Source organism: Pipistrellus kuhlii, unplaced genomic scaffold (genome assembly GCF_014108245.1).
Source record: "Pipistrellus kuhlii isolate mPipKuh1 unplaced genomic scaffold, mPipKuh1.p scaffold_m20_p_17, whole genome shotgun sequence".
Lineage (NCBI taxonomy): Eukaryota > Metazoa > Chordata > Mammalia > Chiroptera > Vespertilionidae > Pipistrellus > Pipistrellus kuhlii.
Genome location: NW_023425482.1, coordinates 25,789,534 through 26,027,656, shown reverse-complemented (window position 1 = coordinate 26,027,656; position 238,123 = coordinate 25,789,534). Strand labels below are relative to the sequence as shown.

Here is a 238,123-nt window from a genome sequence, read left to right as displayed (position 1 = left end):
GTGATGGTTTCGATGTGAAAGACAAAAAACGTCCAGGTGAACCGAAAAAGTTTGAAGACCAACAATGACAAGCATTATTGGATGAAGATGCGTGTCAAACTCAAAAACAACTTTCAAAAAGATTAAACGTTGTTCAGCAAACCATTTCCTATCGTTTACAAGCAATAGGAAAGATTTTAAAGGAAGGGAAATGGGTGCCACATCAACTGAACGGAAGACAAATGGAAAACCGAAAAGTCATCAGTAAAATGTTGCTTCAAGGGCACGAAAGAAAGTCTTTTTTTGCATCAAATTGTGACTGACGATGAAAAGTGGATTTATTTTGAGAATCCCAAATGCACAGAATCATGGGTTGATCCAGGTCAACCATCAACATCGACTGCAAGGCCAAACACTTCGGAAAGAAGACAATGCTCTGCATTTGGTGGGATCAGGAAGGTGTGGTGTATTATGAGCTTCTAAAACCAGGTGAAACCGTTAATACTGATCGCTACAACAACAAATAACCAATTTGAACCACGCTTTGATCGTAAAACGACCAGAATGGGCCAGAAAACACAGCAAAGTAATTTTGCTTCATGATGACGCACCATCACACACTTCAAAATCAGTTAAAGCACGTTAAGAGATCTTGCCTGGGAAGTATTAACCCACCCGTCATATTCACCAGACTTTGCTCCTTCAGATGGCCACTTGTTCTGATCCATGGCCCACACACTGTCTGAGCAGCACTTCAAAACGTCCAAAGAAGTGGAAAATCGGGTCTCTGAATGGTCTGCCTCAAAACAAGGAAAGTTCTATTGGATCGGGACCCACAAATTACCTGAAAGATGGGGGTAATGTATAGCTAGCGATGGACATTACTTTGAACAGAACACTTTCAATGTTTCTCTTGAAATTATCGTGTTTTCTTTGATTACAAAATCCGCATTTTTGGATAGTGTCAGCCTGTGGACTGAAAGGTCCCAGGTTCGATTCCGGGCAAGGGCATGTACCTTGGTGGCGGGCACATCCCCAGTAGGGGGTGTGCAAGAGGCAGCTGATGGATGATTCTCTCTCATCGATGTTTCTAACTCTCTATCCCTCTCTCTTCTTCTCTGTAAAAAAATCAATAATATATATATATATATATATATATATATATATATATATATATTTTTTTTTTTTTTTTTTTTTTTTTTCTTTTTAAAAAGGGTGCTGCAGGTTGGAAGCCTTTAAACTAGTTTGAAGTTACAGAAAACAGACACAAAAAAAGAGAGAGAAGGGAAATGATGTTCTCTTCAGCCTCCGTTTAAGTCAGGACCTGCTGCAGGGGGTGTTACCAGATTCTGTGCGGAGAAAACCGCCCACCATGGGGCTGAGCAGCAGCCTGAGACCTCAGCCTCCCCCCACCCCGGTGCCTTTGGACAAGCTCTCCTCCCCCGAGTGAGCGAGCGGCTGAGCAGCTGCTCACTTCAAAACAAAGCCACCGACTCCTCCACAGCACCAGCCCCAGCATGGAGCTGCTCTGACAGGAACAAGTTAGCAGGGTTTTAATAAAAATAGAACTCAGAAAGGCCTTGGGCCCCCTATTTTTGCAACCAACAGCTCTGTCACTTTCAGTCCCAGGGCCCGTCCCTGCTGGGAGTTACGTAAGGGCAGTGGGCAGGGAGAAGCAGGGCTTTGAAAGTTAACACGGTCCTAACTGGTTTGGCTCAGTGGATAGAGCATCGGCCTGCTGACTGAAGGGTCCCAGGTTCGATTCCGGTCAAGGGCATGTACCTTGGTTGCGGGCACGGCCCCAGTAGGGGATATGCAAGAGGCAGCTCATCGATGTCTCTTATCCCATCGATGTTTCTAACTCTCTAGCCCTCTCCCTTCCTCTCTGTAAAAAAAAAAAAAAAAAATCAAAAAAAAAAAAAAAGGACATAAAAAAGGAAGGCCCCACCAATGTTAGCATGGCAAAGCTCGAAGGGTCTACAGTAGGGGTGTCGAACTCAATCAGAGAAGGGGCCAAAATCTAAAATCCAGCCTAAATTGTGGGCCGAATGGTTTACTGAACAGTCATAAACTGTCATTGTGATGGAAACGCAGCGGAGTGCAGTGATGACAGCGCGGTGCGGGCCACATTGCAAGGCCTGGCGGGACGGATTTGGCCCGCGGGCCTTGTGTTTGACACAAGTGGTCTACAGAGTCACCCAGCATGCAGTGGGCATTGTTGTGAACAAGCAAGTTAAGGGCAAGATCCTTGCTAAGAGAATGAATGTACGTAGTGAGCATAGTAAGCACGCTAAGAGCCGAGACAGTTCCCTGGAACGTGTGGAGGAAAAGGACCAGAAAAAGAAGGAAGCCAGAGAGAACGGTACCTGGGTCCCAGGGAAGCGCCAGCCGGCTCCGCCGAGAGAAGCACGCTCTGTGAGAACCGGCGGCAAGGAGCTGAGCAGCTGGAACCCATTCCCTGTGGATCCATGGCCTCAGCGGGGGGAAATGAAGACTCCTGCGCTGATTGTAATGTTTATTTCAATTGAGTGGACATGTGGCGTCCCTTCCCCCCACAAAGAATAATTAAAGAAAACGTTGTGTCTCCCTAAAAAAAAAAAAAAAAAAAAGGCAGAAGTATATGTTTAAAAAGCACAAATAAAGCTTGGCGCGCACACAGTGTAGCTAACCCCTGGAGTGGTTAAGAATACGGGCTCCAGCTGAAACCTGTTTGGCTCAGTGGCTAGAGCGTCGGCCTATGGACTGAAGGGTCCCAGGTTCGATTCCCGTCAGGGGCATGTACCTTGGTTGTGGGCACATCCCCAGTGGGGGCGGGTGACGGAGGCAGCTGGTCGATGATTCTCTCTCATCGATGTTTCTAACTCTCTGTCCCGCTCTCTTCCTCTCTGTAAAAAAATCAATAAAATATATATATTTTTTAAAAAGAATGCGGGCTCCACGTTATGTATTGGGCAGGCCCTCTGCCGGTTCCCTCGCTGAACAAATCCAGACAACAATGGGTGGGTTGCCGGGGTCGTTGTGAGGTTTGAAAGAGGTCAAATGCATAAAATGTTCAGAACAAGGCCTGGCACGCGGTATGTGCTACTTAAATGTTAGCTCTTCTTACTGCCAGCGTTCTGTTTTCGTCACATTTCTAACTCTGTCTTTGCACACATCTGCAATTACCGCCCAGGGATGAATTCCTAGAAGCGGAATAGCTGGGTGGAGGCACTAGCTTAGGCCTAAGATTGTGGGTGCATAACACAAACCCCCCTCTCCAGAATCCGCCTTCTGTAATTACTCCAGGACTGCGTTTACATGGTCGGCAGGTGGACATGACGTCCCTGCCCTCAGCGGGATTTGTGTCAGAAAGGAAGCAGGCAGCAAACAAAATATAAAGCAGTGATCTGTTTGAAAGTGACGGTGCTGTGGAGAAAAATAAACCTGGGGTGGGGGGGTCGGGAGTCTTGGAACGGGGTGCGGTTCTAACAAGGGTGGTCCTGGTCCAGCCAGGGTGGCTCAGTGGTTGAGCACCAGCCTATGAACCAAGAGGTCATGGCTTGATTCCTGGTCAGGGCACGTGCCTGGGTTGTGGGATCAGTCCCCAGTGGTGGTTGTGCAGGAGGCAGCCGATCAATGATTCTCTCTCACCATTGATGTTTCTCTCTCTCTCTCTCTCTTCCTATCTAAAATCAATAAAAAACATACATTAGAAATAATAGTGATAGCCAAAACCGGTTTGGCTCAGTGGATAGAGCGTCAGCCTGCGGACTGAAGGGTCCCAGGTTCGATTCCGGTCAAGGGCATGTGCATTGGTTTCGGGCACATCCCCGGTAGGGGGTGTGCAAGAGGCAGCTGGTCAATGTTTCTCTCTCATCGACATTTCTAGCTCTCTCTCTCACTCCCTTCCTCTCTGTAAAAAAATCAATGAAATATACTAAAATAATAATAATAATAATAATAATAATAGTGATAATAAAGAGGGAGGTCCAGGAAGCCCCCCAAGAACGTGATGTTGGAGCAGAGACCTGATGGAGGGAGGCAACATGAGGACAGCTGGGGGAGGAGTGTTCCAGGCATGTGCAAAGGGCCTGGGGCAGAAACATGCGGGGGTGTACATGGAGGAGGTAAGGGGACGGGACATGTCACCTAAAACCACGCCTTGGGAGCAGTTTGGATTTTGTCCAGCTGCAGGTCCGGGAAGGATGCTGCGGAAGGAGACAGCACACCCTGAAACACTGCTTTTCTTGTCTCAGGAGCCCTGAAGGGAAGCACGGCGAGAAGACCAGAGATCCCTTGTGTCCTGAGGAACGCATGTGACAGCTTCAGATGCGCACGTCCAGTCGTTTGTTTGTTTTTTCTTTCCCTAGAACAGAGAGAACCGGGAGTAAAACGAGACGACACGGGCTTGTGTTCTTTGTTGCTGGGCCGTGTTCCCGGACAGCCTGTTGGCCAGGCTTGCAATTTGGAGACAGTATCTATCATGACAGGCAGTATCCATCAGGGGGAAGTGAGGCCCCACGGCCCCACAGCCACAAGCATTATCCCCAGAGACACTGCGCGCAGGGAGGGGGCAGAAGGCGAGTGCGGAGGTAGCAGATTCAGGGCCGAGAAGGAACTACCCCACGTTCATCTTGGGGATCCCCCTGGCAGAAATACGCCCCCCGGGCTCCCACCCGCTTCCTCAGACTTCCTCAGGCCGCAGCACCGCTCCCATAAACCGGGAAGTCCCAGGGGCTTGGGCAGACCAGGCTCTGAGCCAAAATGGCTCTAAGTGAGGAAGACGCATCTTTTTGTTTATAGTACATTTTATTGATTTTTTTTTTTTTTTTTTTTTTTTTTTTACAGAGAGGAAGGGAGAGAGATAGAGAACTAGAAACATCGATGAGAGAGAAACATCCATCAGCTGCCTCCTGCACACTCCCCCTACTGGGGATGCGCCCGCAACCAAGGTACATGCCCTTGACCGGAATCGAACCCGGGACCCCTCAGTCCGCCAGCCGACGCTCTATCCACTGAGCCAAACCGGTTTCGGCTCACCTATTTTAAAATCAGGTTTTGTTGTTGTTGTTGTTGTTGTTGTTGAGATATAGAAGTTCTCTATGTTTTCTGAATACGAAACCAGATTGGGTCAGCATGTTTGGGAATCTCACATTAAGCTAGACACGAACACCTACATCTCCTGTCCCCTCTCGTCCAGTCCTGTTTCTGTGTCACTGCTTCGTTGTTGACCTTGGGGCTGGACTCTGCCAACGGCAAGTGATTGACTGGGTCTTCGTTGCCATTTCGACTCCACGTGTTTCTGGAGAGGTTGGTGGTGGTGGTGTCATCCCCATTGTACAGACGAGAAAACCGAGGCCCAGGCAGGTCACGTGGCCGGTGAGGGTTTCCCACGGCCGGACTGGGCACAGCTGGCACTTCTGTGTGGCCTGGACGCCTTCCCGCTCCCGCCGCAGCCTCTGTGGTGCTCTGTGACTGGGAACAGGGTGGCCTCGCTCAGACTTGGGAATCAAAGGCTCCAGGGGCTGGAGCGGCTAAAAATAGCCACCGCCACCTCCCCCCTCCCCCCCAGCGGGGTGCGCTGTGCGGAGGTCATCCTCTCTCTGCAGGAAGAGCGTCAGCACTGCCCGCGAGAGAGACTGGAGGGCAGCCCCTGGGAGAGCCCGGCTGGCTGCCAGTCCCGCCTGGGCAGGCCAGCCGGCCGCCCGCGCCCCTGGCCCTGTGCCCGCTCCACGTGGCCTGAGAACAGGGGGCCTCCCCCACCCCCACCCCCACCCCCACCCCAGGGCCTCACCGGCCCCTGGGCCGCAGTGGTCGGAGGAGGTGAGGACGTGCAGGATGATGCCTTTGGGGAAAACACACACAAGGACTTGTATGGCTGAAGGACATAACCCCCCAATGTGACCATGTTAGCACTGGTTATTTTTATGTAACGGGATTGTGGGAGATCTGTATTTCCCCCTCTGCATCTTACGATTTTTCTGCACTGAGCGTGTATGACTATTGGAATTTAAAAAAAAAAAATACTGTCAGCCGAAACCGGTTTGGCTCAGTGGATAGAGCGTCGGCCTGTGGACTGGAAGGTCCCAGGTTCAATTCTGGTCAAGGGCATGTACCTTGGTTGTGGGCACATCCCCAGTAGGGGGTGTGCAAGAGGCAGCTGATCGATGTTTCTCTCTCATCGATGTTTCTAGCTCTCTGTCCTTCTCCCTTTCTCTTTGTGAAACATCAATAAAATATATTAAAAAGAAAAAAGGAAAGGAAGGAAGGAAGGAAGGAGGGAGGGAGGGAGGGAGGGAAGGAAGGAAGGAAGGAAGAAAGGAAGGAAGTAAGAAAGAAAGGAAGAAAGAAAGAAAGAACTGCCAAACTGGTGACTCTCGGTGCATGGTTCAATGCTCAACCACTGAGCCGCACCGGCCAGGCAGGCCAGGCGGAAAGGAATTTTCCAACAGCTGTGCCCTGAGATGCGGGGGGAGAAGGTGAAGGGTCTGGAGTTACTGGGCACAGGCAGCCGGCCCTGCAGGAGGACGGCCCCACATGGGAGAGAGGGGGTGGGGACATGACCGGTGAACGGTCCAGGTGGCCCATGAGCTGGGGCAGACGCCCTGGTGGCTGCTGAGATTCCAGAGCCAGGCTGGGGCCAGGCGCTCCGCCTGCTCCGCCCGCTCACTCCCTCGTTCCCGCTTCCTCACTGTCTGCTCCAGCTCCAGCCGGAGCCCCTGGCAGGGCCGCAGCGGCTCAGCTCTGCACCTCCCTGAGTTCAGCACAGGGTCTGGCTGGCCCAGGGCACGATGGATGGATGGACGGACGGACGGGTGGATGGACGGATGAATGGTACTCTCCCCCAGTTATCCCATTGCCATCTCCCTCTACTAACTTTTTTATTATTTTTTAAAAACATATTCCATTGATTTTTTACAGAGAAGGATAGAGAGTTAGAAACATCGATGAGAGAGAACCATCGATCAGCTGCCTCCCTACACACCCCCCACCGGGGATGTGCCCGCAACCAAGGTACATGCCCTTGACCGGAATCAAACCTGGGACCCTTCAGTCTGCAGGCCGATGCTCTATCCACTGAGCCACACCGGTTTCGTCTCTACTGACTTTATTAACGTTCCACTCCTCTCTGTGAGCTCTGCCTCCCGGAAGTCCTTGCTGACACCCCCCAGACCACCCCCCCTCCCCAGACCCTCAGTGACACGTGTGAGCAGAGCCTGCCCCGCACCTGCATGATGGGCCTCTGGGCTGGTTTCCTTCCTCCAGGCGTAAACCTTAACGCCAAGGTCATGGCCCGGTCAGCCCCAGCTCTCCAGCGCAGCCCACGGCACAGGCAGGGCTCACACCCAGCGCACTCAGCCGGCTCCTGTGGAAGGTGAGGAAGCACCCACTGTCCTCTCCCCGGGGCCCTGGGCTCACCGTTACTGAGCGGGGAGTGGTATTGGGGAGGGGGACAGGGCCTGCCCCTCCCTCCCCCCCGGCTACAAGAGCAAGCTTCCACGGCCCCAGACTCGTCCACACCTCGACCCCACCTGCCAGTCCTCTTATTTGCCCTCAGCCACTGTCACGTGGGGCCTGGAGAGGGAGAGTGACTCAGCCGATTCATCAGCCCGATGGAAAAACCCAGTCACCTGCCCTCCCAGCGCCAGGACCTGAGCCCTCTGCATCTGGAAGGGCAGCCTGCCACGCTGCTCTCAAGGTCCTGCTGTCTTTCACCTGCTGGAAAAACACACACAGAGAGAGAATGAAGTATGAGGCGGCATGGCCGGCTGACGCTGGATTGGTGGTGGGGCGTGAACCTTAGCGGCTACCAGTGATCAGTGTTCCCTCCGCGCCAGGCCCCGAGGTGAGTGCCCGTGTGTGGAATCTCATAGAAATTTCCCAAGCCCATGGCTTTCTGAGGGGGGTGCTTGTCACTCTCTTGGCCACCAGCATCTGATAGGCCCTTCCTGGGCCAGAGCCCACCTCCCACGAGGAGCGGAGAACACCTTTGCCCAGCCTCCCTTGCAGCTAGCTTTGGCCGAGTGCCTGATCTCGGTGTCTCCAATCAGACACACCCATTCTTCGTATTTTTATTATTAAATTGATTGGTGTAACATTGGCTAATAACATCAATGTCAGGCGTACGGCTTTCCAAGACAACATCTGTTACTCAGCTGGGTGCTCCCGGCCCCGAAGCCTAGCCTCCTTCTGTCACCCTATACGTAACTCCCTTTTACCTTCCCTTCCTCCCTCCCCCACACCTCCCTCCCCTCCGGTACCCTCCAGGCTGTTGTGTGTATCTGTGAGTTTGCTTATTGTTTGTTCATGTGTTGTTTTTGTGTTCTTGCCCACACGGGGGTGAAATCATAGGGTTCTCACCCTTTCCCGCCTGGTTAAGTTCACTTAGCACCGGGGTTGGCAAACCGCGGCTCGCGAGCCAAATGCGGCTCTTTGGCCTCTTGAATGTGGCTCTTCCACAAAATACCACAGCCTGGGCGAGTCTATGTTGAAGAAGTGGTGTTAGAAGAAGTTTAAATTTTAAAAATTTGGCTCTCACCCGAAACCGGTTTGGCTCAGTGGATAAAGCGTCGGCCTGTGGACTAAAAGGTCCCAGGTTCGATTCCGGCCAAGGGCATGTATCTTGGTTGCAGGCACATCCCCAGCGGAGGGGGGGTGCAGGAGGCAGCTGGTCGATGTTTCTTTCTCATTGATGTTTCTAACTCTCTATCCTTCTCCCTTCCTCTCTAAAAAAATCAATAAAATACATTTAAAAAAATTGGCTCTCAAAAGAAATGTCAGTCGTTGTACTGTTGACATTTGGCTCTGTGGACTAATGAGTTTGCAGACCACTGACTTAGCATAATGCTCTCACAATCCATCCAGGCGGTCTCAGAGGCAGACACGCCCATTTCTGATGGTGAATTGGAAACCGGTGAACACTAGGCCACGCAGAGTCCATGGTGGCGAGGTGGCAGTGGTGGCAGCCACACCCCCTCCGGCTCCAGAGGCCACTGTGACCCTTGATGGCGGTGCCCTGTGTCCTGGCCCAGGGGTGGCAGCGGCTGCAATGTCTGTGCCCAGGCGTGGTAGTGGTTCTGACACCAGACCAACACCATGGCGTTGGGGGTGACTCCTGAGGTCCCCAGAGCTGCAGCCTCTTTTTACAAAGCCCTTTTCTGCTCAAACTAGCCAGCGTGGGCCCCTCGTTTCTTGCAATTCTCCGGACCGGTGGTAAATGAACTGGGGTTCCCCCATCAGGAAGTGAAGGTACCGAGAGATCTTCACAAAGGCAGTCTCCCCTCCAGCTGCCATGCAGGCCAATCTGCCCATTTCCCAGATGGGACAAGGCAAGGACAGAGGAGACAGTGACCTAAGCAACATCTTTCTTTTTTTTTAACATTTTTTAAAATTGATTTCAGAGAGGAAAGGAGAGGGAGAGAGAGAAACGTCAATGATGAGAGAGAATCAGTGATCGGCTGCCTCCTGCACACCCCCCACTGGGGATCGAGCCCGCAACCCAGGCACGTGCCCTTGGCCAGAATTGAACCTGGGACCCTTCGGTCCGCAGGCTGACGCTCTATCCACTGAGCCACACTGGTCAGGGGTAGGCAGCATCTTTCAGGTCGTTAGGAGCGATGCTGGAGGGCATGCCTGAGTGGCCCCCAACCCCAGCCACAGCCTGACCCTGGATCACGCTCTGCTTCCCTCTAACAGCCCTGCCTTCCAGCCTGTCCCCAAACACCACGCCCCCCTCGAAGGGGTGAGGCGCCCACAGTGGGAGGGGCTGAGAGCTTGCCCTCCCATCATTCCTAGGGGGCCCCTCATTGCCAGGCATGACGGGTCCTTCCCAAGGGGCCAGCCCCCAACCCCCGCCCCACCCCTGAGCACCTTTCTTTGCAGCAGGAGCCCCCTGAAGTGGGGTGTCTTTACAACCCCACTTCTCCATCACCTATTGCCTCCATGTTGAGGGTGCAAATCTGCAGCCTAACCCGCCTGAACGCTGTCTTGAACTCGGGTTCTCTGAGCCAAGCAGACTGTCTACGCCAGTTCAAGGTCATGGCGGGCGCCATCCCACCCGTGGGCCGATGAGTCAGGGTTTCAAAGCTCTCGTTGGGGCAGCTTCATACCCCCTCCTGGGGCCCCGATTCCTCTGCGGAGTTCAGAACTGATGGCCCTCGTGGATTATGTCACTAGAACATCGATCACTTGCTTTTTTCAGGGACCAGGTCTGAAGTTATTGACAAGGGTAGAACTGAGGAAAGCCTAGTGCAATATAATAACAGCTTCACGTTCAATAATAAAGGCAGCCCTAACTAGTTTGGCTCAGTGGATAGAGCGTCAGCCTGCAGACTCCGGGGTCCCAGGTTCGATTCCGGTCAAGAACATGTGCCTTGGTTGCGGGCACATCCCTGGTGAGGGGTGTGCAGGAGGCAGCTGATCAGTGTTTCTCATAGATGTTTCTAACTCTCTATCCTTCTCCCTTCCTCTCTGTAAAAAGTCAATAAAATATATATTTAAAATAATAATAATAATAAAGGCAATCCCACTACACCAAGATCACAGGTTCCGCCTCCCGGTAGGGCAACCAATGAATGCATACATAAGCGACAACAACTCTCTCAAGTCAATCAATAAACATATTTTTAAAAATAATAAAGATGACTGTTTGCTGAACATTGCAACCTTGTGCCTGGCACTGGGACTAAGCATTTTATGTGCCATCATCTCATCCTCAGAGGAGCCCTCTGAGGTCAGCATCATCCTAGTCTCACCCAGTGTGCCATGGAGGCTCAGAGAGGCCAAGTCACTTCCCGGCCATCACACAGCCAGGAGGCTGAAGAGCCAGCCTGTGTTCTCAAGGGCTGGCTGGCTCCAGACTTGTGTGTATACATACGCACACAGTCTCCTGTTTTGGACATTGGAGTTCACTCTGTCCCCACTGATGCCCTCACGCTCCCTTTTACAAAAGAGGAAATGGAGAGCAAGGCCCTCCCCAAGGTGAGCCTCCAGGGCTGTAAGGAGCGCTCCAGCGAGCTGCTTCCTATTGCTTATGAATGTGCACCCCATCTGAGGCCACCACACTGAGCACCTTCCTCACTCAGCATCTGCGATTCCCATCACTCAGAGCAGCCTCAGTGGCTTCACCCCAGGCAGAGGGGGTCAGGGGAGGCACTGCAGAATTCTCTGGAGCTCCCACCCCACTGCTATCAGGGAACACACACCCCCACCCCCCGCCCCCAGATGACCTGGTCTAATACATTCAATCTACACCAAAAGGCTGGAATCTGGGGGGGGGGGGGGGGGGAAGGGGCCAAGGTCATTGTCAGGGCCTGAACAGAACCGGCCTGGGAACCCTCCTGGGGAGTTGTCTGGCCCCAGGAGACGTGTTCGGGTCCTGATTGCCGTTCTGCCCACAGCAGGCTCTACCCAGGGACGTGGGCGCTTCCCCCTCCGGGGTGACAGGTGGGAAAAGGCCCTGGGCCAGACCAGAGTGAGCCAGAGGGAGATAGGGGTCTCTGAGGGGAGCAATGACCTTGTCACACGGGAGGGTGGGGGGGAGGCTGAGAGCCCGGACACCTCTGTCTGCAGGTTCCCCAGGGAACCTCAGCTCTGAAGAGATCACCGGTTCTTCCTGACCCCCCCCCCCCCCCCCGTCCTTTCCCAGCCCCGGCAGCAGAATGGGTGGGGAGGGTGGGAAGGGGTGCTGCCTCCTCCGGGCTGGGGCTCCCCCTGGTCATCTCAACAAAGGCTGAGGCCGAGGTCGCCCCCTACCCCGGGACCCCGCACCGCGCGGCCGCGGGAAGATCCGGGGGGCGGGCGGGCGGGGCCTCCCTGCGCTCCCGGCGGAGTCCAGAGGCCGGGACCCTCCTCCCGGCGCCTGCGGGGGCGAGGGGCGGGAGGGGAGGGCGGGCACCCACCACCCACCCAGGGCTCCGCTAAGGTTGCAGCCCATCCTCCCGGGGACACGCCTGCCGCCCGGACCGCCTCCCGGGACCAGCCCCGCCCCGGGCGGAGCGCCCACGCCCGCCACACCGGCCTCCGCCCCCCGCACCGGCCCCCTCCGGCCTCTGCCCCCCCCCCCCGGCCTCCGCCCCCCCGGCCTCCGCCCCGGCCGGCCTCCGCCCCCCTCGGCCCCGCCCCCTCCGGCCTCCGCCCCCCTCGGCCTCGGCCCCCTCCGGCCTCCGCCCCCCCCCGGCCTCCGCCCCCCCGGCCTCCGCCCCCGCGGCCCCCGCCCCCTCCGGCCTCCGCCCCCTCCGGCCTCCGCCCCCTCCGGCCTCCGCCCCCGGCTGCGGAGGGACCCGGGCGCGGACACCTGCACCCGCGGCGGCGGCGCGGTCCTGACCCACCGGGCGTCCCTGTCGCTGGCATCGCCCTCGGTGAGTGGGCGCCGCCCTCGCCCTTTCCGCATCCCCTGGCCGCGCGCGCACCCATCCACGGGAGCCGGACGCCGGGTCCCCATCCACCGGGAGGGCCGCACCCCCTCCTCCGCCCCGGGCTCCCCTCTTCTCCTCCCGGCCAGACCCGGCGGCCCCGGGGCCGCGATCCGGCCGCCGCCCGCGCCTCCCCCCCACCCCCCGGGCGGCGGCGCGGGCGGCGGGGCCGCTTTGTCCCTGTCGCCGCCCGAGCGCCGGAGCCCCCACCCCCTGCGCGCTCCCCCCGCCGCCCGGGTCCCCCGCGCCGCCCGCATCCCCCGCGCCGCCCGGGTCCCCCCGCCCGCATCCCCCGCGCCGCCCGGGTCCCCCCGGCCAGGGACGGCGGCGCTGGGAGGCGGCCCATGGGCGGATTCTAACGCGTGTGGACGGGGGCGCGGCGCGGGGGGCGGAGAGGCGCTCCCGGCTCGGCGGCTGCTCCGCGGCTCGCGCCCTCCGGCTCCTCGGCTCCGCGATCCTCTCCTCGGCCGCCCGCCGTCCCCTCCCCGGACCGTCCGCCGTCCCCTTCCCGGGCCGCCCGCCGTCCCCTCCCCGGCCGCCCGCCGTCCCCTCCCCGGGCCGCCCGCCGTCCCCTCCCGGGCCGCCCGCCGCCCTCCGTCCTCTCCCCGGGCCGCCCGCCGCCCTCCGTCCTCTCCTCGGCCGCCCGCCGTCCCCTCCCCGGGCCGCCCGCCGTCCCCTCCCCGGGCCGCCGCCGTCCCCTCCCCGGGCCGCCCTCCGTCCCCTCCCCGGGCCGCCCGCCGCCCTCCGTCCCCTCCCCGGCCGCCCTCCATCCTCTCCCCGGCCAGCCGCGCCGGGCGCCGCGATGAAGCTGCTGGGACACCGGATCGAGCTGCTGACAGGTACCGGCCCCGCCGCCCGCCGGCCGGGGAGGGCGCGGCGCCGGGCTGGGCGGCTCTGGCTGGAGCCGGAGCCGGAGCCGGAGGCGGGGAGCGGGGCCGGCCGGGTCCCAGCGCGCGCTGCCCCGCCGGGCTCTGCGCTCGGTCCCGGCGTCCGGAGCGCGGATCGGGGCGCCTCCCGGAGTCCCCCTCCGAGCGGCGGAGCTGGAGCCGGGTCCCCAGGGGACGGGGCTCAGTCCCTGCCCTCCGCCCGGAGCTTTCCGCCTGGAGGAGAGCCAGCGCCTGGGGAGGGGGGAGCCGGGCGGACCCGGGGCAGGGGGCCCTCCGCCGGGAGCCCCTCCGGAGCCGGAGCCGCGTGCAGGGCGCTGTGGCCGGGGGTCCCGGGGGGACCCGGGTGTGCCCGTGGGGGGGGACGAGGCTCAGAGGCCGGGGGGTAGGGGGGCAGGCTCCCTCTCCTCCTCCTCCCCCTCCCCCTGCCCCGTCTCTCCTGCCTCCCTCTCTCCGGGCACCGGCGGCTTCTGGGGCTGCGGAGGGACGGGCAGGGGAGGGGGAGGGAGGAGGAGGAAAGGGAGCAGGTGCGGACCCCACCGGCCTGGCCCTGGCGGCCTCCATCACCGCCTCCGGACCGACCGAGGTTCCAGGCGATTCCTCTGCCCCCCCCTCGCCCCCCGGGAGGTCCGGCCGCGTCGCGTCCTCGCCGGCTTCGGGGAGGGAGCGCAGGGCCCTGTGGGGGGAGAAGGGGCCGCGGCCCGAGCCCGCGTGGGGGCGGGAGGAGCGGGGAGATCGGAGCTCGTGGCAGGGTTTGAACTGGACCCTAAAGGACAGGCTTTCTGACCCCGGAGAGGGGAGAGGGGGTGGCGGTGCAGGCTGAGGGGTGGGGGGAGCCGGGGATGCGGAGGCCCGGGGGGTGCGAGAGGCCTGGCCTGGGGGATGGGGATGGGGATGGGGAGTGAAGTGAAGTGGGGGCTGGAGGGCCAGGGGAGCGAGGTTGGGGGAGGTGGGGGGAGGTTTCAGGCGGTGATGCTGCCCTGTCCGGGTTTGCTCAGTGGTTAGAGCTCCGGCCCCGGGGACTGGATGGGGCCGCGAATGCCCGTGAAGCAGCAGTGACGGTGCTCCTGTCCGCCGCAGGCTCACAGTCAGGGGGCGGGGGTGGAGGGTGGGGGGCTGTTGGGAACACTCTGGCCAGGTCCTCAAAGGAGCCAGTCCCATCTGAGCCCAGTTAGCCAGGGGGTGGGCACTCCATCCAATCAATCCCTCGCCAACTTTTCCCTGTAGAGCTCCCCCGAGGCAGGCCTGCCACCTGACTTCAAAGGGGGCAACCTGCTCGGCCAGCATGGCTCAGTGGTTGAGCATCCACCTATGGAGCAGGAGGTCTCTGTTAGATCCCCAGGGGGGGCGTGCAGGAGGCAATCCACCAATGGTTCTCTGTCATCATGGATGTTTCTCTCTCCCTCGTCCTCTCCCTTCCTCTCTGAAATCAGTAAAAATATCTTTTAAAAGCAGGGGGTGGAGTAGGGAGGGGGTGCGGCCCTGGCTGCTGACCTTGCTAATCCCCAAAGGGAAGTGTTGCCCACCGCATGGGTTTGGGGGAGCCGGGCATGCAGGGCTGAACTCCTGCTCTGGCAGCTGCTGGGGCAGGAATGCTGTCGGGAGGCTGTGCAGGACTTTGGGGTCCCCCTTCAGTGTGGGGACCCTCATCTTCTGGGTCCAGGGCTCAGGGCCCTTCCTCCCTCATCAGACAGGTCCTAGCAGACTGTCTACGCCCTCCTAACAAGGTCAAATAAATGTATACACACACTTTGAGTAATTATACAATTATACAAAGGCATAATTGTGTTTATGAAAATACATTTCATTTTCAAAATGGAGCTAGCAGCTGTTCAGTGTGTATACGTTTTTGGGGGGACACCCGGTAGGTTCCAGTGCATTCACATCAGGGAACCCCGGGCAGCTGCGAATTTTGCTGCCAAAGTTATTTATTCACCTGAACAGATGTCCCCTTACGTAATTATAATGTTATAATAACAGCGATGACAGCTCACGCTGACATGGCATTTGCCATGGGCCAGGCACGGTCCCGAGTGCCTTCTGTATATTCATCACCCTCATAACAGCCTGTGAGGTGTGTGCTGTTAGTTCCTCCTTTTTACAGATGAGGACGGTGAGGCACAGGAGGTTAGGAAACTGACTAAACGTGACACGGATGGTAAGCAGCTGGCTGGGATTTGAACCAGGGTCTAAAAGATGTTTCGAAACAGCGTTTTGTTGCCCTAACCAGTTTGGCTCAGTGGATAGAGTGTCAGCCCCCAAGCTGAAGGGTCCCGAGTTCGATTCCTGTCAAGGGCATGCGCCTTGGTTGCAGGCTTGATTCCCAGTGGGAGGGGGGGGGGGAGTGCAGAAGGCAGCTGATCGGTGTTTCTAACTCTCTATCCCTCTCCCTTCCTTTCTGTAAAAAAATCAAATAAAATATATTTTAAAAATAACAAAAAACTGTTTTTCATCTTTTTTTGTTGTTTTTGTTTATTTTTCATCTTTTTTCAGTGTCTAAATTAGCACTGGAAAAGGAGTCAAAGGAGATGATAAAAAAATGTTAACGGTGGTTTTCTCTGGTTCATAGGATTCTATGTGCTTTCCACATCTTTTTGCTCTTCTGTTTTTCTGACTTTTTCCAGTGAGCATGTATTACATGAAATTCAAGTTTTATTTTTTTATATATATATTTTATTGATTTTTAAAATTTTATTTTACAGAAAGGAAGGGAGAGGGATAGAGAGTTAGAGACACTGAATGAGAGAGAAACATCAATCAGCTGCCTCCTGCACATCCCCTACTAGGAATGTGCCCGCAACCAAGGTACATGCCCTCGACTGTACTCAAACCTGGGACCCTTCAGTTCGCAGGCCGACGCTCTATCCACTGAGCCGTACCGTGAGGGCCAAGTTTTATTTTTTAAAACGGAAAAGTAACGGATGGGTTGGGGACGTGGTCCGGGCTGGGGCCACTCCGTGGGAGCTCTGCGGAAGAACAAACTCCCGGGAAAACTTCACAGCCAAAGGTCTTGGTGTCAGAGGAGCCGGGATTGCCACTGTGTGGAAAACACAGGCAGCTGCGACCTCCAGACACCGGAATTCAGAACGTGCCCCTCCATCCCCCCGCTGTGTGAGGAGACTTTCCTTTACCTTAAACAACATACTATTTTCCTATTTTTTAAATATATTTTATTGATTTTTTTACAGAGAGGAAGGGAGAGGGATGGATAGTTAGAAACACCGAATGAGAGAGAAACATCGATCAGCTGCCTCCTGTACACCCCCCACTGGAGATGTGCCCTCAACTAATGTACATGCCCTTGACCGGAATCGAACCTGGGACCTTCCAGTCCGCAGACCGACGCTCTATCCGCTGAGCCAAACCGGTTTAGGGCCTATTTTTCTTTTAGGGAATTGACAAGAGTGATAAATGTTTTTAAGAAAAAATCTAGGTCTATGTCTGAAAGGGTCAAGTACAAACAAAAAGTCGAGCCCCCAAAAGTTCTGAGTCTCTCGTTCTGGGAGCCACAGTTCTGAAATGACTGTGTGTGTCTGCGAGGGATGAAGCCATCAGCAAAAGCGTCACGGAGGCCGAGAGCCGCGCTTCTCCTCCTGGGAGGAAAGATGACACATAAGGAAGGAGGGGAAGTGAGACGCCACGGGGTGGTGTGGGATGGAATGAGGAGTATCCGTCCGGCCTGTCTCTTTCCCAGCCCGGCCGGGCAGCGTGGGAGAGGCAGGAGGGCTGCTGTGCCATCGGCGAGGTGTCACAGGCGCGTCTGTCCGGGGAGTGGGGTCCGGAATGTGAACCCGGGTTTGCCCTGAAGGAGACGGGAACCCCGGGTGTGGGCACTGCCACCGACTCCACAAGCTGTCTCTGCGCCAAAGGAGTAAGAAAGGCCCCGTTCGGTCTCCAGGAGCTGACGTCCAGAAAGCGGGATGTGGATGACGATTCCCCGAACAACTCTGTGTGCTGGTTACCTGGGTACCTGCCACCACTTCCAGCAGACAGCTCCTGTGGCTGAGAACTAACTAACGGCTGATTGTCAAATAAAGTTATAAACCTGCAAACCTGCAAAAAAAAAAAAAAAAAGAATCAGTGTAAATTCCTGATTTTAGCATCCATACAAATGGATGGATATAGATGTGTGTGTGTTAGTATGCTCATATATCTTTTCTATTTAAAAATATATTCTTGCCGAAATCAGTTTGGCTCAGTGGATAGAGCGTCGGTCTGCGGACTGAAAGGTCCCGGGTTCGATTCTGCTCAAGGGCATGTACCTTGGTTGCGGGCACATCCGCAGTCAGGGGTGTTTCTCTATCATCGATGTTTCTAACTATTCCTCTCTCTTCCTCTCTGTAAAAAAAATAATATATATATAAAATAAATAAATAAATAAATATTCTTATTGATGTCAGAGAGGAAGAGAGAGGGAGAGAGAGACTGAAACAGCAGTGATGAGAGAGAATCATGGATCGGCTGCCTCCTGCATGCGCCCCACGGGGGGGGGGGAGGGACTGAGCCCGCAACCCGGGCCTGTGCCTTGACCCCGGAAATCAAACTGTGACCTCCTGGTTCATAGGTCAATGCTGAGCCACATGGGGCCGGCAGGCCATAGTGACGCTTTTTAAATCACAACTTTCCTAGGGAGAAACTTCCCTGCTCCTCCCCCCGTGGGAATGTCTGCCCTGGCCTCTGGTCCCCACGTTCAGGAGCCCCATACCCCCCCTCCTGCTGGGCCTGGCTGCCTGTTTTCCAGGGGCTGAGGCACTCCCAGGTCTCTGGATTCTGAGGTTTCCCTCCAGCCCTTTCCCCCACTGCCCCCTACCCTCCCATCACTGGCCACCGGCCCCTGCACTGCCCTCTCTCGGCCCTTTCCATGGCACCGTCCTCGGGGGCCCTGCCTCCTGGGTGGTTTGGGAACAGGCCTGGGTGAGGACGGGACACCCCTGGGTGAGGACGGGACATCCCAGTGCTGCCGGCAGTCAGTGGAATGGGGAGCTCGGGGAGGCGGGCGGCTAGAAAAGTCCTAATGGGGCAGTGTTTTCCAGCCCGGACCCGTCTGTTAGGACCCCGATGGATGGCTGAGTGAGCAGCCCTCAGAAAGGATGAGAGAAAGGGGTGGGCGTGAGGGGAGAGAGGATGCTTTGCTAAAAATACTGCCCATCTGGATTGTGTTAACTGGTTTCCCAGGAAACCACTGGGAACCGAACGCTGGGGCCTGGCGTGGGGCTTGCCTGGCCTCTGGGGACAACGGGCTCCCAGGGGCTCTCCCCGCTTCTCCTTCCAGGAGGCTGGGTGACCAGCAGCTCCCGGCCAGCGTCCGCATACCCCACCCCCAAACCGGACTCGCGGGGTTGAGGCGTGGAGGCGGCATCTTTGCACCGATCGGAGCGCTGAGGATCGGAGAGTTGAGGCTCCGAGCGCCGGGCGGAGCGGGGGAAGCCCTGGGCGGCCTGGAGCGGCAGCCTGGTCTCGGGACAGCCTTGCCCCAGAACTGGTCCCCTCCCTGGGCCCCAGGCAACCCCTGGGCCTGCTGCCCAGTCTCAGGGCCTTCCGCAGGGAGAAGCCAGCGCAGTGGGGTGGGCAGGCGTGGGATGTGGCAGGGGAGTGGGGTGCATCCTTGGACCCGCCAGGCCTGCAACAGAAATACGTGCTTTAGACTGGAATCAAACCCGTTACCCTTCAGTCCTCGGGCCAATGCTCTAACCATTGAGCAACTGACTAGTTCTTGCTTTTTTTAAATTTTTTAATTTTTTAAAAAAAATTTTTATGTTGTTTTCCCCTGAGTTAAGATTCCAGGCTGTAGTTTTTAGTCTTCCACCGGAGATAATGCCTGTTAACTTGAGGATGTACATCCTCCCAGGCTTTTCTGTGGGGCTGTTTGCATTTCTCACAATCTGGATAATATTGTATGTTTTATAATTGCCTTTTCTGTTCATGGTGACACGCGCGTTTCCCCATGTTGGTAAGATCTTTTATAAGTCACTGGCCCATCATCTGTGCCGATGTCCTATTCATGGACCCCTAGCGTCTTCCCGTTCCCCTCTCGTTTCATAAATGGCGCTGGGGTGAGCATTCCTACAGATCAAACCGTTAGATGCCCTCTCGGTCCCTTAGGAAATGTCTCCCAGGGAGAGGATTGCCGAGTCCAAGAGTATGAATCTTTTCAATAAGTTTAATTCAACCTGCAAAGCTGCCCTCCGGCAAGATGCAGCCATTCACACACAGAAACACACACACACACACACACACACACACACACACGTGCGCAATACAAGGGAAGTGTCGGTTTCCCAATGCCTTAGCTGGCTCTGCGTCTGCCAGCTCCGCTGGCCAAAATAAGGGGTCTGGTTCTCGTCTGCATCTCTCTCTTTTTTTTTCTTTCTTTTTTCTTTTTTTTTTTTAATATATTTTATTGATTTTGTACAGAGAGGAAGGGAGAGAGATAGAAACATCGATGAGAGAGAGTCATCGATCAGCTGCCTCTTGCACACCCCCTACTGGGGATGTGCCCGCAACCGAGGTACATGCCCTTGACTGGAATCGAACCCGGGACCTTTCAGTCCCCAAGCCGACACTCTATCCATTGAGCCAAACTGGTTTTGGCTCGTCTGCATCTCTTTAACTCCTGGTGAGCTTTCATGTTTTCTGGTGTATTTATTGGCCAATGTTAATTTTTTAAAAATACATTTTTATTTATTTCAAAGAGGAAGATAAAAACAGCGATGACGTCCTAACCGGTGTGGTTCAGTGGATAGAGAACACTGGCCTGCGGACTGAAGGGTCCCAGGTTTGATTCCGGTCAAGGGCATGTACCTTGGTTGCCGGCACATCCCCAGTGGGGAGTGTGCAGGAGGCAGCTGATCAATGTTTCTCATTGATGTTTCTAACTCTCTATCCCTCTCCCTTCCTCTCTGTAAAAAAAAAAAAAAATCAATAAAATATATCTTTAAAAAAACAAACAGCAATGATGAGAGAGAATCATTGATTGGCTGCCTCCAGCACCCCGAGCCCCTGGGATCGGGCTGCCACCCCGGGCGTGTGCCCTGACCAGGAATTGATCCATGCCCTCCTGGTTCATAGGTGGACACTCAGCCATGCCTGTGGGCAATGTTAGTTTTTTATGAATTTCTAGTTCATGTCCAGGGCCCAGGCCAGGGAGGAGCCTGCAACCAAGGTACCTGCCTTTGACAGGAATTGAACCCCTCACCTTTTAGACTCTATCCACTGAGCCAAACCGGCTAGGGCAAATTGTGTTTGAACTTTTAAGAAAACAAACACTATGGTGACATCCATAGCCAAGCGGGGAGCCCCGCGGACGGAGCCTTGCTGCCCTGCGAAGTGCAGTCCCCGGGCTCGCGCTGGGAGCCTCTGGGCAGGGACCGGGCGCCCCGCCACAGCCACCCCAACCTCGCCCTCCCCCTCCCAGGGCTCCTGCTCCACGACGTGACCATGGCCGGGCTGCAGGAGCTGAGGTTCCCCGAGGAGAAGCCGCTGCTCCGGGGCCTGGACGCCACTGAGCTGGTGAGTCTGCCCCTCGCAGTCCCGGGGTGGAGAGCGCCCCCTCGTGGCCAAGAAGGGAACTGCGTGTCTTCCCTCCGGTCTTGCCCCCCCAGATCCTCCCCTCCATGGGGCCTTCCGCAGGCCAGGCCACCTGGAAGCCTAGTCCCCTCCTGGGGAGTGTCCTCCCTGCGGCCCTGGCTGCCTTTTCGGCTGGGGGGAGGGGAGGACTCTTTTAAAATTTTTAATATGTTTTTATTGATTTTGTAAGAAAGGGAGAGGAAGAGAGAGAGAGAGCAGCAATGATGTGAAATAGAAACATCCATCGGCTGCCTGGGAGGCTTGTGAGAAGTGTCACCCCCATTTCAATCATGAGAAAGAACACTGAGGCACAGAAAGGTTCGTTCACTTGGCCAGCGTCACACAGCCATCGGGGTGAGGCTGAGCTTAACCCCTGGTTCTGGAAGGCCCCGGAGGGTCCCCACTGGGCAGTGCTGTCTAGCAGGGCACAGTGCTCCCCCCTGCTGGGCCTCCTCTGCTCCCAGCTCCTCTGTCTTTTCTGCACAAGCTCTGAGGTTGGAGGGCAGGTATCGCCAGCAGTGTGCCTCTGGGGGCAGTGGGACCGGAGCACTTGAGGTGGTTATTTTGTCCCATGAGGCCAGAGGGGTTAGATTCCAGAGCTATTTCTACCCTTTACTGCCACTGATTCCCCCCTTAGGGGGAGTAGAAGAGAGAGGGAAAGGCAGAGAGAAACATCGATGTGAGAGAAACACATTCATTGGTTGCCTCCTGCATGCGCCCTGACCAGGGCCCCGGCCCAGGAGGAGCCTGCAACCAAAGTACGTGCCTTTGACAGGAATTGAACCCGGGATCTTTTGGTCCAACCAGCCGACACTCTGTCCCCTGAGCCAAACAGGCGAGGACTCATACCTACTTTTTAAAAAATATATATTTTATCGATTTTCTATAGAGAGGAAGGGAGAGGGATAGAGAGTCAGAAACATCGATGAGGGAGAAACACCGATCAGCTGCCTCCTGCACACCCCGCAACCGGAGATGTGCCCACAACCAAGGTACATGCCTTTGACCGGAATCGAACTCAGGACCCCTCAGTCTGCAGGCTGATGCTCTATCCACTGAGCTAAACTGGCCAGGGCTCCCCACTACTTTCTTGTTGTGGTGACGCCTGGCACGCTTACCCCCCCCCCCCCATAGATCCCACACCTGTGGCCTGTGGCTCCGCCTCTCTGAGCCTGCCCCTCCCTCCTGTCAGGGGCATCTTCACGTTTTCCACCAGCAGAGAAACCGATGTGAGCAGCTGCTCACGCTCCTCCGCCAGGCACTACAGCCTGGCCCCCGGCCCTCGGGGAGCCCTGGGTCACTTTGTTAACACTAAGATGAATGGGGTCCTGGCCGAGGCGGCTCCGTTGGTTGGAGTGCCGTTCCAGGCACCAGAAGGTCCCGGGTTCGATTCCCTGTCAGGGCGTATGCCCAAGTTTCGGATTCAGTCCTGCTCTGGTGGCGTGCAGGAGGCAACAGACCCATGTGTCTCTCCCACATCGATGTTTCTCTCTCTCTCTCCCTTCCCCCCTCTCTTAAGAGAAAGGAATGGGGCCAAAACCGGTTTGGCTCAGTGAATAGAGCGTCGGTCTGTGGACTGAAAGGTCCCAGGTTCGATTCTGGTCAGGGGCATGTATGTTGGTTGCAGGCACATCCCCAATAGGGGGTGTGCAAGAGGCAGCTGGTCGATGTTTCTCTCTCATCGCCGTTTCTAGCTCGCTCGCTCTCTTCCTTCCTCTCTGTAAAAAAATCAATAAAAAGAAATATATATATATTAAAAGAAAGAAATGGGGAACAGGAAGCTAGTCTGCTCAAGGCCAAGCCCATGTGGGGCCCTGGCCAGCCAGGGCCTAACGCCCACCCCCTCTGTTTGCTCCCACAGGAGAACGCTGACACCTTCCTCCTGGCCGAGGACACAGACTGGAAGGTAGGACTCAGCCACCTGATCTGGGGGCCCCCAGACCACCCCGCCTGGTCCCTGAGGAGGGTCACACCCTTCCATGTGCCTCAAGGGACAGGGCCGCCCCCAGTCTCCATGGCTCTGCCTGGCCCCTGCCCCCTGCCCGTCCTGAACAGAAGGGGGAAGGGAAGCCTGGGGGAGAGAGGATGGAGACAGGAGGGAGGGATGCTGTCATCTGAATCAGCATTTTCCTCCAATGAGAGCCAGGCTGATGCTCCAAAATAGCTCCCTGTTTCCATGGCAGCTGTTACCGGGACAACCCTGCCCTCTTTAGCGGGATGCCAGCTTCCCAGTGAACACTGACATCGCCCTTTGTTTTTATTCCTTCTCACCGTGATTTCTTTCACTCACTCGGCCAGTCGCTCTCCCCTGTTGAGGTCTGCGAGGCCATTTATCCCCATGTCTGGGAGCCCGTCTGGCTGCAGACACAGGGGGAGCCTCTCCCGGTCCAGGAGCCCCGCTGGCCACCGACAGACACCGAGCCAGCTCCCCCTCTGGGCCCTTCCTCCCGGCTCTATGGCACTGGCCCCTCAGGGCCTGACTTCCATGTGGGTCAGTGTCCAAGCCCAGGACCGCCCAGCCCCGTGGCCTGCGAGGGTGACGTGGCGGTGGGGTGAGGTGCTGGCTCCTCCCTGGTCAGCAGCTCTGCACCAGGCTCTGCGTCTGGGAGCCCGGCCTGGGTCATGAGCCCCAATCCCGTCCCCCGGGGTTCCGGCTCCAAACACAGAGGCCCTGGCGCCGGGAAGGACGGGCAGGGCTGGAGGAGGAGGGCACAGCAGGAGACCTGGGAGGGAGCGAGGGGAGAGGGATGTGGCCATGAGATAGCGAGGCCCAGCCAGAGGTCCGGGCAGGCATGTCCTCTTTGTCCTCCTGCCCCCCGGTGCCCTCAGAGAGGGTGGGACTGTGCGGGCCCCTCCCCAGGAGGGCACCGGTGACCTCAGACCTGCCTCCTCTTCCTCATCTGTAAAGTGGAGTTAAGAAGATAAAAGGGCCGAAACCGGCTTGACTCAGTGGATAGAGCGTCAGGTGGATTTTGGACAAGGGCATGTCCCTTGGTTGCGGGCACATCCCCACTAGGGGGTGTGCAGGAGGCAGCTGATCACGTTTCTAACTCTATCCCGCTCTCTCACTCCCTGTAAAAAAAATCAATAAAATATATTTTTAAAAAGAAGATAAAAGGAACACATGTAAAGCATTTGAGTAGCTCCTGGAGATATTCTAATACAAATTTGCTACTCTTTTTTAAAAACATTATTTCTTTTATTGATTTCAAGGAAGAAGGGAGAGGGAGAGAGAGAGATAGACACATCAATGATGAGAGGGAATCATGGGTCGGCTGCCTCCTGCACGCCCCACACTGGGATGGAGCCCGCAACCCGGGCCTGTGCCCTGACCGGGAATCGAACCCTGACCTTGTGGTTCATAAGTCAACACTCAACCGCTAAGCACGCCAGCCGGGCGCATTTGCTACCCTGAATGATGCCCAGGTGCTAAGGTGTGTGTAGGCTTCAGCTTCCGGATCCTTTCTCACAGGTTTGTGAGCATCCTGTTATCCTGCGCACAGGCACTGCTGCTTTCCCACTTACAGATGTGGAGGCTCAGAGAGGTGGACCGACCTGCCCAAGGTCACACAGCAGAGATGTGGCAGAGCGCATGCAGCAGGCCTGGGTCCAGGCAGCAGGTCCAGAGCCTGCCTCGTGCTGCACAGCCTCCAGGGAAGGGGCCGTGCTGTTTGGGAAGGCACACGGACTGTCCCGTTTCTTCCAGACGTGGGCAGGGCCCCGGGGAAAGGTAGGGTCGGGTCCAAAGGGATGTGTGCAACTTTTCTCGTTCTCACAGCGGCTCTGTGTGGAGGGCGCACTTTCTGTGGCTCCGCCGAGGAGCCTGGGGCACAGGGAAGCTCACCCGGGCCCGAGGGCTCCCAGCCTTCAGCTCGGGGCTGTGGATGGGGAGCAGGTGGCTGAGCAGAAGCGGGGCCACAGCTTGGAGGGGGCCGCGTCCGAGGTCAGCTTCCCACCCGAGTCCAAGGGCAGGAAGGCCACTCGGCGGTCTGAGGTTGGAGCGGGCGTGAGATTGGAGGGGACTGCGGAGGAGCAGGGTTTGGTGGCAGAGAGGGTGGAAGGCCACCCGCCCCCCAGTTAGAGAAGTAGCTGGGAGGATCCGGTGGGCTGTGCCTTTGCAGCTGCCTCCGTGGCTGGAGCCCCTTCCCGTGTCCCAGTGGCTGCAGGGAGCAGGGAGAGTAGCCAGAATGTGAGGGGCCCGGGAGACCCCGTCCCGCACCCTGGCTGCCCTGGGCAAACGCAGGGTCCAGTGCTCTGGGCCAGGCCTCCGAGCGAAAGGTCAGAGAGGGGGCAGGGAAAGTTCTCGGTCCCCCCCTTCCCCGGGCACAGGCAGGCCTGGCAGGTGTTGACAGGTCACTAGGCACCCCAAGAAGGGACGTAACTGCCCCCCCCAGAAACAGCCAGCCAGAGTGCAGTCTGGGGCAAGTGGCGCGGTCCTTCAGCAAAGAGACAGAATGGGGGCACAGCGCCCAGCACCCCTCCCTTCTCCGCTGCTCCTCCTTGTCCTTGGGCTCCCTCCTCTATGCCCTCGCTGGCCTATTTCTTCTCGTCCTCTGCTCTCCTCTGCTCCCCGTCTCCTCTGTTTCTCTCTCTGCCAGTCCCTGGCCGGCGCCCCCCCCCCCAAGCCTTGTCTCTGGGGTGGGGTCAGGGCATGGGACCTGCCCTGGCTCCCGTGTGCTGCTCCCCTGAGGTCTGGGAGCCAGGCCCCTGCGGGGTGCGGCTTTGGGAGGTGGGCAGAACCTCAGGCCTGGCTGCAGGACGGGCGTGGGGCGGGCAGAGCTGGTGTGTGCCCCACCAGACTCCTGGTCCTGCTGTCAGCCCAGGCCCCTGTGCCCAGAACCCCTTTCTGCGCTGTGGACAGGCACTGGGGGTGCATGTGGGCTGCCCTAGGGGAGACCCTACTGGGGGTGGAGAAGACGGGAGTGACTTCCCACATCCCCTCAAGGCTGTGGTCCAGGCCCTCCTGATGTGGAGGATGGGTTTGGGGCCCCTCAGGCCTCCTCCCACCCCCACGCCCCCTGGACTCCCCAGGCTATAGTTCAAGGGCACCCCTGTGCGGTCCAGGAGATGCTTCCAGGTACCTGCCACAGGGCCCACCTGCCCAGGACCCCGTGAGCAGCGGGCTGCAGCCCTCCGTGCGTGTCCGTGTTGCTAGGGGCGACGGGATGCGGAGGCTGGGGACCATCCAGGAGGATGCGTTGCTGGGGGCGGCGGTGAAACAGGCGCAGGGCTGGGTGAGCGAGGACCTCGGGAGCCAATGGGAGCCAGGCCTGTCTCCCGACAGCCAATCGGGAAGCTGGGGCTGCGGGCCGGCGAGTGGCGGCTCCCGAGCCCCGCGGGGAGGCGGGACCGGCCCGGGCGGGCGGCTCCGCGTATAAACGGTCCAGCGCCGCCGCTTTCCCGCTGGAGCCGCCTCCTGCCTCCGGACCCGGTGACTCAGGCCTTTGTGTGCGCTTCCCTGCCAGGCCGTCACCCCCTCGGCGAGATGCCCGAGTGCTGGGACGGGGTGAGCGAGGCCGCGGGGCGGCGGGAGCCCGGAGGAGGCGCCTCCATGCAGACCGGCCGCGGTCCGGGGCCGCTCCGCCTGCAGCCGCCTCGCCCGGGGAGAGCCAGGCGGGGCCGCGGGTGCAGGTCCCGCGCGGAGCCCGGGAGGGGCGGGGGTCGCTGCCGGTCGGGGTGCTCCCGGGGGGTGGGGGGAGGGCTGGCATCCGCAGGAGGCGCAGGGGGCAGGGGCTGGGTGCCAGGCCCTGCGGACGTGTGTCCGCCTGTGCCCCTCCGCCCGCGTGTGCCCCGCGCCTGGCACGCGCCCGGCTGGCGGCGGCCTGGCCCGGGGACCTGCTCGGCCCTGGGGGAGGCTGAGGCCCCTCCGTGGCCCCCGGGCGCTGCGGGGAGGTCTGGGGCGAGCGCTAACCGGACCGTGAGGCCGGGTCCCTGCAGGGGCCGCGGGGGGGGGGGGGGGACGCGGAGAGGTCAGGGGGTAACGCCTTATTTGGGGGATGCGGGAGGCAAAGGGCGTCCCCAGGGGGGCTCCAGGGTGCCTCCTCCCAACCCCCGGGGACTGGGCTTCCTCAGGGAGGGGAGACGGGGACGCCCCGGCTCCTCCATCCCTTGGACCCAGACAAGACGCAGCACGGCCGGGTGTGCGGAGCGATGGGTGCGGGGATGGATGTGGGTATGGATGCGGGGATGGGTGTGGGGATGGATGCGGAGCCATGGGTGCGGGGATGGATGCGGGGATGGATGTGAGGATGGATGCGGGGATGGGTGCAGGGATGGATGCGGGGATGGATGCGGGGATGGATGCAGGAGACTGGCACCGCCCCACTCCGCGCGCCCTGAAATGCAGCTCCCCGGCCGCAGCCTTCAAGGTCAAGGGCGAGGGGAGCCTCGCGGGCCGAGGGGTACCGGCTGCCGCAGCGCCTCCCGCGGCGCCCCCCTGGGGGCGGGTGCTGACGTCACCGGGAGCCAATGGGAGGGCTCAGCCCCGGGTTGGGGGCTCCGAGGGTGTCGGGCCGCCGTCCTTGGGGCGCCCGCTGGGTGCAGCCCCGTCCCCCTCTCCCCGCCAGACGGGGAGGTTGGCCGGGTCTGAGCTCCCGGGTGGCGGGAGGGGGCAGCCAAGGGCACCGGGCTGTGCGGGAGCTCCCTGCCCGCCCCCCTCTATGAGCCATACGGGTCCCTGCCCCCAGGAGCTGGGCCTCGGTAGGCAGGCTCTGCAGCGGGCCGGGTCCAGCTGCCCGGGGATAGTGTTGGGGAGGCCACACCCGGGCTGGGAGGGGACAGGCGCCCCCTCACTTGCACCCACGGACTGCCCGCGGGTGAAAACTGCCGCCCCCAACCCCGAGCCCCGAGCCCTGACGGGCCTGGCAGGGCTGCAGTGACCCGTGTGCTCAGGAACTGCCTTTCATGCTGCAAGCGCATTGCAGCTCTTGTTCAGTGGCTCCCCGCCCCGATGGGGGCACTCTCCTGCCCCAGCCCGCCCCCCATGGCGCTGTGCACCCTCCTGCCTCCCATGCCTCCTGCTCCCGCCCTCTAGAGCTGAGGGTGGGGAATTGGGGGTACCGTCTGGCAGAGGCTCTCCGCTCACACTTGGTCTCAGAAAAAGGCAGCCTCCAGGTTACTGGACGTCTGCACCTGCCGAGGCCTGCCCCCCACTCCGGCCTTGACCTTGGGCACGGCATGTCTCCTCTGCAGCCTCGGAGTGGTCCTCTGTGGCTTAGGCTCCTGTGAGCGTGCAGAGTGGCCAGTCAGTGGCCAGTGAGTAGGCAGTGTGGCTTGTTGAGGGCCCCGAGGGAGGACAGGCCTGGGCCCCCCAGAGGGTGACAGGGTGTCCCTCACAGGACCTCACCGCAGGAGGGTGGCTCCCAGGGTGTGGCCGAGGGGCTGGCAGCACCTTCTCGCTCCCCACTGAGCTCAGACCCAAAGGCCAGTCCCCAAGAAGCTGTCCCCTCCCTCCCGAGTCTACCCCTTTCCTGTTGGGGGGAGGAGCTTCGGCTCTCTTTGAACCTAAGCGCCCACTATGTGCAGGCCCCTGGCACACAGTAGGTGCTCAGTCTTGCGCTGTTTCCTTCCTGCCCTGACCCTAACCCCACCTCCAGCTCAGCGGCAGGGCAGGGCTGTTACCCAGCTCCCGCTGGCCCCTGGGGGGAGTCTCCCCCTGAAGGGCCCCGAGTGACCGGCATGCAGAGGGACCAGCCAGCAGAGCTCCTCCCGGGCTCCGGGCGGCCCAGCCCAGCCCAGCCCAGCCGCCCCCTTTCCGGGCGTCCTCGGCCCTCAGATGAGCTGCTTTAGTTCTCAGAGGCCCTCCCAGGGGGCTGGGCCTGGGCACAGAGAGGGGCGGGTCTGGCCCAGGGCCCCGCAGAATGGGGCAGCGCTGACACAGCGCTCAGCTCCTGCTCCTGCTCCTGCAAGGCAACTGAGCAAAACCGAGGCCTGATCACAGGAGCAGCGGGAGCAGCCACGCCGAAGGCACGGGATGGGGGGGGGGAGGGTGTCTGCTGGGCGCTTCCTGGAGGAAGGCCTTGGGGTTCGCAGGGAGGGGGTCCACCCAGCAGGAAAGGCTGGAACAGGAGCCTGCAGGTGTGGGCGTTGGAGGCGGGGCCTGGGGGGCTCCGGTGGTTACTGATGACTGAGGGTAACTCCCCAAGGCTCCTCCTGGGGGAGCAACAGGGGAGGTGGGCCTCGGACAGGGGTTGGTGTGTTTGGGGGGGCAGAGATGTCCTAGGGAGATGAGCAAAGGGGCCTCCCTGGACCCCGGAGGCCAGGGCCTGGGCCCCAACAGCTCCCCCGCCGGCTGGTTTGAGAAAGGGACCCGGACTTTCCCGTCCATCTGCTCCGTCCTCTCTGCCTCCAGCAGCCCCGGGGAATGGCAGGAGCACTCCCACCACCCCAGCCCCCAGGCTTCCCCCAGAAGAGCCCGGAGCGGGCGCCCACAGCATCTTCCTCCCTCCCTCCCTGTCCAGGAGCATGACATTGAGACGCCCTACGGCCTCCTGCACGTGGTGATCCGGGGCTCCCCCAAGGGGAACCGCCCGGCCATCCTCACCTACCACGATGTGGGCCTCAACCGTAAGTGCCCCCCCCCGGGCCCCTGACCCCCCCCTCGCCCGGCCGCTCCCCCCACCCCGCCTCACCCGGCCGCCCCCCCCCTCACCCGGCCGCTCCCACCTCCAATCCCCCAGCGGAGCGAGGCCGCCCTCCTCCCCTGTCAGTCCCCACACACTCAGCTCTGTGTCCTTAGCCCCTTGGCCTCGGTTTCCCCGAGGAACCGGAGGCTGGTCACCCCGCCCTGCCCTCCCCCTGGAGCCCTCCCCCTGCCCTCCCCCTGGAGCCCTCACCCTGCCCTCACCCTGGAGCCCTCCCCCTGCCCTCCCCCTGGAGCCCCCCCCCACCCTGACCTCCCCGTGGAGCCCCCCCTGCCCTCCCCCTGGAGCCTGCCCCCACCCTGCCCTCCCCCTGGAGCCCTCCCCCTGGAGCCCCCCCTGCCCTCCCCCTGGAGCCTGCCCCCACCCTGCCCTCCCCCTGGAGCCCTCCCCCTGGAGCCCCCCTGCCCTCCCCCTGGAGCCTGCCCCCACCCTGCCCTCCCCCTGGAGCCCGCCCCCTGGAGCATGCCCCCCCTGCCCTCCCCCTGGAGCCCACCCCCTGGAGCCCCCCCCACCCTGCCCTCCCCCTGGAGCCCGCCCCCCCTGCCCTCCCCCTGGAGCCCGCCCCCTGGAGCCCGCCCCCGCCCTCCGCTCAGCCACTGCTGTCTCTGCAGACAAGCTCTGCTTCAACACCTTCTTCAACTCCGAGGACATGCAGGAGATCACCAAGCACTTCGTGGTGTGCCATGTGGACGCGCCCGGCCAGCAGGTGGGGGCGTCCCAGTTTCCTCAGGGGTAGGTACCCGAGCCCCCCTCTGCCCCCCGCCCCCGGCTCTCCCCGGCTCTGCGCCCCAGGCCGCGCCTGGGCCTCACCCCCTGCCCCTCCCGCAGGTACCAGTACCCGTCCATGGAGCAGCTGGCCGCCATGCTCCCCAGCGTGGTGCAGCACTTCGGGTGAGTCCTGCCCACCCATTCCTGTGCCCGCCCCGCCCCTGTGCCCCCCCCACCGTCCCTGTGCCCGCCCCGTCCCTGTGCCCACCCGTCCCTGTGCCCACCCGTCCCTGTGCCCCCCTGCCCCGTCCCTGTGCCCGCCCCATCCCTGTGCCCACTGTGTCCCTGTGCCCGCCCCACCCCTGTGCCCACCCGTCCCTGTGCCCCTCGTCCCTGTGCCCGCCCCGCCCCTGTGCCCGCCCCATCCCTGTGCCCCTCGTCCCTGTGCCCGCCCCGTCCCTGTGCCCGCCCCGCCCCTGTGCCCCCCCACCGTCCCTGTGCCCGCCCCGTCCCTGTGCCCACCCGTCCCTGTGCCCACCCGTCCCTGTGCCCCCCTGCCCCGTCCCTGTGCCCGCCCCATCCCTGTGCCCACTGTGTCCCTGTGCCCGCCCCACCCCTGTGCCCACCCAGTCCCTGTGCTCGCCCAGTCCCTGTGCCCTCCCCCCATCCCTGTGCCCCCCGTCCCTGTGCCCGCCCCGCCCCTGTGCCCTCCCGTCCCTGTGCCCGCCCAGTCCCTGTGCCCCCCCCATCCCTGTGCCCCCCCGCCCCTGTGCCCTCCCAGTCCCTGTCCCCCCCGTCCCTGGGCCCCCCGGTCCTTGTGCCCTCTGCCCGCCCAGTCCCTGTGCCCTCCCCCATCCCTGTGCCCCCCGTCCCTGTGCCCGCCCAGTCCCTGTGCCCTCCCCCCCATCCCTGTGCCCCCCCGCCCCTGTGCCCTCCCAGTCCCTGTGCCCCCCCGTCCCTGGCCCCCCCCGGTCCTTGTGCCCTGTGCCCGCCCAGTCCCTGTGCCCCCCCGCCCCTGTGCCCTCCCAGTCCCTGTGCCCCCCCGCCCCTGTGCCCTCCCAGTCCCTGTGCCCTCCCAGTCCCTGTCCCCCCCCGTCCCTGTGCCCCCCCGCCCCTGTGCCCTCCCAGTCCCTGTGCCCCCCCGTCCCTGGGCCCCCCGGTCCTTGTGCCCTGTGCCCGCCCAGTCCCTGTGCCCGCCTCGCCCCTGTGCCCACCACTGCCACCTGGCCCCAGGCTCTGGCTGTGGTCCCAGGGCTGTGGGTGGGGTCTGCTCGGATGACATTTAGGGAAAATGGCACCGCTGGCCCTAGAGAAAGCGTGTCAAACTCAAAGGCTAACGCGGGCCAGGTAAACAAGGCTGTGGCCCCCGAGTTTGACGTGCTTGCCAGAGTAAACACCCTCGCTCTCTGCAGGTTCAAGTACGTGATTGGCATCGGAGTGGGAGCCGGAGCCTACGTGCTGGCCAAGTTCGCAGTGAGTTTTCCCTACCCCCCCCTTCCCCATCCCTTCCCCCCCACCCCAGGCCTGGTCTTCGCTGGCGGCCCTTCAGCCACTTCCCTGCTCCCCCTTCCTTCCACTCCGCCTCTCCCCACTTCCTCTTCACTTGGGAAAGCCTTTTCTTCCCCTTCGTCCCTGAGGAAACTGGTTTTTAAGATTACTTTTTCACCCTGGCTGGGTTCCTCAGTGGTTAGGGCACCAGCCCTTGGTCTGAAGGCTCTTGGGCTTGATTCCCAGTCGAGGGCACGTACCTCCATTGCAGGTTCAATCCCTGGCCCTGGTCGGGGCTTGTGCAGGGAGGCAACCAACCTCTCTCTCTCTCTTTCTCTCTCTCTCTCTCTTGCTCTCGCTCTCGCTCTCTCTTTCCCCATGCCCCTTTCTTATATTTTTATTGATTTCAGAGAGAAAGGAAGAGGGAGGAAGGGAGGGGGGGGGAGAGAGAGAGAGAGAGAGAGAGAGAGAGAGAGAGAAACATTAATGATGAGAGAGTCATGGATTGGCTGCCTCCTGCATGACCCCACTGGGGATTGAGCCCACACCCTGGGCCTATGCCCTTGACTGGAATGGAACCTGGGACCCTTCGGTCCACAGGCTGACACTCTGTCCACTGAGCTAAACTGGGTAGGGCTATTGCCCTGTTTCCTCGAAAATTAGACAGCGTCTTATATTAATTTTTTCTCCCAAAGTTGCGCTAGGTCTTGTTTTCAGGGGATGTCTTATCTTTCCATGCTCTAGGTCTTATTTTCGGAGGATGTCTTATTTTCGGGGAAACACAGTATCCTCGGTTTTATAACAGCAGCCTTTCCAGCGATCTATTGAAAGGGGTGAAAACCAGTGAGACGGCCGGCCCGGCCGGCGTGGCTCAGTGGCTGAGAGCCCTCCACCTGGGAACCAGGAGGTCACGGTTTGATTCCCAGTCGGGGCACATGTCTCCGTAACGGCCTTGATCTCCAGTAGGGGGCGTGCAGGAGGGGGCCAATCATTGATTCTCTCATCATTGGTTTCTCTCTCTCTCGCTCTCCCTTCCTCTCTGAGATCAATAAAATTATACTTTATTTTAAAAGCAGTGATATAGGCATAGATTCAAAATAAATCCATGAATTCCGGAAGCTCCCAGGAGGGCAGGCTGAGCCGGGCAGGTGCCCAGCTGCCAGGGTTGGGTCCTCAGTGGCACTTGAAGCTGTCACAGAGCGTGTCCGCCTCCTCAGACCCCCCCCCCCACCTGCTGTGAGAGAAGCAGGGCCAGACTTTCACAGCCTGACCAGTGGGCGGGACGTTCGGGGCCCCCCGCCCCTGTCCCGCTCCCCCAGCCCCGTCCTCCTCTCCCGGCAGCTCATCTTCCCCGACTTGGTGGAGGGGCTGGTGCTGATGAACATCGACCCCAACAGCAAGGGCTGGATCGACTGGGCCGCCACCAAGGTGAGTGCAGTCCCCCTGGCGGGACGGGGGAGGGGGCAGGGGGGCCCGTGAGGGGCTCACACTGACCCCACCTTGGCCTGCAGCTCTCCGGCCTCACCAGCACTTTACCCGACACGGTGCTATCCCACCTCTTCAGCCAGGTGAGGGCGTGGGACCGCCTCGCAGGAGCGGGGCTGGCCGGGCTGGGGGTCTCGGGGGGCCTCCCAGCCGGGCGGGAGGAGGGCAGGGGGTTATGTGGTGTCTGACCTGCCTCGCTCTGTCCTCTGCTGGGGCCTCTGAGAGACAGGTGTGGGGAGATCTCCGCCCACAGCTCCTTGGGTCCCGCCTCCCACCTTGGGGGGCCCCACCTGCCCCCTCGGAGCCCGCGGCCCCACCCTCGCTCTGTCTGTCCCTCCCGCCCGCGCGGGCCCAGGAGGAGCTGATGAACAACTCGGAGCTGGTGCAGAGCTACCGGCAGCAGATCGGGAACGTGGTGAACCAGGCCAACCTGCAGCTCTTCTGGAACATGTACAACAGGTGCGGCGGGGCCGGGCCGGACCCCTCAGTGCAGCACCCCATCCCCCCCACCCCCCACCGCCAAGAGGCGCAGGGAGCCGGGGTGCAGAGGCGCAGAGAGCCAGCCTGCTTGCTCTGCTGACGAGTGAGCTTGCCGACCACTAAGGCATTCCTCTTACCCAGAAGTTTTGACTTCAGGTTAAAGACACTAGCACATTATTAAGATGTTTTTTGAAGTGTTTTTCCCCTAAGGCAGTGGTGGGCAAACTCATTAGTCAACAGTGGCAAACCGCGGCTCGAGAGCCGCAGTTTGCCGACCACTGCCCTGCACGGCCTCACCAAGCCCAGCGTGTGCAGGGCGGGAGGCCGCCTCCCAGCGCACAGGTGGCGCTCATGCAAGCAGCACTCAGTGGGGCGGGCGGGGCCCGATTTGAGAGCCCCCCTGGCAGGAATGTGGGGGTCTGGGTAGAAGTTTGGGGGTCACACAGGCCCGATTTATGCAGCCCAGGCCTCCAAGGATGTGGGGCCCTAACTGCCAGGGTTGGGGGATGCGGTGGGGTGGGGTGGGGTGGGGTGGGTGGGGTGGGTGGGGTGGGGTGGGTGGGGTGGGGTGGGTGGGGTGGGTGGGTGGGGTGGGAGGGGTGGGTGGGGTGGGTGGGGTGGGATGGGGTGGGTGGGGTGGGGTGGGTGGGTGGGTGGGGTGGGTGGGGTGGGGTGGGTGGGATGGGGCGGGGTGGGTGGGGTGGGTGGGGAGGGTGGGGTGGGTGGGATGGGGCGGGGTGGGTGGGGTGGGTGGGGAGGGTGGGGTGGGTGGGTGGGGTGGGGTGGGTGGGGCGGGAGAGGGCTGGGGAACGCCCCATCCGGTCCTGGAGTGACCGTTCTGCCTCTCCCTCTCCCTCTCCCTGCAGCCGCAGAGACTTGGACATTAACCGGCCCGGCACGGTGCCCAACGCCAGGACCCTCCGGTGAGTGCCCCTCGCCTCCAGCCCCCCACCGCCCCCGTTTCCCCCGCCTCTCCCCCCGGCCCTGCCCGGCCGACAGCCCTGCCCTCTGTCCGCAGCTGCCCCGTGATGCTGGTGGTCGGGGACAACGCGCCTGCTGAGGACGGGGTGGTGAGTGAGGGCTGTGCTCGGCCCGGGGACCCTCAGGGACCGGGTGGTGGGCTCTCATCCTCCTTCGCCACACGCCAGGCCTCCCCCTGCCACCCCTCCTTCAGCCTCAGGGAGCGGGGCCAGGGCCAGGCCACCTCCCACCCCCTAAGCCTAAGCCTAAGCCTAAGCCTAAGCCTAAGCCTAGTTAAGCCTAGCTTAGTTAAGCCTAAGCCTAGCCTAGTTAAGCCTAAACCTAGCCCAGTTAAGCCTAAGCCTAAACCTAAGCCTAAGCCTAGTTAAGCCTAGCTTAGTTAAGCCTAGCCTAGTTAAGCCTAAGCCTAGTTAAGCCTAGCTTAGTTAAGCCTGCCTTAAGTTAAGCCTAGCCTAGTTAAGCCTAGCTTAGTTAAGCCTAGCTTAGTTAAGCCTAGCCTAGTTAAGCCTAAGCCTAGTTAAGCCTAGCTTAGTTCAGCCTAGCCTAGTTAAGCCTCGCTTAGTTAAGCCTAGCTTAGTTAAGCCTAGCTTAAGTTAAGCCTAGCCTAGTTAAGCCTAGCTTAGTTAAGCCTAGCCTAGTTAAGCCTAGCTTAGTTAAGCCTAGCTTAGTTAAGCCTAAACCTAAACCTAAGCCTAGTTAAGCCTCGCTTAGTTAAGCCTAGCTTAGTTAAGCCTAGCTTAGTTAAGCCTAAGCCTAGTTAAGCCTAGCCTAGTTAAGCCTAAGCCTAGTTAAGCCTAAGCCTAGTTAAGCCTAGCTTAGTTAAGCCTAGCCTAGTTAAGCCTAGCTTAGTTAAGCCTAGCTTAGTTAAGCCTAGCCTAGTTAAGCCTAAGCCTAGTTAAGCCTAGCTTAGTTAAGCCTCACTTAGTTAAGCCTAGCTTAGTTAAGCCTAGCCTAGTTAAGCCTAGCTTAGTTAAGCCTAGCCTAGTTAAGCCTAGCTTAGTTAAGCCTAGCTTAGTTAAACCTAGCCTAGTTAAGCCTAGCCTAGTTAAGCCTAGCCTAGTTAAGCCTAGCTTAGTTAAGCCTAGCTTAGTTAAGCCTAGCCTAGTTAAGCCTAGCCTAGTTAAGCCTAGCTTAGTTAAGCCTAGCTTAGTTAAGCCTAGCCTAGTTAAGCCTAGCCTAGTTAAGCCTAGCTTAGTTAAGCCTAGCCTAGTTAAGCCTAGCCTAGTTAAGCCTAGCCTAGTTATGCCTGGCTTAGTTATGCCTGGCTTAAGTTAAGCCTAGCCTAGTTAAGCCTAGCTTAGTTAAGCCTAGCCTAGTTAAGCCTAAGCCTAGTTAAGCCTAGCTTAGTTAAGCCTAGCCTAGTTAAGCCTAGCTTAGTTAAGCCTAGCTTAGTTAAGCCTAGTCTAGTTAAGCTTAAGCCTAGTTAAGCCTAGCTTAGTTAAGCCTGGCTTAAGTTAAGCCTAGCCTAGTTAAGCCTAGCTTAGTTAAGCCTAAACCTAAGCCTAAACCTAAACCTAAGCCTAGTTAAGCCTAGCCTAGTTAAGCCTAAGCCTAGTTAAGCCTAGCCTAGTTAAGCCTAGCTTAGTTAAACCTAGCTTAGTTAAGCCTAGCCTAGTTAAGCCTAAGCCTAGTTAAGCCTAGCCTAGTTAAGCCTAGCCTAGTTAAGCCTAGACTAGTTAAGCCTAGCCTAGTTAAGCCTAAGCCTAGTTAAGCCTAAGCCTAAACATAAGCCTAAGCCTAGTTAAGCCTAGCCTAGTTAAGCCTAAGCCTAGTTAAGCCTAGCATAGTTAAGCCTAAGCCTAGTTAAGCCTAAGCCTAGCCTAGTTAAGCCTAAGCCTAGTTAAGCCTAAGCCTAGCCTAGTTAAGCCTAAGCCTAGTTAAGCCTAAGCCTAGTTAAGCCTAGCCTAGTTAAGCCTAAGCCTAAGCCTAGTTAAGCCTAAACCTAAGCTTAAGCCTAGTTAAGCCTAAGCCTAGTTAAGCCTAAACCTAAGCTTAAGCCTAGTTAAGCCTAGCCTAGTTAAGCTAAGCCTAGCCTAGTTAAGCCTAAGCCTAAGCCTAACCTAGTTAAGCCTAAACCTAAGCCTAAGCCTAACCTAGTTAAGCCTAAGCCTAGTTAAGCCTAAGCCTAGTTAAGCCCAGCCTAGTTAAGCCTAAGCCTAGTTAAGCCTAGCCTAGTTAAGCCTAAGCCTAAACCTAGTTTAGCCTAAACCTAAGCCTAGTTGAGCCTAAGCCTAGTTAAGCCTAAGCCTAAGCCTAGTTAAGCCTAGCCTAGTTAAGCCTAAACCTAAGTCTAGTTAAGCCTAAACCTAAGCCTAAGCCTAGTTAAGCCTAAGCCTCGTTAAGCCTAAGCCTAGTTAAGCCTAGCCTAGTTAAGCCTAAGCCTAGTTAAGCCTAAGCTTAGTTAAGCCTAAGCCTAAACCTAAGCCTAGCCTAGTTAAGCCTAAGCCTAAGCCTAGTTAAGCCTAAGCCTAGCCTAGTTAAGCCTAAGCCTAGTTAAGCCTAAGCCTAGTTAAGCCTAAGCTTAGTTAAGCCTAAGCCTAAACCTAAGCCTAAGCCTAGTTAAGCCTAAGCCTAGCCTAGTTAAGCCTAAGCCTAGTTAAGCCTAAGCCTAGTTAAGCCTAGCCTAGTTAAGCCTAAGCCTAGTTAAGCCTAATCCTAAGCCTAGTTAAGCCTGAGCCTAATCCTAGTTAAGCCTGAGCCTAAGCCCGCAGTGTGGCCCCTTTATGGGACCTGTCATTCCCAACTGAGACTCCAGCCCTGCCTCTCCTGGGGGAGCCCGGGGGCCGCAGCCTGGGGGTTCCACGCTCCAGGGAGAGGACTCGCATTAGCACTTGGGGCCGGGGGCTCCCCAGGACCCCGGGGGCTGGGTCCCCTCACTCCGCTGCACCTGGCTCCTCGTTCTTAGGTTGAGTGCAACTCCAAGCTGGACCCCACCACCACGACCTTCCTGAAGGTGAGGCCCCCTCCCCAGCCCGGGCCCAGCCCCGGGGGAGGACCAGGCCTGCAGGGGAGGCAGTTGTGGGGGGGGGGCCCAGGCCAACAGGAGAGAGCAATTGGGGGGGACCAGGCCAGCAGGGGAGGCAGTTGTGGGGGGGGGGGCCAGGCAAACAGGAGAGAGCAATTGGGGGGGACCAGGCCAGCAGGGGAGGCCGGTGGGTATATCTGGTCCTGGTGAGCTGAGCCTTTTTAGGGGCGTGGGGGCCAGGCGAGGCTTGGGGTGGCCCTGCTCCGCTCACCCCCCTCTCCCTGCAGATGGCGGATTCCGGGGGGCTGCCGCAGGTCACCCAGGTGAGACAGCCCTCCCCCATCGCCTGGGCTGGGGAGGGGTGGGGGCCTCCTCCCGCCCCCCAATCCCGACAGCCAGTCACACAGGTGCCTGTCCCCCCGCAGCCCGGGAAGCTGACGGAAGCCTTCAAGTACTTCCTGCAGGGCATGGGCTACAGTGAGTACTGCCCCGTCAGGGGCTGAGCCCGGGGCGGGCGCCCTGGGTGGGGCCTGGGTGCTGGGTCTCTCCGTGCCCGGCTCTCCTGGCCCGGGGAGGGCTCTGGGCACCGTGCCACCGAGTCCCTGTCATGCACCCACCGCCCAGGGCTCTGTCATGCACCCACCTCACTCGCGCGCGCACCCACACACGCACGCACGCACGCACACACACACGCACGCACACACGCACGCACACACACACACACACACACACACACAGGTACGCACACGCACGCACACACACACGCACACACACAGGTACGCACACGCATGCACACTCACACACGCACACACACGCACACACACGCACACGCACACACGCGCACACACACACGCGCACACACGCACACACACACAGGTACGCACACGCACGCACACACAGGTATGCACACACGCACACACGCACACACACGCATGCACACGCACACACACGCACGCACCTCCTCCACTCCTGCTGCGCACACCTGGCTCTCGGTGGAAGCAAACCTCCCCTCCCCCACGGCTTTGTGTTCCTCTCCCTGAAGTTTTGTTCCTCTGGGCTGGGGGCTGGGGGGAGGGGGGACGGGCCTGTGCGGGGAGGGGGGTGAGAGGGGGACGGGCCTGTGCGGGGAGGGGGGGTAGGGGGGGACGGGCCTGTGCGGGGAGGGGGAGTGAGGGGGGACGGGCCTGTGCGGGGAGGGGGGATGAGGGGGGACGGGCCTGTGCGGGGAAGGGGGGTGAGGGGGGACGGGCCTGTGCGGGGAGGGGGAGTGAGGGGGGACGGGCCTGTGCGGGGAGGGGGGATGAGGGGGGACGGGCCTGTGCGGGGAGGGGGGTGGGGGGAGGATGGGCCTGTGCGGGGAGGGGGGATGAGGGGGGACGGGCCTGTGCGGGGAGGGAGGGTGAGGGGGGGACGGGCCTGTGCAGGGAGGGGGGGTGAGGGGGGACGGGCCTGTGCAGGGGGGGGGGTGAGGGGGGACGGGCCTGTGCGGGGAGGGGGATGAGGGGGGACGGGCCTGTGCGGGGAGGGGGGGGAGGGGGGACGGGCCTGTGCAGGGAGGGGGGGTGAGGGGGGACGGGCCTGTGCGGGGAGGGGGGGTGGGGGGAGGACGGGCCTGTGCGGGGAGGGGGTTGGGGGGAGGATGGGCCTGTGCGGGGAAGGGAGGTGATGGGGGGGCGGGCCTGTGCGGGGAGGGGGTTGGGGGGAGGACGGGCCTATGCCGGGGGGGAGGGGGGGTGGGGGGAGGGGGGGGGAGGGGAGGCAGGAGCCCCTCCAGGGACAGCTCTCCCTCCGGCCCCAGGGGCCTCGCCTCTGGGAGAAGTGGCAAGGAGGCCAGGCGGGGAGACAGCAGGACTCGGAGCCTGGAGCCCAGAGCACCCAGTCAGTGTCTGTGGCATGGGGGGACGGGCACGCCTGCCAGGGCCCCCGGAGAAATGCCGCCGGGCAGCCAAGAGCTGGGCGGGACCGGGCAGGTCGTGCAGGCCTCCCCCATCCTGTCCCTGGGGGTGAGGCCCAGGGGCACGGTGAGGGCGCTGGGCCAGACATGGGCCCCCCGGTGCCGAGGAGGCTGGGGATGGCCGGGGTCAGCCTGTGCTGTGTGGCTCCCTCCCGGGCCGCTGCGCGGAGGGTGGGCAGGAACGGGCTCCCCGAGGCCCTGGCCCCGCTCCCAGCCTGTCCCCCCGCCTCCTCCTCGGCCCGTCTCCCCCGGGCCTCTCGGACCCCCTCCTCACCGTGTCCTGTCTCCCCCCGGCCCCTCCGGCTCTGTCTCTCTCCCAGTTGCGTACTTGAAGGACCGGAGGCTGAGCGGAGGAGCAGGTAGCCCTGGCGCCCCCCTGATGCATGGCCCGCCCCGGGCTCCCCGCTCCGCCCTCTGGCTGCCTGGGCCGGCCCCTCGCTGTGGTCTGGAACCTTCTCGCTCTGGCTCGTGCGCACATCCTGGGCGGCCTGGGCTTTGGCCCTTTTTAGGGCTCTGGACTGGCTGGGCTCTAGAGCAGCTGGGGAGCCTTGGGCGGGCGGAGGGCAGCTTCTGGAGCTTCGGCAGCTGGAACCAGCCCCTCCCCAGGGCGGCCCAGGCCCGGGCAGGGCTGAGCCGTGTCCAGAGAAGCGGGGAGGGCTGAGTCTTGGGTGTGAAATTCAGGGCAGTTTGTCCTCCTTTGCAGAATCACCCCCTCTCCCCCAGCCCCACCAGCCCCTCCAGGCAGGCCACGCTGAGAGAATGCCCCTCCCTTCCCCCAGCTCAGGGAGGGCTGGTCAGCCCCTGCCCATCCCGGCCTGTCTCTGGCCAGAGGGTCCTGCTGGCCCCTGCGGCCCCTGCCCCGGCCCCGGCCCCGGCCGGCTCCCTGTGCCCGGCTGCATGCCCCAGGCTGGCAGCGCCGACGCCAGAGCCCGGCTCGGGACGGGCCTCTGTGCCGTCGGGCCTCGCCGGCCGCTCCTTCGCTTGCGTGGGTCCCTCTCCCGCCGGCGGTGCTCGCCCGCCGGCCTCACGCCCGCCCCGCCTCTGCCCGCAGTGCCCTCGGCCAGCATGACCCGGCTCGCCCGCTCCCGGACCGCGTCCCTCACCAGCGCCAGCTCGGCGGAGGGCGGCCGCCCGCAGGCCTGCACCCACTCGGAGAGCAGCGACGGGCTGGGCCAGGTCAACCACACCATGGAGGTGTCCTGCTGAGCCCCGGCCCCCGTGCCCCCACCCGCATCGAGGCCCCACTGCCACCCTCGCGCCCACCGGCTCCTTTTCCGTTTCGTTTCTTTCTGTGAGGGCCAAGGGGGGAGATGGGGTTACGGCGCTCAGAGACTGCAGCAGATCGGCCTTCGGGGGGGGTGGGGGGTCCCCACCTCCCTGACTGTGATGACCTGGCTGACTTGGGCCCTTTCTGCCCAGTCCCCGCCAACCAAGCAAGGCTGAGTCCCTCTCCGGCCGGGCTCCAGGATGCTGTCCTGGGTTAGAGAGAGAGCCTGGATGACCCCAGATTGGAAGGTGGGACGGAGTTGTGAGGTGATGGGTGCAGCTCAGGCACCGGCATGAGAACCAGGAGAGGCAACAGGGAGCCCCGGAACACCCCCACCCCCACCCCCACCCACCCCAGCTCCCACCAAGCACATCTGACTCTGTCTCATAGCACATATGACAATCATCTGAACAGCAGTGGCCACCAGGGGGCGCTCCTACGGGCCTCTGGCTGGTACCGCAGGGCCAGGCGGGCAGGGGCTGAACGGGATTTCTCTGCCCAGAAGCCATTTGTCTCAGAGCCTGACCAAAGGGCCTTGAGGGCAGGCACCCCACAGGCTGTCTCTTCCAGCCCACACACTCCCGAGTCTGCGCCAAGGCCCCCAAACAGGAAGTCTCCTTGCCTTCCGCCGCTGGGATAGCCAGTGAGGACTGCGTGGACCCCTGCCCGCCTTTGGGAGCCAGCATGTGGCCGCAGGGGGCAGTGGCTGGGAGTCCTAATAGATCCCTTGGTTGCCCCCAGGTTCCATGAAGGACAGGTGGCCACGGTACTTCCAGGAAGAGTTTGGTAGAGTCATGGCTAGGCATTTCAACTAGGCATCCCTCAGCAAGGAGAGGGAGTCTCTGTAGAACTGGTCCAGGGTATCCCGCAGGCCTCATCCCATCTCAGCCCGCGGAGTGGCTTGGGCTGGGGCTTTTGCTGGATCCTGGGGTCTGAGGGGAAGGTTCTCGCAGTGAACAAGGACCAGGCAGAGGAGAGAGGCTCCACGCGCACACACCCTGCCCCCCTCCTGCCCCCTAAAGCCCAGGACTGGGCCACACATTGCCCATCCAGCACCTTACCCAGAAGCCATTTGTCTCTGAGCCTGAATCAATTGCCACACACACACACACACACACAACGAGGAAAAGGAGAGGGGGGAGAGCTGTGAAAAACGGAGGACCGGGGTGTGTGTGGACCGGTATGTGGGGAGGAGGGTACCCATATCCACCTTTCCTTTGCACACATGACCCCCCCCCCAATAATCTTAAGCCATTGCTAGACTTCTCTAGAGCCTGGTGGAGTGTCAGTCCGTCCCCAGTTTCTACTCACTCACGTGCTTCCTTTGAATCTCGAATGTGACCGTTTGAAAAGCTGGTAGAATTCATCCCTCTTCCTGTAGATAGTGCTGCAAGTCGGACTTCTCCTGTTTTGCTGTGTTCTTTCAGATGAGATCTCTATAAATATCTATACATTATATATATATGTATGTATGTATGTATATCGGGTCCTCCCGTGTGTGGTTTTTCCCATCGGAGGTTGTCTCTTCTTTGGTCAAAGTGAGCTTTTAACGGAGTTTATCATTTTCCTCTCTGTCCAGGGTGGAGAGCCTAATTTTGTGTATTCTAGTAGCTACTGTCATGAGACTTGGAAATGACACCATGTAAAACAAGTAAAAACCCTTGTCAACATAGAAAGAGTTAACTGTGCTGAAAACTAATAAAGAAACTAAAAAGAATTCGGGTGTGTATGGTGATGTCACGCCCACCGTGGGGGTCCTTGGGAGAGACAAAGTTTAGGCTGGCAAAGCTGATGCTTGTGGGGCTAGGGGGGCGGGGAAGGGTGGCGTATGCAGGGTAAGGGTGGGCACTTCCATCGCCTCCACGTTCCCACTTCTTGTCCCATACATTACCCCCTGCCAAGCCGTACATGAACTCTACAGGATGGATGTCCGTTACCTTAGTGTCACAGCAGAGGAAACAGACCCAGAATAAGGGATTTGCTGTAATCAAGCCGAGTGGGGAGCTGGCATTGGTATCGTCTGACTTCAAAACACAAGCCTGTGGCCTCTATGTTCATTCGTTGCCTCGTTTTTCTTAAATTTAACAGCAGGCTCCTTCCCCAGGGTTTAGCCACTTCGGATTCCCTCAGCCATTGAGTTCCTGCTGTGTGTCAGCTAGCAAAGCAAGTCAATAAAAATCAAACCCACCTGTGTGCCAGGCAGAAAAATGAACACAGGAATATACTAGCGAGGGTGACAGGCGTCTATTCTAACTCTGGGAGCCCTTCCCGCGCCGCCGGCATGCAGACTGCTCCAATGGAGCACACAAAACGGGTGAGGACCACAGCCAACGAGCGGTGGACATGAAGGCAGGCCGGCGCCCGCCTGGCGCTCAGCTTCAGGTTTTGTCGTCCCTCCCCTGGACGTGCACCCCGAGGTCTCAGCAGCCAGAGAGCAGAGGGGAGGGCTGTGCCGGCTCAGAACCAGGCTGGAGGCGGCACGGGGACCGCACGTTTGCTAACCCCAAACAGGGACACCGGCACAGAAGGATGCCTTCAGGGCGGGCCGTGCCAGGTGCAAATCCCTAATCGCTCCAGCTAACGTGGTCCGCGCAGCGGGTTGGGCACGTGGCCCCGCCCTCAAAGCCCCGCCAGGAGGCGTGGCCAGGGACGCGTGAGGCGTGGCCAGGGACGCGTGGAGGCGAGGCCAGGGACGCGTGGAAGAGAGGCCAGGGACGCGTGGAGGCGAGGCCAGGGACGCGTGGAGGCGAGGCCAGGGACGCGTGGAGGCGTGGCCAGGGACGCGTGGAGGCGAGGCCAGGGACGCGTGGAGGCGTGGCCAGGGACGCGGGAGGCGAGGCCAGGGACGCGTGGAGGAGAGGCCAGGGACGCGGGAGGCGAGGCCAGGGACGCGTGGGGCGTGGCCAGGGACGCGTGGAGGCGAGGCCAGGGACGCGGGAGGCGTGGCCAGGGACGCGTGGGGCGTGGCCAGGGACGCGTGGGGCGTGGCCAGGGACGCGGGAGGCGAGGCCAGGGACGCGTGGGGCGTGGCCAGGGACGCGTGGAGGCGAGGCCAGGGACGCGGGAGGCGTGGCCAGGGACACGTGGGGCGTGGCCAGGGACGCGGGAGGCGTGGCCAGGGACGCCGGAAGCGCGGCGCGCTCTACGAACCGGTGGGGTCGCTCGCTCTCTCGCGGGCCATGGCCACTCGGGCGAAGCGCCGGCGGGTAAGTCGCGGGCGGCGGGCGTGAGGCCCACCCCTCCCCCCGGCGCCTCGCGCTGCTCCACCTTCACTGGTCCCGCGCGGGGGTGTCCTCCGCGCCCTCGCGGTCACGTCCGCTCCCCTCCCCCACTCCGCGCTCCCTCCGCGCCTCGCCAGTGCGCTCTGTTGTCTTAGGTGGCCCGGCCCGTGGGCTGTGGCGGCGACCACGGCCTGGTCCCGGACCCGGGCCCGGACCCCGTGGCCGGCTTCCTGAGCTGGTGCGGGCGCGTGGGGCTGGAGCTGAGCCCCAAGGTGAGCCGGGCGGCGCGGGGCGGGGCGGGGCGGGGACGCGGGCTGCGGGCGGGCGCGGGCCTGCTCTGACCGCCGCTTGCTTCCCTGCAGGTGGCGGTGAGCCGGCGGGGCACGGTGGCCGGCTACGGCATGCTGGCCCGGGAGGGCGTGCAGGCCGGGGAGCTGCTGCTCGCCGTGCCGCGGGCCGCGCTCCTGTCGCAGCACACCTGCTCCATCGGCGGGCTGCTGGCGCGAGGTGCGCAAGCCGGCGGGCGGGGCGGGCGGAGGGAGGGGCCCCGGGCCGCGCCCCGGCCTCACCGCCGTCTCCCGCAGAGCGAGGCGCGCTGCAGAGCCCGTCGGGCTGGGTGCCGCTGCTGCTGGCGCTCCTGCACGAGCTGCAGGCCCCGGCCTCCCGCTGGAGCCCCTACTTTGCGCTCTGGCCCGAGCTGGGCCGCCTGGAGCACCCGATGTTCTGGTGAGCGCCGCGGAGGCCCGGGGTGTGGGGGCCGGCCGCCCGCGGGGCGCTGGCCTCGGTGGGGCGTGTGAAGGGAACGGAGGTTCCCCCCGCAGGCCGGAGGGGGAGCGCCGGCGGCTGCTGCAGGGCACGGGGGTCCCCGAGGCCGTGGAGAAGGATTTGGCCAACATCCGCAGCGAGTTCCATTCCGTCGTGCTGCCCTTCATGGAAGCCCACCCCGACCTCTTCAGCCCCAGGGTCCGCTCCCTGGAACTCTACCAGCAGCTCGTGGCTGTCGTGATGGCCTACAGGTCAGTGGGCAGCCTCGGAGGCCCCCTTTCTTTAGGACGCTATTGAGGGACAGGAGGGAACAGTGAACTCCTGCCCAGCCCCTCCCCCTGCCCTGGGCTTCACCAAGTTCTCTCCGGTAGCTTTCAGGAACCCCTGGAGGAAGAGGATGACGACAAGGAGCCAAACCCCCCATTGATGGTGCCTGCTGCAGACATACTAAACCACGTGGCCGACCACAATGCCCATCTAGAGTACTCTCCAGTGAGTGGACCCCAGTGCGTTCGTAGGTGTGTTGGTGACTGGGCATGGTCCAGACCAGTGCCTGTCACTCATGGGTTTGGCCATTAAACTAAAGGGGCTCCACTTTCCTGGTCCTGAGGGACGCTAGCTCCTCCTGTATTTGGGTATCCCAGGGAAATAGTTTGAGCACAGAACTTCTCTCATGTGTGCCTCTGATGAACCTGACTGCCATCGTTTCTCTGATGCTGGAGGTGGGCTGCTCTGCGCAGTGCCAGGGTGTGGGCAGCAGGTCAGCAGTGTCAGATGTTACCGGCGGAAGTTACTGTTGGTGGGTGTTACAGCACCAATCCCATCGCTGAACTAGGCCTGCTGGAGGGCCTTCCGAAGTGGGGAGTGGTCATGGGGCGGGCGGGGAAGGAAAGGGCCTGGTCCCAGCTTCTCCCTTCCACTCCAGGACTGTCTGCGGATGGTGGCTACTCAGCCCATTCCTAAAGGCCATGAGATTTTCAACACTTACGGGCAAATGGCTAACTGGCAGCTGATGCACATGTATGGCTTTGTTGAGCCATACCCTGACAACACAAATGACACAGCTGACATTCAGATGGTGACAGTGCGAGAGGCAGCATTTCGGGGTGAGTGCCTGGTTGACTCCATCTCGGCCACGTGGATGTGCCTCTACCCCCCTCCCAGGTGCTTTGCTGTACCAGTTGCTTTTTGCAGACCAGGGGGTAGACTGAGAAAGGAGCTTTGCGGTACTGAGGCTTCACACTACTTTTCTATCTACAGGAGCAAAAGGTGACGCTGAAAGGCTCCAGCTGCGCGAACGCTGGGATTACTTATGCAAACTGGAGATGGTAGGGGAGGAGGGAGCCTTCGTGATTGGGCGTGAAGAGGTACTGACTGAAGAGGAACTGACCACCACCCTCAAGGTAGAGGGCCCCAAACGGCTAGGCCGTGGTCGCCAAACTGCAGCCCTTTGGCCCCTTGTGTGTGGCTCTAACACAAAATACCATGGCCTGGGCGAGTCTATTTTGAAGTGGCGTTAGAAGTTTAAAAATTTTCGCTCTCAAAAGAAATTTCAATTGTTGTACTGTTGGTTCTGCTGAGTTTGCTGACCATTGCAATAGGCTACTTAATGCTCACAGCGGCCATCATATTGAGAACTATAGAGCCAGGAGAGGGAGGGGAGGAGGGATGAGGGGAGAGGGTATCTGAATGTCACCAAGATAGGTGGGCGTCTCTACATGACCTTCAGAAACAGTGGCAAATCCTAATCAGAGGGCCCATGGCTGCTCTAGGTCCTGTGCATGTCTGCCGAGGAGTTCAGAGAGTTGGAAGAACAGGATGGCTGGGCAGACGAAGGGGAAGAGGACAGCCTGACGATCACAGACATCCCCAGGCTCAGAGAGTCCTGGAGACGGCTTCTTCGGGACAGTGTTCTGTTGACCCTGCAAGCCTATGCCACAGACCTAAAAGCGGAGCAAGATGTCCTCAGTAATGAGGAGGCCTACAGCAAGCTCAGCTGGAGGGAGCAGGCGGCCTTACAGGTTCGTTACGGGCAGAAGATGATCTTACACCAGCTGCTGGAACTGACTGGTTAGCGCTAAGCAGGTTCCCTGCTGCCTAAAGAAACTTCCCACGAGAAGGGACTTGTCTAAGCCGATACTCATTGATGCTCGAAAAGGAGGAAAGTCTGGATCTGTCCTTTTGGTGTTTAATAAGAAAGGCCAAAGGAGCAAAGGCCAAAGGAGCAAAGGGATGAACTCCGAGGTAAGGGGACATGTTTAAGGGTTGGAAACATCAGGCTTGGGAACCTCTGCTAACTGTCACAGAACCAATACCACCCCCCTCCCCTTTTTAATTTTTAAGACCAAAATACTGTATAGCTGTTCTATTTGAACCAAAGTTAGCATAAATTTGATTGTGATAATAAAAGGTCTTGTTTAGTCTAGTGTAGTGTTTAATAACATGAACTTTCAAAGTAGACCTGGTTAAAATCAAGTCTAGTTGGAAGATGCTTTTACCTTTTTATGAGGATTCAATAAGCTATGTCACTGGCACTCAGAGTGTTTAACTCCTCAGCAGTTTGAAGTTTGCTCTAGATGGGACAACTCACCCTCAGGGAAGAAACCCCAATGACAGCCGGGACCAGTTTGGCTCAGTGGATAGAGCGTCAGCCTGCGGACTGAAAGGTCCCGGGTTCGATTCCGGGCAAGGGCATGTACCTTGGTTGCGGGCACATCCCCAGTAGGGGGTGTGCAAGAGGCAGCTGATTGATGATTCTCTCTCATCGATGTTTCTAACTATCTCTTCCACTGTGAAAAATCAATAAAATATATTAAAAAAACAAAAACAAAAAAACAAACCCCAATGACATTCAAGCCCGCTTCATGTAAGATTTTCTATTTAATTTTGGACCTTTTTGTCCTCTCTGGCCATAAACTTGACAGCCATTAAAGGTGTAAGGTATAAGTGGGTTAAGTTTCATATATACATCTACTCCTTTCTCTTAAAATTAAAGGGCATTTTGTAATTGTTTAACCATAGAAACCTGCTCTAACCATTTCTTATTGAAAAGGAATAGGAAGAAACTGTAAAACATATCACTTTCTTGCTTGCTTGAACAGGCCAAACAGGCTCAAAACTAGTGGGAAAATGTGCCATTTGGCAAAAAGCTGGTTCCCAAAGACCCAGGCTTTGCAGGGGCGGGCTGTCAGCTGCTCCTGAGAAAAGGCACAGGGGACTGGCACATGTGTCGTGACTTGAATGCTGCCCTGACTGCAGGTGCACACAGGAAGTAGGGGAGCTAATGGCCAGGAACTGGAAAGGCAGGTGTACAACACGGGGCCGATACATTTACAAAACACTCAGTCCTTACATAAGAGGTTGTGTTGGTTCTTTTGACATTTAAAAAAATATATATTTTATTGATTTTTCACAGAGAGGAAGAGAGAAGGATAGAGTTAGAAACATCGATGAGAGTCATCGATCAGCTGCCTCTTGCACACCCCCCACTGGGGATGTGCCCGTAGCCAAGGTACATGCCTTTGCCCGGAATCGAACCCGGGACCTTTCAGTCCGCAGGCCACCGCTCTATCCACTGAGCCAAACCGGTCCCGGCGGTTCTTCTGACTTTTTGTTGTTATTCAACTTAGCCTGGAATAAAGGGGGAGGGGCAATTGATACTATTCTGGTTCCCTTGCCTCAGTTTACAAGCACCAGGAGAGATTGGGGTGAGGGGAAAGCGGTACACTCTTTAGGCCTGGTGTGTTTTCCTTTGTAAAAAGAGCTGTGCTCTAGCAGTCAACTTTAGATCTGGGTCAGGGACAAAGCAAATTGTAATAGGGCACAGCTCACAATTACTAAATTCTGTCATACTCACCTTTTTTTAAACAACTTGTGATTTTCAAGGTCCACACACACACACAAAAAAAAATCGTACTTGGTGTTTAAATTGGCTTTTTTGCTTCTTTGGGACACCCAAGAATGTCAGGACGTGGAGCTATGCCCCCAGGCAAGTACATGGCGGCGGCAGCTTCTTCGAGTGAGATGAGTAGTTACCAGTTTGACACTTTTTGCACAAACCCAAGAAGTTTCAGACAAAGGTTTTCTCTTTCATGTATTTACACAAGTTCAAAATGATATTCACAGCATTTTCTAAATTTTGGCCAAGAGTCAAAAAAATGCATTAAACTTTGGAACGTGCCCACATAGACAAGAAGCTGGCCCAAACAGTAATGGGGCAGATTCCTGAGAACCAGAGGGCTGGGAAAGTCAGGAGGAGCGGAAAGGATTCCTCAGCCAGTTCACGGACTTGGTGCAGTGGGACATCGGGCTGACACATTTACAACAGAAATGCAGTTCTAACTGGCACCCGTCCCTTCCATTACTTGCTGAGCCTGCTTCTGTCCCATGCAGCACTGTGCGACGGACTGGAATAACCTGAAGAGAAAGAGTTAAGTTTGAGAGAAAAATTCAGGCTGGGTAGTGTGGTTCAATGGATAGAGCATCAACCTGCACATCCCACCCCCCACCTGGATGTGTGTGGGAGGCAACCAGTCAATGTCTCTCCCGTGGATCTCTCTCTGAAAAGCAATGGGAAAAAGATATCCTGGGTTGAGGATTGACACCCACCCACCCCCAAAGTTCAGGCCTGGCAGCACTGTGTGTAGCTCTGGCAATTAACTGCAGCCTTAACCACCCACCCAGGCTGAAGCCATCAAATGATTCTCATTCTCAGACAATTAAAAAGTCACTTTCAACTTACTTTTCAATTTCTGGGGCACAGTGTACAAATTCATGGTTCCAGAACTTAAACGCTGGATTTTTAATCAGCTCAATGAAGGTAATAAGTAGACCCCAAGGATGTGGTCTATTTACAATCAACCGTTCCAAGAGAACCCTGGAGAAGGGGAGAGAGTTAATACACAGAATTCAGGACCCCTAACTCTTCCTTCTCCCTGATTATTAAAGACGACAAGTGGATTAATCTCTGTACTCTTATATAGCATGGCTAATAACCCAGGAGGATTCTTGAATTAGGAAATCTGGGTTTAAATCCCACCTATTCGCACTACCAAGCCTAGAAGACTAAGTTAAGGTGAAGTAAGGATAACATTAGATTACATGGTGCAAAAAAGTAATCATTTAAAAGGATGCACTAAATGAAAGGAAACAGGAAGCAAATGCTAATACTGAATGGCAGTTAGCATTGACTGAAATACTCATCTTTTACCTAACCAACTGTTCTTCTAAATTCACCGAGAAAATAGCCACAAGGAAGGACATTATCACGTTAATTTTGGGTATAAGTCTAAGGAATACTATTGTCTGTCTAAGACCCACAAACTATTAGGGGAGGAGGCAACTTTAGAAGTCTGGCCCAGTTTTTAAAGCAGCGGTTGCCAACCTTTCGGACCTCATGGGCCACCAGTGTTCTGCAGACAACCGGTTGGCGACTGCTGTTTTAAAGTACACGTATAGGCCTCTCACTAGAATACACACATCGTCCAAGCAAATGAGATTCTTAGCTATTGTCAGGAAAATACAAGTATGATCCTATTTCTCCTGCTTAAAAAGTCCATGTGCTGCCAAGACCGGTTTGGCTCAATGGATAGAGCGTCGGCTTGGGGACTGAAGGGTCCCGGGTTCGATTCTGGTCAAGGGCATGTACCTTGGTTGCGGGCACATCCCCAGTAGGGGGTGTGCAAGAGGCAGCTGATCGATGACTCTCTCTCATCGATGTTTCTAACTCTCTCTCTCCCTTCCTCTCTGTACAAAATCAATAAAAATATATTTAAAAAAAAAAAAAAAAAAGTCCATGTGCTTTAACCCAGGACTCTGGTTAAAAATTGCACCACCACCACATGACTTTCAATGAAAAATGCTGGTGTCTCTTATTAAAAACTACTTTTTACTTCAGCAATGATTATGGTGTGATTGCTTGTGATTCAGACTAATTATTAGGCAGGAACCATGTCCATTTTGTTCACAACTACATCCCACATTTAACACATGTAAAATATCTCAATGCACAGGAAAAACACTCAGGAGAATTCACAATAAAGGGGAAGAGGCACCACTTAGAAGCACCTGGAAAACAAACTTCTCCCTCACCTTGTGATCTGTTCTTGGATAGCTTCAGTGTTGGCCTCTGCGAAAAGATACAGCATGGTGCAGCTGAAGTAGTGAGTGTGGCTATTTGGGTACCGCAGCTGGTTTGCAATTGCGTTTAAGAAGAGATACCGACCTAAAAGTCAAGAAAACAGCTTAGTGAGGACTTGCTCTGTAAGGCCAAAATAAGATGACAAAGTCATTCTGGCTGGCTAGGATTTGGAAATCTTAAAAGTATCTCCCCCACCCCCCGCCCGGCAAAAAAAACAAAAACCAAAAACAGTTAAATATGCCACTATATACAGAATTTCTTTAATGTCACTTAATAGAAGATGGCTGGATTCTCATTTTTGCCTGTGTCCCCTCTGTTCCAGTGTTACATTTCATGTAACCTCTGCAAAACTCCACTGTATCCTCATAAAAAAATGAGCACACACACACACACACACAAAAAAAAGCACCCCAAGATATTATGAAAATAGTTTTGACCTCATAGCCCTTCTAACAGGGTCTTAAACTCCATCAGAGATTCTCAGACCACACTTTAGAGCCGCTAGTTTAAACTATATTGGAATAAATATCTATTAAGCAGGTTTGGTTGTCGGCTCTCTTTGATATTACTCAGAAGGCCATCACAGTTTTTAGCATGTCCCTAATGGCTACCCTCTTTTTGCTGGGCTCTGACGTACTGGTAACCAGTTTTGTTAAGTCTTGATTTTAAGCTGCCTCAAATCCCTTCTACAAATAGGCCAGCAGTATATGCTTAATCAAGATTAGCCTCTCAAGAATCCATAGCAAAGTTAACAGTAGGTGTTCATCCCTTAAGTTTAATTTAAACTTAAAATGCTGCCTACCAAATAGGCACAGTAGGTGCTGGTGTAAAGGCAGGTTAACAAAACAAACAAGCCTATTTTTATTTAAAGAGAGGCTAATAAAAGGAACATGTTTATTTTTCACACTAAGAAAATACTGCAGTCATACACTGACATATTAATTGATGTGGGAAGAATTCTGGATGATTCTATAGTTTTCTGCATTGAGCAGATACTATCCAATTAAAAATAAAATAGCCAGACAGAGCCATAAACACTGACAAAACATTTTTCTAATGTATTTTTTACTTGACTATAGCTTAATGTGCAGAAAACTTGACCGGGACCTGCTGGCCTCACTCACCTTCAGTGTCCAAGTCTACAGCCAGGTTCTGGAATATGTCCATGTGAGCCGAGTGGGTGATGGTGCTCATTGAAGGTGTGCTGCCCTTGTTATGGATGTGCGCAATGGCCTGAGTCCCGACATAGAGCACCAGAGCATTGATGAGCTGCAGGTTATAGCGATTGCCAGGCTCATTGGATACCTAAATGAATAAAACAAAGCTCACGACTTACTCTCAAGAGGGCTGGTTCAGCCCTAACTGGTTTGTCTCAGTGGATGGACTGAAAGGTCCCAAGTTTGATTCCAGTCAAGGGCATATACCTGGGTTGCAGGCATATCCCTAATGGGAGGTATGCAGGAAGCAGCTGATCAATGTTTCTCTCTCATTGATGTTTCTAACTATCTCCCTTCCTCTCTGTAAAAAATCCATAAATATTATTTATATAAATATATGAGGGCTAGTTCATGTCTTTTTAGGCCTTCAAAGAAAAGCTGAACTGCTTTCAATATTCTTTGTCATTTAAATTTTAGATAAATTTCCTTGAATTTGTTGAGAGTATTTAACAAATACACAACTGCCCATGTTGTGTCAAAAACAAACATTTCCCTTAGGAAACCAAAGCTTTAACAGGTACCAGCATAAAAGTGAAGTTTATAAAGTGAAAATATGCACTACACCTCAATTACAAAGAAGATTTGGACAGGGAAAGGCTTCCTCCTTGGTGTGGAAAAGTAATACAACTTCAAGTGATTTTCTACATAGCAAATTAAACAATTTCTTTAGAAAAATCGTGGAGTACTGGCCGGGTATAGTTACTAGCAGTCTATTCTTCCACAAAATCAGCCCATTCCCTGGTCGCCTCTTCCAAGGTTATAGTTTTTGTCGCTAAGATGAATTAGTAAATGTATAATCTAGTTACTCTCACCCAACCATTAGAAATGACTTAGGGTGGTGAACATATAATACAACATACAGATGATATAGAATTGTACATGTCACCCCAATAAATTCAATAAATATTAAAAGAGGGGGGGAAAATGACAAGATGTATTAAAATCTCAATATGTATTTAATCAAGTTGAAAAGATTGACTCCTAATCAGGCCACTTACAAGGACTGAAGTGCTTTTTATGAAAGACATATAGCTAAGAATTAAGCCATATCAATTAACCTGTAGGTTGCTGCGCAGATCTGATAGAAAAGTGACTGGTGACCGAGTTTTAAGATAGGAATCCAAATCCTTTTTGAACTGAGGTGGCATCACTCCAGTAAAATTGGTGAGAATCCGGGGTGCGATGTTAATTTCACTCAACATATCCACCTGCCAGACAAATCCAATCAAAACCAGAACATTTGTAAGAGTTACTCATATCTATGCTACAAGGTGGTAGAAATGTTTTTAAAAAATATGCACATAAGTGTCTTAAAAGAGTAGAGCTGCTTTTTATCAATGCATATAAAAACTGAAATTCTCTCTCCTAAAATAAAGCAGGTTAGGTACCTTTTGTGGAGAGGTCTAATTTGTATCACTGTCTCTCCCCAGGACATGGACTTCAAACTCAGAGTACAAAATCAGATTACTCACCAAAAGCTCTAGTCTTTTAAAAGACACCCCAGAAGAATAGACGTCATACTTGCTACTTTTAAAAACATTTATGTGAAGGGAGGGTGAAAAATACATAAAAATGACAGGACCCACACCACAGTGGTGTGCTTTTACGCGGTCCTTTTCTCCCTTACATCATCAATCTAAACAAAACACTTGTGAAATGGGCATGAAAAAGGTCTGTTCGTTTTGCAATTCAGTGCTGTGGGGCCACCTAGCAAATGATTGGCCTGATACCTATTTACCAGAGCAAGTACTATAGACCTAATTTTCTTTTCCTCGAACTGTCTGAAACCTTACCTTCAGATTAGGAGTGAATGGGTCTGGGAGCCTCATGTTTCTCGGGAAGGCACTCAGGATCAGGTTTCTTAGCTGAATACAATTGGGCGGGATCACATCACAGAATCCATAATGGTAGTCACAAAGGAACTCCGGGAAATCATGCAGAAGAACCAACAGCACTCTTAAAGTGCCCTATTTAAAAAAATAAATAAAAGGAAAAGCATTCGCTGATTCCACACTAAATAAGAAAATGGGAGTTATAGTATTGCTGTCATAATTTTTAACTCAAATTAAAAAGGTAGAAGTATACTTCGATAACAAAGTTACAAGCTTTAACAATAACATCAGCAAGTTATCAAAATATTTACATCTGGAAAGTATGAAAAGCTAGGTGTCAGGAGTTTATAACCTTAAATACATATGCTGGAAGAGGCTGGACAAAATAAATAAAAACAATGATGTAAGTAATCTATCTTCAGAAGTTGGAAAAAGAACAGCTAGTTAAAAACAAATGAAAAAACAAGTTTTTTTTTAAAAAAAGCACTGAAACAGGACAGGAGGGTGTAAGTGGCAACTGAGGCTAGAAGTTGGTTCTTTGAAAAGATTAATAAAGGTAAAGCCTACCAAGACTGACAGAAAAAACAATACTATTATCAGGAATGAAAAAGGACAATCACTACAGACATAAAAAACAGTTTAAGAGAATCTTAATTATATGCTAATAAATTTGACAATTCAGATAAAATACACAAAATTTAAAATTTTGATTTTTTAAAGTAAACCAAAAATGGAAATCTGAATAGTCCTTTATAATGAAGCTTAAACCTTCCTTCCCATAAAGAAACTCATGGCCTTGGTGGCTTTACTGGCAAATCCTTACAAATTTAGTATCTAGGAAAAAATTAACACTATTTTCAAAAAATTATTAACTCAGAGAACACTTTCCACTCTCAAATGCACTAGCATTTCGCTGATACCAAAACCTGACATGAAAATTATTCAAATATCCTGTTAGAAATAGAAATCAGTGATATATCATGACCTAATATTTCAGAAATGCAATGGTGACTTTAGTATTTGAAAATTAATGGAATTACAACATTAAGATAAAAAATTTACAGGGTCATGTATGCAAAAAAAAAGTCATTCAATAAAATTAATACCCACTTAATGATTTAGAAACTCTAAGCAAATTATAAATAGAAGGGTATTTCCTTAATCAAATTATGATACCTATAAAACAAAACTCCATATTTACAAAAACATTATACTTAATGGGTAATTACAGAGAGCTTTCCCCAAGATTACTAATGAAACAATTATGCAATTATTGCTATCTTCTATTTAACAATTTAACAAAGTTCTGCAGTTACTGGTCAGTGCAAGAAAAATAAAAACCCATTGTTGCAGGTAGATGAAATAATTTTGGATTCAGAATATGTCCTTTAGAAAAAGTAAATTTAGTGAGGTGGCTAGATACAAGGCAGATATACAAAATCAATTTTATTTCTATGGACAACTATAACAGAAATTTTTTTTTTAAAAATCTCCCTTATAATTTGACAAAAGCCATAAAATATGTAGGAATAAATTTAAGGGAAGATATTTAAAACATCTGTGCTGAAAAACTACAAAGCCCTGCAGGACAAAATCAAAAGCCTAACTAAATGGTGAGATGTACTTTCATGGGTTGAAAAGCTCAACACAACTTACACCCTACACAAAAATAAACTCAAAATGGATAAAGGACTTAAATGCAAACAGGAAACCATAAAAATCTTAAGTGGAATCCACAGGCAGCAAAACCTCAGACATATGCCTCATTGATACAGCTCCTAGGGCAATGAAAACTAAAGAAAATAAACAAACGGGACTACATCAAAATAAAAAGCTACTGCACAGTAAAAGAAACCAACAAAACAAGAAAACATGCTCAAAGTAACTAATTACCCAAGAGATGCAAATCTAAACGAGAATGAGGTACCATCTCACACCTGTCAGAATGGCTATCAACAAATGACAAGTGCTGGCGAGGATGCGGAGAAAAAGGAACCCTTGTGCACTGCTGGTGGGAATGCAGACTGGTGCTGGTGCAGGCACAGTGGAGAACAATATGGAGTGGAATTCCCATTTGACCCAGTGATCTCACTTCTAGGAATATATCCCAAGAAACCAGAAACACCAATCAGAAAAAAGGATATATGCACCCCTATGCTCATAGCAGCACAATTTATAATAGTTAAGATTTGGAAACAGCCTAAGTGCCCATCAGCAGATGAGTGAATTAAAAAACTGTGGTAACATCTACATAATTAAATACTACACTGCTGTTAAAAGGAACTCCTACCATTTGCAACAGCATGGATGGGCCTGGAGAGCGAAATAAGCCAGTTGGAGAAAGATAACTATCACATGATCTCATTCATTTGTGGTATATAATGAACATAAATTGAGCAAAAACAGATCCAGAGATAGAGAATCATCAATCAGACCTTCAAGCCTCAGAGGGAAGGCAGGGGAAGGAGGGGGAAAGGGAGAGAGATCAACCAAAGGACTTATAATGCATGCACATAAGCCTAACCAATGGACACAGACACTAGAGGGTGGGGGGATAAGGGCACTGGTGGGAGGTCAATGGGGCAATAAGGACACATTCATAATACCTTAACAATAAAATAAAAAACAAACGTGTGTGTGTGTGTTGGGGGGAGGGGGACGGGGATGTTTCTAGAAGTGAAACTGATTGCAGTTTTTAAGGAGCTGCAAAATGGTACAGAACAACCAAAACAATGTTTAAAAGAGAGCAAAGTCACCCTGGCAGGTGGCTCAGTCAGTTGTAACTTTGTCCCGTACACCAAAAAGTCATGGCACTATTTCTGGTCAGGACGCATATGGGAAGCAACCGATTGATTGATGTCTCTCCCTCTCTCTCTCTCTCTCTCTCTCTCTCTCTCTCTCTCTCTCTCTCTCTCTCTCTCTCTCTCTCTCTCTCTCTCTCCCCATCAATGCTTCTCTCTTTCTCTAAAGTCAATAAAAATATATATTTTTAAATGTAGTTGGAAATCCACGTGAAAAGACAAGCTACAAAACAAGTGAATGTGAGATGTCTAATATATATTAACCAAAGGCTTACATCCAGAATGTATTAAGAATTCCTATAAAACATAAGAGAAATGCAGATAATCCAATAGAAATATGAGCACAAGATTGTGAAAGGAACATCACAAAAGGAAACTATCCAAATGGCCAATATACACATAAAAATCTCATTAAGAATTCAAGGAAATGCAAATTAAATCCACAATGAGTTATGCAATTTATGGCATAACTGCCAAAAATCGCTAGAATGAAAACCAGACAATATACCAGGAATGAAAATAAAATGAACGGTAACTCTAATGTTGCTGAAGAGTTAACTGGCACACAGTTTATAAAACTGGTAGTATCTACCAAAGGTGAACACAGGAATACCTTATGATCCAGTGCTGGTTATGCAAATATGTTTCAGTTTTGCACTTCTCTGAATATACGTCATACTTTAAAAGCTTAATAATAAAATATTAGGTCTCATATTTCCATTTGTGTGTTTATTAGTTTTTTAAGTGTTACATTTCCATTATTTTTAATCTATAACTCCAAATTAATTACCTTGTAGAGGATTTGCATAGGTTTGGTGAGTTCCACATTTCTAAGGAAAGGTGCTAAATATTTGAATAAATCAATCAGTAGCTGTGCATACATAGGCCATCCCTGAAAGAAAGAAATGTACGTAAGTTTTACTCAGCTGCTATTCTGCAACCAAAAAATTGCTGAATCAGCTGTACTGTAATTTCTTCTTCATATTGATTTAGACTAAACTATAGAATACTGTCATAAGTACCTCTCTTAAATTGGCATTAAAAGGATTAAGTGTAATTATGTTGATAGTGACAAATAAGCTGACTCCAGAAATTCTAGGACATGTAGGTCCTTGTGCCTGTAGCAAAATATAAAGAACAGGAAAGAGCCCAGCTGGTGTTACTCAGTGGTTGAGCTTCAACCCATGAACCAAGAAGACACGGTTCCATTCCCAGTCAGGGAGCAGACCCAGGTTGCCAGCTTGATCCCCGTGTGGGGTGTGCAGGAGGCAGCCAATCAGTGATTCCCTCTCATCATTGATGTTTCTATCCCACTTTTCCTTCATCTTTCTGAAATAAGTAAAAACCATTTAAAAAAAAAAGGAAGAAAAAAAAAAAAAAAAAAAAGAGGAACACGAGTAAATTTCAGACAGACACAAAACAGCCAACTGAGAAACTGATAGCTACATCTCTTAATTCCTTCTTTTAATTAAAGTACTGAATCTGGACCATTTCTTTGCCCACAGCCAGTTCCTCAATTCTTGGCAAATAATGTTACTACCCAATTTACATGAATCCCCTCTATCAGCCAAACTTGGCTTTCTCATCACCCCCCAATTATACCAATTATGTTCATTATTGGGGTAATTTTATTCAATATATTATATTCCTCTTCCTGCAAAGCATTTCCCTACCAAATAAAACTAACTCCACTTAAGAATTACATATACGTAAATAGTCACATTTTCCTCTGACCTGAAAGGCCAATCAAAAGAAGTCATATATGCCCTAGAATAGTGGTGGGCAAACTCATTAGTCAACAGAGCCAAATATCAACAGTACAACAATAGAAATTTCTTTTGAGAGCCAAATTTTTTAAATTTACCCCTTTGCTCTCCGAACCATTCTGGACATTGGCTACCAGCTACTCGAAGCTACTTTGCGGCGGAAACTCAATTCCCCGTAATCACTAATAAACTGCAATCTCCCCTGAGAGGGGACAGCGGAGTGCAAAGGATTAAACTTCTTCTAACACCACTTCTTCAAAATAGACTCGCCCTGGCCCAGGTATTTTTGTGGAAGAGCCACAGTTTGCTGACCACGGCCCTAGAAGGTTTGGCTCAGTGGATAGAGCGTGGGCCTGTGGACTGAAGAGTCCTGTGTTTGATTCCAGTCAAGGGCACATGCCCAGGTTTTGGGCTTGATACCCAGTAGGGGGAGTGCAGGAGGCAGCCAATCATTAATTCTCTCTCATCATTGATGTTTCTCTCTCTGAAATCATTAAAATATATTTAAAAAATAAAAATCAATGAAAACAATTTTAAAATAGTCATTTATCATTTACTGCAAGATTGGAGAAACTTTTCATGTTAACTGGGTTTATTCACAATTACATTAAAACTTCTTTACTACAACTTGATCCTAATTTCTTCAAATACAGTGACCAGTGGTCTTCAAACCAGAGTATGAGGGCCTTTCCATTTATAGTGTGAACCTGTAAACTAGGCAAATTCCATAGCTCCATTACCCGGGATTCCATACTGTGTCTACAGAGGTGGTCCAAACTTTCAACTTAAAAAAAAAAAAAAAAAAAAAAAAAAGCCCGTAAGAAATTGACATAGGTAGCTCACACGGCCTGGGAGCCGCAATACCATACATAGTCACTGAGCAATGGGACTCAGGTAGAGGCAGTCAGTAATCTCCAGGACCTGACTCCACATAAAATAGAATAATTCCCAACTAAGCCTGGAAGAAGTGGTAACTGCTACTAATAAATGACTAATAGTGCTAATAAGCCCCGGGTAGTTACAGTCTTCATCTGTAGGAGATAAACTGCAGCCACACCTTCTGCTGTGGCGTATGTGCCAGCATTCTTGCAATAAATATCCGATGGGAGATCAATTCAAGCCACGCATACACAAAGCCAGGAGCTTTGGTAGGTCTCAAGATGTGGAATGTATTGCTGAAAAAGAAAATCTTTGTCAAAAGCAGTCTACTTTACAATAAACATACAAATAGAAGTAGACAAGTTGTATTATGAATAAAGCATGCCTAAAATCCATAAGCTTATTCTAATTCTCAAATTTTAGTATACTAAAACAGCAATCTTTACCAGGAAATCTCTATTAAACTCAACATTACTCACCAGAAAGCTGTAAGTGTCTGGAAATTAATGGTTTCCAATACATGCTCAGGTGCATTGAGTTCCAAGAGCAGCATGATGAAAATGCGATGGTAGGGGAGCTGCTGAAATTCACTTTGCCGGACATCATGATCCTGTAGGAGAACTCCCACTACTATACCAAGGACCTGTAGAGCACAAAGATCAGAGCTTTAAATCATGAAGTTAAGTCCAACTGGGTATAGCTCAGCGGTTGAGTGTTGATCCAGGAACCAAGAGACCATTGGTTCGATTCCCAGTCAGGGCACATGCCCAGGTTGCAGGCTCGATCCCCAGTGGGGGCGTGCAGGAGGCAACCAATCAATGGTTCTCATCATTGATGTTTCTATCTCTCTCCATCTCCCTTTCTCTCTGAAATTAGTAATCATGAAGGTAACTCACCACTCTCTATGGTCATATACCATCTATCTTCTATATATATAAAAGGAAAATATGAAAAGTGTCCCCTTGGGAGTTTGATGGCTCACTATGACGTGCACTGACCACAGGGGGCCGTGTAGAACGAAGGAAGGCCCTGATCGGTCCTGATCACTGGCCAGGCCTAGTGCACAAATTTTTTGCACCGGGCCTCTAGTTTGAATATAAAATTATATACTGACAGCCAAAGGGACCATACATTGATTTGATCTGGCCTCCAGTTTTGTGTTTTCTTTCAATTTCAATACCCTTCGACCAGACAAGTACATTCTCCACATATGCCCAATGGTTTTTCAAAAGCTCTAGAAACTACCCAGGCACATCATATTTTATCACATTTTTATAATCTAACAACCTAATTTTTCTAGTCTGACATGAAGTCGACAAGAGGCGAATGGTTTCTAGTTCTCTTGTCACTTAGTAGTTGGGCACCAGGGAAGCCGTTCGGCTGCAGAAATATCCTGCATTTCTTATACAAAGAACTTCCCTGTGCTCCTCTTAATTTTCTCACTTAACAGTGAAGATTACGATAATCTAATTTGATTATGATAACCCAAGACCACACTCTCTTTTTGCATTCTTATAGTATGCAAATTCCTAATAATTCCACTGTATAAATTAGGGGTGTCGAACTCAATCAGAGAAGGGGCCAAAATCTAAAATCCAGCCTAAATCGCGGGCCGAATGGTTTACTGAACAGTCATAAACTGTCATTGTGATGGAAACGCAGCGGAGTGCAGTGATGACAGCGCGGTGCGGGCCATATTGCAAGGCCTGACGGGACGGATTTGGCCCATGGGCCTTGTGTTTGGCACATGTGGTATAAATTAAAAGAAAACAGTACTTTGTTCCTTTTCAAAAAAATCAAGACAATGATCTTGCAATGTCTCTTGTGATATTGGAGTTGCCAATCTGTGTTATCAGTGAACATCTATAGAACATCTTGTTCAATGATTCTGCCTATAAAATAAAATCTCATGCTAATAAATACCTTTTAGTTAGCATTTGAACTATATTATGAGGGTTTTTTTTGGAGGGGGGTCTTTCAGTTAAAGTATCGTACTCTTAAAATTTGGTGATTGTTACATATTATCTCTAAATTCAATTTCAATACAGAAAAGGGGATATTACAAAATGTTTTGAAAAAGAGTTGGGAGGGCAATGGTAAGATATGTACACATATAATCCCTAGTAAAAAAAATGAAGAAAAAAAAGGAAAGAGTTGGGCCTCTAAATTTTAGAACCACTGATGTAGGCTTCCAGTGTGCCAAGAATAAGGGTAGGAAGGAGTTCAGACCTTGTTCAGCAGGTTAATCTTTGTAACAGTGTTGGTGGCCTCCCCTGAGTGCTTCACTAACAGGGCAATGAGTCGGACAAAGGCATCCAGGTTGTGATAGCACTTGGCTCGGATCATGGTGGGATTGGCAGCAGGGTTGTGCTGCTGCTCTGCCTGGGCACGGTAACTGATTTCAACACACATTTCAGTACACAGACGGAAGAACCTTGTTATGAGGTCATCAGTCTTCAGGATCCCTTGCTGGTGCATCTACCAAGGGTACAAAAATATAGACACAATGAGATAATACACACAAACTTTTCATCTTCATTAAAAAAAAATATTATCTCATTTATTCCTATTGTCACATTTATAATTTTTTACTTTGTAAAAAAGCTGCCATGACAATGACTTAGCCTTTAAGGTCCCATGACAGAACTGTCCCAGTTTAAGTTTAATGGTAAATTGAGAAGGTGGAAACTGAGAAAGACAATAATATGGCAATTTTGAACAGTAGTCCATAGCCAAATAATTTGGAAAATTAGCTATGCAAATTAAACCAACTTTCAGTAGCTCACTAAAAGTGATAAGACATTCTGTCCAAGATATATTTTTTCCCCTAAAGGAGATGAAATTATGTATATTTTATTTTCTACAGAACGTAATGTCTTCCAATTGACATAACCAAAGTTTTTAAAATTCCAATTGGCTTCACCAGGAAAATCAAGAAATAATCTGTATAAGTAAGAACCCAATGAAAATACCTGCAGATCATACCCAGTTATTTTAATGTACATTAAGCCATATTAATATAAAATTCAGTTAAAATAAAGTGTAAAGGACAAGTTTATTTTTTCAAAAAGGATAAAGTACAAATTTTATGACATATGATCTGGAAGTGAAGCAGCAGAAAAGTTATTTGGCTAGTAGGAAAGAAGACAGTGTAAAAGCATTTCGGCAGCAGAGTGAAGAGGTCAGTGCTTACTAAATAAAGAAACCACGCCAAGAAGAAACACTTGACTATTATCTTGGAAACCTTAACTGTCTCTTGATAAGCAATGAAACAGCTGAATTGACAATCATGTACCCTAGACAAGACAGAAGGCCAGCAAAGGGACTTGTGTACATTGAAATTTGAAAAATTAACATGGGTGAGAAAATACAGACAGATTGCTATAATCAAGATGAAGCATAAGAATTCTCAAAAGGATGCCAAAGAGGAAATACATCATCTTTTACAAATGGAGAGAAGAAATGAGAGCTAATAAATAAGCCAACAGGAAAAGCTGAGACAGGTGCCACATCCATACCCATGAAATACCGATAATCTCAAAAGCCAATTGATTCAAAATTCTTCCATCCAAATGAGAAATCAAACTATAAACATGCAGTAACAGCTTCTCAATGGGTATGTCTTTTCTAATTCCCTGGATTCTTTAAGAGGAGATAGTTACTTAGAATGACTAAGTAACGCTCATCTTGAAAAGTAAATCGAATTTCTATCTTCTAAAATTCAAATCAGCTCTTCCACATTCAATTGTCATTTATTAATAGATCTAATCTATAATCTTTCTTTGCTGCACACATAAGCTTTGGTCTCAGTCTGAAGAAATACAATGGCCAGTTCGCAGAAATAAGCAGATATATCTTCCAAACATACATTAGAAGAGTTTGACTAAAGGAATTCTAAGGCCAGTTCAGGAAAAAGATTCCATTCTTGCCAGCCAAGTAATGATCAGGACACACTGACTACTGAGTCTGAATCCCTCCACAGAGGCTGAAAACAGCCCTGAGATAAAAACAGAATGCTAAATGATACCATGCCTTTCCTCCTACATTTTTTCCAGTTTATCCTCTTCACAACTATTCCTGCCAAACCTAGTTTTAGCTACAGACTTCTTTCCTAGCACTTGAACTCAAAGTTCAGTTTAGATCAAATTGAGTGAATGAATATAAAGACTGGAAATTATTCCCAAAAAGAACATGTTAATCAGTTTTAGTTAGATCAGCTACTTACTTTAGAAAATACAATAAAAAGTGCTATCATTTAAAATAGTTTAAGTTCTGTTTTGTTGTTTGTTGTATTTTTTTATTTTTAAAACAAGGGTTGCTATGAGGACTACATATTAGCTCATAATCTTATCATTGATGATTCTCAAGCTAGTAAAATTACTATATACACACCTGGCAATTTCATGATTCATTATTTGACCCATTGTACTTTGTAGCTATGACAATTGAAATGAGATAAATAAAATTAAAGGGGACAAGCAGGAATGTTGACTTTAGTTCTTAGTGATCGATGATGAAACAAATAAGCTGTATCAATTTATCAGGGTAAATGATGATGATATTTTCGGTTTACATGAGTATGGAGGTAACTGTCTGACCACAGGTACATAATACTGAGTTTTAATATTGGAGGTATCACATCCTACTTATGTTGAATAAAAAGCACCTTTCTTTCCAAAAGCTCTACCTGTCCAACAAACGCAGAGAAAGCTTTGGTACTGTCACGGCCAGCTGCTGCTGAATGGTAGAGATTCACCCATTCCCTCAGAAGATACTCTGCCTTCTCCCTCAGGCCTGGAGGATCATCGTACTCTGAGGCTTGAGAGATCCCAGAATGCATCATAAAGTTAGGGCCTCCATGAGCACGATCAATCATTGCTTCATAGTTGGATCGCACTACTTCCATCAGCTGGGGCAATCTAGTACAATAAATCCAGAGTGAAAATCAGTCTACTCAGGGTTGTGATTTCACAGACATACAGTTGGACAATTTGCTTATTTAGAAACCACAAGAGTGATGATCACTTTTCTATTTCTATATTTAAACAAAACTATCCTTGGTCTCTTCCTTTCTATTTACTCATGAGAACACAATATGCAAATGACTGACCTTTTCACAAAAACAAAACAAACAAACAAAAAACAGTGCCCACTGAAATGGAGCTGATGTTGTCAACAAGTATTCGCTGCATACCTAGTATATGATATTCAGTACAGTGTACCTATTATATGACATGATTCATGTTATTTAATTCTCAACAGCTCTTTGAGATATTTCCATCTTACACAAGAAACAGGCTTAAGGGAGGGTAAATCAACTTGCCTAAAATGAAACAGATTTTAAGTGGCAGAGCCAGGACTTAAACATTGGACTCTGACATCAAGTCTAATAATAACACTGCCTGTATTGCTGTACAGCAAGAAGGCTGGGCAGTTAGTTAAGCTTTCATACTTCAAGGGACAGTATTAGGCCTCTCTAAAGCTTCCCATATGTTGTAGGTAAAGCAGTTATAATAGGTAATGTTAGTAAGTCCACACATTCATTTCCAAAGCTTTCTTAGAATGCTGAATCCACAAATCCCAAACATTTCATCCTCACCCTTCTGGAGCATTGCCTCTGGAGTGAGCATTAATTCTCATGAGGGTTTCAATGGTGTGGAACAGATCAGCCTCAGTAATATGGGCAACACTCCTTTCATCCACCAGCAGGATTTTTACCAATTGCATAGCAAATGCAACAGCCATGTAGTTTAAACCATTCTCCATTGACTGGCAACACAGAAAGCACAATGTAAGAAAAACAAGTTACAGTAAACACACTTTTCCAAACTACCAGAGCCCGTTCTCCTGTTTAAGAAAACTCCTTCCATACCTGAGCTAGGTGAAGATCATACTGCTGCATATTAACCAAATGATTGCGAATTAGCAACTCCACTGCCTCCACATTATATTTATATTCATCCCGACATTCAATTAGGCACCTAGAAAGAGTAAGTATTTATTTATAGAGGCTTAACTAAACTGTATCAGATAAAACAGCCCGTTTTTAAAAATATACATTTTTATTGATTTTAGAGAGGAAGGGAGAGGAATAGAGAGATAGAAATATCAATGATGAGAGAAAATCACTGATCGGCTGCCCCCTACTGGGGATCAAGCCTGCAACCCAGGCATGTACCCTTGGCAGGAATCAAACAGACCCTTCAGTCCACAGGCTGACACACTATCCACTGAGCCAAACCAGCTAGAGCAAAACAGTCTATTTTTATTCAATGATAATTTATTGCAAATTAAGGATGTCTTGTGATAAAACTGCAAATCAATATCCAGGACTCAAAATAGCCAGAAATGAAGTAGAAGAGACAGGTAAATGATGATGATATTTTCGGTTTATGAGTTATGGAGATAACTGTCTGACTACAGATAGTGTTAAAACACAAGCTTTGCTTTCAAAACCTAGAAAACAAAGTATTCCAGCCCTGGCCAGTGCGGTTCAGTTGGCTGGGTTGTCCTGTGCACTAAAAGATCGAATGTTTGATTCCTAGTCAGGGCACATGCCTGGATTTTGGGCTCCATCCCTGGTAAAGGATGTGTAGGAAGCAGCTAACAAATGTTCCTCCCTCCTCCCTTTTCCTCCCTCCCTTCCTCTCAGTCTCTTAAAAAAAAAAAAAAAATCAAGAAAAAAAAAGCATTCCATTTAAGACATTAAAATATTTATATCAAAACCACTGCTATAAAATCAATGAAGTGTTTTAAAACCAACAACCTACAACTTATTCCCCAAAGCAAGGTACTGGTTTTCTTTGTCATGGGCAGCAGATGGGAAAAGGACAACTATTCAATAATTCTTATTACTTAGAATTAGAAATTCCAAATGTCCCATTTAGTCTCCAGATTAAAGAGAAACCTCTAGACCTAGACTGGGCCATGTGTATCAGAAGGCAATCCAGTAAATATTACTCTTCCGAGATAGCTACTGACCTTGTGATCTGTTTGTTACACCACGGAGACCCATACGCCCGGCCATCTTGAAGAGCCTTCAAGACCAAGAGGTGGCATTCCCTGTAGCGCAGGAGCAGGTCAGCATCAGCACCACTTGTGGCATCTAGTAAGCCCTCTACAGCCTATGAAAGGAAAAAAGGGTTCAGGACCATGGAAAATATAGTACTCACAACTCAGCACAACTATCAAAGCCAAAAACCAAACCCAAATGCAAACTACAAAATACCTTCTAGGGCCCAGACTTAACGATCTATCTAATCACCAAAGTCCTTTTTAATCACCTAACACACATACAATCTAAATTCTAACTGGTTTATGCTCACTTTAGATTCTTCACTATCATCTAAGGCTCCACTGTTCCTTCACAGTCAAAATCCAATGCTCTTCACCTACCCCGAACCCATTACTCAAATACTTGGATCAATGTGTCCCTCAAAATCTAAAGGGCTATTTTAAAGTTTCTTGAATAATCTTATTTCAAAAAAAAATCATGCCAAAGGAGATGTTCCACTTCACTGGTTTTTACTGCCATGACTATATTCTATTCTGGAGAAAATCACATGCTTGGTGCAGAACAGACCTTGCTTTTTATTAACTTTTAAAATCTTAAATGTAACTTAAATAGATACTAGTGCAGGTCTCTAGATATTTACAAGCCTAGTTTCTTCTGAAAGTTATCGTTTAAGAACTAACCTTCTGGAGCAATCCAAGAGCAGCTATGGCGTCCCGAGAGTTCCGAGATAACACAACCACCTCCAGAAGACTTCTAAGAGCTTGAGCTTGAGGGTTCATGGCCAAAGTTGGTGGGATGGCATGTAGGTGCTGTTCTAGTTCTGTAATGCACTTGTCATAAATTTGAGCTACATCATCCGTTGCCCAAGCTTGCTGTTTTAGAGATTACCAAAAAAGAAATAAACATGTTTAAAAAATATATTTTGATTTTTTACAGAGAGGAAAGGAGAGGGATAGAGAGCTAGAAACATCGATGAGAAACATCCATCAGCTGCCTCCTGCACCCCCCCAACCCCACCGGGGATGTGCCCTCAACTAAGGTACATGCCCTTGACAGGAATTGATCCTGGGACCTTTCAGTCCGCAGGTCGATGCTCTGTCCACTGAGCCAAACCAGTTTCGGCAGAAATAAACATTTTAAAGATTTTTCATTGGCACATGGTACTAACTGGAGTCTCCCCTCCACACCACCTCTACCAAACCATGGAGGGTGTGGCTCAGTGAGCTGATGCTGTCCTGTGTACCAAAAGGTGGCAGGATCGATTTCCATTCAGGGCACATACCCAGCTTGTAGGTTTGATCCCTGGTCAGGGTGCATACTGGAGGCAACCGATCAATGTTTCTCACATCGATGTTTCCCTCCCTTTCCCTTTCTCTTTCTCTAAAATCAATGGAAACATTAAAAAAATACTTATCAAGATACCTTTGTAAAACCTGAATGAAGTCTAAGGATTACATAGCAATGTATCAGCATAACCTTTCTGATTTTAATGGCTGTACTATGGTCACACTCTTTCTGTGTTAAGAGTGATTAGAACATCAAGGTCAGCAACCTATGTTTAAATGGTTTTCTGTAAATAATGGTTTAAAAATTAACAGGGAAGTTATGTAAATTCCTCCTAATCATGAAAGAAAAACCAACCTCATACATATTAGAGGAGGGGGGAAAAAATCCCCTGTATGCTATGTTGATCTGATACATAGAATACTTATACTCAACAAAAATTGTGTATTTTTCCCCCCTTTAACTTAAGTTCCTAGGAAGCAAGTTACAAATTAGATAAAAACACTCAAACTATAAAACTCCAATATAATTTAAAACAACTATTTACCTTCATGGGTTGAGCTAAAAATCCTGTGGGCTGACTTAAATCATTCGTAGGCAAGAAACCAGGCACATTGCGTGCAAATTCTTCATAAACAGCCAACTGCTTTGGGTCCACACCACCAACCTTGGAAGGAAAAAACCTAGTTTGACAGGATCCTCTTTATAATCAAAGGAAAAAAATTTTTTTGCAAGTGGCAAATTTGAAAGGAAGTAAGCCAAGGAGTACAGTATGTAATAGCATAACTGAGTATGCATGTGCGCACATACACAGTGTTTACCATGTCACAATCCTGTCAGTCACCCTCATTTATAAACTCATTAAGACTTTTTCCACTGGAATGTGCCTCAATTAGGACCACACCACTGCCAATTTTCCAATGGAGCTGATTTTAAAAAGATCCATTTTCACCATCTTCTTGTCACCAATAAGCATAAGCAACTAGCAACAAAAACATAAGTACCCAAAAGGAAGACCAAGTTGGGACACAAAAACTAACAGGCATATGAACACTTTACAGTAGTACTTCAACAACTGGGGCACAGAATAAAGCTATGCCTTTACCTTCTCCACAGGTTCCCTTTTAAGTAAAATTCTACTGAGGTGAGATCCTTTCTCTAAAACCCTAACCCAGTGGTCTGCAAACTCACTAGTCAACAGAGCCAAATATCAACAGTACAATGACTGAAATTTCTTTGGAGAACTGAAAACCGACTACTGCTCATGGGCCATGAAGTTTCATTCGCACTGTACATGCACACCTGCATTATTTTGTGGAAGAGCCACACTCGAGGGGCCAAAGAGCCGCATGTGGCTTGCGAGCCGCAGTTTGACTACCATTGCCCTAAGCCTAAGCCTAACCCTAACTCCACTGCCCTAGTCCTGGTGAGGCATTTAACAAGAACAGAAAGAAAACAAAGGGAGAAACAGAGCCCCCGGTTCTCACTTTCAATCTTATTTGTTCTGGCATCCGCTCAGCTTGGTATGTTAACACAACAGGATCACAGTACCTTCGTCCTTCTTGCCTAGCATGTTTTCTCAGCTCAAATTCCTGCAAATAAAACAAAGTCACTGAGGTTCTTGTTATGAGACACTTTCTTAAACATTAAGAAAAAAAATCCTTAAGAGGCAAATGCTAAACACTTACAGTTGCTAATCTCTTGTCCATCTCAGGGCCTGCTTTTTCCACTGCCGTCTTCTGAATAAAACAGCAAGCTAATTCACAATTGTCCTGAGCTAACTGAGCAGCTGCCTGATCCATCATTTCCCTTTGTTGTGGGGACGCAGTCTATTGGGAGGAGAGATGAAAGAAAAAGATTTCAAGTTTTCTGTGGACAAGGCAGATAGGTAATAGGAAATTCAGTGCTTAGGCATGAATTTGAAAGTTCTAACTTTACTTGTGACCCATTAGCTATGAGTATGAAATAGCCTAACATTCCTCTTTATCATATAAGAAAGATGAAAATACCACTCACCCAAAACATTTCACCAGATTGTTGTGAAGATGGTAAAAAATATGAAAACAGAAAAACAGCAAACAAAAGCAGTATAACCATAACACCTGAGACCAAAGTTAATAACTTTCTTGTGCTGTATGTAGGTACATATGACATTACTTTAAATATTTTGTGCTGTTCTACTCCAAGTGCTTTAATTCAAATTCATGGTAATCTGAATCAAGTTGCATTAAAAAAAATTTTTTTATTTCTTTAAAGAATAAATATTTGGGTATCTACTATCTGCTAAACATTGTACTGAAGATACAGTAGTGAACAAAAAGACATGATGTTTCACCTCACAGAATTTAATATATGAAAAAGGAAGACATCAAATAAATATGGTGACTATCAGAGTAAGTACAAATGCAAAGAAAAGAAACGCAGACAAAGCAGCAATCAGTTTTGTACTACAGCACAGAAATAGTCAACTCACACGAAGGGCTGAGGCAAAACTGTTTTTCAGGTTGGTGGATATGCTCATGAGCAGAGGTTCCCTGCAGGTAATCATAGCCATTCCAGCTGTCAAGTTACGCATCATGTGATGAGCTGCTATTCGCATCCGAGATTCCTCAGAATCCAGGGCAAAATCCTTTCTGACTATTTGTTCACAAGTAGTCATGGCAATCTTAATTGATCGATCCACCACAGGATGGACCAACTCCTGAACAGCCCGTTCAATTGCTTGACGCACACACTGCTTCAACTGTGGATGGGCCTGAAACAAGGGAATCTAGGAAGGGAGAAACAAGACAACAGCTTGTTTAAATAAGGCAACCCAATTTCTATCAGTAATCACACCCATGATTTTATTTTAGAATGACTTCAAGGTTAACCATAACTACCCATTTCTACTTTAAATTAATCAATAAAAAGCCCAGGATCAAAAGTTGGGCTACAAAGAGGAAGTAGCATTCCTTGTGGTGCAAGGTAATATATGTTTTTGATTTTTTTAAAAGTCCTATTGCTGCCGGGACCGGTTTGGCTCAATGGATAGAGCGTCAGCTTGGGGACTGAAAGGTCCGAAGTTCGATTCCGGTCAAGGGCATGTACCTTGGTTGGGGGCATATCCCCAGTAGGGGGTGTGCAAGAGGCAGCTGATCGATGACTCTCTCTCATCGATGTTTCTAACTCTCTATCTCTCTCCCTTCCTCTCTGTACAAAATCAATAAAATAATAAATAAATAAATAAATAAAAGTCCTATTGCTCATTACAAGATACATTACCTAAAGACACACTACTTGTTTAATTAAAATATGTGACTCAAGTACTCATTTAAATAGTAATTCCTTTAGTTGGGGAAATGGAAAAAGAAACAAGTTTACAGAGAGAACGCTTTCTACAAAATTTTTTATTGCTACAAATAATTCCTCAGAATAGCAAGAATTTTGCATAATCATACATTGAAGCCTCTGCTCAAAAGATTTTCTAATTTTTTCTCTGGTAGAAACTATGCCCTAATACTCACTTGGTCTCTTTACCTTACTGAATTTTTAAGAAATCTTAAAAATATTCATGAACACAAAAGTATTTGGATTACTGAGAATAATAAAAAGAGGAATCACAATTTCTAGATCTAGATTTTTCTTTCAAAAACTAAATGCACATCTATACAAAACAAGAAATATCGGGTTAAAATTATCTTTCTAAAATGTTTTTAAGTCCTTTAAATCTAAATGGTCAATGGATTAATAATGTTACTCCTGTATTTGTGAACATTCTCTAAAAAACAAAGACCATAAAAACTCCAAGTATATGATTAAACTAAACAAATGTTAAGCATAATAAAAGATAGAGGATAATCAATTATCACTCTGAATATAGACAATAAAACCTTTAAATAAAGAATCGATGGGAAGTTACTTATAAAGTTAGACCAGATTGCTTCCCAGAACCAGGACACAGAAACAAAGAAAGAAGTTACTTCTAGGCCTTAACCTGGAGATTTATACACACAAATGGATCAGTTCAGTTTCAGCTCCTGTTTAAAACTGGCTTAATGCAAAGGTAAGGTGACATGCTAATGAAAATAAAGAGCAAAAGCTATAGTATACACTGAGACTCTTCTGATCTGAGCCAAGGAATTCTTACAGATTGTGATTGTACAGGGTGAGGCAAAAGTACGTTTATATGGAAAATAATACAATTAATAAATTGTTTTATGTACTCACAACTAGAAACCTATGTTTGCCCCACCCTCTAAGTGAATTTCATTTCACAGGTACTTAGCAAACAAGATGTAGTCATTGCAAACATTCACAACTTCCTTCCATTTTAGATAGGCTAGGTATCAAGTGAAAGAAAAATATCAAAGGCCAGATCTTCATTAGTACTCACTTTTCCATCAGTCTCTTTGTCAAAATAAAAACTCATACATTGGGTTGAGGGCCATGGATGGTTACAATTTTTACCATCCTAATAGGGCAAAGAGTGCCTCTCTGGTTTGTAGAGGGAGCCAGCTGTATTGATTTTAATCATGGCTTTGGATATGCTGAACCAATTTAAATGATACTAGTCACAATGACTATTTTTAGAGTAGAAAACATCCCAGCTGTACTACACAGCAGTGCCCAATCCCTGTTCTGTGCACAAAAATCTACAACCTAGGAATCCAGGAAGAAGGGGGAAAGAGAAGGTAACCAGTGTCACAAGGCAGAAGTTTGGGGATGAGATGATGTTTACTTACTGTTGGGTTTAAAGTAATATGCGGAGCCAGGCCTGCCAGGGAATAGACGTTGATGTCATGATAGCTGTATTGTGGCTGTGGTGGAACAGTGGCTGTACAGGTGGTACTAGTAGCTGGTGTTGTAGAAGTTGCTAAAAGTAAAGACACAAAGTAAGAGCTAATAAAGATAGAATGTTTCTTGACTTTACTATAAAATTGGTAGGGCATCAAGTAGCTTTTATTTCATTAAACTGGATTAAAGAATGGCGGTATAGGGAAATGACAAAGGCCATATCTTCCCTACCCTGAATTATCATAAAAATTCTGTCATTTCAACAGAGATTTGAACCAACTATGTAAAACTATGTCAGTACCAGTGCCCATAGTTCAGAAATCAATTAAGAGGTTATGCAGCATTAGCAGGCCTGAACCTTGGATTACTCCTTATTATAGATGTCTATTTTCAATCTAGGCTGTTACCTGGTTTCCACCTGGGAATTTTTAGCTACTGAGGGCTGAGAGAGAAAAGAAAAAAAAAGCTGGTTTATTCTAACCACACCTCCCAATCATCTCTGTTGCCCCAGCACTTAAAATCATCTTGGCCTTCATAAAATAATCCAATCTCCTAGGAGGTCTACCTGGTCTGATCACCCCCAGATTGGAGGAATAACACAGGCTGTCATGCCACTGAATTCTTTCTGAGACCTCACACAAGATAATTGACAGATTTAATTAAGAATGCCACATGAATTACTCAGATATACTCTAATATGGCACGACAATGTCTAGACATTGCTAACATTTCCTTAATAATTAGAATGCCCACCAAAAAGTATATAAAAGTTGCTGGGACCGGTTTGGCTCAGTGGATAGAGTGTCGGCCTGCGGACTGAAAGGTCCCGGGTTCAATTCCGGGCAAGGGCATGTACCTTGGTTGCAGGCACATCCCCAGTAGGGGCTGTGCAAGAGGCAGCTGATCGATGATTCTCTCTCATTGATGTTTCTAGCTCTCTATCCCTCTCTCTTACTCTCTGTGAAAAATCAATAAAATATATTAAAAAAAAAAAAAAAAAGAATACAAAAGTTTCAGCAGCACAATGTTCAACGATTACTTGCTAGAAGCATGAAAATGTACCATTTCAGAGAACATTCTGGTAAATAAAGAGCAGCTAACTATTATACTTACTTGTGGTTGTGATGGGAGGCAGTTCTTCTGGCTGCTTGACATCTTTCTTTGGGGCAGAGAGCTGCTCATCTAAGTTCTTGAGGCGATCTTTGTCCTTCAGGAGGCTTCCAGGTTTTAGCTCGTTGATGTCTAATGCAAGGTTCTTGCAGAGGACCTCAATCTCAAACTTCAAGTTTAACTGCGTAATTCCAATATTCGATTAGAATTTTTAAAATAAACTTTAGCTTTATTTATAACATAAATGACTTACTGGATTGTTACAAGGCCCTTCCCCCAGTACTCTACCTCTCCTACAAATTTTAATAATGTGAAAACAGAGAATGTTCCAAGGGATAAAGAAGCAACAAATTTACCTTTAAGTCGTGTTCCTGATGTAGCTCAGCTAATACATTCATAATTGCCATTGTCCAGGGGTTGGGTGGCCTAAAAACCTAAAGAAAATCTATTATGTTAAAATGAACTCCACATCACTTCAATTTGCATAATTTAAAATGTTAAGCGTGTATATATATATGTGGCTATAAGTATTAAGCGCTCCCACAAAACCCCTAGCCTTGTACATAAAATTTCAGAAAAACACCAAAATTCAAAGCCATCTATTAGATATCAGTTCTTTAATTTACTTAGCAATACATTAGAAATACAACTTTATCCGAGGAATACTGATTGAACTAGCGCTATTCATAAGAACTAGGGACATAATTTCTTCACCTTGTGCTGAAATTAACTCTTACAATTTAGCCATTAATAAAATATTAAAATCTACTCACCACGCTACGAATGCTAGACTCTAAAACTTTGGCAACAAAGGGCACCACATAGAGCAATTCTTGCTGTCCTTTAACATAAGCCTCTAGCAGCAAAGATTTTACATCCAAGTCCTATGGGGGGAGAAATAGTATTTTTAAAAGCTAGGAATATACTTCAAAACTCTTCACAAAGTACACAAAGAACACTGTGCCAAACTTATCCTCAAAAGAGAAATCAAAGTAATATCTTACTTTTGCCTTCCCAAAATAGTAGTGACAATCATAACTTACTGGCTTTTGTGCATCCCCATAAATGATGTGGGGTCATGAGCATGCAATTAGAGATTCAAAACATGGACCAAACTCTTACAAGTACCCATTTCTTAAAATAGCCCCAAATAAAGGCTTTTAGACATAATATGCTATATGAACATTCTTAAATTCTATATAAACTTTTAGCTGGAACTCACAGTATGTAGGATGGGTTTATTTTTAGCTAGTGTGATCATTCCTAGCCAGTGTCCCAAGTTCTTCAGCAAAGAACGATCTGAAAAATTGGCTGCAGCTTTATCAGAGGTCAAGAGCACCTAAAGGGGGAGGGGAGAAAGAGGATAAAGCAGAATTTAGAAAGATGAAAATGAGCTTATGGAGAAAAAAAAAAAACTTAAATAAATGTTTGAGAATTTCATTATTCTATGTTAAAAACAAGCCGTCAATCATGGACATGGACAACAGTATGGCGATGTGGGGAGGGGGTTAAGGAGGAGGTGAAAGAGGGCATAGAGGGGATAAATGGTGATGGGGGAAAAATAATAATAAAAACCCAAGTCATCAATGATGAAAACATGCCCCCAAAGTAGATCTATTTCATACTATCATAGCACCATTTTGTGTGTTCAGTGACCTTTTTACCTATTCGTGCCTTTCATTACATTTTATTTTTATAGGTAATATAACTACATCACACAAAATACAAGTATACGCAAGATTAAAAGTGTGATGTATGCTCCCACAGAAAAGTATTTTAAAAGTCTGAAAATGTTAGGTAGGTTGAAGCCAACTGCAATTCAAATGAAAACTCAAAAAAAAAAAAATCTTTTTGATTTATGCTTCTAAATCCTTCAAGATGACAGACATGGAGAAATGTAACCAAGATCATAATCTCTATTTCAGATTGTACCATTTTCCAGATCACTGTATATCTCTGGAAACAAGATAACTCTTTAAAATACAGTATAATATAGCATATACACTTCTTTGCAAATTTTCTAGAAAACTCAAGTCCATTCCATTGATTTTTTAGTACTTTCTCTTGAGAATAAGGGGGACAGAACCATCATATAAATTAACATTTATAATTTAAAATTGTTTGAAATTATCTTGAGATTTTGCTTTCAAGTGTGTGGAAGTTTTCATATATCCCAACCATTTTTACTATCCTATATAAGCCTATGTAATAAAAGGCTAATATGCAAATCAATGCAGGAGCTGCCCCCTGGTGGTCAGTGTGCTCCCACAGGGAGAGTGCTGCTCAGCCAGAAGCCCTGAGCCAGGCTCGTGGCTGGTGAGCCTCTCCCGCCTCCTCCTCCGCAGCAGCACTAAGGATGTCCAACTGCTGGCTTAGGCCCACTCCCCGCAGGGAACTGGCCTAAACTGACAGACATCCCCTGAGAGGGATGTTTTTAACATAGATGGATACCGGTAAATTTCATGCACCAGCCCTCTAGTCACATAATAAAGGCTAAATAAAATTATGTTCCTTAACCCCATCCAGCAACAGCAGAATGGCAATATCAGCTGTGCAACAGAAAAGAGCCAGGAATTCTTTTGCACTACAGCGTAACCTAGAATGGGGAGAATTCCCATACACAGGTTTAAATATAGTGCCCACTCCTCAGCTAATGTCCCAAGTTATTCAGCAAAGAATGATCATAGCTGTACGCTGGTTCATGCTGTGTACTCGAAAAGTTATTCCCCCTAGGAAATAAAATACTTGGCCGGGACCAGTTTGGCTCAATGGATAGAGCGTCAGCTTGGGGACTGAAGGGTCCCGGGTTCGAGCGGTCAAGGGCATGTACCTTGGTTGTGGGCACATCCCCAGTAGGGGGTGTGCAAGAGGCAGCTGATCAATGACTCTCTCTCATCGATGTTTCTAACTCTCTATCTCTCTCCCTTCCTCTCTGTATAAAATCAATAAAATATATTAAAAAAAAAAAAAAAAAGAAAAAAAAAAAGAAAGAAAGAAAGAAAGAAAGAAAGAAAGAAAGAAAGAAAGAAAGAAAATACTAGAATTTTTATGGAACAAGCATTCACTCGGGAAGAGTTTGACCTTAAAATAAACTGAAAGAAAGAAAGAAAGAAAGAAAGAAAGAAAGAAAGAAAGAAAGAAAGAAAGAAAGAAAGAAAGAAAGAAAGAAAGAAAATACTTGAATTTTTATGGAACAAGCATTCACTCGGGAAGAGTTTGACCTTAAAATAAACTGCTGAGAATCCTAAACAGCAGATGGTACACAAACAGGTCTAGAGTTGAGAGATATCTGGCACTTAAGACATAAAAGAAAACATTCACTGCAACACAGTTTCTGTAATAGTGAAAGTTAATAACCTAAATATCCAAATACTCATACAATGAATTTCTATTAAGACTATTAAAAAACAAAACAAAGGGATTACAGCTAAGAGCATATTGCAAACATGGGAGGGGGCGCAGGGGAGCAAGTTAAAAACATTCAGAGGATAAAGAAAAAACATGGATAATGAAAACAATTCAGAATAGTAGTTACTTACAAAGTACACTCAGTATGTCTGTAAGACTAAATTCATGAAATTTAGTTATATATTTGAAACAAATGTTAGAGCAGTTTCATAGACATGTTCAAAAAACAGCAGCACTGCCCCCACTCCAAATTCTGCCTGTACAATCAATTATTTCCATAATCAAAACAGAAAAAGAACAGAAAAGAAGTACAAAAACTAACTTACTTTGATGTTTCTGTAGGTCTCAGTTAGAACCATCTTATTAAATTCAGGATTCTTCAGTGTGTCAAGGAAGTTTGAATACAGGCTATGAAAGTTTGGCTCAATACTGACTCTCTTCATAACCAGGTATTGTGAAACCCAAGGCATGAATTCTTCCTTCACTGTTTCCTTTAGTTCTTCAACCTAGCCAACCAATGACACGGAAAATATATAATTAAAAGATTGTGAAATACAGTTATGTGTTTTGTTTCTGAGAATAGTACTATAGCATATGGCTCCTTGCAAAATTATGTACTAAATCAAATCACTATGCTACTTCTCTCCCCCACATCAGACAGATGCCATGACATACAGTGTGTTCAATTCCATAAACTGTGGGTGATTAGTACAAACACCTACGGTAGCTTTCAACTTTAAAATTATAAAACATGTAGTCCCTCATCCACATCTTACCCAACTCTCCATTTGACCAAAAAAGGATAAATTACTAATCTACAACCTGCCATTAAAAGACCTAACACCAGAACTATGTTTTCCTTATTTCCATCTCCAGGAATCATCTGTAAAATTTGATACTTCTTTTCCAAAAAGGATAGTAAAAAGCTTTAGTTCCTCCCTACCCAACCCCAACTCAATTATGGTGGGATTTTAAAAGGTAGTACTTGCATATATCGCAAACCTACTTGTTTAATCTAATCCTACTGGCCAAGAGAGGCATTTCTAATTGCCTTAGCATATAATCTTGCAAGGGAAGCATCACTCCTTATGCTTTTCACAAGGGCTACCTGTGATTAGACTCCTAATAAATGCTCCCAATGGTCTCTGGAACAGTTGTGACTAGAAGCACAAAAAACCTCCCACCATCAAGAGATCAATAAGTTTACTTTTAAATGCCTGCAACTCACTGCAAAACAATACATTTAAAACTAATTCTATTTAACATCCACATAACCACACACATTAAGTTATATGTACACCTCCCCTTCGTTTTGATTCTATTACCTCTACCTTTAAAGTTAAGTGAATATTAAAAAGGATACAGAATGTAAACCCCCCAAACTATTAGTGATACCAATAGAGAGCATCTGTAAGTGATATGTAAACTATTACACCATGCTCACCTTTTGTGTCATATTCGACTGTGAGAGATTGTTGAAGATAAAAGCAATTTTCTCTTGGATATTTTCAGGGGGCTCTACAATTCTTTCAGTTTGATCTGTGGCCACAAGCAACGTATCTATATTTGTAGTATTAATAGAAGGCTAAAGAAGTAAAGTACATAAACAGATTAAAATGCTTAGTTGACATATACAGAAAAAAATTGTACACAAATTCCTTTAGTATAAAAAAAATACATGTGGGCCCTAGACAGTTTGACTCAGAGGATAGAGCATCAGCCTGTGGACTCAGGGGTCCCAGTTTGATTCCGGTCAAGGGCACATGCCCAGGTTGTGGACTTGATCCCCAGTAGATGTGTGGGAAGCAGCCAATTAATAATTCCCTCTAATCATTGATGTTTCTCTCTTTCTCTTTCTCTCTAAAATCAATACAAATATATATATTTTTAAAAGTACACATAGTATATGACAGTGCACTGAAGTTGGCAAGAATATATATTAATTTATTCATAGTGGCTGCCTCTGGGAAATCTGAGGGAGATACAAAGGGAGAAATGCTGGTCTTTTCAACTTTTTTAGTAGGCATGTGTTTATATAATATTAAAATACATGCTCATTAACGCATATATTATGACATAAATTCTGGAAGAGAAAAAAAGATAGACCTACTTACTGGCACATCTTTCTTAAAGCTGACTCCAGTAGGCCTGGTGACGGTAACCGTTTTTGCCACAGTGGTGGTTGTCGAGGTCGTTACCATGGTGCTAACCTGCCCGGCAAGAGGCGCTTTTGTGGGAACCTGGGCCTGGGCCTGGGCCTGCGCCAGTGCAATGCTCCCGGGGGTTGTGATAGAGCCCTGCATTTTCACAGGAGGGTCTCTAGACTGCTGTCCGTACTCGATATACTGTAGGGATAGGGAGAGAAAAACACATTTTAAAGGAGTTCTTAAAATTTTTTTAAAAATTATACTCCCCTTATTTCTGAGAGGCTATTCTTTTGGTTCATCTACCCCCCTTACTCCATGAGCCATATTCTCAAATGTATAATATTTATGTGTATATACTAGATACTGAGGGTAAAATATTAATATTTATGAAAGAATTAGCCTAGCAAAATAATTTTTAAAAAAAGCAGCCACAGGCACCTGCATAAAAATTTCTTTAAATCCCTTTAACATTTATTTAAATTTATATAATAGACTGATCTTTGCTGATGAGAAACCTAAAGCCTAAAATACACACTGCATTGTGAGTTACCATTCTGTAAAACTATAACTACCAAACAAAAAATACACTACATACTGCCAAGCTAACTAGAAGGTAAGCAATGATACTGGATGGATGTCACAGGGCTGGTTTGGTGGTTCCTTCATTTAGAGGACTGACAAAGGGTTTTTGATACTATTTTCAACAATCTATTCCTGGCAAAACAAAAACTACTATCTACATATTTGAAAAGTGCAGAAATACAACCAATGACCTCCCCCCCCCGGCTCTCTTGCTACAGTAGGTACCAGAAACCACTGTTCTGTGCGATCACTTCTGTGCCACCTCTCTTGAACTCCAGTCTTCTAAGACCCATATTCCTGGCTCTTAATTCCAAACACATTTGACTGTGGTAATCCTCTGATTTCACATCCTTTTCAAAACTCTGCAGTCCTATACATTTTTCAGTACTATAGTTTTGGCATTCTCCCCCAATCTCCTGGTGATAGACTCCTGCCTCCCTCTCTCCATGAGTCTCCTAGATTAAGCCATCACAATAACCCTGCCCTCCTACAAACAAACCCATGGGGATGAGTTTGGCAGATGGAACTAGACTACTGGATTAAATTATAATTCTATATAATAAAAGCCTAATATGCAAATCAGTCACTATGATGCACACTGACCACCAGGGGACAGGTGTTCAATGCAGGAGCTGCCCACAGGCCCCATGCCAGCCAAGGCGGGTGCCAGCAGGAGCCTCCCAATCGCCCCCGTGGTCGCCCAACAGATTGGCCCTGATCTCCAACCAGGCCTAGGGACTCTAACGATGCATGAATTTCATGTATCAGGCTTCTGATATAGAAATAATAGTAAGTTTAAATTCTGATCTTTCAGGTTCCTTAAAATATGATCTTATATAAAGTCACTTACACCTGCTTTGTGTAAAATAAACAATCAACTTCTTGTGCTGTATGATCTGACTGTGACGAAAGGCAAGACAAAGAAGTATGTTTACAAATAAGCCTAAAATCAATCACTAAAACAAGAAGAGTCACGGAAGGTGGCTTAAAATGTATATTCTCTAGGTCCTTCTCCTCAGGGACTGCCTCCTTTTTAAGTACCTCAAAGGAATCGAAGCAGGTGGTAAGAAGGCTGTATTTTGAAGAAATACTGGTCTAAGTCTTATATGAAACATCTTTGAGTCATACTTAAATCAGATAAACAACTTTACATATTTTTATCCAAGATTCCAATTCCAAATCCTTTTTAAAACCCAATGAAGTTTCTCTTAGTAATACAGTAAAAGTTGTCTATTCTTTGATAGAATTATCAGGCTAAAAGGCTATTTTATTAAATCAAGCAAAACCACTGCTTAGGTCGAAGCCGGCTTGGCTCAGTGGTAGAGCATCGGTCTGCGGACTGAAAGGTCCCAGGTTCGATTCCGGTCAAGGGCATGTACCTTGGTTGCGGGCACATTCCCGGTAGGGGGTGTGCAAGAGGCAGCTGGTCGATGTTTCTCTCTCATCGACGTTTCCAGCTCTCTCTCTCTCTCTCCCTTTCTCTCTGTTAAAAATCAATAAAACAAACAAACAAACAAACAAAAAAACACTGCTTAGAAAAGATCAAGAACGCAATTTTTTCACAATCTACTATTAAGTTGCAAAATAAGCAACAAATAATAGATGTACCAATTATATTATGCAAATCATTAAGAAATCTTAATACCATTTCTAACATCCAAAATCAAATTAAGATATACAAACCCTCCAATTACTAGAAAGGTTTTAGGTATGGAAGATGCTTACCTCCTGTAAATGATGAGGAAATTGCATAAAGTGACTGATAGAAGCCAAGTGCTGACAATACTGAGGATAGTCCTTCAATCTGCCAACAGAAACATTTACTCACTATTTCATGTAAATACAGAGGCAGCACAATTAACAAAAATTTTCTTCCCAGTGCTAACCTAGGCCATTTCTCTCATTCTGCCTGAGAACTATCTTACTCGAAGATAATGCCAAAGGGAAGAATACAGAAGTGAAGGGGGGAAATATTTATAAACTTCACCTCCTTTTATAACAGAAAATGTTTCAAAATGTCATATTTTACTTAAAATTGATTACAATAAGCCACTAAAACTGCAATCTGGAAACAACCTTAAATGTTCATCAACAGGTGAACAGAAAACAATTTGTAGTTAATCCATACAACAGGATAGTAGTCAGCAACAAATAAACCCTTCTGAACCATGCAGTAAAATGGATGAATTTCGAAAGTACCATGCTAAGTGCAAGAAGTCAGGCCCATACACATTGTGCTTGGGTGAATTCAAACAACAATATGAAAAAACTAGACCAAATCAAATCAGTAGACTTCAACAGGGAGACAAGAGAACTGTTTTGGGGACGATGGATACAATCAGTATCTTGATTGTGATTACACAATTGGAAAAAATTTGTCAAAATTCAAATAACCGTGCACCTAAAATGGTAACTTTCACTGTGCAAAAAGTATACCTCAATAAACAAACTCTCCCTGTGATTTCATTTTATACTGTTCATACCCCTTAATTGATAGGTGTAATTAATTATTTTCACTTCTCATCTACTTCAGTCATTATAAGTTAACATATATATAATAATGAGATTTGACAAGAACCAATTGATAAATGAGTTATTATAAATACTTATATTTAAAAAAAGTAAGTTTCAAAGGAAACCTAACCACTTACCTATTTTTAAATCTATCTAGTGCAGCAATCCCAAAATAATACATTTTGGATCCAAAAGGCTTGCGTAAGGCTTCAAGAACATATCGCAGGGCCAGGCCTAGTGCCATGTAAGTAACCAGCCCTTTTTCAATTATCCCACCAAACAGGCAGGCTGTTATATGTAACTCTTTATCAGGGTACTGGGGGAAAAAACGATATTCTTCAAACAAGTTCCTTAGCATACAATTAAATACTTCTCGTTCCCTCTTTATGGTAGAGTCTTTAAACCTCTGTAGCATTTCTAATACCTGGAAAAGGCAAGACAAAACAATACACAAAAAGAAACTATTATTAAGAGCCTCCCAAAAATGTCCTTAACAGATTAAGCAAAATTATTTCACAATAAACTGAGCTTAAGATAAATGCTAAGATTTTAAATGATGCACAGACATATCAACATACTTTGGGCTGGATTTCTAAAAGCTTTGCAAGGGGCATTTAAGATTTACCTAGACCATAAAGATTTTCATCATCCTAGACACTCACCTCATCAACAGACATGGTTGGATGTGGTGGGTGATTATATATTCTCTGGAAATAGCTGTTTGCTTCATCATCTATCTCTTTACTAAAGTGCTGATTTGCCTCTGGCCACACCTGAGACAAGTCCGCTGTTAGAAACAGAAAAGCAACTAGTGGGCATTTAGGCTCTTACTTCACTCCCCCATAACACACATATAGAGCCAGAGAGACCAAGATAGTTTTAATTTTAAGGGGAAAAATAAACTGAAGAAAGTATTAAGTGGTCAAGTTTTAATATTCAGCTGTTCTAGGTACACATAAAGGATTTTAACAAAACTGCCTTACAACTATGGTTCTAAGTATTTTCTTCAACTGGACTTTAATTATGCCATGAAGGACCACAAAGTTCAAATTCACAATGAATTTACCCTTAATAAACCTTACTCAAGGTTAACAAGTCTTTACTTCACAATAAAAATCATATTTAACATATTAAGAATCACTAATGCATATGCATGACATACTGATATGAACACAAAGCATGCTACAAAACATTAACATTCAGACAAGCCTTTCATACTAACACTGTCAAATTCTGCCTAGTAAATACTTAGTCACGACCACAAAAAAGACTTCTCTGACTTTAGGATAACTAAGGAGGTGAAACTTTAAAGTGTTTTTTTTGTTTGTTTGTTTTACATCATGTACATTATATGGCAATATTTATTTTATTAAATATTGTATAATTAAGGTTATATATATGTCATGAAGTGATAACCTTAAATAAATTATTAAAGCCTCCTGGCTGCTCTTGATTAGTTAAAAAACACTACCACCTTGCCTGGCCAGTGTGACTCAAGTGGCTGAGCATCAACCCATGAATCGGGAGGCCATGGTCGATTTCTGGTTAGGGCACATGCCTGGGTGTGTGGGAGCAGCCAATCAATCTCTTTCATCCTTGATATTTCACTTTCTTTTTCCCCACTCCCTTCGTCTCTGTGAAAGCAATAAAACAACCATCGCACCCCAAAAACCACACCAAAAAAAGTAGGATAAGTATATTCGTCAAATCTAAATATAAGATTTTACTTTTCTCTTTATTATTCGTCACACTTTAAGGATAATACCCCTAAGGATGCTAACCCTCACTTTGTTCTGACAATCCAGATCAAAGGTAGAGTGACTCATCAAATTTTCATTTTAGTAATTCAAATTTGTGCATTTGCTCCTACTGATCTAAGAAATACATCAACATATGGCTCTAAATATCTTAAGTCAATGTTTTTGTCCATAGAACTATAGACAACCAATTGGACATAAAAGTTTATGTTCTTCAGTCATACTTCACAATCACAGACAACACTACCACTTACAAGGTTTCATCTTACTCTGCTGGAATGTAGGCTGGTTCAGTCCAGAGGTGCCCAGTTTCCTCTGCACAAAAGGATCGTTATTCACTGCAGGGAGTCCAAGCGCCCCAGTTCCTATACCAGTCAGGCTGCCTGTGCCAAGACCACCTACTAGAAAGAACGAAGCAGCCAGAAGTCTTATCATTACTCATGTTCTTGACTTTAATTACATCAAAGATATAAGTTCTTATTTAAAAAGGTCTTTGTTAATTATCTTACAATGTCTATTTAATTTTGTAGAAAATCCAAACTAGTAAAAGTAGACAAAAACAAACTGCAAAATTTAGTTAGCATTTAGAATTATTCATTTCTTTATATTCTTTATAACATTAAAATGCAAAATTTTAACTATTGAGGTATATGTTCTCATATGTGATATAGGTAGCCAAAATAAGGACGACTTGGTTTCCTCAGTGATTAAAACTGAAGACTTTCATACTATTAAGTTAGCATGAGTCAGGACTTCTTTTTTTCCCACAACACTAGCAAACAAAATTATTTTAATAACTAGGACTTTGCTAAGGCCTTATTAGAGTAAATTTGTTTTAAATGAAAGACAATCAGGGCTAGAACCATATAGCAGCAGTGTAAACTAGGTTACAGAGTCATTACATTTCAGTCCTTAGGTTTTAATAATATTCTAAACTTAATAGTCTGAAAGATAAAAGGTGAATACAGCTGAGAAGAAACAATTGGGTCTAAGAAAGGGGGGGAAATGTAACCTTTATTTCAATATAAAATTATAAGCCAAAGAATTTTAAAAGCTTGAAAACGTTGTAGAATCTTATAATAATAAAAGTGTAATATGTTAATTAGACCTGAAGTCCTTCCACAGGGCCTTAGGGAGGAAGCCGGGGGTACAAGGGAAGCCTGGGTCCAGATGCCAGAGGGAAGCTGGTGCTGGCAGCCAAGGGAAGGAAGGCCTACTCTTGCAGGAATTTCATGCATCATGCCTCTAGCTTACTATCATTTTCAAGGTAGGTTAAAAAAATAAATAAATAAAAATAAAAAAAACCCCAGCAGAACATACATCTGAATCTGATGTGCGAAATATTTTCTACCTTGAATAACTCATAAAGCTGTCAGTTCTTGATCTAAGCCTAAGTCCTTTAAAATGTGTAATTAACACATTTGTCACTGTTTATATTATCATTTGGTAATACAGAATCTTCACTGAATTCAACTTTACAACTAAAACATTGTAATTTAAAAATATTAGACCCAGTGCACGAAATTCATGAATGGGGGGAAGGGGGGGTCCCTCAGCCCAGCCTGCATCCTCTCCAATCTGGGACCACTTCGCAGAATGTCCCACAGGGATCGGGCCTAAACCACCAGTCAGACATCCCTCTCACACTGGCTTCTAACCACTTGCCTGCCTGATTGCCCCTAACCACTCTGCCTGCCAGCCTCCTAACCGCTCCCCTGGTGGACTGAATGCCAACTAACTGCTTCCCTGCAGGCATGATTGTCTCCAACTGCCTTCCCCTGCGGGACTAAGAGGACTGGGGGACTGAGGCTGGATGAGGCGGGGCTGAGGGTTCTGGGCACCACTATCTTGTGAGGGTGTGGAAGTCTATTAGCATATTCCCTCTTTTTTGGCTGTGGGCACCACCATCTTGTGAGGGTGTGGAAGTCTATTAACATATTCCCTCTTTATTGGCTGTGGGGACCACCATCTTGTGAGGGTATGGTGGTCAATTAGTATATTCCCTCTCTTATTAAATAGGCTGTTTTTCTCTTCTCAACTATGGGTGTTGAAGCCACCTTTTATAATTTAATTTAAGCAGTTTTTCTTATCTTAAGTCACTCCAAACACCACAAACTAAGGCACAGTGAATATTATAGATACCTTGCGTCCTCACCCACCCCCTTACCTGGAAGCTGTGATGAAAGTCCTCCAATACCACTGAATGCAGTTGTTTGATTTGGAGTAGAAAGGGGTGGGAATGCTTTTGCTGGTGACTGAGGGGTACTGAAGGCAGAACCCAAATTTGGAGGAAAACCCTGCATACTCTGAGTGTGAGGGGCAGCTGAACCACCTATACTAAGAGATGCCATTCCAGCAAGAGGGTCAATCTAAAGAAAAACATTATAAAAATATATTAATGATAAATATATGACACAAGTAAAGCAATCTTTAGCAACAGTTTTGTATGCTTAATAAGTAAACCACAAAACTTCCCACACAATTGTGATGATACTTGAATCCCAAATGAAGTATGACCGTCTTTTTTCTTACTATTACAAATGGAATACATTAGAAGAATAAACCCCTGCCAAATTACCAAAGCCATAATATGAAGGCTACAGAACTTAAAAAACCTTTTAAGATGAACTGCCCTATAGTTGTAATACTAAGTAAGCATTTAGTAGTGACACAGGACAGTTATTACATTAGGTTCTTACAATTTCCAATAAGCCCCTTTAAAACAAAAAGAATTTCTCTAACATACTTAACTTGCAACACAATAAAAGAATTAGAAAGCAGAAATCATCCAGTCAAAACAAGCAAATCTAGTCAAAATTTGAAAATCTTGGGGGTTGGAAACGATTAGCTCTAGTTTAATTTTAAAACACAAACAAAACAACAAAAACAAGGTATGCTATTCACCAATATTTTTAAAAATGTTTTATAGCTGCACTTCCAAGCTTCTTAGTTTGTGACATTATTTCAGATCTTCATGACTATAGAAAATGATACACCAAATGCCTTTCAGAAAATGGCCACTGAGAATCACTAAATGTTCTTGCTTTTCTTAAACCCCAATCTGCCATTCAATGCAGCTGAAAATAGAAGTGGAATGTGTTGCTCCCAGAGAGAAGGGGTGGCTGGTGTCAGGGAGTAACTTAAATGTACCTTGTTTTTAAAAGAGCAGTTCAGTTGAGAGCTGAAGAGCCCCAGTTATAACAAGTCCTTATGCTCTAGCACTGTTGCTTGGCCCGAGAAGCTACAAACAAGACACATCAGGTTCAAAGGCAGTGCTTATTTCTCAAGTCTAAGTTATTCTTATTTTAAAAAGAAGCCCTTATCTTTTACCTACATAAGTTATTTTGTATCTTTCCTATCAGAGTCACGTCCTATTGCATGATCAAAATATATTCCAGAATATAATGCCTACCTCCTTTAAAATGTAGTTTGCTAGACATGCAGTTATCTAAAATGTGATAAAATTCAATTTTTCCTTTGAGTAGATTAATGATGATGTAGAAGTTTATTCTATTCCAAGTCTACAAACACATGCGGAAATACCAATGGTAGAATTCCTTTACCTGAACAGGAGAAATGGCATCTAAGCTGCTAGCACTGGGAGGGCGTCCTTTCGGCATAACTCCAGGTGGTGGCTGTCTGGCCTTATTCATGACATTGCTGCAATTGGCTACCATGGTGAGAATGGTTTCTGATAATTCCTGAGACACACTCCTAAAGAGAAAAGAAAGTGAAAAAGATCACTTGTTATTCCCCAGAACATCTAAATGACCAGAATAGATTCTCTAATGAAAAAAATTTGCTAGAACACTTGGTTAAATTTCCACTACATCTTATGTCTTTCCACCTGTCATTAATCACTAGAATTTTCTAACCATTGGCTTTCTCTTAGAAGTCTATTTTACATCTCTGAAACTAAACCATGTACACAGTACAACCAATATATGTTAAAATATTCCAAGAAACAATCCATATTCTCAACCACTTTGTCAAAAATTATGCACAAATTATACAAGTTTCTCATAGTCAAAAGATAAAGATAAAAAAATGACTGCCTCCTAAAATATCAAATTCCAGGAAAAATGTTTAACAAAAAAACCCACCTTCCTGTCTTTGGACGTTATTGCCTCATTAAACTGTGGAACACTTTGCAATCATAAACTCTATACAAACTTGGTACTGTCTTAGATATTAATTCCTAAATTCAGAATCTTACTTCTGGCTTAGGAAGTAAAACTAGCCCTAGCCCAATGGTCGCCAACCGGTGGTTGGTGACCACTACCATAGCTGGTTTGGGTCAATTCTTTTTATTTTTAAAAAAATATATTTTATTGCCGGGACCGGTTTGGCTCAATGGATAAAGCGTCGGCTTGGGGACTGAAGGGACCCGGGTTCGATTCCGGTCAAGGGCATGTACCTTGGTTGCGGGCATATCCCCAGTAGGGGGTGTGCAAGAGGCAGCTGATCGATGACACTCTCTCATCGATGTTTCTAACTCTCTATCTCCCTCCCTTCCTCTCTGTATAAAATCAATAAAAAATATATTAAAATAAATAAATAAATAAATATATATATATATATATATATATATATATATATATATTTTATTGATTTTTTACAGAAAGGAAGAGAGAGTTAGAAACATCGATGAGAGAAAATCATTGATCAGCTGCCTCTTGCACACCCCCTAGTGGGGATGTGCCTGCAACCAAGGTACATGCCCTTGACCAGAATCAAACCCGGGACCTTTCTATCCGCAGACCGATGCTCCATCCATTCAGCAAAACCGGTTTTGGTTTGGGTCAATTCTTAGAGCTTGTGGACAGAAGGGTCCCAGGTTGATTCTGGCCAAGGGCACATGCCTGGTTGTGGGCTTGATCCCCAGTAGGGGGCATGCAGGAGGCAGCCGGTCAATGATTCTTTCATCACTGATGTTTGTTTCTCTCTTTCCCCTTCCTCTCTGAATCAATAAAAATATTTTTTAATTAGCACATTTAAAAAAAATCCCTAAGAACCTAACTTTCCATTTTAATAATTTTTAAAGTTCAAACTAACTCAAAACAAGGGGGGGGGGGGAGTTGTTTTTTTTATAAGTCAACAAAATTGACCAAGACAAATTATTAAAATTTAAAGGACAGTACTATGAACCTTACAAAATTGAGACTATAAGGGTATATAATATAAAACAATTTTATGCCAACACATCAGATAACCTAGATGAAATGGACACTTTGTAGAAAGACACAAACTACCAAAACCAAAAAAAGAAAAAGAAAGTCTGAATAGACCTATACCAAGTAGATATACTGAATTGGTAATTAAAAAAATGGTCATTCACAAGCATGCTCTTCTTACCCTGCACAAGCTTGTAAACAGGCCAACATTGTCGCCAGAGTTTCCGGAGGAAGTTGAGCACTTTTGGGCTGATCTTTCTCTGGGGCAAGTCCACCCAAAATAGAAGGACACCGCCTCTTTAAAAAAGTCATGCATGCCTGGATAAAAGGTTCCTGAGAAAGAGAAACATCTTTCAGTGTATTTGAAAGTGATCTTAATTGCTTTCAGTTTAAAAATAAATTGATTTCAGATTAAAGACCAAGCAATTTAACTAAAATCCAGAATAACATCTTAATTGCCATTTAAATAATTATTTTTCTTTGGCTATTTTAGCCATCGATATTTAAAATTACTAACAAATGGACAAATCCTTACTCCATGCTCTCGAATTTTATCTGTGAGCCATTTGTCAAGTTTGAGGTATTCACGACGTGAAGCAAGTGCAGCAAGGTCAATAACAAAGGCAAATGGAGTACCATTTAGCAGCATTGACAAGGCCTAAAGAAAAGAATATTAGAAACTATAAGTCAAACAATTAAGTAATTTTCTCTTCTCTGTCCTATTTTCTGTTGCCTGCTTTTATTTTCACAAACAAAGTGCTAACATTTTCTTGGCCATAATGTTTTAAATAGGTTAACATTAGTCCCTACTTAAAATAAGGTCAACATTTCAACCCGACTTTACCTTCAAAATAAGCTTTACCCTATGCTTTTTTAAATAACTAAATCTAAAGCAGAATAAGACAAAAAGAATGAAAAATAACCCTAACCCTGTTTAAAAAATCTAAACTCAGGCTTATTTGAACCTCTGCAGAACTATAATACTATATCCCTAATTATGAAAAGACATCAAGAGTCAGACTATTTCTCAAAAAGTCCCATCAATGCTAATGAAATATGCAAAAGGGTTGAAACCTAAGCAATTTTTCCAAAAATTATATCTCCCAGATTACATCTGAAAAAAAGTCAATTATGACTTCTTTTAAAATAAAATAGATTTACAAATATCATTGAAAGACTAAACAAAATTCAATCCAATATAAATTAATTGTGCCACTTAAATTACAACTACTCTGCTACCTAGTTGGCACGGTACAGCAATTGAGCATCAACTTATGAACCAGGATTGTCATGGTTCAATTCCCAGTCAGGGCACATGCCCTGGTTGTAGGCTCAATCCTCAGTGCAGGAGGCAGCCAATCAATGATTCTCTCTTATCAATGTTTCTCTCTCTCTCCCTCTCCCTTCCTCTCTGAAATCAATTAAAATATATTTAAAAAACAAACAATTTCTGGTTTCCATTTCCTTTCTACTTACAAGACAAAATTTGTATCTCAACTCAGCTCACTCTAGCTAAAAGCTAGTTAAATTTGAATTCTTCATAAGGCATATATTACATAAAAAATGTTAATTTTTATAATTAATAAATAAAAGTGTTATTCTGCCCCTCCAAGCTCACCTTCAAGTCCTGGGCCACATCAAGTATTCGAGACAATTTGGCCTGGTCATACTGCTCTCCTCGCATGTACCATTCTGCCATTGCATGCATGATAAGTTGGCGGATAGAGGGAGACTGTCCCTAAGGAAAGAAAAAGAGGGTTAAATGGCAATCCTGCAGAACACTGACAGGCACTATTCCAAATGCCCAGCTAAGACGGACAATTTCTCTCACTGAACATCATCCAACGAAGAAATGGTCATGTCTCACCTGCCCATGCCATGCATAGTGCAAAATAATAGCTGAGTTAGGATGGTTTCCAAGGAAAATTGGCATCAGAGTAGAGATGAGTTCATGGCGCAAGGTGTGCCAGTTGCTGTTGATTTGCAGTAAGGCCATTACCAGCATGTCTGGACAGTGTTTGATAGGGAAACTGAAGAGCTGTTTGACTTGCTCATATTGTCCCACCTCTGCAAGCCTCAGTAGAGATTCAATCAAATCCAAGCTCTTCCTAACAAAAATGAAAGTAAAATACTCCATCAATGAAAATCTTGATATACATTATTCTTTTTACAAATAAGTGATACCAGCTATCAGGATAAAACCAATTTGTTGTCATCATTTAATATTTAAAATACTCTAACCATTGGTGCTGTTCACCTGAAAAATATATGCTGCTATGCTATCAGACTAATTTCAAAGGCAATCCAAATGAATGAAACATTATGAAGTAGATAACTTTGGGGACCAATCCAGCCCCACCCTTTCCCTTTATACAGCCATGTGTGGATTCAACAGTAATGAAGGTATTTTCACTATCCTTACTTCCCATCCCCAAAGAGAAGTGATTTGGATTCAGAAGAAACCTACTAGGCCAGAGGCAGATTCTCCTTCAGAAACTTGGAATTGGAACTCAGAGAAAATAGCTACTTTTGCTGAAAATATTAGACTTGATGGGTTGGCCTTCTTGAGCTATTCTTACTTAATAGAAAGCAACTCTACAGACAAGACAGAGATCTAATACTAAGGGAGACTTACAAATCTCCTTCCAATATTTAACAGTTTCAGAAAATATCTAATGGGCACCCTTACAAGAGAAGAGATACAATTATCTCCTGATACAAAACTAAAAGTAGATTTATCATCCTCTATAAAAATTTAAGGTAACTAGGCTAATTAAAAATACTATTACAATGAAACCTTTTAACTATGTAATTGCTCACTACTAACTTTATTTTTCAAGTAATAGAAGTAATCCTTTCAAGAGTAGTGAGATGATTACTTACCACGTGGCAATTTCTCGATTGTCATCCTCTGGTGGTGCTTTCAGAATATCAATGACAACAGTATGACAAGGATAGTCAGCAAAACAGAAGATCTCTGGATTTATAAGGGAATGCTGAATAAAGGAGAGCTGGAACAAGAGAAAAATGCTCTTACTAACATAAATAACAGTGAATGCTTATAAAAATCTGAAACATTAGGCTACCTTTCATCATAAGGTTATTAGAATGACAATTTCCCTTTAAAATCTAAATTATTTGCTCTTTCAAAATCACAGACAAATCAAACAGATAAACGCTGTAGGATGAAATGGCGTTGGAGATAAACATCATTAACAGTTTGATTGCTAAACTTCAACTCAGTATAATACTAAACTATGATAGTGTTCCTTCAAATTTATGAGTCTCTGCTTTTCTGAGCCATGTAAAATTCTACTTTAAAAAAATAGTTTAACCAATGGATAAATGGCACTATATAAGAAATGTCATCTCCCAATACAACAAGGTTGAGGGTTCAATCCTCGGTCAGCTGCAGAGTATCATGTTAAGTGAAATGAGTCAGTCAGAGAAAGGTAAGTATCACATGATCTCACTCACATGTGGAATCTAAGTAACAAAATAAACTGATAAACAAGTATATCCAGAGAGATGGAAGCATGAAACAGTGTGTGGAATCTTGGAGGGTGAGTGGGTAGGTGGGTGGCAGATAATCAACCAAGAACCTAGGAAGCATATATGCATGGCCTGTGGACACAGACAATGGGGCAGGGTAGTGAGGACCTGGGTCAGACTGGAGGTGGTCAATGGGGGGAAAAGGTAGAAATATGTAATACTTTCAACAATAAATATTTAAAAAAAAAAAAAAAATCCTCAGGTAAGAAACATACAAGAATCAACCAATTAATGGTCCGGCTGGTGTCATTCAGTGATTTTTCAACCTAAATCAGAAGGTCATGGTTGGATTCCTGGTCAGAGCACATGTTGGGGGTACAGGCTCAATCCCCAGTAAGGGGCATGCAGGAGGCAGCAGATCAATGATTCTAATCATTGATGTTTCTCTCTCTCTCTTTCTCTTCTTCTCTTTAAAGTAAAATAAATGGCCGAAACCGGTGTGGCTCAGTGGATAGAGCGTCGGCCTGCAGACTGAAAGGTCCCGGGTTCGATTCCGGTCAAGGGCATGTACCTTGGTTGCGGGCACATCCCCGGTGGGGGGTGTGCAGGAGGCAGCTGATCGATGTTTCTCTCTCGTCGATGTTCCTGACTCTCTATCCCTCTCCCTTCCTCTCTGTAAAAAATCAATAAAATATATTAAAAAAAAATAAAATAAAATAAAGTAAAATAAATGTAAATATAGAAGAATCAACCAATGAATGCATAAATGGAACAAATCAATGTCTCTTATCTCTCTCCTCTCACTCCCTTCCTCTTGCTTTAAAAAATCAACAAATTTAAAAAAAAGAAATACGTCACTGGTTTGTTCCCTTTCTATAGCTAAACACCATTCATTTACCTGGCCTTCTGCGTTTTTCCAAGGTCTATATATGAGGTCTACTGGGAACACGTCCATACCCAATCCCCTTTGAATGCCATAAACCACATTATGAAGTCCTTTACTGTCACGAATTTGAAATCCAGGATGATCCAGTTCATAAGTTACTTCCTTGAAATTCAAAGCCGGGTTCTAAATAGAAAAAAAATTCAAATTTGAATGAACAAAAGTGTACATATTTCATATTTTATGCTTTATCCAAAAAGCCAAATTAAATCTGAAGTTCAGTCAAGATGTTCCAATTATAAACTCAAAATCACCTAAATCTTTCTGGCATTTCCAATGAAAATTAGAAAGGTAAATTCTTAATATATAAACTAAACTGTCTCTACTAGCAGGGTACTCTAACCATTCAATTCATGACCTACTTCTGACCACATGGTACACAAATGGAACTCTCTTCCCCTACTTAAGTCCAACGACCACGCCCATCCCAGTGTGGCAAATAAGAAACTCTTCACTCAATGTCTCCTCTTTATATCAAAATTATACTACCTTGGAACAAATATGCAAAAGTACCGGTAAATAAATTGTAACAAACACCATTCTTCATTAACTAAGGATTTTCCCCTAAAAGCCTACCAATGTGTGCATTAGGAAAAGTCTAGATTATTTATATCAAAATGACATAAAATTGTTAAAAAATGTTCTTTGAAAAGGAATTCAAAAAAAGCTTGAGATTTAAAAAACACACAAAGGAAACAAATATATAGAACATAATTTACCAGACACTTTGCACAAAGTACTAAGTATATTTTATGCTTGAAAGAAAAAAGGCTATGAACATTTTGCACTTAAAATCTCCACTTAAAGCATCACAGTCTATTTAATTTTACCCTAAAATGACACCTGTTAAGCCATAAAAACTTTTTTCCTCTTTCTATTTAATTTCATCCCATGCACCAAGAGGTCATGCATGGGTTCAATTCCTGATCAAGTGCATGCCGGGGTTGCGTCCTTGATCACCAGTAGGGGGTGTGCAGCAAGCAGCTGATCAATGTTATTGTTTCTCATTAATATTTCTATCTCTTGATGTTTCTAACTTCCTCTCTCTAAAAATCAATAAAAACTTTTTTTTAAGTTTTATAGAATACATTGCTGCACTCATTCAGGTTGGCATTTTATTCATTAAAATTTACTTTCTGTGGGCTACATCATACTAAAAGCATGAATGTAAAATCATGATTATGTGTATTTACCAGCTCTTTGAGAACATCAATCAAGACTTCTACATTCCATGTATGTGCCTGTGCGCCATCACTTTTATCTTTTCCATCACTCCAGATCCCACTGCCAGGAGCAGAGATACTCTGTCAAAGTAAAGTATGAATTAAATAAACCCAACTACTTAATGTGCTCAGCTCTGATTGGCAGAATAACCAATCATAATGTAATTTAATAAATGGGAAGGGAAAGGGTGCACTTCATTCATGTTGCAAAATTGCTGATCTCTACACTTACCTGCAATGGAATTCCATCTGTTAATCCTGAATGAGTTCGAGCCATCATTCCCAAAACCCTTGCTACCTGGCCAGCTGTTACCTCCCGAACACCAAACTGCATGATTATATTGCGACATTCTTCGATACTGAAACAGAAATTAAACTTTAGAAAACACTACCATCATCAATATCAAGGCTAAGAAATGCTAACATAAAATGAGCCCTTGAGTGAAATCCCTCGTTTTACTGATATAGGCAGAGTATAAAATTTCTTATTACTTTTATATAGGTGTGAGAGAGAAGAAAGGGAGAAAGGGAGAAAGGGAGGAAGAGAGGAAGGGAGGAAGGGAGGAGGAGAAGGGGAGAGAGAAAGAGAGAGGGAGAGGAGAGAGGAAAACATCTATGTGAGAACGAAACATCAACTGGTTGCCTTTCGTATGTGCATAGACAGGGATCAAAACCACAACCCAGGTATGTGTCATCACCAGCAATTGAACAGGCAACCCTTCGGTGCACAAATAACGGGAAGAGCCACTCCAGCTGGGCTGAATAAGTTCCTCTTTAAAATACTGATATTCACCCTAGCCCCGTGATGGGCAAACTGCGGCTCGCAAGCCACATGCGGTTCTTTGGCCCCTTGTGTGTGGCTCTTCTACAAAACACCACCGCCTGGGCAAGTCTATTTTGAATAAGTGGCATTAGAAGAAGTTTAAGTTTAAAAAATGTGGCTCTCAAAAGCAATTTCAATTGTTGTACTGCTGGTATTTGGCTCTGTTGACTAACGGTTTGCCGACCACTGCCCTCGCTGGTTTGGCTCAGTGGGTAGAGCGTTGGCCTGCAGACCAAGGGCACATACCTTGGTTGTAGGCTCCTACCTGGTCGGGGCTTGTTCAAGAGACAACCAATTGATGTCTCTCTCTCACATCAATGTTTCTCTCTGTCTTTCCCTCTCTCTTCCACTCTCCCTAAAAATCAATGGAGAAATATCCTTGGGCGAGGATTAGCAAAAAAAGAAAATACTCATATTCGAGGTAAGTTTAATTGTTCTGGAATGTATGAAGCCTTAAAATACATCCTAACTTTTCACTTTGCCATTGAGGTTGAATTAAACAGAAATTTTATGCCAGGCACATACACACACAACAAATATAATTTCAAAATACACTGGAAATGTGGTTTATATGAGTTTTAAAGACATTATAAAAATTGCACGTAAAGTCAAATCAAAGCACATAAATGCCCTTAATAACTTACTCTCACAAAAATATTAGCAATCTACAATATTACAGTTGTAAGTTCTATTCACTTCCTTTGGTGCCCCTGGCAGGTGACAAGAATGTGCAATAGCAGGGCATAAAAAAAGGCAGAAAAGGAAGGAGGTAGGAGGTGGAAGATGAAGGTACAGTGAGGAAATTCCATGTGGGGGCAGGACGGAGAAACACTTGCCTCAGTGTTCTCTTCCGTTCAAATCTAAAAACCTCTCTCTGGCAACTAGGTTAGGCAGCTGTGGTGTCTACATTTGATGGGGAAAGGCGGAGGCACGAATAGATAGAAATTTGCTGCCACCAAAACTAGTATGTGGAAGATTAAATTTTAAGCAAATTCTTGAGAGGAAAGTTGGTAATACATTAAGTAATCTTAAGAGCTTGCTTTAAAGAATTACACTGTGACTGACACAAGAGTAATCAATTTAGTGTTTTGCTACCAACCTTGCACAAAAGCCATAGCCTACTTCTTGCATGAAATCAGCCAAAGAGCTCTCCATCATGGTTTTAGCTACCCCTCCAGAATCAGGCAGGATCCTGTCCATTAGAATGTCCCGTTTTTCAGGGTATAAAAGTGGTGCAAGCACCACGGGACAGCGTTCCTGGGGAAAATCTAAGGAAGGAAAAAAAAGGTTACGAGTGCTATGCTAATTAAAAAACAAACTATTTCTCTTAGTCCTTCAAACCTGATTCTTCCACAAATTTATATTCAAATAAAAAATCTGTTCAGTTTTTTCCACACCAGCTAGCCTGAGCTATGACTTCAGCTTCAATTCCAAAATTTGAATGTTTTTTTATAACACAGCAATTAATCAGTGTATTTTCCATTTTGTATATTATGACCCACTATCTACTGACCAATTCACACCTAAGTAGTACTTTAAATTTTCATGATATAGCTATCAATTCCAATACAAGGAAGGCATCAGAAACAAGTAATTCCAATATCAGAATCTATTTAAATTAAGTAGAAAACTTGAGTATTAATCTATATAAACAAAAGAAACAATAAAAATGGATACAGACTGGTCCACTATCAAAGATTTGCCCTTAAAAAAAAAAAAAAAAAAAAAAAAAGATTTGCCCTTAAAAAAAAAGACTACTTTTCTCTCTAAAAATCAGAGGAAGAAAGGATATGATAGAAGGAACTGTCTTAGCCTAACAATGCCAGTAGCCAAGGAATTAAAGTATGTCCAAGTGACTAATTTTTCAAACTAAAAAGAACAATATATATAGTCTCTGTCTCCCCAAGATACAAAAAAGACTGTATGAAAACATCCCACTTCTTAAACATGAGGCTGTATTTATATAACAAGATTATTGATAAAGTTAGGTTGGTTTTATACCTTCCCTATGAGGCTTTTATGACTTTCATATTTTAAAATATACAATACGCACGTCCTTAAAAGATTACCAACTTAAGAACAGAAAGGTAAATCAGCCTTCACTTATATTCTAAATGCATCATCCAAAGACAGAAACTTTTGTGGGCTACAGGCACTCCTTTACCTCTGCGCAGCGTCTTAAGAAAAGCGTCTATCTGCTCCTGTCCAACTCCAAAGGCGCCCTTCTGCCCAAAGAGGAGATGGGAGAGGAGGAGGTGTAGGACCTCTATTGCGATATCTTGGAAGCCACCTTCTTGATTTCCACTGACGTCTGCGTCAATGTAAGAACGCAGAAGATCTGGGAGCTTCTGTTTGATAAATTGGGCAGCTAGAAGACAGGTAAACAAAAACCCGTAAGTTATTTTTGCACCGCAACAGGAAAAAGGTCACATAAAATCAAAATATAGATGAATCATTATCATTCACCAACTCATCCTTCACCCTCTAAATTTTTCATAGACCTACTAGAGTAGGTATTAAAATAAGAGACCAATTGCCAAGGAATGGGGGAGGGGGAAATGAAGAGTTGTCTCATAATGTTTCATTTTTGCAAAATGAATTCTCAACATCTGTTACACCACAACATAATCATCGTTAACACTACTAACTACACACTTAGAAGTTATGAAAGGTAAATTTTATGAGTTTTTACCATACATGCATACATATATATACAGGAGACAAAAAAAAAAATTCTTACATTATCCTTATTCTCTAAATCTACAACTATGCAACCTTAAGATTAAAACAAAAAACAAAAAAAACTCATGGACTTTAAAGAATCTAAGCTCTTTAGGAAAAAGAACTTACCAAAACCTCTGAGATCTGAGCTGGAAGAATTCAAGAGGGCAAGGCCAAAAATTACCTGAAAAAGTAAGGGTTAGATTAATCAACTAGTTGTTTTTAATTTTAATTTTGCCTACATCTCTTCTCTTAAGTCACTTACCTCTTGTACTTTGCTTAACTTGAGAACTTTACTTAGCTGGGCAAATAAGTGGGGTGCAGGCTTTAAACTCTGAAACAAACCAAACTTTATTTTAAAACAAGAACTTACAATTTTCAAAGTTTACGAAAGCACTTATTCACCCAATTGTTGAACTACACGGAGTCACATAATTCTGTAGTGCTGCTAGAAATACTACATCAAGCCCCAGAACTGTGGAATGACAAGCTTAAGTCTTCACATGTTCTGATTTTAGTAAGATTTTCTATTTACTATGAAACTACGGTATTTTGACTTTGTTACAAAGCTACAAAAACCCCAACGTAACTACTTAAAATTTTTAAATTAAAATGTGACGTTATGAGATCATGGTTTATGGCATTTTTAGAAAGCCTACTAAGAGATCACGTTCTTAGAACTACTAAAGACAAAAACAATACCAACCTTCTGATAGTGCAATGGGTTATCAATGGCATAGGACAACGTAGAGATAAAATTTGGCTTTGTAATCAGTGAAGCACACTCCTGAATCAGAAACTGAGTCTTTAAAAATAAAAAAATAAAAATTTTCATTAGCATTGTTATATTGCAAATAAAAGCAGAGGTACTCAAAACGTTAAAGTGTAATCCAGTATTATACACTATTTCTACATTATAACAGCAGCTCTTTAAAAATCCCTTTAAACCACTTAACAACAAGTGTTAAGCCAAACAAAAATCCCTACAGAATAGAGTACAGACAGGATAATTATAAGGAAAGTTCTGACAAACTGTTACCAGACTGAAAATAAAGCCAAAGAAACTCAATCTAGGAGGAGATATCTCCCCTCTGCCTCATTTGCTTATCAAGCAAGACTCCCCCACATTCCTGCTTTCCTTCAGGCAGATCTGATCTCCAGCTCTCTAAGCCAGAATTAGGTGCTGTAAGGTCTACAACCAGGCAGAAGGAGGAAGGCCAAAGGGGGAGGGGGGGAGTCCCAATAACTTTTAGCCATTCAGCTAAGATTATTTCTGGATGATCTTTGTATGATTTTCTATATACACCATGCCCAAAACACAATTAAGTCAACAAACTTGGTATGTCCCACATACCTGATGAAAATCTTTGCCACTGCTTTTACCATCGCCACTGAAATCCACATGCGAAAATAGGCAGCGTAATAAATGCCTGTCTGCCTCAGGACCGTGCCGATTCACAATCTAAAATGACCAAAAAAGAGTTTGTATTCAATATTAAGAGAGATTTAAAAACAAAAACAAGCTTTAGGAAAAAATCCCAAGTTACATTAATGGTTCATTTTGGAGTAAGAGTTATAGGAATTACTGAGATGGCATTATCAATATTTTAAAATTAAACATTTCTAAAGTGTTTCCTACAGTCACTGGCAGGAAGCACAGAAGAAAAACTACCAAGAGCCCATATCACTGCTTTGGTCAACATCTACTCTGAAAAAAATCAAGTAGTATAAATGACATGTAGTAAGAATACTTTTTGAGGTTTGTAAGGCAAATTTTTTTTTTAACAAACTAGCCTCACAAGAGCATTACTTTTTCTATGCATTACTTTTACCTTGAAAAGGTAACCTGAAATCTAACACAAGTGTGCCTCTTTACAATAGTCTACAAGGCAAGGGCCTAAAGGAACTGGTCTGATTTCAGTACTTTACTAGTAGATGCTGCTCCAGTACTCCATTAGTTTCTGGCTGTTTCTCGAATTTACTGTTTGTACTTGCTATTCCCTCTAACTGCAAAGCTCCAAATAGCTTCAGGATTCATTCTCTCACTTCCCTTGGTTTCTGCTCTCCTCCTTCAGTGAGGATTTTCGTAATTACCCTCCCTAGAATATCAAGACTGCCAAAAGTGGTTTGGCTAAGGGGATAGAGTGTCGGCCTGCAGACTGAAGGGTCCCGGGTTCGATTCCGGTCAAGGGCATGTGCATTAGTTGCGGGCACATCCCCAGTGGAGGGGTGTGCAGGAGGGCATGTGCATTAGTTGCGGGCACATCCCCAGTGGAGGGGTGTGCAGGAGGCAGCTGATCGATGTTTCTCTCTCATCGATCTTTCTGACTTTCTATACCTCTCCCTTCCTCTCTGTGAAAACTCAATAAAATATATTTTTAAAAAATATATAACACGACCCCTTAACCTGCTTCACCCTTCTCCATACTCCTTTACCATCACCTGATTATTTATTTTCTATGACCCTCACTAGAGACTTTTAAATTGCATGAAAACAGGGAGTTTGTGCTGTTGTGTTCGTTTATTCACATAGGCTAGAAAAGAGCTTAGCACACTGTATCTGCAGAGCAATCATTCGTTTATTAAATGCTACAATATAATTATTTAACTAACTACTTTGGGCTAAATTGGTACTGAGCCCAATCTTCAACAACCCTGTCAAAAATGATCTCACACACACACACACACACACACACACTATATATATATATATATTTATAATTGATTTCAGAGAGGAAGAAAGAGGGAGAAACATCAACGACCAAGAAAGAATCATTGATTGACTACCTCCTACACGCCCCCTACTGGTAATTGAGCCCAAAACCCAGGTATGTATCCTTAACCAGAATCCAACCTGGAACCCTTCAGTCCCCAGGCCTATGCTCTAGCCACTGAGCCAAACCAGCTAGGGCAATGACTCCCATTTTATAGATGAAGAAGTGGACACTGATACCAGACTCCATGAGCCTAAAATTCAATTGTCTATGAATTGGGGAATCTATATTCACAGTCCAACTCCAAAGCCTATGCTTTTTCCACTGTATCATGGTAATTATGTGACAGCTGGCTAAGTTAACTTATTTCAGTTTCAATTTTCCCAATCCAGAAAAATGTGGGAGTTGTGTAAAAACCATTTCTACATTTACCCAGAGATATCTTAAAGTTAAATTCACTTAATCAGATAATAAGAACCTCTGCAATTCTGAAGATTATTGTGAACCTACTCCCAATGTTGGTTTTGTGTAAATTCTATAAAGGCAGAGATTTTTTCCTATCTCCTGGAATGCTCAAGACATTAAATTAAGAACCCAATTCTAATTAATTAAAAAGAATTACCTATGCTCCAACAAAACAGACCTTACCTTCAAAAGAGCAAAAATACCTGGCTTAACAAATATTTGAGTACAACCTAGACACCACTAAAGATAGAAGCAAATACAGCTGTAGAGGAGATCAACTGATTCCATAGCTCTAATAAAGTACATTTTTTGAGAGGGAAGAAAAGCACAGGCAAAGAATTTCTGATATTAACTGTCATATGAAGAAAATAAAATGGGGATATGTGATATTGATGGGAGAGGGTGTGCGCACATAGAGGTCTGACTGCAGAAGGAGTCGGAAGCTCCTGACTGCACTGAATCCCAGTTCAGAATGCACTGAGCATTGAAACCCAGTCCCAGCAAGCCGCTGGGGCACCCATCCCTCTTGAAGGGGGAATCTGGACTGTCAGGCGGAAGGAAACTCAGGGGAGCACAGAAGGCAGAGGTCTGAGACGCGTGCATAAGGGCAGGACTGATGGGAAGCCAAAACTGTCGGATCAGCCCTGAAACTCCGCCCCGTCCAAGTTGAGCAAAGAAGCTTTTGCAATTTTACAAGTCTGATCCTATAAGACTGTCTCGAATACAGAAGGTATCCTGGCATGGACACAGCTGATACTCATATCCAATTGGCCTGGAGGTCAATTCCTCCCAGTGATACCAACAACAATCAAGACTTAACTACAACAAGGCTGTACACAGAGTACACAAAGGGGAGCTCCAAGAGTCTCTACCTCAGGTAACTGGGGAGGCTGACCCCCTGGGCCATATAGGATACCAAGCACACAAAGCCACCCTACTAACCCAGGGAAGCAGCGAAAATGCCAAGACAAGGAAATAGATCTCAAACGAAAAAAAATGGAGAACAAAAGGCTGGATGTAAAGTTCAAAACCATGATTATAAGGTTTTTCAAGAATTTCCTAGAAAAGGCAGATAAATTTAATGAGACCCTCGAGGATGTGGAAAAGGACCAACTAGAAATTAAACATACACCGACTGAAATAAAAAATATTATACATAGACCCAACAGCAGACTAGAGGAACGGAAGAATCAAGTCAAAGATTTGGAAAACAAAGAGGCAAAGGACACTCCTCCAGAGAAGCAAGAAGAGAAAAGAATCCAGAAAGTTGAAGATGGTATAAGGAGCCTCTGGGACAACTTTAAGCGTACCAACATCAGAATTATGAGGGTGCCAAAAGGAGGGAGAGCAAGATACTGAAAACCTATTTGAAGAAATGTCAGAAAACTTCCCCCACCTGGTGAAAAAAAAGAGACTTACAAGTCCAGGAAGTGCACAGAACCCCAAACAAAAGGAATCCAAAGAGGACCACACAAAGACACATCATAATTAAAATGCCAAGAGCAAAAGACAAAAAATCTTACAAGCAGCAAGAGAAAAACAGTTAGTTACCTATAAGGGAGCACCCATAAGATTATCAGCTGATTTCTCAACAGAAACTATGCAGGCCAGATGGGAGTGGCAAGAAATATTCAAAGTGATAGAGAACCTACAACCATGATTACTACTCTACCCAGCAAAGTTATCATTCAGAATTAAAGGGCATATAAAGAGCTTCACAGATAATAAAAAGCTAAAGGAGTTCACCACCACCAAACCAGGATTATATGAAATGCTGAAAGGTATTCTTTAACCTGTTAACTGAGCGGAACCTATAAATACGTCAAACGTAAACAATATCGGGAACGGGTAGGACGTATGAATACGTCCTTGAAATATATGTTGTGCCCCGAGAGGGACGGTATATATTTTTTGTAATATTTTTTTAAATATTTTGATTTTTTACAGAGAGGAAGGAAAGGGGAGGGAGTTAGAAAGATCGATAAGATGAGAGAGAAACATCGACCAGCTGCCTCTTGCACACCCCCCACTGGGGATGTGCCGGCAACCAAGGTACATGCCCTTGACCGGAATCGAACATGGGACCTTTAGGTCCGAAGGCCAACGCTCTATCCACTGAGCCAAACCGGTTTCGGCTATTTTTTGTAATCTTTATCATCGTTTGTAAAATTTATAATTTTTTAATTCAATGTCTTCCTTTTTTTTGTCGGTATTCTTTTCTATTTTTTTTGTAATTTTTTATTTTCCTTTGTGCTTTATATATATAAACAAAAATATATATATTTCATTTATTTTCATTAAGTATAAATAAAAAATAGTATGAAATTACATCCTCCAGGAGTGACGTACTGACACGTCCTAGTGAAAGAGTACATGCCCGTTACAGGTTGCATCATTAAAAAGAGAACTCCCCGGTTAACAGGTTAAGACGAGAAAGAAGAAGAAAAGGATAAAGATAAAAATTATGAACAAATACATATATATCAACAAGCGAATCTAAAAATCAAGTGAATTAAAAATCTGAGGAACAGAATAAACTGGTGAATATAATAGAATCAGGGGCAAAAAAAAGGGAGTGGATTGATAATTATCGAGGGGAAGGGGTGTGGAAGATGCAGGAAGAGACTGGACTAAAACTGTACACCTATGGATGAGGACAATGGGGGAGGGGGATTAAGGGCAGATAGTGGAGTGGGAACCGGGTGGAAGGGAGCTATGGGGTGAAAAAGGAGAAACAATTGTAATAATCTGAGCAATAAAGATTTATTAAATTTTTTTTAATGGAAGAAATATTCCATTAGTCTGCCAATAAAAAAATAATTGAAGTTTTTGTTTTAACTAGGATCAACAAAATTTCACAGATATCCCTTTTTTATCTTTACATTTATTTTGGTAATATTTTATAATTTCACAATAGTTTTTACAGGCCCCTCAATCTTAACCATAACCCTAACATATATAGACAAACAATACCAGGTTATTATTAATAAACACTAGAGGCCCATTGCACAAATTTGTGCACGGGGGAGGTGGGGGTGTCCCTCAACCCAGCCTTCACCCTCTCCAATCTGGGATTCCTCAAAGGATGTCCGATTGCCCATTTAGGCCCAATCCAGGATTGGGCCTAAACATGCAGTTGGACATCCCTCTCACAATCCACTACTGCTGGCTTCCAACTCCTCACCTGCCTGCCTTCCTGATTGCCCCTAACCACTCACATGCCAGCCTGATTAATGTCTAACTGCTCCCTTGCCAACCCATTTGCCCCCAACTTCCCTCATCTGCCAGCCTGGTCACCCCTAACTGCCCTCCCCTGCAGGGTTGATCGCCTCCAACTGCTCTTACTTTCAGGCCTGGTCCCTCTCAACTGCCCTCTCTTGCAGGCCTGGTTCCTCTCAACTGCCCTCCCCTACTTGCCTGATCACACACAACTGCCCTCCCTTGTAGGCCTTGTCTCTCCCAACTGCCCTCCCCTGCTGGCCATCTTGTTTCCACATAAGGCCAGGATCTTTAACCACAGGGGGTCAGCTATTGAGTGATGATCAATCTGCATATTTTAATACATAGGATAGAGGCCTGGTACACGGGTGGGGGCCAGCTGGTTTGCTCTAAACTTTAGTAGGGGTGTCGAACTCAATCAGAGAAGGGGCCAAAATCTAAAATCCAGCCTAAATCGCGGGCCGAATGGTTTACTGAACAGTCATAAACTGTCATTGTGATGGAAACGCAGCGGAGTGCAGTGATGACAGCGCTGTGCGGGCCACATTGCAAGGCCTGGCGGGACGGATTTGGCCCACGGGCCTTGTGTTTGACACATGTGCTCTAAAGGGTATCCTGGATCAGGGTGGGGGTTCCTTTGGGGCATGGGGGGGCCCGAGCGAGGGGTCTGTGGTGGTTTGCAAGCTGGCCATGCCCCCTATCGACCTAAGCAGAGGCCCTGGTATCTGGGATATATTTATTTTCTACAACTGAAACTTTGTAGCCTGGAGTGGAGGCTTAGGCCTGCTAGGGCAGGCGGAAAACTTGGCTTCTTCCATTGCCAGAGAAACCCAAGCCTCTGTGGCCACAGCCATCTTGGCTGGGTTAATTTGCATACATACTCTGATTGATAGGTGTGGTTTGTGGAGCAGAGTGATGGTTAATTTGCATATTACTCTTTTATTAAATAGGGTTAAGTTGGTGTGGGGTTTTTCTGTGCGTGTTTGTTTTGTTTTTTAGTCAAAGTTGCAATGACCAAAGAGAAATGGCACACATATCCTGCTGGCTTATGGTAGGGATCACAGGGTGTGCTTTATGGTTACTAGGGGAATGCAATATTCCTTCTGTGATATCATGCAGTCTGTCCTTCACTATGAGCAACTGTTTTTTTCTTCTAAAACCAAAGTGGTTCATAAAAACAAGATTTTGGATTGCAAATATGATGAAATAAGATTTTGCTGATCCCATGATTAAGCCCTAGACATTTTTGCTTAAAATTACACCATTCTACCCATGGGGCAGGGGAAAGCAATAAAATAATTCAAAGTATTATAACTACCTACCTTAGAGTCTACTAGTAAATCTTTAAGCTATATTAAAAATAAAGTAACTACATCAGCCGAAACCGGTTTGTCCCAGGTTCGATTCTGGTCAGGGGCATGTACCTTGGTTGCGGGCACATCCCCTGTGGGGGGTGTGCAAGAGGCAGCTGGTCAATGTTTCTCTCTCATCAATGTTTCTAGCTCTCTATATCTCTCCCTTTCTCTCTGTAAAAAAATTAATAATTAAAATAAAAAAAAGAGGGACAACAATAACAAGTAGTGCATCTAGTCAGAAAAATCATGGAATGGTTGGGAAACTGGGGCACTATTTGGCCTAGAGAACACACATGAGGGAAGATCAAAGACAATTATGTGAAGGGTATTTATATGAAATATTAAAATTTTTAACCCAGATATTTTAAAGAAATTTCTAATAATTCCTAGCTCACTTCATATTTTTTAAATCCTTATTTAAGCCAAAACCGGTTTGGCTCAGTGGATAGAGCATCGGTCTGCGGACTGAAGAATCCCGGGTTTGATTCTGGTCAAGAACATGTACATTGGTTGCGGGCACATCCTGGTGGGGGTGTGCAGGAGGTAGCTGATCAATGATTCTCTCTCATCGATGTTTCTAGCTCTCTATCCCTCTCTCTTCCTCTCTGTAAAAAAAATCAGTAAAATATATATATATTTTTAAAATCCTTATTTAGGTGGTGTATTGATAAAGCAGCAATTATCTGAGAAATCATGCCTTTAACCTCAGATCCTTAAGACACATTAAAGTGTCATCAGATAAAAATAAATAAATAAATAAATAAAAAATAAAAAAAACACCAAGAACACATTAGGCATTTTCACATAAGCTCAAGAAAAATACAAAATCTAGCCTAACACTGGGAGCGGCCAGGCCCAGAGCAGCCGGGTCTGGTGCGGCCAGGCCCGGAGCAGCAGCAGCCAGGTCCAGAGCAACTAGGTCGGGAGCGGCGGTGACCAGACCCGGAGCAGCTGGTTGTGGAACAAACCAGAGCAACAGAGGCCAGGCCCGGAGCAGCCAGGCCCGGAACAGCTCGCTCCTCGCCTGCCCCTGCCCCATGGCTGCCTCTCAGACATGGCTGGAAACTTTTGTGGGAACTTGAGGGTCTGCTGAATCAAGTGATGAAGGCTTAGATCTGGATGTGTTGAGTTAGTATAGGGCTGGGGTGTTGATCTGTGAGTGCCTTGGGTGGGGCCTAGATGAGGCTGGTTGACCTATTTGGAAATGTCTTTTGTGTGAAATGTATCATTGGGCATGTGGTGGTATTATTGATATGAGAAAATGCTAAGTAACTGATTTACTATCTGAAAAGGGATTTACTATCGGGGAAAGGGAGGGAGGAAGAGACTGAACATAAACTGCACCTATGGATGAGGACAATGGGGGATGGGGGGGGGGGGGGGGGGGGGAACCTGGTGGAGGGGGGAAGAAATGAGGAACCTTTATAACAATATGAACAATAAAGATTGATTAAAAAAAAAAAAGAAAAAAAAATCTAGCCTAACAAATCATGTCAAAGGTGCCAAAAATGTCCAAGAATCTATATAATTATACAATACTAGATTGTTTAGATTGTTAAAGTTTAAATTGAATACATTAACTTCCTACATACATTACAATGATTATAGAAATTGGAATAGACTATCTAAATATATATGTGCTCCACACAAATAATGAAACATGTTCATATTTCTTTAGCTTGTTAAATATATTAGAACCCTTAAAAAATATTCATTCCAGGTTTTCATTGTATTACATGGATGAATACTTCGGGCTATTTTATTTAAAAAAAAAAAAAAGTGCATCTATTCAAAACAGTATAACATATTGAAAAGAACATGAAAACAAATTTTGGCAGCAAATATAAAGGGTTACTTCTAACACATGAAACATTAAGGACAAAAATGCCCAACTTGTAAATAAAAGATGGTACTAAGAGTACTTTATTCTATTCTCTCAATTTTTTTTTTTAAATTCAATTTTCAACAAAACGTTCTATTTTAAGAAGTGGTCCAGATGAGGTATGACAGCACATTTTTACCATCTCAAATGACAGACCAAATGCAGACTTCCACTTGGGGCTAATAAATCCAGAAATAAAAATGTTTACAGACGTAATTACGCTTTGTTCAAGAGATGAATCTGGGGCACAAACGAACCTTGAAAACTAGATTGTCCCATTTAGAGACACAGATCAATATACAGAAATTGCAGAATGGCACAGGAGACAGAGCTGAGGGAACAACCAGGTTTAAGCTGCCTCTTTTAACCCTTTGCACTCCGAACCATTCTGGACATTGGCTACCAGCTAGACGCTACTTTGCGGCGGACACGTGCGTTGAATTAACTCAATTCCCCGTAATCACTAATAAACTGCAATGTCCCCCCTGAGAGGGGACATCCGAGTGATATGCTAGAATTCCGATGTCCCCTCTCAGGGGACATCGAAGTGCAAAGGGTTAAAGTCTATAAGCAAACAAACCAGCTAGCCAAAGGAGAATGCTGAAGAAAGAGTAAGAGGAGGCACCCATTACCATATATGAAAATAGAAATGGCACACTAACCCAACACTTCCCCACATTTAAGCATCCTCAAAACTGTGTGTGTGTGTGTGTGTGTGTGTAAACTAGAGGCTCTCGCAGCCCCAGCTTCCGGAAGGACGTTTGGCTGTTTGGTCTAATTAGCATATTACACTTCTATTATTATATATAATGGAGCTGGTTTGAAAATAAGCACTCAGCATGGAACCTATTTGAAGAAACTAAAACAAAGAAAAACAAAACAGGTAAAGAACAACATTTCAAATAAACAGAAAGAGTTCAGACATAGAATATTACATACTCTCAAAGTAATTAGAGAATTGTTCTGTTTTCTACAGGGAAAGTCCTCAAAAAAGTGTAACACTGGTTTCAAAGACAAGATGGCAAGAAAATGAATTTGCAGTACTTAGGAAACGTAAGGCAAAAATCTTACAGAAAAGATAATTCTCACATAATTGATATACCTCAATCCACAAGAGAAGAAATGAATACTGAAACAAAAGCTAACGGATAAACAGAACATGGAATATCCACAAAATGGACTAAAATGAACAAGGTACTGACTGACTCAGGCTCCAAGATGATGACCCTTGAAAGCAAACAAAGTAAGAGAGACACAGAAGTCCACATAGGAATGATTCCATTTACATAAAATGTCCAAACCCACAGAAGCAGACGTAGATAAGTGGCTGCCAGGGGCTGGAGTGAAGGGGAAAAGTAGAGCCAACTGCTAATGGTTAAACAACTATGTGCCTCTACTAGAAAATACTAATTTTATATTTTAAAAAGGTTGAGTTTTATAGTTTGTGAGGTATACCTCGTTTTTAAATATAAAAGAAATGGGAATAGATCAAAACAAATTAGATCACAAGTAGTAATTTTTACCAAAAATAATCTGTGAATTCTTTTTTAAAAAATGGGATATTATGTATTAGGCTGACGTCACGTGAAATAAGGGGCAAAAGTCACACATTTTTCATGCAACATACCCACATAAATTCCCAACTTTCTACTGTATATGGTTCTCCTGTTTACTTACATGCTGTATTTCCTGCTGGCTGGCTCGGTAGTTTTTCTTGGTTAAATTGTCCACCAGGTAGCTGATTTGAGACAAGGCCAGCGAGAGCGAGTCAAGATTCATTGCTGGTTGGGGCGGAAGCAGGCGGCCGAGCCCGGCGCAAAATCACCATTATTCCCCTTTAGTCACCTCAGAGGCAGGTTAATGCTTTCTTTGTAATTAGCCTATATCTGGTGTCGTGCAGTGTAGTCAGTTCTTCTTTACCAGGGGTCGTACTCTGTTCTGAAACATGGCACCTGTTAAAAAAAAAAAATTTCAAATTTTTAATTATATTTTTATTAGGGAGGGAAATGGTTAAATAACCTTCACCTCTCCACCTTAGTACCCGTAATACTAAAGAAGAAAAAGTGAATTAAGATGCCTCAACCACTACTGATTTTAAAATCCAAAAGTTTTAAAATTAGATGAGACCAATATAAAAGAAAATACACAGTGATCGGCTCCCGCGCGCTCCCCTCTCCCCTCCCCCCCCCAAAAAAAGACTGCTACAAGAAAACATAGGGAAGAAACTCCTGGTCATAATTTTTGGATATGACACCAAAAGCACAACAAAAGAAAAAAATCAACAAGTAGGACTAGATCAAATGTAGAGGGTCCTGCACAATGAAAGAAACAATGATAATGGCAAGTCAGCCTATGGAATTGAAGAGAATATTTGCGAACCATGTTTCAGATAAGGAGTTAATCCACAAATTATAAAGAACTCAACCAGGATGAGATATCAACTCACACCTGTAAGAATGGCTATGAACAAGAGACGTCCCGGATCTGATTCCTGGTTAAGGACACATACCTGGGATGCAGGTTCAATCCCCACCCTGGTCACTGTGTCTGACTGAGCCCTCTCACATGTGTATGCATGTGCGTGTGTGCATGTGTCTGTCTCCCATTTTCCTTTATCATCTACCTTCTAAAAAAAAAAAAAAAAAAAAAGGAACCAGCCGAAAAAATATCCTCCACCGAGGATTAACAATTAAAAAAAAAAAAAATCAACCAATGAATGAATCAAGAGATTGTAAAGAAGTTGATGTGTGTATGCCCTTGTGCCTCTCTCTCAAATCAATTCTTTAAAAATGAATGTAGCCCTGGCCATTTTTTTGGCTCAGTGGTTACAGCACTGTTCCTTGGACCTAAGGGCTTGGGTTTGATTCCCGGGCATGTACCTCAGCTGCAGGTTCAATACCTGGCCTGGTTGGTGCCCAAGCAGGAGGCAACCAACTGATGTGTCTCTCTCTGTCGCTCTCTCTCTCTGCCCAAGTTTAAGCATTACTATTAATTCAATCAAATATTTGTTGAGTGCTGGCTATGTGTCAAATATGAGGTACATACATCCCTGCATTCCCACTGTAAGGGAAAAACAGTAATCATAAAAATTATGAAGCAGCCGGGACCGGTTTGGCTCAGTGGATAGAGCGTCGGCCTGCGGACTGAAAGGTCCCGGGTTCGCCGAGACCGGTTTGGCTCAATGGATAGAGCGTCGGCTTGGGGACTGAAGGGTCCCGGGTTCGATTCCGGTCAAGGGCATGTATCTTGGTTGGGGGCATATCCCCAGTGGGGGGTGTGCAAGAGGCAGCTGATCGATGACTCTCTCTCATCGATGTTTCTAACTCTCTATCTCTCTCCCTTCCTCTCTGTACAAAATCAATAAAATATATTTAAAAAAAAAAAAAAAAAAAAAAGAAAGGTCCCAGGTTCGATTCCGGGCAAGGGCATGTACCTTGGTTGCGGGCACATCCCCGGTGGAGGGTCTGCAAGAGGCAGCTGATCGATGATTCTCTCTCATCGATGTTTCTAACTCTCTATCCCTCTCTCTTCCTCTCTGAAAAATCAATAAAATATTATTTAAAAAAAAAAATTATGAAGCATTTTAGGAGATGCTAATATGAAAAAAAAAAAAGAAAAACTATAAGGTAAAGGTGAACCAAATGTGTATGGGGGTGAGAAGAGCGGGTGCTGAAATTTAAGTAGGGTAGTCAGAGTAAGCCTTATTGGAAAGTACCGATTTTTCGGACCGTAAGACACACTTTTTTTCCCCCAGAAGTGGGGGGGAAAAGTCCCTGCGTCTTATGGTCCAAATATAGCCTACACATATATTTTTTTAAAAAAGTTTTTTTACTTGCCCGGCTCTGTGTGGTCTCTGTGTGCTTGCCCGTCTCTAAAATGATTCTAAATGCTGCTGTTTACTTTACAGGGTTGATTACATGTGTTTATGACTGTGATGTTGGGTTTTAATGCACATAAAATATTTTAGGACACTATTTGTTTCAGAATCTTTTTTTCTTCATTTCCCTTCTCTAAAAACTGGTGCGTCTTATGGTCCGGAGCGTCTTATGGTCCGAAAAATACGGTGTATATATAGTATTTGAGCAGACTGAAGGAACTGAGTGTATAGCCATACATACATCTGAGAAAAGAATGTTCCAGGCCCTAGCTGGTTTGGTTCAGTGGACAGAGCATCGGCGTGCAGACTGAAAGGTCCCGGGTTCAATTCCAGTCAAGGACACATGCAGGGATTACAGGCTTGACCCCTGGTAAAGAACGTGCAGGAGGCAGCCAATCAATGATTCTCTCTCATCATTGATGTTTCTATCTCCTCCCTTCCTCTCTGAAATCATTAAAAAATATATTTTAAAAAAAGAATGTTCCAGCCGAAACTGGTTTTGCTCAGTGGATAGAGTATCAGCCTGCGGACTGAAAGGTCCCAGGTTCGATTCCAGTCAAGGGCATGTACCTTGGTTTTGGGCATATCCCCAGTAGGGGGTGTGCAGGAGGCAGCTGGTCAATATTTCTCAATGATGTTTCTGGCTCTCTATCCCTCTCCCTTCCTCTCCGTAAAAAAAAAATCAATAAAATATACTTTTTTAAAAATAAAAAGAATGTTCCAGGCAGAGGGATTGGTGGTCGTCACTACTAAGGCTTCCTCGTGGCATGTACAAGGAAAAGCAAGCAGGCCAAGTAAATTTATTGGGGGGAAGGGGAGTGCCCTGCCCTGTGCCTCCTCAGGCATTCCTCATTTCTCCCAACTTAACACCCCACTTAGGGGAATGAGGAAAGCCTGAGGAGCCACAGGGCAGGGCTAGACCCTAAAGGTGGTGAAAAGGACTTTGTTTGGCTTTTACTAAAGACAAATGAAGAATCAATGGATGATCTTGAACAGGATGACATATTGCTTTTAGATGGTGAACTGTGAGCAAACTGTAGGGGAGAGCAAGGGTAGAAACAGGATAAGCAATAACACATTAAGAATTAGTCACTTAGGGAGGTGGGAGGGGCCGGGGGCTGTCAATAGGGGAAAAGGAGACATGTAATACTTTAATAAAAAAAATAATTACATTTGTAATGCCCTAATCTAGGGGTGTCGAACTCAATCAGAGAAGGGGCCAAAATCTAAAATCCAGCCTAAATCGCGGGCCAAATGGTTTACTGAACAGTCATAAACTGTCATTGTGATGGAAACGCAGCGGAGTGCAGTGATGACAGCGCGGTGCGGGCCACATTGCAAGGCCTGGCGGGACGGATTTGGCCCGCGGGCCTTGTGTTTGACACATGTGCCCTAATCAATTAATCAATAAAAATTAGTCACTTAAACCCAAACATAGACTAAAGAACTCTATAAGCTATGTACAATATTCCAAAACTAGATAGATTAGTATGTTAAAGTTATCACATTAATGTTTCATGCTGGCCAAAATCCTTGAGAACTTACTGCTTGGGAATGACTAAAAATTCAAACTGAAATACAACTAATTTTTACACTTTACCTTCAGACAGACCACCTCAACTTCTGTAATCTTTGGTATATTTGTCAGTATGTAAAGGGAAGAGAAAAACCCTTTAAAAATCTATGACACTGCCTGGCCTATGTGACTCAATTAGTTGAATGCCATCCCATGCACTGAAGGGTTGCTAATTAGATGCCTGGTCAGGGCACATACCCACGTTTTGAGCTTGATCTCTGGTGGGGGGCATGCAACAGGCGGCTGATCGATGTTTTGATGTTTCACTCTCACATTGATGTCTATTTGTCTGTCTGTCTCTGGCTTCAAAATCAATAAAAATGTGTTTTTTTTTAATCTATGCCATAATACATAGTACATTTGCCTCTCAAAGAATAAAAGCTTAAGTGTGAATAATCCAAATCATGGGCATCCCAAACTTATGTATTCCTGGACTCTGGGCCTCCCAACAGCGCCACACGAAGCCAGGCAGGCAGAGCACCCTCTCCCAGCATGCTTTGCAGACCAGCTCCTGTGCAAACCCATGGGGAGCTCAACCAGCCCCTGCAACTTCGGCCTGGTTCAACCAGAAGAGGCCATGCAGGGGAAGAGGCCGTGGGGTGCAGGGCAGGCTCCTCATGGGTGCCTGACATCTGAGCACAGGGGGGGGTTCCCTGGCATCCCGGAGGAAGGTAGCAGGGGAAGTGAGAGTGAGCTCGGTGGACACCCTGCATTGTCACCGCACTTCCATCACCCCTGCCCCCAGGTAGCTGGCAAGAGATCATTGCTGACGCCCACCATGTTCCATGCCACCCCATGGTAGTCAGTGCATATCATAGGGAGTGGTCGAACTCCAGGGTGAATGATGGCCCAAGGGGACAATTTGCATATTAGACTTTTATCCTATATAATAAAAGCCTAGGTAGCATCACGCCCTCACACACACACCCTCGGCTTGGATCAGGTTGGCAGGGGAGGGCAGTTGGGAGCGATCAGGCCGGCAGAGGAGCCGTTAGGCATCAATCAGGCCAGCAGGGAGTGGTTAGGGGCATTCAGGTAGGGAGGCAGGCAAGCCATTAGGAACCAGCAGTCCTGAATTGTAAGAGGGATGTCTGCCAATTTAGGTCCTGCAGGATTGGGGCTAAACCGGCAGTCTGACATCCCCCAAGGGGTCCCAGATTAGAGAGGGTGCAGGCTGGGCTGAGGGACAACCCCCACCCTTGCACAAATTTTGTGCACCAGGCATCTAGTATAGGATAATACAAGGGGGGGGGGGGGGGCTCAGATTAGGAATAAAGAAAAAAAATCTCCCTATGTAATTCAAGAAATTGCCAGTGTGTAAAAATTAATTCTATAGAACTATTCATGAAGATAGTCATGATGTTCTTTTTTTAAAATATGTTTTTATTGATTTCAGAGAGGAAAGGAGAGGGGGAGAGAGGGAGAACCAGGCATGTGCCCTGACTAGGAATCCAATTGTGACCTCCTGATTCATAGGTCAACACTCAACCACTGAGCCACACTGGCAGACCAGTCATAATGTTCTTAAAAATTCAATCCACTGCCAAAACCAGTTTGGCTCAGTGGATGGAGCATCAGCCTGCAGATTAAAGGGTCCCAGGTTCAATTACGGTCAAGGGCATGTACCTTGGTTGTGAGCACATCCCCAGTGGGGAGTGTGCAGGAGGCAGCTGATCCGTGTTTCTGACTATCTCTCTCCCTTCCTCTTTACAAAAATATAAAATTTTTAAAAGTTCCTTCTTAAAAAAAAAATCAATCCACTAAATTAAAGTGAATCCTGAACTACAAAATTGACCTCCAGAGATTTTAATTGTGATGAACTTTGTCTTTAAAAAAAGAAAAGAAAAAGAAAGTGGTTGACCACATTGCTTATTCTCATTTTTTTGGTGAATGATCCAATTCATTGATCTTTCTTTTCCTCATACTGAATTCAAGCAGTGTGGGAGACAGAATGAACACTAGCGCTAGAGAAGAAAATCTGAAATCTGATCTAACCTTAAACTAAGGAAGTCCAGTCCACCTTTCATGGACTCAGTTGCCTAAAGGATGATACCATAATTCTGTATGACTAGCTTTTTAAAGTGTAACCATTTAAAGATGTCAACACAATTATAAATATGTAGCTCCAAGAAAAAAAGTCTCTGTTCTCAAAGAACAAAATTCAGGGTGTATGCTTTTCCAAGAATGCCACTGAGTGTACAAATGAAGCATCATTCAATTACCATTCCGGGCAGTGGATATGTGTTTGGGGGAAAGGACAACTCCTTACTCCCCATAAAATGAGACAGAATTTAAAAGCCAATATATGATACAGCGAAGGAGAACTGGCCAAGAAGAAGAAAGAACCAATTTTGCTTAAGATCAGAGAAAATATTTAGATAGCACACCTGAGTTTGAACTCCTATGATGGATAAGGTTTTGGTATGTACAAACACTGACATTCCAGTTAAGAGGCAAAGATGTACTTGGAAACCACTGTAACAAGTCTTGATACAGCATAAAATAGCAACAGGTAGGAAGGAATCAGCACTTATACAGCTCCTGGCCAAGGTACTTGAAGGACTTTTGAGCAGAGGCTGGCTATTTTCAAACCAATGATTTAGGTGACAATTTGGCAGTAAAGAACTATATTCCTGTAATCATTTACAATTAGGATGCATTCACATATTGCTTACATAATAAAGAAATCCAATCAACAAATGATGGGGAAGATACTAGAGATTAGTTAGAAAGCTACTGCAACAAAGAAAAAGGGTCTGAAACAAAGGAATAACTATTCTTATAATGGGTCTATATAAAATTTAAGAAGTAACTGCGTTTCTAAACTAGGAGCTATAAATCAAGGTGACAAACTTGCAAATTATTTAAAACGGAAACTGTTGAGTTCTCTTAACATAAAGCTTAACAGTAACATGGTGTTTCAAAATATGCTTTTATTCCTCTTAATAGTTCATATAATTAGTCCAACATCTCAAAAAAGCCCTCTCATTCATTTCAGGAATTGCCTTCTAACTGCTATAACAAAATTAATCAAGACATGATATCCTAGACCTAGCCAGTCGGCTTTCTGACTAAAGGGTCCAGGATTCGATTCCGATCAAAGGCACATATGGGAATTGTGGGCTTGATTCCCAGTGTGGGGCGAGGCAGCCAATCAATGATTCTCTCTCCTCATTGATACTTCTTTCTTTCTTTCTTTCTCTCTCTCTCTCTCCCTCCCTCCCTCCCTCCCTCCCCCCCCCTTCCTCTCTCACTTCCACTCTGAAGTAAATAAAATACATTGTGTTTTTTTTTTTAAAGACATGTTATCCTGGAGGTTTATGCTAACCTTTCCAGTCTAAAAGACAAATGCATTTCTTAAATCTACACTCTACACTCCCGAAGGCTGCATTTCCTTCCATCTCAAGACAGGGTTTCAGATAAAGTCTGCACCTCTAATTACTGACTTCTCAAACAATGCTTTTCAATGAACAATGTCTTTGATTTGCTTCATCTACATTCTTACAAGTGTATGAGTGAAAAGTACATGGAAATAAACTATTGTGTATATGTAGGGCACAAAAGGTTTTGAGCCCATGTTAGCTTTGAAAATGGTTCTTAAAAATTGTGCAAACAGAAAAGGAACTGCAGGATTTTTCTATATACAGTGTAAGGTCTTAAAAAAGACTCAGTGGGATGCCATTTTGAAACTGCACAGCAGGAAGTTCAGTTGGATCAAAGGGCTGGCCATTTAAGAAATACTTTGGCTAATATTTTTATAATGGCTAAAAAGTTGGCTTTGGTCTTTTTTTAAATAAAAGAATAAATAGCCGGGACCGGTTTGGCTCAGTGGATAGAGCGTCAGCCTGCGGACTGAAGGGTCCCAGGTTCGATTCCGGTCAAGGGCATGTACCTTGGTTGCGGGCACATCCCCAGTAGGGGGTGTGCAAGAGGCAGCTGATCGACGCTTCTCTCTCATCGATGTTTCTAACTCTCTATCCCTCTCTCTTCCTCTCTGTAAAAAATCAATAAAATATATTTTTTTAAAAAGAATAAATATATTACATTCATAAAATATAGCATTTCAAAATGGCAGGCTACAATTTTTGTTAATTCAAGAACCATAAACTTCTTAAAAAATTAATGCCTTGAAGTATTTAAGCATTTAATTAGAATTATTGTGGACAAATTCCCTTCCATGGCATTGAGTGACAAAGGTTTGTTACCTTTCAAATTCATAAATTTAAGTTGGTTAAAAAGAAAGCTTTTCATAACTAGACCAGCATACCACCAAAAACATACTCTAAAAGAGCAATAAGAATAATTTGAGGTTGGTCTTCAAGCATGCTTTGAAGAACTAAGCATTTCCTCTCCTGTTCTCACAGGTCTGTTTTGTTTTGCTTCTTAATGACTTCACCCAAAGTTATGAGGATGTCACAGTACAGAGCCTGAAGGATACACGTTTAAAACCCCAGGAGAAATTTAGAGACTAGAAACTAAGCCAGGGATCCATTTGAATGAGTTAGAACCAAGAGCATTTCAGTTCTGTTTGCACCTGATGCTAAACCCTGCCTGCCTCCAAAAACCTTCTAAGTTACCATCCTAGGTAAGAAAGGGATATACCTGCAGTAAGTCAAGTTTTGTGCCTTGATTCTAAACTTAGGTTTCCACTAAAGGACTTGGGACCCCCACTTGTGGAAAAGTGACAAACTCTCCAAACCATTTTCACCAACAAATTCCAATTTAGTCAGAGCACAACTAGATGCCTAAAACTGTATGTACCAGCAGCCCGTTTCCTGCTTACACAAGGTAACTATGTGCAGTGTCCTAAGACAGTCTTAGTTCACCTGTTACCTTAGCAATATCCAAATACCCCGCGCCGATCTTTGAAAGGAATGTCCACGTGGGCCACAGGTCACTAGCATATCAAAACCCAAACATCTCTAACAAAAACAGGTTTCTTCTTCATCTGCTTGACCTACTTCCTAACTTTCCACTTGTCCTCCCATTTTCTCCTTCCTTATTCCTATCAAATGGGAGTGTCCTAAATGTTCAGAATCTTTTCCCCTCCCCCCACAAAAAACAAAACAAAACACCCCTCCAATGACATTCACCTAACTTTTGACTGTTAAAATAAATCCCGCCAAGACAATCGATTTATAAAGAAATGAGGAGGGAGGGAGATTAAGTATAGTTACTCAACTTTTGGGGAAGAAAACTGACTTTTTTATTTTTCTTTTTTTCAGTAGCGTCCTAAGAAAGGTGACGATGAATGGGGAGAGTGACTTCAGGGCAAAAGTTTACTTTTCTCAAGAGTTTGTTTGATGAAAAGCACAGTCTCAAAACCCCCAGGGATCCAGCATTTCCTTTTTCTAACCTGCACAGCTCACTCCTAGAGGGGGGGGACGATGAGTGTGAACCCGCTTGGGCGAACTCTTGGGGGGGGGGGGGAGATCCTGGAAGAAGAATAAGAAATAGGAAAAAAAAAAAAAAAAAAAGACTATTTCCGTTGCAATTTCAATGTTGTGTTTGGCCTTCGGGAAGCCCCTTCCAAGATCTGTTATAGTTTCTATCCCTCCCAGCCCTGAGGCCTCCGAGGGCTCGGCTCCTTCGGGGAGGGGGGGGGACCCTTCCCTCCCCCACCACCGCCCGCCCGCCCTCCAACGACAGCACAGACCTGGGCTCGGGGGATGGGGGATTTCGGGGACACGGGCGAGCGGCCGGGCCCGCGAGGGGAACAAAACCTGTGGCCAGAAGAAGTAACAAGGAAGTGCTCGCTGCCTCCCGCCCGCCCCTCCCACCGGCGGGCACCCGACAACACCCGGGCTTGACAACGTGCTGGGGGGCGCGGGACGGGGAGGGAGAAAAGAGCCCAGAACCTGCAACTCCTCCCCAACCCCGTCCCCCTCGCCCCAGGGAGCCAGGCCTCGGGGGCCCCGGGCCCGCCGCGCTCCCCCGGGAGGGAGCCCGCCCGGCGGGAGAAGGGCAGTTGGGAGCCGCTCGTGGAGGAGACCGAGGAGGGTGCAGCCCGCGCGAAGCCAGGCCCGGCGGCCGGGATGGGAGCCCCGCCGCCGCCGCCGCCGCCGCCGCCGGCCTCGGAGTCTCCCAGGCCCCGGGCCGGGGGCCGCCCGGGCTCACCCCGCTCCGTGGGGGCCCCTTGCCCCGGCCTCTGCAAGCGAGCCTCCGAGGGGGGCCCCCCGAAAGCTCCGCGAGCCGCGCGGGGAGGGAGTCCGACTCGCCACTGGCCCGTGACGACGGCCCCTCACTCCGCGGGGCTCCGGGGAAACGCTCCTCACCCCCCTCCCCCGCCATGGCCCCGTCGGGACCGGGACCACCCCCGGCGCCTCCCCCCGCCGCCGGCAACCCGCGCTCCGCAGCTGACACCGCCCCGCCGGCCCCGGCCCTCGACCAACCCCGGCCCCGCTCACCTCAAGCGGCTCCGGCGACGCTGGACACAGGAAAACTCCTGGGTCCACCCGACTCCGGCTTCTCCTCGACCCCCCTCTTCGGTTAACTCCGCTTGTTTCTCTACAAAATGGCGCCGGAGGTCGCGCGCTCACGTCGCGGCCTTTCCCCTCCCCGTTCTCGTTTCATCATTCGCTGCCCGCTTGCGGAGGGGGGGGACGGTCCCGGCGCGGGCCAATGAGCGCAGCCCGCCCGTGGCCCCCGACCAATCAGCGCCAGGGGCCCGCGGATTTCAACCAATCCCGCACTATCCCTTGGCCGGAGTCAAGGAAGAAACCAGGCTCCTGCTAGCAACGACCAATCGGGACGCCGACCCCGCGGGCCCGGGCCAATAGCCGCTCGCCAGTCCCTAGGGACCGGATCGGAGCCTCCGCGCCTGCGCCGAACCGAGGGCCAATGGGAAGACGCACAGAACTTCGATTTGGGGCTTCTCCGACTTCCCACCTGCCCCGAGAAACAATAAATAAGGGGACCTCCTCGCCACTCTGCGCGGGAACTATTTTTGAGTTCGAGTGAGACCTCCTTCCGTCACTCTCCTACCTCTTTCGAAGTGTCAAGTCCAGTAGACTGCGGGGCTCCCCCAAGCTTAAACATTCCCCTCCCCTCGAGTCCCCCCTTGGCGTGGAACACCAGCCATCGAAAAAGTAAGCCAGCCTGTAACTAAAAGGGGCGACCACGCTCTGCATCCCGGGATACCTAGTGATACCCCCCACCCCCGTCCCCCGCCCGCCTGACTCCTGTCGCAAAAGCCATGTCTCTTTCTTTACGGCGCCCTATGGGGAGCCATTGCATGCTGGGAAATGTAGTCTCCTAGGCGCCGCTTTCAACAAGACAACTTTTTTCTTCTACTCTTGCCCGTTAAAGAACGGATGCATTACAGAGTGGTAGGAAGCTAAGGTTCCCTTTTTTTGCCTCACGACTTGTAAGCGGTATCAGAAAGGATACCTAAGCTCTTTACTTTCAGGAGGAAAGCACAAACACGTATCTTTTGCTGTAATGTGTGTGTGTGTGTGTGTGTGTGTGTATATATATATATATATATATATATATATATATATATATATATATAGTAGATGGTAGGGTTTTATGGTCATCTATCCCCAGAGGAGGGGGTGGGAACACTGGGAAGGAAGTGTTGACCGGTTGACTCTTTTAACTTTTGGAAAAAACCTATCCTCCTCATCACTCCCCACCACCACCACCTCCTGTTCTAAGGCTAGGCTCAGAAGTACTACCTTTTGTGCCTAAAAAATATATTTTTTCTTTAATTGTGGCATAAACATAAAATTTACCATCTTAACCATTTTCAAGTATACCATACATTAGTCTTAACTACTTTTTTAAATAAGTGTTAACTACTATATTTGTGTGCAACCGGATTTGTTCGTGTTGTAAAACTAAAACTCTAACCCTGGCTGGGTAGCTCAGTTAGATAATCCTTCAGGAATCCCAAGGTTCCAGATCTGGTTCTGGTCAGGGCATATGAGAATTATCCAATGAATTGCATAAATCAGTGGAAAAAAGAATCAACGTTTCTATATCTTTTCTCTCCAAAAATAAATAAAAAGAAGTTAAAAAAAAAAAAAAAAAAAAAAAAAAAAAAACTGAAACCGGTTTGGCTCAGTGGATAGAGCGCTGGCCTGCGAAATGAAAGGTCCCAGGTTCGATTCCGGTCAAGGGCATGTACCTTGATTGCAGGCACATCCCCAGTAGGTGTGCAGGAGGCAGCTGATCAATGATTCTTTCTCATCAATGTTTCTGGCTCTCTATCCCTGTCTCTTCCTCTCTGTAAAAAAATCAATAAAATATTTTTTAAAAAAGGAAGAGATAGCTCTTTCCGCCATCGGACTGTGCCGCCACAGTGGTGCACATGAATGTCCTGGCTGATGCTCTGAAGAGTATCAACAATGCCGAAAAGCGAGGCAAACGCCAGGTCCTCATTAGGCCGTGCCCGTGACCGTGATGATGAAGCATGGTTACATTGGCGAATTTGAAATTATTGATGACCACAGAGCTGGGGAAATAGTTGTGAACCTCACAGGCAGGTTGAACAAGTGTGGAGTCATCAGCCCCAGATTTGATGTGCAACTCAAAGATCTAGAAAAATGGCAGAACAACTTGCTTCCATCAGTTTGGTTTCATTGTACTGACAGCCTCAGCAGGCATCCTGGACCATGAAGAAGCAAGACACAGGAGGGAAAATCCTGGGATTCTTTTTCTAGGGATATAATACATATGTGGAAATAAAATGACTCACAGGACAAAAAAAAAAAAAAGGAAGAGATAAATCAATATGTACTGATATGAAATGATGCCAAGATTTAAAAAGCATGCTTATTTGTGTAGAAGGAAATAACTAAATTTAAATATAGCTGAAACCGGTTTGGCTCAATGGATAGAGCATCGGCTTGGGGACTGAAAGGTCCCGGGTTCGATTCCGGTCAAGGGCATGTACCTTGGTTGCGGGCATATCCCCAGTAGGGGGTGTGCAAGAGGCAGCTGATCCATGACTCTCTCTCATCGATGTTTCTAACTCTCTATCTCTCTCCCTTCCTCTCTGTACAAAATCAATAAAATATATTTTAATAAAAAAATAAAAAATAAATAAATAAATAAATAAATAAATAAATATAACTAAAGGCATAAAAAAAGATTTGGAAAGACACACACACACACCACAATTGACACCAATAGTTATCCCGGGGGAGGGAAGTGGAATGAGGAAGAAAAAAGGGAACTTTTGCTTTTTTATTCCATATATTACTGTCCTATTTGAACTTTTTACAAAGAGGATCTATTCATGTTTTGTGTGATTTAAAAAAAAATTTTTTTTAAACACGCACAGAATGTGATACCCATACAGGTCAACTATCTAAGGTCAACTCTGTCATGCTACAACTAGTCCAGATCTCAAATGTTGATCTCCTAAAGCAAAATATGTGCAGATGAAGCCCAGTTGCCTTTTCCTACTTCAGCCTGTATTGGACAAGAGCTGCTTTGCTACTTTATTTTATTTTTTTAAATCTATTTTATTGATTTTTTTACAAAAAGTAAGAGAGAGGGACAGAGAGTTAGAAACATCGATAAGAGAGAAACATCCATCAGCTGCCTCTTGCACACCCCCCATTGGGGATGTGCCCGCAACCAAGGTACATGCCCTTGTCTGGAATCGAACCTGGGACCTTCCAGTCCGCAGCCTGACGCTCTATCCACTGAGCCAAACTGGTTTCGGCTGCTTTGCTAATTTATCCTGAAGTCGCTCCCAGAGATCCTGGAGCCCACTGCCAGCCCCTCCCCCAGAGCTGCACCAACGCCAGGCCAGGATTTCACCTGCCGTGGGGCCTTAACCAAATACTTGCAGGATTCCACAGTAGCCTGAAGATCAAAGTCCTTCAACTGTGTGTTCAGAACTCATGGTGGCATGCCCTGGCCAGGTGGCTCTGTTGGCGGGAGCTTCTCCTTTTACATCAAGAGGCTGCAGGTTTGATTCCTGGTCAGGACACATACCTAGGTTGTGTTTTTGACCCCGCTGGAGGCAACGATTGATATTTGTCACATCAATGTTTCTCTCTCTCTCTCTCTCTCCCTTCCCCCCCACCCTCACCCTGCCATTCCTCTCTCTAAAGTCAATTTGAAAAAAAATAGATCCTCTGGTGAGGATACAAAGGAAAAGGAGGGGGGGGGGGGGGGATTCATGGCAGCTTGCTGGAAAACAAAGAGGCTGCTCACAAGCCGGAAAGGGCATGGAAATCACCTGGTGCACTTTTGTAATTTTTACCGAATGAGGAATGACGCGGTGGGAATCTCAGCCAGACCTTCAGGAAGGATTCAGGGAATCACCTTTTAACTCAGCAGTTATGTGCCCCAAGGGTCAAACATATTTAGAAGCAGCTGTTAATTACTCACCCGCTTCCAGTTCTCAATTAATGGTGCATCCTAGGTTCTGGGAGAGCTTGATAGACGCTTTTCAGTGTTTCCTTAAATAGCCTGGAGAGGGAAATGCAGACGCTAGGAAACCAAAGCCTTAGGGAGCTGGGTTGCGATGGAGGTAAAAATACCTGGAAGAAAACGGGCTTGAAGACATTGAGATCTGTGCAAGCTACCTGATAAAAGGCTTGGAGGTGCTGGGGAGAAGGGTGAGCAGAGATACAAGGCCTGAGATGAGACAGGAACTACAATTTGCAGTAGTTTTTTTTGTTTGTTTTTTTAAAATATATTTTATTGATTTTTTACAGAGGAAGAGAGAGGGATAGAGAGTTAGAAACATCGATGAGAGAGAAGCATCGATCAGCTGCCTCTTGCACACCCCCTACTGGGGATGTGCCCGCAACCAAGGTACATGCCCTTGACGGGAATCGAACCCGGGACCTTTCAGTCCGCAGACCAACACTCTACCACTGAGCCAAACCGGCTTCGGCCCAACTCCAAATTCTGATCTCTTCCCAGCGCATTGCTGCGGCCAAGCCTTCCGGCTCCCTGGGCCCGAGGCTTCTGTGTGGCTTGGATGGCTCTGTGTGGAGGAGAGGACATGCCTATTGCAAAAAGCCTGCTGAGAAACCCCGAAACCCAGGTCCTAAACGGGGCTGTGGCCCTAAGCCTCTGAGTAACCTTGGAAAAGTCACACCCCCTCCGGTGTGACAGGCCTGTGTGACTTTGGACAGAAACATTTGCTCGGAGGGAGGGGGCAGAAGCCAGACGAGAGTGGGCTTCCCGGTGGAGAGAGGGAAGCAGTAGCTGGAGGGGAGGGAAGGGTTTTCCCCTCCTTTTTTAAGGTAGAGAGATTGGATCACTTTGAAATGCTAATCAGGTTCCTTTGATGTGACCTGGGTGGCGCTCAGCTTCTGATAGCTGGAGGGACAAAGTCTCCTTCTCTGTTTTCCTGAGAAATACCTGGGCTTTGATCTTCCCTCCAGCCCTCCTCTGGACCGGACTGTTCTACTCCCAAGCATAATCTGTCCAGTGCCAGCCCAGCCGCGAGTGGCATTGACCCAGGAACCAAGAGGTCAGTGGTTCGATTCCCGGAAAGGGCATATGCCCAGGTTGCGGGCTTGATCCCAGTGTGGGACGTGAAGGAGGCAGTCAATCAATGATTCTCTTTCATCATTGATGTTTCTATCTCTCTCTCCCTCTTCCTTCCTCTCTAAAAGCAATAAAAATATGTTTAAAAAAAAAAAATAGAATCAGCCAAAACCGGTTTGGCTCAGTGGGTAGAGCACCAGCCTGTAGACCCAAGGGTCCCGGGTTCGATTCCTATCAAGGCATGTACCTTGGTTGTGGACACATCCCCAGTGGAGGGTGTGCAGGAGGCAGTTGATCAATGTTTCTCTCGCTCTCATCGATGTTTCTAACTATCTCCCTTCCTCTCTGTAAAAAATCAATAAAATATATTTTTTAAAAATAGAATCAACCAGTGAGTGCATAAATAAGTGGTTCAACAAATCGCTGTTTCTCCCAAAATTGATCTTGCATTTAAAGGGGGCGATTAGCAGCCCAGGTTGTTTTGGCTCAGTGGGTAGAGCACCAACCTGCAGACTGAAGGGTCCCAAGTTCGATTCTGGTCAAGGGCTCATGTCTGAGTTGTTGACTCGATCCTCAGGAGGTGGAGTGCAGGAGGTAGCTGATCGATGATTCTTTCTCATCACTAATGTTTCCATCTCTCACTCTCCTTCTCCCTTCCTCTCTGAAATCAGTAAAAATATATATTTTTTAAAAGGTGGCGAGAGAAGCATAACCTGTACACACGGATGTTAAAGAACAAAAATTCAATCCAGTAAATTGGAAGATGTAATTGGCTTCATTCATTGAGCAATTCATGAATCAGGCAGCATCTGATCCTGCAAGTTCAGAGGAGCCCTGGAGAAGCTGTTCAATGGGACAGGACTGAAGGCTTTTATGGGCAGAAACTGGGCGGGACAAGAAAGCTATTAGCAAAAGAAAAGAAGGGATTGCTCTGGCAGGTGTGGCCCAGTTGGCTGAGCGTCTTCCCGCGCACCTAGAGGTCACCAGTTCAGTTCCCTGTCAGGGCACATCCCCGTGTTGTAGGCTTGATCCCCTGGAGGGGGTGTGCAGGAGGCAGCCCATCAGTGTTTCTCTCTCCCTCTCTTCTTCTCCCTTTCCCTGTCTCTGAAATCAACTTCAAAGAAAGAAAAGAAAGGATTCCCTCAGCCAAGGTTACCTTTCCTTACACCTCAGCTTCCTGGAGAGAGGGAGCAGGAAGGGAGAGGACCCACGGACACATTGCTTCCTCATACTGACCAGAAAACTCCAGGCTGACGCCTGAGGAGTACCTTCCTGTTGAAGCTAGAAACTGCCATGAGGGTAAGGTACGCAGTCTTGGTTTCACGTCACAGGCTTTAGCGTAAGTGACTCCATGTTGGGCCTGTGATTTCCTGACAATTATTTCCAAAATACTGGGCACAGCCTTCACCGTCTCATATCCCAGACAGACTGGGTATGTCAGGGTGGTATGGCCACAGACCTCAATAAATGTAATTAAAGAAAAAAACTATGAGAGTTAATAAGTGGGGGGGGGGGGGGAAAATCATACAGGGCTCAAGTTTGCACAACTCACTTTTGTAATGAAATCAAAGCCCTCTACTAAGTCTCAGTCTTTTGCATTCAGATATGCATCGCCGGCCGCCCGCATGCCCCTACCCTGCCCTGGAGGAGACGGGGGTTGTGACAGCAAATCCTGCAGGAGGAAGTGAGGACACACCCAGCAGAGAGAATGTTAGAATGTTATCTCTGAGGCGGGTCAGGGCCTACCTGCCTCGTGTTTTTTGCCAAGGACTTTGAAGGTTTCTTCTTTTCTTTTTTTAAATATATTTTATTGATTTTTTTTTATAGAGAGGAAGAGAGAGGGATAGAGAGTCAGAAACATCTATGAGAGAGAATCATCAATCAGCCGCCTCTTGCACACCCCCTACTGGGCATGTGCCCGCAACCAAGGTACATGCCCTTGACCAGAATCAAACCCGGGGCCCTTCAGTCTGCAGGCTGATGCTCTTATCCACTGAGCCAAACCAGTTTCGGCTGTAGGTTTCTTCTTGATTAGAGCAGGGCAGGAATGGGCTTGAGGGGCCCTCTGAGGTACTGTACCGCCAAGGAGACAAACCCTGCCCTTGAAACAATCTGAATTCTAGCCCACATGCTGCCTAGAAGTGAGTTTATTTTCCTGAAAGATGGGGACACAAATGCCTATTCTGAACAATAAAATTTAGTCGGAAGTACACCAACTTTCTTTTTCTTTTTTTTAATGTATTATATTGATTTCAGAGAGAAAGGGAGAGGGAGAGAGAGATAGAAACATCAATGATGAGAGAGAATCATGGATTGGCTGCCTCCCTGCACGCCCCCTACTGGGATTATCCAGCTGGCAACCGGGCACATGGCCTGACTGGCAATCAAACAGTGAAGCCACAGTCGTCTGTGCCACCAAAGACGCTGCCTGCCGGCGCCCTCAGAGCAGCAGGAGGCACTGAAGGAGGCTGAGGCTGTGGGCAGAGAGCACAGAGTCAGGCAGAGAGGGCGTGGCCCCCTGGACTCACCTCAACTGCATGGCAGTTACCCCATTTCCGCTGGATTCCTTCCCCCTGATCCAGCTAAACTGGCCTGCCTGGCGGCTCCGCCTGCTTCTGGCCTGAGGATGGCAGAGAGCCACCTGCCTCAGAAACACAGGTGCCGAGGACTAGGATGAGACGGGACTCCCTTGTTGCCAAGGAAACCGAGGTAGTAACCAAAGTTGAGCAGAGTATCATCTTCCAGTTGCTTGTTCCATTTCTCACTCCGAAGCTCTGAAACAGGACACATAGAAGGGCCGAGAAGCCCCCTTTTAATATACAAGTATATGTAACTTTTACATTGATTATATGTAATTTTATTTATTTTTTTAAATTATTTTTTATTGATTTCAGAGAGGAAGGGAGAGTGAGGGAGAGAGAGAAACATCCACGAGGAGAGAGAATCATGGATAGGCTGCCTCCTACACACCCCCACACTGGGGATGGAGCCCGCAACCCAGGCACGTGCCCTGACCGGGAATCGAACCCTGACCTTCTGGTTCCTAGGTCAACACTCAACCACTGAGCCACACCGGCCGGGCTATATGTGATTTTTAAAAATTGATTTCTAAGCCAGGACCGGTTTGGCTCAATGGATAGAGCATCGGCTTGGGGACCAAAGGGTCCCGGGTTCGATTCCGGTCAAGGGCATGTACCTTGGTTGCGGGCATATCCCCAGTAAGGGGTGTGCAAGAGGCAGCTGATCGATGACTCTCATCAATGTTTCTAACTCTCTATCTCTCTCCCTTCCTCTCTGTATAAAATCAATAAAATATATTTTTTTAAAAATTGATTTCTGAGAGGAAAGGAGAGGGAGAGAGAGAGAGATAGAAACATCATTGATAAAAGAATCATTGATCAGCTGCCTCCTGAATGCCCCACAATGGAGGTCAAGTCCACAATTCTGACCAGGAATTGAACCGTGATCTCCTGGTTCATAGGTCGATGCTCAACCACTGAGCCACACCAGCTGGGCTGAGAAGTCCCCTCTTGATGGTAACAGTGATGATGGCTAACCATGATACAGTGCTCACTGTGCCAGGCCCTGCTCTGAGCCCTTCACACTCATTGTCTCCTCCATCACCCTAATCCTGTGGAACGGGCACCATTGTATATGTACCCATTTTACAGATGAGGGAACTGAGGCACAGAGCGAGGTGAAAGAGCTTTCTCAAAGCCACACAGCCAGTTGGTGTTAGAGCCAGAATTCAAACCCAGGTTGGTGCCACATCCATGCCTACCCTCCAACCCATGTGGCATACTGTCTCCTGCAGGATGAACCCAGAATCTCAGAGAAGCCAGGACTGGTTTGGCTCAGTGGACAAAGCGTCAGCCTGCAGACTGAAAGGTCCCAGGTTTGATTCCGGTCAAGGGCATGTACCTGGGTTGTGGCACATCCCCAGTAGGAGGTGTGCAGGAGGCAGCTGTTGATGTTTCTCTCCCATCTATATTTCTAACTGTCTATCCCTCTCCCTTCCTCTCTGTAAAAAAAAAAAAAAATTATATATATATATATATATATATATATATATATATATATATATATATATATATATATATATTTGGGGGGGAAAAGTATCTCAGAGAAGTTGACACCTTTCAGATCAGCCTTCCTTACAGTCAGGGAAACAGAGTGGGGGTAGGGGGTAAAGATCAAGGTCAAGCTCTACCCTCCAAAATATATACGAATGTTTTTCATTGATCGCCATTTCTGATGCTTTTATTCTAGTCCACGTGTCACTCTCATTTCTGCCTGGACCACCACAACAGGTCCTGCTTGTCTCCCTCCTTCTGCTCTGCCCTCACTCCCCCAAATGTCATTCTCCTGCTGAAACCCCTCCCATAGGTTCCTTCCCATGGCTCATGGCCCCCAGGGTCCTGCTCCTCTCTCCACCTGCTCTGGGTCACGCCCCCTGCCCGCTGTGCCCCAGCCAGGGCACCTGCTTCCCGTCTGGTTAGTCTGCCTCAGGCTCATCTCCTTGTACTGGAACAGGCTGACCTCGCCAGCTGGCTCAGGAATGACGGTCAGATAGCTCACACTGGGTGCTACCGAGATTAAGGAGACCAGACGTCCCGCTTTTGTAAAAAAAAAAAAATCAATAAAATACATTAAAAAAACAAAACAAAACAAAAAACCTGTGTGAAGTTGGGTTTCAGCTCCTGGCAGGCAGGATCCATGCAGGCTGGGAGCAGTCTGCTTGCCTTGGAAGCCAAAACCACGCATAAGCTCCCTCTAAAATGATTTTTTGTTTGTTTGTTTAAAGGAAGAGGGGTGGGACAATAATTTAAAAAGGAAGAAAACCCCCCAAACCAAAAACCTGACTCCCCAGCAGAGCACCTCACCTGGGCAGGATACTCTTGGGCAGAGGGGCTTGTCCCGGCCACCACCCACCACCGCGCTGTGCACACGCCCAGCCCTCGCTGACGGCTCTCCAGCTCTGAGTTACTCCATCCGCCCAGCAGACCTGTCTGAGACTATTTTCGTCACCGCTCAGCAGATGCAGAAATTCAGGCTCGGGAGGGAGAGGGCCTTTCCTGGGATCTCTTTTGCAATTGCTTCTAGAGCTCACTGAGCAAGCGAGATAACGCGTGGGAATCGCCGCGCCCGGGGCTGCGTGCATAGTAGGTGCTCAATAAAGGTTAGAGATGTAAGATCCACCCCCAGGATCTTTGAAAGTGGCAAAACCGGGGTTCAAACTCAGACCTGCCCATTTCCGCTCCCGTGCTCTCTTCCCATTGTCTATCAGGTGTCTGAGCTCTGTTCAGTGAACCTTTTTTATTTATTTATTAATAATATATTTTATTGATTTTTTACAGAGAGGAAGGGAGAGAGAGAGAAACATTGATGAGGGGTGGCACGGGTGAGGGGCTGGGGGGCCGGGGGGGCTGGATTAAAAAAAAAAAAGAAACATCGATGAGAGAGAAACATCAATCAGCTGCCTCCTGCACATCCCCTAGGGATGTGCCTGCAACCAAGGTACATGCCCCTGACTGGAATCGAACCTGGGACCCTTCAGTCCGCAGGCAGATGCTCTATCCACTGAGCCACACCGGCTTCAGCAATGTTTAGTGAACCTTGATTGATGTTTAACTCTGCTACCTAGAGCTAACAATTAAGTCGATTTTTTCCTCCATCAGCTTTTGACACAGAATAGTAAAAAAAATAATAATAAATAAATAAATACATACATACATAAATAAATAAATTTAAAAAAGCAAATCCACAGGAAACAAACCAGGATTTTGATTTTGTTTCTGAAGGCTATTCCACAGCAATGTTCTGTAGTTAGTCCTCACTCTTGCTCACTGCCTGCACCTCCTTTGTCCTCAAGCCTAGAAAGGGAGTGACCTACTATAGATGCTTAAAGTTGACCTGTGTGGCTCAGTGGTTGAGCATCGACCTATGAACCAGGAGATCACGGTTCAATTCCCTGACAGGGCACATGCCCAGGTTTCAGGCTCGATTCCCAGTAGGGGATATGCAGGAAGCAGCTGATCAATGACTCTCTCTCATCATTGATGTTTCTATCTCTCTCTCTTCCTTCCTCTCTCTGAAATCAATAAAAACATATGTAAGCTCTAACCGGTTTGGCTCAGTGGACAGAGCCCCAGCCTTTGGACTCAAGGGTCCCAGGTTCGATTCCAGTCAAGGGCATGTACCTTGGTTGTGGGCACATCCCCAGGAGGAGGTGTGCAAGAGGCAGCTGGTCGATGTTTCTCTCTCATGGATGTTTCTAACTCTCTCTCCTTCTCTCTTCCTCTCTGTAAAAAAATCAGTAAGATATATATTTTTTTAAATGCTTAAAACACTTGGACTTGTAGGTGCAAGGTGCCCTCTACCAGGTCTCAAATTAGAGAAGAAAGATTCAGTTACATTTATGAGGTATTTTTTTGCTAAAGAAGGAAGGATTCCTAGCGCATTTTAGACTTTAAAATTTTGAACATTAAAGGGTCTCTAGGTGAGGGAGTCCGCTCACGCTGGGCAGGAATGCAGTTCAGCAGAGTGGCTGGTCCCTTGCTCCTGTCACTTGGGGCCCCGCTGTCACAGCACGGCACTCAGAGCCTCCCTCTGGCTAATGCACTCGGTGCCCGGAGGCCTGGCTACAGCCCCTCTGTTAACCATGCAGCCAGCAGGCAGGAGGCTGTTGGTGGGTGAATGCCTCAAGCTCCTGGTGCAGCTGGGAGCACATGTGTCAAACACAAGGCCCGCGGGCCAAATCCGTCCCGCCAGGCCTTGCAATGTGGCCCGCACCGCGCTCTCATCACTGCACTCCGCTGCGTTTCCATCACAATGACAGTTTATGACTGTTCAGTAAACCATTCGGCCCGCGATTTAGGCTGGATTTTAGATTTTGGCCCCTTCTCTGATTGAGTTCGACACCCCTAGCTGGGAGGCTCACTTGCTACACAGCCTGGATGGTTGTTCTCTGCCAGCCTGAGCTTCTGGGCAGAGGCTGGCAGGACAGCTGGCACCTGCTCTCTCATTGGCATTTCAGAGCCCCGGGGCAGATGCGAGGTTACAGGAAAGCATGGGAATGGATTGGATTGGGATTGGCTGTTTTTTTTAGTTTTTTTTTTTTTAATATTTTTTTTTTACAGAGAGGAAGGGAGAGGGATAGAGTTAGAAACATCGATAAGAGAGAAACATGGATCAGCTGACTTCACATCTCCTACTAGGGATGTGCCCACAACCCAGGTACATGCCCTTGACCGGAATTGTACCTGGGACCTCTCAGTCCCCAGGCGACGCTCTATCCACTGAGCCAAACTGGTTAGGGCAGGATTGGCTAGTTTAGTTTAAGGTTCATTGCAGGGCTCTGAACCCCCTATGTCCCCAGGGACAAAGAGGGACCATCTAGGCCAGTGGTGGGCAAACTCATTAGTCCACAGAGCCAAATATCAACAGTACAACAATTGAAATTTTTTTGGAGAGCCACATTAATAATAATAATAATAATAATAATAATAAATATATATATTTTTATTGATTTTTTACAGAGAGGAAGAGAGAGGGATAGAGAGTTAGAAACATCGATGAGAGAGAAACATCGATCAGCTGCCTCCTGCACACCCCCTACTGGGGATGTGCCCGCAACCAAGGTACATGCCCTTGACTGGAATCGAACCCGGGACCCTTCAGTCAGCAGGCCGACACTCTATTCACTGAGCCAAACCTGTTTCGGCTGAGCCACATTTTTTTTTAACTTAAACTTCTTCTAACGCCACTTTTTCAAAATAGACTCACCCAGGCCGTGGTATTTTGTGGAAAAACCACACTCAAGGGGCCAAAGAGCCGCATGTGGCTCGAGAGCAGCAGTTTGCCGACCACAGATCAGTACCGGAGAGAAGCTGCAGTGAACTGGAATGCAGGGTTTCCAAACAGGACTGAGATCCAGTGGTACCAGAAAGTCCAGTTTCTCAGAGAAACTGGATGTCCCAATTTTTGTGTGTAACAGCTCTTAATTTTAAAATTCTTCCTCCTTTTCTCCTCCCTTTCTATTTCTTCCTTCTTCCCTCCTCCCCTCCTTTTTTCTTCGGTTTTCCTTCTTTCTTCTCCTCTTCCTTCTTCTATTTAAAATGCAGGGTGGGGCCTGGCCGAGTAGCTCAGCTGGTTGGAGCGTTGTCCCGATGCGCCAGGGTTGTGGGTTCGATCCCCTGTCATACGGGCACATACAGGAATCCAATGAATGCGTGGATAAGTGAAACAGCAAATCAATCTCTCTTTCTCTAATCAATAAAATAAAATAAAAATGCCCAGGCAGCGTGGCTCAGTGGTTGAGCATCGACCTATGAACCAGGAGGTCGTGGTTTAATTCCTGGCCAGGGCACAGGTCCAGGTTGTGGGCTCCATCCCCTGGGTGGAGCACGCAGGAGACGGCCCATCAATGATTCTCACCATTCATGTTTCTATCTCTCCCTCTCCCTGTCTCTCTGAAATCAATACAAATATATTTAAAAAAAATAAATTTAAAAAATGAAAACCCCTTTATAAATAAACTAGAGGCCCGGTGCACGGCATTCATGCACTGGAGGAAGAAGCGGGGGCGGGCAACACCCACCTCAGGCCAGCCTACGCCCTTTCACAGTCTATTAATAGGAGCCCTGGGGGACGTCCGACTGCAGCTTAGGCCTGCTCCCTGCCAGGAGTGCGCTAACAGGGTGGAGGAAGGGGAGGAGAGGCACACAGTTTCTACATTGAGCCTCTGCCCCCTGGTGGTCAGTTCACATCAGTGACCGGCCGTTCTGCCATTCAGTTGATTTTGCATATGACCCTTCTATTATATAGGATAAATAAATAAATAATAAATAATGAGTAAATAAAGCGCAGGGTGGGGAAAAGTATGTCGATAATTTGCTAGCATGGCTCCCAGAACTCAGGGAAACACGCTTGCCGGTTTACTGCAAAGGATCAAGGATACAGATGAGCAGCCAGATAAAGAGGTACATCAAGGGTGGCACAGACGGTCCCCGAGGGCAGGAGCTTCTGTCCCCAGCGCCTTCCTGGTACATGGATGTGTTCACTGGCTCAGACTCTCCCAACCGTGCCCTGTGAGGACCGTTCTGGCAGCTCCGTCACGCAGGCAGGATCACCGATTCACTCAGTCTCCAGCCCCTCTCCCCTCCCCGGAGGCCGGAGGATGGGTGTGAAAACCCCAAGCTTCTGCTCCCGGCCTGGTCTCTCTCAGGACCAGCCCCACCCGGGAGTCCGCCCGGAGTGGCTGTCTGGGAACAAAGACACTCTTACCACCGAGAACTTCTGAGGGTTTCAGGAAAGCTGTGCCAGGAACGAACGGCTGGCAGAATGTGTCTGACTTCCATTGTTTCCCAAGTTCTATTGTTATCCAAGGAAGGGCCGGGCAGTCTCTGCTACAGCAAATACTGTAATAGACAGATAGGCAAATCAAGACCCACGTAGCACCGCCTAAGGCCTTGGAATAAGCAGAAACGCTAGAATTAGAACATGGTCTATAGTAGACATTCAATTCATATTGAATAACAATTGTAAGCTTTAAAAATCAAACTACTCATGTGTGTAGGTTTTTAAAAAAATTATTTATTGATTTAAAAATGTTTTAAAAAAATGTATTTTATTTATTTTCTTACAGAGAAAAAGGGAGAGGGACAGAGAGTCAGAAACATGGATGAGAGAGAAACATTGATCAGCTGCCTCCTGCACACCTCCCACTGGGGATGTGCCTGCAACCAAGGAACATGCCCTTGACCTGAATAAAACCTGGGACCTTTGAGTCCCCAGACCAATGCTCTATCCACTGAGCCAAACCGGTTAGGGCTAAAAAATTTTTTTTAAGAAAAAGAGAAAGAGCTGCCCTAACCGGTTTGGCTCACTGGATAGTGTTGGCCTGTGGACTCAAGGGTCCCAGGGGGCATGTACAGCTGAGGGCACCGACTGGCCCCAATTGGGACTGGGCGAGACAGTCCCAATCAGCCCCAATTGCCAGTCAGGCCGAGGGACCCCACCCATACATGAATTCATGCATTGGGCCTTTAGTAGCATATACATAATTTACTGCTAAGATACAATGAAAAAAATTTCTAATATATTTTTTTTCATTGTATCTTAGCAGTAAGTTATCCTACATCTAGCACACTGTGAGGCACAACTGTTAGTTTCCGTGATTAATTGGTCTGAGTCCCCCACCAGACTGGAGGCCAGGATCTAGAGACAGCCCTGCCCCGCGTAGGGATTTCACTTAGAATTCCTAGGCAGCGGCGGGATCACCAGGAGCCCCAGTGACTCAGGGGCCTGGAGTCCCTCCTCTGAGCCTGGGCGCCTCACCTCCAAAAGCAGAATTACGCAACGGCGACCTCTAGTGCCCAAAAGGAGAAACTGCAGTGGCACACTCCTCCCAGGGGAGAGCTGACCACATTTGTCTTTGAGACTTAGAATTATCTACATCAACAAGGTTGACACCCACATTCTGACTTTAGATTTGAGGAAAGTGGGGCTCAGAGATGTGAACGGGTTCCCCGAGTTCCCACGGTGTAAGGCAATGCTTTCCCCGAGTTCCCAGGGTGTAAGGCAGTGCTGAGGTCCAACCCAAGCATCTGTGGGCCGAAGCCTTTGAGCCTAGTCCTCCCAAGGAGAAACTGAGTTTTCATATTTTTTCTCTAAACATAGATCTCTGGCTATAAAACACTCTGTCATTGTCATAAGCTTTATTTTTTTAATATACTTTTTTATTGATTTTGTACAGAGAGGGAGAGATAGTTAGAAACATTGATGAGAGTCATCAATCAGCTGCTTCTTGCACGCCCCCTACTGGGGATGTGCCTGCAACCAAGGTACATGCCCTTGACTGGAATCGAACCCGGATCCTTTCAGTCCGCAGGCCGATGCTCTATCCACTGAGCCAAACCGGTTTCAGCATAAGCTTTCTTTTTTTTTAGAAGTATGTTTATTTCAGAGAGGAGAGGAGAGACAGAAATATCAACAATGAGAATCCTCCATTGGCTGCCTTCTGCATGTCCCCCACTGGGGACCCAACCCATAACCCGGGCTTGTACCCTGATGTGATCTGGTTCATAGGTTGATGCTTAACCACTGAACCACCCCACCAGCCAGGTGGGCGCCATGTGCTTTCTTTACACTGGCCCCCTCTCCCTGGAGGTAATAAGGTCCATGGTTACCATCCCACTTTAGAAATCGGGGAACGAGCAGAGAGCTGAAGCTAGAAGGCCCTGCCTCACCCCACCCCACTGGTCAGCAGGGGCCCAGACTCTGTCCCCAGCACCAGACACAGGCCACACAGCTCGGTAGCACAAGCTCCTTTTTATTAACCACCTCCTCTGGTCTGAATGCCCGAGTAGAAAAGAGACAGTAAAAGGCCCCGGCAGGGAGGGTCAGGGGCTCCTGAGTTTGGGCCGAAAGGCCAGGTCCCAGCCCTTCCCCGGAATGATTCTGTGCCATCACCCCCTTACCTCCCTCCACCCCGAGATCCAGCATCAGGAGGCCGGGCGGCCATGCTGGCTGCGACATCCTCCCGACCTCGCCGGGGATGGGTGCTGGCAGGGCCTGGCGAGGTGCAGCAGGCTGGGCTGAGAGGAACCAGCAGAGGCGCCCTGGCCCCCGGGGCCAGACAGTGAGGAGAGGCAGGTCGCCAGTGTGTGGGGGCTGGGCAGACGCCTGTGGGGCCTCCCACCAGCCTGTAGCTGAGTGCCCTGACTGGTGGGCTGCGGGCCAAGGTCCCCATACCGGGGGCACAACCAGGTGTGGCCTCAGGGTGACTGACAGGCCCCCGAGGCCAGGCCTGGGTGTGTGGAGCTGAGGAAGTTGACAAGGGAGAGCTTGAAAGCCACCCCCCCATATTTATGCGAGCAGGAGATTGAGCTACATAGAAAAACGGGGTGTGGGGGCGAAGGAAGGATGCGTTCAGGGAAGAGCAGACAAGATCCAGGTTCAAAGTTCCAGGCTGGCGGGGCTGCCCTCCCACGCTGCCCAGCCAATGACAACTCGGCACCCTGGGTGCCTCTGGGCCAGGGATGGCAGGGGAGGCAGAGAGAAGCCATCGTCGGAGGAGAGGGGCGCAGACAGGATCGCCTTGACCCTGACCAGCCCGGCCTGCACAGGTCCGAAAGGTCCCCGGCCTTCTCCATCACCCGCTTTTGTGCCTTTGAAAAGAGGGGCCCGTCTGGAATCCGAGAGAAAAGCACTAACACCCAGTCCCCCCGCCACGGGGAAAGCTAACGAAGGCGGAGTGGGGGGGCGGAGGACTCGCAGCACCGAGGCACAGATGGCCCCTGGTCCTGGGCGGGCACCGTTTGTAAACATGAGACTTGGTGACTGGGTCTGGGGATGGAGGCGGAGAGGGCCGCCTGGACCCTGAGGTTTGGGGAGAGACAGCCAGTGAGGCCCTGGGCCGCGGAGAATGTCACGGTCAGCCGTGGGACAGAGGGCTGTGGGCCCGGGGCGGGGGGCGGGGGGAGGCACAGACTCTAGCTGCCTCTGTGCATCCGTGTGAGTCCAGCGCTCCCTTTGGGGCTGGCTGAGCCCAGAGGAAGCCGCTGCTGGCTGGTCCGCAGACGGATGGGAGCAGGTGTGGGGTCCTGGGGAAGGGGCATAGCCCCTGTGCTCTGGAGAGGGGCGCCCCGGAGAGGGGCGCCCCATCGGCCCGCCCTCCTTCTCCAGCGGGGAGTCAGGCTGCTGCCTTCTCCTGAGACCTGCTGAGCCTCTTCACCGGGGGCTCCAGGCCTGCAGGAGCCGAGCGCTGGGGGAGGCGGGAAGGCTCTGTGACCCTCCTCCCGCCATCCAGGGCCCCGCCGGGACGGGGGAGCGGCCAGGGAGCTGGTGTGTTCGATTCCCAGCCAGGGCACATGCCCGAGCTGCCGGCTCCAGACTGTGGGGCCCGATGGCAGCCCAGATCCGTCGCTGGAATCATCCCGTCGGTAGAGGGGAGTGGACCCCGACTCAGCGCGGCCCCGCGGCTCTGGGCTGGGCTCCTGGGCGCAGAGGAGGCCGCGGTCACGCCCACAGGTCCACGAACATGGCGCTGGCTGTGGTCTGGCCGAAGATGAAGGCTCCCAGGGTGACCAAGAGGACTCCGTAACTGACCAGCGCCCACCAGCTGGGGGCAGAGGGAGAGGCAGGCCTGTTAATCAACCCACCCGTGACTCTGCAGACTTACACACACACACACACACACACAAACACACATACACTCATCACCATAATCACCCAAACCAGCGGTCGCCAACCTTTCGGACCTCCTGGAACACCGACTGGCGACCGCTGACCTAAGCCACTTGTCCTGTGGGCGGAGCCCTTCTTACTTGGCAAGGACTTTTCACACAAAGGTGTGCGCTGCCAGGGATCTGACCCCCTGCTCCACAGGCAAGGAGACCAAGACCGGCTGGCGTGGACCGGTCATAGGAGGTCAAGGGCAGGACCAGGATTAGCAGGCGTGCCTCCGGATGGAAAGATGTTTGGGGGAAAAGCAGGTCACAGGGTGAGCCATGTCATTAAGACAAAACAAACAACACAGCGCGGCCAGTGTGGCTCAGTGGTTGGGCGTTGACCTATGAACCCGGAGGTTGCAGTTCAATCCCTAGTCAAGGGGCGTGCCTGGGTTGTGGGCTCCGCCCCCAGTAGGAGGCCTGCAGGAGGCAGTAGATTCATGATGTTCCTCTCTCCTTGATGCTTCTTCTTTTTTTTTTTTTTTTTTTAAATATATTTTATTTATTTTTACAGAGAGAAAGGGAGAGGGATAGAGAATTAGAAACATCGATGAGAGAGAATCATCGACCAGATGCCTCCTGCACACCTCCTACTGGGGATGTGCCTGCAACCAATGTACATGCCCTTGACTGGAACCGAACCCGGGACCCTTCCATCCGCAGGCCGACGCTCTATCCACTGAGCCACACCGGCTTTGGCTCATTGATGCTTCTTATCTCCCTCTCCCTCTCCCTTCCTCTCTCTCTCCAAAAATCAATAAAAATGTATTTAAAAAACAAAGAAACGGAAAACACACAGCGAGACCCTGAATCCCATGTGTCCGTGTACACGTATTTGCAGCCGTGTGCACACAGAAGGCACACATGCAGAGCCGGGAGGGCGGACCACGCTGGGACAGGGAGCTGGGGTGGGGGAGGCTGGCAACTGGGTTGTGGGCGAGGGGGGATTCCACTTTTTCTCTTCAAAGTCCTCCAGGAGCGCTTGGACGGTCATAACTAGCACATTACCCATTTTTTTCTAAAAGTATTTTTAGCTCTGGCTTGTTCGGTTCAGTGGCTGGAGCGTGAGCCTGTGCACTGTAGGGTCCAGGGTTCGATTCTGGTCAGGGCACATGCCCGGGTTTCGGGCTTGATCCCCAGTGGGGGGCATGCAGGAGGCAGCTGATCATAGATTCTCTCTCATCATTGATGTTTTTATCTCTACCTCTCCCTTCTTCTCTGAAATCACTCCGTTTTCCTAAGAGTGTAGTCTCCTGACCCCTGTGACTTTAAGGCCCCCTCCAGGCTGGCGCCTCCTGAGGACCATGGCGGCGTTGCCTTACCTGGCTGGCTTGACCTCCTCCATCTCGGAGAGCTTGGCTTGGATGAGGCACAGCCCTGCAAGAGAAGAGGCGGCCCCTGAGCTTGGCTGGGCCCCTTCCCCGCGCCCAGCTCCCCGCTTCCCGAGAGGCAGCGGGGGATGGAGGAAGGCCTGGTATTCCACCTCCACCCCCTCGCCCGGCCCCGGGCCTGGCACGGGTTCTCCTGGGAGAGGCCAGCATCCCACAGGCTCAGTGCGAGCTGCCCGCAGCTCAGGGCTAACGGGGCAGCACGCCAGGCCCTTCCCGGGGCGTCCGAGCAGACGTGGCCCCTCGCTCCACACTGAGTGAAGGGCTCTCAGGGTGGAATAAGCTGGGTACGAGTGGAAGGCACGGCTGGGCGGATGGGACAACTCCCCGGGGGCCTGGTGCCAGACGCTCAGGTCTCCCAGGTTCTGGGTCAGGGTGCGGCTACAGACCCCATGCCCTCTGGGGACTCGCCAGCCATAACCCTGGTCACCAGGGAGCCACAGAGACTAAGGGTACAGGCCGAGGACCTAGGTGGGCCTGGCGTGGGGAAGGTCGTGACCCTCCCACCTCCTCGGCAGGAAGCGGAGAGAACAGCATCTTCCTCTCAGGGGGTGCTGGGGCCGGGGTCAGCCCCGAGCCTGTGGCGGGTGACCCCCAGTAGGGGGCTCCCCTCCCCGGTGGGTGAGCCAGTGAGGCGCTCTGGCCGGGAGGGAGAGGGGAGGGAGGGAGGGAGGGAGGGAAGGCAGCGCCGTGGGGCGCCAGGGCCTGCACCTGGGAAGACGAAGATGAAGCAGGCGGCCAGGCCTCCGATGACCGCGATGACCTTGCCGATGTCGGGGATGAAGAGCGCCAGCAGCAGGGTGAGCAGGAACCACACCACCGTCTGCAGCACCCGCCGCCGCTGCTCCCGGCCCACGTCCTCCTCCACCGGCATCTCCTGGTAGCGCAGCCATAGGCCTTCGACCACGGCCCTGCACACAGGGGGGGTCAGAGGCTCCCTGTCCACAGTCCCCCCCCTGCACACAGGGGGGGTCAGAGGCTCCCTGCTCACAGGGCGGGGCTCAGAGGCTCCCTGTCCACAGTCCACCCGCCCCCTGCACACAGGGGGGTCAGAGGCTCCCTGCTCACAGGGCGGGGCTCAGAGGCTCCCTGTCCACAGTCCCCCCCCTGCACACAGGGCGGGGCTCAGAGGCTCCCTGCACACAGGGAGGGTCAGAGGCTCCCTGTCCACAGTCCCCCCCCTGCACACAGGGCGGGGCTCAGAGGCTCCCTGCACACAGTCCCCCCCCCCTCCCCTGCACACAGGGCGGGGCTCAGAGGCTCCCTGTCCACAGTCCCCCCACCCTGCACCCAGGGCGGGGCTCAAAGGCTCCCTGCACACAGTCCCCCCACCCTGCACACAGGGCGGGGCTCAGAGGCTCCCTGCACACAGGGCGGGGCTCAGAGGCTCCCTGCTCACAGTCCCCCCCCCCCCCCTGCACACAGGGCGGGGCTCAGAGGCTCCCTGTCCACAGTCCCCCCCCTGCACACAGGGGGGGCTCAGAGGCTCCCTGTCCACAGTCCCCCCCCCCCCTGCACACAGGGCGGGGCTCAGAGGCTCCCTGCTCACAGTCCCCCCCCTGCACACAGGGAGGAGGGGCTCAGAGGCTCCCTGTCCACAGTCCCCCGCCGCCTGCACCCAGGGCGGGGCTCAGAGGCTCCCTGCACACAGTCCGCCCCCCCCTGCACACAGGGCGGGGCTCAGAGGCTCCCTGCACACAGTCCCCCCCCCCTGCACACAGGGCGGGGCTCAGAGGCTCCCTGCACACAGTCCCCCCCCCCCCCTGCACACAGGGCGGGGCTCAGAGGCTCCCTGCACAGTCCCCCCACCAGACCCCTGACTGGGTGGAACGGGGTGAGCCTGCTCCTCTCTGTAGAAGTGCCCGGCTGCGGTCTCGGGGCTGCCTGGGCACTGGGTGGGGGTGAACGTGAAGGGCTTAGGGCCCTGCCTGGCCCAGGACGTGACCCCTGGGGGAGCCCATTCCATTCTCCTCAAAGGGAAGGGCCTGGGACTCCCAGGCGGTGGTGTTCAGACAAGGATCTGGACTGGAGGTTCTCCGAGGACTCGCAGAATGTTCTGGGGACCACGGGACAAAGGGGGAGGTAAGACCCGGCTGGGGGTAGGCACTGACTTTCCCCCCTCGGGCTTCCGTTTCTCCTTCTCCGAACAGGTCCATACAAGGTGGAAGGACCACGCTAACGGGTTCTCAGGGGCTCACCGGCCACAGAAGTGCAGGATGGAGTAGGAGGTGAGCACGCTCAGGATGATGAAGGCGCGGGCCACGGCCACGGCCACGTCGTTGGAGGGGTAGGACAGGAGCACGTCGGGGTCCACAGACGCTCCGAAGGTCAGGAAGCCGCAGACGCCTGAGGGCAGGGTCAGAGGGCAGGGGAGGAACGTCAGATGCCCGCTGGGGACATCAGAGAGGGAGGGCGGGCGCGGGAGCCAGAGGCTGCGGGTGTTGGGCTGGGATCAGAGCCTCCTTCCCTGCCCTCTCACGGCCGCCCCGCTGCCCCTCTCTGACCTCACACTGCCCGGCGCCTTCCGCTCACAGCCAGCTCTCCATCTGGCCACTCAGGTCCCAGCTCCATGGCCCCCTCTGGAGATGCTTCCCCCTCAGCCTGCCCACAACAGGCCCCCCCGCCAGCCCTCTCACATCAGCCTGTTCCCTTCAGAGCCCACGTTCTCTCTGAATTCTTTCTTTTTTAACTTATAACTTGTTTCTCTAACTGTTCCTGGCTGTGCCTTCAGTGGCAGAGGCCCCAGAACCGTCTGTGGAGGAATCACCCTCCCAGCTCTCCCAGCTCTCCCAGCCCTGCTCCCTTCTCCCAGCCGTTCCCCACGGCACCCACAGCCATCTTTTTTTTTCCTTCCTTCCTTCCTTCCTTCCTTCCTTCCTTCCTTCCTTCCTTCCTTCCTTCCAAATATATCTTATTGATTTTTTTAAATTTATTTTTTATTTATTTTTTAAATATATTTTATTGATTTTGTACAGAGAGGAAAGGAAGAGAGATAGTTAGAAACATCGATGAGAGAGAGAGTCATCGATCAGCTGCCTCTTGCACACCCCCTACTGGGGATGTGCCCGCAACCAAGGTACATGCCCCCGACCGGAATTGAACCCGGGACCTTACAGTCCCCAAGCCGACGCTCTATCCATTGAGCCAAACCGGTCTCGGCTCTTATTGATTTTTTTACAGAGAGGAAGGGAGAGGAATAGAGAGTTAGAAACATCGATGAGAGAGAATTATCGATCAGCTGCCTCTTGCACACCCCCTACTGGGAATGTGCCTGCAACCAAGGTACATGCCCTTGACCGGAATCGAACCCGGGACCTTTCAGTCCCGCAGGCTGACGCTCTATCCTGAGCCAAACCGGTTTTGGTGGCACCCCCCCAGCTGAGAATAGTTCCTGGCGCTTACTAGGCAGAGCTGCTGAATGAAGGGATGAACCCATTGCTCTCCTTTGGGCAGGGGGAGGCCCAGGAGGCCCAAGTTCAAGCCCACGCCTACAGAAGGGTTGGATGCGGTAAGTGCAAGGCCGTCCCCGGGAACGCTGGGCTGGAGCACCGAGGAGCAGAGCGGAGGCGGGAGCACTCACCTGTGCCCATGTACACGGCGAGGGCGATGACCATGGCGGCAGTCACCACCCCGCCCCAGGTCTTCACCTCGGGCTGCCGCATGCTGTTGAAGATGGGCACGCTGCTCACGTGGCACTGTTGGGGTGAAGGTCACGGTTACGCTGGGGAAGCGACCTCACCCCCTGCCCCGTTCCCAGAGGGAGGTAACCTTGGAGACAAAGACCACGGGGACAAGGGGCGGGTCCTGGGGTCCCCACTCCATCCTTCCTTCCAGGATACCCCATCCCGCCTGTGGTGTGGGCTCCATCCCAGGATGGGGGGCCGCAGGGACCTTGCAACTGGCACCTGAAATCCAAAGCAGATGGTGGGCATGGCATTGAACACGGCCATCCAGGAAGCCGGCCTGTGGATGAACACAAGAACGTGGTGCCTGTGAACCCTACACAGCCACCAACTCCCCCCAACCCCCCGGATGCCCTTACTCTTCCTTCAGCCAACCACGGCCTCCACCAGGGAGCATTCTACACCCTCTACCCATTTCACAGGTCAGCAAACTGAGGCTCTGCAAGGCTCTCCTGGGGCCAAAATCCAGAATTTTGGCTCTTACACTGGGGCTTTTACTTTTTTTTGGTTTGTTCCTTTCAAAAAAAAGGAAACTATTTTTTCTTCTTCTTCTTTTTTTTTTTTTTCTTTCCAAATGACCACATAGATCCATCCTCATGTAGAAGATGCAGCAATTACAGAGAGGCACAAGTTGGAAAAATGTGTAGCTCCACCCTGGCAGGCTCCACAGCCTGAGGCCTCGTCTGACGCTGGCTCATTGTTGGACGTTAGCGGCGAAGTCTCTTCCGTCTCTGGTGCTCATTTCCCTCCAGTGGAAAGAGATCAGGACCGCTTGCCTGCTTCCTACGAAGGAGGGCCTGGGACGCTCACGGGGCCTTAAGATGAGCACCCGTGTGGCCTTTCGACGTCTGACCCGGCACCTTCCGGGGCCCGAGCAGCCGATCCTGCCCCACATGTCTCCTGATCTCACCCACCTGGTCAGGATGTCCCCCGGGGTCATCTCCTTATCCGGCCAGATGTACTTGATGATGACGATGGCGGTGACGTACCAGGTGCCCACGACGCTCAGGAAGCTGCGGGAAGAACGGACTGAACTCCCTCCTCCCCCGGCCCCAGTGGCCCTTTCTCCGACTCCACCCCAGGGGCGTCTACCCTCAGTTCTAGGGACCACGAGTGTCTACTGAACAACGTGGGGGGCTATTTCCAGCAAAGACTCCAGAAAGGAGAAACTGGCCACAGCCTGGAGGGAGGAGCTGGACCGCACAGGGGACCAGACTGACATCTCTGACCATCGGGAGATGCACTGGCTCAGCTCCAGGGCTCCGAGGGCTGGGCTTCTCTCAGAGCGGCCCACGCGTGGCGAGGGCTGCAAAGAGGGCCCTGGAGAACGAGGAGACAGTGGAGGAAAAAGGGTGGAAGGGTCAAATACTGGAATGTCGACAGCACAGGGGGCCTTGGAGACCGCTGAGTGCGACCCTGATGATTATGGATCGCAGGAACAGCTAAGGTCCAGGCCTGGAGGCTGCCTTGACCCTCTGACTGGACACTGAATGCCCTGCTGATGCTCAGGGCCACCGTCTCCCTTGCTGCCGACAGAGAGGAAAGTCTTCAGCTGGGACCCGTGCAAGCCCTGGCTGGCCAGCCTTGCCCACTCTTGCCGCCCCAGGAGGTGAGGTGGCACGGAGGATGGGGGTTCCCTGGCAGCCCCTGGGCGTCCAGAGTTCTGCCCCGCCCAGGTTGGGGTGGGGGCCTCCGCACCTGGCATATTTCTGGAAGCCGATCTCCCTGGGGATGGAGAGGGGCAGGATGAAGAGGAAGGCGGTGAGGCTGATGGTAAACTTGCGGTCAGTGTACCAGGGGCTGCCACTGGCCCCCTCGGGCTCCTTGGTCAACACGGCGATGACTGCACGGGGAGGAAGGAGAGGATGTCATGCCAGGCCACTTGCAAGGTGCGGCCCTCCTGCACCTCGGCTGGGCCTCGGGACTTCCATCTGTCTAATGGGCTTAGCGGCCAGGAGGAGGATTCTCAGGGGAAGGCTGAGCCCAGGCGAGGCCTGGGGTGGGTGTTCCATGCCCTTTCCCTCCACCCCTGGGATTCCCGGGGCCGGGGTGGGGGGGGAGGGATGAGGTGGCTCCCGAGGGAACCTCACTCTTGTCCTGCTGGTCCCCGATGATGATGAGGAAGGCGATGCAGGTGCCGAAGGTGTAGATGGCGATGGTCACCTCGCACAGCACGCCCGTCAGCCGGCCGCACACGGCCCACACCACCTCCTGGTAGGTCCGCTCGTTGCTGGCCTGGGAGCAGTAGGCGAGGATGACGAGGCCGCTGATGATGAAGACCAGCATGCCCTGCGGGTGGGGGCAGAGCAGGAGGGTGTGGGAAAGGCCTCGCAGCAAAGGGCAGCCGGGTTTGGCTCGGTATTTACGGGGCTGGTTTGGCATACGGGCCTCATCCCACAGGACAATTTTAATAGATTACTGGAGACGAGATTTTCTTTAGAAACAAAAGCAGCTTTGTGGAAAAATTCACACACACACACACACACAAAAGTAGAAAGAATGGCCAAAACCCGTTTGGCTCAGTGGATAGAGCGTCAGCCTGCGGACTGAAGGGTCCTGGGTTTGATTCCGGCCAAGGGCATGTACCTTGGTTGCGGGCGCATCCCCAGTGGGGGGTGTGCAGGAGGCAGCTGATCAATGTTTCTAACTTTCTATCCCTCTCCCTTCCTCTCTGTAAAAAAAATCAATAAAATATATATTTTAAAAAGTAGAAAGAATGGTATAATGGACCCCCATGTTCTTATCACTCAACTTCAAGAATGATCAATTCATGCCCAATCCTGTTTCATCTATACCTTCTCCCATTCTTGATTATTACTACTTTTTTTAAAATTTTCTTTCTCTTTTTATTTCTTAAAAATATATTTTATTGATTTTTTATAGAGAGGAAGGGAGAGAGATAGAGAGCTAGAAACATCGATGAGAGAGAGTCATCAATCAGCTGCCTCTTGGACACCCCCTACTGGGGATGCGCCCGCAACCAAGGTACATGTCCTTGACCGGAATCGAACCGAACCCGGGACCCTTCAGTCCGCAGGCTGATGCTTTATCCACTGAACCAAACCGGCTAGGCCTCTCTCTTTTTAAAAAATGTGTTTTTATTTATTTTAAAGAGAGAGAAAGGGAGAGGAACAGAGAGATAGAAACATCGCTAAGAAGCCCCCTACTGGGGTCAAGCCTGCCACCTGGTCTCATAACCTGACTGGGAATCAATTCAGCGACCTCTTGGTTCATAGGTCGATGCTCAACCACCGAGCCACACGGGCCGGGCTCTGGATTATTTTGAAGAAATGACAACTTCTCATATCACTTCGTCAGTACTATTTCACGTAGTTCTAAAAGGTCAGGGCCTCTTTTTGAAACAGAATCACAAGATTGAGGTTGGATTTCCCCGATTGCTCGGAAGGCTTTTGAATAAGGTGACCAGACGTCCCGATTTTTAACAATTTGTCCCACGTCCCGTGGCGTTTTAAAAAAAACGCCCGATTTTTCAAAATGCCACCGGACACGGGACAAATGGTTAAAAATCGGGACTGTCCCGCCCAAAGCGGGACTTCTGGTCACCTTACTTCTGAAGCCTCATCTGGGCTCAGAGGAGAGAATGCTGGGAGAGATGCCCTGGGCGAGGGTGGGGACAGTGGTGGCTCTGATCATCCCTCCTCCAGGGCCTCCCCTTGGAGGCAAAGAGACCAGCCCCCCAGCCGGACCGCATTCCTGCCCTCTGGGCCCGCACACTCACCATCTGCAGGCTGATGCCCGCTGCCACGCCCCCGGCGGTGCTGAAGGCTGCCGGGAAGTTGAGCAATCCCGCCCCCAGGCAGGCGTTGACCACGATGAAGATGGCGCCAAACGTGGATGTGGTGCCTCTGCTCAGGCTCTCGGGAGAGGCCTCCCCCTCGCTCTTCGGGTCCGGCTCCACGCAGGGGCTCTGCAGCAGCCGGGCCCGCTCCCCGGCATCCGCGCTGAAGCCCCACTCGCCCAGGTCGCTGTTGATGCTGACCTGGGCCATGGCCCCCGAGAGCCCTCTTCCGGCAGGGTCTGCAGGTTCTGCCTCACCACCGCATGCCCTGTTCGGAGCTGTTCTGTTCTCCCAGGCCCGTGGGCACTGGCTCTTCTCAGCCTAGACAGGGAAGGCAGGTGTTATCCCCAGATGGGCACAGGAAGGTAAAACAACGCCCCCAAGCTCAGACGGCTGGGATTGGAACCCAGGTGCCCCTGTGGGCAGGATACTGCCCTGGGGGCAACCGCGTGGGGTGGCAGAGACAGAAATAGGTCAGAGGCAAATCCTACTTGCTTCCGGATTACAGAACCCTGGGGTATATAAGACAAACATAAGAGAGAGGGGGTAGTGCCCAAACCGGTTTAGCTCAGTGGATAGAGTGTCGTCGGCCTGCGGACTGAAGGGTCCCAGGTTCGATTCCGGTCAAGGGCATGTACGTTGGTTGCAAGCACATCCCCAGTGAGGGGTGTGCAGGAGGCAGCTGATCAATGTTTCTTTCTCATCGATGTTTCTAACTCTCTATCCCTCTCCCTTCCTCTCTGTAAAAAAAAATCAATAAAATATATTTTTAAAAAGAGAGAGAGGGGGGTAGTAATGTGCCAGAATTAGAGAGAGGCCGTGTATGGGCAGGTGTGTCGTGGACATACCTCATTCCATCCTTAAGACAGAGTGGGTCATAAGGTTTGGAGAGATCGAATCAGTGATCCAGGGTCACGTGTCAGCAAGTTGCAGAGTAGGATTTGAATACCGATCTGTCTGCCTTCCCCGCCTGTTTCCACTTTGCAGGATTCCAAGCGCAGCCCCCACTCAGAACCGTGGCTATTTCAACGTGTTACAGAGCCTGGATTCTGAGCCCAGCATCTGGATTCGCCATAGCTTTCCAAGTCCTTCAACATTCAAGCCAACTCTCACTCATCTCTCTCTGACTCACCTAACTACTGCCCGCCATAGGCATCCCCTCGGAGGCCCTCCACATGCCAGGGGTTAGAATGGCAAAGGAGGCCCCCTGGGTAGTCAGGCGCTTCCCATTGCTCCTCCTTTCCCTGGCCCAGCAAAGCCGGGAACGGTACACTCAGGAGAGGGAAAAAGGAGGGTTCTGATGCTCTTAGACATCTGTCACCGCGCATGCAACCAAGACACCAGCTCCCGAGGAAATAGCCCTCTGCTGGCTCCAGCTCCCGAAAGATCAGTCAGGGGACACCCATCCAGCAACTCAGCAAAAAAAAAAAAAAGAAAAAAAAATCAAAGCAGTGAGTAGTAGGAGTCTTGGGTTCCCAGGCTTCTAGCAGGATGCCAGACAGAGCCCCGCAAAGCCAGAGCAGCCTCCCTCTCAGCCCCGCTCACATCTCAGAACTGAGGTGTCCGATCTCTCAGCCGTGCCTCCCCCCAGCCCCTCAGCGCCATCCTCCCCAGCTTACCTATCAGGGCGATGGTGGAGGGGGTGCTGCTCACAGCTCCTGCTCCCCGAAGACCGGGGATCCGATTCTCCTCACTTCTCTCTCTCGGCCCTGATTTCTTCTTCCTCTCAAGGCTTTGCTAGAAGTCCGCCGTCAGCAGAGGGATGAGTCTGGGCTGTTCTGTGCTGGTCAGCAAAGTGAGGGGACTGGACTCTGTAGAAGGGGGCACCAGGTCAGTCCGGTAGGCAGGCGCAGGGAGGGGGGACGCGGGGCTAAGGTCACAGCGGGCAGCCCGCCGGCAGCACCAGAGCCAGGAGCCTGGCGCCCTCGGGGAGCTGGGATCACTGCAGGAGGGCCCTCGGTTCCCAGCCGGAGCGGGGTCCTACTCCAGCCCGGGGGTGGGCCCCCGAAACAGGAGGGGTGGGTTGCACTGGGAGGTGGGCCAGGGCGCACCCCGCGCGGAGGGCATGCCCCCCAGGCATGCAGAGAGGGGAGTGGGCTGCTGTGGGGTAAACTGGGCGGAGGTACCGGGATTTGATCCGGGCCTAGGACCACTGGGTGGAGACGGGGCAGGGACCGGCCAGCCGAGGGCGGCCGTGGGACCAAGGACGCCGGGCTTCGGAGCGCCCTGCGGGGAGTGGGCAGGGCCCTGCTGCGATCGGGGGGTTTGGGTACCCCGGGACCTAAAGCTCACACCCTCCACCTTTCCTACTTTGTGCCACCTACCCACGATACCTCCTGCCCAGCCGGCTGTGGCGACACGTGAACAGAGGTCACGTGATAGCCGGGGCTGTGAGACGCAGGGCACTCTGGGAGTTGTAGTTTCCGCAGGTAATATCCTCGGTATGTACCCTGTTTCCCGGAAAATAAGGCAGTGTCTTATATTAACTTTTTTTCTCCCAAAGTTGCGCTAGGTCTTATTTTCGGGGAAACACGGTATGTACTGTACTGGTTTGCTTAACTGGTCACTTGTTGAATGAAGGATGTCTGAGCTGTTTGCAGGTTTTAAAAGTATAATAGCCCCCTGTCTGGTTTGGCTCAGTGGATAAAGCGCCAGCTTGGGGACTCGAGAGTCCCAGGGAATTCCAGGGAATGTACCTTGGATGTGGGCACATCCCCAGTAGGGGGTGTGCAGGAGGCAGCTGGTCGATGTTTCTTGCTCATGGATGTTTCCAACTTTCTATCCCTCTCCCTTCCTCTCTGTAAAAAAAAAATCAATAAAATATAAAAAAATAATAAAATTAAAAACACTGATTTTAGAGAGGGGGAGAAATACTGACTTGTTCCACTTATTTATATGTTGTTTGATTCTTGTACATATGTGCCCTGACTGGGAATTGAACCCACAATCTTGGCATATCCAGACAACTCTAACTAAATGAGCTACCTGGGCAGGGCTTGTCAGGAATTTTATAAGATTATCATTAAAAAAAGAAAAAGAAAAAGAAAAAAAAATCTATTTATTAGGTACAAACCAATAAATTCTATGAAAAAGAATTCCATAGCCCATAAGAAAAAAGGTAAAAAAATTCTCAAGCTGGTTGAGTGAGCTGGACTTTGATCATGAAGTTGTAAGCCTGAGGCCATTTAGTCCAATAGCACCCAATGGCTGGTCAACGGATCAGGTGTTTCTGAACCTCCAGGAAAATGTTCTCTTTTTTATTTAAAGAAGAAAATGACTCCCAAACCTTATCTCAGACATACTGAGTCAGAATGTCCAGAGATAAGGCTAGGGAACCAATATTTTCTTAAAAAAAAATCCAGATTTGGAAACTATTCTACCTTGAACTATTGTACAATAAACAGAGGCATGCCTGGCCGGTGTGGCTCAGTGGTTGAGCATCAACCTATGAACCAGGAGGTCATGGTTCAATTCCTGGTCAGGGCATATGCCAAGGTTATGGGCTCAATCCCCAGTAGGGGGCATGTGGGAGGCAGCTGATCAATGATTCTCTCATCATTGATGTTTCCATCTCTCCGTCTCTGAAATCAACAAAAATATTTTAAAAAGAAAACAAACAAACAAAAAAACACACAGAGGTTATTCTGAGCAAACTACCCCCTCCATCGAGTGGATAAACATGAACATATTCGACCCAGACTAGAAAACGAGGGTAGGGCTGAAGGCAAACAGTCTGAACTGCTGAGAAAAACACCCCCCACGTGACTGCGTTTGGCGAGGAAAAGGTTTTGGTCCAGGGCGAGCTGGCAGTACGTGTGGTTAAAAATAACGAGGTCAGCAGGGTGGTCAGGTTCCCTTTCCTGCTGTCCTGGTTGCCAACTTTCAACCATGTGGTTCCCTCAGGGAGACTTAAAGCAGCTTCTCCTAATCTGGGGAGTCAGTCCCTGAACGAAGAGTAGCTGAATAACGTTTTCCCTTTTAAGATACTTTCCCAAAGACATCCAGGCCAAGTCCATTCCAGGTAACTCACTCACTTATCCATTTATCACGTTGGTGTATCCGTTCCCAACAGGGACACAGAAGAGCCGGGGTCAGGAGCAAGCCTGCTGTGCACCATGCCCCTCAGGGAGTGAGCAACAAGAGGGAAAGAGCAAGCTGGGCCTGCTGCCCCTCTCCCAGCAGCTACCCGTGCACTGTGGATGTGCTCAGGGCCTGACCTCTGCTCCATTGCCCGCTGTCCCACATTAAATGGCTTCCAGCACTAAGCAGAAGGGGACAGCATAACCTTGATGCCAAGCAGGCGCCATTGCTCCATGTCGGCTGAGAGTAATGACTTGATGGTAGAGGTTGCAAACTGGTGACCTATTGTTTGCATCTTGCTTGTAAATCAATAAGAAAATTGAATCAGGCCAGGCCAGTGTTGCTCAGTGGTTGTCGATCTATGAACTAGGATGCCACGGTTCAATTCCCGGTCAGGTCACATGCCCGGGTTGCAGGATTGATCTCCAGTAAGGGGAAGTGCAGGAGGCAGCCAATCAATGATTCTTTCTCATCACTGATGTTTCTATCTCTCTCTCCCTCTCCTTTCCTCTCTGAAATCATTAAAAAAAATATTTTAAGAAGTTGAATCAGTTGGCAACTTTTAAGCATCAATAGACCTTCCAGAAAAATAGGATTGTGATCCAGTTGGTATGGCTCGACAGTTGTTGACCTATGAACCAGGAGGTCCTACTTCAATTCCTGGTTGGGGTCCATGTTTTGGGTTCAATCCTGTGTACCAAAAGGTCACTGGTTCAGTTCCCAGTCAGGGCACACACCCAAGCTGGGGTTTTGGTCTGCATATGGAAGATAGCTAATTGATGTTTCTCTTTAACATGGATGTTTTCCTCCCTCTCTGAATTCAATAAAAACACACACACACACACACACATACACACACACACACACACACACATATATATATATAAATATAAATAAAAACAGGATTTGTGTTATTTGGAAAATTGAAGACGTGTCATCCTGGCCTTTCATTCTCGCAGCGCCTCTCACTTCCCTATTTCTCATTACTGGAGATGAGGGCTGGTCCCCAATGATCATCTTACATCCGGGTGGCATCCCTCTTTTAACTTCCCCTTCCTTGTTTAGGTTTCCTACCTCACTCCCACAGCCCTCTGAAGCTGCCACCTCCCTCCATCTCCTCTGCTCCCTGCTGACACCCACAGGATCCTCTGAGGTACTCCACCTGTCCCAGAAGGTCCAATGGATCACATCTACGTTTCCAACTTCTTTGGACTAGACAAGCTGAGTGAGATCAAGACAGGGATGTGGCTTTAGTTTACATTCAGATCAGGTCACACACCCATTGGCTCATGGTCAGCTGGACATGACTTCAGAGTGGCAGGATATACAGCCACTCCTGCCCTTCCCTCCCATGAAAGAGAAAATACAACATAGTTGCCAGTGGTGGGGTCGCAGTAACTTTATTGTAACAGAGAAACCAGGCTGCAGTAGGTCTACATGATTAGATGGCGGTCATCGTTCTAAAGGGTGAATGAAGCCCGAGCCACGCTGGAAGCGCAAGAAGGTTAAAACCGAAACCTGAACATCCTCCTGCCTGGCTCAGCCCGGCATCACCCGACTTGGGACAGCACAACACTGCACCAAGGGGCGAGGTCCAACTGGGCAGAGGCGACATCCCGGTGGGAGACGAGCAATCGCTGAAGAGGACGCTGCAACAATCCGTTAACCCTTCTCAGCGTTCTTTGCTGAGAGAGGCGAGGGTGTGGGGTGAGCAGTAAATCATGTTCTTCATTCTTCAAATGAGGAAATGCTACAGGGTAGGGTCGATGGTCAACCAAGCAGAAGAGGGTGAAAATCTAGGCTGGTTATAGATCTTTGTGCCTACGGGAAAGGACAGCGCTGACAGAGAGAAGGAACATTGAAATGCCCACAAGTAAGTACAAGAAGAGCCTTCTTTTTTTCTTAAGTAAGACCGGAAACAGCATCTTCTCATGTTCCTTTTGCAGGGGCAGCCCACGCGCTGGCGTTCATGATTTCTGTAATGTGGTCTGTTGGTTACGCTGCTCGATCCGGGAGCACAAACGTGAGGCTGACCATTATTGCTGGAACCAGGTCTTCTCACAGAGGCTCCGATACATGGCGTCGACACCATCAGTTAAAGCTTCCGGAATATTGCAATGGTGTGATGGACAGGTTTTTGGCTATGACGTTCTTGTACGTGTAAACTCTTTCAGAAAAGCTGGATACACACAGAGGAGGGAGGTTTTGGTTGGGAGCCACAAAGTTCTACGCACCAGCCACGGATGCCTCTGCCTAGTTCCCTACACACCCTTTGCCGAGAGAGACCGTTCCAGCGCTGAGGTTTGAGTACCGTGGTTGAAAGGAAGGATCTGCCCACCACCGTCCACCCTCCCCCTTCCTCCGTGTGCGTCTCAGGGCAGCAGAGGTGGGCAGAGGTGGTCTCTGTTTCCTCTCAGCAGGGGAATTACTTGGTGACCTGGTGGATGGCGTGGGCGAGGTAGCCCACGTTGCCGGAGGTGACCCCTGCGACGGAGATGCGCCCGTCCTTTGTCATGTAGACCGAGAACTCCTTGGTCAGCCGCTCCACCTGCAGAGAGAAGGACGCTTGGGCATGTCCAGCTCACGCGAGGTATATGTGTGTGTATGTGTGTGTGTGTGTGTGTCCAGCCCTGGCACAACAGCCACATGTTAAGACAGGAAAAATAACAGAGGCTCTGTTTTTTTTTTTGGTTTTTTTTTCCAATTAAACCCTACTCCCAGAATTTGGTGTGTTAGCTTAAGAGTGTAAGAAGAAGGAAAGCTACTTGAAAGTAGGGTGATGAATTCTGAGGAGGAACGGTGAAAAAAAATGTTAGAGCCAGCATCTGCAGGAAAAACAGATCCAGGATCCAGCAGTGGATCGGCTGCTTTCCTTTCTAATTTGCAGGTTCCTGCTTGTTCTGGTATCTCTGCAGAGAAGCAGTGGCATTCACTAAAAATGATGAAGACAAGTCCTGCTCTGTGGAAGTCTGCACCTCACGGAGGATGCGGATAGGTAAATGACTAATAAAAAACAAAGCAGAATGAACGCTACAGATGTACATACTTCATTTACCCAAAAGCCTCCAAAATGACTTGTTTTCCTGAACAGGTAGGTGCCCCAGGACTGGGTAACTGGTCTGCTACAGGGAGTCCACTCACCTGCTCGGGCTTCAGTCCTGTGAAACAGAACATGCCAATCTGGTCAGTGATGTGCTGCCAGTTGCGGGAGGAGCCCTCCTTCTTGAGGTTGGAGACCAGCTGGGTCCGCATGCTGATGATGCGGTCGGCCATGCCTTTCACTTCCTGCAACCTGTAAAAAGCCTGGGATGCAGCTCAATGCTGGCCAAGTCCTGATATACCACAGCTCACGGAATTTTCACCTTCCCTGAGTACGCCCTAGTGGACCCCAGTGTGTCCCTGACTGAGTTCGGGAAGAAAAAACTATTTTATAGCATTTTATTTTATACCCAGCTGGTGTGGCTCAGTGGTTGAGCATTGACCTATGAGCCAGGAGTCACGGTTAAATTCCTGGTCAGGGCACATGCCCGGGTTGTGAGTTCGATCCCCAGTGGGGGGAGGGGTGTGTGTGACGGATGATTCTCATCATTAATGTTTCTCTCTCTTTCCTCCCTCTCTGAAATCAATAAAAAATATATTAAAAAAACCAAACACTGAGTAACACTACCTTAGAGCTCAGGTGCGCCACAGATAGTACAGATAATAAAAATCAAAAGGTGCAGAAAGATAAATTCAGTGCTAGCTATTATTAAAATAAAACAAAAATATGGTTTTCTTCAGGAAGTTTTCCTATGTAAGGAATTTGAATTTATATAACCTGGAGATGATGGCATAAAAGGAAATACTAGCCCTATCCAGCTTGGCTCAGTAGATAAAGCATCAGCCTGCGGGGACTGAAGGGTCCTGAGTTCGATTCTGGTCAAGGACACATGCCTGGGTTGTGGGCTCAGTCCCCAGTGGGAGATGTGCAGGAGGCAGCCAATCAATGATTCTCTCTCATCATTGATTGATGTTTCTATCTCTCTTTCCCTTCCTCTCTGAAAAAAAGAAAGAAAAAGAAAGAAATACCATCTCTCCATTATGTTCATCTTTTCCAGGGAAAAACCAACGTATTTACTGGAAAGTGCTGATAAAAGGCACTCTTCTCTCCCTGCCCCTTCCCACACGTGGTAGCTGTGTGATGCTGGCCTCACTAGTGGCCGATGATAACCAAGCTGTGAAGACTGAGCGGGATGTGTGTGTGTGTGTGTGTGTGTGTGTGTGTGTGTGTGTGAAGGCGGTGGCTGGGCGGCGGCCTGCCGTTACCATTGCTTCCGCAGGTCGGGGCTGTTCAGGACGGTGGAGGCGATCCGGGCCCCGTTGACGGGAGGGTTGGAGTACATGGGGCGAATCAAGATCTTCAGCTGGGACTCCACCTTTTTGGCCTCATCGGCATCTTTGCAGACCACAGTGAAGGCTCCCACACGCTCACCTGAGAAGGCAGAGTGGATCCATCCTGTCGCCTAGTTCTATCTAGAGCAAGTCATGGTTAAATGTGCTACCCGTTAGTGGTTTCCACTAGAAACACCACAAAAATAACTTTTCTAAGTATAACGTTTTTAGCAATTAGAATGGTGACTCTGGGTACAACAGAAAGTTGAATACTCAAGGGCAGGCGTCCTCAAACTTTTTAAAGTGGGGGCCAGATCACGGTCCCTCAGAGAGCTGGAGGGCCGGACTATATGAACTACTAATTCCTACTGTAACACCTCGGCTGCACTCACTGCCCAAAAAACCTGGCGGGCCGGATCAGACTCCTCTGAGGGCCGCATGTGGCCCGCGGGCCGTAGTTTGAAGACGCCTGCTCAAGGGTGTTCTTTCTCTTGTGTCCATCTTTGTGGCTCATGGAACAGTCACTGTTTAGAGCAGCAGTAACCAGTTTTCTTTGTGGGAAAATTCAAGGACACTGCAGAAGATGTGGCTAAGATCAGTACAATCCATTTCACCTGTCTTCCTCTCTGGGGAAGGAGCGACAGGGACAACACACACACATACACACCGGCACACGCAACCCCACAGCTGTGTGGCACCCCTCCCGGCACTTCCTCAATGTCATCAGAACACACGCACGGGGTCCTTCCTTTACCGTAGAGGCCCATGTTCTTGGCGTAGGACTGGCAGAGGCAAACGTTGATGCCCTGTTCGATGAAGTGGCGCACAGCCCAGGCATCCTTGTTGCCATCGCCGCTGGCAAAGCCTTGGTAGGCCATGTCGAAGAACGCAAAGAGGTTGTTTTTCTGGGAAGGAAAAGAGAAGATACCAAAGCTTCAGGCAGCCCCTCAGGGTGCCCAGATGGTCCCTGTGCTTTCTGGGACCAGGCGTGCTTCACAGAGACAGAAGCAAGTAGGGTGAATTGTTAAATGAGTAAATAGTAAAGTTCCCCGAAACACCCACAGTGCAGAATGATCCCAGTCCCGGGCAGGGAGCGGCTTGTGTCAGCAAGTCTCTGAGGCTGGTTTCTTAAGGGGGCAGTTTGGCAATGTTTCCATTTCCTAAGAGTTCAGACATCAATGTACTAGTATATTTTTTTACTCCGGTTGGTATGGTCCCTCTAGAAGACACGAAGAAAGGAGAATCTTAATCTCCATCTCCCCAGCGCTGTTTCGTCAATTAGGAAGCTCGTTGTAGGCCCTCAGTGGCTGGGTAATTATGTCAGTTCAGTCAGCGCAGGATCAGCATCAGCCTTCCTGGGCTGATGCCACCCTGGCAGACTCATCTAATACCCAGGGCTCAGGGGCCGGCCATGTCAGAGCCGTCTCCTCCTGGAAGTGCTCTCTGAATGCTGCTTCTCTCTCATTCTGTCTGCAGTGGAGGTTTGACAGAGTGTAAAGGAAGGGGAACCAGGAGTGACGGTGGGGATGCAAGGCGATAGGAATGAGTATCTTCCTCCCTAGGAATTCTGACACGTGCCTTCGCTGCCAGCTGACCCAGGAGTGACAATGGCGATGCCGAGGGAAGTGGCACGGGAAGGGGGGACATGAAAAAGTGGCAAAGGATGAACAAATTTAACCACTGATCAGGACAGCTGGAGACCCCACCAGCAGACATGGGGTGTGTGTGTGTGTGTGTGTGTGTCCAGTGGATGCCTACACACAGGCCAGGCAATGACAAGTCCGATCAGAATTTCCTAGACCCAGCCGAGGAACAGAAATCATTTCCACCCTGCTCATGTAGCATCAGGTACAGAATTGTTAATCTCCCTACAGTGGAGCTCTTTCACGGCTATTAATAATGTGTGGGCCTGGCTGGTGGGGCTCAGTGCTTGGGTGTTGACCCCTGAACCAGGAGGTCACGGTTCGATTCGCAGTCAGGGCATATGCTCGGGTTACGGGCTCCAACCCTAGTAGGATCGTGCGAGGCAGCCAAATCAATGATTTTCTCTCATTACTGAAATTTCTCTATCTCTCTCTCCATCTTCCTTCCTCTCTGAAATAAAAGCATTTAAAAAAAAATATATATATTTTATTGATTTTGTAGAGAGGAAGGGAGAGAGAGAGAGAGAGAGTCATCCATCAGCTGCCTCTTGCACACCCCCTACTGGGGATGTGCCCGCAACCGAGGCACAAGCCTTTGACCGGAATAGAACCCGGGACCCTTCAGTCCCCAAGCCAACGCTCTATCCACTGAGCCAAACCAGTTTCGGCAAAACATTTTTTTAAAAAGTGGAAATTTCACGTGGGCTCCGGGTAGTGGTCACAGTTCAGATGTTGCCAGGAAAGCACAGAAGGCTAGTTGGTGACCACACAGAACCATCCTGTCAGTCCGCAGCTCACCTTCACCACGGAGGCTATCTCCTTCCACTGCTCGGGGCGAGGGTCCACTCCCGTGGGGTTGTGGGCGCAGGCGTGCAGGAGGAGGACGCTTTGCTGGGGCATTTTCTGAAAAGACAAACAACCATGAGATCGCTCTGCAGCTTGACAAGGAGAACATTTTCCCGAAATGCCACAGGTCACCATCACTCGGTAAGTAACAGAAAGAACTGAGGGTCTGGGAGTCGGCTCATCCTCCGGATTTTAGTCAGGTGTTGAGACTCCCTGGGCGACCTCAAGCCTCCACAAGGAGGTTTACTCCTGATCCCCGCCTCTCCCTGCCCCCGAGAGCCACACTTACGGAAATGTCCTCCATGGCGCCCGTGAAGTCAAAGCCGCATGTCTTGGGGTCGTAGTAGCGATAGCCCTGCAGCTGCATGCCGGCGTCCCTGAAGATGGGCGTGTGGTTCCCCCAGGTCGGTTTGGGCAGATAGACATCTCGGCTGAACTTGAAAAATCTTTGCTGAGAGATGAGATGAAAGGGGATGAAAAAACCGATGAAAGGGGAGGAGAAAAAAAAGTTGATCTGTTTTACAGAAAAGACAACTTTTCTCTCCTGAAACACAGCTCCTCTCCCTGAGTGAGAGCAGCACTGACTAAGCAGCGAGGCTGCCCGGTGGAACCCACGCTCTGACAGTTATATGGCCGAGTGGCCAGGGACCCACCGGGGCCTCATTTTCTTCATCTGTAAAATGGTGTTAACTTGCCCTGACCAGTTTGGCTCAGTGGATAGAGCATCAGCCTTCGAACTGAAGGGTCCCAGGTTCCATTCTGGTCAAGGGCATGCACCTTGGTTGTGGGCACATCCCCAGTGGGGGACCTGCAGGAGGCAGCTGATCGATGTTTCTCTCTCATTGATATTTCTAACTCTCTTCCACTCCCTTCCTCTCTGTAAAAAAAAAATCAATAAAACATATTTAAAAAAAATATTAAAAAATAAAAATGGTGTTAATGGAAACCGCCTTCAGAAAGATTAAATGAGTTAAAATATAAAAGCTCCTAGTAACAGGATGTGCTCAATAAATTATATTCATTATTATATTGTCCTACTATCATGCCTTTGTGATTCCTTCTACGTACTTGAATTTTTAACCCCCGAGTTCATTTATCAGGGAATGAGAAGTCTTCCAATGTTGTGGAGACGGGAAGTCTACTTCTGGGTCAGCAAACACACGTGTGGTAGAAAACCCCGTCCTCCTCACAGCTCTTTGCTGAAGAAATTTCCAGACTCACCAGAAAGCTGGCTCCGATCCGTAAGGCCCCGGTTCCAGAAATGGTCTGCACGGTGACATACTGAGGGAGAGACACGAGCTCAGTGAGGCCCCACTCCCCTGACGCGGCAGAGGGGGGGCCTCGCGCAGAGGCTGACACACCCCAAATGAGCTCCAGGAAATGAGAGAACGGCGCTGCCTCATTTCCCCGTTTGCTGAGCCACAGGCTGCCTGGACCCTCCTCACTGGTTCCAAAGGGCGGTCTCTTCAGTTTCCATCAGCCCTGCTGATGCAGAAGCCAATCCCTTACGGCCCGTTAGGAGGACCATCCTGCGTTACAACCCCCTCCCTCCCCAATGGAAAAAAAAGGACAATAAGAACAGTTACAGCATTTAAACATTATTGTAGAATTATTCAAAATGGAGTGACTCTCTGAACATCAAAGGTCCTTGAAAAGTACCTTAGACCAACATTCCTACCTATCAAAGGTTGTCTAAGAGGCTCCTCTTAGGAGTTTTCAGGATCTTAAATATTAGTCATTTGGATAGATGCCTGAGTAGATCTGTTTCTTCAAACCAATCCACGGTAGGAGATGAGTAAGAAACCATCTTTTTTTCCTTCCTTCCTTCCTTCCTTCCTTTTTTTTTTTTTTTTTTTTTTTTAAGGCACCATAGAAGGCCCTACAAAACATCAACCTGGACTGACTGGAGGACACTGGGTTAAATGGGAGGAACCCAACCAACCAACCCTTTCCTAAACAAAGCTAGTCTGCAAACTTTGGCGTGATAAAAAGCAAAACCTGGCTGTAGATCTGATACCAACGATCACAAAGGCACAGCGATTTATAAAAGGCAAACTGATGTTCTTTTAAGATAGGCCAGTCTCATACTTACGTAACAACTGACTAGAACTACACAGACTAAGCAAAAATTACAACCCCCCCCCAAACCCCCCCTCCCCAAAACACCCCCAAAGAACCCCCAGAATTTTCATGAGGGGTTAACAGGTGGTTGACTGTATAAATATCAGTCAAACCATATTCTGTCCATGACTTATGGTCATTGCTCCATCACCACTGGGTCAAGGTTATACGTTTGACTCTGAGTCAATGAACTAACCCGTGGACTTGGACCCGTCTTGTAAATAAAATGTATTTATTCTGTCCTTGGAGGGGTGGGGAGGGGACAATTGTTGGCTTAGTTTTGCTACTTTGTGAGTTTTCCCCAGACTTAAACAGAAAAAAAAGTTTAAACACACAAATGTATCCATTAGGAAAACATACACATTTCAAAAGAAAGGCACAGGAGCCCTTGTGTCAGATGAGCCGTTTGGTGGCCCACCTGCTTGATGCTAGTCTTTTCTGCAAGTGTGCGCCTGCATCTACTCCACGGTGCATACATACGGGAATCTGTGCAGAAAGCTTACGTGCAGCAACCTTTAGGGCCCCCTCTCTCCCACAAGACGGGACCCCTCCGGGAGCCGGAAGGAGATAAGGGACACTTGTGCTCCGCCCTCATGGCTGCGGTGGTGCTCCCTGGACCTCAGAGAGGAGGGAGGCAGCAGGAAGGGAGCAGGGCTGGGAGGGACCAGCGGAGTGCCCGCTGGGCTCAGCTGTCAGAGCCCATCTGTGGCTTTTTCCTGCTTGCTTCCTCCACCTAAGCTTAGGACATGAGGGTGGGGGCTAAGTATAGGCCTAAAACTAGGCATAGTTTGGAGTTTCTAAAGCATATTTAATGTAAAATGAACATAAGCACATAGAAACTAACAGAAAAGCAGTGTCAAATCTATCAAATCACTACCATGTTTGGAACTGGTGTTATAGGAAATCTTCTATTTAATTGGGGCCAATTTATTAGCTAAAGAAGAGATATTAGCAAAAGTGTGGCCACCTCAAAACCATCACCAGCGCCCTGACTGGTTTGGCTCAGTGGATAGGGCGTAGGCCTGTGGACTGAAGGGTCCTGGGTTCGGTTCTGGTCAAGGGCATGTGCCTTGGTTGTGGGCACATCCCCAGTGGGGGGCTGTGCAGGAGGCAGCTGATCGATGTTTCCCTCTCATTGATATTTCTAACTCTGTAACTTTTTAAAAAAAATATATTTTTATTGATTTTGTACAGAGAGGAAGGGAGAGAGATAGAGAGTTAGAAACATCGATGAGAGAGAGTGATCGATCAGCTGCCTCTTGCACACCCCCTACTGGGGATATGCCCGCAACCAAGGTACATGCCCTTGACCGGAATCGAACCCGGGACCCTTTGGTCCCCAAGCCGACACTCTATCCATTGAGCCAAACCAGTCTCGGCCTAACTCTGTAACTTTCTATCCCTCTCCCTTCTTCTAAGAAAATCAATAAAATATATTTAAAAATAAAACACAAAACAACCATCACCAGGCACAAAGTGGTGTCTCTTTTCTTATTTGTTCTAAATTGCTTGAATTATCTCAAATGTATCTACATTACTACATTTAATGACGGTCCCTGTATGACGCCGGAGGCCGCTCGCTTACCCGGCCGCTCTTCAGCACTTCGCTGTTCTCGCCCAGGGCCAGCTCCGCGGACGCCTTACAGAACTCGGCCAGCCCCCCGATGGGCAGGTACTCCTTGTCCAGGTTTTTCGCAGCAATCTGGGCCTCTGCCTACACAGGAGAAAAAGCAGCTGCTTAGCTCTTTTCACCTGGAATTACCTTGACTAATGCAGGTGGGGCAAAAGTTGGCTTACAGTTTGTTCATACAGAAAATACAAGAATAAATAAATAATAGTACAGGAATAAATTACTCACAACTGTAAACCTACTTTTGCCCCCATTAAGTGTTTTAAATGTCTTCTACTTAAATTTTGGAGGTAAAGCGTTATTTTTTTATTTGGAGGAATGACGGACACATCACTATGCACTTTGGAAGTGGCGAAGCAGCACATTCATATTTCAATGGAGGAGGAAGACATACTTTCTTAAAAAAGAATTGTTCTTAAAGGATTAAGTTATAACCATAGTAAGACTACTAATAAATATGTAACAAAAATAAAGAAAATTATTCTATAGTTCGATAGAAGGCGGGTTTTATGAAGGCAATTACAATGAGAGAAATGGAAAATAAGAGTGATACCCATCCACAAAGGCCTAATTCTGTGACTAAGACAGCAATAAAATTCTTGGTCCTTTTGCACACTCAGAATCACATATGACATTATGCCTCCTTCATAGACAATCACAGAAATGCAACCTTAGAAAGACCAGGCAGTTCCAATGGCTCTTTTATAGCCAAGGAGACTGAGGCTCAGTCAACCTGATGGGAACAGTAAGTACCAGAACCTGAACCTGGGTCTCCTGACTCCCACTCCAGCGGTCAGCTTACTTAGCCCAACCGGGCGGGACAGGACGGCAAACTCACCTTCCGGATGCTGGGGAGCACGTAAGGCTTTCCGTTATCGTCCCGGTAGGCACCCACTCCCAGGTTCATCTTCTTGCTGTTGGTGTCTCTTTTAAAGGCTTCTGTGACTCCCAGGATGGGGTCTGGGGGCCCCATCTCCACATGGGCCCACCAGGAGCTGAAAGGGGGAAGACATCAGTTACAGAAGCCATGGCCAGAGACATCTTGGACCTTCCACAAATCCGCTTCAATGCATGGTCGTGTGTTTACTACACACACGGCAAAGCAACAGGCACCACAGTTCAATAATGCATCAGACCTCAGAGCATCTCGAGAGGGGCGGGGAAGAACAGTAATCCCAATACGAATCCTATGGGAAGCGGAAGGGGCCACCTCTCCCAGTCACCCTGGGGAGGACAGGGCGCATGTGTAGGTTTTCAACGCAGCCCCGGCCTGACCCGAATTCCCAGGCAAAGACTCTTTCCAGTAATTTGCAGTGAGAAGCGGAGAATGGTAAAAGATGAAACTAGAGAATCCGGCAAGGACCAGTGTGAAAGGATAATGTGACACCTTCCCCAAGGGGCTTGGCTTTTATCCTGTTCCCCAAGTTGGTAAGGGTGCCATTTGGAGAGCTTGTTAAAACGTTTCTTAGGCCCCACCTTGGATGTAGTGAAAATATGGGAATCTTTTTTTTTTTTTTTGGGTGGGGAGGAATATGGTGATCAGGTAGGGGTGTGACATGAATATACTTGCATTTTTATTTTTTTTTCAAATATATTTTTTATTGATTTGAGAGAGGAAGAAAGAGGGGGAGAGAGAATAGAAACATCAATGAGGATGCGAGAGAATCAGTGATCAGCTGCCTCCTACACAGTCTCACTGTGGATTGAGGCCACATGTGCCCAGTCTGGAAATTGAACACTGACCTCCTGGTTCATAGCTCGACACAACCACTGAGCCATGCTTGCCGGCATGAATAGACTCCCATTTTTAGAGCCAGTCTGTAAAATGAGGCACAACCCTGCCTATCTCACAGGTTTTTTTTGGTAAGAATGAAAGGAGTTATCCTACATAATAAAAGGCTAATATGCAAATTGTCATATTTGACAGCTCACCATGACATGTGCTGACAATCAAGGGGTGGCGAGGAACAAAGGAAGGCCTGGCTGGCAGCTGAGGGAAGGCAGGCCCTGATCGGCAGCCAGGCCTAGGGACCCTACCGGTGCACAAATTTCATGCACTGGGCCTCTAGTTAGCTACAAAACAGCAGAGCCTGGTACAGAGTGAGCACTTGATATCAGCTGGTTTCACTGTTACTAAGTTATCCCACTACACTTTTATTTATAACCTCTGTGCCACTAAGCCTGGTGAGGAAAGTATGCAGAGAATTCAAGGAACACGTGGTCCCAAGGCTTTATGATAAAATACAGGTTTTTCCTGCTTTTCAATAACCTCAGTCTTTTCTAGAACCTCGGGAGATATTATCATTCTTCCTCCTCAACAGTCCCACTGCCAGGCTTCCCGGTTGCTCCAGTATCTCAGCAACAGTAAGAAACAGGTACCCCAGCAACTTGTGAGCAGGGCCTGCAGAAAGCTCCTGCTGCTTCCTCCCCACAATTCAGACTCTGGAGACAAGTAGCCACCTGCTTGTCTGTATCACTGTCACCAGCTGATGACTGAAAGGAATACTTTGAATGTCAAGGACATATGATAGAGCTTCTAGTAAGCAATTTTCATTTTTAAAAAGATGGCTCTGTCTTCATGGTCGTCAATCAATGATGACTGAGCCGTTGCCCCTAACAACAGGACAGAAGTACCCTAGTTACCTGGTGGGAAGAGCACTGATTTGTCATCTCTTAAAATGTTTATTTGGCACAGAAATCCTGTCTTCCGGCAGAGATCGGATTGAGAGTAGGATCTTTTAAGAAGAAGTCTTAAAGCAATTTGAATATGTTCAACCTTAAAAATCTAAATACAGCCGATGGAGCGTCGGCCTGCGGACTGAAGGGTCCCGGGTTCGATTCCGGTCAAGGGCATGTACCTTGGTTGCCGGCACATCCCCAGTGCGGGGTGTGCAGGAGGCAGCTGATGGATGATTCTCTCTCATCGATGTTTCTAACTCTCTATCCCTCTCTCTTCCTCTCTGTAAAAAAATCAATAAAATATATATTAAAAAAAAAATCTAAATACAGGAACAGGGATACTCCATTTGATCAGTCCTACATCGGTAATTATGTTCAGGTCCTCCATGTCCTTCACTATTCCACTCCTTAAAAGGGTGAAGACTCTGTCACAGTGGAAGAACACGGATGTTTTTAAAGAGATAGTACCTGATAAAAACGAGTGCTCTAGGGATGAAGTTGAGGTGGACAACCAGTGGCCTACAAAGTGATTCCTCACGATGAACTTTGGACATAAGTTCAAAGCAAAGCCCGAGCTATTGAGCAATACTGGCCAGACAACCAAAATATGTCAGGTACAAAGTATTCAGATAAGCATTTGCGATTTAAGTGCCTTCCCGTTTCCCTGGGAGCCTACCTAGCAATTTTTAGTTTTTTTTTTTTTTTTTAATTCTCACTTAAGGACATAGTTACTAATTTTTAGAGGGGAGGTAGGAAAAGAGAAACATCAATGTGAGAGCGAAACATGGATCGGTTGCCTCCTGCAAGCACCTGGACTGGGGATTGAACCCACAACCTTGGCATATTGGGACGACACCCCAACCAACTGAGCTCCCTGGCCAGAGCCCAAACTATTAAAAAACAAACATTTTGCACCCGCAGTTCCTCTATATGTTTAGGCTTTGATGTAAGATGCAATATTAAAAGGTCGTATTTGTTTCTATTGCATTGATTAAAAAAAAAAAAATAAATCACATCGACGTTTAAAATAAAAATACTCCAACTGAAAGACATGCAGGCACTGTTCCAAGTGCTGAGATACAACAGGGAACAAGGCTGGTCCAGCCTGTTTTCCTGGAACTTAACATTCTAACGGGGGAAAAGACGGGAAAGAAAAATGAGTCAGGCTCCCAAACGGAAACCTGACTAACAGGTCACACCCTCAGGGACTGTCACTACACGGTATAAATAGAACCACAGACCACCCAACCAAACCTGTAAAACAAGAGATCCTGTTAACATCACTGCGGTGGTGAAACCAACTTCCTCTTGCCCGTGATTTTAGGCACCCTTCCATCTTCTCCAAATTGGCTGCACAAATAATAATCGCTCCCTAATTCTGGGCCCGGAGGTAGGCTGACTTAAAGAGCACACCTGACAGGGAGCCAAGAAGGAACCAAATCAAGAAGCTAAGACGGCGTGAAAGCCTGGGACAAACTACTGCCACGAGTGCGGGGCTTTGCAAAGGTCAAACAGTTCTGCTTAACGGCGTCACACACCGTGCACAGAAAAGGCCGAGGCATGGGAAAGAAGTCAAGGCTCTGCTCGCTGGAGTGAATGTCCATCTGGCTGTGGTGTTTTGGAGACTCGGTTCCAGATTAGGCGGTACTTCAGGGCACTGTCCCCAATCGGCTTCTCCAGATAATTAAATCGCCTGACTCAGGTCTCCGCGAGGAAGGCATTACCAGTTCGTTGAATGCCCTGTACTTTTTCTCTGCAAGCACTCGTTTGGGATAATGTAGACTAGAGGATGGGGTAAAAGTAGGTTTACTGCTGTGAATAGGTGAAACAGAGTTTATCCCTGAATTATTATTTATTCGTGTATTATTCCCACCTAGGAACAACGGTATACCTAAGGCAGCCCCGCCCTGCCTTTGTAATCTCCCCAGCGACACCTCGTCACGGGCTTCTAAGCTGGTATCTGGTCCAGGATCTGGCCGGCTTTCTAAAACTCTGGTGACGAAATACTGACTACATGAAAGAGCAGCGTGAGATGGAGAAAGAACCGCCACTCCCCTCGGGCTCGATCTCCTAAGAGGAGGCTTTTCAAAAAAGGGAGGTGCATACACTCCCACCCTTCTCCATCCAAAGGCCAAAGGGTAGACGGGAAGGGTCACACGTGAGGATGCTACGCGTCAAGGTCACGGGATGCAGAGGGGATAGCCGGCCGGGGCTCCACGCCGGGGTCCCAGGCACTTCCTGCTCCCGGGGACACACACACGAGGCAGCCAGCCGCCAGCCCGCACACCCCGATCGCCGGCCCGCACACCCCGATCGGCCCGGGGAGGCCGAGACCCGGGAGCTCGCAGCCCCCCAGGTAGCCCGTCAAGGGCACGCCGTGGGCGCACCGGTCCCCGGCCGGCGCCGCAGCCAATGGGCGCGAGGCAGCGCGGACCCCGCAGCCAATGAGCGTGAGGCCTGGCCGCGCCGCGGCCCGTGGGCTCTCCCCGGACCCCCCCCCCCCGCCCCTCCCCCGGAGCGGAATCGGCGCCTCGTGACCCCCCCACCTTGAATGGCAGTCTGGGTGCCGTGGAGGGCCACACTTCCTCACCCAGGGGAACGCGTTGGCACGCTCTCCTGCAGGATGTAGGACCCCGGGGGTCACTGTGAGGCGCCGCCATGCATCCGAGAAAGTGTGCATGCGTGTGCGTGTGTGTGCATGCGTGTGTGTGTGCATGCGTGTGCGTGTGCGTGTGTGTGTGTATGTGTGTGCGGTGGGGGGACAGGCCCGTCACCCAGGCTCCGTCTCCCCCGCTGCTTACCTGGCTCGGGCAGAAGCCACGCCCGCGAGGCCCGGGTGGAAGGCGGCGGCGGCGGCGGCGGCGCCGGACAGGACGCGGCAGGAGTGCAGCAGGGCCATGGCGGACACGCGGGCAGCGGCGGCGGCAGCAGCAGGACGGAGCGAGGGCAGCGCAGACGCGGAGGCGCGGGCTCCGGCGGGAGGTAAGGACAGCGACTTCCCCGCGGGGCCAGAGCGGCCGGGCCGCGCCGCGCCACAGCGGCCCCTGGCGGCCGGAGCCGGCGCGGGGCGCACTCAGGTTGGCGCTGCCGGGCCGCGTGGTCCGGGAGAACCGTGACAAGCAGGCAGCTGGGGAGCGGTGGTGGCTAATTTGCCATTTGGAAAGATGGGGACATGGCTGATGTAGGCTAAGTCATCTGGCCTAGCGCAGTGGTCGGCAGACTGCGGCTCTTTAGCCTCTTGAGCTTTTAGCAAAGGCCGGCTTAGGAGTATCCTAGTTAATAACAGTGTAGCTACCTATAATATATAGTTTAAGTTTAAAACATTTGGCTGTCAAAAGAAATTTCAATCGTTGTACTGTTAATAGTTGGCTCTGTTGACTAATGAGTTTGCCGACCACTGCTCTAGCATCATAAAGCCAGTAACAAGGTGGCCAACCCTCAATCTTTAGCCCAATGCTTCCCTAAGTGCAAATCACCTCTTTCTTCATTTCTTTCTTTCTTTTTTTAAAATATATATATTTTAATTGATTTCAGAGAGGAAGGGAGAGGGAGAGAGAGATAGAAACATCAATGATGAGCGAGAATCATGGATCACCTTCCTCCTGCACGCTCCACACTGGGATCCAGCCAGCAACCCCGGCCTAGGCCCTGACCAGGAGTGGAACCATGACCTGCTGGTTCATAGGTCTGTGCTCAGCCACTGAGCCGTGCCAGCAAGGCCACTTCACTCTCATGAATGTTTCCTCATCTCTGTTGTGCAAGGTCTCCTGTGGGCTCTGGTGAGGATTAAGTGAGATTAGCCAATTATGTCTAATAACAGAGCCAGATTTAGTAAGCACAAGTAACCCGTGGTTGTTAATGACAGGTCTTCGGTGGTCAAATCAGTGCAGTGTTGTGTGCAAGGGAATGAATGACATTGAAAGGAAAAAGCGAATGAATTTGCGATTCTAGAAGTTGAATAATTCCAAGGACAGCCATTCCATGCTAAAGAATGACTCTTTCTCCCAGCCGGCTGACTCAAAAAGTGTCTCCAAACACTTTTCTGTGTATGTGGAACTACTCAGGAAAAGTTCACCCACCTGCTTCCATGATAAGGATTTTAATAAATGATTAAAAAATATTTTGTGAGCCGAAACCGGTTTGGCTCATTGGATAGAGCATCAGCCTGTGGACTGAAGGGTCCTGGGTTCGATTCCGGTCAAGGGCATGTACCTTGGTTGCGGGCACATTCCCAGAAGGGGGTGTGCAGGAGGCAGCTGATCAATGATTCTCTCTTTTTTTTTAGACTCACCCAAGGAACTTTTATTTATTTATTTTTTTTCTTTCCAAACCTATGATATTTTATTTTATTTTATTTTTTTTAATAAGTTTTTATTGTTCATATTATTACAAATGTTCCTTTCCCCCCACCCACCATTGCTCTCCTCCACCAGGTTCCCATCCCACCCTCTGCCCTTTCCCCTCTCCCCATTGTCCTCATCCATAGGTGCACAGTTTATGTTCAGTCTCTTCCCACGCCCCCCTCTTCCCTTTACCCCAAGAATCGTCAGTTCACTCCCCTTCCATACCTCTGATTCTATTATATTCATCAGTTAATATTGTTCATCAGATTTTTTTAATTTCCTTGGCTTTTAGATTCACTTGTTGATAGTTATGTATTTGTTGTTCATAATTTTTATCTTTTTTTACTTTCTCTTCTGAAAGAACCCCCTTCAGCAATTCATATAATTCTGGTTTGGTGGTGATGAACTCCTTTAGCTTTTTTTTATTAGTGAAGCTCTTTGTCTGGCCTTCGATTCTGAGTGATAGCTTTGCTGGGTAGATTATTTTTGGCTGTAGGTTCTTGCTATTCATCACCTTGAATATTTCTTGCCATTCCCTTCTGGCCTGCATGGTTTCTGTTGAGAAGTCAGCTGACAATCGTATAGGTGCTCCTTTGTAGGTTACTACCTTCTTTGCTCTTGCTTCTTTTAATATTCTCTCTTTGTCTTTTGCTCTTGGAATTTTAATAATGATGTGTCTCGGTGTGGTCCTCTTTGGATTCCTTTTGTTTGGAGTTCTGTGCGCTTCCTGGACTTGTAAGTCTAATTCTTTCACCAGGTAGGGGAAGTTTTCTGTCACTATTTCTTTCAGTATGTTTTCCATATCTTGCTCTCTCTCATCTTCTGGGACCCCCATAATTCTGATGTTGGTTCGCTTGAAGTTGTCCCAGAGGTTTCTTACATTATCTTCAATTTTCTGGATTCTCTTGCCTTCTAGCTTCTGTGGAGGAGTGTCTTCTGGCTCTTTATGTTCCAAATCTTTGACTTGATTCTTGCGATCTTCCCTTCTGTTTTTAGGACTCAGTAAAATATTTTTTATTTCAGACAATGTATTCTTTATTTCTTGTTGATCCCTTATCATTTCTTGTTGACTCCTTATTAATTCTAGTTGATCTCTTTTCATATCCTCGTAGCCCTTATCCATCTTTTCAAAGAAATTCTTGAAAAGACTTATAAGCGTAGATTTGAACTCTATATCCAGACGCTTTTTGTCCTCCATTTCTTTCGTTTGTGTCAATGATTCTCTCTTATCGATGTTTCTAACTCTATCTCTCTCTCTTCCTCTCTGTAAAAAAACCAATAAAAATATTTAAAAAAATACTTGGTGAATGGTGTCCATTTGTGGCTGCCCACGTTCAGCCCCTGGGTGTGTCTGGATTTCTTTCTTCTGCTGCTTGCTCGGACTTTCCACCAGGAGGACTGCAATCCCGTAAGTTTGGGACGAGCCCTGGGTTTGAGCTGGCTCCTTGCAGGGAGCGCCTGAGTGTGCCAGCCGGTTCCAGGGGGCTGTGGGGTGGGCAGGGGCCAGACACAGCCCCTCCTGTGCTCAAAGTGGAGGTTCTGGGAGCCCAGAGCGGAGAGGGCTGGCTTGGGGCTGGGAACCAGGAGAGGTGACAGGGAGCAGGTGAGTGGGACCTCAAAGGAACAGGAGGTCACCCAGCTCTCAGTGTCTGGGAGGCCAGGCCTGCCCACAGGAGTCTCCCCCATTCACAGGCATGTGGGAGAGCTCAGGCCGAGACAGTAAGGTGACTTATCCAGGGTCACACAGAGCACTTCTGATTGGACTTCACCTTTCAGATAGTTGGACTGCTGTTTTTTCCGGTCAGTCCCTCCCATTCCGGTTGCCCATGCTGGATCCACCCTGCCCTGCCCCTGGGGGTGAGGACCAGGATCCAGAGCCGGCCGGGCAGAGATGTGAGGGCCTGAACATATTCTATGCACGGATCCCAAGCAGGTCCTCCCGCCTCTCTCAAGACCTGACATGCCCACCGGTGAGTCATTTCTGACTTATCTACCCATTTCCTTAAACCAGAAACCCAAGAGTCATCTTGATCAGCTCTCCCTCCGCTCTCCTCCACCCCAGTTCACCTCCAGAACGTGTCTGGAATACTACCACCGAGACACTTAGTTCCTCACTAATTCTGACAACGATGCTGAAGTTGGTGCTCAGAGTTCATAGCCAGGAAGCGGCAGAGCCAGGATTTATCCCCAGTGATCTCTCACTGCCACAGGAAGCAAAAACCACCTGCCTCTCTCATCCACATGGCTGCACCACCAGTCCTTTCTTGGATCAGAGCAATAGCCCCTCACTGGACCATTTGACGCCAGTCTTGCCTCTCTGGGACATCCCCCATAGAGCAGCCAGCAGGATCCTTCTAAAACATATGGCCCTCACATCCCCTCGCTTAAAACCCTCTAGAGTAGGGGTGTCGAACTCAATCAGAGAAGGGGCCAAAATCTAAAATCCAGCCTAAATCGCGGGCCGAATGGTTTACTGAACAGTCATAAACTGTCATTGTGATGGAAACGCAGCGGAGTGCAGTGATGACAGCGCGGTGCGGGCCACATTGCAAGGCCTGGCGGGACGGATTTGGCCCGCGGGCCTTGTGTTTGACACTTGTGCTCTAGAGGCTCCCCAGTGCCCTCAGGATAGAGTCCGGTCCCCTCCATGTAGCCCTTGAGGCAGCCATGCAGGATCTGCCCGCTACAGAGAGGCAGAGGCTGACCTCCCCGCATGTGGACGATGCCAGTGCTGCACCCACACATCCTTGCTGGGTCTCTTCACTGCCTTGGTACCTCCTGCTTCCCCTGTGCCTTCACTCTCAGCAGCCAGTAAGCATCTAGAGCAGAGTTAGCCACCTTAGGGGACATGGCAGGAAAGGGCAATTACCAAAGAACATGGTATGCATTTTGAAGGTGGGAACAGTGATTTCGGGTCCACGAAGTGCAGTGACAAACATAGATACACATGCCACCGACGGAGGAGTGCAGAATGGAGACATTCAGTCTGCGATGTCAAGAAAAATCACCTGGCCGACACCGGTTTGGCTCAGTGGATAGAGCATCGGCCTGTGGACTGAAAGGTCCCAGGTTCGGTTCCGGTCAAGGGCATGTACCTTGGTTGTAGGCCACACCCCCAGTGGTGTGCAAGAGGCAGCTGATCGATGATTCTCTCTCATCGATGTTTCTAACTCTCTATCCCTCTCTCTTCCTCTCTGTAGAAAATCAATAAAATATATTTAAAAAAAAGCTGCCTTTAGATGCCATTGATTCAGAATGAAATGGCACTCTCACTCTGCATGAGAGCCCAGACACCACCCAGCTCCACCTCCTCGCTTTCCAGGAGGAGAAAGGCAGGATTTGATAAGGAAGACGACTTGTTTCTTTTAATCAAGACTGAGTTCCTGGTTTAGGCAAAAGCAGAAGCCAAATCTTATTCCAGACCATCACTCTCACTGGGTTTGGCTGCTTAGAAGATTTTCGAAAAAGGCTTCTGGTCTCATTCTGCTGAGATCTTGATTCTGGGCATGCTCTCAAACGTTTGGTTTGAATAACTCTTATAAAACTTTTTTGCAGGTTTGGCTATTCAAGGACATGATGATGAGCCAATGTAGGTGCTACTGTAAGTACAGAAAGCTGCATTTTATGCAGTACCTGTGAGAATTCCTATTGACTAGAATTCCACACTTCATTTAATTATGACTTGTCCATAGTAGGAAAACTTCTTGTTAGCATTTGGCAACATTGTTTTGTTTAATTCAACTGGATCCCATTTGTAAAAAGGAAAAAAACCCCCAAATGACACTAATGTTTTCTTTTTGCTGTAAAAAGCTTTATTGTTACCAAAACCGGTTTGGCTCAGTGGATAGAGCGTCAGCCTGCGGACTGAGAGGTCCCAGGTTCGATTCCGGTCAAGAGCATGTACCTTGGTTGTGGGCACATCCCTAGTAGGGGGTGTGCAGGAGGCAGCTGATGGATGTTTCTCTCTCCTCGATGTTTCTAACTCTATCCCTCTCTCTTCCTCTCTGTAAAAAAAAAAAAAATCAATAAAATATATTAAAAAAGAAAAAGCTTTATTGTTTCCATTTGGTCCACAGCCTGGGAGCGGGGTCCAGGGAGGTTAAAAGGATGCCTCGTGGTTGCAGGGAGAGGCTCAGGCAGAAGCCAGAACCAGGGGGACACAGAGGGGCCCCTCAAAGGCCTCTGGTCTCCACAGGCTCCTACTTGAGGGCGAACCTTGCAAAGAGCCAGGTGGGGCCCATCTTCTGGCTGATGCGCTTCACCTGCTCCCCCAGGACATCACAGAGATGAGGGCCTGTGCGGGTGGAACCCAGGGCCTGCAGGTCCAGAAGGGCCGGGTCAGGCTCTCCTCCAGGACCACACTGGCTCCCCTGGCGTCCTGAGTGTCACCCACTCACCCCGGGGCGGCTTCTGCACGTCCTGGAAGAGGGCGCGGTCGCCACGCTGCTGGTTTTGCATCTTCAAGATTCGCTCCTGGCACCCTGGAGCGTCTCCTCTGCCATCTGGAGAAGGAAGGAGCCCACGCCCTCCAGAACCACACTGCAGCCGTGGAAACAGAGGCCCCAGGAGAGGTAGGTGGAGGGGCCGCAGGCGCAGGGCGGCCGGGCGGTTGACCGTAGCCTCCTCCTCGGTGGAATATTTCTCATGAACCCGGGGAGCTCGTGGTTGCTTGGCCATAAGGCGGTAAGCTTAACAAAAAAAAATGAAATGAAATGGTGTGGGCTGGTCTCGGAGGCCGAGGATGACCCAGGTGGTTCTGAAGGTGGCCGCTGGAAAAGAGGTTGGAGGCGGTTGGAAGCTGGAAGAAGGGGCGTCCGGGGTGTGTTCTGTGCAAATAGAATAGTTCTGGGGGATCTGCCAACCCTAACTTTTTTTTTCTCTCAGCGGATGGGTGTTCTTGTCCCCTGAGTATTGTAGGAAAAGCTACAATAAGGTAGAAAAAAGTGCAATAATGTGATAGTGGAGAGAAGGGGTCTTGTCTATCATTAGGTAGTGTATGACAATGGAAGTGAAATACGGGGGTCAGTTACTTCCCAGTGCCTGGCTCGGGGAAGTGCTCAGTCAGCGTCAGTGGTTCATCTGTTTGTGGTCCCCCCCCCCCCCGCCCCCCCCCCCCCCGACATTCCTGGCTATGCAGAGTGCAGCCCCCACCGATGGCGCCCTGGAGGCCATTAAAACATTAAGGGCTAATATATCCTGACACTGACTCTGTTACTTAAGGTGTGTGTGACTTCTGTATTTAAAAAAGGAAGTAAGGCTTGGCAACAGTGGCTCATGCGTTGACCTATGAACCAGGAGGCTGCAGTTTGATTCCCAATCAGGGCACATGCCCAGGTTGTGGGCTTGGTCCCAGGAGTGGGGCGTGCAGGAGGCAGCCAATCAATGATTCTCTCTCGTAATTGATGTTTGTATCTCTCTCTCTCCCCCTCTCTGAAATCAATAAAAGTATATTTTAAAAAATAAAAAAGGAAGTAAGATGCAGGATCTCTGTGAATTTTGAGATTTTCAGCTTGGCCATTTTGTGTGTGTGTGTGTGTGTGTGTGTGTGTGTGTGTGTGTGTGTGTGTGTGATTAAAGTAGCCACACCTGTGTAGATAGTAACAGGCCCTTCTAAGTGTTTGTGCACCTGTGGAAAGGACTGCTTCCTAGGAGATGTTTTCTGAACCATCCTGCCTTCCCCCATCCCCACCCCGCCATTGCTGTATCTGTGGGCCAATGCTGCCATCTGGTGGTAAACGTGTAGGAATGCTCCCTGCAGGATGCTTCAGGGACCGAGGGTTTTACCTGGATCCTCAGCGGTCCCCATTCTGCTTTTGGAAGAGAATGAAGTGATTTTTTACCAGAAAGTAATTTAAAAAAATTATAAATTAGAACAAAAATGGATGTATTCTGGAGTAAAATGTATGTCGTGTCTATTTTAATTTTTAAAACTCTGTTTTTAAAGACTCTTTCAGAGCAGTTTTAGGTCCACAGCAGCATTGAGCAGAAGGTACCGATGTTTTCCCATATACCACATGCTCCCTGCCCCTAAACATGCACAGCCTCCCCCACTGTCCGCTCCCCACCCAAATGGCATGTTTGCTACAAGCGACGAACACCACTGACACATCATTGTCACTCATAGCCCCTAGTTTACATTAGGTTCCCTCTTGGTGGTGTACATTCTACAGGCCTGGGCAGATTTACCGGCCACTCTGATATCATACCGAGCATTTTTACTGCCCCGCGCCCCACCTCTTCACCCCACCCTCTCTCACATGTTTATTTTTAACTTCATAGAAACTTTACAAAATGCCAAGCCACGTAAGGCCATGTAATACCAAGACCCTGTTAAACCCTTTCATTCTGTTTTGCATTGTGTTTACTATTATTATTATTATTTTTATAATATAGATGTGACTCAATACTCTACTGTTTACACTTTTTAAGTATGAAAATTATAACGTGGTATATGTTAATAGGAAAGGTCATAAGGTAAAGTGAAGAGCCCTGGCCAGTGTGGCTCAGTGGTTGAGCATTGTCTTGTGCGCCTCAAGGTTGCCAGTTTGCTTTCTGGTTGGGGCACCTAACTGAGTTTCAAGTTCAGTCCCCTGTCCAGGTGCATGGGGGAGGCAGCTGATCGACATCTCATGTCCCTCTCTAGAAATTGTGAAAAATGTTTTTTTTGTTTTTTTAAGTGAAAAGAAGAAAAAGTTTCCCTCCCTACTACCCTGTCTCTTTCCTCAAAGAAAACCAACATCAATAGTTTCTTCAGGATTTAACATTAATAACGAAGCATGTATATATGTAGGAAGTAGGAATCGCAGTCCACAAAGAAGATGTGAGACAAATAGGCCTTTATTTTAAAAACAAACGTTTTCCATTTTAAGCCCACATCTTGACAGGCTGGTGGTAATGGTACCCCTCGGCCGCAGGAGTCACGTTGTATGTCATACATGTCATACATGTCATACATGTCATACATGTCATACATGTCATACATGTTATATTTTGGGGTCTGCTGAGGGTGCATTTGGCCCTTAGTCTTCCATTCCCCCAGGGCCGTGGTCGGCAAACTGTGGCTCTCGAGCCACACGTGGCTCTTTGGCCCCTTGAGTGTGGCTCTTCCACAAAACACCACGGCCTGGGCGAGTCTATTTCGAAGAAGTGGCGTTAGAAGAAGTTGAAGTTTAAAAAAATGTGGCTCTCAAAAGAAATTTCATTCGTTGTCCTGCTGATATTTGGCTCTGTGGACTAATGAGTTTGCCGACCACTGTCCCACGGGATCTTTAAAAGTCCCTGTTTCTGCCGAAACCTGTTTGGCTCAGTGGATAGAGCATCGGCCTGCTGACTGAAGAGTCCCGGGTTCGATTCCGGTCAAGGGCATGTACCTTGGTTGCGGGCACATCCCCAGTAGGGGGTGTGCAAGAGGCAGCTGATCGATGATTCTCTCTCATCGATGTTTCTATCCCTCTCTCTTCCTCTCTGTAAAAAAATCAATAAAATATATATATATATATAAAAATAAATAAAAGTCCCTGTTTCTGATGCTTCCGGTGGCCCTCCACCACTTCCGTGGCATGCTTAGGACACGGGGCTCTGCCAACCCTGCCCACATCGTTGTTTATCTAGATCAGGGTTGGGGAACCTTATTTCCGCCAAGGGCCACTTGAATATTTACAGCATCATTTTCGGGCCATACAAAGTTATCAGCTTAAAAATTAGGCTGCTATATTTGGTCAAGCATTTAATTAACTTATCCCTAATGCCTCGGCAGGGCCAGACCAAATGATTTCGCAGGCCCCACACCTGGTATAAAGGAACCACTGGGCCTGGCCTCTCTCATGTCCTGTGATCTCTTGGGCATTGCTACTGGAAGACAGGACTCTTCCTGCTTCCTGTCCACGTATTCTATCAATTATTGGCGGAGAGGCACTGAAGTCTCTAACTGTAATTGTGGCTTTGTCCATTTTCACGGACCACACTTTGAGTAGGAAATATGTAGGTATCTCCTGCTACTTACTTCCCCGGGAAGCTGCTTCTGACCTCCCAGCTCACCCCCAGCGCACATTCTAATTTCCCTGCAGGAGCACGTGAGCACTTAGCTCAGTGCTGAATTGCCTATTAATTTTTCCATCACCTCCACTAGATCGTATGTCCTAGACAACAGCAACTGTGTTTTGTTACATTCACGTTTGAAAATCTTAATAAATATTTGATGATGTAAGAAAGATATTTGAGGCTCAGTAGATGAACATCTGGCATAATTAAAATCATGGAACAAGAGCTCAGAGAATTCGGGAAATTGCAGCAAGGAGTGGCAGTCAGAATATAAGGTCCTTGGGAATTAACAAAAATGACTGGGGAGGGCATGGCTTTTCACAGGATGAAAAATAGAGCAGAAGCTGCTGAGAACATCTAGCACTGGGTTTCACTAGCATCTACTCAAATTTGGAGGGTCATATACTTGATTTTTTTTTTTTGGTTTCTCTGTCTACCCCATTTCAAAGGATCCATGTAAAATGTTGACCAGCAGCCCGGCCAGTGTGACTCATTGGTTGAGCATCTACCCATGAACCAGGAGGTCATGGTTTGATTTCCAGTCAGGGCACATGCCCGGGTTGTGGGCTTGATCCCTAGGGTGGGGTGTGTATGAGGCAGCCGATACATGATTCTCTCTAATCAATAAGAATATTCCATGATGAGAGAGAAACATTAATCAGTTACCTCTTGCAACACCCCTACTGGGGATTGAGCCCATAATCTGGGCATGTGCCCTGACTGGGAATCAAACTGTGACCTCTTGGTTCATAGGTCAACACTCAACCACTGAGCCACACTGGCTGGGCAAGTAGGACCCATTTTTATCCCCATTTTACAGCCAAGCAAATGGAGGCTGGTAGAGTTTAAATAAATGACCCCTGGTCAAAGATCTGATCAATGGCTGAATCAAGAGATTGATTTGTTGCTGTGCTACGAGAGGAAGATGATTGTAGGGGTCCTCAAACTTTTTAAAGTGGGGGCCAGATCACGGTCCCTCAGAGAGCTGGAGGGCCGGACTATATGAACTACTAATTCCTACTGTAACACCTCGGCTGTGCTCACTGCCCAAAAAACCTGGCGGGCCGGATCAGACTCCTCTGCGGGCCGCATGTGGCCTGCGGGCCGTAGTTTGAAGACACCTGAAGGGTGAAGACTCAGGCTGTGGAGTCATCCCATGGTAATAAATGCAGAGGCCAGCAAACACGAGGTATTGACTTTTTTAGGAGCCCTGCGAGGTTCAGAATAGGAGATTCTGTAATGCCGCCATGATTAAGGACTTTTCTTTTGATTAGAATCGCACACTGGCAAATGAGCGGGAACCATCAGAGCTTAAGTAGCCGCTCACCAGAACGAATGCAGGCCTTACTGAAGTGGGCTGTTCACTTATTACTGGCTCTCGTCTCTTCCATTTGCTTCCGCTCCGGGTATGTGGACTCGGGAGGCCTTGGGAATGGCGGCTGGGATTAGGATATTTAACATGGAGTGCTTCCCACCACTCTGCCTCATTACCGACACCCACACTCATCATTCAGCAGAAGATTGGGGGCCCCTCAAGGAGGAGTGGGAGACTGCACTGTGGCTTTTCTTTTTTATTTATTTATTTATTTAATTTTATTTTTTATAAATATATTTTATTGATTTTGTACAGAGAGGAAGGGAGAGAGAGATAGTGAGTTAGAAACATCGACGAGAGAGAGTCATCGATCAGCTGCCTCTTGCACACCCCCTACTGGAGATGTGCCTGCAACCAAGGTACATGCCCTTGACCGGAATCGAACCCGGGACCCTTCAGTCCCCAAGCCGACACTCTATCCATTGAGCCAAACCAGTTTCGGCCGCACCGTGTCTTTTCACATGCGCGTTGTCAAAGCCCTGATGGTTTGTCTCAACTGCCTGTACACGGCCCCGTGCTGACGGGGAAGGACCCATGTGGGAGCTGGCTCTCTAGAGCCCAGACAATTCATTAAGGACTTTCCAGGTGCACCTGCTGCTCCCCGTGTCCATGTGCTGAAACAATATTACTCCTGCGTATTACAGATATTCACAATAGTAAGTTTTCAGCCTACCTTGCATGGTAATACATTTTCTTATTGTTCCCGTTTTACATGTGGTGAACCTGAGACTCAAGTCACTTTCCCAAGGTTCAAAGACCTTGTCTGTCTGGCCAAAGCTCACATATTCTTTACACATTATTATTATTATTTTTTTAAACTATTACATGGGTAAATCCGTGAATGAAAAAAACCTCACCAGTGAGATAATCTTTTCTCCCAGTTTTTTTTTTTTTTTTTTTAAGTAGTCTTCCTGGATGGTACTCAGTGTCCAGCCCACTTCTCATTCTGTTCATTGTCACCTGTCACTTCATCCCTCAAAGAAGCTAGAAGAGCAGCCTTGCCCGAGGAAGCTTGGCAACTGCCTTTGTTTAATATTTCCTTAAATAAGTCCCCACACTCCTTGGCTGTTCAAGATTGTTTGGCTGCTTTGCTGTCATTTGGACAGATAGGATGCTTTGAGAAGAGGGCAAAACAAGGAAACGGACAAAACATGAAAACCCCAAAAACCCAAGGAGACTGACGGGGTGACAGCACGGAAAGATGGAGGTGCCCAGCTGGGCCACGTTCTCTTCCGCAGGTGCCTGCTCCTGGGCTATTGGTGGGGCCCAGTGGTTCTACTTTGCTTCTCTGCCCAGTCAGTCATTGTTGCTTTATTCCTGTGAAGCCAAGTGTAACTCATTTATCCCAGGGGCTGGGGGTTGGGGACAGAGACAGGAACTCAGGTTGCGGATGTGGACGAATAGGTATGAGTGTGGCATAATAATAACGAGCACAGAAGGAGGAAATCAGAGTGTAATAAACCCGTTGGAACAGTCCCCCTGAACCCGTTCTTTGGTCCTGAAATTGCTTATTCTCTGGACAGGAGGGGAAAGTGGAATGGTTGATTTAAAAAAAATTTTTTTAAATTGATTTTTCACAGAGAGGAAGAGAGGGATAGAGAGTTAGAAACATCAATGATAGAGAATCATCAATCAGCTGCCTCTTGCACACCCCCTACTAGGGATGTGCCCACAACCAAGGTACATGCCCTTGACTGGAATCAAACCCAGGACCTTTCAGTCTGCAGGCGGACGCTCTATCCACTGAACCAAACTGGTTTAGGCTGGAATGGTTGATAAAAAAAAAAAATCTTTATTGTTGAAAGTATTACATATGTCCCCTTTTTCTTCTCCCATTGACCCCTTCTAGCCTGCTCCCGGGAATGGTTGATTTTTTAGCGTGAAAAGGGCTTATGGAGGCTTTTTAAAAAACGGAAGGCAAATTGAGGCTTAAAACACACACACACACACACACCCCAAGAATAAAACAGTCCAGCCGTTCCTTCTCCCTTGATGGATTTCTTTCTATCGTCAAATTACATCACTGGCTCTCGCCACCAGGGAGAGGGTTAAGCTCCCTATCTTTTTGGGGCCAGCCGCGCGACAGAAGGGACTCAAGGTCAGTCCTCCGGTCTCCGGCTCTGAGGTCTTCACTCTGTTGTCTTTTCCTCGGGAGATAAAAGGGGCCACGAGCGCTGGAATCCGTTGAGTGACTTTCATTTAAAACCTGAAAAGGGGCTGTCTGAAGGCTCACCGGCTGTCCCAAGGAGGGCGTGTTAACATGCAGAACTGCAGCTGCTGCTGGAGCAGAAATCTTTTTTGTTGCTGACAAAAAAAATCACAAGAGCTCTGGAGCTGGGGAAGAGGATTCTTGCTTTTGAAAATTGCTTCTGAAATCATGGTGTTATGGTGAGCAAAACGCTCACCTTGTGGCTAATGGGGACGTGATGCCGGGCCCCTCGCCGGCCCCGCCCCTGGGCTCAGGGCCCCCTGCTGCTGGCCCCACAGTCCTGGGTTCTTGAACTGGGCTCAGCGGACCAAAAGCTCTCTGACAGCTCAAACACAGCCACCGTGCCGTGTGTGTGTGTGTGTGTGTGTGTGTGTGTGTGTGTGTATGTCTGTGTAAAAGCTGCCTCTGTGTCGTCCCAGCCTCCTTTTTCCCAAGGGCAGAAACCAGACCCTGGGGGACCTCGGGCTGATGTCATTAGTGCTGGGAAAGGCACGCCTGGGGGCCAAGGCGATGGCAAGAGGCTCCCTCCTGGGAGAAGGAGGTGGATTGTGAAACTTGAAGAGGAACAGTGGTCTGTTGGTTGTATTTCTTCCGTGTGGCATGGCAAGGCTGAAGGGCGTGGCTGGTGCGGGATAGGGGTTAGCTGTGGGCAGTATATATATATATTTAAAATATTTTATTGATTTTTCACAGAGAGGAAGGGAGAGGGATAGAGAGCCAGAAACATCGATGAGAGAGAAACATCAACCAGCTGCCTCTTGCACACCTCCTACTGAGGATGTGCCCGCAACTAAGGTACATACCCTTGACCGGAATCGAACCCGGGACCTTTCAGTCCCCAGACCGACGCTCTATCCACTGAGCCAAACCGGTTTCGGCTGTGGGCAGTATTGTTACAAACAATGAAATTCCAGTCCTCTCAATCCTATCACTAAATGCATTCAGAGAAGCAAAGCCGAGTTGTAGGGGTAGCTGAGACCGATGTCTGTAGCACAGCCAGTGCTTGATCGGTATTTGTCAGGAAGGAAGGAAGAGGGACAGAAACAAGCCGAGGCAACTAACATGTGTCCGAGTCAACAGAAGCTGCCAAGAGCAAGACCAGGATGGAGCCGACCAACGTGAACCAACATTGGAGCCCAGCGAGGCCCGTGAGAGGCCTGCTCTTATAATGAATATTTTATTAACAATAATATAACAGCCCAATGTTCTGTTCTCCTTGCACTGGGCACCTCGCATATATTAACACATTTATTATTTATTGTACAAGAGCACTTCATTATGGTTACCACTCTAATTCCTGTATAGATAGAGGCGTTAAGGTTCAGGGGAGAAGAAGCTTGCTGGAGGTCCCGGAGCTGGTGAGTGGTGACTAGTTTCCTGCCCTCCAAGGAGCAGGCTTCCTGCTCTGTTTGGGGTGAGCCTGCCTGGGTGGCACAGACGCCTGCCATGCCCAGGCCTGGTCCCCTCTGCTCGGCCTCACTGGGTGGACAGTTCCTGGAGTTTTGCTAAAGCCTCAGAAGGACAGCTGGTTTCTTTATTTTAAAAAAAAATAAATAAAATAAATATATATATATTAAAAAATATATATATTATTGATTTTTTTACAGAGAGGAAGAGAGAGGGATAGAGAGCTAGAAACATTGATGAGAGAGAATCATCGATCAGCTGCCTCCTGCACACCCCCAATGGGGATGTGCCCGCAACCAAGGTATATATGCCCTTGACAAGAATCGAACCTGGGACCCCCTCAGTCCGCAAGCCGACGCTCTATCCACTGAGCCAAACCGGTTTCGGCTCCTCTGGGCGTCTTAAAGGACCACCAGATACTGAAACTGTTATGCCATGAATATCATCACTTGAGAATTATACAAGTCTGATAAAGAAAGGGGTATTTTTTTTTTTTTAAAGCCACCCCATCTTTTGATGTTTTGGTGGTTAAAGTCACCTGGCGCTTTCTCATTTCCTTATCTATGTTCCTGTAACGGGGAGTGTGGGATTAATTTCTGGGAAACGGTGCTTATTTAAGAAGAAAAGTTGAGAGGCCGCAACTTTAAGAAAACTATTGATTGCTGAGTGGGTCATGCATGCATGCTGTGGACACTAGGGGGCAGCCCGACACCGGGCTCTGGGGAACGCGGCCTCTGGTCCGCTGCTGCTTTCCCCTCCGTGTGTGTGCACTGTAAGTAAAACTCAATAATGTGGGAGCGGATTTTTTTTTTCTTTTTCTTTCTGAAGCGCTGGAGGGAGGGAGCAGGGCTCACTGCGCTGCATGTCACAGAAAGTGTGCTTTTCCCGGCTCACCTCCCAAGGCCTTTTTATTACAGGGAAGAGGCATCAATTCCAACGGTGATGTGTCCAAGGACACGAGAGCCACCTCCCTTCCCGTGTTGTTTTCCAGTGCTGTCCAGGCCTGGTCCCCCGTGTGGGAGAGAAACCCCCAGAGCTCCTTCCGCACAGGAGCGAGTGGACTGCTCCGTGGGAAACTTCTCCCTCTGCCTGGCTGACCTCATCCCGCCCATGACTTTAGGTAGCATCTCTGAGGAAGGTAACCTTTGTTACACTGCATCTTGGATCTCCAAGAAGGAGCTAATTTAGCCTCTGTCTGAGGCCACTCAGCAGGAGCTGCAGAGAGATTTCAGATTCCTCTTCTTCGTTTGGGTTTTGGAGGTGCCCAGATGAGGCCCCGCTGTGAGGCAATGCAAGCTGCTGTGGGGTCTTGGGCCTTCTTTTGGATGTTCTGGGTCTCTCTGACTCAGCTGCAGTTTGATTGGTAAGTTTAGATTTCAGAGGACCGGGCCATTCATATGCAAAAGCCTCTGTGTACAGTTTGGATGAAGCAGAGTCTCAGGGTGTAGCAAATAGCAATGGCTTCCTGCAAACCCTGCCCTAAGAGGCCTCTGGGTCTCAGTGTCCGGTGGTAACCACTGCAAGCACCTCTGAGAGAAAGCCACCCTTGAGTTCCGCCTGCTGCCAGATAGTCCAGTTTTTCCCCATATGCGTCTGGGTCCCCAGAGTTTTGCCTGGAACTGGAGTTCAGAGCAGTCAGGAGCTTGAGTCTCCCTCCGGCTTGAAAAAGCCAGCTGTGTACTCAGTTGCCAGCCCTCTCCGCGCACACGACTCTGTACCTCTCTCTGTCTTCCACAGCTCCTCTGAGTCTCAGTGCTTTCCTCCTTCCTTCTAGTTGTAGAATTTCCACTCAGCCAGCCTTCCTGTGGTTCTGAACGATGTCCGTTTTGTCTTTTAGTTGTAGTTTCGAAGTTGTTGTGTGAGGTGGCAAGTTCAGGAGTTTACCTATGCCACCATCTTGGTTTCTCAAGAATTTTTTGATACTTGAAGAGTGGAAAACGCTCTTGCTGTTGAAGAGTTTTGAACACCCTTGAAACTGGTGGGAGGCACTGAGACTTAATGGTTCCTAGTCATTCCCTTTCACATAAAGAATCAAAACCAAGGTCGCCAGTTTTTTCAGTCTCCTGTGAAACCAACCTGCGTCCTTAGTTTCTAAGCTGGTGCTTCTTTGAATGAATGAGTGGGAGGTCTGGCTGCCTGTGCTCTAAGCCTTGGCTAGTGGTACCTGGTTTGAAATTCTGGACTTGCTATTTCAGAAGCGATTGAAGCACAGCATGTCCGTTCTACCTTATTGTCCTTTAGGCTTTAATCGAAACGAGGCAGCAAGGACAGACCAGATTCTAGGACACTAACGCGCTATTCTTACCTGGCCAGAAAAGGTCGACGGAGACATACCTTGACATCTGCTAAGAAGGGAGATTAGTGAAAGCCTTGACTTGGTGTTCACCCAGATCCCAGGAGGCGGGAGTCTTTTCATTCCCTTTCAATTCCTTTGTTGCTCTGGGATTCTGGTGTGCGACAAGGCTTTAATTTCTTGTCTGTATGCTAAGATTCTCTCTCTCCCCCAGCCCCTTCTACATCTGGGTCAGCCTGTTCCAAAGAAGAAGGTTATCTTGGCCGTTAAACCTTTGGCTTAGTGTCTTTTGAAGAGCGCGCTTTGCATTTTGTTATGTCAGGATTGTAATTAGATCCGTTAATTAAGGGAAGAATGAACTTTTCCCAAACTCTGTACCTCTTTGAATTTTTGATAAGTTTGCTTAGGTTGCTGCTGACCTTTGCTAAGGGGTATGCCACTGCTCATTAATTGGCAAATTTTAATGAGGAGAGTGGATGAATGTGCTGGCCTTGACGATACGTAAAGCTGGCGACTGCCCCAAGCTGGACCACCTTCAGCTGCTTCAAAGTGTGTGGCATTTCTTTGCATGTGTGTGTATGTTTAAAAATTATATTATTGATATTTAGAGAGAGGAAGGGAGAGGGAGAGAAATATAGAAACATAGAAACATTGATTGGCTGCCTCCTGCACACTCCCTACTGGGTATCAAGCCCACAACCCAGGCATGTGCCCTGACTGGGTTTCAAACTCAGTGACCTCTTGGTTCCTGGGTTGATGCTCAGCCATTGAGCCAGACTGGCTGGGCAACTTGGCATTTCTTGATCAGTGACTATAAAACATGGGACTCTCAGTTGATGTTCTACCTTGTGACTGAGCTGGGACCTCCTTAGCCGCGCACTGTCCTGAATGACCCCTCATCCCGCACTCTAACATCCTGCCATTTACCCCTGCACTGCCAGCAGGCAGCAGCTAACATCCAGATCTTTCCCTTAGAGCAGAAATTTCATTTGAAATGGTCAGAAACATGTGCATTCTGAGGACAAGGGCAGCCTGCCCCTATTCATAAAAAGGGCCAATCTCTGAAAAGCAGGAGCTGACCAACCTATACAAATCTCATTTTTGGCTTCTCAAAATGAGTCTATTATCTTGTTAAAAGAACTGTCAGGTCAAAATCTAGTTGGATGACCTTGGGCTTCCCACCTGACCTCTTGGGTCTCTATTTTCTAACCTAAGATACTGGCTCATTCGGTGAGATGATTTTTAAGTTTTTCCCCATCATGCACCTCTCCTAGAATTGGTTGTAAGAAGCCATTGTGTGGTTCACTCTTCACCTACCCAGTGCAGCTATATTTTTGTTACGAGTGTTAAATATTTAATCAACTCCAAGGTGAACCCCAAATGTAATTCATTAAGCAGCTTGGTGTTGAGTCAAATGTAACGGACATGACAAATGCCTTTTCATTAGTGTCCATGGGCTCCGCTGGTTCAAGAATTCTGGCTGATGGAACGAACAACAAAACTGTTCTCTGTTCGAACAAACTGAGCGTGTGTGAGTAAAAAGAAAATAAAAGCCAGGAGGCTTCCCAATTGCCTTTTGCTAATTGTGATGTATTGATTTTCTATGCTACATTAGTGTCTACAGGGCTCTCCTTTGGTTAATCCAAAAGATGAATGCATTTAATGAAAGTTTTTACTTCCCGGTATGCACAGATGTAGAGGCTGGAGAAAAGCACAGGTGCCTGTGAATGTGTACAGGCCGATGCTCTATCCACTGACCGATTTGGCTCAGTGGATAGAGCATTGGCCTGTGGACTGAAGGGTCCCAGGTTCAATTCCGGTCAAGGGCATGTACCTTGGTTGCGGGCACATTCCCAGTAGGGGTGGGGGTATGCAGGAGGCAGCTATAATAATTTATGTTTCTCTCTCATCAATGTTTCTAACTCTGTATCCATCTCCCTTCCTCACTGTAAAAATAAAAACAAAATATATTAAAAAAAAAAGACACACACATGCAACCTTTAAATGGGGGAGTGGTGGAGACTGCCATCAAGAGGTCTTTTGTAATATGGTCTTATTTCATTAAAAATATTTTTATTGATGTCAGAGAGGAAGGGAGAGGGAAAGAGAGAGAGAAACATCAATGATGAGAGAGAATCATTGATGGATTACCTCCTTCATGCTTCACACTGGGGATTGAGCCCACAAATTGGGCATGTGCTTGATCAGGAATCAAACTGTGACTTCCTGGCTCATAAAGTTGATGCTCAACCACTGGCCACTCCGGCCAGGCTGATCTTATTTCATTTTATCCCTTTAGTAGGTCTTTAACGATTTAGTCTCTCATCAAGCAGCAATACTAAATTTAATAGTAACTACATGTTTTACATAAGGATTTGTTTGTCCTATTTCTCTATTAGTCAGAACTAAGGAGAAAAATTCAACAGTTTAGATCTGAACTAATCATATTATTTCACACCAGGGTTGCAAAGTTGAAATTAGCCAAAGGAAGGAAGGAGGAGAGGAATCAAGTTTTGTCAAAGCAGGTTCTGTGTACAGGCACATTATAGGAAGCTTAAAATAACCTAATTTCCAGAAATTCAGAGGAAGATGTTGCCCTCCTGTTGACATCCTAGAATTCAGTGACCGTGGCCCTAATTAGGTCTTAGGAAGTTCATCATCCCATGGAATGGGCTGCCTTCGGATGGTTACTGTTGCACTGGTTTCCAGCCTCCAGTCCTCAGAGGAAGGCATACTCCTTTCTCCTTCACTGCCTTTCTCTCTCTCTCTCTCTCTCTCTCTCTCTCTCTCTCTCTCTCTCTCTCTCTCTCTCTGAGGCCCTCCTCTTTAATTTTTGAAAGCAGAGGGCAAACTTCAACTCAATGAGTTTATCATAACAGCACTGTAGTGTTAAAGAACTTGTCCAGTGTCACAGGCGACAGAACTGAGATGTGAACCTAATTCTTTCAACTCCAAATTTTCTATTTTCCTAATTCTACCTTAAAAGCCCAAACCCTCCATGCCCTTAAAACAGAAAAACAAACAAATGGGTACCCTCTTCCGCAAGTATTGAGTAAACCTAGGAGTTTCTTTCATGAGTAAAGGTGCGATTTACACTGGACTTCTGGGAACATTGACTGAGTCCGTAGATTTGCATATCATGGCACAATAATTGGGAACCTTGAGAGTATTTACCAGCTCACACTCTGGAATCAGAGAGACCTGGGTTGGAATCACCCTTTACCACTTGCTAAAGAAGGAATGTCCCTTGACGTCTCTGAGGGCCTGGTCTATAAAATCAGAATGATAATGGCGCTTATAGAAAGTTGAATTAGTAAATAAGATAACAATTGTAAGACACAGAACTTAAAAAATGCTTAGAACCATGAGCTGCTATTTCATCCCAGTAGGATAAAAATGGTATTCCCATATAGTAAAAGCTTATTTTTCTTCACTATGAAAGGCCTAGTTCTCTCATATTCTTTCAGCTTTAATTTTTTTTAAAAGCTCAGACGTGCACTCTTGAACTCCCCTTGAATTTTGCTGCCTGCTTCCCAAAGCCTTCAAGTGCATTTGATGGTTGCACCGGGGAAGGGCGGCTTGGTGACAGCCACTGGTGCTTTTTGACAAGGCACTGAGAGTTGGCGCTGTTCGGGGAAAAGGTAGCTTCAAACTGCTCTTCACGATCCATTAGGCACGATCATTAGCGCGGCCCGGAAGTACAGAGGAACATTTGTAGGAGCCTGCGCCGTCAACAGCCCACAATGAGCCCATTTTTGACACCACAGACTTTTAACATCTCCATCACAAGAACGGCAGTGATGGCTGACACTCCTCATTTCAAAGAACACGCTGTTCCCTCCAAAGACATTAGCAGGTATACTTCCAGAGTTTTAAGATATTTTCCGGGGGGCACCTTTATGTTAAAAAGCTACTCTGTGCAATAAGGCTCTGCGTAAGAATATTCAGGCTCGACACACATTTTGTTCCTTTCCTAATGGGCGTATTTCCCCAAAGCTCTGCCCATCAGTCTACATGCCTAGCCACACACACTAATGTCTAATTCATTGTAAGGTCTGTACCACACTACCTTGGACCAGCAGCACGTAGGAATCACGTCAATGAATCCTTGTGCTATTTCTTAACCATTTCTAATGCTTGTTTTCATGTGATTCCCTCTTGTTGAAAACTTCCTGCAGTGAACTCTAGATGGGGTTCTCATCCTATCTCAGGATTATGTGAGTGAGGGGGAAAATGGAAGAATTGAACACCACCTCTCCCCAAACTTCCCTATGTAAATAAAATGAAGTCAGAAATGTTGAACATTCCATGTAAATGTCCATACAGTCAATTTGATGGGATTGCTGAGGGGGAGATGGAAAGTTCATTTACTTTGCTCAACTCATAGTTCTAGCCAGTCAGCCAGATTGTCGGTTGCTGTGCTTAAAACCGGCTCAGCTATAAGAGCAAGCCGTTTGTGTCTTGTCTGCCAAATTGTCAAGAAGAAAGACTTCCTTTATCCGAATCTTCTTCTCTACATAGTGGAGACAAATCTCTTCATACAATCTGCCCGCATTTTACGAGCAACACTGCAAGACCTTCTTCCAACATCAGTGTCTAACTGGTTCCAGTTTTATAAGTCATCACGTCATCCCAGCTCTTTAGGTGCCATGCTGGATGAGTAACATTACCCTTCACTTGTATTTGTGAAGCAGAACATTTCTGAATATAGAATACTTTAGTCTCGCAAGCAAGTGTTAACAACTCCAGTCTTTTATTCCCAGATTCACACTGATGGGATATGAGGGCTGGGTCTAGGTATGAGGGTAGAGACACATAGGCATTTCAAATTCACCAGCCAAAATGAGGGTGCTTGCTTCCCCCTGACCCACTCTAATCTCGTCTGCTCTGCCCCAAATTGCCTTGCTTTGGGAATGGCATATTCACCCACCCCTCCACTCTGATCTCTTACTGGTAACAAGTCAACTTTGACATCTCTGTGTTCACTTCTTACTTATATCCAGTGACAAATGCTGTCTTTTCTAGTTCCAAAATATTTCTCTATCTCACTATCATTACGCTGAGGACACTCTCATTTCATGCCTCCTCTCCTTCAATGGCCTCTGCTCCCCAATTGTACCATTTCTCCCTTCTGTATCATTTCCTGCACAGCAGCTAGATAAAATATTCTAATGGACACTTCTGATCGTGTCACCACCCTGCTGAAAAAACTCCACGGGCTTCTTCGTGCCATGTAAAACACAATCCCTCCTCCTTCACAGGACCCAGAAGAGCTCATGTGGTCTGGCCCCCATCTATTTCTTAAAAAAAAAAAAAAAATCTTTATTGACTTCAGAGAGGAAGGGAGAGGGAGAGAGATATAGAAACATCAGCGAATCATTGATTGATTGACTGCCTCTTGCATGCCCTATACTGGGGATCGAGCCCACAACCCAGACATGTGCCTGACCAAGAATCTAGCTGTGACTTCCTGGTTCATAGGTTGATGCTCAACCATTAGGCAACACTGGCCAGGGTGGACCCCATCTATTTTTGCAGACTCGTTTTCTGCCCTTGTCACATTGCCCACCATGTACTACCACACTTCGCCTTTAACTCACCAAATTCTCCTACTCTTCCCTCAATGCTTTTCTCTCTCTCTTTAAAAAAATATATTTTTATTGATTTCAGAGAGGAAGGGAGAGGAAGAGAGAGATAGAAACATCAATGATGAGAGAGAATCATTGATTGGCTGCCTCCTGCATACTCCCTACTGGGGATCAAGCCCACAACCTGGGCATGTGCCCTTGATTGGAATCGAACCTGGGACCCTTCAGTCCGCAGGCCGACGCTCTATCCACTGAGCCAAACCAGCCAGGGCCCGCAATGCTTTTCTGGCTCAGATCTACTCACACTTTAGGTCTCAGAGTCAGACAGCCCTTCTCTGGCTTCTCTATCCAACTACACTCCTTGGAAAACTTCATTCCCCTTAGGAGCATTTTAGATCTTGCTTCCCAGCATGTTATCAGCGTGGCTCAAATAAACTCACTTTTATTAAAGTGGGTTTCCCTGGTTTATTCCCTCACAACGCATTATGTGTGTGCACTCCATCTTTCTCCCATTGCTGTGCCTTTGGGAGAGCATTGTTAGGTGCCATTTTCCTACCAGCTCGAGATCCAGGAGGAAAAACTACACTCTGTTTTGTTTACCGCTGTTACCCCAGGGCTTGGTAAGACTGGCATATATAGGACTTCTCTTAATAATGCATGGGATGGCCAAAACTGGTTTGGCTCAGTGGATAGAGCGTTGGCCTGCGGACTGAAAGGTCCCAGGTTCGATTCCGGTCAAGGGCATGTACCTTGGTTGCGGGCACATTTCCAGTAGGGGGTGTGCAGGAGGCAGCTGATCGATGCTTCTCTCTCATCGATGTTTCTAACTCTCTATCCCTCTCTCATCCTCTCTGTAAAAAATCAATAAAATATATTAAAAAAAATAATGCATGGAATGAATTTTCAGACAATTAGACAAAATAGATGAATGCTTCATTTTGATCAATTCAAGCAAATCACACCCAATTACACAATCAGAAAATTTCCCTAGTTTTGGGCCTTTACAAACCCTTTATAAAAACCATATGCTATCGCTGTCATCACCATCACAGTGTGATCTCAGTGCACTTCCTGGATCCTATCCAACAGCGCGGGTGGGCTAGCAGGCAGGGTTGTCCGATAAAAGACAGGACACTCAGTTACATTTGAATTAAATAAGCAATAACTATTTTTCAGTGTCTGCATGTCCCATGCAATATTTAGGACATTCTTACTGAAAATTGTTTATCTGAAATTCAATTTTAAACAAGCATCCTGCAGCCCTATTTCAAGGAAAGTGTCATTTGAATTTTTCAGTCAGTCCAATTCAGCAAAGTTTGCTAGTATAGGCACACCCGAAGGAGATGGATAGATGATGAAACTTGGACATCTCTTTTTTTCCTTCCATTTTTTTATGAAGGTATTATATGTGTACATATTTTATCATTGCCCCCCCCAACCCACTCCCATACATGCCTTCACCCCACAGCGTTTTGCATCCATTGGTTATGCTTATATGCATGCACACAAGTCCTTCAGTTGATCTCTTATCTCACCCATCTCTCCCTAGCCTCACCTTCAGTTCTGATCGTCTTGTGCCCGTCATCACTCTTCTTCGTGGGGATCAGAGAGGCACTGTTTCAGGACTCAAAGTCCACCGACTATTTAGGTTGACACCCAGAGTGTATTTTGCATATAAATGTCTCTCCCCGTGTGGCTTACATTGGAATGCTACTGCCCGTGCCGCACTTCAAACAATTTTAGGAAGATTTGAATTAAGAGCAGGAAATGAAAGCTGCTCATTGCAAATTGGCTTCCCTGCCTTGCCAGGAGTCAATTTCTACTTTCAAACAGTTCTGAAAAATCACGAATATGACCTTTTTTGGTTATTAAATGAATGAGCGACACCAGAATCTCAGGCTGTGTCTTACTGAGGTTTGTGATGTAAAGCCTCAGATACTTCTTAGGATCTGCATGGTCATTTAAAATGGCTAAACTAGCCAACATCGGCTTGGCTCAATGGACAGCGTTGGCTTGGGGACTGAAGGGTCCCAGGTTTGATTCCGGTCAAGGGCATGTACCTTGGTTGCAGGCATATCCCCAGTAGGGGGTGTGCAAGAGGCAGCTGATCAATGACTCTCTCTCATCGATGTTTCTAGCCCTCTATCTCTCTCCCTTCTTCTCTGTACAAAATCAATAAAATATCTTTTAAAAAAAATAAAATGGCTAAACTATCTGAAGAGTTATTTGTCTCCTGGGAAAAGTAGATCAGATCAATTAGTATATATCAAAACACCATTTGGCCAGGTTTTCGTGGATCATCTGCAAGATGGATAGAGGTGCCTCTTGTTCTTCTATTACTGTGGTGAATTTTTACAGGTGGTGCAGATTTGTCTTTTTCAAACTTCAGTGGCAGTATTTGCAGTGGTTTAATATGTTAGTGGTTTACAAGGGTGCTAAATCTGCTAAAATTCAAGTGGGAGACAGGGCACATTGTCCTGGAGGCCTAATTTTTTAATTGAATTTTTAATTTTTTTTTTAAACAGGAAGGGAGAGGGAAGATTTGACTTTGGGTAGTGGGCACAGAGTATAATATAAAGATTAAAAATATATATATTTTATTGATTTTCCACAGAGTGGAAGGGAGAGGGATAGAGAGCTAGAAACATTGATGTTGATGAGAGAGAAACATCGACCAGCTGCCTCTTGCACACCCCCTACTGGGAATGTGCCCGCAAGCAATGCACATGCCCTTGACCGGAATCGAATCTGGGACCTTTCAGTCCGCAGACCGACGCTCTACCACTGAGCCAAACCGGTTTTGGCGTGTCATCTGATTTTAATCCTCACAATAATATTATGAAGTTGGTTATTATTGTATCTGCTTGACAAGGGAGGACACGAGAACTAAGAGAGCTCACTGATGTACCCAGAATCCCAAAGTGAGTCAGTGGCGGTGCTAGTAGTCTTTGACCTTGGTTCCTTTCTGCCCTTCTTTGCTTTCTGTCATGCAGACGCAGCTGTAGTCACATATTCATGATATGCATGATCCTTATATTAGTGATGTACAAACTGAGCTCAGTTAGGCTAAGTCATTTCCCCCAAGTTACACGTTTAGCAAGCGGTGAAATAGGAGTTGAAATTCAAGGGATTATTAAAAAGAAGCTACAAACCCTTCTCAGATTTGGGGCTATCTTTACACAAAAGTTTTGCAAAATACCAGCCATTAAAAAAGACACCAGTAAGTGGGAAGTCTGCCCGCCCAGAAAGAATGCAGGTGATGTGATATCTGGCAACACCTCCTTCATAGGAAATGGAGGTTGGGTGGTTGCCTTGTGAAAAACCTGGAGTGAGTCGCCTAAAGATTTGTTCTTCATTTGGTAGGCAGTCGGGGCTTTTGAAGAACCTTCACTGAAGGTGATCAGAGCCGCGATTTTAGAAAAATCAATGCGTACATTAGAAGGTGAAGCAGCTGAATATAAGCACACTCTCCCCACACTACTAAGATGGGGATGGCTTTATTGCCTCTCTGCATTCCCTTGACCTTTCTCCAATGCCATTTGGGAAACCTACTCTTGTTTAAGATGCAAAACAAAGCACTACCTCTCCCCCGCAAAGGGATTTGAACAGCGAGGCTAAGATCTCAAACTGTTGCATATATATGAATAAAGACTTTTTATACTAAATCAGTAGGTCGAAGTCAGTATTTTACTGATAAAGACTGAAATATGAAAACCTACATGTGTTTCTTAGGTGAATTTTAAACTGAGGAAAAGGATAATTACCTTGCAGTGAAGTGCAATAATATATATCTTATTATTTATATGGACATAAGTTTAGAATTCTGTACTTGGCTATTTCTTATTTCTCATACTTCTTACCTTATATTCTTCCCAGCAACACTAGAGGTCACTCATGCCCCATCTTTACTTTAGCTTTGCTAGTGTTCATCGCTATTGAAGTTACATCTGAATTCCTGTTGTGGACTTGAGTTTCTCTTTATGAATTACACAGCTTGCCCATCTTAACCTGCTAATGTTAGTTTGTAAGATTCTTTATTACATTGATAGTTTAATTGACAAATTAACTTGTGTTACTTTGCCAGCCACTGGCACAAATGAGATTTTTCTTCATATCTTCAATAGTTGATGTCAGCAATAGAGAGGCAGGCTGATGAAATGCAGAGTGGTTCTAATTTCAGAAAAATCAATCTTATCAGCATAGTGTTCAGCCTGCACTTCTTCCAATAGTAAATGTTCAGTCAATGTAAAATAGGCTCTAACTTTTGTTTTCAGCCAACTTTTAACATTTTTATTGGTCTGCAGACATATTCAAAACATTCGTTTGTTCTTTGTACTACTTAGTTCTTTGTACTATTAACTCATTCAGTTAATAGTATTTTATTAAATGCATTTTACATGCAAGAAATTAAATCAGGTTTTGAGAGCATGGAGGTGAATAATACTGCAAATAGCTCAACAGGCCTTTAAAAATTTTTTTTTTTTAAAAAAAATTGATTTCAGAGAGGATAGGAGAGGGAGAGAGAGAGACAGAGACATCAGTGATGGGAGAGAATCATTGATCGGCTGCCTCCTGCAAGCCCTACACTGGGGATCGAGCCCACAACCCGGGGATGTGCCCTTGACTGGAATGGGACCCAGGACCCTTCAGTCCGCAGGCCGACACTCTATCCACTGAGCCAAACCGGTTTCGGATAGAATGTACATTTCTAACACTTTCCCATGTAATGCTTCATCTGGTGGTACTGGGACCCCTCTCTCCGAACCATTGGTCTGGTGCAGTGGTAGGCAAACTCATTAGTCAACAGAGCGGCAAACTGCAGCTCACGAGCTGCATGTGGCTCATGAGCCGCAGTTTGCGACCACTGGTCTGGAGGATAGAACACTACTTTCAGAGTTGGGAGGCTCACCTTTTAGATTTACCGTATTTTTCGGACCATACGACGCACTTTTTCCCCCCCAGAAGTGGGGGGAAAAAGTCCCTGCGTCTTATGGTCCAAATATAGCCTACACATATACTTAAAAAAAAAAAGTTTTTTTACTTGCCCGGCTCTGTGTGGTCTCTGTGTGCTTGTCCGGCTCTAAAATGGTTCTAAATGCTGCTGTTTACTTTGCAGGGTTGATTACATGTGTTTATGACTGTGATGTTGGGTTTTAATGCACATAAAATATTTTAGGACACTATTTGTTTCAGAATCTTTTTTTCTTCATTTCCCTTCTCTAAAAACTGGTGCGTCTTATGGTCCGGAGCGTCTTATGGTCCGAAAAATACGGTAGTTTTGCCACCAATTAGTTATGTAAAAATGGACACGTGATCCTTCCTTGTGTGGCTCGAGTATTTCACACACATTTGCTTATCAATCCATTATGCTACCTTCAAAATAAGCACAACCTACAATTCATGAGGACTGTTTCCCACCTCTTTCCTCCTCACTCTCCCCCATCTCTCCGGGGTCCAATCTCATCTGCCTAGTTGGGGGTCCCTGAACATATTGTGCTCTTCCATACTTCTTGCTTTTGTGTGTGCAGTGTCCTGGAATCTTCACTTCCCATGGATCAACTTGCCAATTCCTGTTCACCCTAAACATTCCAGCTTAACAGTTGCAACTGGGAACTTGACTTGATCTGTCCCTACTTCCAATCCCCCCTCACGGATCTGGTTATTCCTTTTAAGGTCTTCTCATGCTACCTTGAACATAATGTATGTCATGGCGATAGAAGGCTATTGGTTCACTGGATGACTGCTTCCCTGGAAGGCCACAGACTCTCGCGCCTCTGTCCTCTAGTGCAGTTCTAGTGCAAAGCTGGCATTTAATAACTGCTTCATGCACAATCAAGTCTATACATGTATCTGATTTCCCTTATATATTCTGAGATTCCCCTAGATGGGTATTTTGATAATTATCTTTTGAGAAATTCATGTCTTTACACATAATAGTTCAATTTTAATGAAGGTTAAATTGCATACAAATGAAAAGGTCAGGTTGAGAAGACCTTCTATGTGTTTTTGAGCGTTCCCGATTCTGAGTGCAAAACGGACTGTGTTTTTTTGTTTTCATTGTGCAGTTATTAAAATGGAATCTAATTTTAATAATAATATTTAAAATTTAGAGATGCTTTTGTGCCGGGGAATTCACTACACACATTTCAGGGACCTTTGCAATTTTCATAACAATCTTACAATGTGCGCTTGCTCCCTGTATTTTTATGGAACAAAATGTTGAGGTTTGATGAAGCAAGGTCACACATTGTGTGATGAATCTGGGATTCAGCCTCAGTAACGTATTATATTAAAAGCAATCAGGAGAGGGGAATAACATTTAAAAGACAATCGGAGAAGGCTACGGTGAACGTCCTTGTCCCAGAATGAAGATGGAGACGAGTTGCCCAGAGCTGCACTGTGACGGGAGGACTTTGTGTGGCTTTGACAGCGTGTTGCAGCTTTGTGGCAGGAAAAGCGAGCACACACATCACATGTCACCAGTCCCTTGGCAGGGCTCATGCTAAGCAGGAGCGCTGATGTAATTCTTGTTCCGTTGTGAGGCTGTCAGAAACTTAGACTAAAAGGAGGCAGTTCCTGTTGAATGAGGCGAGCCTTTCATGCCCGTTGTGTTTCCAGGATCCTGGTTCTTCAAGGCCAAGAGTTAGAAACAGAGGAAGCTTTGCCGAAGGCTGGTAAGAACACACCTTTCCTAATCCATTAGCCCCTGCACTGTTGCTTTTAGGAAGGCACCATCCCAGCCCCAGAGGTTGCTGTAGTGCAGTGTTTCCCAAACTTCTCTCATGAGAATCACCGAGTGGAGTTGTTAAACTACCGATTCCTGAATCCCAACGAAGAAGCGCTAAACTAGAATTTTTGGGAACATATAGGTAAAATTGTATACTTAACTAGTGCTCTAAGTCTAGAGCACTAGTTAAGTATACAAACTAGAATTTTTGGGAACACATAGGTAAAATTGTACAGCTCTGGGCTCTAGACTTAGAGCACTAGTTAAGTATACAATTTTACCTAGATGTTCCCAAAAATTCTAGTTTAGCGCTTCTTAGTTGGGATTCAGGAATCTGTATTTTAACAACTCCACCAGGTGGTTCTCATCACGAGGGAAGTCTGGGAAACACTGGTGTAGTGAGTTGGGTGCTGCCTGGAGCCTGCCTCCAGCCACTGAGGGGATGCTCAGTCTTTTACAGGCTCCACGTGAGCAAGTCAGGAAGGTTAAGGGAAGCCTGGCAAATGCTGAGGAGCGTTTCTTCTAATGAAAATGAAAGTGGACAGAGAGAGGCAGTAGGAAAGAGAAATAGATTAGGTAAAGCAATGGGAAATAACTTGCTTGAAGTTTATTTTCCTCCCAGCACTATGACATCTGTGTTTAGGTCTGCTCGTTCAAATGACTAGGCAGGGTTTTCTCAATGACTCCATCCTGTACATCCGTGCTCATCCCAAACATGTAAATGAGCTTCCTTGGGTCTGTCTGACAGGCGTTTGCTTTGCGTCATCTTTCGTGTTTTGACAACCTTTCTGGAGATGAAAACAATTCTGTCGTAGTCCCAACTCCTTCCAAATGCCTCCCCCCCCCAGGCTGTGTGGGGCGACCAGGCCAGCAGGGGGGGCAGTTAGGGGCAATCAGGCCGGCAGGCAGAGGTGGTTAGGGGCAATCAAGCAGGCAGGCAGGTGAGAGGTTAGGAGCCAGCAGTCCTGGATTGTGAGAAGGTTGTCCAACTGCCAGTTTAGGCCAGATCCCAGATCCCTTGAGGAGTCCTGGATTGGAGAGGGTGCAGGCTGGGCTGAGGGGATCCCCTCCATGCACGAATTTCACACATCAGGCCCCCCTTCTTTTATCTTTGATTCATTGGTGTAAATAATAAAACCTGCCCTACCCTGTCTTGATTCTCTTCCGACTCAGGATTTTAATTTGGAAAGGATTATATTTAGCCGTGTTCTCCACTGTGCCCAAGGCCTGTCCTCGCTGTGCTGCTGATTGCTGACACACAGCTGGCGCTGGGGGTGGCCGTGCCACCTGCAAACATTGCAGATAAGATGGATTGAAAAGTGGGCTGCAGCTGACAGACCCCTCCCTGGCCGAGGAAGCAGGAGTCCTAAAGGGTTTGTTTTTTTAGGGTAAAGTTTTGCAACCACACTCTTATGGGGTGGCCGGGGGAGGAGGCACATATTGCAAATTGTCCCTTGGGTAGTCTTGAAAACTCAGAGGTGGGCTGAGAAGTCGTGATTTTAGACAGTTGGGGACTCTGGGGTCAGAGAAAGGGCTGCTTTTGAAACTGTGTAGGATAAAGAGTCAAGAGGTCTGATGCATCAAAGGCAGTATGCATGTGGCTTTGAGTGAAAAAAGAAGCAGGAGGCCCTATCTGGTAACCTGCAGGACGTAAGTGCTCGGTGGATGTGTTTTGTTTTGCTTATAGTGTTTTTCTTTAACTGTGTTGTTACTGTTGTTACTTAATTACATCTATACTAATCAAAGGGTAATATGCAAATTGATCAGGACACCCTCACACAATGACGGAACAGCAGGCTGTGTGGGGCGACCAGGCCAGCAGGGGGGGCAGTTAGGGGCAATCAGGCCGGCAGGCAGAGGTGGTTAGGGGCAATCAAGCAGGCAGGCAGGTGAGAGGTTAGGAGCCAGCAGTCCTGGATTGTGAGAAGGTTGTCCAACTGCCAGTTTAGGCCAGATCCCAGATCCCTTGAGGAGTCCTGGATTGGAGAGGGTGCAGGCTGGGCTGAGGGGATCCCCTCCATGCACGAATTTCACACATCAGGCCTCTAGTATTCAATATTTTGTTATATATTCAACATGAAGTGGAATATTACATATTCAATTACTTATTACATACCCAAATATATATGTAAACACTTACTATGTACCCAAAACTGCTCCAAGCTGTTCACAAATATCAAATGATTAATTTAAAATATTTTTATTGATTTCAGAGAGGAAGAGAGAGGGAGAGAGAAACAGAAACATCAATGATGAGAGAGAATCATAACTTGTTTGTTTAGAGTTGAAATTGAGCTAAGAATGAAGGACCCAAGTCTTGGTGAAAATAAAAAAATCAAAAAATATATTTTTATTGATTTCAGAGTGGAAGGGAGAGGGAGAGAGAGATAGAAACATTAATGATGAGAGACAATCAATGATCGGCTGCCTCCTGCACACCCCACACTGGACATTGAGCCCGCAACCCAGGCATGTATCCTGACCTATTGTATAATCAAACCGTGACCTCCTGGTTCATAGGTCGATGCTCAATCACGGAGCAACTCTCTTCCGGGCTGAACAGAACTTTGTCTAGTGCAAGGCGATGCTGGTAGTCAATGGCAAACATACATTATAAAGAGGAGAGATCATTCACTATTGTCTCATCTGGAGTCAGCTCTTGAGGAGGTGGCTTTTGCTCTAAGAGCATAAGTTGACGTTAACCACCAGGAACCGGACATCACAGATGGCTGTGAAGATCTTGCCCTGAGAACAGCTTTCTGAATGAGCACTAGGAATGGCAAGCAGCACCGGCAGAGCCGGAGAGAGCAGGGCAGGGGATGAAATGCAGGGAGGACGGGTGCTGGGTGTGAGGTGACCAGAGGTATTGGGGAGGACACTCATCGGCATTGGTTTCTGAGTCTCAGATCTGTTTTTTTTTTTTTTTTTTTTTTTTTTTTTTTTTTTTTAAAGTAGGGGTGCAAAAAAGTGCTGACCCCATCCTTTGCTGTGAGACTTAGCTGTGAGGATACAGGTAATGCACTTGGCAGAGAATGTGACACCCTGTAATTGCTCAGCAATATGGCTGTTTTGTCATATTAAGCTTTTGTCCTATAGTTATTGGTGTTAATAGTAATGATGTGGTTAATGGTGTTTTTATTGCTATCAGAAACTCCACTGGGTGCCGTGGGAAGAGAAAACATATTGTTTCTATAAGATAGTCTCTCTCGAAGATCCAAATAGCAGTGACATGGATGAAATGGTGTACAATGTAGTGACCCTGGGATGGGGCAGGCATTAGGAAGGAGCAAATGAAAAGCAAAGCAAAGCTAACAGAAAAACAACAAAAAACCCCATTCTAAGATGCTCTGACAAAATTTCTCCCTGCTATTAAAACGTAGCAAAATATTTCTCCATACCCATGGCCTTTGTATTTGATTGGAGAGATGAAGGAATAGAATTCTGGCTCAAATGGGTGGTTAATAACTTCTTTAAAATTTTTTTTAATTGATTTCCGAGAGGAAGGGAGAGGGAGAGAGAGACAGAAACAACAGTGAAGAAAGAGAACCATTGATCGGCTGCCTCTTACATATCCCTCACTGGGGATGTAGCCCATAACCCAGGCATGTGCTCTGACCGGAAATCAAACCATGACCACCTGGTAATTCAGATCCGTATCAGTGAGACATCCTAAAGGAAAAACGCAGTAAGCGCCTCCTGCTAGAACAGCCGCCTCAGTCCTGTCGATAATTGTAATCTGTATCGGTCACATTTTCCCTCTATTAACATCTGATTTCACTGATCTCACAAAAGACTGAGAACAAATGTCCTTCTCCCTGTTAGCTGCTCTCTGACCCTCAATTTCTGTCAGTTTTCCCCTCCAGGAGACATAAGAGGACAATGAGCTAAAAGGGAAACAAGCCAAGCCCTAGACACCTGACATTTGGTCCAGAGATTTATTTTTTTGCTCTGTCTCTGAAACTGTGGGTTCGATGTTCAAACTGGGAACGAAGGGGAAATGCCTGCTTTTTCTTTTTTTTTTTTTTTTCCCCCTTCTCTTTCCCTTCTCAGCATTTATTAGTTTTTCTACCTATACCAGCGTCTGGTAGAAGTAATCCTTCTCCTCTCTCAGCCCAGGAGCTGACCCACCCTCAGGTCCCAGGGTGGGCGAGTGACCAGCCAGCCCGCTGATCAGTTCATCTGCTCTCTGGACAGCAGTGCTTTCTTCAGGATGGGCACCTGCTCCAGTCCATCCACTCAGAGCTAATAGTTGGATGCTTACTGGGGAGTTTGGGAGGAAGTTATTCTACTTTGTGCTGGTCTTATCCTATCTAATAAAAGAGTAATATGCAGGTGGACCATCACTCCAACACATAAGATAGTTGCCCCCATGTGGTCAAAGATCCTGCCCCTATGTGGACACAAGATGGCTACCACAAGTTGGCCAGCAGGAGAGGGCAGTTGAGAGGGACCAGGCCTGCAAGGGAGGACAGTTGTGGGCCATCAGGCAAGCAGGAGAGGACAGTTAGGGGTGACCAGGCCTGAAGGGGATCAGTTAGGCATCAATCAGGCTGGCAGCAGAGTGGTTAGGGGGTGATCAGGTGGGCAGGCAGAAGTGGTTAGGGGCAATCAGAAAGGCAGGCTGGTGAGCAGTTGGTAGCCAGCTGTCCTGGATTGTGAGAGGGATGTCGATGGGATCGGGCCTAAATGGGCAGTCGACATCCCTCGAGAGGTCCCAGATTGGAGAGGGTGCAGGCGGGGCTGAGGGATACTTCCCCTCTGTGCATGAATTTTGTGCACTGGGCCTCTAGTAATAGTTATAAAGATGAAAGACTAAAGCTTCTAGAGGCCACACGGAGAGAGTCTGAACATGAAACACACACACAGGAATGCAGAGCCAAGGTATGGGGAAAGGAAAGAGAGAGAGAGAGATGGGAGGTTTTGAGAGATAGAATTCTGCCCTGCCTCAGAGGTTGAGCATCGACCTGTGAACCAAGAGGTCGTGATTCGATTCCCGGTCAAGGCCACATGCCTGGTTTACGGGCTCGATCCCCCCCGTCGGGGCATGCAGGAGGCAGCCGATCAATGATTCTCTTTCATCATTGATGTTTCTTTCCCTCCCTCTCCCTTCTTTTCTGAAATCAAAACAAATATATTAAAAAAAAAAAGAGAGATAGAGGTAGAGTGAGGAGGAAGGATGAGGGGAGAGGGCAGAGAGAGATATGTGGGACTAAAATCACCTCTAGTTTTAGTCTTTTTAGTTATATGATGTAATAATTTCCCTGTTTTGCTTAACCCAGTTTGAATAGAATCTTCATTAATTAGCAACTTTAAGTAAGGGTGATGACTAGTAAATGTATGTTCACCACCATCTGGGTCCCAAGCAAAGCAGAACCTTTGGAATTGGGTTGTTTACTCACCAGGAAGAAGACGAAGGAAGGAAGGCATGAAAGCAGGTGGCCTAGAAATACGGAAACGTGCAAACATCCAAGCAGAGGGACCGAGCTCCCTCGGAGTTGGTTCTGAGCCACTGGGTGTGACAAATGGCACGTGTGAATTTAAAGGGATGAAGTGAAAGTTTGCAAATCTCATCAGTGACACTTTGTGACTGGAAAGCCTCGATATGACAACCGGAGTCACACTTCCCGAGGGTGTGTGAAAAACTCAGCTTCGAATTCGGGATCCCGTCAAGTTGTGCATCCTGTTCTCGATTTCCCGGATTCTTACATGCTACCCATAAAGGCGGTGGTCATTTGGAGGGGTGAGCTTCTAATCTTTATTTACGGCTGGCAAACACAAGCACACGGATCCGTCTTAGGTTTGGGGGAAAAGAGGCATGATGACTGGTAGAAGGTGAGCAGTACCCATTTATTGCCTCTTAGGAGCGCGGTGGTTACAGGTGGTTTCATGCACCACCTGGGGAGACTCTCATCTACAACGTGACAAGTCAGGCAGGGGCTACTAGCAGGGGTCTTCAAACTACGGCCCGCGGGCCACATGCGGCCCGCAGAGGAGTCTGATCCGGCCCGCCAGGTTTTTTGGGCAGTGAGCGCAGCCGAGGTGTTACAGTAGGAATTAGTAGTTCATATAGTCCGGCCCTCCAGCTCTCTGAGGGACCGTGATCTGGCCCCCACTTTAAAAAGTTTGAGGACCCCTGGAGAGTTCACAGCTTTGTAGACAGTTGCAGGGAGCGTGGAGGAAGCCACTTCTACATACTATTATATATTTAAGACCAGACGCAGGCTACCTCCGCCTCTTTCCCTTCCAAAGCTAAAAAAATATTGGTTACTCCAAATAATGATTGTATGAAGTTATTAACCAAAAGTCCTTACACGTAAGCAATCAGTCCTTTTTCTAAAAAACAAACAAACAAAAAAAACCTCTAAATTTTTTTAATTGATTTCATAGAGGAAGGGAGAGGGGGAGAGAGAAACATCAATGATGAGAGAGTATCTCTGATTGGCTGCCTTTTGCACGCTCCCTACTGGGAATCGAGTCCACAACTCGGGCGTGTGGCCTGACCAGGTATCAAATGTTGACCTCCAGGTCCATAGGTGATGCTCAGCCCCTGAGCCACACCATCCGAGCCAGTCAGGCTTTATCAAAGGCGACTCCCCAAACCTTAGCACACTTCCTGGCAATATTAGGTGCTCACTATGTTTTCAGGGTTGGAATGAAGTTCCTTACCTTATCATCTTTGCCTATATGCACTTTTGCTCACTCTGATTCTCTGTCTGCAGATGCTGTTTTTGTTTCAAGCACCACTCAATTACTCCTTTTCTGTCTGCACTCCACATAAATAGGAAGAGAGAGAGAGGTGCGTGTGTGGGAGAGGTAGATAGATAACAGTTCTGGTTTCCGCACCAAAAAGAGGAACTCAGTCCTGGTGGCCAGCGCCAATTGATTCTTAATTAAATGAGGCATAGCATTGAGCCGGGATGCGTTTGTTCTCATTCAAAAGCCACCGCTCCTTCCAGCCGGATGATTGTGTCTCTTTCAGCGCCCGCACAATGCGGGCCGGGAGGGACTCCACTCTGCTCCACTCTGCACAGGGATCAAGGGGGATGGAAGCACGGAACGCTTTGTGATGGAGCGGGAGCCACTTGTTAGAGCGAGGAGGGGGGATCGACAATAATAGGAGACTGCCCAAATGGAGAGGATGGATCACAGGTAGCTGTGCTTTCAGCAGCAGACACGTTCCACTTCCCGAGAAGCGGGAAAGAAGCCGGCGGAGATGATTAAGCCAGTGACAAGGATGAAGAGCAGGCTGAGGGGCAGTCCACATGCGGCAGTGGCTCAGCAGGCTCGCCTGTGGCTCTGCGAACCAGCCCCAACAGTTCATCACCTGTTCATCAATGTGCCAGGAGCAAGCTTGGGCTGTCATTTCTCTGCGGCTGTCAAGAAAAAAATATATATATGGAGCGCCCTCTACAGGCCGAACCACTGCTAGACAGAATGTGTAGGTGGTGAAGATTGTCTCATTCGTGGAGGAGCTCCTAATATTTTTTCTCTTATTTATTTATTATTATTAAATGAAATCTTTTGTTATTGTTGTTACCCCTGCCCCCTCCCATTGACCCCTTCCAGCACACCCCTGTGCCCCGCCTTAGGCCTTCACTACCTTATTGTCTGTGTCTATGGGGTATGCACATATGCATACGAATTCTTTGGTTGATCTTTTCCCATCCACCCACCCACTCCTGCCTTCCCTCTGAGATTCCACAGTCTGTTCCTTGCTGGAGCTCCTAATTTAATCCTAGTTAGAGAGGGTTTGCTCTGATGCATGATATCAGAGCAAACCCTCTCTAACTAGGAGCTGTTATTTCCATGTGCTGGGGACCCAGGCAAACATTCATTGTGATTATTTAGTGTAATAACTCTAGGAGGTAAATTCTATTAATAGTTTTCCTTCTGCTTTTGTAGGTAGGAAGCTGGACAATCAACATTGCCCCCAAACGAATGGCAAGGCTGAGATTTGAACTCATGGGATTATGAAAGTAGCACAAACTACCCCAAATACATAGGAGTGATTGAGTCACCTTCTTTGGGAACATTTAGAAAAACGTTATCAAATAGGTACTTTTTGTGTATGGGATGACACTCTGAGCAACTGATCCACACTGGCTATGGCTGAATCAGAAAACTTTTTAGCTTGAAAAGAATCTTAAAGATGGCTTACTCCAATATCTTTTTAATTTACCACGAACGTGCCTCAGTTTACTCTTGTGCCCCCTTCCCTTCAGGGGAGGCCAGTTTTCACATGGCAGAGATAATATGGCCCTTGGTCCTGAACCTGTGGAAGGATTTGGGATTCAGTGGAAGGCGCTTACTTTATCCTGCATATAGAAATGATCATTTTTGCCAAAACCGGTTTGGCTCAGTGGATAGAGCGTCGGCCTGCAGACTGAAAGGTCCCGGGTTCGATTCTGGTCAAGGGCATGTACCTTGGTTGCGGGCACATCCCGGTAGGGGGTGTGCAAGAGGCAGCTGGTCGATGTTTCTCTCTCACTGATGTTTCTAACTATCCCTCTCTCTTCCTCTCTGTGAAGAAATCAATAAAATATATTAAAAAAAGAAAAATGATTATTTTTTTGACCTTTAAAAAAGTGTCTAAATACAAGATGTCCTTCTGTGAGCTAGGGGCAGAGAGTGTGGGCAGAGACAAAATGGAAATGGGTGGGGAAGTGGACCCAGAGCCCCGACCTTGAGTTGTTCTCTCCTTAGTCTGAGTGTGGGGGTCAATGCTTGAATGACCCAGAGGTGCTTAAATTCGTCTTTGTCTCTGGGACCGAGACCACAAGGAGAGTTTTTATTATAGTCCTTCTCTTCGGGTAATAATGAAAATGAAATATTAAGAGCTTTTCATTACAGGCCTTAGGGAAATACGCAAATATGTTACAACTTTCTAAACTATGTCCTGATTAAATATCTCATTTCTCCACTTTCATAATCGGGAGATAATAGACCAACTGATTGTACTAAATGGATTCCAGCAAGCTTCACTATCTTGTTCTATCAAGGGAAATACTTATTTCTCCATTGTATCATCTTTTGTCTACAAAGGATAAATCATTCCTACTATTCAAAGTATTTTTTTTTAAAAGAGAAAAAGACATAGTAAAGCCCTACTTCTGATACGTATATAAATATATACATGTATAGATACAGATATGTTGAAAGTAGTTCTTTTATCTTTTGGTTAGTGAGATTAAGGAAATTTTTTTTTTACATTCTTCATGATGTTTTTCTTTTGTGTTTTCTTTTGGGGGAGGTAAAGTTTTATAACAATCGTGTGCATTTTTATGAGCAGAAGTAAACATATAAAAATTTAGCACTAATTCATGAATTACAATGCATGTTCTTATTTGTTTTAAATGAATACCTCCCTTACCAAATACTTAGGTAGAAGAGTTCGGTTAAATTAGACAAAAAAGGAAGGATGAGCAGGTTATGGATGCTCAGTGTCAAGTGTCAAGACTATTATGTTAGTACAAGAGGCCTGGTGCATGAGATTTGTGCACTTGGGGGGGAGGTGTGCCTCAGCCCGGTCTGCACCCTCTCGCAATCCAGGATCCCTCAAGGGATGTCCAATTGCAGGCTTAGGCCCACTCCCCATGGATCCTTTGTGCTGCTGCGGAGGTGAGAGAGGTTCCTGCCACCACTGCTGTGCTTGCCAGCTGTGAATCTGGCTTCTGGCTGAGTGGCGCTCCCCCTGTGGGGGCAGCTCCTGTGTTGAGCATCTGCCCACTGATGGTCAGTGTGCATCATAGCAACTGTTTGTTCCACTCTTCGGTCAATTTGCATAGTAGGGTTTTATTATATAGGATGCCTGGATGTCTTTAAACATTTTTTTTTTTTTGTATGTCTTGTTTCATGCTCTAAGAGTAAAGATATAGATGAGGCTTTGGAACCAGAGAGGTTACCTTTATTTGCAACAACCAGGAGAGATCTTTCAGAATAACTTGGATGGGGTTTTGAAGGATTCATCATCAAGGGTTTTGAAATTTACCCTTCAGCACAGTGAAGGAAGTCATTCCAGGCAGTGGGAACAGTATGTGCAAAGGAAGGAAAGCTTTTTACTTTCCAAATTACCTATGTCCTGCCCCCCCCCCCCCCCATTAATCCCCTCCATGCTTTTTAAAAATTGCATCATGTGTAAGGGGCAATAGAAGTGCTTTTGGATTGTTGGAGTATAAGAGAGCAAGAGGCGGCTAAGATCAGTATGGCCCAGATTCTGTAAACCCATGAAGATTAGTCAAGGAACTTGACCTTTATCTTATAAAAACTGGGGAACCAATGAAAGGGGGCAAGAAAAAAAAAAAAAAAAAAAAAAAAAAAAGGCAACCGGTCCCTCCTAAGACCTTAGTTTGACTGCTTTCCAGAGCTTTGCTGTTTAGCCACAAGAACATGGGTGATCATACCTCAGAAGATGTCTGCCAGCCTTCATTTAGACCAATGCTTAATCTCAACTGACAACATCAATGTCAAAGTCAGAGCTTGGAGCTGGCAGTATTTCAGCAGAGGAGTCTTTGGAGCTTCCATGAACTGGCTCAATAAACAGTCTTGCTGGGAAGCACAGAGCTTGGTATTTAGAAGGGTTTTAGCTGGCACGGCCACACAATCGTGGCACCTGCCCATGGACTGATTCCACCGTGAAACGTGGAAATACAGCTCTTAGCTCCACGAAAGCGTGTAGGCTTCGATTTGCATGCAAATCGCTGCCAGTCATGTGTGAACGGCGGCAGGTGATGGCTCTGCCAGATGGAACGAGCTGGGCAGGGCCATCCTCCTTACTAAAGGCCACAGGTAGGCACATGTGCCGCAGTGTGGCTCCCTCCTTTTCCCGCATCACTCCCTGGGGAGTGATCATTGTCTTAATGGGAGTCAAGGAAAGGAAGCGCCATTCCACCCTGTCATCATCTAGTAAATATGCAACTAACAGTGAAATATTGAGCTAATGTAATATTGGATGCAATTAGTAGAGTGAGTGATAGATATTGGGAAGGATAACAGGGGACATGACACATTGACGGGCCAAGAAGACTTCCTAAGCCGAAATCGGTTTGGCTCAGTGAATAGACCATCGGCCTGCGGACTGAGGGGTACCAGGTTTAATTCCGGTCGGGGGCATGTTCCTTGGTTGCAGGCATATCCCCAATGGGGGGTGAGCAGGAGGCAGCTGATCGATGTTTCTCTCTCATTGATGTTTCTAAGTCTCTAACTCTTTCCCTTCCTTTCTGTAAAAAGTCAATAAAATATATTCAAAAAAAGAAAAGAAAAGAAAAAGAAAACTCCCGAGGACTTTGACAGGGTGCAGAGTATAGGCATCTTTCAAAGGGAAACCATTGCAGTGATTAGGGGCGTGTCTCTGGAATTGGCATGCTTGGGTTTTTAATTACCTCCCACCTCTTCCTAGCCGGGAGACTCTAAATGAGGGACTTAAACTTGTAAACATCAACTTTCTCTTCTATAAAGTGAAGATAGTAGATGATTGCATTTAGTCTTCTTATGAGCATATGAGGTAGGTCTGACATAAATAGTTTAACAAATTATCTGATACATAGTAAAGCTTCATACTCATAATCATTACTACTACTAATAAGATAGCCATCAAAGTTAGTTGAATTAAATTTATTTATCCGTGTAACAGCTAAGGCTGCACCGTGAAACACCAATTCGCAGGTCTGATTTCTCCAGGACAAAGGAAGCTCTTAAGGCCTGAAAACCATGTCCCCTCTCCTTCCTGCCACTTAGCAGGTGTTCAACAAATAGCTCTTGAATGCACACATTTTCTTAACCTTCAGTAGTACTTGTGTTGTATTATTTCTCTTTCCCCTCTTCCTTCTTTATATCTCCTCCTCTATCATCATCATCATCATCGTCGTCGTCGTCGTCGTCATCGTCGTCACCTTTTATCCTCTCTAATCCTAGTGATAAGAAAAATAAATTTGTCTCAGCAGGATTCATGCAGATGACATGGAAAGAAAGCAACACTGCAGATAATCAGATATCCTTTAGGGATACCTACCAGCTTGGGGATGTTTGATATGAGCCATTGGAATCTCTAGACCTATTCTTTATCCATTCCCAGCCCTACTTTCTAACTGGTTTTGCCCTTTTATGACCTCTGCCTCCAGATCTCTGCTATGTGGTAGTTACTGATACACTTCCTAAGCTGTCATGAGTTGGTGGCATCTCTTCTCCTCCTCCATCTCTCTCTGACCCTGATGTTGCTGGGACATTTGTATTCTCTTACCTGTTACCCTGGAAATCCTGTACCTTTTGTTGTCTAACCTCCAGTACCACCTCTCTCTCTGGTAGATTAGAAACTGCCCATTTTTGTGTGCAGCTATTTCTTAGGGGAGCAAAACCCAGGACCCTTTCGGTCATGGTTCTTTCCTTCCTGCCACCCAGGTTCCCGCCCCTCAGTGCTTCCTGCAGGCAGGCCAGAGTGAGTCCAGGTGAGTGACACAAGCCCTGGCATCCCTCTTTCCTTCGATGCCTGCTGTGGGTATCCAGCGACAACCTTTCCCTTTTATTTTCTTCTTCTAATTTCTATTATTTTATTGTTGACACTATTATAGATGTCCCCATTCCTCCCTTTGCCTCAAAGGCTTTGGAGCGAAAAAGAAGTCAGGAGGGATTTTTTTTTTCTAGCAATAAACTTTGAAAACCATTATCCAGTTAATTTAAAACACTTTAAAAGTGATCCACTTACAATTCTCCTTGTATGAATATTCTGCTAATATCTAATAGAAGTGTCAAGGAACATTTTTTTCCCTGATCTAAAGTGTAAGCTTTCCTTTTCTTAATTTCATCCCATTATTCTTATATCTCCTTGTTCATGATAAATATTCACTCTCCATTTTCATCCTTGCTCACTTCAGCAGTGTTTCTGGAGTTGGTGAACTGGATTACATTCTTGTGTCTTTCTCTTGGTTTTACTCCTTTATTCCCTCTTTTCTTTTTCTTAAAAAAAAAAAAAAGAATGTATTTTTATTGATTTCAAGAGGAAAGGAGAGGGAGAGAGAGATAGAGACATCAGTGGTGAAAGAGAATCATTGATTGGCTGCTTCCTGCCCGCCCCCTACTTGGTATCAATCTGGAAACCTGGGCGTGTGCCTTGACTAAGAATCGAACTGTGTTACTGCACCTCCTGCTCACAAGTTCAATGCTCAACCACTGAGCCGCGCTGGCTGGGCTCTGTCTTACTTTCCTTGGGGCTTTCTTCCATTTAACTACCAATTCCAGGAGTTACAGTGCTCAGTTCTGGTCCAGCAGCCCATCTCAGGGCTTCCTGTCATGTGCAGCCAAGGTTTACTGGACCATCTGGTCATGCCAGGCATTGTGCCTGCTGCCTTTTGTGTATGCTCTTATTTGACCTGCAGCAGCCCTGTGAGGTGGGCATCCTCATTTGCATTTTGTAGGTGAAAAAATGGGATCCGATGCAAGACCTGTATTTAAACCTCAGTTCTGTCTTACTGACTCCAAATCCAAGGTTCTTTCTGCTCTACCATCCAGCAATCAGCCAGAGTTCCTCTTGGCAACCATTTCACATTAGAAGCTGAGCTTTAATTTGCTTTCAGTTTATTCCCCCTACCTGTATTGAGATATAATCTATCTATCTATCTATCTATCTATCTATCTATCTATCTATGAGTAGTATGCAAATTGATGGAACAGTGGAACAACCAGAACGACTGCTTGACCAGTCACCATGGGACGCACTGATCACCTCTCGGTGCCCCCTGCTGGCTGGCATGTTCCGATCCCTCGATAGCAAACGGGGAACCTGAGGTAGGTGGCAGTGGCTGCTGGAAGCTGAAGAAGATAGCCTGATGACAGGCCAGGCCTAGGAACTGTACCTGTGCACGAATTTCATGCACCAGGCCTCTAGTTGACATTGTATAAGTGTAAGGTGGACCAGGTCTTGTTTTTTTATACTTAATATATTGCAGAAATGATACCACCTGCATCATATTTCATAATTACCATATCCTTTTTGTGGTTATAACATATAAGATCTCTCTTAGCAACTTTCAAGTATATAAAGCAGTATGATTAACTATATTACTGCATTATGCATTAGGTCTCAGAATTTAATTCATTTTATAGCTGGAAGTTTATACTCTTTGACCAACATCTCTCTTCCCCTCTCTCCTTCCTCCTCCCCCTAGTTCTGGTAACCACCAGTCAAGTCTCTGTTTCAAGGAGTTCAGCCTTTTTTGTGATATCATACATATTTGTCTTTCTCTGGTTTATTTCACTTAGCAGTATGTACTCAAGGTCCATCCATGTTGTTGCAAATGGCAGATGTCCTTCCTCATTGCTGAATAATACCATCTATATGATAATATCACATACGTATCTTCTTTATCTATCCATACAGCTCCATGATAAACCATCTGATTAAAAAAATAGGCAGAGGAATTGAATTGACATTTTTCTAGAGAAGTCATATGAAGGATAAGCAGGTATAGGAAAAGGTGCTCAACATCAGGGAAACACAAATAAAACATCACCTCATACTTGTAAGAAAGGCTGTCATCAAGGAGATGAGACATAAATGTTGGCGAGGATGCAGAGAAAAGGGAACCCTTGTGCACTGTTGGTAGGAATGTGAATTGGTGCAGTCAATTGTGGAAAACAGTACGAAGATACCTAAAAAATTAAAAATAAAACTACCTTATAACCCTGTAATCCCATTTCTGGGTGTGCACTCAAAGGAACTGAAAACAGGATCTCAAAGAAATGTCTGCACGCTCACATTGATTGCAGCATTATTCACAGTAGCCAAGACATGGAAATAGCCTCTGTGTCCGTCCATGGGTGACTTTTAATTTTAACTCCTGGGTTCCTTTTAGATATAATGCTGTTGAAGCTTCTTCGTAGATGACAGCATAAAAATGAATATTTTTCTCCATTACCTCTCTTCTCAGTACAACCTCCCCCCACCCCACAATCCTGCTCTCAGCTCTCGGAATTTCCATGTTACAGTTAGGTTGCTCACTTTTGTCTAGAGATCTCACCTCTTTGGGTTTCTTTGGATAATGTTAGCCGTCTTTATCAGGGTTTGCAATGGCTTCTCATTTATTACCATTTGTGAGTTTCATTAGCAAGCTATTTGCCCCCTCCTTCAGGCCATTAATGAAGATGCTAAATGAAACTCAATCCATCAAGCCCTGTGCCACCCCACCAGCAAACTAAGCACTCGGAGGTTTATGATTATTTCCCGTTCGTGACTCTTGAGCCAGTTCCCAAATCAACTGAGAGTGCTCATAGCCAAGCCAATTCCAATTAATTCTGCAAGAAGAATTTCATGAGCGAAGGCAGCACCTGCTTCTCTCAAAGTAAGATGGATCCCTTGCATTCACTTAACCTACTAAAAGGGAGGTGGTGTCCAAGTGGCAATTATGGGACATTTCTCTGGTGACATGCAGCCTCTCTTGTTTTGAATGTTTATTTACCTCGTATTTTCTGTGACCAGGACTGTTTCTTAAATATGTCTGTCATCTCCATGTTTGAAAACCAGCATGAATATATATGTTCTTGTCTTCGTAATTTAGAAGATTGCTTGTTTTAATTTCGTTTCCTTCTCCACAGCTGCTGATAATTTTTTTGCATACAATTTTTGCTGAAAACAATCTTCTGAGCAGGATTGTATAATAAAAAAATGTACAGGCTCTGAAGTCCACAGGTTTCAGTTCCAATAGACACAACTTCCATGTCCACACAGTCCTCAGAATAATGTCACAGTGTAATAGAATTTATAGAAATGAAAACATTAGCCTGGCCAGCGTGGCTCAGTGGTTGAGCATCAACCTATGAACCAGGAGTTCATAGGTTCGATTTCCCGTCAGGGTAAATGCCTTGGTTTTCTCTCTCTCTTTCTCTCTCTCTCCCTCCCTCCCTCCCACCCTTCCTTCCTTCCTCTCTCCCTCTCCTCTCTCAGAGTATGTCCTTGGGTGAGGATTAAAAAAAAAAGAAGTTAAGCCGAAACTGATTTGGCTAAGTGGATAGAGCGTAGCCCTGCAGACTGAAAGGTCCCAGGTTCAATTCCGGTCAAGGGCATGTACCTTTGTTGCGGGCACATCCCCAGCAGGGGATGTGCAGGAGGCAGCGGATGTGCAGGAGGCAGCGGATGTGCAGGAGGCAGCTGATTGATGGTTCTCTCTCATCGATGTTTCTAACTCTCTATCTCTCTCCATTCCTCTCTGTAAAACATCAATAAAATATATTTTAAAAAAGAAGTTATATAAAAAGAACTTTATTCAGATTGATACAACTCGATAAATCTCAGAAGTACAATTTGAGTGAAAAATCTAAGCAACAGAACAATATCATGATATGATACAGTTTTATAATTAAAAAAAAAAAAAAGACAGCTGAAACCGGTTTGGCTCAATGGATAGAGGACTGAGGCTTGAGGACTGAAGGGTCCCGGGTTCGATTCCGGTCAAGGGCATGTGCCTTGGTTGCGTGCATATTCCCAGTAGGGGATGTGCAGGAGGCAGCTGATCGATGACTCTCTCTCATCGATGTTTCTAATTCTCTCTCTCTCTCCCTTCCTCTCTGTACAAAATCAATAAAAAATATTTTTTAAAAAAGTCATACAACTTAGTTGGTGTCGCTCAGTAGTCGAGTGTCAACCCATGAGCCGGGAGGTCATGGTTTGATTCACAGTCAGGGGACATGCAGGAGGCAGCTGATCAATGATTCTCTCATCATTGATGTTTATCTTTCTTTCCCTCTCCCTCTTCTGAAATAAAAAATAAATAATACACAAAGCATTACTACCTGTTGTTTATGAATACTTTAGTATGTATTAAAAATAGAAAAATATGTCTGAGAAAGGTATCCTACTTGGGAGAGCAAAAGAGGGGAACAAATTAACTCAGGCTACAAAGGGGGTTTCAATAGTTTCTTTAATCCGTGATTTCTAAGCAAAAGTTCTGAAATTAAATAAAAAATAATTATGGACATCTTTTATGAAATTATATATTTTAGAGTTTGCTTCTCAGTTATCAGAGTTGAGCCTCATCTTTTAGGTGCCTAGTTGCAATGCTTTTCTGTTTTCAGAATCTCTTTTATTACAAACTTCTTAACTATAAAAGCGTCGACCCTGAGGTGACTATCTAATTAAATTGATATAATCATTTTCTGGGAATGAGATTTGCCATTTAGAATCCATAATAAATATTTTGAAGCGAAAACATAAATAGGGATTTGCTTTTAGCAATCTATTAAACTATTTAATTTTGAGTAAGAACGAAATAATTCCTTATGTTATCTAGTAACCTCTGAACTCTGAGATTCTGGTGGAGGAAATTACAAAGATGAAAACTAAATGGCATTTGATACAAGAACACAATTGTGTGTTTTTTGGCAGTAATATACGTTGTGTTATAAAACTGTTATGAAAATACATTGCTACACAGAAATGATCAAGCCTATAAAATTCTTTTTCAATCCCTAAAATGAGATTTAAAGCTTAAGGTATTTACTGGCAACAATTAATGAGGTGATACAGGCTACTTTAACTGATAAAAGCTCTTATTTATGCTGAGACTTACCCTTATAACTTTTACTATTTGTTTGTACAGTTATTCAATAAACTTTTATTAAACACCTTTTATAGATGAGATCTTTGCCAGGTACTGGGACTTGAGAACTTATACAATTACTGTCCTGGCTCTTAAGGAGCTAATGGAAACAGAGACATGGAACTTCCCCTCCCCCCAACAACCACCCAAACAATAAAAGTAACAACAAGTGTTATTAACAGAATCAGAGGCCTGAGACTGCTTTTGGATGGGAGAATGTAAAGACTTAATTTAATGACTGAACCAGTCCAGATACCAGCAGGAAATGGGTGACAGGCGCCAAATAGGATAACTTAAGGTCATTGAACACAGGGCCATTTCCAAAACATGGCCAGGGATTAAAGAAACTATAGCACTAGCAGGCATGCACCTCCCCTACGCTCAGAGCGAGCAGGGGGAAGAAATACTCAGTCTCTGCCCAACTCCGCCTTCTTGCCAGGGCTCTCCATTGGCTGAATACAACTGGAAGTCATGGTCTCCATCATCATAGGTGTCGGGACATGCTGTGACCTTTTTGGGGAAAGAAAATAGATGGGCAAGTATGGGCCTGGGGCCAGAAAGAGTACCTGGCAGTGTAGTTTTTTAAAAAAAATATATATTTTATTGATTTTTGTACAGAGAGGAAGGGAGAGAGATAGAGAGTTAGAAACATCAGTGAAAGAGAGTCATTGATCAGCTGCCTCCTGCACACCCCCTACTGGGGATATGCCCACAACCAAGGTATATGCTCTTGACTGGAATCGAGCCCGGGGCCCTTCAGTCCCCAAGCTGACTCTCTATCCATTGAGCCAAACCGGTCCCGGAAGCTGGCAGTGTAGTTTTAGCTGGACTTCGATGAACAAGAAACAGCTCCCGGAGAAAACTTGGCAGTGGGGGAGAAGGGTGGAGGCCGCCAGTCACAGGAGACTGAGCCAAGGGTCAGCGGCATGAAAGAGAACCTTCTGTTTTGGGGTTTAATGTGGCTGGAATTTAGGGAGTGGATTAGTGTACTGAGGGTGTGTTAGCGACATCTGGGAAGACAATCCCTCTTTTCCGTTTTGGGCCAGATGAGATATCTTAAAAAAAAAAAAAAGGTCAGGTCCCCTGAGTAATTATAAAATTTATAGACTCTCAAAATTATCTTTTACAATTTTAAAATATAATAAACAAGGTTAAGAAGGAAACAATTATGTTGAAATACTGTTAAGATGATATATAAAAAAAATTGTGATATAGTAAAATAGGAGCTTCTTTTCTTAGTGCATTAAGTAGTTTGTTCCTGTGGTAGGTCTCTTGATAATGTCAACCTGATAATGTTATGATAAGCATAGGAAAAATAATTTTAATGGTAAATGACAGTTTCTACTAGTGACCACGTGAAAAAGGAAATGTTCAGATTCACTTAGAAGTTAATGGAAATCAGATGTAATTTTTCCCATCCAAGTCTGGAACTAGTGGTGGTCCATGGACCCCACATTAAAACTCCCTGTTTAAAGCTCATTTACAATATCTTTAAACAAATAAAGTGAATTTTACAACCACTAAATTCATTACTAGTAAACAGGGGATGTGTGCATAGCTTATGCCAAACATTGTGCTAAGGAGATACATAGGGGAAAATTTTCAACACTTTAAAATATTAACTTTTTGCCCTAGCTGGTTAGGCTCAGTGGATAGAATGTAGGCCTGCAGACTGAAGGGTCCCTGGTTGGATTCTGGTCAAGGGCGCATGCCCAGGTTTTGGGGCTCCATCCTTAGTGTGTGCTGAGGCAGCCAATCAACGATCAATTCTCTCTTATCATTGATGTTTCTATCTCTTTTCCCCTTTCCCTTCCTCTCTGAAATCAATCAAAATATATTTAAAAATAAAATGTTATCTTTTGTGACAGCATGGATGGACCTGGAGAGTATCATGCAAGTGAAATAAGTCAGAGAAAGATAAATATCATATGATTCCACTTATGTGTGGAATCCAATGAACAAAAATAAACCAACAAACAAAATAGAGACAGACTTACAGATAGAGAATAGACTTGACAGCTGTTAAGAGGGGAGAGGAATTGGATGTCTGGGTGAAAAAGGTGAAGGGATTAAGCAAAAATAAAATAAAATAAAATAAAATAAAAATCCAACCACACACACAAAACTCATAGACACAGACAACAGTATGGTGATTACCAGAGGGAAAGGGGATGGGAGGGCAGGAAGTAGAAGAGGGAAAGGGGGGATAAATGATGTTGTAAGGAGATTTGATGTTGGGTCGTGAACACACAATACTAAGGTATATTATAGGATGGTACACCTGAAATCTATATAATTTTATTAACCAGTGTCATCCTAATAAATTCAATAAAAATAATTAAAAAAATATTTTTTTTGTAGAAAAATGCAATTTTTTCCACATGACTAATCACAAAATATTGTGTTGCAATAACTGAAGATTTCATCTATTTCATGGAGATAATTGGTAACACTGATATTTACAGGATACTATGCTTAGTTTAATATAATAAAAAGTCCATGACTGCTAAATTGCTACAATAAGAAAATGTAACCTTATGACAGAGTGTTAGCCAATTATAGTCATTGTTAATTCTTATAAATGAATGCATGTCATGTCTTGTTTCAGGGAATTGATTGCAAAGATAGAATCTTTTATTAAATGCTGCTACAGATGTACTACTTTTAAAAACTTCTTGTTAAAATGGCATGTAAATAAAGACAAGTGCACGTCACATGACTGTCTAGCAGCTCAACGAATTCTCACAAACTGAGCTTACCCATGTACCTAGTACCCTGAGTAAGAAACAGATTACAAAGGTACCCACAGGCAATTTTTTATTTTGTGTCCATGGAATCACACAACATATATTCTTTTGTACCAGGTTTCTTTCACTCAACACCACATTTGCCTCCGTATTGCTTGCTACGGACAAATACATTTTTCTAAATACACTTCCCCTTTATTTAACATCAGTTGGAAAGAATTGGGTTATATTTTTTTAAAGATAGCCAATTATTGCTCTGCAAAGTGAAGGTGGTATCAGTTTCAGGGGAGCAGTGTTTTATGCGCCAATAAAGTCTAAGACAATATGCATATGATCAAACCATATAATAATGGTTAAACATTATTGATACTCATAGTTGCTGAAATTTCATTGAGTGAATATACCACAATTTATTTGTTTACGCTTCACCATCCTAAATGCATTGTACCACTATGCATGCACTCATCCTCTTTTCAGCCCTATTGTTTTTCTTAACTTTCAAGTTTTCCAATATATTTTGAACTAGAGACAGTTGGAAGGGATGAAGGCATAAGCAGAAGGATGCGAGTCTCCCAGTATAGGGACACCTGACTTATTTATTTATTTATTATTTTTATTAAGGAATTATAATATATGTGTACACATCTTACCATTGGGTCCCCCCCCCCCCACCACCACCACCACTCCCATACATGCCCTCACTCACCAATGTTTTGCATCCATTGGTTATTCTTATCATCTGACTCATTAATAACTGAGTGTGGCTCCCGAGTCACGGGACCTCCCTTGGCTTGTCCTTGTTGGGATTTCCTACCAATTAGGTCCTGGTTTGTTTGTCTCTGTCACAGTTACCAGGCTTCCTGAGTTCTCATCTCTCTCTTAAGCCTTTGTAGGCATTGCAATGGCCTATGTTGAGATATGGATATGGGGACTACTAACCAGATGCCTTTTTGCACTAGCACGTTCACTTCTCTTTACTGTTTAGGATTCTTTTTTGTTTTTTAAAATAAATTTTTATTGTTCATATTATTACAAATGTTCCTTTCACCCCCCTTCTCACCCCACCCTCTGCCCTTTCCCCACCCCCATTGTCCTCATCCATAGGTGCACAGTTTATGTTCAGTCTCTTCCCACATCCCCCTCTCCCCTTTCCCCCAAGAATAAACAGTTCACTCCCCTTCCATACCTCTGATTCTACAAGATTATATTCAACAGTTAATATTGTTCCTCAGATTTTTTTTTTTAGTTTCCTTGGTTTTTAGATTCACTTGTTGATAGTTACGTATTTGTTGTTCATAATTTTTATCTTTATTTACTTTCTCTTCTGAAAGAACCCCCTTCAGCAATTCATATAATTCTGGTTTGGCGGTGATGAACTCCTTTAGCTTTTTTTTATTAGTGAAGCTCTTTATCTGACCTTCGAATCTGAGTGATAGCTTTGCTGGATAGATTATCTTTGGCTGTAGGTTCTTGCTATTCATCACCTTGAATATTTCTTGCCATTCCCGTCTGGCCTGCATGGTTTCTGTTGAGAAATCAGCTGACAATCGTATAGGTGCTCCTTTATAGGTAACTACCTTCTTTGCTCTTGCTTCTTTTAATATTCTCTCTTTGTCTTTTGCTCTTGGAATCTTAATTATGATTTGTCTTGGTGTGGTCCTCTTTGGATTCCTTTTGTTTGGAGTTCTGTGCGCTTCCTGGACTTGTAAGTCTAATTCTTTCACCAGGTGGGGAAAGTTTTCTGTCACTATTTCTTTCAGTATGTTTTCGATATCTTGCTCTCTCTCTTCTTCTGGGACCCCCATAATTCTGATGTTGGTTCTCTTGAAGTTGTCCCAGAGGTTTCTTACATTATCTTCAACTTTCTGGATTCTCTGGCCTTCTTGCGTCTGCGGAGGAGTGTGTTCTGGCTCTTTATGTTCCAAATCTTTGACTTGATTCTTGCGATCTTCCGTTCTGTTTTTAGGACTCCATAAAATATTTTTTATTTCACACAATGTATTCTTTATTTCTTGTTGATCCCTTATTATTTCTAGTTGATCCCTTTTCATATCCTCATAGGTCTTGTTTATTTTATCGGCCTTTTCTAGGAGATTCTTGAACAACCTTATAAGTGTGGTTTTGAACTCTATATCCAGTCGCTTTTTGTCCTCCATTTCTTTCATTTGTGATCTATTTGGTTTAGGCATTTTCGCAGGCAGCTTTCCTGACGGGGCGGGGTTTCAGGGTGGAGCCTACAGCCTTGGCTTCCGTCAGCCCCGCCCTATAGGACTCCTGAGACTCAGGGTCCTTCAGTACTTGTTGCGAGCGCCTCTGAGAGAAAGGTGCCCTCGATTTTCGCCTGCTGCAAAACTGTCTATGCTCTCCCCCAATGAGTCCGGTATTGGGGTTCAGTTCAGTTGGTAGTGGGATTGGAGGTGGCGTTCAGAGCAGTCTGGAGCCCCAGTCTCCTTCCCGTCAGGGCAATCCCGTGGCACAGCCGGCTGGCCCTTCTCTGTGCGCAGTGTACGCGCCTCCGGGACCTCCTTTCGCTGCTTCCCCGGAGTCCCGCCTTACAGCCCGGCTCCCTATGGATGAGCCTGGCCTAGAATTGGGGTTCAGAGCAGTTGGAGCTGGGCCCAGCACAATCGGAGCTTTTCTCTCCTTCCCGCTTGGGACCGCCAGCCAGGAACTCGGCCTCCCTCCTCTGTCCTCTCTGCGCACCGCGTGTCTCTGTACCTTGGGCTTTTACAGCTCCTCCGCGCTTCCTTCTGGTTTTCTCCTTGCTTCTTGTTGTAGAATTTCCAGTCAGTCAACTTTCCTGTAGTTCTGGGTAATGTCCATTTTATATTTTAGTTGTATTTTATTGAAATTGTTGTGTGCGGCTGCGGCTAGTTGCCTACCCGAGCAGCCATCTTGGATTCTCCGGGGATTTCATCTTGAAAGTGAAAAACCGGACTCTTGTAAGTCCCTTTTTCTGGTGAAACCACCTTAAAAGGTTTGATCATATGCATATCATCTTAGACTTTATTGGTGTATAAGACACTGCTCCCCTGAAACTGATATCACCTTCACTTTGCAGAGCAATAATTGGCTTTCTTTAAAAAATATGACCCAATTCTTTCCAACTGATGTTAGATAAAAGGGAAGTGTATTTAGAAAAACGTATTTGTCGGTAAAAAGTAGGAAGAGGCAGATAATGTTGAGTTTGAACACATGGCATGCAGCTTATTAAAAATGAGCTTTTCACCACATCCTTTAACCATGTTTCATATTGTAAAATTTCAGGTTAGACCACCAGACCTACAGGATGAGAATGTCTATGGGTGGGAACTGGGAATCTGAATTGTCAATGACCCACCCAGCCTATGAGTTTCTGTTTCGTCCACAATTGGAACTTTATTTCATAGTTAAGAGTTCCTTTGGAGTGAGTTTTATCATAGGCAAAGTAGAAATGGAATCTTTTTATTCTTTTAAAATTAAAAAGTATTTTCAACTACAATTGACATTAAGTATTATTTTGTATTAGTGTCAGGTGTACAACAGAGTGGTCAGACAGTTCTATTTTTTACAGAGTGATCCCCTGATAATTCTAGTAACCACTTGGTACCATACATAGTTATTACAATATTATTGACTGCATTCTCTAGGCTATACTTTATATTCCTGAGTATTTTTATTCTTAATTCAGGCAACATCACTGAAACTCTACAACTTTTTTATCCCTACCTGAGGATATATCTTACTTATTTTTTTAAATTTTAAATTTATTTATTTTTTATTAAGTTATTATTTCTGTACATATACCAATGCCCCCCCTCCCATACATACCCTCCCTCCCCAGAGTTTTGTGTCCATTGGTTGTACTTATATGCATTTATACAAGTCCTTCAGTTGATCTCTTATCTCCCCCAGATCTCCCCAGCCTCCCCGCTGTAATTTGACAGTCTGCTTGTTGCTTTACTGTCTCTATATCTATCTTTTGGTTCTTCAGTTTATAATGTTCTTTATCATCCATAAATAAGTGAGGTCATGTGGTGTCTCTCTTTCATTGACTGGCTTGTTTCACTCAGCATGATGTTCTCCAATTCCATCCAGGTTGCTGCAAACGATGAGAATTTTTCCTTTTTTATGGCAGCATAGTATTCCATTGTGTAGATGTACCATAGTTTTTGGATCCAATCATCTGCTGATGGGCATCTAGGCTGTTTCCAAATCCTAGGTATTGTAAATTGTGCTGCTCTGAACATAGGGGTGCATATATTCTTTCTGGTTGATGTTTCTAGCTTCTTGGGATATATTCCTAGGAGTGGGATTACTGGGTCAAATGGGAGTTCCATTTTCAGTTTTTTGAGGAAGCTCCATACTGTTCTCCACAGTGGTTGCACCAGTCTACATTCCCACCAGCAATGCACAAGGGTTCCTTTTTCTCCGCAACCTCGCCAACACGTGTCATTTGTTGATTTGTTGATGTTGGCCATTCTGACAGGTGTGAGATGGAACCGCATTGTTGTTTTGATTTGCATTTCTCGGATAATTAGTGACTTTGAGCATGTTTTCATGTGCCTCTTGGCCTTCCTTCTGTCTTCTTTTGAGAAGATTCTATTTAGATCCATTGCCCATTTTTTAATTGGGTAATTTATCTTCCTTTTATAAAGTTGTGTAAGCTGTCTGTAGATGTTGGAGATTAAACCTTTATCAGTGACAACATTTGCAAATATGTTCTCCTGTCTTACTGATTTTAAAGAGAAATAAAAAGGGGAGAGGGGAGAGAGAGAGAGAGAGAGAGAGAGAGAGAGATAAAAGAAAGGTTGACAGGTTGCCTCCTGTTTGTACCCCCACCAGGGATTGAACCCAAAACCCAGGTATGTGCCCTGACTGGGGATCCAACAGCAACCTTTTGGTGCAAAGAACAATGCTCCAAACAACTGAGCCACCCTGAGCAGGGCGAGACTCTACATTTTTATTCTGTAATAAAATACCATGCTTTCCTACTAAGCAGACTTACTGAAGAGTTTCAAGAATTAGGAATAGTAAGAGAGGACTTTATTCCATTAGGGGAAGTATTTATTACAAAGTCCATGCATTTTAAGCTGGAAGAGAAGGGCAGCCAGTAGCATTTTTGTTTTTACACTACTTAAACTTCCATATTTATCATAATTATTTATGTTTTTCTTTAGAGTTCTTTTCTAGCTGAAAATGGAATGTAATTTGGAAGAGTGTGTGCTGGTGAAAGGTAGAGAAGAGAACAAAACTAGATGTAGTGCCCACTGGTGGGGTTCAGTGGTTAAGCATTGACCCATGAACCAGGAGGTAACAGTTGGATTCCTGGTCAGGACACATGACCCGGTTGCAGGCTCCATCCCCAGTAGGGGGCATACAGGAGGCAGCCTATCAGTGATTTTCTGTCATCATTGATGTTTCTATCTCTCTCTCCCTTTCCCATCCTCTCTCTGAAATCAGTAAAAACCTTTTAAAAACAACAACTAGATGTAGTAACCAGGGAGTTGAGGAGTGACCCATTTTGAAGCATCATAAACAAGAGAGACATGTCATTCAAGATATTTGGAGCTACATTGTTTGGGGGGGAAAATACCTTCATAATATCAAAGCAAAAATTGGCTTGCAAAGGATGGTCCAGAGTAATAATAAAAAAATCAAGTTGAGCCGAAACTGGTTTGGCTCAGTGGTAGAGCGTCGGTCTGCGGACTGAAGGGTCCCAGGTTTGATTCCGGTCAAGGGCATGTACCTGAGTTGTGGGCACATCCCCGGTAGGGGGTGTGCAGGAGGGAGCTGGTCGATGCTTCTCTCTCATCGATGTTTCTAGCTCTCTATCTCTCTCCCTTCCTCTCTATAAAAAATCAATAAAATATATTAAAAAAAATCAAGTTGAAATTATCTTCAGGGTCATTTGGTGAAGATGTTTTTACTTGCCTTATTACAGTTCTGGGGAAAACACACACACACACACACACACACACACACACACACACACGCCTGCCTAATAGCATCTATTAAGGCCCAGATCTAAAGAAAGAGAAGGAAAAAAAAAAAGGCTAACTAGAAAAAAAAATATATTTATGCAAAAGCAATGGGACTCTGCTGCTTTTCTTTATAGGAGATTAAAGGGTGTCGGATGCCAGTGACCTACTTTGGGAAATTAAGTCTACAGATGCAGATATGGATGTATTTGGAGGCCTGTGGGGGGGCTCAGCTGGATTTCTGCCAGTTCTTGAGACCACATTTTAGAGGCAGAATTTCTTTGGAAACCCAGGGAAGAAATGCCCCCGTGATTGTGAAAGACGCTTTTGGACACTTAAAAATGATGACTGAGAGTTCGCTGACCGTATTTTTAATTTCCATTTTTGAAGCACTGAATGAATAGAGAGAGAGTGGTAATAACTATTAAATAGGACCTTGGTCCTAGCGACTGGAATAGGTGCTCATTCCAGCATTTGTTGGGTTCACAAAATTATCCAGGTTTCACGTGCACAATTCCGCAACACATCATCTGGACCCTGGATTGTGTGCTTAACTCCCCAAGTCAAGACTCCTTTTATCACCATTTATCCTCCTCTACCCTCCTCCATCTCCCTCTACCGCACTCCCCCTGACAATCACCACACAGCTGTCTGTGTCCGTGAGTTTCTCTCTTTTTTTTGGATTTTTTTTCTCCAATTTCCCCACCCAGTCCCACAACACCCACCCCAACCCCCAACCAGCTCTCAGTTTACTCTCTCTCTGAGCCTGTCTCTCTCTTGCTTGTTAGTTTTTTGTCCATTAGATTCCACATATGAGTGAAATCACATGGTACTTGTCTTACTCTGCCAGGCTTATTTCACTTAGCATAATGCTCTCTAGGTCCACCCATGCCGTTACCATGCAGTTGATAATAACATCTACTTCATGGGTTGTTGTGAGAGGTAAATGTGATGACAAGTTTAACACTAAAAAATGTGCTTGGCTATAGGATGTGCTTAGTGATCACTTAATGCAGGTAATGTCATATTTCTGGGCCTCCCTTTTCTCTTCTGCCGAATCAGAATAATAATTTACCAAGAGAGTTTTTGTCAGGCTTAAATGGAGTCATGCACGTACAATGCCTGGCACATAACAGCACCTGAATAGAAGTAATAATAAAATTCTCCTTTGGTCCTCTCTTCTCTGAGTCCTGACTTTCTTTATAAAAACAAGTCCTCTCTTGTGTGTTTTTTTTTTTTTTCTCCTCCTCCCCCTGCTCACACATGAAGGACTTCTGTTTCTGATGTCAGTCCCTGGACTCCTTTCACTCCAATTAGACCAGTACCGATTGACCTGGGCCCTCGGCAATCCGGGTGCCTTCCACATTAATTTGACATCTGCACTTCACCTTGAAAATATGTTAATTGCAACAGGGATCTGAAGGCTGTGCGAAACACGGGTTTGCAAGGGTCTATGATATGCCAGGAATAATTGCAAATTTAATTCCCTTTGAGAAGATGTACAAAAACCGGGCCACTCCCATTAGCCCAGAAGAAATTATAGAATCTCTGAAGTCAAGTGAGATGAATCAAATGAAGGAAGAAAAGATTTCATTTTGTAGAAGAAGAAGAGAAAAAAGCTCCAAACTTCGTTCTTTAGGATCTTTCAGAAAAACTTTGGTTCAGAAACAGTGTTTTTCAATCCATTTATTTCCATTAGGCAATTCATTTTTCAGAATTAATATTCTGTGAAAATAAACTGGCCCACTTTTATTTCCCAGACAAGTTTAATTTAAAAATATAAGTCAATAAACAAGAGTTGTAGGCAAAAATTTATTGAGTTTTTTTTTAATTTTTTATATTATCAAAGGGGCACCAACTTCAGCAAAGCATGCAGTGCCATGCATACAAAAGTAATCTTAACATTTAAAAACAACTCTATTGAGGTATGTGTTATGCACCATAACATTCACCCATTTCCAGAGTACGATTCAATGATTTTTTAGTATTTTCACTCCCTCAACACGATTCCTCATGTCCATTTACAACCAGTCCCCACTCCTAACCCCCAGCCCCTGGCAATCATTATTAATTAATGCTTTCTCTCTATACATTTGCCTCTTCTGGACATTTCATATAAATGGAATTTCACAATATGTGGTCTCTTATTTATGGCTTCTTTTCCTTAGCATCATGTAGTTTGTTTTTTTTTAAAAAAATATATTTTTTATTAATTTCAGAGAGGGAGAGAGAGCTAGAAACATCAATGATGAGAATGTTGATTGGCTGCCTTCTGCACACCACACACTGGGGATTGGGCCCCCAACTGGACATGTGCTCCGACTGGGAATTGAACCGTGACCAGTAGTTTGTTTCCTTTTCATTGCCAAAGAGTGTTCCGCTGTATCGACTGACCGCATTTTGTTTATCCTGGTGCTAGGTGGTAGGCAAGTATGTTGCTTTCAGTTTTTCCCATTGGGATATTTGCTCATTATTTTGAGTAAAATGTGTTAACAGTCTGGCGCTCTGTGGGCTCTTTTCTGCTGAGCTCAGACAGTGTGCTAAGTGTGGAATGCAGCAGAAAAGGCCTTGCCCCATATCACCAGTGGCTCTCGAGGCATGCCCTCCTCAGTGTTCTTTGTTCGACTCTGTTTAACATTTCTGCTTCAGGAGATGAGCCACAATCTCTGCATTTTGGGAGCCTAATGTAGCTTCACCACTCAGATTACTTGAACAGGCAACGAGGAGCAGGGATGGCGGAATGTTCCTTGGTGGAGGTTGGAAAGTGAGCGTTCAGGTTAAATCCCCCATTCACAACGCAACATTTCCCTCTCTGCCAAATTTCCTTCTCCGCCCAATGGAAGCAATATATCACAAGTAAGTGAGTGAGTGACTCCCAGTTTAAGATTATGCATTCTGTCCATTCTCACTCATATTTTTAATATAAATGGGAAGCTATTGAGAAGAGAGTTAAGAAGTCAGCAGGCTGTACTTTCACGGTGTATGCTTTGCTGAAACAACATTATCCAGCTCGCCCAGGATGGCTTCAGAACAGCATTGGAACTTCAAATGGCTCCAAAGGACTCCTGTTAGCAAAGTGATGTGTTTCTCTCTGTGTCTGTATCTATATATCTCTCTATCTGTACCTCTTATTTATTGCTAGAGAGGGGCAGAGAAGGGAGAGAGAGAGGGGAGGGAGGGACACTAGTGTCAAAGCAAATGCAAACTAGAAATAGACCATCCTCAGGCGTTTTCTGGTCCCTCTCTGCATTTGCTAGAGTCTGTTTATTTCCGAGGAGCCAACCTTTATCAGGTGCCGATTGCATGCCGAGCTCTGACCTATTAGCAAGAGATGCAGAGATAAAAATGTTCATCCATTCCGTCAATGGTATTTACTGAGTAACAGTTTTGTGCAATGCACTGGGGTTCCAGCATTCAAAAACAAAGACCCACCTGGTGCCCGCTATTGTGGGACCAGCAGCCAACTGGGGGTAAAGATTGAGAAAGCAAATCAAGCCATATATAAAATACTTGCACACTGTGACAAGTACTGGGAAGGGATAAAGAAACCAGGCTATTGAGAGGCAGTATCATGAGAAGGTGGCATGTGAGCTGAGTCCCAAAGGAAAGGAGGAGAGAGAGCAAAGGAGTGAGGGAAAGAGATGCTAGCGGGGGTTCAGGGAGGGAAGGGTAAGGCTCGGTTCTTGCCCACACAGGAGACGGACACAGCACCATGTTCAAACCCCTGTTTTTGAAGGCACTGTGACTGAACTATAACAGGTTCTATGTGGACGAGAAGAAGTAACCCAGAAGGGTCCTCTGTATGTAGAAGTAGAAAAGGAGAATTTAATGACCTAATGAGTGAGTGAATGAATAAACGACTGGTGAACTGATGGGTGGATGACTGAGTGACGGACTGACAGAATGCATGAATGCATAAATGGGAAGAAACCCTTTTTTATTTTAAAAAGTATATTTTTATTGATTTCAGAGAGGAAGGGAAGGGGAGGGGGAGAGAGAGAGAGAGAGAGAGAGAGAGAGAGAGAGAGAGAGAGAGAGAAGAAAGAAAGGAAGGAAGAAAGAAAAACTAATGATGAGAATCATTGATCGGCTGTCTCCTGCACACCCCGCAATGGGGATGGAGCCCATAACCCGGGCATGTGTCCTGACCCGGTATTGAACCGGGACCTCCTAGTTTATAGGTTGACGCTCAACTACTGAGCTCTGCTGGCTGGACTAAAGAAGCAGCTTTTAATAGGAGGGCAGAGAACTGATTATACGAATTTCATAATCCGAGGATCATGAGAGGGCACATAGGGCAAACAGGAAGTAAGGGAGACAGAGGGCTGAGGATATCTCCCAGCCTCACAGTGTTCCCCTTCAGGGCCAGCCCGGAGTGGCTTCTCGCATCTTAATCTGAGCATCCTCCACCTCCATGACAGCTGCCTGGCTAGTAAAGGCACATTAATTAACTGGCGGGAGTGGCCTGCAGGTCAGATTTTCCACGCAAGTGATGCATCAATCAGTTGCATGTTTTAAGACTGGATTCATCTTGAGCAAGTAGAGGAGGCAGGATATGCGAATCCAGAGCGACACAATAATAATCAACTAAGGCATTTACATCTGAACACACACACACACACACACACACACACACACACTACGCACACTAGTTGACTTTTTTCTTTTAGATGTAGAATAGAATTTTGTGTTAGAAGGTTAACATCATCTGTATGCTGCCAGATTGTGTAGCTCTGGGTTGTGACTTTGTATTTCTCTGATGATCAGTGTTGCCGAGTGCCTTTCCCCGTGCTTGCTGGTCAGTTGTATGTCTGTCAGCCTTTTCAGCTCCCTCTTCCTTTTTTCTCATGTGGTATTTTCCCTAATAACATTTTGAATATTTCATCTTGAATTAACACACCTTTTTAAAATGATGATCTTGTGTAGAGTACCTTTAACCTGGGACTTGAAGAAGGACTTGCAAAAGGGTGATTTAAAAAAAAAAAAACTTAAAAAATTATTTTTTATTGATTTCAGAGAGGAAAAGAGAGAGAGAGAGTAGAAACATCAATGATGAAAGAGAATCATTGATCAGCTGCCTTTTACACACCCCTGACTAGGGATCCAGCCCACAACCCGAGCATGTGCCCCGACTGGGAACATAACCAGGACCTCCTGGTTCATAGGTTGACACTCAACCACTGAGCCACACTGGCTGGGCACAACAAATTGATTTTAATAATTTTATTTAAAAAAATTCATAGTTTATGATGCCTTAAGAAAGACTAATGATGCATATCTAATTTCCCCCCATGGTTTTGTATTATTATTTAGTTATGAGTTTTCCACATGGAGGAAAGTGTTTCATCCTAAATTTGTTAAGTTTAATGAGATGCCCGCAGGGACTCCTCTGTTGAAGCTTTCCTGTTTGAAAAGAAATTGTTTTAGAGGCCAGGTTTTAAAGACATCAGTGATCTGAAGTACACTGAAGAAGTAAATTCTTTCCCACAGCTTCTCTCACACAGAATCAAGCAGCTAAAACTACTTACCCATTGATCCATTGATGTCATTTATCTATCATCAATCATTCACTTATTATTTTAAAGTTTGGGTTGATACAATCCAGAAAACATGGTATCTTCAGTTGATTCTCTTTTTTTCCCTAATATTTTATTGATTTTTTTTTATTTTTATTTTTTTACAGAGAGGAAAGAGAGGGATACAGAGTTAGAAACATTAATGAGAGAGAATCATCGATCAGCTGCCTCTTGTACACCCCCAACTGGGAATGTGCCCGCAACCAAGGTACATGACCTTGACCGGAATTGAACCTGGGACCTTTCAGTCCACAGGCCAACGCTCTATCCACTGAGCCAAACCTGTTTTGGCCTCAGTGGATTATCTTAATTTGGGATACAACTCAAGACAAATGCAAAAGAACAATCTGATTTATTCCAGGCAGGTCCGCAGGACCATGGGGGTGTAAGTTGCCGTGGTAAGCAAAGGGAGTGTGATTAATGGCGAGTGAGGGCTTGGCTAGTGTTAGCCTTTGCTCAGGTGGTCGCCACGGGCATGCTCGCCTAAGTTCTAATGAAGCTTGAAATTAACATGGCTGTGTTTGTCTCGTTCCTGGTTTCTGCTGGCGCCCTAGCAACACTGTCCTGTCAATCTTCACCAAGGGGCCGGTACAGTGCTGGCAATCTCTCCCGTGGCTGGGAATTGTGTCAGGAGCAGAATGAACAGCCATATCGTTATATTTGCATTTTTCTGCAGCCTGGCATGTTTATCATGGTTAAGTAAAATTAACGCGTGTGTGCATGCACGCACATGATGGTTCTGAGAGCAGTTACATCTCAATAAATATTAAGTTGGTGATGATAATGATGATAAATGGCCTCGGCATAGTGTGCAAGAGTCCATAAATCATGCGTATTTCAATCCCAACTGTAACTCGGAGAGGTCCACGTAATTATCCCTATTTTACAAATGGAGGAACTGAGGATCAAAACATTAAGTAAGTTACAAAGGCCTTACAGATTATAAGAGAATATAAAGTTGTAAGGATGACTGTATTTCCATATTCTTACCAATTCACATTACTTCTGTTTTTTGATACATCTTTGATTGCGCATGCGAAGTATATTCAGCTAGACATTCTATGATTTTGGATGGCTAATTGTCACAAAGTTTGAAATTGGATCGTTCTTTCCCTCTTATTAAGAGGAAAGAAGAAAGAATGTTTGTTGGTCTTAAGCACCCGGTATTCCCAGATGGTCTCCCATCCAAGTACCAACCAGGCCCGACCCTGCTTAGCTTACCAGATCAGATGGGACTTGGTGCGTTCAGGGGAAAGAATGTTTTTGAGTGCTTATAATATGTTAGGCTAGGGGTGTCGAACTCAATCAAAGAAGGGGCCAAAATCTAAAATCCAGCCTAAATCGCGGGCCGAATGGTTTACTGAACAGTCATAAACTGTCATTGTGATGGAAATGCAACGGAGTGCAGTGATGACAGCACAGTGCGGGCCACATTGCAAGGCCTGGTGGGACGGATTTGGCCCGCGGGCCTTGTGTTTGACACGTGTGTTAGGCAATAGTTACTTATTTATTTTTTTTAATATATTTTATTGATTTTGTACAGAGAGGGAGGGAGAGAGATAGAAAGTTAGAAACATCGATGAGAGAGAGTCATCGATCAGCTGCCTCTTGCACACCCCCTACTGGGGATGTGCCCGCAACCAAGGTACATGCCCTTGACCGGAATCGAACCCGGGACCCTTCAGTCCCCAAGCCGACGCTCTATCCATTGAGCCAAACCGGTCTTGGCAATAGTTATTTTTTATATGATCTTCACAATAACAGTTTAAGAACAAATCATTTCCATTTTTAAAAAAGTAGGAGGTTTTTGTAAATCCATTTCTGGAGTGGACTTCTCAATGTTTTCAGAGATGGTTAAGAGGAAAGAACAGACCACTGTGGAAGGCTGTTTGTCAATTATAATACAGTTCACTTCTTTGTATTATGTCATTTATCTGCTCAATCCCATGAGGTAGGTAGCACAGGTCAAAATATTCCCCAGTTTTAGAGAAAGGGGAATTAAGTATGAAAGACATAACGTGCCCCTCAAAGTTCTTGATTGCAGCTAGTGGGAAACAGCAGGCTATCTTTTGAAAAAATGATAACCTATTGGTAGGATGTTGGGAACCTGCGTCTTACTATGACTCACAAAAGGAAGGGCTTGCCTGGCTAGCGTGGCTCCTGCACACCCCCTATTGGAGATGGAGCCCGCAACAGGGACATGTTCCTTGAATGGGAATTGAACTGTGACCTCCTGGTTCATAGGTCGATGCTCAACCACTGAGCCACACCAGCTGGGCAATATCTCCAATGCTCTGAATGGCCACAATGCCATTAGTGACACAGAAAAGAGAGCCCATATTGTTTTAGCAGACAGATAATAGAAACCTTGAGTGCCAGTCCAAGAACGAATAGATTTATTTTGTTAAAAGAATTCTATAACTATTTGCTCTGTTGCACCACAAAATCCTGCTTCATTAATAACAAACTTCATTATTTAAATTTACTGTTGCAAATTTTACATATCAAATATCAAGCCACTGGTGAATTATAAGCCATTGTCTAAATAATGAGAACTACTATTTATTAACGAGGATTTAAGATGTGTGAACTACGTAATTTCTTAATCTAATCCCAATGCGATGAAATAAGTAACAAATGTGAGTCCACAGCACTTTGATCATATTCTCAACACATTCTACACCATTGGGTTCCCTCTTTATTATTATGTAATAATCAATCAGTTTGTCATACGGTATATATATATAATAAAATTGATAGTGCCCCTGCTTGCCGACAGAAAACATATATTTCACTTTTCCTACCTGTTTTCTCCTTTCTCTCAAATCTTTCGACATTGATTCATGACATGCCGTGTAGAATGGCAGAATAGATTTGCCATTATATAAGTATTTTATAAGGCAATAAGTACAACAGTGTTGTTGTTTTTCTTTTCCCTCTTTATTGAACTATGGCTTCGACTGTAAAATGGGCTTATTGGAGCCTAAAGTTGGGATATAAACAAGATTAAATTATGATTCATTTTTTTATTTGGAGAAATATTTAAAGGTATAAGAATAAACATGGTGTTTGATTTCAACATTGGACTGTATTTGCTTATAGCATAAGATTCACGCATGCCAGAATGCTGCTCTTGGCTTGTGTGATTCCATGCAAGACTTTTGCTTCGAGGTAACGGGTATCAATCCATGGGAAATTTATAAACTACCTTATCTGAAGAAAATATCCTTGGATGGAGAGAAGGGGGCTGTAGTAATTTATGTTCACATTCCTGTCAATGGTATAAATGTCCTCTTTCTTTTTTCTTTTATTTTCTTTAAATATTTTATTGTTTTTTTTTTTTTTACAGAGAGGAAGGGAGAGGGATAGAGAGTTAGAAATATTGATCAGCTGCCTCCTGCACTCCCCAGACTGGGGATATGCCCACAACCAAGGTACATGCCCTTGACTGGAATTGAATCCGGGACTGTTCAGTCCGCAGGCCAACACTCTGTCCACTGAGCCAAACCAGGTAGGGCCTCTTTATTTTAAAAAAATATATTTTTATTGATTTCAGAGAGGAAGGGAGAGGGAAGGAGAGATAGAAACATCAATGATGAAAGAGAATCACTGATTGGCTGCCTCCTGCACGCCCCCGACTGGGCTGCAAACGGAGCATGTGCCCTTGACCAGAATGGAACACAGGCCCTTCAGTCTGCAGGCTGATGTTCTATGTACTGAGCCAAACTGGCTAGGGCTAAATGCCCTCTTTCTTTTGGTGGAAGCTGGCCATGAGGAAAATTTTTTTTTTCATGTGAAAACATTATGTACCATATTGAGATTTGCAGCCACGATCTTGTCAGAATTGATGATCACATGATTGTAGCAGTAAAAATAAAAATGAATCGGGGTTTAAACTTTTATGAAAAAGCAGTTATATCATGGAATACGACTTTTTAATGGAGTGCAGGCATTAAACAGCCCTTGTAGTAGGCTCTGAAATTAATGGGTCACTGTATAACTTTCTCGTTTTCATAGCTTGATAAGATTAATGCTTGCTTATATAGCAAATTCAATGGCTCATTTAATTTCATATGAATGTTTAAAGTTAAATTGCTTTTGGATTAAGGCTAAACTCATTACTCATTTTAATGTCTGAAAGAACTTCCATTTTTCTTTCATTTTATTTAATCAAGTGCATCATCATTAAGTGAAGGCTAAGGACCTAGAGAGCTAAAAATAATGTGAAAAGGAGATTTATTAATTTACATTGAAAAGAAACTTATTTGTTATAACATTTATTTAATACTCTACCATGCTTACGTATGGCTGTATTTCAGAGAAAATGAGATATTTATAGGCCTTTTGTCATGTTTTAAAATACCAAGTTGAAAAGCTGCCCGTTTGGCTGTCTGATGTTTAATGCATGTTCTCTGAGCAAAGATTACCATTGACCTTTATTTATACCTTTTTCTTTAAAAAAATATACTTTTATTGCTTTCAGAGAGGAAGGGAGAGGGAGAGAGAGAGATAGAAACATCAACGATGAGAGAGGATCATTGATTGGCTGCCTCCTGCCCACCCTCTACTGGGGATTGAGCCTACAACCTGGGCATGTGCCCTTGACCGGAATCGAATCCAGGACTCTACAATCTGCAGGCTGACACTCTATCCACTGAGCCAAACAGGCCAGAGCTATTTATACATTTTCCACTTATTTTCTCAGTAACAAACATTCATTCAGAACCTACACTCTGCAAGACAGTGAGCAAACATTAGGGAGTATTCACCAATCAAAAACAATTTATGCCTGTTCGCAAAGAACCAAGTCTAAATGGAAGGAACTTCACTTCAGAGGACTGTGGAGTTCTCATCCAATGTGAGGGAATTTCATTCAATAATCTCTGGGATCATCTTGAGTTCTCATAGCTATTATATATCATCCTTTAGGTTATGCATAGGAAAGGGAAAAAAATAATCAATTTTCAAATTTGCAAAATTGGTCATAATAATATAATGTCAATTATAACCGTAAAGACAACTGTAATGATTAATTTTTAAAATTAAATCTTTATTGTTAAAGTTTTACCTATATTCCCTTTTCCCTCCCACTGACCCCCTTCTAGCCCATCCCCACCATCCACCCTAGGCCTTCACCACCCTATTGTCTGTGTCTATGGGTTATGATTATATGCATATAATTTCTTTGGTTGATCTCTTTTCACTCATCCACCCTCCCCTGCCTTCCCTCTGAGATTTCCCACTCTGTTCATGCTTCTATTTCTTTAGATCTATTTTGTTCATCAGTTAACTTTGTTCACTAGATTCCATATGCAGGAGATCATGTGATACTTGTCTTTCTCTGACTGGCTTATTTCGCTTACCATAATACTCCAGGTCTCTCCATGCTGTCTCAAAGGGTCAGAGATTCTTCTTTTTTACTGCTGCATAATATTCTATGGTATAAATGTACCAGAGCTTTTTTATCCATTCATCTACTGATGAGCACTTGGGCTATTTCTATTGTAAATTGTGTTGTTATGAACATAGAGGTGCATACTTTCTTTCTGATTGGCGTATGTGGTCTTTTAGGACATATTCCCAGACGTGGGATCACTGGGTCAAATGGCAGTTCCATATTTAATTTTTTTGAGGAAACTTCATACAGTTTTCCAGAATGGCTGAACCAGTAATTATTAGTTTGAACATTCTTTTGAAATATAAAAAGCATGTTGCCTTTCATTTGATCATTACATGTTGAGCTGGTAGCCATTATTATCTCCAGTTATTTGGATAACAGTTGTGATAAGCATTTCCAGAACTTTGCTAAGTCCTGTGGGGGCAGGGATGTGTTGGTCTCTCTCTCTCTCTTTTTTTTAAATTAAAAGAGAGATAGAGAGCTAGAAACGTCGATGAGAGAGAAACATCAACCAGCTGCCTCTTGCACACCCCCTACCAGGGACGTGCCCGCAACCAATGTACATGCCCTTACCGAAATCGAACCTAGGACCTTTCAGTCCGCAGACCGACGCTCTACCACTGAGCCAAACCGGTTTCGGTTGTTGGTCTCTCTTGGTCATTGGTCTGCCCATATGGCCTATAACAGCACTTAGCATGTAGTGGGTGATCAATAAATATTTGCTAAGTGAATGAATAAAATAATGAATGAAAGAGTGAATGAATGCTCTTATTTTAGTTGCTCTTCATGAGTAACTGAATGCACTAGACATATTACCCTCACTTTATAGATGAAACTGAAAGTTAGAGAGAGTAAGCAACTTGCCCCATGGAATATGTGTATATGACATTGCTGAGTCAGAATCTCAGTCATTCTCTGCTCTTTTCATATTAACACAAAACAAAGGTAGAGCTTGGGACCCCTTTGCAGATTCACAGGAGCTGCAAAGCAAATATGTTCATGTCTGTGGCAAGACTGAATGTGAGAAGTGGAGGTTGCTTTAGAAATGGGTTTAACAATGGAGAGGATTATCTTTGACGCAGGATAGTGCCAAAGTATGGGTGTGGAAGTCACTCATGAAATTGGTTATGGAGCAGCAAGGCCAGCATTTCCCTAATGCTGGTTTCTCTTTAACAGAAAAAAAAAAAAAAAAAAAAAGATTTTGTGATGTTTCTTATGAGAATTTGAGAATTCGCAAGTCCTTACTTTTTCCACATAAAGAGCTTCCCACAACGGGGTTTATGCCCCCTCCCACCCCCGCTTAGAGAAACAATGAATTATTCAGGGTGATTTCCCAGGTTGGGGGAGAGATGCACCTGTCTGAGATGCTTACAGACTTGATTAGATAACATTTGTCACCTGCGTCAGCCACAGGTAACTCCCGATGAGAATTGCATTTCCCTGTAGGCAGTGGAACCAAGCGATGTTCCGAATTTCATGGGGGCTGTTGAAGAGGTTTGCAGTGTCATGCCTGAGAGGCTGTTGTCAAGATAATCAGAGTATCTGCAATCAACTTTTCCTGCTCCCCCCTCCCCAAAGTTCCTAAATGGGAATGTAAAATAGCCAAGAAGAGATGATGCACTTGTGCACTGTAAATGGATCCTTTGCAGTCAAAGTGTAATAGACCTGTACTTTTGTTCCTAAATGCATGTGAGTGCCTCCCCCGCCCCCCCCTTTTAAACTCTCATTTGTCTTTGGCTACAATGCTTGAATCATGGATACATAATGAATCAAGCTTTTCCTGCCAAAATTGTGTCTTCATACACCAAACTATTTAGAATATGCACAGGAGATTTTCCATGTCCCTGAAAATACCTTTTATTATAGGAAGGTCGGTATATTGCATAAAGCTATCTTTTGGGCTTATTTTATTTTATTTATTTATTTATTTTAAATTTAAAAAAAAATATATTTTATTGATTTTGTACAGAGAGGAAGGGAGAGAGATATAGAGCTAGAAACATCGATGAGAGAGAGAATCATCGATCAGCTGCCTCTTGCACACCCCCTACTGGGGATATGCCTGCAACCAAGGTACATGCCCTTGACTGGAATCGAACCCGGGTCCCTTCAGTCCCCAAGCCGACGCTCTATCCATTGAGCCAAACCGGTTTCGGCTTGGGCTTATTTTAAATAGATCCCCCCAGAAAAGCACATTATTTATTGTGCTGTGATAGAAACATCTGTGGTTCTGCTCTTAGCACAGTCAATGAGAAGGTAGTTGGGAATCAACATATGAACCAGGAGGTTACGGTTTGATTCTCAGTCAGGGCACAGGCCCAGGTTGTGGGCTCCACCCCCAGTGTGGGGCATGCAGGTGGCAGCCGATCAAGGATTCTCTCTCATCATTGACGTTTCTCTCTCTCTCTCTCTCCCTTTCTCTCTGAAGTCAATAAAAAAATATTAAAAAAGAACAGAATAACATATGTAAAAGTGTTTTGCTCAGTGTTAAGGACCTCTCCCTGAATGTTGGTTTAGGCCCAGGCGTCTTCAAACTACGGCCCGCGGGCCACATGCGGCCCGCAGAGGAGTCTGATCCGGCCCGCCAGGTTTTTTGGGCAGTGAGCGCAGCCGAGGTGTTACAGTAGGAATTAGTAGTTCATATAGTCCGGCCCTCCAGCTCTCTGAGGGACCGTGATCTGGTCCCCACTTTAAAAAGTTTGAGGATCCCTGGTAGGGTTTGGGTGAAAGGTAGCAAAGAGGAGTGAGGAGCTTTAGGTGGGGGGTTGGGAAAGCTGCCTCTAAGATCCATGTCCAGTTTTTGCTAGTCCCCAGTTTCTGCTCAATGCCAGCAAAGGTGTGATTGCATTCAATGTCCTCTGAGAGCTGCTGCAGTGACTGAAGCTCACTATTCTATTAAAGGAATAGGGCTATTTTTGAGAGGAGAGGTGTGGAACTAGCTATTTTCCTCCCTCACCTTCATTTAAAAAAATATTTTATTGAGTTTTTATAGAGAGGAAGGGAGAGGGATAGAGTTAGAAACACCCATCAGCTGCCTCCTGCACCCCCCCCACCGGGGATGTGCCCGCAACCAACGTACATGCCTTTGACGGGAATCGAACCCGGGACCCTTCAGTCTGCAGGCGGACGCTCTATCCACTGAGCCAAACTGGTTTCGGCTCACCTTCATTTTTTTTTTTTTTTTTTACTCCCACTCCCTCTCACTGTCCTCATGTTACGTCTTTCCTCTGTCTTCAACATCACCTCAACAATTGTGGCGTCAGAGAGAAGAATCAATAGCGAAAATCGACTTTCTTTCCTAAGAGGTCTTACTCAGCAGCCCCTTCTTACCCAGCCAGATGCTGTGAGGATGTCGGGTTTGCAGGAGAGCTGAATGGAAGTTGAAGAGGGACTCCAAATCCTGGGGTCAGTTTACCAATTATGGGCAAACATTAGATCTCCGCCCTCATGAGAACAAAGGAAAACGTCTATCAGCTCTTCAGTGGCGTCTCAGCATTAAGCCTCCAGGGTATGGATGGAAGTGCTGGGATCACGTCTAAGTGAATGATTTGTAAACAGAATACGCGAACAACCGCAGATGGTGGGCTCCATAAACCGCTAGATTTGTGGCACCATCACAAAAGACGCGGGAGAAAGGAAATTAGGCAGCTTTGACGATGATTATGTCACGTCACTTGAAGGTGGCAAGTTAAATAGCCTGTGCCACTTCGTGCCAATTAAGAACGTGTCTGCCTGCGAGATGGCAAGCCATGGAAAGCCATCAGGGGTTATTTCTAAATGCTGCAATCTTCAACAAATGCATTGCCATCCTTTCAGCATAGAAACTTCTAACTTAAAAAAGATGGATAGAAACGTTAACATTTGTGATGAGTGAAAACGAAAGACGTGTCGGAATCAGAGGCACCGCTCGCATTCCGGTCGAGGGAATAATTCTGCGGACACACCTGGGCCGGCCATAAGGCCAGACAAGCGGTTCTGTTTCCCCCCAGAAGTTGCCCTGTGGTTGACCTGATTCCCTCTCCCAGGGCCCCTACCTGAGCGCCTCTCTCAGCCTCCGACCCCTCTTTTATCCCTGCTGGTGGGACCCGAGCTACCCCGTGCCCGCCTCTGCCTGAAACCTTGCAAGGGAGTGGAGGCGAGAGCGGAGTAGCAATTCTCAGAGATAAACACGTGAAGAAATATCGCCCCAGACGAAAAAGCTGCCCCCAGATTTTTCTCGAAGTGCTACGGAAATGAAAGCAGAAAATTGCTCTGTGCCACGTTTGGGGCCCGCCGCTATTAGAAGCAGATGATAAACCTCACCCAACTGGCGCATCGTGTGCCGGCCTGGAGCAGACAGACACAGCCTGCCCTTTTTAAACAGAGCTAGCATGGCAACGAGCTGATTGCAGCTCCATCAAGCCGGGCACCGAGCTCTCTGGGGGCCACCCGTTGAAAGGCGTAAACAGAAATCCACATGTGGCTGCGTCTCCCGT

General features: G+C 47.1%; 5 protein-coding genes, 2 long non-coding RNA genes and 2 other non-coding genes across 30 annotated transcripts; 3 read left to right on the top strand and 6 right to left on the bottom strand.

Moving 5' to 3' along the window:
• The first annotated feature begins 12,211 nt into the window (after positions 1 to 12,211).
• NDRG4 (NDRG family member 4) lies at positions 12,212 to 42,508 on the top strand. 5 transcript variants are annotated; one of them, XM_036440758.2, is made up of 17 exons: positions 12,212 to 12,317; positions 20,670 to 20,764; positions 22,683 to 22,727; positions 29,281 to 29,386; positions 30,075 to 30,195; positions 30,292 to 30,354; positions 31,584 to 31,644; positions 33,001 to 33,087; positions 33,171 to 33,227; positions 33,500 to 33,603; positions 34,491 to 34,547; positions 34,643 to 34,694; positions 37,511 to 37,558; positions 37,858 to 37,893; positions 37,996 to 38,047; positions 39,845 to 39,883; positions 40,576 to 42,508. In XM_036440758.2, exons 2-17 carry the CDS (start codon positions 20,693 to 20,695, stop codon positions 40,728 to 40,730), a joined length of 1,155 nt encoding a protein of 384 aa, XP_036296651.1. In that variant the 5' UTR covers positions 12,212 to 12,317; positions 20,670 to 20,692; the 3' UTR covers positions 40,731 to 42,508. The 5 variants fall into 5 exon arrangements, with proteins under 5 accessions (XP_036296651.1, XP_036296649.1, XP_036296650.1 ...); XM_036440756.2 differs by lacking the exon at positions 12,212 to 12,317 and adding an exon at positions 13,130 to 13,210; XM_036440757.2 differs by lacking the exons at positions 12,212 to 12,317; positions 39,845 to 39,883 and adding an exon at positions 13,132 to 13,210.
• Positions 42,509 to 43,878: 1,370 nt separating this feature from the next.
• SETD6 (SET domain containing 6, protein lysine methyltransferase) lies at positions 43,879 to 47,315 on the top strand. The gene is made up of 9 exons (XM_036440262.2): positions 43,879 to 43,997; positions 44,168 to 44,284; positions 44,375 to 44,519; positions 44,597 to 44,738; positions 44,834 to 45,028; positions 45,149 to 45,269; positions 45,703 to 45,883; positions 46,038 to 46,180; positions 46,550 to 47,315. The coding sequence occupies exons 1-9, from the start codon at positions 43,971 to 43,973 to the stop codon at positions 46,850 to 46,852; spliced, it is 1,374 nt and encodes a 457-aa protein (XP_036296155.1). The 5' UTR covers positions 43,879 to 43,970; the 3' UTR covers positions 46,853 to 47,315.
• Positions 47,316 to 48,857: 1,542 nt separating this feature from the next.
• On the bottom strand, positions 48,858 to 120,472 carry CNOT1 (CCR4-NOT transcription complex subunit 1). 16 transcript variants are annotated; one of them, XM_036440243.2, is made up of 49 exons: positions 120,453 to 120,472; positions 109,693 to 109,967; positions 99,735 to 99,842; positions 99,087 to 99,185; positions 98,646 to 98,714; positions 98,510 to 98,564; positions 97,824 to 98,027; positions 96,759 to 96,927; positions 95,069 to 95,195; positions 94,807 to 94,917; positions 93,569 to 93,739; positions 92,062 to 92,189; positions 91,046 to 91,286; positions 90,797 to 90,916; positions 89,714 to 89,836; positions 89,360 to 89,511; positions 87,568 to 87,718; positions 86,172 to 86,373; positions 84,259 to 84,405; positions 82,910 to 83,034; positions 82,385 to 82,671; positions 81,459 to 81,537; positions 79,119 to 79,349; positions 78,449 to 78,589; positions 77,331 to 77,510; positions 74,819 to 74,935; positions 74,370 to 74,480; positions 73,953 to 74,030; positions 73,600 to 73,777; positions 72,435 to 72,565; positions 70,184 to 70,480; positions 69,399 to 69,539; positions 69,198 to 69,302; positions 68,258 to 68,377; positions 67,107 to 67,298; positions 66,393 to 66,535; positions 65,284 to 65,392; positions 65,011 to 65,180; positions 64,078 to 64,330; positions 61,641 to 61,889; positions 59,891 to 60,054; positions 59,590 to 59,707; positions 57,557 to 57,658; positions 53,927 to 54,100; positions 53,192 to 53,341; positions 52,041 to 52,221; positions 50,868 to 51,000; positions 49,519 to 49,653; positions 48,858 to 49,193 (listed from the first exon to the last, which is right to left on the bottom strand). In XM_036440243.2, the coding sequence occupies exons 2-49, from the start codon at positions 109,792 to 109,794 to the stop codon at positions 49,115 to 49,117; spliced, it is 7,152 nt and encodes a 2,383-aa protein (XP_036296136.1). In that variant the 5' UTR covers positions 109,795 to 109,967; positions 120,453 to 120,472; the 3' UTR covers positions 48,858 to 49,114. The 16 variants fall into 16 exon arrangements, 14 of the variants coding, with proteins under 14 accessions (XP_036296136.1, XP_036296135.1, XP_036296140.1 ...); XM_036440242.2 differs by lacking the exon at positions 120,453 to 120,472 and adding an exon at positions 119,876 to 120,042; XM_036440247.2 differs by lacking the exon at positions 120,453 to 120,472 and adding an exon at positions 119,876 to 120,042 and having other exon boundaries at positions 64,099 to 64,330.
• On the bottom strand, positions 75,277 to 76,338 carry LOC118720408. The gene is made up of 2 exons (XR_004988434.1): positions 76,080 to 76,338; positions 75,277 to 75,787 (listed from the first exon to the last, which is right to left on the bottom strand). It is a non-coding gene; the product is annotated as an uncharacterized LOC118720408 (long non-coding RNA).
• On the bottom strand, positions 76,100 to 76,236 carry LOC118721036. The gene has a single exon (XR_004988608.1). It is a non-coding gene; the product is annotated as a small nucleolar RNA SNORA46 (small nucleolar RNA).
• On the top strand, positions 80,903 to 81,318 carry LOC123652498. Its single transcript, XR_006741876.1, has 2 exons — positions 80,903 to 81,029; positions 81,270 to 81,318. It is a non-coding gene; the product is annotated as an uncharacterized LOC123652498 (long non-coding RNA).
• LOC118721037 lies at positions 87,147 to 87,282 on the bottom strand. Its single transcript, XR_004988609.1, has one exon. It is a non-coding gene; the product is annotated as a small nucleolar RNA SNORA50 (small nucleolar RNA).
• A 15,774-nt stretch (positions 120,473 to 136,246) lies between the features above and the next one.
• On the bottom strand, positions 136,247 to 149,412 carry SLC38A7 (solute carrier family 38 member 7). Of its 2 annotated transcripts, none has more exons than XM_045582828.1 (12): positions 149,358 to 149,412; positions 148,653 to 148,844; positions 146,974 to 147,354; positions 145,325 to 145,523; positions 144,933 to 145,077; positions 144,149 to 144,247; positions 143,457 to 143,514; positions 143,132 to 143,246; positions 141,750 to 141,897; positions 140,263 to 140,462; positions 139,486 to 139,540; positions 136,247 to 138,054 (listed from the first exon to the last, which is right to left on the bottom strand). In XM_045582828.1, exons 3-12 carry the CDS (start codon positions 147,241 to 147,243, stop codon positions 137,952 to 137,954), a joined length of 1,392 nt encoding a protein of 463 aa, XP_045438784.1. In that variant the 5' UTR covers positions 147,244 to 147,354; positions 148,653 to 148,844; positions 149,358 to 149,412; the 3' UTR covers positions 136,247 to 137,951. The 2 variants fall into 2 exon arrangements, with proteins under 2 accessions (XP_045438784.1, XP_036296153.1); XM_036440260.2 differs by lacking the exon at positions 149,358 to 149,412 and adding an exon at positions 149,160 to 149,349.
• A 3,082-nt stretch (positions 149,413 to 152,494) lies between these two features.
• GOT2 (glutamic-oxaloacetic transaminase 2) lies at positions 152,495 to 167,404 on the bottom strand. Of its 2 annotated transcripts, none has more exons than XM_036440263.2 (10): positions 167,205 to 167,404; positions 162,563 to 162,719; positions 161,680 to 161,808; positions 159,195 to 159,254; positions 158,263 to 158,424; positions 157,926 to 158,030; positions 156,239 to 156,389; positions 155,419 to 155,584; positions 154,255 to 154,405; positions 152,495 to 153,661 (listed from the first exon to the last, which is right to left on the bottom strand). In XM_036440263.2, the coding sequence occupies exons 1-10, from the start codon at positions 167,300 to 167,302 to the stop codon at positions 153,539 to 153,541; spliced, it is 1,302 nt and encodes a 433-aa protein (XP_036296156.1). In that variant the 5' UTR covers positions 167,303 to 167,404; the 3' UTR covers positions 152,495 to 153,538. The 2 variants fall into 2 exon arrangements, with proteins under 2 accessions (XP_036296156.1, XP_045438783.1); XM_045582827.1 differs by lacking the exon at positions 167,205 to 167,404 and adding an exon at positions 166,950 to 167,098.
• Positions 167,405 to 238,123: the final 70,719 nt, after the last annotated feature.

What these genes read in the sequence shown, in the direction of transcription:
- NDRG4 (XM_036440756.2), top strand. Translation starts at nt 13,174, where the DNA reads ATGAAGCTGCTGGGACACCGGATCGAGCTGCTGACAG. An exon ending in ACGTGCTGGCCAAGTTCGCA is followed by an intron (nt 31,645 to 33,000) that starts GTGAGTTTTCCC and finishes CTCTCCCGGCAG; the next exon opens with CTCATCTTCCCCGACTTGGT. An exon ending in GAGGCTGAGCGGAGGAGCAG is followed by an intron (nt 39,884 to 40,575) that starts GTAGCCCTGGCG and finishes CTCTGCCCGCAG; the next exon opens with TGCCCTCGGCCAGCATGACC.
- SETD6 (XM_036440262.2), top strand. Translation starts at nt 43,971, where the DNA reads ATGGCCACTCGGGCGAAGCGCCGGCGG. An exon ending in CTGGAGCACCCGATGTTCTG is followed by an intron (nt 44,739 to 44,833) that starts GTGAGCGCCGCG and finishes TTCCCCCCGCAG; the next exon opens with GCCGGAGGGGGAGCGCCGGC. An exon ending in AACTGACCACCACCCTCAAG is followed by an intron (nt 46,181 to 46,549) that starts GTAGAGGGCCCC and finishes TGGCTGCTCTAG; the next exon opens with GTCCTGTGCATGTCTGCCGA.
- CNOT1 (XM_036440243.2), bottom strand. Translation starts at nt 109,794, where the DNA reads ATGAATCTTGACTCGCTCTCGCTGGCCTTGTCTCAAATCAGCTACCTG. An exon ending in ACTATGCATGGCATGGGCAG is followed by an intron (nt 90,917 to 91,045) that starts GTGAGACATGAC and finishes TTCTTTCCTTAG; the next exon opens with GGACAGTCTCCCTCTATCCG. An exon ending in ATGATCTTCACCTAGCTCAG is followed by an intron (nt 65,181 to 65,283) that starts GTATGGAAGGAG and finishes CTGTGTTGCCAG; the next exon opens with TCAATGGAGAATGGTTTAAA.
- SLC38A7 (XM_045582828.1), bottom strand. Translation starts at nt 147,243, where the DNA reads ATGGCCCAGGTCAGCATCAACAGCGACCTGGGCGAGTGGGGCTTCAGC. An exon ending in GGCTTCCAGAAATATGCCAG is followed by an intron (nt 144,248 to 144,932) that starts GTGCGGAGGCCC and finishes TTCTTCCCGCAG; the next exon opens with CTTCCTGAGCGTCGTGGGCA. An exon ending in CCGGGGGACATCCTGACCAG is followed by an intron (nt 143,515 to 144,148) that starts GTGGGTGAGATC and finishes GTTCATCCACAG; the next exon opens with GCCGGCTTCCTGGATGGCCG.
- GOT2 (XM_045582827.1), bottom strand. Translation starts at nt 167,083, where the DNA reads ATGCACACTTTCTCGGATGCATGGCGGCGCCTCACAGTGACCCCCGGG. An exon ending in CACCCAGACTGCCATTCAAG is followed by an intron (nt 162,720 to 166,949) that starts GTGGGGGGGTCA and finishes TCCCCCTTTCAG; the next exon opens with CTCCTGGTGGGCCCATGTGG. An exon ending in TGCTCCCCAGCATCCGGAAG is followed by an intron (nt 161,809 to 162,562) that starts GTGAGTTTGCCG and finishes TCTCCTGTGTAG; the next exon opens with GCAGAGGCCCAGATTGCTGC.